At 39.9% G+C, this 288,358-nt stretch overlaps 1 protein-coding gene and 1 long non-coding RNA gene across 4 annotated transcripts; one reads left to right on the top strand and one right to left on the bottom strand.

The window, feature by feature from the left end:
* Positions 1-19,811: 19,811 nt before the first annotated feature.
* LOC127047883 (uncharacterized) lies at positions 19,812-26,291 on the bottom strand. Its single transcript, XR_007773511.1, has 3 exons — positions 26,185-26,291; positions 20,726-20,788; positions 19,812-19,900 (listed from the first exon to the last, which is right to left on the bottom strand). It is a non-coding gene; the product is annotated as an uncharacterized LOC127047883 (long non-coding RNA).
* Positions 26,292-79,756: 53,465 nt separating this feature from the next.
* On the top strand, positions 79,757-271,069 carry TTC29 (tetratricopeptide repeat domain 29). Of its 3 annotated transcripts, none has more exons than XM_050946520.1 (13): positions 79,757-79,798; positions 81,947-81,979; positions 85,891-85,988; positions 91,970-92,053; positions 103,007-103,230; positions 127,575-127,760; positions 152,182-152,394; positions 156,100-156,185; positions 183,385-183,476; positions 195,423-195,546; positions 201,181-201,412; positions 265,063-265,138; positions 266,042-271,069. In XM_050946520.1, coding segments are annotated over exons 3-13 (1,410 nt in total). In that variant the 5' UTR covers positions 79,757-79,798; positions 81,947-81,979; positions 85,891-85,896; the 3' UTR covers positions 266,043-271,069. The 3 variants fall into 3 exon arrangements, with proteins under 3 accessions (XP_050802477.1, XP_050802478.1, XP_050802479.1); XM_050946521.1 differs by having other exon boundaries at positions 79,777-79,798; positions 85,927-85,988; XM_050946522.1 differs by lacking the exons at positions 79,757-79,798; positions 81,947-81,979; positions 85,891-85,988 and adding an exon at positions 94,460-94,513 and having other exon boundaries at positions 91,978-92,053.
* The last annotated feature ends 17,289 nt before the right edge of the window (positions 271,070-288,358 follow it).

The following is a 288,358-nucleotide window of genomic DNA, read 5'->3' as shown; positions in this document are numbered from 1 at the left end:
CAGTGCCAAAAATATAGCATAGACAAATGGCTACTATGGTAAGCCTTGTTTTCTGTGGGCCAGTAGAGTATGTTAATACACAAATGTGTATGCAAATAGATCTGAATTCCTTTTTCTTGGCTTGTGCACAGGCTACCTGTGAGCATTTTTAACTGCATTCTGAACATATAAGCTTTGCTGCTGTTGGGAAGCGTATTGCACTCCTTCCCTCTCTCCTACCCCTCTTTTCATGCAAACTGAGGCCTTTTATTGTAGGTTTCTAGTACCAGTTAGGACAAGACTGGAGTCTGTTTCATGCTAGTGTTATAAATAACCTCCAACAGAGAATGCATCTCACCTTTTTTCCCCACTCTTCTGTTTTTCACAGGGCCTTGGGAAACTCTCATAAATTAGAGAAAGTGTGATTCTAGTGGCCACTAGTAGTAAGAAGCTTCTACAGTTCAGTAAGAAACTACATTTTGGCCTTGGCTAAGACACAGCCAAGTTTTCAGAAGTGGCCACTGATTTGTGGTACCTTAATTTTTGGATTGCCAAATTTAGGTATCTTGAGCCTGGTTTTTGAGAGATGCTGAGCACTGACAAACTCATGGCAATATTAGTTGGAGATGTGGGAGCTCAGCATCCTGGGGGGGAAAACAGACTCAGCGTTTCTCAAATGGGCACTTTAAAACCAAGGCACCAAAAATTAGAGGCACTGAACTTCTCTCTTGGCTTCCCAATCTGTTAAAAAAAAAAAAAGGGCTGTTAATAGTTTCCTGCTTCAAAGATGTGTTCTGAAGATTCATTCCTCAATATGTGTAAAGCACTACATCAATAGTAGTTCTTTTTAAATAAAGTTCTATGTGTGAACCTTCCAAAAAAACCAAACAAGTTAAATGTTATTATGCGTCTGTATGCCTCTTGTTTCTTAAGAGAGCTATTACTCCTGCAATGAACAGCAAACATTACACTGCAGATATGGCCCTCAGAGCAACAGAAATGAAATATCACCGACTGGGCTATTGCAATTTTTCCTGGTGTATGTTTGCAATGAAAGTGATGTTTGCCCACATTAGAATGGCATAGCATTTTGGGGTTCATATTTAAAATGTATATTTGTTTTCAAATGCAAGTCTGATGCCTCTAGAGAAAATGTTGCCATTTCCTTTTACTATATGGACAGCAAAAGCCCAAATAACTGTTTTAGATGGGACTGAAGGTAGTGGTGATTGATTGATTGATAGTACTGGTGTCCTTGGAATAGGATTCTCCCATTATTCTAATGCCAGGTGACACCTCTAGCCTGGTACTTGTGCCTTTTCCTATTACTTTTTAACCATACAGCCCTAAGCACACTGTGACATACCCTCTCCGCATGGTTCCACTCATGCATCCCTGCCCAGTGGCCCCAACCCCCTACAATGACCATACTCCTCACATATATTTGAAGTGATGGTGGTGAGGGGAGGTCAGGGGGGTTACTCAGAGTGGCAGCAGCAAGCGTGGCTTCTTCCCTTCTAGAACAGCAGCAGAAGCCTCCCTCTTTTCAGGGTGGAGCAGGGGTCCCCTCTGTTGCTAGAGGCTCACTGCACTCTGCTGCTGAGGTGTTTTTTCCCTTCCCCTTAAAACACTAGTTCTGAGATGAATGGGGTGGTTTATACTTCCCATAAATATTGTTTCCAGCTCTGCAAATGCAGGGTGTTGTCACTGCATTGATTTCACTTGGGTCACAACCATATCAGCAAGAAACAATTTAATTAAATTAACTCTGAAATTCTGCTGAAGTCACATGGCTGCAGGATTTTTGAATCTAAGCACAGATCTAGAATGCCTAATTCTTATCCTGGACCTGAAGATACAATGGGTGGATGTCATGGACCAGCAGGGGCTCTCTTTGTTCTTTCTCCAGTTGAAATGTTAGCGTTCACATAGTTGGGCCATGGAAAGGGTCGAGAGAATCCTGTGGTGTTTGGGTTCCCATTCATTGTCCTGGATGTTTTGGGAGTACAGAGTCTCTAATGTTAGCCAAGCTCAGCTAGTGGTATAGTAGTTAGAATCTTGGCCTGAATTTCATCCCTATTTTTGGGGCTAGCTCAGTATCTAGGTAGTAGATGACACTGAATAGTTATGTCTCCCTGTTCTACCAGACTGCCTCTGACAGTGTTAAGTGAACTTAATACGAAACCCCCTTATCCTATATCAAGTAACTTGCTGAAATTTGTTTGTCAGTAGAAAGCATGTTTTGTTTTGTTTGTAACCATACCTGTTTATTATCTTCTTCTTATCACTTAAATATCTGTTCTTTGTTAATAAACCTAGTCTTTTACTGTCTACCAAACGGAAGAGTCAAATCCTCAGCCAAATTAACAGGCTGGTGTGTATTCTGCTTCTTTGGAGGTAGAGAACTTGATCACTTCAGTGAGGGTCCAGTGAGAGTGACTGGGCTCTGCAGGGGAGATGGTTTTGGGGAGACTTGGGACTGTTGGTGTCAACCTGCACAGAATGACCAGGCTGGTAGAAGCCAGGATGAGGCCATTGTGCTGTGAGCAGACTGCTGGTGTTAGGGCTCTGAGACAAAGCTGCATAGCACAGTAGTGTCAGGTAGTGACAGACCACCTTATTGGTCTGGGTGAATCCCACAGTGTCACAAGGGGAAATACAATATTCAGAAATATACAGCTGGAGTGTATGTGAAGGTGGCAGGTGTACCTTTGTGATGCCCCCTTTCTTACACTTACTGTAATTACAAATAACATAAATATCACCCAGTAGTCCTGGTCAGGATGAGGGTCCCATTTGCTGATCATTCTTCACACATCAAATAAAAGGCTGTCTGTCCTCCAGAGTGCTTACAATCAAATAGGGACATGACACAACAGGTGGGTATATAATGTAATGGAAGGAGCTGGTAGGCAGGGGGAGACAAGGTTGACAATAATGGGGACAAACAGCTGTCTATATTTGCTAAGAATGAGTCACCATGGGAGCTGCAATCACATGATGCTAAGAACATGATGCAGTAATCACAGTGGCTGAAACCAAACCAGGTATTGTGTGAAAGGAGGTCAGATCTAATGGTCCCTTCTGGCCTTAACATCTAGGAAAACATGCTTGGCTGTTAGTGGTAGAAGCTTTGCCTGTCTTTCTCTGTTTTAACTTTACCTCTAATTATTAGCAACCAGGGAGCTGAGCTGCCAGCCATATTTTAATCACTCTTTTTTTCTGCAGTGCTCTGAACAGGTGTGGTGGAGCTGTTTAGATTAGGTTTGTTCTTTTTCACCAGGATATTTGAGAACAATAAGTGTGAATGGTTGCACCTAGCTACTGCTACTATGACGAGTACAGAAGTTAAATTATGAAGCAAACATAAGCTTTGAAGAAATTTTTATTTCATCTGTATTCCCCTGTTTCATCTGCTCATTCGTCTAGCACAATCTGCATTATTATTAACCACGCCATATTTCTAAAAAGAGTATAAAAAGTAAGACATCTGTGGTATAACGTTAATATATTCAAAGGTTTTTACTTTCATCTTCCAGGCATTAACACTGTGTAAGTGCAATGTAGGCACAACTTACAGCATCGGTAACTTACCACAAGAAAAATGTACTTAGTGGCAAAAAGAGGAGGGGATGGGGGGAGGAAGATGCAGTTAGACAGGGTATTATGTAAAAAGCTGGCTTTTATTCATAAATAGAGCCCTTTTACCTACTGCTCCTATACACCTTTATTTCTAATTGCTAGCACAGTTTTTAAGGCACTGAGGCAAGCCTCCAGCAGTGTGCAGAAGGTGTGTTTGTGCTGTTATGCCCTCTGGCTTTGCTGCCAGCCTGTTCCCTTAGATCAGAGCCAGAAGGCAGACTGTTTTCGAATACCGATCACCTCACCCGGACCTAACCCTTTGAGTTCTCTTTGGCATCTATTCCTTCTGCCAGTTTCCTCTTCTGTTCCTCTCTTTTCTTCTGAAGTTGACAACAAAGACATCCTCAGGGCCCTCCTTGATGTTAGACCACTCTTGATGTTGTTACAGTGTATTTTTTTGTACCCTAAAGTTGTGCTACTTTTATATTCAGCTAGCACAATATTTGCACACCAGAAGATAAAGAAAATGTGAATACATTATACAGGATGATAGCTTCTTTTTAATTTGTATACTTTGGTTCTTTGGATGGAAATTTTTTTCTTTTTCTGTCATTCATCTACATACCTGATCAAGAACCTGAAGGTATCTTTTTACAGTCTACATTACTTATATACCTTTAAATTGGCCTGACCTGCCACTTCTAATTTTAAAAAGATGGTTGTATGGAATGTGGATGAATATGGAATTTCTAGGCAGCACAAAACTTTTGAATGGTTCCTGTCCTCTGTGATACTGAGTTTTAAAAGGGAAATCTCCATAGAGCTAATTAGTAGACAAGTAGAGCTCAGACTGAACAAAGCTGAAAAGAAAGCAGATAACTAAAAGGACCTGGCCATAGCTGACAAAAATCAAAGCACTGACAGAGAGCTGGCAGTAACCTTGGGCTGTTAACTGACAGGGACAATAAAAAAAAAAAAGCCTCTGTATGTGGCAGAGAGTGACAGCCACAACCACAGGTTCTCTAAAGAGCACAAAACCTCAACCAAAATTAAGAGAGAATTTTTTGACTAGCAGTACCATAGACTTTTCCATCCCACTCCAGTTCTGGAAGATCTAAGCTTGTTTAAATAATTCTCTCATGGAAGAATGTGAATTGAGAATGGAAACATGCAAAAATGACCTGAAAGGTTAGTGAAAAAGTGTTCTGGATGGGAGAGGACTTGTTCAAATGTGTGTGAAAGATAAGGTTGGTTATAAGGAAATCAAAGTTTGTTTTATGCCTAACTTGAGATTTCTGCTGTGTTTCCACCCAGCTGTATGGACACTAGTCCTGCCACAGTTAGATACTTCCTCTATGACCCATACATATGTGTGACAAGGTAAATAAATGACACAAACTTTGAAGTTATTTACATTTTATATATGCCCCCTTTGCATGTAATGTGAAGTGAAATGTAAGATTAGCTTCTCCCAGGGAAGATATTCTGTGTTACCCCTTATTTGTAGTTGTAACTTGGCCCAATTGGATTCTATAAGTCGCCTAACTATCATTTCATAGGTTGTGGTGATTCTCCATGTGAGCACTATTTGCACTCTTAATGCAATTTACTGTCTTTAAAACCACACTGTGTTCAGGTTAACAACCAATCATGCCTATAGTCTATCAAAATGTATTGCGAAAGTTCACCCAGATATCATGTCGCACAAGAAGCCAGCAAGCACAAAAGTATATCATCCATGAAAAAGTGTGAATCACAGGGACTTCTGGTGTCTCATTAGGTGGCATGGTTTTCCCCAGAAACCAGACTGAGATGAGTTTGAACAATTATATTGGATGGATGGGTGGGTTAGGGCAAAGATTTCAGAAGTTACATTCTCTTCTCCCAGTTTTCCACTCTCACCAATTTTTTTCTCCTTCCTTCACTATAAATGGCTAAAGGCCCATAGTCTATGCAATATATTAGTCTTACTCTTCAGCAGTGACCCTTGAATTACGTGGCAGGAGATCCAGAATTACATAGCGCTATCCTACAGGAAAAGATAGAGCTCCTCCTTTTGCTCACATTTTGAGGGTTATCCTAGCAACCATTAAGGCTAGACACTCTTTTAAATTACTGCATTAATTCTAGAATGCAGTTTTACTCCAAAGTGGAAAAAGAGGCCACCTTAGAGGCCATTTAGGTGATGACACAATTGCATTGTCCACCAAGTCCTATATGTAGCTAGTGAAGCTGTTTAGAGCTACTGTTGTAGCTCTGTGTGTAAAGAATATTAGCATTTTTAAAAATTGCATTCTTTTTCACTATGAATAAAAATACCCTTCCTGTATGCCGCATTTCTCTTTCTCCTAATTTGTCTCTTGCACTCCTACTTCCTTTGCAGCCTATCCCTTCTCAAAGACTTCTTTTCCTCCCTTTCATTCTCAGATTCTTGCAATCTCCCTTTTTCACTTCAAATTCCTTGCATTTCTCAACTCTATTCTCTGTTTCTCACTTACATTTCCTCTGCATCCAATAGTCTCCCTGGCCTTCACTCATATGTCAAGTTCACCAGAGTGGCACAGAGGCCAGAGCTAGCCTGAGAATCTGGCCATTTGTATGCATGTCTTTTCTTGTCTCTTTTTCTGAGCTAAAATTCGCTTTAACTCCCTCCCCCCTCAGTTTTCCTTTCCTCTTCAGACTGCAGTTTGCCAAACTAGATTGTCCTGCTGCAGTGAAGTGTCTGTAATTCATGGTGGTGCTTGAGTGTGTGCTGCTGCTTAAAGTAGATACACAATTGCATCCCCTTACACCTGCACTTCTTCATCCACATCAAATAGCAGCATTGATGTAACTGAGGCATCCCATGCTGATAGCAATTTTTTAAAAATATGCTTTTGATGTCTGGTTAATCTGAGTGATTTCCTTCTCTTATTAGCTATACAGTGGCTAGTAGTTTAGATTACATCATTCATAAAATGAAGCTCTTAAACTCATTATTGATTATAGCAATGTGCTACTCTTATTTCACAAATCCATTCAAAATAAATAGCAATTTGGACAGGCGACACTGGTTTCAAGCAGCAATTATTTTAAACAAAACTAGACCAGGTTAACACAGATTGACACTAATTTGTTAATGCACAGTTACTTATATCACACAATTTTACATATTATATGTTTAGGAATGATTTGTTACATTCATAATACGAATTCTCCGACATAGGTGAGATGGAGCTAAATCATTGTTATTTGATCTCTCAGGGTTGTATTGAGGGTTCATCCTGAGGAGCTCTTGTAGCAGTTTGCTGTAGAATAAAATAGGGAAGTGGGCACTGTTACCCGTAATTGGGCCAGCTAGTAATCTTAAGGAGGACTAATGACCCACTAGAGTTTGGCAGAAAGCATTATTATACTGATAGCTAAGCGCAAAAGAAGCCGGGGGAGGTCACACTCACACTTGCATACTCGCACTCCCAGGACTGGCACGGCACTGGAGATGTCAGGATTCTTTAAGGTAAGTGTCCCACAGCACAGCAATGGACGGTGTGATGAAGGTAAGTCTTCCTGAGGCACAATGCAATGCAGCAAACCACTGGCCAGGCAGTCCGGGCGAAGGGCCTTCACGGCAGGTACAGTCTTGTGAGTGCACTGCTGAGCACATGGCCCCTTCCCCTCTTAAGGACCTGCTCCTCATAGGCTGCGATTAGAGATGACTTGGCTGCGTCTAGTTGGTCACACTCCACCTCGGGCAGTGTCCATGCACTGGGTGTGTGAGCGCTGCCTAATTAGAGTCCCAAACACTTTGTCTACCTGGGAGCTCTTCTGATCTTTCAGCTGTTCAACCAGCCCATTCATCCCACAAGCATCCCAGGAGGGTGGGGAAGGGAGAAAGCCACTTCACAGGTATTCAGAGAGAGAGAGAGGAGACAAGAGGTGTGGAGGGGAAGGAAGTGTAACAGACCTTTTGAGCATATAGGTTATACATAGCATACTGATCACTGGTGCTCCTACAACAGGCACCAGAGTTTTCTATAGGGCTTCCTGTAGAAGTTTCCTATTTTTTTTTGACTGATTTCTCACTTACTTTGTTTCAGAATATTGTGTGATATAAGCCATTGCAGTAATGCACTTGTTATGTTAGTGCACTTTTTGAGAGGGCTCACTCTGATACTCCAACTTGATTCAATCTAAGAGGCATCCCAAAGAAAGGATAATGCTGTGGAGTAGTTAGTGGTTCTTGAGTGGAGGCGTGCTTAGAATCTGAAGTAATGAGGCATTATTTTGAATGCTAGACAGCTAAGACCTTTCTACTTTACTTTTCTCAGAACTACCTTGAGCAATGCTTTGGGATGTTAATATTCTATCAGTTCTGGGTATAAGCTATCACAGCAAATTACTTCCAATTTGTCAGTACCTCATTATTATTATTAATTTGTATTACATAGTACCTACCATCTCCAGTCATGGATCAGGATCCCATTGTGCAACGTGCTGTACAAACATCTGCTAGTAGAGTTGGTCAAAGAATGCGCAGAGCACTGTGTGTTTGTGTGTTTTTAGGTTGCTTTCTACAGTGAACATCAACATGCCTCATAGAGTTGGCTGAAAAATTTTGGACAGAACAGTTTCCCATTAAAAAAATGCAGTTTCATTGACATTTAAATGTTTTGCAGGAATATTCATGTTTCAATGATATTTTCAATGGAAAAGTATTAAAATGTTTTTTGACTTTTTCATTCAGACATTTATATTATAACTAGAAATGTAGTATATCTTTAAATATTTACTATTATAATGTTCTAACATTATGGAAGTAAATGCTTTCTTCTTGTTTGCAGACTGTATTTTTTCTAAACCCATCCACTAACATCAATACGTTTAACATCACAATTTTAACCTCCACTTCTTTCAGCCCTTCTTTGCTAGGGCCCTAGGAGGAAAGGAAGTCTCCATCTCTCTAGGGAGCTCCTTCAGTCCACACTCAGCTACCTGTGTCCTCCTCTCTATGGTTAGTCAGCTGAGGGCTAATTAGTCCCTTACCTCCCTCAGCCTCTCCTTATTAGCTAATTAGTCAATCAGCTGTTACTGGGGGAACTAAATGAGACTACAGTGATCAGAGTGCTGACCCATCTGTCAGATCTCAGCATTCTATCACACTTATCAAAACAAAATGTTTTTAATCAAAATATTTTTTAATTTTTGTTCCAATTCAGAATGAAAACAAATTTCAAAATGTCATAATCTCCCTCCAGGCAGAAATGTTTTTTTCTCACTGCCTTTAATGTTTAACCTGTATATAAAAACTTGTGATTTGTCTTCCATCAGAAGTCAGACTGTGTGTTCTTTATTTTGTGATTCTGAATATAGATGACACCATCCGTATGAGTTGTGATTTCTGATATTTATAGCCTGCACACAGGATTCCTAGTTCCACTGCATTATGGCACCTGTAGCACAATTTCAGTTCCTGTTGCAGATTACAGTGTGTCCTTTTTGAAAAAACAAGCATCTAGTTCTTCAAGAGATGCTTTGGAGAATATCGTACATGTTCAGAAATGGCCAAGTGGGGATGTGTATGTGCTACAGTGCAGCTGTTTTTCTAGTGCCTTTGGGATGCATTCAATTTGTCTTCCTGTTTTACTGCTCTCCTTTCTACATCTGGCATTTGTGCATAAGTAGAGTGGATCTTTCTTTCATCAAGGCCTTGATTTTCTTGAGAGATTGCATTTCAAACTACATTCCATGTGCTAATTTTTCCTGTGTCTGTTCCACTTTCTCAGGAGTTGATTTGTAGTTCTCCAGTATGTCATGGTAGGCATCATGTAGGATAGCATCTCTGCATTTTAATTTGGAGCGTTCTCCCACTTCTTTTCCCTAATGTGTGGCAGCCTGCATCAAACAATTTCCCCCCTTTCTTTCTCTTTGAGTTGCAATCCTTCTTTGTTGGGTGTGTGGCTAGAGTTTGCTTTGTTAGAGTCCTCACTGGCAATGTCAGTGTCGTTTTGCTGTTTAGCTATAATGTTTGTTTAGAAACATATACATTCGAATTCCAGGGCATTCTCATTTTTCTTCTATCTGGAGACAAGATTTAAACTTCTTGGGAACCCGTAGAGGTTTTGTGATAGTTGTTTACTGCAATTTGGTGTGATTTGTTAGATATATCAACATTTAGCTGTGGTCTGAGTATGACTTCAGTTTGACTATTTGTCACTACAGTGTGGAGCCACTGGGACATGATTAATCATACTGTTCCATTTTGCTGACTGAAAGTAAATCTGCCTATAGAGACCCCTTCTGCTCTCCCATATAGACCAAGGATTTTACGCATACTCAGTGGTTTCTTTTCATTTGTGTTGATGACAGTGTCAAAACTATGCTTGGGTTTCAGTGGTGTGTCTTAGAAAGCTGCATCGTCTCCAAATATATGCTTATTTCCCTCAGTGAGGACCAAGTTCAGTTTTCTATGCCTATCTGTGCATTTATATCCACTATACACTTATTTTGATGAATGTGAATGACCACACAAGGTGCAAAGCTCCCAGGGACTTAATCTGGAGATCTATTTTAAGTGAAGTTACTTCTAATTTATAATGCAGTAATGGGAAGCAGAATCAGACCCTATGTGTGAAGTGCCTCCTGTAATTTACTCATTACATTTAACATATCCTCGGATCCTCCTGTTGGTAGCAATAGAAGTAACCAACAGGAGAGTCTGAGATGTATTTGCAATGTGTTGGATTTAAAAAGGTGAAGCATCATCTGACAAGAAAACACAATGATTGCATGTGTACGGTGGTATCTGCTATTTACTGATGGAGCATCATCACAAAGAGAGAGAAATGTAAATAGTGCCAAGCTTCCTGTTTTCTTATATATGGAGTGATATATCCTCACTATCTCTTCTCCCTCCTACTCAAATTCTGAATGCTGCCTTATCTACATCTAACCCTCTGGGTTCTCCCTAAAACTCATCTGAACCCATGAGCCATTGAGCAATGTTTTGAGGGAAGCCAATCATTTGAGGTACCTCAACATATGATTTATGCAACTGAAGTTGGTAGTTGGTGAGAAACATAGACAGAAAAATAAATAGGATGAAATCCTGCATGTATTACACACACAATTATATTCTGCCATGGTAGTAAGGCCTAATCATACCTATCATTACCAAGTATACTACATTGCAATTATTAACTCCTCTTAACAGATTGCAAGTCCTTTTATCATATGTTTGTTTTCATTTACTAGAGCTATTGTACACTGCCTTTGAATATATTCTTAGGTTTGGTACATTAAGCATCTTTGGGAACATATGTGTTGCTCAAAAAGAAAAAGCAGGCTGAAAAATGGGAAATAACGTTGCTAAAAAAATTTTTTTTGGAGATTTAATTTTGTGTAGTTTGAACTGGATCTATTTTCTATTTTTCATAAATTTTTGCAATTTTTTTACCAAAAGCTTTATTTTTTTAGAAATTTTTTGTTTATTGAACATTTTTCAGTAAAAGAAATATTTTAAAAAGTACTTTGATAAAAAGTATATTGGAAAACGTTGCCAAAAACCAAGTCAATGTACCTATTGTGAGTAATTTTGCACTGAGGGTTTTTTTTTCCCAAAAAGGAAATTTTTCAATGGAAAATTTCTTGTGCAAAGATTTTTAACCAGTGCTATGTTTAAATCAGCGCTGTTAGAAGTGTAATGTGTAGTGAGATAATAAAAAAGCTTCTGAGGTCTAAATTTTTTTGGTATAAAGAAATAGTTTCTTGCTTCTATACAGATTTAATATAAAAAGTACTAACTGGAAAAATTGCTCAGTCCTGCTTTTGTTAGTAAGATGTGCAAACTTATGTCATTGGCTGCATGCAGTTCATTGGACAAATTGCAATACAAAAAGCCATGAGTGCTTTTTATATGCATTTGGCAAGGCAAATTATGAATTTTCCTTTCAAGTGTGCACCTTGCCACAATTATCCATGCCCCATATTGCACTCTACTTGGGGCTCAATCTGATGACTATTTGGAAACTTCAGATAATACCATGTGCTTACTTGCTTGGTGCGTAGGATTGCTTACAGGAAATGTCACTAACCATGCTTGCCTTCAAGCGACTTCTAACTTCCAAATTGCTTGCAAATGAAATTCAAGGCCTTCACGATTTGAGTCTTGGCTACATTAGGGATCACCTCTCTCCTCATGGTCTAGCTTGACACTTGAGATCAGATGACATGCTTAAGTGAAAAAAAGCACTTAAACCTCTGAGTTGGTGGCTCACTGCAGCATTGCAGTACTGACAAAGCCCTAGTTTGTTGATCTTCAGAGCTCCAGGTCTGATCTTTAGAAGAAGACTCTACCATGAGGTGTGGTTTGATATAGGGATTTACTGAGTTGTTGAACTGGGTTATTGTAGGAATCTGTTAATTGACAATGGCTCAGTTTGTCTAGTGTGTGTTAATCTTCTACATGCTCTTAGAGTCTTATAAGCATCTTTCAAAAATCAAACCAGACAATACTCTATTTTATGATACAGATAAAGAGAACTAATCATTAAAGCATATATTAAGACTATTTAAAAGAACAAAAGCATACAGCATACAGTAGTCGTATGAAATCAAAAAGGGATTACATTGTAACCTCATCACATTTAAAAAGCCACCAGGTTTATTCAGACAAATGAAAAAATGCTAGTTACAGTAAAAGATACAAGGTAAAATTAATGAGCCAAATTCATCCTTCATGACCTCAGGGGTGAATTTGCTCCAATGATACTTATGCCTAATTAACTCTTGTGTTAATTAGCTAACTTGAATTAACTCTGCAGTGAAGATATTATTAAGTAGAACACTTTTCTGCTGTTATAGGCATGTTTATCATTGTGCTCCTTTGGCCCACCTTTCTTGCAGGCTTCAGAGACATCATATATTCAGCTGCTCAAAGAAAACCTAACTTGGTCTAGTAAGACCTGTAGGCTCCAGCTCCTCTAAACAAATAAAAATTACCTGCTGTTGTTAATAGGTTTCTTCTACTACAACCAGCACTCCAAACTGACTTTCAGATCAGAGCTGCAGTCAGAGGTAAACAAGAAAGGGGTAAATTCTCCAAAATATTTTAATTGATGGGGAGCACCTTCTGCACCTTTCTAACAATCGGAGAGGAGGGTTGCTCCAAGGACACTTCTGTCCAGTAATACAAATAAGCTCACAATTAATTATTTTTTTAAAAGCTATAAAAATCCAGGGGGTCAGCAGATGAGTTTAGAGGCTTATCCTCACACCAATGGCGATACAGGAGACTCTGGCCAGGAGGCATGAGGAAATGCTGACTTCAGTGTCCCACTTTCATTTATATAATATATTGGCAAGTACATATATTCAGTATACTGGTCTCCATTTTCCATCACTGCTGTCAGTTGTGTCATCAACAATTTAGTAGTCCTGCTCCATCTACATGAAAGATATGGTCAAATATCTGTCAAGACCTGGCTGAAACTATGGTAGGTTATGGAAAAGGCTATGGTAAAAGCATGTAATAAAGTCACTGATGATTAAGATCCAAATCTACAGTGCTGTTATTTTATGAGAACTATTGTGTGGCTTGGACCTACAGACAATGTTTAAGGAGCTCAGAAAGTTGCCTCTGAGGACAAACGTACATTTGAACTAACAGGGTAAATTTACGAACATGAAAATATTGTTGTCTGCTGTACAGATACAAGGTAACAGTAATTCCCAAAAAATAATGACTTCCCAGTCATGTTACGTTTTATTTATATAGTTAGTTTATTCTGAAAAATTACTCCCCATTTATTATGTTATGTTAATCAGACAAAATCCCAAGAATCTAGTGGAGGGACCTTCCAGCAACAGTACCAGGAGAAAGCATCTTCCCACCCTGACAGAATCCATCAGATGAATCTAACAGCTTATCAAAGACTTTTTTTTTCCTCCCACCCCTGGCTTATGATGTAATGACAAACTGATGATTTAAAATAGTTTAGACTGCCAGCAATAGCAATAGCCAGACTGTCCACATAATGGAGATTCACAGACCCTCCCACCACCATCACCACTAATTAGGTGAAATACCATTTCTAGTAACCCCCTGAACATTCAGATAACCACCTTTCCCATCCCTACCAAAAAAATCAAACCCAACAAATACTGTCATCCCTTCCCAAAATATCTGTGATTTGAGAGGTTTTTCAAAGTGATAAATGGATAAGACAAGCTGTCCTTCACCTTAGCTAATACTGTAGAAAGGGGATTGTTGTTTTATTTGCCAACTCAGCTTCATTTCAATTAGAATATTCAGGTAGTATGTGGTTAAAGGCACTGGATCAGGCCTCGGGTTATCAAGATTCTTTCCTGGTTTTACCACAGCTGTTCTTCATGACTTTGGGGAAATCATTTTGTTTTTCTGTTGAGGATAAATTAGTGTATGTAAGTTGCTCAGACACAGGGTATGTGTACACTAGAAATGCAACTGCAGAGCTGTAGCATAGATGCTTACTACAGAGACAGAGGAGGTTCTTCTGTTGCTGTAGTAAATCCACCTTTCCCAGAGCAGTTGCTAGGTCAATGAAGAATTCTTCTGTCAACCTAGTTGTGTCTACATTGGGGCTTAGATTGGCTTAACTACATCTCTCAGGGAGTAGATTTGTCACTTCTCTGAGTTAGGTTAACCTAACTTTGTAGTGTAGTCCAGCCCACAGATGAACTCCTATAATAGGCTAGCAGTGTCTGCTTTAAATGTCTATGCTATTAGTTAGTGTTGATATTCCTAGGAAAGGTTTAAGTGGGTTCTGCTAACTCAGGCCTGGCCTACATTAGGAAATTAGGTTGGGATAACTACATCATGTGAAAAATCCACACCCCTGAGTGATAGTCAAACCAACCTAAACCCTGGTGTAGACAGCACTAGGTCGATGGGAGAAGTCTCCTGTTGACCTAGCTACCACCTCTCAGGGAGGTGGATTACCTATGCCAATGGGAAAACCCCTCTAGGTAGCATCTTCACTGAAGAGCTACAGCGACACAGCTTGTTGTAAGTACAGACAAGCCCTCGTTCGGCAAATGGCTTGTTACTTCAGTCTGGATATAATGAAAGTATGTGGAAAGGGTGTGAACTGAATAGTCCTGAGGGAGTTCTGCTAGTAATACCAAATTTGGGGAAGTTCAAGCTGAACTTTTATTCTTGTTTTCTTTAATGAAGTTGTCATAAACAGACGGTTAAGGGTTAATGCCTCTTTTACCTGTAAAGGGTTAAAAAATTCACCTAGCCTAGCTAACACCTGACCAGAGAAACCAATGGGGGAACAAGATGTTTCAAAAGGAAGGAGGGAAGTGTTTCAAAAGGAAGGAGGGAAGTGTTTCCTTTGTTTTAGAGTTTCAGTTTCAGCCGGAGTGAAAAAGATCAAGGAACCAGCCTCTTATCAGAGTAGTAAGTTTTTAGAAAGGAATAAATAGGTTTATGTTTATTTCTTTGTAACCTGTCTTATGCAATTAGAGGTAGAATCAAATTGGGTATTTTTTTTTTTTTTGTGTAACTCAATTGTGCCCAGGGGAACATCCTCTGTGTTTTGAATCTGTTGTCTGTGAGAGTAGCTGGTATGCTAATCTCTCCCAGAGGGTTTTCTTTTACCTTTCCTTTCTTTAATTAAAAGCCTTTTTCTTAATACCTGATTGATTTTTCCTTGTTTTTAGATCCAAGGGGATCGGATCTGGACTCACCAGGGAATTGGTGAAGGAGTCTCTCAAGGCTACCCAGGGAGAGGAAGGTTTTGGGGGGACAGGGAGTGATCCAGACACTGAAAATTCTGGATGGTGGCAGTGATACCAGATCTAAGCTAGTAATTAAGCTTAGAAGTGTCCATGCAGGTCCCCACATCTGTACCCTAAAGTTCAGAGTGGGGAAGGAACTTTGACAGAAGTCAAACCCCAGATAAGGGGGTAAGTTTGGACTCTACGTAGTGAGTAAACTGTGTTTATAAAGCAAACTGGGAAAGGAACCGGCTTACAACTCTATGAAAAAGCCTATAAACAACTAACAAAATATTTAAAGGGCTTGACATGTAAATGTAATTTAATCAGAGGGATATTGGGAGCAAACTGGTTCCCTGGGATTGATCCATGGTTCCTAATATCATTGTTCTTTGAGGAGTTTATTCTAATGCAACTGAATTCAGAAAGGGTTAAATAAAAGGAGAGGATTTTAATATCTATAAATCCAGTGAGAGAGATTGGGATAATTAAACCCAGAACAGAAGGATAGTCAATGGGAGAAAGCTGTGAAGACTTAACTGCCTTTTTAGTAACCACTTAATTACAGATAAAAAATTAAATTGCACAAGTAATTAAAGTACTTTGAACTCTTGATTTAATTAAATATATAATTTGGGACACAACTAAAGTGGCTCTCTGGTTGCTTTATTAGCAAGGAATGAGAAAGGAGGGAGATTGTTGAAAGAATTATCAGTTCAGGAAAATAGGCATGAAACTACTGGAGATGTCACAGTTCTAGAAAAAGGGAAGTTTATTAATCCTGTACCCACTACTGCAATAGGGGATATATGTCCATAAACAGATATTCTATGAAAAGGGAGGCTAACGTGACAGATTATTAGGATATGTGCTATGAATGCAGAAGAGATAAAGGTTAACTCTAGAACAAAACAAAACAAAATCAATAAAAGGTACGGGAGAGAATTGGTTTATTATCTCTTGAAGGTTGCAAACACAGTTGTAGGTTATAAACAATTGAATACCACCCAAGATACTTGTTACCCAGACAGTGGGAAAAATCTCTTAGCTTGCATCCCTCACCCCTAAAATAGCACTACCAGATGTGCAGTTTTAGAAGGAGGCAGTTCCTGAAAAAGAAAATGAGGAAGATATAAAAGCCATGAAATCAAGTACATTGCCTGTCCAGATGGACTCAGATATAAATTTCCATCAGACCACTGGTTCATCTAGTCTAATATCCTGATTCTGCCCTGATTCAGGAAGATATTTAAGCACATGCATAACCTTAAGCTTAGGGATAGTCCTATTGTCTTCAGTATGGCTTTCTGACTCACGTGATCCTGGATTCTATATTTATTCAAGTATTACTGATTGAGGGGGTGTCATAAACAGATAAGTAAGAGTTAATAGAACAGAAGTACTTCATATCTCTTTTGCCTGTAAAGGGTTAACAAAATCAGTGAGCCTGGCTGTCACCTGACCAGAGGACCAATCAGGGGACAGGATACTTTCAAATCTTGAGGGAGGGAAGTTTTTGTGTGTGCTGTTAGTGTTTGGTTGTTGTTCACTCTGGGGGCTCAGAGGGACCAGATGTGCAACCAGGTTTCTCTCTGATACAGGCTCTTATCAGTTCAGAATAGTGAGTACTAGGTAGATAAAGCAAGTTAGGCTTATGTTTGTTTTCTTTATTTGCAAATGTGTATTTGGTTGGAAGGAGTTCAAATGTGTATTTGGCTAAAAGGATTTTAATTTGTACTTGTATACTTAGGCTGGGAGGGTATTCCCAGTGTCTATAGCTGAAAGACCCTGTACCTATTCCATTTTAAATTTACAAAGATAATTTTTACTGTTTTTTCTTTCTTTAATTAAAAGCTTTTCTTGTTTAAGAACCTGATTGTTTGTTTGTTTTGTTTTTATTCTGGTGAGACCCCAGGGGACAGGGTCTGGAGTCACCAGGGAATTGGTGGAGAGAAAGGAGGGAAGGGGGAGAGAGAGAGAGGCTAATTTCTCTCGGTGTTAGTTTGTCTCTCAGGGAGAATCTGGGAGGGGAAGAGAGAAGGAGGGGGGAAGGTGGATTTTCCTCTCTGTTTCAAGATTCAAGGAGTTTGAATCACAGTGATCTTCCAGGGTAACCCAGGGAGGAGAAGCCTGGGAGAGGCAACGGTGAGGGAAAGGGCTTACTTTTCTTGTGTTAAGATCCAGAGGGTCTGGGTCTTGGGGGCCCCCGGGCAAGGTTTTGGGGGGACCAGAGTGTACCAGGCACTGGAATTCCTGGTTGGTGGCAGCGCTACAAGTACTAAGCTGGTAATTGAGCTTAGAGGAATTCATGCTTGTACCCCATCTTTTGGACGCTAAGGTTCAGAGTGGGGAATTATACTATGACAGGGGGTAAACTGATTCCTTAACTGCTGGTGCTGCCTGATGTACTACAGCGGCCCCACAGAAAGAGCTGGAACAGCCCAATGTTAATGGTGAATGAACAGAATATGGGGACATATTAATCATGAAACAAGTGTTGCACATCAACTAACAGTAAGAAAAAGACTGTCCTGAAACTTGGATGCCTTAAAGTCTAGTACAATGCCCAAAGCAGTCAATAGGAGTTTGCGTTTAATTGGTAGATTCAGAAGAGGAATACTCCAATACCTACAAGTCAAAAAGATTTATGGCTCAATCTTCCCATGCTATTAGAGGCTTTGAGCTGCTCCTTCAGTGTAAAGCACTGAGAGATCCTTGCTTGGCACAGAGCTTCCATAGTAGCTCTTGTGCTACTCATCGGCTCTGTAGCCAGTGAATTCAATGGTGCCAGGATATGCCACAGTCTCGAGTTAGTGGATCTTGATTGTACATATTTGCTGCATGACCATAGGCAAGGAGGCAGGGCAAATCTCCCAGTATTGACACCAAGGGGGCATCTCTAGTAGTGCATCCCCCCATGGAGCCAGGGTAGGTAGGAGTCAAAGATCAGAGGCAGTACTGAGATAAAGGGCTGTGGCCCAGATCCTCAAAGTCAGTGGGAGTTAGGTGCCTAAATATCTTTGAGAATCTGAACCTGTGAGTATGGGGGACCTCTATCTCCAATGACACATGAAGTGTCCATGAGAAAATCTTTGCAGAAATTTCCTTCTTCAGAGTCTCATCCCATGAGTTTAACTGCAGTGTAGGATGATCCCAGCCTTGTAAGAACCTCAGAATGTAGTTCTTAGTAACTGATTCCTTTCATAATCAATAATAATAATGGTAATTAATAATACCTAGCTCTTGTGTAGTGCTTGTCATCAGATCTCAATGTGCTTTACAAAAGAAGTCAGCATTATCATCCTCATTTTACAGATAGATAAGCTGAGTCACAGAAAGATGATGTGATTTCCTCCAGATCCACCAGCAACAGAGCTAGGAATAGAACCCAGAGCTTCTGAGTCCTAGTCCAGTACTATGGGATTATACTGCCACGCTGCCTCCTTCAGTAAGGAACATACACATTAAATAATTCAGTCACTCCAAACAGGTTTAAAAGAACCTATTTTATGTTTCAGATATGTATAAAAACAATGCAAACAGCAAAAGCAAAAAGGACCTTCATAAAGATGAAATACTGTATTGATTTTCTGAGAGGTTCAAGGCCAAATTCAGAGGTGAGTCAAAGTACTTGGGGGAGGGGGGGAAACAGTAAGTGTGTTTAACTTCTGCCTGTTTTTGCTCTTCCCTCTTCCTCAGACCAACATTTATCCTCAAACTATCTGTGAATAACTAGTTGGTTTGTATAAATTAGGATCAATTTTCAACAGAAAAAAGGGCTAAGTTGGTCAGATTATATTTGTAACCTATTTCAGTCAGTTTTAGGCAAGAGGCCCATTGATTTAAATGGGACAGGATCGGTCCCTTTTAATAGTAACCATTGTATGTGCACATCTAAAGGAAACCATTAGCATTTAGCAAAACCTAGACTCACAGAACTTTAACGTGGGAGAAGACCCACTGGGTCATTCTGTTGATCTCCGTACCCATGTACGATTGTTCCCTACAGTAAAAGGTATGCTCTGTTACCTCACTGTCATAAACACGAATGACACAAGAAAGCTGAACTTTAAGCATTTGCTATAAAACACATACATAAGTGTTAGTTTATTAAAATTCTCTAAAATTATTTTATTCGTGTCTCATGATGCATGTGTCTCAGATCTGATTAAATAAATCTTGGAGTTTAAAGCACAAAGGGGGATCCATTCATGCGTAGGATTAAAGGGCCCATTGAAGTCAGCAGCTGTTCCATGTACAGTGCTAATCACACATGTTGAACAGAATGACCAATCTGAAAATGGCACAGGCAGCCCATCCCAGCCTGAACACTTAGATGCTCATAGGAAACTCTTTTTATGAACTTTACTGAGCTTAACAATAAATTGTAGAGCCCAGTAAAACAACAGAAATTAACATTTCTTTTTACTTCACTGTTGCTATCACTACATATCCTTTTCTTCTGCGCTGTCGTGTCCTGCTAGTTTATCAGGTTTGAAAATAGATATAAGACAATATTGACACAAGAAAGGACGTAACCAAGTGTGGTGCTGGATCCAAAGTTTTGCTGGTGTTCAGATCTGCAATTTTGGTTTAGTCCATCCTAGAGGGAAAGGCCAACAACAAAATTGAGATTAAGATCAAAACTTGCTCTTAATTTGGATGTGTTTGTTTAAACAAATGTATAAGAGAAAAGGTAATGGTCCATAAATATTCATATGAGGGCACTTCACAAAGTAAATCAAAAATGCTGAAAACATTCTAGACCACAGCTGAAATGTTCTTTTCCCTTGAATCTTCTGTCAAAATACTTTTGTACTCATACCAGCCAACCAGGAGGGGAGAACAACTTGGAATTTACACCCCACTACCCATAAGGGCTGGTAGGATGTAGAGAGAGAAGAAAGAGACCCTTTTCCTTCTCCCGTTTTTGGGAGAAAGATAAGCTCCCTCATAAATGCAGGTTTTCCTGAGGGCTGCAGCAGCTCCTTCCCCCAACCACCTGTCTTTGGTCCCTTCTCTAAGCATAAGGCTTCCTTCTCCACAGCAGAAAATGAAGGAAGAAAGAACATGAGAAACAGGGGAGCATTACAGTGTCACCAAATATGCGGGACAAATAGAAAAACAAATGTATCCATCTGTGATTAGATACCTCGGATGGACCACACTGAGAGTGCCACACTCAGGGAAGACTGCAAGAAACAGAGCAGGCAATCCCCAAAAACAAGTGGTTTATTCTATAATTAGATTCACCAAGCCAGTAACAAAAGAGCTTCTGCAGTACCACACTGGTTAGCCAGAAGCCAAACACAGTCCCCTTTAAGAATTCTGGCCCTTGGCTCCTATCCAGACAAATAGATCTAATATAGTGAAAACCTAATTCACTCTATGCGGCATTCTTCCTAATGCCAAAGGATCAGATACTTACCCCAGTTCAATATGCATCTCAGATCTTGCCCAAATATCACTCTGTCAGCCAATCCTCAGTAAACTAAAGATGTATTAATAAAAGAAAAGACGAGAGTTATAAATGGTTAATAGATCATATACATACAAATGCCTGCAAAGTCCTTATATCAGGTTTGTAGGAGTGATTGAATACATGGCTGGCTTGCAAAGTCATTCTGGTAACTTCCAAAAAATTGGAAGGTCCTCAGTCAGAGTTCAAGATACTTCTTTTAGTTGTAAATCCACAGTCCAGAGAATTAGAGCAGGAAAGAGGCAAAATGAAGGCATCTCAGATGCATTTTATATCCTTTGCCATGTGAATGGAAATGTACTGTCCTAAACAAAGCTCACAGCACCTGTGTATGGAAAGTTGCTGGCCCAAGATGGAGTCCAGGGTCACATGAGCATATCACATGTCCTTACATGATTTGCTGAATCACAGGAGGTAGCCATTGGCTCCTTGCTGTCTGAGGTAGCTGTAGGAATACCTACTGGGTGGGATGTAATACTTCAATGGCTCATGCGAGAGTGGAATGTCTTAATGGGACATCAACATATCACTGTCTATCTGAGGGGTGTCACCCAAGAATACAACACATGTTTAAGCTACAAGTCCATAGCCAATATTCATCACTTCAGATACAAACAGAGAAGATAAGCATATAAACAAGATAATCATACTTAGCAATTCATCACTTTTCTATTGATACCTGACATGACATATTTTGTGGGGCATGGGTCAGCATTCATGTCGTGCTCCCTGTCAGTACCCAGCCCAGACTGGGGAAGCTAATGATCCAAAAAGCAGACCAAATTCAATTATGCATCCTGGTCATGTGCCATGGGAGGTATGTTGCATGTACACTAGGAAGATGACATACTTTGTACAAAATTTATGGTAATTGTGTAACAGTGGTAACAACACTGTGGTTACTCTTTTTATACACAGAATCTCCCCATCCATACGTGAGAAAAAATTGCAGAGAGCTTGAGCTCCTTATTGGTGGTAATTTAATTTTAGCAGTCAGGAGGCATGAGAGTGTTTTGGGGGCGTGTACATTTTACACTTATGGATATATATTGTCCTTAATCCATAATAGAACTCTTATTGCTGTTCAAAGGAATGGTGAATGTGAATTTGAGGGCAATAAATTGCCTAAAGGTTTCAAGAGTGCCTTCACACACCACTTATGGTTCTATTCACAAAAAATGTAAAGGGAACATTAATGCCAAGTGACACACACACACACACACACACACACACACACACACACACACACACACAAAATCATAGAGGGGTTGAGTTACCATCTGCCCCGCAACTCTGGGTGCCTTACAATGCTTTGCTGCTGTTGCTTCCAACCTGGCCCTTCAGAAACAGCATGCAGGTCATACCCTGAGTATCTGTAGGTGCAGCCTGCCAGCTATACTTCAGTGCACTCTTGCTTCCACCAGCTTTAGGTACCACTTGCATGGTGACTTCAACACACTCCCAGCCTCTAAATGTCCCAAAAATGTTTGTTCTGAACTGTCCAGCCCTCTCCTGGACAGTTCAGATATTAGAAGTCTGTTGCCTCTGAAAGGGGTCAAGGTAGAACAGTTTGCTACTTTAACTGGAATTACAAAACAATTCAGTTTAAAAACAACATTAGATTATTTTTTGCTCAAAGTCAAAGGGCTGACTCCTTTGTCCTCTTGAGTAAGAGAACACCTGGGATATGTTTGCCTCTCCCTTTCATAGTCCAGTCACCCTTTGAAATACATTTTCCTGAGGGTTACCCCTAGAGAAAGTTCCTTCCCAATGTAAGGATGGAGACATGGAGTCTCATGGTGAAAGAAGTTCCACATTATTTGCTCAAATGCAGATCAATCTGCTCCTGCCTCCCTTTCATTGCCAAAAATGGCTACTTGACAAGTGATTGCCAATCAGCTTTGACACTTGGCTAGATGCATTAGCTTGTCCATTGTCTTTTCCCCCTCTCCAGACTTATCTAGTAAGCATATTTCAGTTACATATAATCTTGACAAACACATTTCACCACGATATTGTTAACTGGTAAGTTATTAGTTTTCAAATGATACCTCCCAAGGCATATATTGTTCAAAGATTATTACAATAGTGCATAGGGTATGAATACAGAGGTGAATTTGGTCAGTCATATGCTGCTGTCCACTTTGTCTGTTGTTTGTCTTGACTGTTTAGATTATAATCTCTTGTGGTAGGAACCTTGTCTTTTATTATATTCAGAACCCTGGATACTGTTGGCTTTTAACAAATAATAGATAATAGGTCAGAACCTGATAGTCTTGCTACTTCTGGTGTAAAAGGTCAAACAGAGTGAAAAAAATTAGGGGACATCCTTATAAACTCTAAAGCAGCAATAAAAGGCATAAGCGATTTTAAAGAACATGTCGGCATGAACATGGATTGTTTTGTGAAGTACACTTAGAAATAGCTGATCTTTATACATTCAAGTAGCCCCGTTTTAAACAGTGGAGGTACTATAGCTACAATGTGGTCCTCAGCAGCAAATGATTTTCTAGGGAGCCAGATTGTAAACTCTTCCCCTGCTGACAGGGGCTCTGGCCAGGCAAGGTTCTACTGAAGGGTTCCCTTTTAGACAGGAATTGCTCTGTCCTCAAGAAGCTACATTTTCACTGAAGAATCAAAAAGTGACTCAGCGTAGAGAGATGGAAATAGCTTTTTTTCCCACCTAATGCATGGGCACGCGCACACAGCAGCTACTGTGTTCAGCGGGAAGGGCAAGTATATCTCTCTGGTCTCCACTGTAACAACTGTTGCCATCCCATGCAGTGAGAAAGCATCCATTTCCCTGGTAGTGGCTGATGGAAATCAGAGGAGGGAGAGCTTCTCCATGCTTCCCATCTTCCTTTCCAATTCCCCACCTTCTGTTGCCAGCCCCCAGACCTTGAATTTGTCTTGATGAGACATGAGTGTTGTCTTGCTCAGAGTTAATGAGTCATGAGCAGCCAATGAACTGAGGATATAAATAGCAGTTTTATCCCAGGTTCCCCACAGAAAGACTGCTTTGAAACATGTACTAATGGTACTACCTACTGATACGACTTTCCTTCATTCCAGGGAGCAGGTTTTTGTATTAACCTGCTGAGTAGAGGTGTGGGTTTATTGTTAAATATGTTTTACCGTGCCTCCTCATTGTTTGTGTGCACTATTGTTTACTGTTTGTGGTTACTGCTGTTGACATAGTCATCTGAGCAAATAGTTGGTAGCAAATATTTCACAAATTTAAATTAAATCAGCTTGTTTTTCTCGTTGTGTAATGTTCACGAGTAGTTTACAATTTTCTCATATGTATGCATTATTTTAAACTTTTTATCAAATTTATTTTAATAATTCTTGGCCTGCAAATTGTCTGCAAGCAGTTCATTGAAATTTGAGTTGTGCTGACCACTCTCCTATGAACAAGTAGATCACTTTGTAACTAGGGTGACCAGATGTCTCAATTTTATAGGGACAGTCCTGATTTGTGGGGCTTTTTCTTATATAGGCTCCTGTTACCCCCCTCCCCGCCCCCACACTCTGTGTCCCGATATTTCACACTTGCTGTCTGGTCACCCTACTTTGTACTCTTTCCATTCTTTCACTGGATGGGAATAACTTGTAGTGAGATTTCCACTACTGACATTTATGCATTTGTTAGTTCTGTGAATGTTCCTGCCAGCAAACCTGCTTGCTAGAATACTTGTGGAAAGTGAAAATTAAAGAGCACAGGCGTATTTGCTTGAATACAAAATTGGATTTGTATCAGGCTAATGTTCTCAAAAAATGTAAGGTATTATTCAATCTGCTCATGCAGACAGATGTTTATCCTGTGATTTTATTGAAAAATAAATTATTTTTTTCCTACATTCCTCAGTTGATGACGGAGGAAGCAACAATTTGGAATGTCAGGCTTTTTTATTTCAATTTCCTAGAGGAAATGTCTGGTGGCGGGGGCTTGAATAATTTTTTTTAATTGACTAGGTAATATCCTAAAGTGTAATGAAAGAAATATTAATATCACCTGAACATGAGCCCATTGAAAGACTGTATAAATGAATTACTAGGTGAGCGGAGCTGTGGAGAAGCATTTGAAAGAGGAGCCTAGACTTAAGGGAACTTGATAATTGCATTTTAGTACATACGTACTTCGCCATTGCCCAGCTCAGCTTAGTCCTAAATAGACTAATCCTGCTCTTTATAAGGTCATGGCCAGCCAAAATATGCTATATAATTATTAAACATTAGCAACCACTTCAAGGCTGCACTGCAAATATTTCTGTCTAACTTAGCTGCACAGTGAAGACTATACTGAAGTGAAAAACAGCTAAGACTTAAGGACCTTTTCAAAATGCAAAAATCTAGGGAGTGATGATACACACTTTGCAAGGTAAAAGTGGAAGTATTGAAATATTGCCGATATGGTTCCTCTAAACTTTTCATGATTTTAAAAAATGAATTGTACTATTCAAATACACTAAGACACTTGCACTGCAGCCTTCTTTAATTGTTGATGGTGCGTAATTTTCAAAAAAAAAATTGATTCAAAATATACTATATATTCTTGGGTTGAGATTTTCAAAAGCTCATAGTGGGATTAAATCAAAATCACTTTTCTCTGGAATACTCAAAGGCATTTTTCCTCAAGTGCTTTTATGCCAGACTTCTTCTTTCAATCCCAACTGTTTTGGCTGCAGAAATGCACAGAAGATAAAGGAATAATTTTTATACTGGACTATAGTTTTGTTCACATATATTCAAAATTGGTGAAACCATATTTGCTCAAACTTTCCAAAAACCATTTCCATCAGACAGATACCTAAAGTAAGAAAATTTTAGTCTGACATCTGGAAGCTTCAGAAAGTTAAGAGCTACTGAAAATAAGATTAGAATGGAAACCGTTATACAACCTTCACTAAAACAGTCATGGTTGCTCCAACTACAAGACATCATGGTATAATTTAATAATGTTCTAAGGTACAATTCAATGGAACTAATGAATTCTTAGTAATAGGAGAATTAACATAGACATTGTGCTATTAGTTGCTGAGAAGTAAATTGAGACCAAAGTAGGATTTTTGTTTCAAATAAGTGGTGTGCAGGTTATTTAAAAGAATTGGCAAGATTCCCTTGCATTTGAAAATAACAGAAAGTAGTTATCTAAAAGCCATTTCTCATTGAATTTTAGCCTGTAACCTTGGGAAAGACTTACCTAAATAGCTTCTTCCTCACTGAATAGTTTGTTCCTCATTCTCTCTGCTGCCTTTTTGGAATATTTATATAGATTCCCTAGATATAAAAATCTTCCTCAAACATCACACCATTTTAAATGAACTGTTTACATAACAGCAAAACTTAAGCAAAAAATGTAAAAGCATTTTAGTCATTATACTTGTGCTATAAATGCTTCCCTCTACCTTTTTGTTTGCACTCATCCTCAGGCTTTTCATATCACATTAAGCTTCTTCTCTTTTGTTGCATTTTGAGGAATTATTTCACTTAATTCTCCTTTCACAGGACTTAGTGGAGTATCACCCACATAAAACCTGTGTGAATAAGATTAGAATCAGGCCTCAGTTTTAACTCACACAGTAAAACCGACCTTTAACACATCAGTGTGTAGCGACAAAGTTGATTTTGCCATAGATCACTAAAGTTTCTAAATCGGACTGAATTAATCTGGTAGAATTTACTATAAAGCTTGTTTTTATACTTTGAAAAAAATCAGAAACTTCTGTTTATTTCAGGTAAGATTCCAGTCTGTTTCCAAGCAGGCCATGACTTCCAAAGCATTATTTAAATGCCTCAGCTGAATAAGGGGATTCTTTCATGTCATTCCATACACTGAAGTATCAAAAGGGTAAATAACTTGCAATATCATTTTTGACTGACTTGACTTTGAAAAATGCACAGCCTACATAAAGAACTGCTCAGTTGTTAGGTGCTTAACTGCATCTCTAAATGGGGTCTCATATGTTAGTATGCTGATGTTGGTAATGATTATAAACACATCCGTTCACCATATTAATGAGTTATAGCCAATAGGAAAGGACAAAAATCCATAACTTTTCCACAAACTTAGTTAAATGTCAAGGTTTTTAAAGGCCTAGTTAGCAAGTATATTAGATGAGATATGTCAGTTTCCCAATTTACAACTCTGACTTGTCTCTTGTGATTCCTTATAGCCTCTAGCCATTCTCCTCTTACCTGAGGCATTCTCTGGCAAAAACCTGATGCTTCCAGTCATTCTGCATTCTTGTGTTCCTTCAAAAATAATTGGACAGGGACCTCTCCATAAACAATCATCATTAGTCATATAAGGTACACAGATAAGAATACCATACAAACAAGATTCAGTAGAATGTCTTGAGCCAAATAATAATAATTTGGCCAGCATGCTAAAAATGTGATTGACAAGGAGTTAATGCACTTAACAGTTTTCCAGCAGGCTGATGGAATTAGTTCCTTGATGCTCAAATAGTCCTGCTCCCAGAAAAGTGACACCGACATTGACCAGTGAGTTTGTTGCCTTTCAGTAACCTGCTCCATTGCCAGACTGTATGATTAAAGTCATTATGGGAACTGTCAGTAGATGGGGGGAAATGAAAACTGTCAAAAGAAGCAACTGTTGGAAATTTTAAAGATTTTTTTAATGTTAAGCTAATTTAAATATTGACTATAATTTTAATATTATGATACAAAGCTCAAATAACAAAACTCCAAATAATAAATAGAATCCTCTCAAGTTATAATGGAAATAGTGTACTTATTTTTCCTTGCTACTGGAAATCAATTAAATGAATTGTAAATAGTATTTTTCTTTTAAAAAAATAAGGCAAGAAATTACCATATTAAAATCCATTATCTTTGTTTAAACTCTCTCTACATCAAATTATATAAAATAGTAGAAAGAAAATCCATGAATTCACAGTATAAAACTCCTTTTTAATAGACTGCTATCTCAGTAAAGCTCAACAACATAAATTATTTCCAAGTGTAAGATTAACACGTGCTAAAGAACTAATATTTTGCATGATATAGAGGTACCAAATTAAGAATGATTAATTTAAAATTTAAAATTGTCTACATTACTGTAATATCTGATGCAGTTTTACGTAAGTGTGCATATACAGTAATATATGAACATATGGCAGGCAATAGTTTCATAAAATAGTTCACACTTTTGGATACCTACTAAATGTCATTTTCACTGAGCTACTGAATGCAGAAGGAGTATAGAAATTCCTAGTTTATTGTAATAGAGTACATAGTACTATATTTAATTTAATGTTTTGTTTAAAATGTATAACAAATAACATTTTAGTATCTGACATGTGCTTGAATATTTTTTCAGTGGATTTTACAATGCCTCTTTACAAATGCACACATACTTAAATCCTAAGTTTTATTTAAAGATTTTTTGTTCTTGCATATCAACATGAAGACCTGACCCTTTCCTCAATTATAGTTTAAGATACCTTTTATATAGCTCAAGAGGGAGCCTGGAAGAGAGGACAGCATCTTTATTTGATACAATAATATCAACACTATAATTTTCTTAGATTTGTTTTTCTTTCCTCACCTGCTGTGCCCAGGTTTTGACACTAAGAACATTGTGTTTGATATTTTCAGCATTAAAAACCACTTTAGGCTTTGGTTCCATTTTACTCCCAGTCAGAAAGATCAGAAAAAGCGCAAGTCACACAGTGAGAAACTTTATCTACTGAATGAGACATTATCCATTCCACCAGACTACAAATCAAAGAGTATCTCTTAGGTTGCTTAAAAATTCATTTTAAAATCTGATCCTGATTGTACTTTTATGGTAATTTTATACCATCAATCATCCTTTTACCTTTAGTCTCTAGGTCCATTGCTTTCCCCATAGATCTCATTCACTCTACCTCATTATAATTCTTTAGGTGAGAAAACAGGGTAAGAAACCTTAACAGAAAGTGAGAGAAAGATGTAAATTTCTTGAGAAAAGTCAGGCTCACTAAGAAGCATGGCTAATGATATGTTCTGATCTATTTTTTTGAAAAAATTAAAAGAGGGGGTGAGGGGAATGATAGAATAGAAATGAAAAAACATGTTTCCCATACAAATAGCATATTTGTAATCGGTATTCTACCTTGGTCAGTTAATTAATACTACTAAGCTGTCAAAATAATATCTTAGATGGAGTTTGGCTGAAAAAGAACAAAAGAGATATGTTTGAAACTCCATAGAACTTTTCTTTAATTTCAGTGTTAAACTTTCTAGGATTCTATAATTTCTATTAAGACTAAGGGAGCCTCGTCTTTGTTAATTCTATAGATTATGAGTTTTGATCATTAGCAAGTGGCACCATCTAAAGATTGCTGTAAACATACTGATCAAAAACTCTTCCGGACGCACAAATTCATATTATGTTAGTTATATAAAATCAGAGCTGTAACTTTTTGCTTATTTTCCATCTGGCAATGCTCAAGCCTTCTCCAGCAAACAATTAATCATAGGAAAGGAAAAATAATTTGTGGCTCTGTCAACCAATGCTCAGTGGCAACTAAAATTATGGGGAACATTAGCTTAAATCTAGTATTTGTCTAGTATTTTCTATATGATTCATATTTTACTAACAGTGAATGTTACAATTTTACTCTTGATTTGAATTCTTACTGTAAATGAAAAGCATATTTTTAGAGCAACAAGAGATATAACAGATAATAAACCCAGCAATGCACACCCAATACATTTAGACTGGAAGGAAAAATGGCTGTTAAACACAAGGGAAAAGAATATTTTTTTCCAAGACAGTTAGTCCATTGACATTGCAGTTCCTAATACATTTAACAATTTAACAATGCAGTTCCTAATACATTAAACCACTGAATACTGGTAATAGCAATCCCTTCTAAATGGCCTGTTACCAGCAGTTAGTAACCAGTTTCTTAGTTAATGGCCTGAGGGGAAGGGCTTAAAAAAAAAAAAAAGGCTGTATTCACTGTTTCCTGTCAGGTTATTTAACTGGATGCATTAAAGTGCATTTTCATTGGGTTTCCAAATGTGTATGCTCTGATAAAATTCTAATCTGAGGGGGGAGGGTTGATTAAATCATGTTTATAGAACAAATTATAGCCTAAACATCTTGAAAGAGGTTATGAATTGTTTCATTAGTCTTCTGATTAACAACCTAAATTGTATTAGGATTTGGTGCAAAAAATAATATTCATGTTTTTTAAATGTCACATGAAATCCAGTGCACTCTGCAACTCCATCTGAAAAAGATTTGCAGAATATTCATATAGATTTAAGGTAGGACAGAAAAATCATGGAATGCTGCAAAGAGCAGTTATGCCCTTTTTTTACAATATCAAATAGCTATTTTAAATATTCCTCATTCCTTTCCATAAAAATTTTTTTTTAAAATTCTTATTTGGAGGTATGCTTCGCACTAACATGATATATGGCAATATTGAAAGAGTTAATCCAATATAAAAACAGGATTGCATATAAGACAGCTAATGCTGTTTTCATTAGACATTTTACTGAGTTAATACACTGTTTCATAAATGCTTCCAATTGTGTCATTGATACACATGGAAATAATGTATACACATGCTCTGCCTAGATGCACACAACAGTATTTTTTTTTAAATATGCACTATTATTGAAAGACACAGTGCCACCAAGATTGAAAGCAAAGAATATAGTTTCTCTTGTTGCTTAGTAGTAATCTATAAATCAGCCAAAACCATGAATAAGTTACATGTTGACTAATTTATCTGCCTGTGCAACTCTTTGGATTTAAATGGTATCTCTTAGTTACTCATTAGCTGAGGAGGTAAAAAGACTTATTAATGAGAAATATTAACCTGACTATGGCAGTACAGTCAAAGAAAATGATTGGCATTACACAGAACACGCCACTCCATACTATACACACAGGAATGCACTCATTCATTAGGCATACCACATTAAAAAAAATTGACACTTTTACTTACACTATACACAGTGTAGGACTAAGGCATGAGAGACAAAGAAAAACATGCATGCAGACCATTTTAGTGTGGAGAAAAATCAGACGGAGAGAATTCTGGTTTCTACAGTCTCATGTAGGAATAGAAAGTTTATTTTTGAGGAACTAAAACTTATGCGTTATGTATTTGAAACTTCTTGGATCAGAATTATTGGTGAAAGCCTGGTTGCCCACACACAACTCCAGTGAATTGATGTTGCATGGAAGACCCATGTGAGGATTTGAGGGGACTCCATCTACAGGCGGAGGGTGTGGGGCACTTGCACTGTTGGTACTTGTACCCAGCTGTATGAAGATTATATAAGAGTTCTGGCCAGTGAATCTATTCAGTTCATGAACCCATAGGCCATACCCCTAGAAATACCCCACACTCATGTTTGAAAGCTACTGCAGTACTCAACTCTGCTGTGTATATAAGACTATGGGTCCCCACTTCTATTCTCTCCACTACCTGCCCTACATGCAGCACAGTTCTGGGAATTTTGAAACTCCCATTCCTGGGACAATTTCACCTTATAGGATATTCAAGTTGTTTTTTTATCACATTCTCCCTTAAGCAGGGCGTGCAGGAACTAGGGGTGCTGGGGATGTGGCAGCACCCCTGGCTTGAATTGGTTTCCATCATATACAGGGTTTACAGTTTCATTCAATGGCTTTCAGCTCCCCCTTCCCCCCCCATAGAAACTGTTCCAACGCCACTTCCCTTAAGGTTGATGGTTAATTCTAAACTGATCCCATAGATAGGTGAATTGTAGTGGGTGGAGAGAACTGTAGCCAAGATGAAGGGGTTAGTAAGTAATACACAAGCAATGGTGGTTTGGGAAGCACAGTTAGCGGTGTTAAGTGGCATTGATACTTTTAAAGTAGAGACAAGATGGTGAGATAATATCTTTTATTGGACCAACTTTTGTTGGTGAAAGAGACCAGCTTTCAAGCTACGCAGAGCTCAGTAGTAGCATAAGCAGTATTAAAATTAGTGAAATTAAACTTCAGTAGGTGGAAAAGCTATATGTTGGACTTGAAAGGTAGTTAGGTAGGAATGAAGGAAACAAAGAAGATTGCCTGGAAGTTGAGTGACAGTAATTAGGCTCTGTAGACAAACAAAAGGAGACATGGACCACAGGAAGCAGAGTCAAAAGATCCTTCAAGAAAGAAAGGACATTGCCAAGAAAACCTACCCCAGGTGTTCCTTCTAGTCCAGGAAGGTAGAAAGTTTTAACATTTTTTTTTCCAACATAACAAGGTATAAATGATTCAGGCCCACTGATTGGGGGAGGAGGGACAAAGGAGGCAATTGTCCAGGGGCCTGGGTGATTGAAAAGGGCCCGGGAGCCTCGGGCCCTTTTAGATGGCCTGGGCTGACCTCAGGGCTCCTAGGTGCGTGCAGGGTGGCAACTGCTCTGGGCCCTGTGCTTTGGGGGGCCCCAAGGGCTGGCGTGATTGGCCAGTGCGATTGGTCCCAGAAGTAACGGATTCATCACTTCTGCCCTGGGGCCCTGCACCCACCTAAGGGTGGCCCTGTGGCTCAGAATTGCTGTCAGTGGGCCTGAAATGATTCCATTTTGTTAGCAAAACATTCATTGCAGTATACTGAGTAATTTCTAAGGTAAAAAGATGTTCAAAAATTATCTGAAATATTTCCTTGAATACCTCAAGCCTTTTGAAATTATTTGAGATATTTCACCAAACCTCAAACTTCTACAAGTATTTCACCCTATTTTCTCCTCATACAACTTTGCCTGTATGCAGAGGAAACAGCAGTCATATTAAATGGGGAGAAATTCTGCCATCATTTACACAAACCTAGTGAGGTGGTGGTGTTGCATGATTGTAACTAGGGATAGCATTTGGGCTGAAGGAAATGAAAGAGGGAAAAATACAGTGTTTTCTGTGTGTGTTAGAACTAGGAAAGTTCACTGGATGCATTGGGGATGGAGATACTGTAGAATTGTGTCGAGTTCAGAAATATAGATCCATCCAGAGCAGGTAATTGTAGAAACAGTTGTTCATGAGTACTCATTTGAATTCGGATTGCTTTTTGTTCAACCATGGTTTTCCCTCTCATTTTTCATGGAATGTTCTTGAACAGGCATTTTTGTACAAGATTCCCAAGCTCTTGCAAGGCAATTTGCACACAGGCACTTAAAAGTGTGGGACAAGGATCTGGCCATACCCTTTGCACATACTTTGCACTAAAAGGGCACATACTTGTGTTGCTTGATGTGAATGTGATGACAGAAAAATTAAAACTCTGTAGCCAGTCAATAAAACTTAGAGAGGCCTACATTTGGCAGGAATTATTCTGTTTATCTTCTTCCTCTCCCTTAATTGTTACCTCTGAGAGAGACTGACAGCCAGCAGCATTTCTTCTAGGCTCTCGATTTATAAAAGTTCAGTCAGTCAGTCATGTACCAAAAGCACATTGACCAAGTTCAACTGACAATTGGAATTTCAGATATCAAGTATTGAATACTCTCAGCAAATTACTTATAAAAAAAGTTTACAAAAATATTCATTGAGTAAATTCAGATATATTTGAGAAAAGTTACTTGTGGATATTTCAAAAGGAAAAGAGACTAAATTTGTCAAGTAAATTTTATTCAGTGCTGATTGTGCTCAGCACTACAGTTGTTACTGGATGGTTCTCCCATTAATACGTAGAGCATAGGGTGGGGTGTAGATTGAGGTCCACAACTGTTATCAGTATAGCAGAGTGTGTACTGCTAGGTATCTCAGGGTCAGAAGTTGATCAAGGATAGAGAAGAGCAGAGTTCAAGTTTTTATGGAACCTTAATTCTGAATTTCCTGACCTTTAGTCTCAGTTTTTGAACTGCAGCATTCCAATGAGGCTATTTTTGTGTAAGTCCCATAAATTTCCAACCGTATCTCCTTCAAAGTTTCTTTGTGGATATCTTTAGATTTCTTTTTAAGCAGCACCTTACAGAGATTTTTATAAAAACAATTCTTTTCTGATTTTTTTTTCTGCTGTATTTCATAGGTAAAGAGAGCCTGTAAGGTCTTTAGTTTTTTAATTTCTGCTTGTTTTTTATCTTCAAAACACCAGCTCTGTTTTTTCCTGGTTTTTTTGGAAGACTTCCTGGATATCTTTTGACTATGTATATTGTTAGCTCTCAGACCATAACTGAATTGGAAGGGGAAATGGGGGTGAACCTTTATTAGAGAAAATCTTTCTCCAAAATACTAGTGGCAAATATGAATTAGAAGTGCTCAGTATGAAACTCTCCAGAAAAAAGGTTAAACATAGAGGGCCTGATCATTCAGGGGGGTTTGTGGGGTTACACACACTGTTTTACATGGAAAGAGATTAGCAGAAGTGCTGAGTAGTGTCAAACCTGCTTGGTATTGGGAACACGAGCAACATCTGGCCACTGGCTAGTGACTTTGGGCTAAGAGGTTTCCCTAAGAGCACAGATGAAGGAGAGAACAAAGAACTAAAAGCAAAGAGACAGAGATTAAGAGTGAGAGAGAGAGTAGGAAACTACTTAGCATCAGGCCTTGACGCAGTGGTGTATAAGCAGGATATTCTGCAAGTACTATTGCCTGTGTGCAGTTTCTCTATTTAAAGTAAAAGAATAAACAGATACATTTTATAAAGAAATAAGTTGCATTAGAAATATATGCCTGCTTCAGACTTCTCTGTGTAAAATGAAGGCTTCAGGCCCAGGGCTGCCCCTTTTCAAACCCTGCATTCCAGGGGGATGAGTCAGCAACCATAGGGACGCTTTAGCAGCAGTTTTCACCCCCCCCCCCCGCCAAAAAACATAAATCAGTTTCCTTCATTCAACCAGCCAGACAAACACCCCCCCCCCCCCGCTTAAAGATGCAGGGTGGTCATTCTGCAAGTACTATTGCCTATGCGCAGTTTCTCTATTTACAGTAAAAGAATAAACATATATATTTTATAATGAAATAAGTTGCATTAGAAATATATGCCTCATCTGCATCACCAATTTCTCTTCCAGTAGGAACCTGGACCATTGGAAAGTCCTAAAATCTGCTGCTGTGCAGAAAGGGGCAATGTTTAATTCTCCTGCAGGCCTGGCAAGCTTTTACATATGTGTAGTGTAGGTTCTATGACTTAGGAAAAGGTCTAACCTCTAATATCTTTTATGAAGAATGAAATTAGTGATCTTGTCTTAATTCCTCTCAAGTTTTGTGCCACTGGTGATAGGGGAAGTGCAGATAATGGAATTTGAAAAGCTGGCCGGTGGTGGAATTTGTGCACATGGTTGCTCTGACAACATAGGGAGTTATGGATGAGTGGCCATGTATCAAGAGATTTTTCGGTTCAAGATATTTTTCAGCTGGTGCACTTTGCCATACTGATAAATGTACTTTCTACTAACTGTTAACCTGTGTTCAGAAGGAATGGCAGCTATCTGTTCTACTAGGTGCCAAAGCAACAATACTTTGTTTGTGGTTTCGTCCTTACTGTCTCCAAAGATCTTTCCACTTGCGTTTCAGTTCCCCAATGTTTTATTTAAACTGTATCTGTGAGATGATGGAGCATGAGAAGAGACTTTGTTTCATAGCTGGTCCTCAATCAGAGCTACAGGCTCTAACAGAATTGCACAGTATTAGATGACCTATTGTACAGACGTTTCAGTCAAAGCTCAGGTGCCAAAAGTGGTCTGTAATGAAGCTAGTCTCATTCTGTAGGACAATTTGAAGTGATAATAGTGGTAGAGAAAAATAAACAAAACATTTAATAGGATAGGGGAAACTATAGAATAATTTGGTTTTGTTAAAAAAAAAAAAATTTCCTTTCTTCCAAATGCTAATCTTGGTAGTCCATCAATCCGATGATGACAAATCTGTGCAGATCATCTATTGTTGGTCTCATGGTGTGCCCTCTGATGACTGTACAAGCCAATTCTAGAGGTGCACACTTTGCTGCAGATGGTGCATGGGAAGTTCACGGTCAGTGGATTGTGCGCTGCCGATGCTCTGTGACGTCGTTCGCGTGCCTCTTGTAGATGCCGGCAGCGGTCTTCCTTAAAGGCGATGCAGGTATTTCTAACTGTTGCACGTCACTGTGTTCTGTCTCTGCCGGCGTCCTCAAGGTCCCTAGGTTTGATACTGCTGTACTGCAGATTGGCTTTGATGATGTCCTTGTAACATTTCCATGGATGACCTATATGCCGGATGCCCTGGGAGAGCTCACCATACAGAAGTTGGCTGCGGATTCTGTTGGCATCCATGCGGCTGACATGACCGGTCCAATGTAGCTGTGACTTCATGATCATCGTTTCGATGCTTCTCATCTGGGCTCTCTTGAGGACCTCGAGATTGGGCACTTTGTCTTGCCAGCGGATCTTCCTGATGTTGTGGAGGCAGCGCATGTGGAATGCTTCAAGCTGCTTGATGTGACACCTATATAGTGTCCATGTTTCGCACCTGTACAAAAGAGATGAGAGAACAACAGCTCTGTACACAAGCAGTTTTGTTGCCATCCAGATGTTGCAGTGGTTTAAAACTTTGACACGCAGACAGCCAAGTGCCTGGCTTGCTTTGGATATTCATGCATTGATCTCATTATCCAGTGATCCATCACTGGATATGACACTACCAAGGTATTTAAAGTTTTCCACTACTTTAAGCTGAGTGCCGTCAATGGAGATACTCGGGGTAGAAGCATGTGATCCAGGTGCAGGTTGATGAAGAACTTCTGTCTTTCCAAGGCTAATAGTTAGTCCGAAGAGTTGCAAGGCCTCAGCAAACTTGTTGACAATGTGCTGAAGATCATTTTCAGTGTGAGCCATGAGGGCACAGTCATCGGCAAAGAGTGCCTCAAGAAGGAGTTTCTGCACTTAGTCTTTGCATTCAGGTGGCAGAGGTCAAAAAGTGAACCATCGTGCCGGTATTTCAAGTATATACCTCGGTCCAGATCTTTCTTTGCATGGTTAAGGATGCATGCAAAGAACAGGTTAAATAGGACAGGAGCGAGAACACATCCTTGTTTCACGCCATTGGTGATATTGAAGGGAGCTGATGTGGCTCCATCAGACAATACTTTTCCTGTCATGCTGTCATGAAAAAGCCATATAATCTGGACAAATTTTCTTGGGCAGCCAAGTCGTGTTAGAATGGTCCAAAGGGCTTCCCTGTTGATGGTATCAAACGCCTTTGTCAGATCTATGAAGACAGCATACAGGTGCATATTCCATTCAATGCACTTTTCTTGTATTTGTCTGACAGCAAACACTGTGTCGACTGTGCTCTGGCCAGGTCGGAAACCACATTGACTTTCAGGTAGATTTGCCTCGGAAATACTGGCTATTAGGCGGTTCAAGATGATGCGGGTGATGATCTTCCCACCAACAGAGAGGAGGGATATGCCTCTATAATTTCCACATTCTGCTTTGCTGCCTTTGTTCTTGAAAAGAGAGACAATAGTAGCATCGCGGAGGTCCTGTGGTATGTTTTCATCCTCCCAGATGCTGATGATCACAGTGTGGAACGCTGCTAGTGCTGCTGGACCTGCTGCTTTGTGTATCTCTGCTGGTATCCCATCTTTTCCAGGAGCTTTTCCTGAACTCATCTAGCTAACAGATTTTTTAATCTCATCTATAGTGGGCGGAAAGTCAAGATCTGTCAGAGCTGGTTGTTGTGGAATTTCATTGAGGACATTATTATTCACGGTTGATGGTCTATTGAGAAGGTTGCTAAAGTGTTCTCGCCATCTTTTGTTGATGCCTTCTTTATCTTTAATCAGCATTGTATTGTCTGATGAGAGCAATGGGGTGGTCCTTGGTTTAGAAGGTCCATAGACAGTCTTAATAGCACTGAAGAACATCTTCGAGTTGTGAGTCTCGGCATAATGCTCAATTTCTTTGGCTTTGCTCTTCCACCAGTTGTCTTGTATCTGACGAAGGTCTTTCTGTGTTTTACTCTGAAGGTACTTGAAATGGTCCCGTTTAGAGACTGAGGAGGGGTCCTTCTGCCATTTGATAAAGGTTTTTCTCTTTACTTCCAGAGCTGAGCATATTTCTTCTTGGTTCTCATCAAACCAATCCTGATGTGTACTTTTGTTTGGTCCAAGAGATGTTATTGCTGTGTCAGTCACTATCTGCTGAACTGGTCCCACCTTTCGGTTACAGTACCGATCAATTGTCTGTGGGATGTCAATTTGTCATCAAGACTCCTCTGGAAATTGTTGAAACACTGAGCATCCTTCAGTTTGGCTATGTTGAAAGCAGGTCGCACATGCTTAGGGCGTTTGTGCCAAGAGGGAGCGATGTGAAGTTGAAGAGACATCCTGACTAATGTGTGATCTGTCCAGCACACTGTGCCTCGCATTACTCTGGTGATCAGTACGTCTCGGATGTCTTGCCTTCTGACAATGGCATAATCTATCAGATGCCACTGTTTGGACTTAGGGTGCATCCACGTAGTTTTGTATTTGTTCGCTTGTCGGAACAGAGTGTTTATAATGGTCAGGTCATTTTCAGAACAAAGGCTCAAAAGGAGTAGTCCATTGCTGTTCATTTTGCCTACATCATGTGGCCAGGTTACTCCTTTCCAGTTCTCGCTGTCAGCCCCAACTTGGGCATTGAAATCTCCAAGTAGTAGTTTGTCTGTCTGTTACAGGTATGGCCTTGATCAGTCTGTTGAGATCTTCATAGTATTGTTCCTTTGAGTTGTCAGAGCATGTTAACGTGGGTGCATATGCACTGATGATGGTGGCATGACTTCTGGCATTTAGTGGGAAGTGTAGTTTCAGCAATCTTTCATTGATACCCACTGGAAGATCTGGAAGTTGATGCATCAATGAGGTTTTTATTGCCAGACCAACTCCATGTATTCTGTCCTCTGTCTCAGTCTTACCCTTCCAGAAGAAGGTGTAACCACTTCCTGGTTCGCTCAAGGAACCTTCCCCAGGCAATCTTGTTTCACTTAATGCCACTATATCAATGTTGTAGTGGGCTAGTTCTCGAGCAATGAGAGCTGTCCTTCTCTCAGGTCTTGCAACAGCTTCTCGATCCATGAGGGTACGAACATTCCATACACCAATGGTAAGTTTCCTCAAATTTTTCTTTTGGTTTCGGCCACAGGTTGGGTTAAACTGCCAGCCGCGGCTTGCTGGCCAGTTGTTGTAGGGCAGGCAATTTTTAGGCCACCTTTTCTAGGTCCCTCCCTTACTAGGGTGAGCAGTGCTGTCCTGAAGAGGGCTGCTCAGGTGCCTGGGATGCTGCTGGGCAACTCTGTTGCCCCAGGTACAGAGCTGGACGACCACCTATCCACAGGCCGCCTGCGTGCAGGATTGGGACTACGACTCCCAGTGGTAACCTCCACCTGTCGCTTTGCCCCTCCCCTATTGCTGCAGGACTTGGGTGGTATGATGATGTTTGATGATTTGCACAGGACCTGTGCGTGAAAGCTTTTTAAGTGGTAGAGCCGTTGCACGGGAGCAATCTCACTCTCTCGGCCTTAGAAGCCAGACCACCAACGGTACGAAAAATCGTCACGACTGGTAACTTCTTTGGTTGCCGTGGATGGCCTTGACGGCTTTCGTGCCTTGTCAAGCCCTTCGCTGTCCACAAAGCATTGCAGAACCGCCTTCTTGGCCATTGGATCTTAGTGATCTTTTTCACCAGTCTGCCAGAGCTGACATTGCATGCAGGGTAGGCATATCCCTAATTCACTGAGAGTTTGAGTCCCATTAGTTACACTCACTCACCCAAATGCTAATCATGACAAATATTATTTTCTTAAAAGACACATATACAGAAGTTCTATAGGAAATGTCAGCCAGAGACAAAAACTCCTGCATTAATGTGCATTCTGAAAGCTCTCTCATTTTTTATTTCTCATGCTGACTAGGAGCTTATTAAATTAACAAATATTGACCATCATTGTGATATCTTATTTGAATATTTTACATTAGATGCAACATGACTAGTATCTAAAAAGTGCATGAAAAATGCCCTCATATAATTCTCTTATAAATGACATTATGGACCATTCACATGTTTCAGTGGTAAGACTATGAAGAAAGAAAGAAAAATGGTCCTATGCTCTCGTGTAATGACATACAGCTATGGGTACGATGGACTCTGTTAGAGGCCATCGTGATTTAACTTCATGCTAGCAGTCTACTATTTAATGTCAGATTGCAATTAAAATTTTATGAACTCTTTCAAGTTTGGTTCAAAGAGCTTCCCAAATTTGTGTGTGGGAATTGCAGCATTTCCAGGCCCAACTGTTCAGAAATTATGAGTCAGGCCCTCCAAAATTCATGAGATTTTTAAAAATAACAAATTTTGGATTCTTCACTTGCCTTTTGGTTTTTGAGCCTGTAGGGTTCATATTTTCAAGTTTTTCTCTGCAACCATGAGGGCTAGGAACTTAATTTTTTTAAATGAATGCTGAAACATTATCACATCACTATAGGAGCTGAAACTTTAAGGAAAAGACTAAATATTGCAAGACTTGTGATTTTTTTTTTTAATAGCAACATTAGAATTAGTTTGCCTGGGTTAAACAGACTCTGAAATATAAAAATAATTATATTTACCATGTGCCGGAGAAGGTTCTTCCCAAACATACTACAGACTTAGCTGACTCTTCTTATAAAATTCCTGTTAGTCAGATATAGTAGATTCCCTGATCACAAAAACTTCATATAGACAGTCTGAGGAGAATCACAAGGGTTCCACGGAGGCTAATGGGCATATAGATAAGGCACTGGTGGTCAGTAGGCACCAGACCAAGAGCCCCTGTCCTGGCTGCAGGACAGATGCCGATCTCGGTACCAATGGTGATCTCTGGTGCCTATCCAAAAATAAGATAGCGGACAACGCCAACCGGGATCTTGAGGAGTCCCAGAGGCTCTTTAGTGACAATGGGGGAGCCAACCCCAATGTGCAATGTAGCGGGGTGGCTACCCAGCTCCTAAAATAGAAGGGCTTAAAACAGCCCTGGGAGAGGGCTGTGGGAGGGAAAGCAGCTAATAGGCTGATTGAGGAATCAGCCGCAGCTGGGTCTGTTATAAACAGATAGTTAAGGGTTAAAGTCTCTTTTACCTGTAAAGGGTTACAAGCAGTGAACCTGGACCACCTGACCAGAGGACCAATCAGAAGACAAGATACTTTCAAATCTCGGTGGAGGGAAGTCTTTGTTTGTGTGTTTTCTTTGTCTGTTGTTCTCTCTGGATTCTGAGAGTAACCAGATGTACCTACAGGCTCTCTAATTTTCTATTCAAATAGTGAGTATAAGTGGTTTAGTCTTTTTGATTGTTTTATTCGCAAATGTGTATTTTGCTGGAATGATTTTAATGTGTATTTGTGCTGGGGGGAAGGCTCCTCTCTAGTGTCTATAAGCTGAAAGACCCTGTAACATTTACCATCTAAATTACAGAGACAACTTTTACTTTTTTTTCTTTCTTTTTATTAAAAGTATTCTTTCTAAGACCTGATTGATTTTTTTCCCCTTGTTGAGGCTCAAGGGAATTGAGTCTGTACTCACTAGGGAATTGGTGAGAGACAGGGAGAGAGAGGGGAGGGGGAAAGAGGAGGGGGCAAGGTGCACTCCTCTCTGTTTTTAGATTCAAGGAGTTTGAATCACAGTGATCTTCCAGGGTAACCCAGGGAGGGAAAGCTTGGGAGAGGCAACAGTGGGGGAAAGGGTTTACATTCCTTGTGTAAGATCCAGGGGGTCTGGGTCTTGGGATCCTCTGAGAAGGTTTTGGGGGGACCAGAGTTTACCAGGCACTGCAAGTCCTACTTGGTGGCAGCACTACAAGATCTAAGCTGGTAATTAAGCTTAGGGGGATTCATGCTGGTACCCCATCTTTTGGACTCTAAGGTTCAGAGTGGGGATTTATACACACCCAGTCAGGCCTCAGCTGGCCCTGTATAAGAGGCTGAGAGCCAGGAGCTCAGCGGTCTCTCTCTAGCTGTAGAAGGAGATGGACCTGGCTGCAGGGACCTGAGCAGAGTACCTGAGAGGAGCAGGGCTGGGCAAAGGCAGAGGAGTGGGGAGGATCTAACCTGGAAAGCCCCAGGCTGCGGCCTAGCAGAAGGCCAACGGGCACTGGGATTTGCGGAGGACAGCCCACAGTTAGGCAGAGGCAGGAGGTCCAAACTCTCCTTGCCAGTGATGAGTCTGCATTCTGCCCCAGGGAACTGGGGCTAGTTGGTGACTGGCAGTAGCCCAGGACTGAGGCAAGGAGGGGATAGAGGGTTGGGGGTTCCCCTGGATGGGAAGACCCTGAGACTGCAGGGGTATTGCCGGGGGCAGTGCCCAAAGGCAAGGGGCACCAGGTCCTGGGAAGGACACGGAGGCCAGTGGCAGTGGGACACCGGCCTGCAGAGGGCGCTCTGGAGGCTGGACAAGCTAATTCCCAGAGACAACCAGCAGGAGGTGTCAGAGGTGAGTCCCGTGCCTTTACAGGCAAACAGTCAGATTTGTCTGAAGGCCAATACAAGGGAAACATTAGTGCCAAAGACGAATGGGGGATTGGCATCAATGGTACCAGATGAGAGAGACTTCCACCCTAGAACTAGGAGAGATGCTGGTACCCAGGCTAAAGGTGGTACCAAGCTCAATTAAGAGATCTTTCACTGAGAGGCACACCAATGCTGAGGGGGCCTTTGGTGCTAGGCCCAGTGTTGCCCTCAACGCCACAGTCTGAGGCCCTGGCGATGCAAGCTGTGGTGCCAATTAGCCTGATAGCTTTGTGCAGCAGCCAGAAGGTGCCAAGGGCTCAGCAGAGAATGAGGTGGTAGAAGCCATCTCACTAGCAAACTCTTGAACCAATGGAGAGTCCAGGACTGAGAGGCAAAGCAGGTCCGATGCCATCTGATATGCTGCAGGCATGGAGACAGTTAGCACAGATGCCAACGTCATCAGTACTGGATTCAATGGATGCCCCATGGCTGGAACTGGAGTCAATGGTATGGACTCTTGCTGCTCTCAGCATGGTACTGGGGAGTGATTAGACAGACTGCTTCATCCTGTGTGCTGGAGAGAGTAGGGTGCCAGTCAGCATTCCTCTGAGAAGACTAGAAGCAGTCTACTCAATTCCTAGAATGGTCCCAATTCACTTTATGAGACCTCTTCCTTGCTGTACAAGAGGAGAGGGAATGACTCCTCTTCCTCTTGGGGGAAATGGCAAAGCCCAAGCACTGAGCAGTATTTTTTGCCAGATTTAAAAAACAACCAACCAAACCAAAAAAAAACCCAAAACATTATCAGCTCTTTCTCTTTGCCTTCTGGTTTTTGAACCATTGGGTTACACTCATCCCATTTTCAAGCTTTTTTAAGCAGCCATGCAGGTTACAAACTTTCATCAATGACAGCTGAGATTCTAACATATCTACATGACTCCAGGAGCTGGGCTTTAATAAGCACAGATGATAAAATGATGAGTTGACACCACTACATATAGACAGCACCCATTCGCAAACAAAAACACAGTTAAAAACTAATTAAGCTATTTCTCCAACTTACTGTTAATGAAGAGAGAGATTGTTATTTCTATTTTTAAATATTTGGGAGGTGCTTAGAAACGACAGTGATGGGGACCATAAGTAGCAACAAAGATACCCGTATCATTCTGCTCGCCTGCCTCTGAACCCCCTGTATTTCTCAGGTATCCTTTTGAGATAAGAGTCATCATAACTTAATATTTTATTCCAAATGAGGGAATGCTTATGCTTCATGCAATGGCCTTCTGATAGTTTCAGCTCTATTTTCTGTCCCATTCTTTGCATATTCCATTGCTATTGAGACATTGCTGCTGCACTTGGATTTCATTCTATCAGGAAGCCTGTGATAGAGTAGGGAATTGAACCTGGGTCTCCTCAGTCCTCTAACTGCTGAGCTAACCTTCCTCTATCTTTTGTTGAGATGTTTAATGATGTGCAGGTGGTTTTCCTCAGTAGTTACAGTTAATTTAGAAATCAACAATGTGTATGAGTTGTTCAAATATTACTTCAAATGTGCATTATCTTCAATTTTCCAACAATGATTGTCATCTGCCATCATGCTTCCTGTTTGCCTAAGTGCCTCTGAAGTTTCTTACTATTTCTGCTAGACTTAACTAATTTAAATAACGTTGTCATCTACACATTTTCCTACTCCATTGTTCTTCCCTCCCCTGACCTTGCATTCCAGATCAGTAATAAATATATTAAACACTAGTGAGTTTTAGTCCAGAACCCCGGATGGCATTCTGTTAACCTTTTGCCAAGATGAATAGTGACCATTTATTCCTACTATTTATTTTCTCTCTCTTAACTCTGTCCATTCCCTGATAGAACTTTACCCATTCATCTCATGATACTTGGTTTCTTTAAAATAGCCTAATTGTGAGGGACTGAGGGATTTTTGAAAGTCCAAATAAGTAGTTACCTGGTTCTTTCTTATCTGCTAATTTGTTGCCACTAAAAGAATTCTACAGATTAGATTGGAGTGTTTTTAAAGTGAACTGTTTATATTTGAAAAGTACTAGACTGACTACACTGGGAGCTGAAAACCTTCATGATATAAGATGTACAGAGTGGCCAGCAATGCATAAACTTCTCCATGATGCTTAGCAATAAGAGCCCCAGAATTCCCATGTACAGCAAGGACCACTTCTGAGGATGAGGCAAATGTTGACCTCTCCACTGAGACAACAACAAAAGTATCTGTTGTAATTGGGATGGTAGCTTTGTTCCTAGGGCCATAAAGCACAAAACTAGTGAATCAAAAAGAGGGGACTCCTGGCAATTAACACTGAGTCATCATAGATCGCTCACATTGTAATCTGCAGTCTTATGTTGAAGGCTTTGATGCATAACCACATTCACTCCTTTACTTCAATACAGTATAGATTTGTGGATGATGGATAGCCTGTCCTGGATGACTAAGAATCCACAAAAAGGGAAATTTAGAGAAGAGTTGACTGCTAGCAGCACCACAGGAGTTACTTCATTTCCAAGAATCTAACTGCGTTCTTTGTGCTTGTCATGGTATAATTCCCCACTCTGACCCTTAGCGTGCAAAAGATGGGGTACCAGCACGAATTCCTCTAAGCTCAATTACCAGCTTAGTACTTGTAGTGCTACCACCAACCAGGAATTCCAGTGCCTGGTACACTCTGGTCCCCCCAAAACCTTGCCCGGGGACCCCCAAGACCCAGACTCTCTGGATCTTAACACAAGGAAAGTAAACCCTTTCCCTCACCGTTGCCTCTCCCAGGCTTCCCCTCCCTGGGTTACCCTGGAAGATCACTGTGATTCAAACTCCTTGAATCTTAAAACAGAGAGGGAAATTCACCTTCCCCCCCTCCTTCTCTCTCCCCCTGCCAGACTCTCCCTGAGAGAGAAAGTAATCCTAACACAGAGAGAAAATTAACCTTTCTCTCCCCTTTCCCTTCTTTTTGCCCACCAATTCCCTGGTGAATCCAGACCCAGTCCCCTGGGGTCTCACCAGAATAAAAAAACAATCGGGTTCTTAAACAAGAAAAGCTTTTAATTAAAGAAGAAAAAACGGTAAAAATTATCTTTGTAAATTTAAGATGGAATATGTTACAGGGTCTTTCAGCTATAGACACTGGGAATACCCTCCCAGCCTAAGTATACAAGTACAAATTAAAATCCTTTCAGCAAAATACACATTTGAACTCCTTCCAGCCAAATACACATTTGCAAATAAAGAAAACAAACATAAGCCTAACTTGCTTTATCTATCTAGTACTTACTAGTCTGGACATATAAGAGCCTGTATCAGAGAGATTGAAGAGAAACCTGGTTGCACATCTGGTCACTCTCAGAACCCAGAAAGAACAACAACCAAAAACTAACAGCACACACAAAAACTTCCCTCCCTCAAGATTTGAAAGTATCCTGTCCCCTGATTGGTCCTCTGGTCAGGTGACAGTCAGGCTCACTGAACTTAACCCTTTACAGGCAAAAGAGACATGAAGTACTTCTGTTCCATTAACCCTTGACTATCTGTTTATGACAGTGCTTCTGACAGCATCGCTAACAAAATGCATTCTTGGCTACAAATCTTGTTTTCTATTGTTCAGGATGATGTCTGATACCAAAAGAACATAGCTGAGCATCTGTTAAGATGTACAGTGGTGAAATGATCAAAAACTTGTTTTGATTGGTAAACTCAACAAATATAAGGTGGAAGTTATAAAGCAAACATATCTGTGCAACGCAAAGGTCAGATAGAGAAAGTAGCTGCTTCTCAAGCCTACAATGATCTTGCTTTTTTCTCTAAATTTCCTCAGGTTTCCACTGATCGATCTATCCAGTGCTTCCTCTTGACTGCTCCTTTTGCCAGTAACACATCAAGTTCCATCCTTACTTGTTTTCCTTGAAAAAAAACAAACAAAAAAAAAGCCAAGTAAATAAAAATCTTAAGTGACTTTTGGAGAGAGAGTCAATGGGAGTGAGTGGGGAGGAAAGGAGGTAGGAGGGATTTTAGGTTTTATTTACAGGTGTAAATTCCTATGGGTATACTTTTGCACTAAGACAAAACATGAGATGTTATATTTGAAGACAGGAGGCCTAAACTGGTCTGTTTCTGTGACACTGTTGTCTTATTCCTTTTTAGAAAGGCTGAGGAGTTTTTCCTTCCTCTCCATTGTCCCCTGCTGGGGTCTTCCAGACATTTTGATTCAGTCCCTGCAAAGAAGCATCTCTTCTCGTGACCCCATTTTGTTGCCTATTGTTTGACTTTTCCCTGGTGGGCTGCTGGCCTATCTCCTCAGGAAGGAGTGATCCCATGCCCAGAATCTGGTTCAGACCATTTTCTCTGGGCTTCAGCTTTATTTCTTCCGTGGAAAACTAGAACAGCACATCAATTGTCTGTTCCCCCTAACCTTGCCTGAGAGTCATACCTTGCTCCAGGGCCTCCCCACAAAAGCTGACCTGCTTCCTGTGGCATTCAACACTCCCTTCCCCTATTGACTCAGTGGCTTCCTGCCAGATCCTCCTTGCTTGTGGCAGCTCTCTACACCAACTGAGTCACTTGCTTTGCAGTCCTTTTATAACCCTCTGATCCATAGTTCATCACTTTCAGCTGGGAGATAGATGACTGGTTACAGGTGAGGCTGGGCTCAATTAGTTTTAAAGGGCCAGCCAACCTGTAACACCCTTGCTTTTATTCTTCCATTATCAGTAGCTGGTTTCCTTTTGGTGCCGTCTTCTCAAATGTGATCCTGCTCACCCCTCTTTCTAGTGGGAGGAATCCTCTTGACTGTAACAACTATCCTTTCTCGCAATAGTCTTAGAGAAAGTAACTGCTTCTCAAGCCTACAATGATCTTGCTTTTTTCTCTAAATTTCCTCAGGCTTCCACTGATCGATCTATCCAGTGCTTCCTCTTGACTGCTCCTTTTGCCAGTCACACATCAAGTTCCATCCTTACTTGTTTTCCTTGAAAAAAACAAAACAAAAAGCCAAGTAAATAAAAATCTTAAAAATCCCATGTATTCTTACATAGCATTCTTGCTTCAGTGGTTGCACACTACTCTTTGACTACTCATCACCTGTTTGTTATGCTTGCTTGTACTATACCCACTCATGCTTTTAATTTAGTAGTTTAAGGCAAAGACCCTGTTCTCTTTATGGACTCCACCAATTGTAAATTCCTGTTTACATTTTGCAGTGTGTAAATAAATGTATTTATAATGTATGTATTTGTTTCTATTTTTTTAATTCACCCAAATATCCAAGTCAATTTCAGTCTAGTTCTTTGTCTGACCATAGCAAAGAAAGAAGCCATCTCTATGTAGCTAACATCCCTGTTCTTTAGCTGATGATGATGATACACCTCTCCTTCCTCTGTGCAGTCTTTGTCACTTTAGATCCTCCCATCCTCTTGAAAACTAACTCCAGAGTTGTAAAGCATTTTGGGATAGTTTGCCATACTAAATAAAATTGAACTATTCTGTCATTTTAGTAATACATATTGACTGCATCTGGTTTCTTTTAAGATTATGACAAGGTTATAATGAACATAGCTGTAGTAACTGACATATGATATTTAGCCAGAGGTCATTCTAGTCAGGTAGCTTGTCTCTGACAGTGACCAGTAAAAGTTGCTTCAAAGGACAGGGGAAGGAATCTTATAATGGAGAATTATGGAATAATCTGTCCATTGTAGTGCTTCTTCCAGACTCCTATCACTTTCTGGTTGCCTTCTGTGTTGAAGCAGTTTTATAGCATTTATAACCCTTTTTAAATCTTAAAATCATTCCACAACAAAATCCTAATTACCTCATTTAGCAGTGGATGTTATCTATATATAAATATCTACTTCTTTTTTAACTTCTGTTAAGTTCTTGGATGTAGTAATGTAGTGTGGTAATGAGTGGCACAGATATGCATGTATACAAACACATGATGTACAGGGACTAATTAGTGCGGAACAAACATTATTTAAGAAACTAATTATTATTAAATAGCTGCATAACTACAAAACTACTAAAAGGAAGTGTATTGCAAACATTTTGGAAACCAAACATCATTAGTTATTCCTAGGAGGGTTCCTTAACAGGCATAAACTGTGCAACAATTCATTTTCTGACTCTTTACTAAGGAACCAAATCTACAAAATCTTCTAGTTTTCATCTGGTCACATGATGAAAATAGGAGCAAGCAAATGTAGGCAAGTCATAGGTCAGATTCTCAGCTGGCATAAGTCAGCCTATTAAATGGGACTACAGTTCTTGCCCACTGAGGATCTAGCTCCATGTATCTGAATGTTGTTCATTTGCTATCTTAAAATAGATTTTTTTAATTAAAAGCAAATGAGCAGTTTTGCTCTGCGTAGCAATCTGAAAGTTCACATGGTGAGCAGTACTTCACTGTCACTACCTGTAAACCTAAAATAAGTGTTTGTTTAACACAGTGGGAAGCTTCTTGCTTATATTCTTTGGAGGTCTAACCAGTACTAATAAGAGGCTAGAAACCCATAAAATATCTTAGAAACCCAGTCCTGGCTCTGTGAACAGACATTGATCTCAATAAGACTACTCGCATGAGTAGGACCGTCACCAACCTGAGTCGTTATTTTGGTTGGCATATTTATAGGAGGCTGCATAGCTTGCAATAGAAAAGTATTAGATCTTCAGAATTTGTACTATACATGAGAATTTAAAAGAGAAAACTGGACTTGTCTTCATAATCCTCGAATACTTGTAAAGACATGTCAACTCCTGTAAAACATTGAGCATGTCACTGAATAATAGGGGAGGGCAAATAGACAGTATTCATGTGATACTTGTCTCCAGCATTCTTCTATTCTCCTCTAAACATGGATTTCATTATCCCCCTCGCCCCCTTTTCTTTCTGATGCTTGCTGCAGCTGCTGCCTTTGGAGTCTTCATCTCTCAGCTCCAGCATCTTTCACAGCATCAGCTGCTTCTCTCTCAGTTCCAGCAATGCAGGGTGGGAAAGACCAGCACTAAACACTGCTATTTCAGGGGACCCTTCTCTTCACCTAGCACTGGCTGCTCAAATTTTCTAATCTCTACAGAGGAAGCAAAAGTAGTGCCCTGCTTAGGTACTGCTGAGCTGAAGGACTCTTCTTCGCCCACTGCTGGCTTCTCCTCTTCCCAAAAGGGTTTAAGAAAATCTCTTTTCTTCCTTTATCAGCTACTCCTTCCCTTCATCTTTTTAGAAAGAATGACATGGAAATGGCAGCAGATCCTTCTGAGAGAGGATGGTCATCCTAATACCCAAATATTTTTCATCTGTATTCAGCAGTCCAGATATGCCCACAGGAAAATCTGTCCTCTCTCCTAACATGCTGAGTGAAATTTTAGTGTTTTTGAGTGGTATTGGACTGAAGTCATCTTCATCCAGTGAGCAGGTAGAACAACAGCAATGCAAGCCTCCTCACACTGTCCGGGGTACCTCAGCCCTATCCTAGAAAGACTATGTCTACCTGGTGAAAAGTTAGGTTAGTTCCTATGCCCATTTAGTCCTTGACCTCTCTCCTGGTTTTTCCAAAATTCCAGTTATTGTAATTTGTGCTGACACCTGCCCCCTGGAAAGTGAAGTGTACTTCCCTTCATTCTCATTCTTTTTTTCTCAGCAAAACACTTGGCTTCATGCTCTTCCTTTTCATTTTCCTCTTCCTCCTTTTCCATTTGCCTTTTGCCCACCTCTCAGCTGTTTCTCTCCCTCCCTCTCTCTTAATTATGTCTCTTTTCTCACATTCAACCCATCATCTTCCAATTCTTTCATCCATAGTCCCTAACTTCTCATCCTTCTCTCAAGTCATTCCTATTTCTTTTCATTCCCTACACAACCTGTGCAGATGTTCACTATCTGTTCTCTCCTTCAACAATCATGCTTAAATGCTTTGTCCTTCTATCTCTGAACAGCCGCTCTTACATTACATATAATTGCTTTCCTAAATAACCACTAATTAGTTCTCTAATCTATACTCTGTATACTTCATTCCTCACTGTCTGGTTCTTCTCCAACTGCAACAGTCCATTCCTTGCACTCAAATCCATGGGAAATGTCTGTGACAACTGCCATCGTTCAGACCAAATCCTGTAAGACAATTCTCTAAACCTTCCATTTATTTTGGCTGGATCTGGTCTCTCTAGCACATTACAGTGGGTCCCAAAGTTTACACAGCCCAGTCCATTGTTTTGATTTGTTTTGGAGGCAGCCTTGGCACAATCCATCTGGTACAATTAAAGAGCAATTTAACAGCCACTAACAAAGATTTATTTATTTTCTTTATTCTAAGGTTATTTGACTTGCACTTTTGACAAATGCAGTTTGTGCCAATACAATAAACTGTTGCTAAAGTGGCCAGATAGCATGGATAAGCTTAGGATGTTATACAGAAGATACAGCCCTCCACATCTATAACTAATTTGTATTTTGAAACATATAAGAAAAAGGAATCTGAGAATAATATATAAATATGCTAATACTGTAAAAAGAGCTCATGAGCTCCAAGTGAGGACTGTCACTTGAGCTCACTAGTAGGGGAAACTCTTTTGTGTAAGCTACCCTGCTGATAAGCTAAAACTGTCTTTGGCTATGTTAATACAATCAAACATATGATTGTGATCATTTCAACCCTATGTGGAAAAACTGGTACAGAAAATAAGGAGCTACCAGTTGATCCTGCACACACTGAGGAAAATAATAATCAAAACATGTTGCTAATCCAACCTGATGACAAGATTGTGTGAAATTAAGAGATCTTTACTCCAAAAAAATCTTCAATGGCTGGAGGCAGTGAATGTAGGAAATGTACTGTGGGCTGTAATAATTGCTGTCTGCCCTGGGAAATGGCATCAAGGCCAGAGAAGTCATGGCTCCATGCAAGCACATCCTCTAATTATTGAAAAACCTGTGTAGAGTCTCAGTGTTAATCAGTCTCTCGGAGACTTCAGGCTTATGTGGTTGGTGCAGATTTATGGCATTTTTACTTTCTTGTTATTAAAACTGATAGTTTCTTCCTTGTGAAATATCTCCAGACTACTGTTAAAATGCAAAGTTTCAGTCATAAAAGAAAACTGCAGGATTATTCTGAGAATATCCCACAGAGAATCCAAACAAGGAAGATGATAAACAACACATCAAAGGCACAGGAAAAAAAACAAAAAGAAAAGATTTTAAAATTTTAACAAAAAATTCAACAGTTGGCCTATAGATTCAAGAGGTTATAGTGTAATTAATTTAAGTGCTGGTTACAATTATTGAAATAAACACTGCATACACAAATGCAATATGAATTATATATAATTATAGAAAGTACAAGATTTGCATGGATGTGTGCCTGGAGAGATTTGCATTGTTTCATCAATGATGTCATTAGAAAATGTACATATATATAAAGCGTTTTTGAATGAAATTACATAAGACCAAACTTTGCCATCTTTACTGTACTTACAGGTTCTGCCAGGACACCCACTTTCAGCTCCCCAGCCATTGCCTTTCTTTGTGAAGACCAGCATCTCTCTCCCTTCTGACTTGGATATTCCCAGGCTGCATAGTTCCTTGCTTTCACCATGTATTTCCCAGCAAAGACAGTCTGTCTAAACCAGGGATCAGCAACCTTTGGCACGCGACCCATCAGGGAAATCCGCTGGCGAGCCGGGATGGTTTGTTTACCTACAGCTTCCGCAGGTTCGGCCAATGGCAGCTCCCTTGGCCATGGTTCACCATTCCAGGCCAATGGGGGTTGCGGGAAGCGGCATGGGCCAAGTGATGTGGGATTCTGCAGGTGTGAGGGATGACTCTTATCTGACAGAGCTGTCTCTAGGGCACTCTAGTCAGTATAACTTAAAGCAGCCACTATTTGTCAGTTCTAGGATTGCTGAAGCAGAAATGTGCCCGCAGACACCTTTTCTCCTACTGTAACATGCTGCATCAACTCTCCCTCACAAAATTATAGATAATGCAGCAAACAGTGGAGCCCTAGAAATGTAACAGTGCAGTATACAGAAAACAAGATCTTAACAATTACATAATTGTACATCACAGATTGAAACGGATAAGGATTTGGGATGGGGAGTAGGTCACCCACAACCAGATATGATAGTCATGCATGTCAGCCTGAAAAATCAGAACCAGCACTACATATAATGTTGGCTACAGGGACTTAGGAGATCCTGGTTATAGTCTTGTTTGATTTGCCTATAGCATTCAATTTACTACTCATTATTGACTGCTCTTTATAATACCATGAAATAACCATCCTAGGAAAAGTAACTTTAGACATAATCTCTCTGGGGAAAAAATGTACACATGGGCTAGCACAATGCATCGTAACTGATGATAGGTCCTATTTCATATCATAGGACTGCCATGTTTATTCTGTACAGGATGAGCTGTAGGTATCATAGTGAAATCTTGTCAGCTACAGAGCACGAGAAGTTGGAAAGATGAAACCAGACTTTGCATAAAGCAATCTGAATAACTGAACTACAGCACAAAGCCTGGAAACAAAAACTGCTGATATTCTTTAGAACCTGCAGGTCAATAACTCATGCCACTTCTTCATAAATCCAATGGAACAGTTTATATGGAAAAGAAATTATAGGTTAAGACACCACACATCGCTAGGAAAGGAGCAGAGCAACTTAAAAGTCCAAGTGACTATCTTGAAGGGCAAGATGTGTCACACAAAAGAAGGAAGATCTTGGAACCTAGATGTAAAGTTAGTTTTGAGAGAGATGGTAGTTGTGATAGGAAAAAATGAAATAGTATCCTTTCAGACAGTGAAGGTGGTCAGAGTCTCATGCAGAACTCATCACTGGTGAAGACATTTCAGATTGTCATGGACTAACTCATAGTCTGTAAACCAGTAGATAAGAACATAAGAATGGCCCAGTATTCTGTCTTTCAACAGTGGCTGGTGCCAGATGCGTTAGAAGGAGTGAATAAAACAGGGCAATTTATCAGATGATCCATCCCCTGTTGTCCAGTCTCAGCTTCCAGCAGTCAAAGGTTTAGGGACACGCAGAGAATGGATTTGCATCCCTGACCATCTTGGCTAATAGCCATTGATGGACATATCTACCATAAACTTATCTAATTCTTATTTGATCCCAGTTATACTTTTGGCTTTCACAACATCCTCTGGCAATGAGTTCCACAGGTTGACTATGCATAGTGTGAAGAAATAATTCCTTATGTTTGATTTAAACACAAAATGATGGAAAGATCACAAGGTCAGGTGTCCTTAGATTATGGCTGTGTCCAACTCCCAACCAAAAAATAGGGCCTTTCAGGATTTGGATCTGACCTAGACCAAAACCATATAAGATTTTTGAAAAGCATCTAGGGTAAAAGCTCCCACTGACTGCAGTGGGATCAGGATTTTACCCATAGAATTGTTTATAAAAATATTCATCCCTACATAAAATACATTATTCTCTTTTACCATGACTAATATTACAATGTCTGCTATAAAATATAAGAAAAAAATAGCACAAGAATATAAAGCTGTGCAGCAAGGAAGCTAGTGGATTGTGTCAGCCAGACAAAAGCAAGTTTAGCTAAGGTTTGTTTATTTGACAACACAATGTGAAAGTTCATCAAGGAGCAAAAAGACTTCTATAATACACCTCTCGATGGTCTGCTCTAATAAGCATTAATATCCACATATTCTCGCTTTTGTTATATGTTGCTCTAGCTGTTCAGCCATTCCTAGAGATTAACTGTCACTGGTTATCTTGCTAATAGGCAGAGATGAAAGTAAGCCGGTCCAGTACAGTATCCCAGCAAGAACCAGTACGCCATATCGAACTGGACTGGCTTTCGTGGCAGTGATTTAAAGGGCCCGGGGCTCCCACCACTGCAGGGAGCCCTGGGCCCTTTACAGTGCCACCGGAGCTCTGGCAGCCGGGCTTGAGCGAGGATTTAAAGGGCCCAGTGCTCTGGCCCCTGCCGGGAGCCCCAGGCCCTTTAAATCCCCGCTGGAACTCCGGCAGCCAGGTTCGGGCAAGGATTTAAAGGGCCCGGTGCTCTGGCCACTGCAGGGAGCCCCGGCAGCTGGACTCGGACAGGGATTTAAAGGGCCCAGAGCTCCAGCTGCTGCGTGGAGCCCCGGTCCCTTTAATTCGCCCCTGAGCCTTGGGGCTCCCAGCCGCTTCTGCCAGAGCACCAGGGCCTTTAAACCTTGAAAGGCCCCACCTCTTCTGGTTGAGGCCACACCTCTTCTGGTTGAGGCTACACCCCTGCTCAGGACTCTGGCCTACCAGTAAGTCCTTTAAGTTACTTTAACCCTTGCTAATAGGATGTATGCCCAAAAGGAGAAAGCAGTTTTTTGCAGTATTCTAGTTACCATGCAGTGTTAAAACTGCATATCTAGTTGCAAAAAGTCTAGCGTATAGAAGGGTCAAACTTCTAGATATTTAGAGATACATTTTCAAATCAGCTTCTATATTTGCATGCCTATAATTGTGCACCAGCATTTTTATATGCTGTCATCTTAATTCAAATGTGCCAAAACTGTGTTTTAGTGAGTGAATTAGGTAGTTAAGTGCCATCCTTATAAAATACAATAGTATTCTACAAAAATAGCCCCAAATTGTAATGTTGATACTGTTAGATGTAGTGTTTTGGATCGTTTCTACAGAAACACTGTAGTACTTTTTGCAATTAGCTGATTTGTGCAGTTTGCATACCCATTATTGAGTTTATGAATACATGAAAATTAAGGCTCTTTTTAGAGAACTCCTATTACTATAAACCACATGTAGGTTCCATTTAAATTATATGGAAGTGGCAGAATCAGGCTCTCCCCTCCTATTTGTGATGTTAAGTTGGTGTCAATCAGTGAAAAAATATCATGTAATATTAATAATGTAAAGAGAGAGTGGACTTCTGGTTAGTCAGCCTTCTTTATTTAACTGTCGTCTTTTCTAACTTGACATTCTGTGGCTTTATAGCAACACAGTATTACTCTTCCCCTTTTATATAAAAAAAATACTGGGGTTTGAAATAAGTAGTTAGTATGGTCATGCTAGATTGGCAGGTGTGATTGGACCATATTCACTTATAAATAAAGCAAAAGGTCTGCAAAGCCCCTTTAAAGTTCAAATCAAAGATGTTCCAGAAAGCACTTCTTCCCTGGTTCATTTCCTGCTGTTAGCCTGAGACCATTGCATACATGGGCATTTACCAACCTGCACTGCACCAGATATTCAGCAGCTGGTGCCAGAAAGAAGGGTAGCTTTAAACCTGGGGCCACCAAGCTGGTTCTTGGGTGAAACTTAATGAAGCCTCAGTATTGCTATATATTCTTCCAGCTGCCAGTGGCCTTTCAGGAGCTGATCTGCCAGCTGACACTTGCTGAGGCACAGGCACTCCCCGGGCAAAGCCCCTCTGGCTGGCTCTAGGAATGGGGCCAGGGATTCCTCTCAACTCATTCCCCTCCAACAAATCTAAAACCAAATTCAAAGGGGGCCAGGTAAAATGGCATTACAGCTGCTCTGTGCTGCAGGAGAAGATATTTTATTTAATTTCAATAAAGTTCAAAAAAGCTTCAAATCTTTACCACTTCTGGGGCAACATACTCAAGCTATTAGCTTGAAATCCCTCTCTCAAATGAGCCATGCATGTTACTGAAATATAATTTCAGTTCAGTTCGAGACAAAGAATGAAGTTCAATAGTGAGCCAAATCTGTCTGAATAACATTGCTCCAACATATGATGATCCTATGTGAAAATGCATCTCTGGCAACCAGGCATCACAGAACTAATAAAGACAGAAATAGTTAGGACATAAATAACAAGGGCAAACCAGTTATAATGAGTTCTTATACTAACAGATCTGTGCCAGGAAAAACACACACATTGATATAATCCTCTGCCCTTTTTGTGGTGCAGGGATGTAGTGAGCTGAAAACTCAATATTATTTTGAAAATAACAGAGTTGAGCCAGGGAGACAACATCCCCCATCTTTTTGATTCTGAGGAACGCCCCATGTACAAACTGCACATTTGGGCATGCAATTTCAATAATAAGGAGTTTGGCTGCACAGGCAAGACACAAAGCCATGAACCTCTACTCTCTGCAGTATCTTCCCCCATAAAACCCAGGGGGGGTTCTCTCTCCATGTCAGTATTAAGTGACACGGCTCATGCTTCACTCTGGGAAAGGGGCTGACCTTTTAAAATTGTGGGTCTTTGGATATGGACCATTTGTGCAAAGCCCTGTTCCACCTACCAAGCTCCCAGACCCAACCTTTATTCCCACAACAGCATAGCTTCCTCGGGAGACATATTCCTTGTCTTCAACAACTCTCTGAAAGGGGTTACACTGAATAGATGAGCAACCAGCAAAAGATAATGCTGACTGAGTCAACATTATCTTATACCTCACAGGGTGAAAGGAAGATAATGCAACAAACAGCAGCTCTTCCCCTCACCAATGCTACCCTAACCTGGCTTTGAGTCACACCCATAGTGCATTTGTGAAGAAGTTCTACAGGATTGGGGTGGGGGAGAGCATGCTGCAGAGCTGGTGCAAAATGGGCCTTATCTGCTGCCTCTTTCTGTACAGTAATAAACAGAAAAATCAGGACAATGTTACTGATATATGACTTGCGTGCATAGCACAATTGCATTTGATGCTCTGTATTCTGGTAGTACTTCTGCTCAACTCTTCGGCTTCAGCAGTTCAGTTGTTTTTATTTTTATATTATCTGGTCATTTTAGATGTGGTTGTTTTACGTTTTTCAGCCTGTGTTAGATATTCTCTATAATCCCCAGAGTTTTGTATCCTGTTTTATACTACTTCTCTTGTTTTTATCAGTTGTCATCTACTGTGCCTGAGCATTTTATTCTCGGGTGCTTCAATTATATATGAATGTGGTGTGCTTCACAGTAGTAGCTAGTTTCCGTTTGCCATCTAAATATCTTTGTACATGAATGGAGTAACCTACATTTAACTTCAGAGGCACTTGTGTAAATCTGTTGTATTTCAGCTTTTGCTTTTGTCTGCTTACTTTTATTTGATAATTGATTTCTAGTTGGTCCTTAGTTTTATTGTTTTTGGAATATACATTTTCTTTCAAAAACTAGCTAGGGAATAAATCACAGGGCTTTTTCTGAAAGCTGAATGATCCCAGGGCCATGCATATAAAGGCTACATACTGGCTCAATGCCCCCAGCAGCCCTCTCCAGACCGCAGCACAAATAATTCTTTACAAACATGTCAGAATAAGGCCTTCAGAATCTAGCCCTAAGCAGTGCAGCAACATACATACAATTACAGATCAGATACATGTTAGAGAAAGGTGTCATTCCAAAAGAGCAAGGAGAAAGCAGATGCCTGAGCAGACCAGATGTAAATCAATAAGCCACACAAAGTAAAAACTAGAGCTGGGCAACATTTTTTGGACTAAATTTTTTTCACTGAAAAATGCAGATTAGGGTCAACTGAAACATTTTGCAAATTTGCATCGATTTTGGCAAATTGTATTAAACATAGGAATGGCCATAGTGGGTCAGACAAATGGTCCATCTAGCCCACTATCCTCTGTTCTGGAAGAAGCTGGTGTCACAGGCTTCAGAGGGAGTGAACAGAACAAGGCAATTAGTGAGTTATCCATCCCATGTCATCCAGTCCAAGCTTCTAGTAGTCAGAGGTTTAGGGACACCCAGAGCATGGGGTTGCATCCATGACCATCTCAACTAATAGCCATTGATAGACCTATGCTCCATGAACTCATCTAATAATTTTTAAACCCAGTTCTGCTTTTGGCCTTCAACATTTCCCTGGCAACAAGTTCCACGTGTTGACTGTTTGTTATGTGAAGAAGTACCTCTTTATGTTCATTTTAAACCTGCTGCCTATTCATCTCATTGGGTGACCCCTGGTTTGCGTGTTATGTGAAGAGATAAACTACACTTTCTTATTCACCTTCTCCATACTATTCATGCTGAAATGAAAAGAGAAAGAAAATGTTGAGATTATCAGATGAAGCATTTTAACTTTTCTGACTAGAGTCACAAGGGGTTTTAGGCATCATTCACAAACCTGGTGGTGGGTAACTTAGCCTTACTCTTATAACTATTATCTCAGCAGTTAGGGAACTCATGTGGGATATGGGAGACATAGGGTCAAATCCTCACTAAGGAACAGAGACTGGAATCTGGGTCTTCCTCTTCCTAGGTGAGTGCCCGAACTAGGCTATTCTGCGGGGAAGGGGGGGAGTTGTCTCCATCTCTCCTGCTGAAGATGTTCCACTTTGTATAGAATACTTGAATAGTCATTGGGCATGGCTCTGTAGTCTGGTGGTTAGGGCATTCACTTGGGTGAGGGGACAGCAGTGCCTGGGGTTCCAGTCCCTGCTCCAATGACTATTTAAATATATCATAATGGAACAGCTTCAACAGTTACAGGAGGCATTGAGAGAGGTCCACAGCAGAATACCCAACAGCCCAGTGATTAGAGCATTCACCTAAAATGGGGGGGGGAGAAGACCGGGTTCAAATCCCTGCTCTCGGGAAGGGATTCAAACCAGGATCTCTTACATCCTAGGTGAGCGCACTAGCCACCAGGCTAAAGATTATAAAGGTACCATCTCTTCCTCTGTTTTCAATTCCTTTTCTTTTATTTAAAATGTCTGACAGGAAATATTTTGTACAAGGTCAAATGAAATGTTTAGCTGAACCTGAAATACATTTTTCACGTTTCTTTCAATTAGCTGAAAATTCTGAAATATATCAGTTTCAATTTGACCGGCACTGAAATTTTTATTTTTTTTTATATTTCACAACATCCAGTGAACTGAAAAATCAGTTATTTACCCAGCTCTGGGAAAATTTAGAACATTTTTCAGAATTTCAGGTATCTGCAACATAGATTTGAGTGTCTAACAGTTATGAATATGGCTGATGGCTTTCTCACTGACTCCTGTAGCATTATGAGTCAGTTTTTACAAAAGGATAAACAGTATTTCAACTACAGTTGGTTGGAGAATACACAAATTTTGATGACAAAAACATTTTCTCAAAAAATATTGCAGAAAGTTCTGTCTGTTCTATTTTTAGTGACTTATTTGTAGAAATTATTATTTGCATAGCTCCAGCAGTGTGCAGGTGGCTTGATTTTCAGAGGTTCTGAGCTCCCACAACTCTTATTCAAGTCAATGAAACTGTTTGCTCAGCACTCTGAAAATTAGATGATAATCTGCAACTAGAAAGGCGATGTCCCTGCTCTGATATGATTATTACCTAGACAGAGAAGGTACAGATAAAGATGGGGATGGAATGCAACAAAAAGCAATGTGGTTCAACAGTAACATTTTGCACCTGCCTTAGTAGTTCCATGATTTTGCTTTTTTTTTTTTTCAGACAAAATCTGCAGCATGCAGTATACACAAATACTTTTTCATAGTAGCTGCACAGTTTCTGTTCAAATAAAGAGGAAATAAACATATGTGCAAATGCAAATAAATCTCATTCCCTGTTCATGTTTCTTTTCCTTTATCCCCACACAGTATCTTAGGGTAGTGATTTGATACAGAAGATTGTTCCAGTCGTATCATATTTGTAAAATTCTTCCTTAAGACTCCTGAGCCAAATAGCAGTGTTCATAGACTTCCTGCACCAGCAGAAAACTTCTTCTAACACTGAGGTTATATTTTTACCTATTCATGTGATAACTGTGTCTCATTTTATGTTACTCAAATGTGTGATGAGTGAACAATAACAATACATAATATATAAAGCCACACAGAGCTCATGCACTAGCATGAGTATTTTGATTCTCTTCCCACCTCTTCATTTACTTAACGAACCCGTTCATGTACCATGCAAGCATACATATGGTTTAAAAAAAAAAGTGAGTAAACTAAGTGAAACTAAATTCCTTATTCTACAAATGAGAAATGGGTAAACTCCATATTCCCTCAAGGTCCCCCATGTGCACTACTGGTGTACATAAACATTTCCTTCCAACTCACACGATCATGTAATGTGTATAGCTAATGTGAAGAGGAGAGCCTGGTGTTAATACTTGTATTCCTCCCTTAAGCAACTGAAAAAAAAATTGGGGGGGAGTGGTGGGAGAATAAACTTGGTACTCACATTTGAAGACTGTATTCATATATATGTTTACACCAGTCCACATGGATGCCAGTAGACAGGTAAACTTTTGCAACAATAAACACATCCTCCTGTAGCAAAGATATGTAGAACAGAAAGTAGTTATCTGAGGACAAAAAAAAAATCAAAACAGAGTCTTTACTATTTAGCTACATAATATTGTGTTTGTCTTTAAAAAAAAAAAAAGTCCATGAGCACCTAAAATGCCTTTCTAACTGTTGGTAAAAATTTTAAAATATAACAATTTGAAAAGATTTTTGAATCAGTTGTTAATTCGTGACTTGACTGACAGTCTCACTAATCAGGAAAGCAGCATGAACTAGTGGCTAAGTAAATATGAGTCAAAAAGCATCATGAAATAAACAACTGACAAAACAACAACAATCCGCTAGGGGATTTCCTGACTTCAAACCTGTTCAAACACAGATTGAGTTTAAGATGTGTGGTTATTTGTTAAACTATGTTTAATAAAATGTAAAGACCTATGTGCTTTTAAATGGATAATTTATGTGCAATTTTATTGTCTCTCAAGGTTTAATTAAATGTTTGCCTTGTGGCTAATCAGCTACAATTAATAACAGAAGCTTATATTCATGTCACTTATAGGGAATGCTGAAATTGTCTCCATGAGAATTTCAGTATCTTGTTTATGGATGGCTGAGAACACCAGTCTGATATACCAGATGCTTGGTCAAAATAACACTGAGGAAACTAAAACAAAATCTCACAAATATACCATGCAATCTTTGTATCACAATACATTATGTTTTAAAGGCCACTGTGAAGATAAATATAAGAAACTTTTTCTAATATATTTGTACCGCACTTTTCATATTAAAGGTTCTAAAGTACTAAAAAAACAGCTGCTTTGTACCTCTTAGCCTTATTGGGAGAAAGGGGCTTATATCTTATTGTTGAAGTATTCAGAAGAGAAGGAATTTTGTGCTGAAATTGGACTGAAGCAAAATTCTACATCTGGCCTTGACTGAGTCATTGTAATTGAAGGGTGTGAGCTATAGTATTTTAGCAAAATAGAAAAAAAGAAAAGGGTATGAGCTAGTGGTGCAAGGCATTAAATGTCTTTGAAGATATTGTGGGATGACGACTGGTTTTTATATTCCTACAAACTGTTCTGCCAAGTCCTGTTTCACACAAGCTGCTTGAGGTTTCATAATGCTGCAAGTGTTTTTGATGCTCAGCAGGTAAACATTTAAAATGTAAATAACTGATTACTGAAAGCTGTTCCCCAAGCTTAATTTACTACATAAAACCATAGGCATCTACAAAGTTCATGACAACAAAGGCAGTCCTTACCTGTCATTCTGGAAGTTGGATGGAAAGAGAATTCCAAATTGCTTGAGGAGCACACAAGACAGCTCTTCTATGTAGTTATAATTATTGTTATAGGTTGGGTTAAACCTCACTGAAACTGGAAGTGTAACAGCTGCCCTCCATGTAGGATAAATGTAAGAAGCAATAAGGGCCTCAAACCAGACCCAGGCACATGTCACTGGCCAAAACAAAGGCACATCTGAGTCTGTTCAGGAATGAGAACTATGTGGGAGGAGGGTTTTTGCTGGATATTCTTTAGTAGAGAGGAGTGCATGTGTCCATGAGAGAGAGGAGAAAAACACAAGAGAAGCAGAGAGGGGAGATAGCAAGGAAGCACCAGACACAACCTGCACAAGCTCTTGGAGCCTGTCCCAGAGATAAGCCTTAGAGACACCCTTTTGGGCTCAGCACTGGATGAATGAGGCTTGGAGCTGTGAGCAAAGAAATTACCTCCTGTTGTTCAGATTCCTCCTGTTTTCAGGAAAACAGGACTTAGTACATTCTTTGTAATTAGACAGGATTGCATCCAAGATACACCTGACTCCACCAATTTGTCCGTCTAATGGAAACAATTTGCATGGCTCAGAACTTTGGCTCACTACTCTGGCCAGAAAGGGGTAACATTATTTATTATTAGCATTGCAGTAGTGCCCAAAGGTCTCAGTCAAGATTGGGTTCTCACTGTACATGGTGATGCACAAATAAGAACCAATCACTGTTCCAAATTGCTTACAGTCTAATTTAAAACAAGGCAGTGAGAGTTACGAACAGTAGGAGGGAATAGCAGAAGGAAGAAGAGGTTAACAGTAATAAGAATATATAGTTACCTAGGTGAGCTGTATGTGCAGGTTCATAGTTCCAAATCACTGGAAAAATAGTTATCCTTCAATATATAAATATTAGCAACTCCACTGGTCCTCTTCCTACCTATTAATTTCTCTGATGTAAAATGATTTTTTTCCTGTGGCTTAGGACATTGTAACAAACAAAGAGAATTGTGTGAGAGAGCTTGTGTGTCATCATTCGTTTAATATAGTTTATAGTGACTGTTTTGACTTTAAGGTCTTGGTTTCTACACAAGACCATGTTTTGAAAAAATCAGTCTGAAATGCAGTGCTGTGCAACACATTTGGCAGAACACAAAGGATTGTACTACACTCATTTTTGCATTGGTATAAATAATTAAAGATCTGTTTGTTTTTAATTCTTTAGAACACATCCAGAATGTTGGTTAGTTATGTATTAAGTAATATAAATAATTTGTTTTTAGTTTTAATATAATTTGTAGTTAAATGTATAGTTTAAAGTGGAGTTAATCTGTGACAAACTAACATCATATAGTGAGATAAATGAGTCTTTGAAAATGAGAATATCTCACTTCTAAAGGGTGACTTATTTTTTTGTTAGGAATGTGAAAGACGCCTTTACCAAGAAGACTATAGCCTTCTCAGATATGTTTCCATTTAGTGTAACCTGAAGATCATCCAAAATGAAATATCTATATTGCATAAACTTGGAGGGCCAAATTCACTTATGCACCCATAAATGGCAATTGTGCCCCCTTAAACTGGAGCTGAATTTTGTCCTGGAATTCTGAATAAGCAAAATGCAGTAGGGCTTTCTGACGGCAACTACAGTGAGAGAAAATTTCTGTGCTGACTTTTATACTGTGCTACTCGAAGTCAAAGGAGCTACTACAGAGTTCCTGTGATGTAACTCAAAGAGCAGAATTTAGCTCAGTTTGCAATGGCTAGTATCAGATAAACAGTCTGTATCAGTTACTAATATGAATTCTGACTTAAAGTTTTAAACATTTCCTCAAAAACAAACAAAAACTTCTCCATAGAATAAACAGCAGCTCGACCTAGATTTTGATTATTACCTTTCATTCACTCAGGAAGGAGACCTTCAAACTGACTTGCCTGAGGCAATCAAGAGCTCCAGGTCTTTCGCATTCATGAAAGAAAGATAACACTCACTCTTCCAGGGAGAGACATTTGATTATACAAATTCACTGTTCTTTTGTATCCTTTACCAAACTGCACCTCTGTAGACTTCTAATTTCTTAACTGTTTATTTAGGCTTTTCTACATAATTCATTATGCTAACCTGTATGTCATGTGGATATTGAAATAGCAATGAAACGGATCAAGTATTGACCAGCTGCATCAGTGATGCTGAGTGATAAACTTTTATAAGTAAATCTTTCCTGATAAACTTTTTATGTTAAAAGTCACTGAAGCAAATAAGGTGATCACATTAGAAATGTTTTAGTAAGTCAACATCTATATGACACACACATAAATCTATATGTAATATATACAAATTCACCCATACATGGATGCACACATACATACCACATATATAAAGATGCTACCAACAGGATAAATTGTGGAGCCTTGTGATAAATTGCAGAGCTATATGATTCATATATTTATCATGCACCTTTGACTGCTTTACTAGCCCTCTGCCCACTAATCCATCTCTACCTGACTTATTCTGAAAATCTAATTCCCTGGGCAGCTTCAAGCACTCATCGTTTTCTTTAAATCAGCCTCCCAGAGAAAAGTTTCCTCCTATTCCTTTTCTCAAATATTACCCTGCCTAAGGCCCAGGACAGGCAACGTTCAGTTCTGCACTGAGGACTGGTCTTGTAAACAGAAAAATGTCACAGTTTTAAATACTAATATCTTTCACCCATACAGGGCTAAAAACAAAAGCTTTATACCAAATGGAGAGATTCCCAGCTTCCCAAAGAAGATCAGTACTCATTTTACCCTGAAAGGATTCTAGACATTCATTGAGTTTTAAAAATCCTGTTGTTAGGCTCCCAAGGCCATATTTAGGTACCTGATTTTTTCAATGAGAATAGAAAATTAGGTCATTGACTTGGGAGCCCTAAACTGAACTCCTATTTTTAAAGTCTCTTCCACTGGTTTCAAAATTGTGACCTTTTTTTAGGTATTTCAGGTTATTTTAGAGGTGTTTATGGCTCCTTCTGGACCTTACAGAGCTGGACTCTTGATAGTGACGGTGTCTGGCTTTACAAGTGGAGGGCTACAAAACTATCCAAATTAATGTTTTAAAAACTCTCTAAAATATTTTGAGTTGTTTGTCTGTAAACATAAGTAGTGGTATATACCAAATATAGAATGGTGTGGCAAGGTATGAAGATTTTATCAGCATGAGTTTTGGATGGCTATATTACTCATGAGTAATGGAGCCACAAGTGAATTAAGCAGGCCGTACCAAGCAAGTGCTAATAACATTTCCATACCACTCCACCACCTCATTTTTCCTATGTATGTGACATGGGTTATAGAAAAACTACTTTAGAAATGTCTGAGAGTTTTTGAAAAATGTATTGGGATGCCTTAGTTACCATGATTTCAACTACATAGGGCTCAAAGGGAGAGGAAAATTATAACATGCATTTAGAACACCTCAAAGAATTACTTCTAAAAGTCTCACTTTAAAGTGCGATATCTCAGATTGTTTGGGGGTTTTTCCCCAAAAAGACATATCCTTTAATGTCACTATAATTATCAGTTTTTAAATCATGCTAGATAGTCTTCAGTAATAGAGATAAGCATTTACTGAAATAACCAGAAAAAAATACAATTCTCTTCTTTCCTATAACAACCTGTGAGGATAGGTGTTGGAACTATGGGTGCTGGGGGAGGCTACTGCGCTCCCTGGCTTGAAGTGGTTTACATCATATACAGAGTTTACAGTTTTGTTCAAAGGTTCTCAGCACCCCCTCTATTCAAATTGTTCCAGCACCCCTCCCTGTGAGCTGTTTATTTAGGGCTAGTTTGTTTGCCAGCTTTCACTTACATGAGTAGTTCCATTGAAGTCAAAGGAACAACTTGTGTGAATAAGGGGTCACCAGCCTGTGTAAGACTAGCCTAACATGGCCCCAATTTTCTTTAGTTTTGCATTATAGTAGTTTAACTGGCATAAACAGAAGGAATAGGAAAGTTGATAAAACAGAATCTAAAGAGTTTAATCCTTTTGCTCTAATACTTTTTTGGAAGACTTCCATCTAAACAACTATTGATATGGTGAGATGAAATATGACAAGGAGTGAAAAGCTGAACTAAAGGTATAGGAAGCTTGACTTTTCTCACAAATATTTGGCTCTTCCTTCAGCCTATCATGCCAGCAGTGGGACTCGACACTGATCAGGTATGTTGAAGCATAATATGTATATGATGAACAGCAAGACTGGAGATCCCAACAGTGGTTTCTACACTGTAGATTTTTGATTTTCATCTTCTGTCTCTATCTCATCATTCAAACAGAAAGTTAAAAAAGGAGAGACATTATGTAGACACATTGGTTGGTTGAACAGAATGTAAGTGCCACATTAGAAGAGTAGAAATCTTTAATCAGTAAGAAGCTGCTTATACAGATCCAGATATGTATTCACAGAAAATTGCAATGAAAGAAAAGATCAGATGCAAACCAGCAAGGTGAGTGTAAGCACCCATTTGTCTTTCAAATTAAAAATAACTCTTATTGTAGAGGGAACTTTTAAATTCAAGTTACACTTTACTGCTGTCAAAAAAGCAGTCATTTGGGTACATCAGAAGTTCACAGCCATTTCTGATGGAGCCCTCTTTGAGGCAGACTGGAAGATTAGGGCCACCGAACTTGGTAAAATGGCTAATTATTACCTTTTTGAGAAGTCCTTCCATTTGTGAAATACTTATTTTTTTTTCATTCCACTTGCTGCTTGAGGTGCTACTTTCATGCTGTATCTGGCCTTAGAACTGATTCAGCAAGTTGCTCAGCACTCTCAGCTCCCACTGAAGTCACTGGTTGTTGAGGCTGCTTAGTATCTTGCAGGACTGAGTCCCTTACTGGCAGTTTTGCCCACAAACTCTTGCACATTTTTAATGGAACAAAGTGGCAACAGTATGTATCCGGTGACTTTGAGTAATGCCCTTGTTTCATGTACTGCATGCTGGGGAAGAATATGAGAATGCTCCACATTTCTAAAACTAAACTGTCTCTTTATTAATCAAACTATATTTACAGATGCAACTGCAGCTAGCATTCAAATCAGATGCACACAGACTGGCTTCCTAGTGCCTCCTGCAACCATAATTTTCCTGCAGCAAACTGTGTCCCTCCTTCCTGCCATGCAGGTTGCCAAAACACTAAAAGGGAGTTTTGAACACTGTGCACAGGGAGGGAGCTGTTTGTGTGACTGATACCTAATTCTGGCTGGAAAAACAAAATAATGTGAAATCTTGTGAACTTCCAACTGAATCAAGTGGTGACAGCAGAGGGGAGAGTTATTTATTGTCTTAAATATATTTTAACTTCCCATAGTAATAACTTAATCATAAAAGTTGGTGGGGAAGGAATGTAGGATAGGGTGTGTGTGTGTGTCAGTAAAAATTACTGTAAGAAAATCCATTCTGAGAAATGATAAGTCTGTGATGGTTGTAAAGGAAAGCTAGGAATTCAAGTAAAAAAGACTGAATGCAAAACACTTTAAATGTTTCTGGGCAATGACTCTGCTTTTCTGTGTTTCTGTATATTTTATTTAGTGTCAAGAAGTGTTATTGCTGCCACAGTCACTCTGGGCATGGTGTGCCTTTCATCACTGGAGTGACTATTCATCTGTAATTTACCATCATTCCAGACAGCATTCCAGTTGTAGTCAGTGGGAGGTTTCTGAATGAAGTGATGGCTGAGTGTTTTGCTAACTGCCTTGGAGGGGTGAATCCCTTGTTACAAGGTAAAGCATACAGTAATATGCTTACAGCTATGCAGTCACTCTGGTGATGACTGGCAGCTGTGACTCTGAGAGACTTTAATGGCTGACAGAACATCTATGATGGGGTTGCCATAATTTTTAATATCTACAAGGAAGTATCACTACAGATACTGGTTGTTATGCACTTTAAAGCCTAAAAGCTTTCCTCCTCTCTAAGTTTTAAAACAATCATAACTAATAATGATAAAGTGTGCTCCTGACTACTTTTCTAATAAATTACAAGCATCACTCAGAGAGTATCCATATATAAGGCTTTGATCAGTCCTCACCACTATTGCATTTGCAGACAAGACACATTAACAGCCCTATTTTCCACTTACCTTTCAATATATGCCCACATATTTTGTGTATGTAAATGACTGCACATATATACCAAAATACTGTAAATTTTTCATGTACAGTTTAGGTATTAAAGCATGCAAATAGCTGGACACACATTTTTGCTCATGAAAATGAATTTGAAAATTTGGCCTTGTGTGTTTTGCAGATACTCTTATGTCTAAAGTTTAGCAAGGTAAAAACTACCTCGATCAACAGTAGTAAAATCCAAGCAAACAGAAACCCTCCAATTCACATCAACATTTACAGGATTGGTCCCATAATTTCCACTGAAAGAAATGGGAGCAGGACTGAGCCCAAACCTATCCAAAAAAATGTTAATAACTTTGAAATAATTTTTGTTCACACTTTGCAAAAATGAACTCTTTTCTCTTCAGAGTGAATTCAACAATTTTCAGGCCAAATAAATTTCCAAGCCAGTTACAAGGATGTTAAAATACAGCTTTTTAATGGAAGCTGGTTTCATCCTTCACTACGGAAAGGCTACTGTCTCTCCATATTACTACACAGATACAGACTGGCTTTGATTCTTTGTGTTAAAGACATGCCTTCTGTACGTTACATATTGGTTGGATTGGGGGATCCTTTGAACTTCTAAAACATATCATAAGATTTTTTCTTACTATTCTTCCAAGTAAAATGACTTATAAATGTTTTATGCAGGAGACCCTAACATGGAGTAAAATCACTGCTTGTTCAATGTGTAGCTAGAATTTTTTTCCAGAATGTTTTTTCACTCAAGTTCTCCTCTGGCATGCTATACAGGTAAGAGTCTATCTCTTTTACAAACAACTTTAGTGTCTGCCTGAAAGAGCATTGTCAGCATTGACAGGCTAAAAGTCTTACATATCGACTTGGTTAGAAGAAAAAAATAGTTACCTAAAACAGAGACTGAGGGAAAACAACAAACTGAGGATGCCACTTTTATTTGGGATCAAGCGTGCACATTACATGCAACCCATCCCTCTGCTCAACTAGTGGCAGCCTAGCTTGTTTATTTTTGGTCACCCATTTTATCAGCTTGGATCTTTTAAATGTTGGTGGTGTATCCTTCATTGTGGAGAGCTGGTAGTATTTTCTGCTATAGGAGGATATCTGTCTATGAAAAGTGCAAAATACAATTCCTCATGGTGGGGATTAATCAAAAATATATGGACTTAGATTCTCCATTATGCAGCACAAAGCGGCCTGTATAGGAGGAATCTCTGTTAGCATAAAGTTGGCAGACAATACACATTTGCCCTCCTATATGTGTCTGCCCTGCCACCTAACATAAGGTGGCACCAACAGGAAGTGTGGCAGAGCTGAACTCCACTACACCCGATCCTTTGACGGCATCAGTGCTCTTATGCCAGCAGTTTAAACTACAGCAGGACCCTTCTATGTTTAAGTGAAATCAGAGCCAATGTCAAAAACTCTGAGTTTAAAAAAACAAAACAACAAAACACTCAAAAAAGATTGACAACACTGAGGTCCTTGCATCAGCTCAGTTTTGAAAGAAAAGGTTCATTTAAAAAATACAGACTTCATTTCACATAAATTTCAAGCACAGAACAGTATGTATAATGTCATATATATGACAAACAATAATTTATAAATATATATATTGACCCTTTTAGTTTTAAGGTTTGCTGGGACAAAGTTTTGTCATAGTTATGTCTGAACCACCACCCCTCTCTCCAACCCCAAAGAAATCAACCTTTTCTAAACACTATGTAACATATTTAAATCTCTACATTGACAAAGTCATAATACTCCTCCACTGCATTTACCTTACTGCATGTAAACAGATATTCTTACAGAGCATTTAAACCTATCCTGCAAAATTTCATAAAACCAGCAATTTAAATTTATACCAAAGACTTTTGGTAGAACATCTAATAACAGTAATTATTAAAACTATGTATTATGGTAGTACCTCAAGGCCCCCACTGAGACTACATCCCCATTGTGGTAGGCAGTGTACATACACCTAATAAACTTGGGGCCAGGATTTGTTTCTTATCATCTCAGTAGACATGACAACAAAGGCTGCAAGGGAAAGAGAAGACAGATTAGTGGCAGATCTGCATCTTTGAAGTTCCAGTCCAGTGTCCTGTCCACACAGTCACATTACTTGCAATAATTCTGTGACGCATTTGGTGCTGTACTTTTATAATAGAAGAATCATAAAAGATTAGGATTGGAAGAGACCTCAGGACATCATCTAGTCCAACCCCCTGCTCAAAGCAGGACCAACACCAACTAAATCATCCCAGCCAAGGTTTTGTCAAGCAGGGCCTTAAAAACCTCTAAGGATGGAGATTCCACCACCTCCCTAGGTAACCCATTCCAGTGCTTCACCACCCTGCTAATGAAACAGTTTTTCCTAATATCCATCCTAGATCTCCCCTACTGCAACTTGAGCCCATTGCTCCTTGTTCTGTCACCTGCCACACTGAGAACAGCCGAGCTCCATCCTCTTTAGAACCCCCCCCTTCAGATAGCTGAAGGCTGCCATCAAATCCCTCCTCACTCTTCTCTTCTGCAGACTAAACAAGCCTAGTTCTCTCAGTTTCTCCTTGTAAGTCAAGTGCCCTAGTCCCAGATCATGTTCGTTGCCCTCCACTGGACTCTCTCCAATATGTCCACATCCTTTCTGTAGTGGGGAACCCCCAAAACTGGATGCAATACTCCAGATGTGGCCTCACCAGTTCCAAATAGAGGGGGATAATCACTTCCCTCGATCTGCTGGCAATGCTCCTACTAAGGCAGCCCAATATGCCATTAGCCTTCTTGGCAACAAGAGCACACTGCTGACTCATATCCAGCTTCTCGTCCACTGTAATCCCCAGGTCCTATTCTGCAGAACTGCTGCTTATACAGTCGGTCCCCAGCCTGTAGAGGTGTATAGGATTCTTTCATTCTAAGTGCAGGACTCTGCACTTGTCCTTGTTGAACCTCATCAGATTTTTTTTTGGTCCAGTCCTCCAATTGGTCTAGGTTGCTCTCGACTCTATCCCTACCCTCCAACATATCGACCACTCCCCGCAGCTTAGTGTCATCCACAAACTTGCTGAGGGTGCAATCTACCCCATCGTCCAGGTCATTAATAAAGATGTTGAAGAAAACCAGCCCCAGGACCAACCCCTGGGGCACTCCACTTGATATCGGCTGACAATGAGACATCGAGCCATTGATTCCTACCCGTGGAGCCCAACAATCTAGCCAGCTTTCTATCCACTTTATAGTCTATGCATCCAATCCATACTTTTTTAACTTGCTGGCAAGAATACTGTGGGAGACAGTATCAAAAGCTTTGTTAAAGTCAAAATATATCACATCTATCACTTTCCCCAAATCCACAAAGCGAGTAATCTCATCATAGAAGGCAAATAGATTGGTCAGGCATGACTTGCCCTTGGTGAATCTATGTTGACTGATCCTGATCACCTTCCTCTCCTCCAAGTGCTTCAAAATGGTTTCCTTGAGGACCTGCTCCATGATTTTTCCAGGGACTGAGGTGTGGCTGACTGGGGTTGTGTAGTTCCCAGGTTTCTTCTTCTTCCCTTTTTTAAAGATGGCCAGGAGGCAAGTTAGAAGGGAGATAATAGCCAGGAGACAAGTTAGGAGGGAGCATTTTCTAAATCCAAGAATAAATAACTTTAAGGCACTGATCCTGATACAAGCTCTGCATGGCTGTGTCTCTTTATTTTCAGTGGGGTTCTGTGTGGGCACAGGTCTCCACCTGTTTGGGGCAGGGATTGTCTCTATACGTGTTTAGCACCTAGCACAATGGCATCCTGATCCTCACTTGGGCCTCTAGGCCCTTCTGTGTTATATACATTAATAATAAATACTAGCAATAGGGAAGTGTCCTAGCAGAGATCATCAGCATCCTCTTCATGTTTTCGTTTTTAGATTTTGTTTTCCCAGAGCTTTATGGGATGAAATATTGCTTTAAATTGTTTTATTTTTTGTGATGGCATTAGATTAAAATTTCAGAAGATAACAGGGAAAATTCTACCATGACAAAGACGCTTGACCAGCACTGTCTGCATAGCTTGGATCAGGGGCGGCTCCAGGTCCCAGCATGCAAAGCACGTGCTTGGGGCGGCAAGCCGCGGGGGGCGCTCTGCCGGCACCACAGGGGCAGCAGGCAGGGTGCCTTTGGCGGCTTGCCTGCAGGAGGTCCACTGGCCCACAGCTTCCCTATTCCAGTTTGCCTCTGGTTCTCTTAATATGGAATACAGTAGCATTGTTCCCTATAAATGTGGGATTCTCTTTTGCTTTTCATCCCAGCTAACCTGGGGTATTATGTGAGACCTTTCCCTTCCAGCTGGTGTTCCCGGGATTCATTTATTCCTAACCAGGAATTAGTTTCAATACTTGTCTTTAATTTCCAGCTTCACACTTTTATTTCACATCTCTTAATCCCTGCTATCTTGTGTTAGAATAAAACATGGATTTTTAATTTCAGCGAAAGGGACAAATCCATTATTCTATCTGATTCCAATTCTTCCTTCTCAAATACCCCATCAATTCAATTATATCTCTTTAACTTTAATTTCTGTATTTTATAACTCAACTATTACAAGCACGTGCTATGTTTTCCCCACAGTCTAAGCAGCTTTCATCAAGGTATAGTAGCTTCCATTTAATAGCAACTTGGATAGTAACAACTTCCAGTTACTAATAACATTTTGTTGGCAAACAATTCTGCCTCGTTGACTTTAATATTAATGGGATTCAGCTATTGGCAACAGTACACAGCTTATTAAGAACACTTGTAAGAAAGGCCCCAGCTTCAGGTAGGTTTGCGAGGCTGAAGCCAGAGGGAAGGAAGTGCTGGGATATGCTGAGACACTGGAGCTGTACAGTGCTCTCTCCAAGCTGTGCCTCGCTGGGACACTGGACCCAGAGAAGGGAGCACTGGGATGTGCTGAGTTGCGATCCCTGGATGGTGTGTAAACCCCTAGTGCCCCCACTCCTCCTAGAAAGCCACAACATCCAGGTTGCAGCTCTCCTCCCCACTGCTGCCCTACCCACATCAAGGTTGCACGGCTTCCTTCCCTGACTGCGCCCTTGCAAACCTGCCTTCCACTTATTGGCAACTGCCAGATGATGGCAACTTTTTGCTGGCAAATGTGGGGTTGCTAATAAGTAAAAATTACTATATAATTAAATTTGGAAGGATTAGATTTTTGTCAGTAAATGTCAGTAAACCTCAATTTCACTGTACGCACACAAACCAAGGAACAAATATTTTCATTGACAATAACTGAAGTTCACTGACAGGCAAAATAAGAAAAATGCTGTGTGAGAACTTCTTACAGTTCAGTTTAAGGCTATTTATTTTGTATATTTTGACATGTGATGTTGACAATTTGTGTTTTAACAGTTATTAAACTTTACCTTCTTGAGTCTACTGTCATTAAATAGTTATTTTACTCCCCCCCCCGTAATTTCCCACAACTGTGAAAATGTTAGATAAAAAAATGAAAATGTTTTAAAATAAACATTGACCTTTACCAGTGAAATTATATAAACAAAGATTGAATTCTGCTAAGCTGAATTATAATGCATCTGTTCCATCACCAGCGCTGCATTATCAAAGGAGAAAGAGCAGCTAAATGCAATGTAGGCCTCTGCTTGTGCTTTGAAGCAGGATTGCCCTAACCTTGGCATGCATTGGAGGCGATTTCAGCCACCTTTGCCTTTAATACAGAAGTATATCTAGTAAAGTTCAGTGACAAATAGATGACTGCGCTGATCAAGACACTGCATTCCACACTGAGGCTTGTTACCGTGCACTGTACTTTCGTATCAGGGCAACTCTATCGATGAACTCTATTTTGCATTGGGCCATCTTTTGGCAAATGAGGATATAAAGCCCAAAGTCTCTTGCAATGACTGATGAATGATTGTGCTTTTATATTTATACCTCATCTAGACAGGTAAGACTAAGGAGGCAATTTTTTTTATCAAGGATGCCTTGAAGGTGCTTTGGCCAACATTCTTTACACCAAAGCCATTTCATGGTGTCCAGTCAACGGTCCATCCCTTCATGGGGTTTAGTTTAGGAACAACAAAAATTAACACGATAAAAGTTCAGTTGCAGGCTTTGCCCCATACTTGGCTGTTCTGAGGCTTCCGATTCCAAGACTGCTCAGCTTACACCCTAGATCATCTCCCTCCAGAGAGCCACTCCCACCTTGCTTATATTAGACTGGAATTGGGACTGGAGAATGGTCTTATCCCTTTACTAGCAGGATCAATGCCCACTGAAGCAGGGAGTGGAGATCTCAGCCTATTACAAAGGGACAATGAGAGACAGCTATTCTTGTATGATGCTGATATTACAATAGGAATTTAGTCTTTACTGCAAATTTGCATCCCTTAAAGCTCTGTGCTCATCTCTTCTCTTTTCAGTTAAATCCTGCATAATCTCATCTGGGTGGTTTCTCCACCTTAACTCTTGTATCTTCAAGTGTTTATCCAACAACTCTTCCTCAGTGACTAACTGAATTTATCTTATCCCCTTCAAACTCCAGCTGCCTTCACCTCCTTATCTATTATTTCTGAAAAATCCACTATTCTACTCAGTTTGAAGTTTTGTCACCATGATGTTAGGTTCTTCTCTGGAAGCTTTGAATCTAACATTTTCCTTTCCAAAATTTTTAGCATTTGGCTCATCAACCTTGTTATTTGGTTTCTGTTCCCCCATGGAATAGCACCAGTGCCTGCCTTGGCTGCTGCTCCTTACTCCTCAAAACAGCAGCAATGAAACTGACATGACTGGCTTTTTCACTCCTGCCTAAGGAGTCCTATTAGCAGCCATGGAGCTTAATCTGAGTTAATTTCACTTTGGGCTGAAACAGCCAGACAAAACTAGGAGCAGCAGTTTTGGTGCTGCCTGCCTGCCTGCAGACTTGGAAAGGTAGTGATGAGTTTGTCTTGATGGCTCTGTTCTGCTTAGCAACCCAGTTCAGCTTAGCATCCGATCAAGGCCTACTGAAAAACTTACTGGCTGGGGTAGACAGGTGTCATGGTATAATTCCCTACTCTGAACCTTAACGTCCAAAAGACGGGGTACCAGCATGAATTCGTCTAAGCTCAATTACCAGCTTTGTACTTGTAGTGCTGCCACCAACCAGGAATTCCAGTGCCTGGTACACTCTGGTCCCCCCAAAACCTTGCCTGGGGACCCCCCAAGACCCAGACCATCTAGATCTTAACACAAGGAAAGTAAACCCTTTCCCTCACCGTTGCCTCTCCCAGGCTTCCCCTCCCTGGGTTACCCTGGAAGATCACTGTGATTCAAACTCCTTGAATCTTGAAACAGAGAGGAAAATCTACCTTCCCCCCTCCTTCTCTCTCCCCCTCCCAGACTCTCCCTGAGAGAGAAAGTAATCCTAACACAGAGAGAAAATAACCTTTCTCTCCCCTTTCCCTCCTTTCTCCCCAACAATTCCCTGGTGGATCCAGACCCAGTCCCCTGGGGTCTCACCAGAATAAAAAAACAATCGGGTTCTTAAACAAGAAAAGCTTTTAATTAAAGAGGGAAAAACAGTAAAAATTATCTTTGTATATTTAAGATGGAATATGTTACAGGGTCTTTCAGCTATAGACACTGGGAATACCCTCCCAGCCTAAGTATACAAGTACAAATTAAAATCCTTTCAGCAAAATACACATTTGAACTCCTTCCAGCCAAATACACATTTGCAAATAAAGAAAACAAACATAAGCCTAACTCGCCTTATCTACCTAGTACTTACTATTCTGGACATATAAGAAACTGTATCAAAGAGATCGGAGAGAAACCTGGTTGCACATCTGGTCACTCTCAGAACCCAGAGAGAACAACCACCAAAAACTAACAGCACACACAAAAACTTCCCTCCCTCAAGATTTGAAAGTATCCTCTCCCCGACTGGTCCTCTGGTCAGGTGACAGCCAGGCTCACTGATCATGTTAACCCTTTACAGGCAAAAGAGATATGAAGTACTTCTGTTCTATTAACTCTTACTTATCTGTTTATGACAACAGGCCAGCTGTGTGACCTTGTTAGATAAGAGAATGCTTGCAGAGGCTGGGAAAAATGCTTGTAGATACTTTTTGAAGTAATATGTATTTTTTTTTGTACTAACCATGAAGTTTTCAAGAGAAACAGTTGTTCTTTGTTCCTCTCTTGTATGCTGGGAACGTAATCTGGGAAGGTATAACTGGGAAGGTACAGTGATGACGCGACGTAAGTGATGACGCAATGGAGTAGCTAATAAAAACGGTTTGCATCTGCAGTGGGGGGGCTGGTTCTGTATGGAGTGAGATGGGCAGTTCTCTGTTGTATGGCATGCTACAATAAAGAACTTGATAGTTGCATCTTTGCTGGTCATTGCCTGTCTCTTTGCAGTCAGACAACGAAACCTGAGCTGTCCGGGATAACAGAGATCCCCAACAGTAGCATAACACCATCACCGGGTTGTCCTCCTTTCAGTTAGGGATGGTTCTGTGGTGAGGATAAGGGAAAGACATTTAATTTTTTTCCAGTGGAAGGCAAGATTCTGGAGAGGCTCCCACTGTGGAGACAGTCCATGAAGGAGGTCTAACACTGACATCAGCTCTCCACACTAAGATTGCAGTCCCTCTGTGTGCAACTGCCATACACCTAGGGTTGCCAAGCCTCCAGGATTGTCCTGGAGTCTCCAGGAATTAAAGATTAATCTTTAATTAAAGATTATGTCATGTGATGAAACCTCCAGGAATACAGCCAATCAAAACTGGCAACCCTAGGCACCTATCACAATTAGCATTGAGGGCCCCCACATGGCTCTTGCCCCAGCAGGGCGTCAGGGCTCCAAGGATGAGGTGAGGTGCCTCAGACTGCATTACCAGTGTAGTTACAAATTGCTTTCAGAACAATTTGCTACTGGTAGCCGCTACTGACATCTAGGTATGTTTTGCTTCCCTGCCACCAGGGGCGGCTCTAGGGATTTTGCTGCCCCAAGCACAGCAGGCAGGCTGCCTCCGGTGGTTTGCCTGTGGAGGGTCCGCTGGTCCTGCGGCTTCGGCGGACCTCCCGCAGCCTGCGGGAGGTCTGCCAAAGCCTTAGGACCAGTGGACTCTCCACAGGCACACCTGTGGGAGGTCCACCGAAGCCACAGGACCAGCGGACCCTCCGCAGGCAAACTGCCGGAGGCAGCCTGCCTGCCGCCCTCGCGGCATCGGCAGAGCGCCCTCGCGGCTTGCCGCCTCAAGCACGCGCTTGGTGTGCTGGGGCCTGGAGCCGCCCCTGCCTGCCACTATTTGCTATGCCATATCTTTCCCCATTGCCAGGTCCTATGGCAGCAAGTTTTATCCCTGTCATAATTTGCTTCCATGAACTTTGCCCATATCCTAGTCCAGGGGTAGCAAATTCTACCAGAGCAGGACTCCCTGTCAGAATTTGCTCCCCACCCTTGGTTGTGTTTTGTTCCACAGACCAGAACTCAAGTATTTAGCTGCGTGCACTCCAACTGCCATGGTCTGTGTTCAGTGTAGCTGTACTGAATGGTGGAGCAATTAGCTGGAGCAGGCTGGTAGAATTGTCAGGTATGGTTCTCAACCTGGGGTATGTGTACCCTTGGGGGTACACAGAGGTCTTCCAGGGGATATAACTCGTCTAGATATTTGCCTAGTTTTATAACAGGATACATAAAATGAACTATAGAAATTAGTACAAACTAAAATGTCATACAATAACTTGTTTATATTGCTCTATATACTATACACTGAAAAGTAAGTAACATATTTATATTCCAATTGATTTATTTTATAATAATATGGCAAAAATGAGAAAGTATGCAATATTTTGGTAATAGTTTGCTGTGACACTTTTGTATTTTTATATCTGATTTTGTAAGCAATTAATTTTTATGTGAGATAAAACTTGGGGGTGTGCAAGACAAATCAGGCTCCTGAAAGGGGTACGGTAGTCTGGAAAGGTTGAGAGCCACTGCCTAAGGGATCAGTTATCCCTCCTTCCAGTGCTGAGGCTATAGGCTGTGTTAGCAGAGGTGCACAAGGACATCATCATGCCATGAGAATTGCCAGCAGTCAGGTGGTAAACATGGTAGTGCTGGGACTGAGGGATAAGTGAAGACCAGGGCCGGTTCTAGCAATTTCGCTGCCCCAAGCATGGCGGCACGCCGCAGGGGGCGCTCTGCCGCTCGTTGGTCCCGCGGCTCCAGTGTACCTCCCGCAGGCTTCCCTGCAGGGGGTCCGGTGGTCCTGCGGCTCCGGTGGACCTCCCGCAGGCGTGCCTGCGGATGCTCCACCGGAGCCGCGGGACCAGTGGACTCTCTGCAGGCACACCTGCGGGAGGTCCACCGGAGCCGCCTGCTGCCCTCCCGGCAATCGGCAGAACGCCCCCCACGGCGTGCCGCCCCAAGCACGTGCTTGGCGCGCTGTGGCCTGGAGCTGGCCCTGGTGAAGACGATGTCTCAGAAGCAATCCTCTGAGCAAGAGTGAAGAGGAGATAACATTTTGCAAGTCTAGGGTGATTAGTGTAGATTAGGCTCAGTTTTGAGTGGAGACCAGGTGTAGGTAGCTCCTCTTTGCTAAATTGGACCTAAACCTAAGCTCTGCTTGAGCAAAAAGAAGTTATTTTGTTATACAGTGCTCATATGCTCTGTTCCCAAAGTGCTCTGTAGCATCTGTAAGGGTAGAATGCTACCATTTGTCTTACTGATTTGATGGTCAAAGCTCAAAGAGAGGAGACAAGCTAAGGTTGCATTGCAGAGGTTGTGTGTACATTATCCTCTTGTTTCTTGCATTTCAGAGACTTACTTTTTAGCCACTCTTCACATTCCAGAAGGGCACAAGACACCACTGGGCGTGTGTAACTCTGCCTTAATTAAGTTTTTGGGCAGTAAACTACCTTGGTGTGGGTTTTTTTTTGTTTTTTTTTTCAATAATCAATTTGTTCAAACATGGAGGATAATAAGATGATAAGTAAAAGCCAGCATTGGTTTGTCAAGAACAAATTGTGCTAACTCAACATCACTTCCTTCTTTGACAAGACAACCAGTCCAGTGGATGGGAGGAATTAGTTGGCAGGACATACCTGGACTTTAGAGAGGCTTTTGGCACATTCTCATAAGCAAATGAGGGGAGCAAGGCCTAGATGCCATTACTATAAGGTGAGTGCAAAACTTGTTGAAAGACTATTCTCAAAGAGTTTACTACTCAAGCCATACATGCAGGAGCACAATAATATCCACGTGCACAATAATAACCAAGGTAAAATATGTTCTGTGGACAGCGAGTCATAAAAATACTGCTTTTAAAAATAATAAACGGACTGAAATTCCATTTCTAGTGCATGACAGGAACTAGGAGTACCACTCCAGCCACCGGAGCAGCCCATCAGACAAAGATGTGAGCTGCTCTGAGGTTCCATGCAGTCATGTCACAGCTCTGTGCATTGACTAGGTATTTTAAACAAAGCATGTACATTTTGACTCGTTTAGCGTATGTGTGAACGCTCAGGGTTCATAGACTCCGGTCTCCATTAGCAGCTGGGTACATCATTTCAGGGACGGAAGAGCTGCACTGCCGAGGCACAGCCCCGGAGTGGCTGCTGAGACGTTCTGTCCTACCAGGGAACAAACCTCCTCGGCCACCGACACCCCATTTCTGCAACCGCTGCCTACGGCTCACCCCGGCGGGGGTCCCCTTTTAATCCCCACGCCCGGGTCTCCCCGCCGCGGCCGCTGGCTGGCAGCGCCTCTACCCGGCTCTCACCTCCTGCCGCTCACACCTGGCCAAATTCTAACCCCGCCCCGTTCACCGCAGGGAACCGAGAGTAATGCCAACTAAGAGCAGAACCGAACGCCCCGACCTCAGCCGAGGTTACTGCGCATGCTCACATCGCTTTTCGCTCCGGCCCCGCCCCTGCGGGTCCCGCCCCGGTTCCCATGGTGACGGCTCTGGGCGTCCTAGGACTCGCCTAGCTGCGGCCGGCGGGTGAGCGGGGCCCGTGTGGGTATCGCCCCTTACCCGGCTTGGTCACCCCGCGGGGGGTTGGTCGGGTGAGACCCCGCTTACCTCGCCGGGCCCCTGGGGTGGGGGGTATTAATTCCTATGTGGGTTTCTGGTTTGCCCTCTCCCGGGGTGGTGCCGAGGGGGCGGGGGACGGCGGGGATACACCCAGCCCTTCGTGTGGGCGAGGGGATCTTGTAGCTCACAGCCGGGCTGCACAGCACCGGCCCCGGCGCTCGCAGGGCTCCCTGCTGGGCGTAAGCTGGAGAGTGTGTCTGGCGCTGCACGTTAAGGGGCAGAAGCCGTGGTGCGATTCGTGCTGCACGCTTGGGCCGTGTCAGGGCGTTTGCACTGTGCTTGTGCTGGAGCTGGAGGGTCGCTCGCTCGCTCCTGTTGTGTGTGTCACAAATGCTTTTCTTTTCAAAATACTGTATGCCTTGTTGCTATTGTAAATGCTACAGAATGGCGTGGTTCCAGTCTCCTGGAGCTGAGTCCTGAGTGTGCTGGAAGACGTGATTGAAAAGAACCGTGAGGGGAGCAGTAGGAGCACCGCTGACTACTCCATACTTATGAGTTCAAAATACTTTCCCTAGGTTCACATCGGTTTCCAGTTTCTTGGAAACTGGAACTTTGATTAAAAATTAAATAAGTGAACAGTTTAGAGTCTGTAGTTAAGTTACACAAATAATAGTGTGTTCCCAGACAAATTTGCAATTGGTAATATATAAGATTTCCTTTACCTTCCTCAAAGTTCATCAGATAGTTAATTCACACAAATCCAAAAAAGTTGCAAATGTCAAGAGTAGTCAGTCCTTCACTGTGAGATATTGTCCCATGTTATACATTAAAATGATGCATCACAAATTTCTTTAGCTGTGTTTTTATCCATTATTCTTCAGCTCTTTTGTTTAATTCCCATCTCCCAAAGCCACTTCACCTTTATCCCTCCTATTTCTGTTTTCACCCTTTTCTTACCTACCTATTTCTCTTCATATTACTGCTGGTCTTTCTCTTTTCCTGTCTCCTGATGATGTGGTTAGTGAAGCAGCACGAGTTCTCAGGAAGGGCTTCTCTTCACTAGGGAATTTTCAGAAAACATTGCTACTGGTGCTATTACTATTGGGAGCTCTAATGTAGAAAAAGCTCTGGTGGGATCCAGTATTCTGAGCAGCTGAAAGTTGTTGCACAGATGGGAATTTCTCCTTGAAAGTCCATAGTATAGACATGACTGAAGATGCTTGATTTTACTCATGGCTTGTAGATGTTGTTTATTGAAGTCTTGATTTAGCACACACTAGGAAGCATCACACTTTGTTCTTGATCTTTTGTCACGCTGACATCTGGTTACTCTTGAATATTTTATAAATAAGTATCAATTTTATACAGTTAGTCATATAATAGATAAATGGTTATACAGATATCTCTGTGTGACACCCAGTCATGTAAATGGATCAGCTGTGCCCACACTGAGTTCTGTTAACTTTTGAGATACTCATCATGAACTTAAGAGTTTGCCTGCATGAATCAGGTTGCAGAGTCAGGGCTTTTGTACAGTGCCATAAGCATTTATGGTGCTTTGCAGATGAAAAGTGACATGGTCTCTGCTCTGAGAGTTTAAAGTCAATTCTCTGTTTGAGGGCAACTAAGGCCTGGTCTACACTGGGGAGGTGGGGATGGGAATCGATCTAAGATACACAACTTCAGCTACGAGAATAACGTAGCTGAAGTCGACGTATCTTAGATCAATTTAGAATCACTTACTTTGCATCCTCGTGGCGCGGGATCAACGGTCGCCACTCCCCCGTTGATTTTTCTTCTACCTGTCACCACGCTGGAGTTCAGTAGTCGACCGGAGAGCAGTCGGATTGCGAGAGCAATAAATTGATCCCCGATAGATCGATCGCTACCTGCCAATCCGGCAGGTAGTGTAGACCTAAATGTCTTGATCCCCCATTATTGCAAAATCTGATTGGTGTTAATGGTGTGCGGATTCGGAACATGCTTTAGAAGGGAGGTAGATGAAATAAAATGGTATTAAGAAACATTCTGTAAGTTAGCCATTATGTAAAGTAAATAAATTTAATAACTTCATTTGGACTCTGTAGAGTCTAAATTTTTTTTTCTTATTTTTAGCCATCTTAGGAGTGAACAAGTGCTTTCTATACAGTAAGTATTCAGTTATATTCTCTATTCTCTACCACTTTCCAGTCCAAAGCCCTGTAATACTGACTTTATTGATTTCTAGAATGCCTATTGTGGCAGCAAAGTTCTTAATCATAGGAACACAGGAATTGCCATACTGGATCAGTAGAGCCTTGCAAATCTGCAGACATCTGCTTTTATATCTGTGGATATCTGCATCTGCGGATGCAGTGACTATCCGCAGACCATGTTTGCAGATCTTGGATGGTCAAGGATACAAATTTTATATCTAGAGCTCTGCAAATCTGCAGATATCCACTGACCATGTGTGTGGATCATGAATTGGATGCAGATACAAATTTTACATTCTCACAGAGCTCTATGGATCAGACCCAAGGTCTGCCTAGTCTGCTATTCTGTCTCTTACAATGACCAGCACTAGATGCTTCAGAGGAGGGAATAAGAACCCCATACTAGGCAATGTGGGATAATCTGTCCCCGTCCCCAACACACATAGCTCTCATCATGGTATCTAATAGCGATTGGCTTAAGCCCTGAAGCACAAGGTTTAATACCCCTTCCAAAATGTTTGTTGTAGTTAGTTATCATTGTCATGCTACCTGGTATGGGACACAACTAAGAGCATCAGTCTCGGGTCATACCGCCGTAAAAGAGGGCATGTACCCCAGACTGGTGGTCTATTATATCATAAAATTTCACCAAGCCAGTAACAAATGTTTGCTTCCAAAATACTATACTAGTTATAATGAAGCCAAAGACAGCCTCCTTTCAGGCTCTCTAGCTTCTCATGTACCAAACCAGATTTCTATGTTAAATTATTATTAAAACCAAGAATAACATATATTAGGTTCTTTCAGTTCCAAAGAACCAGACACACACCCAGGTCAAATATATTTCAGCTCTTCCCCGAAACCCATGCCGGTAGCCAATCCTTTAGTAACTACAAAATTAAAGGTTTATTAATATATAAAAAAGAAGAGAGTTATTAAGAGGTTAAAATGAATCATATGCATTACAGTTGATTGCAGAGTTTGTAGATCAGGATAATAGCAGTGATTTTAAATCTGCTAGTTTGCAAAAATCTCTCTGGTTCTCCCCAGATATTGGGGTCCTCAGGTCATTGTTCAAAGCTCTTCATTGTTAGAAATCATAATCCAGAGACGTGGAGCAGGAAAGAGGCAAGGGAATGATGTCACACTCTCCAATTTATACCCCGCAGTCCATGTGCATGGAAAGTTACTATCTCAAACATGGAATCAAGCATTACATGTTCTACATGCCCTGCTGAGTCAGTGGGCCTCCATTGTCCATATGCTGTCTGAGGCATCCTCAAGAGAGGCCTGTTAGAAGAGTTGATTTTCCTTAACCGTGTCTGGCTGGTCCGGATATTAATATATCTTTTTGGTGTTACCCAAACACATAGCAAAGATTCATAACTTCCTACACATTGATAATACACACAGCATAAACAGAATAACATTGTTCAACTGGTTGCAAATTTTCCAATGATACCTTACAAGGCATACTTTATACAAGAGCTATTGCAATTGTGTAACAGTTGTAACAACAATGATATAAATGGTGACCTTCCTTTTTATACAACATCACAGTGATAACTGTGGGTATTTTCATATCTGTGTAACTATCCAATCCCTCTTTGAATCTTGTTAAATTATGGCTTCAGCAATTTCCTTAGTCAATGACCTTCACAGTTTAATGACATGTTGTGTGAAAAAGTAGTTCCTTATATTGGCTTTGAATGTCCCACCTTTTCATTTAATTGAATATCCCCTGAATTACTTGCTTAATTTTAATATGTACTTCATGCTTAAGTGATATGCTGAATCAGAGACTTCTGGTCTTCTTCAAAGCCCATGAAAATCAGTAGAAGCCTTTCTATTAACTTTGGTGAGTTTTGGATCAGGCCCTTAGCATCCAGTCCGTTCCTCATTGAAACCAGTGAAAAGACTCCCATTGACTTCAGTGGGAGATAGATCTGACCCTTATTTAAAGTCGAATTATGCTACCGTCACTTTCACAGAATATCACCTTTTCCTGTGGGTAGTCTGATTGCTATTAGTAAGTGCAGTACAATTTGACCCATGCAGAATAAGTAAAATATAGAGAGATTATCACTCGTTTAAATGAACATCAAAATGAGTTTAAGGGAATATTATCATAAATTGCTTCACTAAAATGTATTACCAATACCTTCCTGTTTTTGTATACTTATAATTTATATGTAAAGTTTGTCCTTATATTTTGGAAATAAAATAAATCACCAAAAATTCCATATACTTATGAAGACAAAAACCAAAATAAATTAAAAACAAAAATTAAACACTAAACTAAAACATATCTTGCATCTTGTCATGAAGGTAACTTGGGCTGTAAAATACAATTGCAGATAATCATTAGATGTACAATAAGAGATGAGATTTATAGAAGGATTTGTTCTAAAGTCTTTTTCCATCTCTGGTCATTGATATTTTTGTTCCAGTGACAGGAAGGCTAATCAGTGACTGGCCATCTCTCATTATAGACCACTGCCAATCAGAACTCCTTTTCACAGAAAAACTTCTTTAATCACAGACATAAATACAAATCTAGAATTTTTAAAAAGTACAATCCTTAACTGAGATCAATTACTATATGCTCTTACTTTTATTGATTTTTTTTTTTTAATGACGTGGTTTGAGATGTTTAGGTGAAAAGTGTCGCTGTAAATCTGGTTGTTTGTATAATGTCTAGCCTTCACTTGGGCTGTGAAATACAATTGTAAATGTTATCAACAATATTAAATCGCTATTAACCCCCCCAGCCTCCTTAATGTAGTGCCCTACTGTATCTCTTTCCTTATCCTCCATTACCTTATTGATACGCCATTCTGAGTGATGAGGAACAAATATGCTTTTTAGAAACTTTAGCACAATATTTTTGTGTGCTATTGCTCGCTATAGCAGCAATTAAATTGATTTTGCTTGTTCAGAAAGCACAATCTATTTAAATTAGCCTATTTTTTGATTGACTGATATCTATCAACTTCTTCTGACAAGTAACACAAAGTAAATTTCCATTCAATAAATGTAACAAATAGCTAACTTTCTTCCCCCCTTTAAAATCCTGTTTTCCATCCCAATTAAAAGTTTGTCTCTTGGGGCCTGCTAACAGATCTTGCAATACCTACATTAAACCAAATTTAAAAGTAAGAGTGCTCCTGCTCCAGATCACAGATGTGGAAAATGAAGGAACTGGCAGCTGAAGCTTTAATGGTGGGAAGTTTAGGTTGAGTACTTGAGAGGAAAGAACACAGTAGCTCTGTGACAAAAAAAAGTCCTGTTAACATTTATGTGCTTCAAAAAGACAAAGTAGACTGCTGTGTATAGCTATGGGTTTTTTTTGGATTTGTTCTCCATAAGTAAAAGCCTGTGTTCATATGGCATTACTTATAGTTATAAAGTTAAGTGGTTGTTTCTATTTATTATTTATTTTGTAGAATAATACGATACCTGCTGTTGCATCATTATTACACATTGCATGTTTATCATTTCTGTATTTTACTTATCTATTTAATAAGATACTATTGACAATTGAGAAAAAAAGCCTGATTCTGTTCTCAGTTAAACTCATGTAAATCAGCAGTACCACAATGCAGTTACAAATGAGATCAGAATCAGTCCCAGGCATGTTGTTCCAATCCAGTAACTTCAAGGACCCAATCCTGCAAAGACATATGCACGTTAATCACATGTGCAAGTTTTTGCAGCATAGGGACCTAATTTTACATATTATGTAACAAAAGGGGGAAAACAGTAAATGGGGAAAGACTGAAGAAGGGTAAGGGATCATTAGTCATGGGTCACAGGGAAGACACTATTATTTTAAATTTTATGTATATATATATATTTTTTTAGTTCAGAATGAGTACTTTGCCTCCTGTGCTGATACAGTGTCCAAAGAGATATCCCAGTCTCGTGGAGCAGATGGTTTGCCCTTCAATAAAACTTGCAAGGTATGTGTGTCTCTTACTGACTTTTGGAAGACTAACACTTTTGTTGTAAATATGTTCAATCAGATATCTTAAAGAGAAGACAAATTATGGTTTGAGTAGTAGGGATACTTTAAAAAGCAAAAGTTTAAGACAAGAAAATCATCTTTTAGCAAAGTTATATGCACATAATGAATAAAAGGCAATAGGAAGTGCAAACTCGTCTTTTTAAGACAGAACAATAAAATCCAAATGATCTTCTTGTCATCTAAAATATAATGTATTGAAAATGTCCATATTTGAATTGGCATCATCTAATACACAAGATTGCCTGCAGTTTCAGTAAAGTTGTTAAGTTCAATGAAGTTTCAAGATGCTACTTAAAGAATGAAGAAAAGCTTTCGAACAATCAGTGAAGTATGTAAAGGCAGGGGAGATTAGTACCACCATTTTTCTTTGGCATTATGATAGATTTCAAAAGAGGTCTATTCATGGTATACACTTTCTCCTAAATTTTCAGAAGAGTTCTTTCCTCTTAGTAAGTATTTCATTGCTAAATCTTTGAAAATGTAATCTTTTGGATTAAAAAAATAAGACTTTATCATTTTGACTTTGCATGGGAAGGAAGCGTCCCTATATCTTTCAAAATGTATACAAATTGTCATGAAAAAATTACCAACACTTGATAGGACTAAACCTATTCACCAGGCTGAAATACACCAGTGCCTCAAATCACACCCCATACCAAGTCATGTCTCCAGCTATCTGGTCTGCCATTAGTTAGTTGCTCCCCACTGCTTAGGTTTGAAGACCCTGGTCTACCACTGATTGAGTACTGAGATCCCAATTAATGCTGCTCCCCACTCGAAATAAATCAGTTAATGTTGGGTCACAGTAAATTAATGGTAAGTAGCCCCATTTAACCTCCCACAAATCAATTTATTTTAGTCCTAAAAAGAGAGCTCTCTGCATTGAGAGATGCATCAAGGCTGAGGTTTTTCTTCCTCCTGGACCAGACTGCAGCATTTAGAGACTGAGAACAGGATGTAGTGAGCTGAGGAGCAGAGAGGCTCCAGCTGGCCTGAAGACCAGCAGTGGCAGGACTCTTGTCTGGTTTAGCAGAGAGCTCTTGTATGGGACAGTCCTTGTCAACATCCTCTAAACAAACACAGAATTCTGTATGGAATAGGTGTGGGGGGGGAAGGATGGATGGAAGCAGCTTCCTGCACACCTATCACAGGGCTCTTTGCTATTGCCGCATCTTAGTAGAGTACTCTGTTGGGATGGTGGCAGTGAAGCTCCTCATACACAGAATCCTTTGTTGGGGTAATAGGTGCCTTTGCTGGCAGAGTAATTTTGATGTGGGCCCCATAGAAACATATAGATCCCTTTGCTGTGATGGTTTGTCCCCCTTAGAATTCCTTCTGTGGGAGGCAAACTCCCAGTTCCCTCTGTGCCAGAAGGTAGGAGTAACAGCACCCTCTGGTTATTTCAGACCTAACAGTAGCAGCCCCTCTCCAATCTAATGATAGCAGCAGCTTTGGAGCTGTCTCTGTGCAAGCTTCGAAAGATGTCACCACAGACTGAGTGACACAGGAGCACACCTACTATGGCCACTAACATTGAGACTCCTTAGCAGATCAGTTGGATGCCTCCATTGCCTTCTGTTCCTGAAGCCTCACCCACGATTATTTCTCCTTTGTCCCTCTGTCCCCATCGAACCTTTGCTTGCTGGTTCCAGCCATGCTCCCTTGCACCTCAGGCAGCCAGCTTCTTTACCTATCTCAAACCCTCCAAAAAGCTTATGTTATCCAGCTTCATCCAGATCTGAAACAGGCAGAGGGATGGGTGAAATGTTTAAGTACTTCAGTAGTTCACTTTAGAACTGCCTTCCGAGCCTCTGGCTGTGCACTGAGGCAGCCTGTCAGTGCAATCCAGTCCAATTCACGTCTTGCTGGAGCTGGAGCAGAGAAATGGGTCTGAATCATTTACTCTATGTAGCTCAGGATTCCTTGAATCTCTCAGGATTCCCTGAGCAAGTCCTGTCTTGCCATTTTCCTTTGAACACTCCACCTTTCACTATGCCCATGCTCCCTTGGCATATACCTGCTCCCTCTATCTCTCCGACTTTGATTAATGTAGCTTACCAATAGATAACCTTTGAATAAATGCTGTTACTATTAACTATCAAAACAGTCCATGATTGGTTTTACAAGCCTTTGTGTGATTTTTTTAAAAGATATGGGTATGTGGTGATTTTATTTTGGTAATTAAAAGGAATTTGTTATGGATGTAAGGAATCTGTTACCATGTTTGAGTATTATGATTGAGTGATAAATCATGGGAGTGTTAATGTTACTATAACTATTGATTTATTTGATATTTTGTGTCTGTACTGATACAAAATATTATTGAGAAACTGACTCTAAGTTACCAGTTTTTGAAGTGGGAATAAGATAAGATTTAAATTGTATTTATCATTCTTTATCTTCACATGGTTCTGTTTTGTGTAATGTTACAAGGCTGATTTTTTATCTTTGTATGTATAAAGAATGTTTTCAGAAAAAGAAATTAGATAATTTTGCTCTTTAAACTGAGGAGGCAAACAATTGTAAAACAGCTGCTTCAAAATGCTAGCAAGTATGGATTGGTCATCAGTAAGGTGATGACAAAACTGATTTTTTTAAAATAAGAAATCAATTTAAAATTTAAGTAGAAATCAACTTAAAGAGAAATAAAGATCTTTACATAATCTATTTATGAAATACGGTGAGTCATGGCAACACTGAAGCTGATTGGTGAAACAAGTGACAATTTCTGGAAGAAAAAGGATAGTGATTCTTACCCAGTTTCACCTCCACCCCATCTCTCAGTTATGACAAAATGAAAATTCTAAATAAGTGCACAAGGCACCTTGAAACAGACTTATAAAACATGGCCAGATAATTTTCACATTTATAATTTTTGTTGCTTTCAATTCTGATTGTTTAGAACACCCTGGTTGGAGCTTTATCTTTTTTCTATTTGGTAGTAATTGAATTGACTCTTGTGTTTTTATGGTGAATAAGCTAATATGGTTCTCCTGTCTTTTCTTTCTTGTTTGTGCGCAAACATCATTGATGGTGTCAGCACAGGTCTGAGAGAAATGTTTATTTTTTTCCAGTAGCTTGAATTCTTTATGATTGATATCTGTCTTGGCAGCCCCTTTAATACACCACAAAACATTATAGGTCTATTGTAAACAGTAGCTGATTTGTGAGTTCTGTGTGTGTTCAGTTCTTGGCTATGCTTAATTTTTTTTTAACTCTCGAGCACATTTCCCCATCAAATTAGAATAATTTTAAACCTGGACTACATGACAAGTGCCACTGTAAGCTTTGTGATTCATTTTTAATGTCTATAGAGTGTAGTGTTTAAAAAAAAAACCAAAAACGTTCCTGAGAAGCAGAGGTGAGACTACAGACTTTCCATCCATCTCACTGGAAATTATATTTAAGTGGTGATTTAAATTAATTTTTGGCTAGATAATTGTGGTGCTTGAATATTGTCTCCTCTAGATATTTTCTGCCTTTTCTTTTTATGTGGAATATCCCCAAGAGCAAGAGGGTTCCTTTTGCAGACCTCCTAAGGTGCATAGTTTCAGGGCATTTTGATGGTGTCTAGCCAAAGAGTTTTTGTTTTTAATTACATAGTCATATACTATTTCTGAAATACATATATATATTTTGTCTACAATCTTGGCTAAACATGTAGTATTGTGTAATACATCTTTTACATTATTGCACACTATTTGTATTGTTCTAATGGTCCATAATACCTTCATTGATTTAGACTCTTAGGTGTAGTCTGCAGACTTTGATTTTGGGTTGTAATTTAGATTATAGTTTGATAATTATGATAAATTATTTTCTTTCTAAGGTCTGTATTTTTATGTAACCAGTAGCACGTTCTATGTCCATGGCCTTTCTTAGGTGCAATTGAGGAATGAGATAGTTCACTATCAGGCTAATGTACTTTAAGTGCAGTTAAGGCAGCAATAGTTAAGTATTAGATGAATTTAAGTGGCCTGTATATGGCAGCAAATTTTCGGGTTTTTTTGTTTTTGTTTCCTACTTCATAGGGTTGCCAACTTTCTATTGCAGAAAACTGAACACCCTAGCCCTGCCCCTTTCCCAAGGCCACGCCCCTGCTCAGTACATCCCCCCTCTCTTGGTGGATCGCTCTCCCGCACCCTCACTCACCCTCACTCACTTTCACTGGGCTGGGGCAGAGGGCTGGGGTGCAGGCTCCGGCTGGGAGTGCAAGCTCTGGGGTGCAGCTGGGATGAGTGGGTTGGGGTCCAGGAGGGGGGTGCAGGCTGGGGGATGGGGCCAAGGGATTCAGGATGTAGGAGGGGGCTGCAGGTGGAGAAAGGGTGTTGGGATGTTGGAGGGGGTACAGGCTCTGGGCTGGGGGTTATGGGCTCTGGGTTGGGGTTGGGGATGAGGGGTTTGGATTGCAGGAGCAGGCTCCAGGTTTGCAGGGGTTCAGGGCTGGAGCAGGGGGTTGGGGCTTGGGGTTGGAGCTTGGGCTTACCTCGGGCGGCTCCCGGACAGTGGGTCTAAGGTAGGCTCCCTGCCTGTTCTAGCACCACGCTGCACCTTGGAAGCAACCAGCAGATCTGGCTCCTAGGCAGGGGAGCCAGAAGGCCCGCAGGCATACACTCCCCCCCCCAGCTTCTATTGGCCATGGTTCCTGGCCAATGGGAGTGTGGGGAGAGGACAGCACGTGGAGCCTCATCCTCTCCCTGCCTAGGAGCCAGACCTGCTGGCCGCTTCCAGGGTGCAGGTCGGTGCCAAGGCAGGTAGGAACTAACTTTCCTTAAACCCGCAGCACCGCTGACTGCACTTTTAACGGCCCAGTCAGAGCTGCCAGGATCCCTTTTCAACTGGGTGTTCTGGTCGAAAACCGGATACCTGGCAACCGTACTACTTCAGTGTGGTATATTTTGTAAACACAGTTTATTGTGACCTTTTTCTGGCATTCATAGAGTAGTAGGCAACACTGCAAAATGTTATCCAGATGTCCGTATAATTATGGAAAAAATATGTCAGAGGGAGAGAATGCAATGAAGTAATTATAGACTGCAGTGTAATAAATATCCACAAAGGGGCAGAGTTATGGATTTACGTACAACAGTGCTTAACCGTGCAATTTTAGTGTTCTCTTCTCTTAGTTTTTTATCGAATAAAAGTTAATTCACATTACTGCTATAAAAGTAATATCCTCTAACGTGATGCTCTCAGTATATATAAGAAGGCCTCATTGCTTTTATGGTCAGTACACAGTGCCTTTGCAACGCCAGGGCCTTTGTTTTGTATGGGATTGGAGGCACAACTGGCTGAAATGTTGGCTGAAATTGAATTGTCTGTCAATCCAACTTCCAGCCTTAGCACTAAATCGGAACACAGTGAAGTCAATGGGAGTCTTTTTGGTGACTTCAGTAGGTTTGGGCTAGGCCTTTAATGAAGGTCACCCATTTGGATATGCTCTTGAGATTTTTAGATAGGTAAAATTGTCTCTGAGCCTAGATTACACTCCGCAGTATATATGTGAGTAAATTTTGTTTTTAAACAGTCTAGAGTTTGACACTTTACATTTTTGTCTTGAAAGCCTGGACGAAGCAATGATTCCATTTTGGCAAAAAGTTTGAGTCTAGGGGGGTGCTAAACAGTGGTTTACCTAACAAAAAACTCTGTAGTGTATATAGAACCATTGGATAACAGGGTCCCTAAATACCAAAGACAACTCTGCTTCCCTGCAAAAATAAAGATTTGAATAGCTACAGACCAAAAAGTTAAATGTGATACTTGTAGGTGTTTATAAAATGTGTCTGATACATTACTTTGTCAATATTTCAGTATTTATCTGTCTCTGCGTGGCAATGATAATACATTATACATGCTGCAGACGTCTACTTTAGGACCTCACAGTGTTTCTTTGAAATTTTTTTCATTTAAATTTAGGATTCATTTGATCAAAGACAAAGATGCCATAGATCATTATTTGTCGATGAATATCAAAGGGTTGTCAAAACAAGAGGCTGCTGCGTAAGTATAGCCTTTTTGAGGCATTTTAACATACAGTAAGTTTATTGTTTCCTTTGTTTCTAGTCATCGTATTCAATAAAATCTAAAGTTCCCCAGGCCTTACACCTTTCTGAGTGGAACTTGGAACTTTAAAATAATGTTTCACTTCTACTGATCTTATGTCTATCAAAGCATTTAATCCTATGGTTTAATTTAATTTTCATTTTTACTGAGGTTATATCACATTTCAAACATTATAGTTAGGATTGTGTCAGTAATTATATTTGAAACCATCTTTAAAAAAAAAAAAGCCTGTGTGAAAACATCTCCTGTGGGTCTGAAGTTTTGTGAATGAAAAATAAATGTTCTTGTAATACTGAATTAACATCTAGCCAATCCCCACCTCCAAATGTTGATTTTAAGATGCAGCATTTCATATACCATTAATTCGTCAAAAAGCTAATGAATGAAAGCACACTAGATATATGCCCAAAATCGGCATTCCACTGTATCAACATGCCCCACTGCCACCATGATATCCCAGTTGCCACATCCCATGCTTTCAGGAATGTCTGTATCCATGTCTTCCTGACAATCTTCCTTGTGCTGACGGCTCCTAGCTAGGCTCTGCATATACTACAGAAAATGTGCGAGGTGTTTACAATGCTCACAGAAGCAGTGTGCGGCTGAGTGGGCTCCATGCTTGCTGTGCTATGGCATCCACACGGATAACCCAGGAAAAAAGGAAATGATTGTTTGCCGTTGCTTTCAAAGAGGGAGGGTAGGGAGACTGACAACATGTACCCAAAACCACCTGCGTCACTGTTTTTGCCCCATCAGGCATTGGGAGCTTAACCCAGAATTCCAGTGGGCAGTGGGGACTGTGGAATAGCTACCCACAGTGCACCACTCCATGAGTCGATGCTAGTCACGGTATTGAGGACGCACTCTGCTGACCTAATGCACTTAGTGGAGTCACGCACAGTTGACTGTATAAAATTGGTTGCTGAAGATCAACTTAAATAAAATTGACCTAATTTCGTAGTGTAGATATGCCCTAAGTTACTGCAAGATTTTTGTTGCTGTCAGCGATTTGATATGATCCACTGAGCCAACCCCCTTATGACCCACTTTTGGGTTTTGTCCCACTGTTTGAGAATTATTGGCCTGTGTAAATTCATTTCCATTTTAAATAGCTTTTTTCTTTATTTGTATATTTTGAAAATCTTTTTTACAGAAAATGGAAATTTGCAAGCAAAAGTTATATCCTTTCATAACAAAAGAAGTTCAGCTTTAAGGCTCTGTATCCTAAATCCCCTTCTGATGTGGTGCTTGTTTAAATATGTATTTTTTTCTGTCCGAATAATTCTTCATAATCTTACTTGTCATGATCAGGATTCAATGTTTATTAAGTAACTTTCGAAAAGAGAATTTGATACCTGGAGAGACACATTCTTTTTGGTCAGATGAATGCAATCTCTGAATTTCAGATCTGGTATACATGTGATTTAGCGTAATTAGGCAGTGATCTAAAACTGTGGGGGGAGTGAATGGTTTACCTTTCCTATAGAAAGTTGTATACAGTTGTTTCCTCTGTGCAGTTGTATAATGTGAAAGGTTTTTCTTGAAAAGGTTTAAAAAAGTTCTAATCAACTTTTGTACATTATGTAGAACTTCATTTTCTAAACTCTGCAAAAGAAAGTTTCATATTTAATGGGAAATCATGAATTATTCCATTTATTATCTACTTCCTCCTTTCAAAGACATGATCTGGATAAAAGGCGGGGTGAATAATTTCAAAAAATACAATACATTTTTAATGGGAAGGTGCAAACTACAGATTCTCATGACTATTAGCAAGTGTAGAGGAAACAGAATTTTACTTGCAAAAACTCATCAAACTCTTGCAAAGATAAAATACATGACACACTTTAATAAAAAAGAACACAGTGCGCTGAAGTTTTTCTTTTTTATGCGACTTGTTGTTTTTACTAAGTTTGGTCTTACGGTTTTCTAGAGCTTTTATTTCTCAGTAGTACAACAATATTTTCTGCTGAAGAAAACGTACAAGGTATACACAATTGAGTTCTATTTTTGAAACAGAGTACAAAGGTAAAGCATAGACCTATAATGCACAAAAAAGAGAGTGAAATATAAGAAGACAATTGAATTTGCTTTGAGACGGTCAAGACTTTCTAATAATTCTCATAGTGATTTTGATTTGCATAAGACTCCTGTTTGTTTTCCCCTTCAGTTAACTTCTGTCTTGTTTACAGGTCCTTAGACTGTGAGCATCTTGGGACAGGGACTGTCCCTTCTTGAATGGTGTGATCATAAACAAATATAATATACTGCGGGTTATAGGAATTGAATAGTAACTATGTGATAATAAATACTTAGCACTTATATAGTGCTTTCCATTTTCAGAGCATTTTAAAAAAGTTAACTAATCCACAGCAACCCCTTGAGGAGGTGTAGTAGGTAAGTAATAGTACCATTATCCCTGTTTTCATACATATTATATTATCTTTCTGAAAGAGCTTACAATCTAAGACAAAAGACAACAGATGGATATGGACAGATGAGGGAGTACAAGGAGACAGTGAGAAAATGAGTATGAAAAGCACTGTACAGTTTTACGTATAGTGAAAGAAAAATACAGGGAGGTTAAATGACTTGTCTCAAACCACACAAAATATCAAAGATGTAGCTGAGACAAGAACCTGGAAGTTCCTGGCTCCCAGCCTATTCAGTCCATTAGTTACAATATTAACACAGAAGAATTAAGAAATCCGTAATTTTGTTAAGCGACGATCTATGACAGAGGTGGCCAAACTGTGACTCGTGAGCTGCATGCAGCTCTGTTACAATTAAAGTGTGGCTCCCAGAGACCCCCCTCTGCGCCCCTTCTCTGCCTACCAGAATGAGATGGGGGAGCTCAGGGCTTTTGCCCTGTGGCAGTGTGGTGGGGCTAGGGGTTTCTGCCACAGATGACTGGTGCCTGCTGAGAGGGGAGTGTGGGAAACAATTTAAAGGTTTGACCCCTCCCCCCCCACAACAGCTTGAGCCATGCTCCCTGAGGCAAACACCCGCTCTTTCCCTCAGTGGCCCCTCCCTTCAGCTCCTAGGTGTTAGCTCTGCATGGACAGGCAGTGGCAAAGAAGCTGGGAGCTGCAGGGAGGGGTGTCTGCTTTAGCTCCTTGGGGAGAGGCAGCAGCAAAAGCAGTGGCTCTCCCTGCAGCTCCCACCTGTTTACCGCTGCCTCTATCCAAGGCGCAGCTCCCAGCTTGCTGGCTCCAGCAGCTGCTGTGCAGAGAGGGGCCCTGGCAACACCATGTTACCAACCAGGGCCAGCAAACTCTGGCAAAAACCTGGAAGAGCACATGATCCCATGTGTCCCCCTCCAATATTGTCTCTGGCATCAGCCCCCGTGGGGAAGGGGGACTTGTCAGGGCTGAAGCCCTGAGCCCCAGCAAGCACACCCCAGCTCTCAAAGGGTCAGTAAGTTTGGCCACCCCAATCTGTAACAAAATTCGGATGCAACACCACAAGTTAGAATTAATTTTGATTAATGAACATCCCTGAATTTCAGGAAAATGAGAAAAAAATCATTATATTCTGAAAAGAATGTAAGTTAGAGTGAATTCCTACTTGCCATTTAAAAATCAACAAAGATCATAGAAAATCAACAAAAATCAACAAAGAGAATAACATTTTCTCTGACAGTGCCTGAAATATTCGCTCAAGATCACTGGTACATGTTGCGGTGCACAGAGAATATTTTTCTATGCTTATCACTTTTACCTTTAATTGTTCTGCTTTTAAAGCATTTATATTTAGGAACAGAATATATCAAAAATACATATCTAAATGTATATTTCCATTTACTTGTATTACTGATTATTTTTAATTATTACAGGAATTGTATTCATTTGAAAACATTTCTTCAGTATCATCCTTTGATGTTTATAATTGATGAACTTTTCTATTCTTGTAATGTTAAAGTGGCAGTGTGCCTTTAAATAAAAGGAAGAGAGGCAGCTATATGTATTCATTAAAGAATTCTCACCGACACTCATATTTTTACGTTAGGATATTTCAAATTTTATATTTGAATTGCAACTAACCACAAAATAAATGACTTAATCCTCAACCTTGCTGACTAAAAATATCTGATTTGGAAGTTAATTATCTATTGTTACTTAGTGGGATCTACTATACTTTCTAGTCTGCTATTTAATGAGAATTAATATACTCTGCAATTTAAAGTATTACTATCCAGTAAGAATTTAATGAAAGGGAAATATTTTAAGCAGCCAGGATGAACGAGAATTACAGGGGAAAGAGTCTCTGGTATTAGTTAAATAACACTGGGTCAGTTCCACCCTCCAGTGATAATATATGGGACACACTGGCCCTTTAAGCCTCAGTCCAGCAAAACACTTAGGATATAATTAGCTTTAAGCATGTGGGCAGTCCCACTGAAGTCAGTGAGATTACACGCATGCTTGAAGTTAGGTACCTACCTGAGTGCTTTGCTGGATTGGGGCCTGTGACTTGCAAGGGTATGTGTACATGGTTTTATACCTGTCTGACATGGCTTTAAGAATTGCAGCCTGAGATATTTGTTGAATTGGTGAAATATTTCAGTTTTACATATGTATAGGCAGTCAAACTAAATCACTGCAATAATTCTACTTTTTGGTTAAGTATTTAGATAAGTTTTTGTATCTTCAAGAATGCACAACAAAGAAGTGTACCTTTATTTTAGCAGCAATTCAATACTGTGTGTTATGGAATTCTTCATTTTTAGGAAGAATTGTCTGTAATTGACTTATAGGTATTTTCCCTTTTGATTGTTATGAGTGGAATCCTGAAGGTTTTAACAATGCAGCATTTTTGGTTATATGAATTTTCCAAATAGCATTCTTTATTATTACTTAAGCTATATACTTCTAAAATGTTAATGGAGTGGTTCTGTGTTCACATCTTCATTTGTATATGTATATATGTTTGTGTATATACTCAAACATAAAGACAATGCCTCATGCCTCATAAATCTCAAAGTATGTCCAAGTATTGAAACATTTAGAGTCATTTTGGGATTTTTTTTAAACAATTTTTAACAAGCAAAAATATCTTGGTTTTTTTCAGGATTTTGGATGTTAATCTGGATGATAACTTTATTGCCAGATGTTGACTTGCTTGCTAAAGAGACCCAGTTTAGGTGTGAAGAATATAATTAGGCTTGGAAGAATTCAGATTAATTTTTTTATTATTTTGATAGATGATATCAATTTTCATTTTATCTATTTAAATTTCTATAGGTGCAGGAAATTATGAAGGGGGGAATAATTATTTAGTGATAGTAGATTTGAGATTCAAAAAGTTAGAGCTTTATAACTATTAAAACACAAATTGTCAACATCACATATCAAAATATAAGAAAGTAAATATCTTAAATTAAACTCTAACATGTTCAAAAGAGGCATTTTTTCTTTGCCTGTTTGTAAATTTCAATTATTATTGATTGATAGAAATTTTATTTTCTCAGTTTTGTGTGTATGGTGAAGTCAGCATAATTAATACACTCTGCAATAATGTTATATTATAATAATTATGCCTTTTTAGTAAACTATATATTATCATTGCTTTCTGCATGTAATCCTGTGTTTTACTAACTACAGTAGACTGTTTAGAAAAATTGCCAGCTGACATTTTCTTGTGTTTTTTTAATTAAATACCAAAGACCTAGAGATATGAGGCCTGACATGGAAATGCTATCAAATGAGAATGGTAGTATTTTTTCACCCACTTTGCTGAGGTGTAATTGACTACCCAAGGTGTGAGCTGTGGGGAATCAGGACCATTAAAAGTGTCTCTGCCACAATATATTTTTAATGTGATTATTTTAATACAAGTGTAATTCTTTTTGCCTCTTAAAATGCAAACGGTAAAATAAATCAAAAATAGGTTACCAAATCTGAAACGGTCTAATCTACATCATCTACTGCAAGGAAATTTGAAAGTAAAAGCAAAATATCTGGGACTATATTGAACTGAATTCAGATAATTATTTAATGTTTTTTAAAAGTACAATAGAATAATGAGAAATACCATGATTTGAGCAATTTACTACAAGTTTCCTTGAGTTTGTAACATTGGTGCAACTTAATAACGTCGTTTTATACTGGTTCAGGCAGATCAGAAAAGGCTTATGGGTTTAAGACAGATCTTCTGCATCACATGAGCATTACATAAGCATTTCTTTAGGGGCTTTAAAAAATTTTATTTTTTTTATACAGAGAAAAAGGTATAAATAGCTATACAATGTAAGAAAGTTAAAATGATTATAACATTAAATATAAATCTGAAATCTTACTGAAATACCTTGTGTTTTAAAAGTAGCGGTGCTTTTTAAGTTTACATATCTGTTTTTTTGTAGCTGCTACCATATGTGTGATAACATAAGGTGCATGAAAATTACCTTATATAATTTTTTTTGTTAATGCAAAATAAACAGCTATTACAGAGTAATCTCCTAATTTTCAGAAGTCACTGGTAGCTTCTGAAGATGCTCAACACTTTGACAATCAAACCATGAGATACTATATTTCAATAACTGCTAGAGAAGGCTAAGGGCAAAATTCCCAATCAGATCTACCCGCTGGATCTCAATCCCAGTATTCTCCTTATCCTACATAAATGGACAATCCATTGACATCATCAGGCTTCTATCAGTGGGAAATTGAAGCATGTATGGACAGATAAAGGGTGGACTCAGAATTGTATGGATTTGTGTTAAGAATTTTACCCTTAATTTGTTGAACTTTATATATTGAGAAACAAAAACAGCAACAAAATCAAAATAAACTACCTTGTCTAAAAATAAAAGCGTTGTTTGGAAAATTGCTTTTAAAATGCTTATCTATATTCTAAATTTAGCAAAAACAGTTTTTAAGTTCATGTTTTTAAAAATGCTTTCTGAAATCTTTAGGTTTTTTTTCCACACATTTTCTAGGTGATCACTCCCCAGTAAAGCAAAACCCCATGTTTGTTTATCTTAATATTACAGTCTTTGCAATTAAACATAATTTGTGATCTGATAAAGAATAATGCATGCTTATACTGTGCTATGTCCACATGGTATAGCTTGCCCAACAGTGCGTACAGTATTTGCAGGTTTTGACGGTCATTCTGTTTGTGTGATATTGAAAACAGTATTCAAATTCACAATCAGTGTATGAAGTGCAGCTCTACTGACTTCATTAGAGTTGTTCCGATTTATCCTCACAGTGTATTTGACCCAACATTTGCACTTTTCTTTTGTTCTGAAGTAGTATGTTGTTGCAGTGGAAGTTGCTTGATTAACATGATCTGACTGCAGTTTTGCTAGATTTCCAGTAGATGCCCCCAGAGACCATTCAACCTATTGAAAAATTGTTATTACAGTTAGAATAAAAGTTCATTTTTTTTTCTACGTGACTCAAAGTGAGCCTTGAAGTGGCCTAAATGTTGACAGGAAGCCTCAAACCATAATGGATAGAATGTAGACAAATAGGGTTTATAGTTAAATAATAACACCTTACTGTGGAGTAAGATTCACTAGGGTCAACATCAATTTATTAAAAAAAAAGCAGAATCATCAGGTAAAAGTTCACAAGTAACTTTAAAAAATCACTGAACTATGTGTTGGATATTTTATGTCAATTGATAACTAATTGTCAATTATTGAAAACATGATCAATTTGATTTAGTATCTCTGTTTCTCCCTGTGCACTACATAATGTTATAATGAACTGTATGCTGGAATATAAACAATAATGTTGGTGGGCATCGTTAATTCATCTTAAAATGTAATCAGAAGATTATCTCCCTTGTCTCCACTACATCCATGTTAAAAAGTAACATGCTTTACAGTGTTTGGGGAAAAGAACACTGGCATTTTCAACAGGAATCATGTTGATAATTGAAACAATTTCAGTATAATTGTCAAATGATCTCTTAGATTACATTAGTAAAATTTATCCCAACAATGTGAATTTAAGACCATTATAACTCATGCATGATCCGTTTATAAATACTTTACAGTAATTTCAAGGGGCAAAAATATTATGCTGCTCCATACAGTACTTTCTATCCTTTAAGTGTAACTTTTTGTCATATAAACTAGTGCTATTTTTTAGTATACTGTAGCTGAAATGTTATTACTATAGGTAGGCTTGCTACTGGTACAATATACAGTTGTACAATTATCTTTCCCTGAGAAGAACTATATATTAAGTACAGTGAGGTCACTCCAGCTGTAATTTAGTTTCTTTTTCTTTTAGTTAATTGACATAGCCTTTTGCTAGAAAATTGGTGACACAAATTGTAGTTACACCACTGACTTCATCCTCCATGTAAATGTATTAGTTTGCAAATGATACTGCTCATTTGAGAAAATGTGCTTTGACCTTAAGTAAAATGTATTTATCTAATGAGATTAGCACACTTGGCTGGGGCAGTTTTATGCTACTCTATAAATACTGGTATCATGTTCAAATAGTTATGATGGAACCTACAATTGAACTGAATAATGATTTGACTACTTAAAAATATATTTTATATATTTTCTAAAATAATGGCTAGTTATTTTATCTCTGCTTCCTAAATGACTTTTAACATTCACTTCTTTCCCTGTTCCCCCACTGTTTTCACTATGCTCAATTATACTAATTTAGTGTTCAGTGTTATTCCCACTGAAATCAGTGGGATTTCCTCCCACCCCCCAATTACTCTCCACAATCATAGGTGAATTACTTATGCAGGATCAGTATGCATTAGTAGAAAAACAGATCCTTTATTAATGGCTTTTATTTTTATTATGTTAATATAATATAAACAGCACCAGTCATTGACACTTAAAGCTTATTTTAAAACTTGGCTGCTCCATTTTCACTTAAAGAAGGTGTTTACATAATTTTCATTAATATAGAACTGGAAAATAACTACAGTAATGAATTGGACAAAGACTGGGCCATTCCCAAAAAAGAAATCAGTATGCTTTCCACTGTGGAAATTAAGATGTTGTGATGGTCAAATGATTGGACACTCCTTGATGGGAAAGGAAATGAGGTTGTATGGGGCATACTGTGGTTGCGCAAGTTGAAGACAAGTTGAGGAAGGCTAGCCTAGCTTGGTATGAGCTATATTGTTAGGATGGCTGTTGCAATAATTGTCAGTGGAATACGTCCAGCCGGAGACCAAAGACTCAGTACATGGCTGGATATCAGCAGGCCTCAGAGTAACTATCTGTATGACAGCCATATGTACGATAACATAAGTAAGGCTGCAAGTCATGAGTAAGGCTGCAAGTCATCACAGAAGTCACGGATTCTGTGACTTTCCGGGACCACCATGACTTCTGCAGTGCCGGGTGCGCCTAGCCCAAGGGCCGCCCGAGCTGCTCAGGCAGTCTCTGGGCCAGCTGCATCAGCTGCTGCTGAGGCAGTCTCGGGCCACCGCCCTCCCCCCTAGCAGCAGTAGGGGTCTCAGGTTGCCACACACACCCCCACACCAGCTGGGGTCCGGGGCGACGCACCACAGCCAGCTCCCTCGCCCCCACCCCCCAGCAGCAGTGAGGGTCATGGGCCACACACTGCCACCCAGCCCTCTTCTGTCCTCCACCGTACCAGCCAGGATCACGGACCGTGTGCCATCTACTCCCCCCCCAAGCACCCGCAGCACCCCCCAGGCCACCCCACCCCCCAAGGAACCCAAGATTTAGTCAGGGGTATATAGCACAAGTCATGCATAGGTCATGGGCCATGAATTTTTGTTTACTGCCTGTGACATGTCCATGACTTTTATTAAAAATATCCATGACTAAAACGTAGCCTTAATCATGAATTTTGGAAGAAGGCTATAAAAGTTGCCAATCCTGAATAGGGAAATGGCTAGAAAGAAGAGTCGTTCCTAGGCTAGAATTATTCTTATTCTGATTTGTTAAATGTACACTAAACATCAGTTTTCAGAATTCCTTATTTTCTTTTATACGCTCTGAAAATTTGGCAGTAAAAAAGATATTCTTTTAATGAGAAAAATTGTTTGGGAATATCATTGGTATAATACAAAATCTAGAGGTTTGTCATTTTAGTGGGATAGAGAGGGAATTTTTACCCAACACTAGAGGCCCAGTCCTGCAAACCATTATTTCTGGGTTTAATCCTTAGTGATGCAAGCAATCCCATTGGCTTCAAGGGTTTTTAGTATTGGGCTCTAGATTGTTTCATGCCCTTGAAAGAAGTATTTGGATTATGTCCATAAATAATGCCTCAAACCTCCTGAAAATATTTAATTATGCATCTCTTTTTTAATATGAATATCTTACCCAGTTTATCAGTGGAATAACTTTGATATCAATTCTTTATTGTATCTCTGTGGACATGTCATTTGCTTTTAAAATTAGTTAGAAATTATGAAATTTCTGTATCACTAAACTCGTCCCAGATGATTCTGTTTCTAACAAATACCAATCCACCATTACCTCCAGCAAAACTATTTAACATGTACATTGTTTTGACATGTAGTATGTGCTTATTTTTTTCCTGATCACTCTTTTTAAGCTAACTAAGAACTTACGGTGTTTCGGTGAACTAATGTGAGCACCTCCTTTTTTTTCGATGTAGATTAACTCATTTGACTGTCCTGACGGATTTCAGTTGAAGAACACGAGTATATTTATAATGCAGTTCCAATAAAAGTACCTTCAGATTACCACTATTGCTATATTCTGTTCTATAGTATAGGATCTAGTTAAAAACCATTTTGTAAAAAACCCTATAATTAAGTGGTTCAAATATCAACTCCTTTGTTGGCTTCTGAAGTCTATATCTGAAAACCTTTGTAGTATCTTTAATTATGTGTGTGGGGAGGATTGTAGAGAATATAATATAGATTTAAAGAACTAAAATCAGTATTTCTTATTCCCAGTTACAGGAATTCATACAAGAAGAACATCTGCATAGACATGCTGCGACAGGGTTATCACAAGTCCTTCTCTGAGCTCTTCACTCTGATACAGAAATGGAATGCCTTGAGGGAGGCTGCAGGGCCTGGGTCAGCCATATGGCAGCAGAAGTCCCTGGAGGAGCAGCCTGATAAGCTGGATCAGCTTCACCATTTCCTGACCAGGGCTGAGGCAGCCCAACGAGCCGGTAAATGGGGGAAACTGTGGGTAACAGAACAGCAGGAGCTGCAGCAGTAAGTGCCTGAGGGAAGATTCTAAATTGTTTCATGTATGAATTTGAAACATTACTGCATCTTAGCACATTTCAGCCTTAGTCATCTAAGCTGTATTTATAGACTAAATGATAGGTAACTCTGAATTTCGACACCACGGATACAGTGAGAGGTTCGGTGAAATAAACTGGGAAAGAGCATATAGAGTGTATTATGTCACTAGAAATCTTGAGATATATTTACAGCCTTGATAACATCTCAGTTATAGCCCAGTTCATAGTTCCTTTATCTTTTTTGTTTTATCTATTGATTTTAACAGCTATTTTTGTACTTTACTAGAGAAATATAACTTTTAAAACATTCTTATACACTATCAATATTTTATAAATCTGATATTTTAAAACATAGATGCTGCTCAATATGGTTGAATTTGTAACTGAAAAATTAAACATGGATTTCAAATATGTCAAGTACAACATGATACACTGATGTAACATGTAATTTGTGAGTTAAAATGTGTTTGTGAAGCCATAACTCTTTATTACTGTATATTTTGCTGATGCCTAAAAATAAATTTACTAAGCTATTCTATTTATAATATTCTTTTACTGTAAATACTAGATCATGCAACAAGTTTTTTCTTATCTTTCAGAATAAAAATAGGAGTTGATGTAGATTAATATCTATAGGAACCCTGTTATATAAGATTTCTATTACACTCCGCTAATTTCAGTTTATATTTTTGATCATTTAGGGTAGGAAAACTTAAAACAAGGTTTCTAAGGTTTTGACAAGGAACATTCTTCATCTCAACTTTTTAGACAGGGCAAACTTTTTTTTTTTTAAGGAGCAAAGCTAAGATTATTCTTCTCCTGTAGTTCAATATTTGTACTTTAAAAACTGAAAATTTTAGGCCATTGTATTTATCCTGAATTAATTGTAATTACAGCCAGCAAACTCCACATTGGGCTAAGCTTCTGGAACAGCCTCCCAATGGGGTAGTGGTACAAACATCCTAACGAGTAGTAAGATGGAGCTTGATAAGTTTATGAATGGAATTATATATTGTGGTTGCCTGTGATAGTATCAGACTGGACAGGATGAGCCAGCAAGTCTTCTAGTCTTATGTTCCTAAGATGGGTAAAAGTTAATGGACTGTCCTGGAGTGAGGATAAAGCTATCTTCACTTCATAAAGCTGCCACCCAGATTGATGGAATACAAGGTGAAGAAATAACCTTTCCACCTGAGCTGTCCTGATACAGAGATTTTGAGTATGATTCCTAAAAGTAAAGGCTTAGACTGGACTTTATGTTGACTTATGATTCATTTGTTTAGTAACAAAATCAAAGTCCATGAGGGGAAGTGAGTTGTGACCCTGCAGAGTGCGTGGGCTGTGTCTTAGAGCAGGTAGGAAAGCAGGGAATATAACAAAATATTAGCATTACTATAGTTAATACGATATTGCACTATTTAAGGACCATAGCTAAGCATAACGTTATCTTCTAAAATTAAAAATACTAGAGCCAACCAAGATCTCAAAGATTGGGGGGTGGGGGAGGTGAGTTTTAGATTTATATAAGTATGCATTTGAAAATATAATTTTAATAGCCATTTAGCCACATTGTTTAAACAGAGATGTAGAGCTGGAATGGATTCAAGAGGTCATGTAGTCCATCCCCCCATGCGGATACAGGATATAAGACTTGTTATATGTTCCAATTAGATAATATCTCTTAAGTGGTAAATCATCTATCTATAAATAGATGGTGCATGGTGTGACTTCTGCTCTGTTGCTGTAAGATGTTGTTGGTTAACAGGAACAGTTGCACAAGAAGTTATTGTTGTTGCTTTCTAGGTTATGGACATTGTGATGGGTTAGTTTTTGTTTAGTGTTTTGTAAGGATAGTTGTTTAGTTTTTTCATGTCCTTTTTTGCTATTGCCTGGTGATGTATTTCTGGCTGGTGCAATGTTTGCTGATGATAGACATATAGTTTAGATAAAACTGATGCAAACCAGAAAAGCTTCTTCCTTGCCAGCTGCCTGTTTCATTTCAAGTCTGAGGTGCTGCTAATCAGCAGTCGTAGCATAGCGCCTTTGAAGAAGCACAAGTCCAAAATGTATGTGAAAATGTTTCCTATTACTGTGGTACACAGGTTACCAACATTTCTTATTTTACTAAGCATTTTGAAATGAACAAGACTACATGGCTTGGATCCTCAGTGTTCTGAGAACAGTGATCCCAAACAGCTAATGAATATATTTGAAGAGAGCTCACAGATTCTGGTGACGTAACAGATGATTTTACTCATACATGGACTAATATATAAGCAGTGTTAAGGTACAAGCTGTGATATTGGCATCAGAAGAAACAAAACATTTTTTTCTTTTCAACTTTTGTCAAACTGATCTTTGGTCTCTTTTTAGCACCTGTTTTCAGCAGATGTTCTTATCACTGCCTTATGCTTAGTCAGTTTGTGTTGCTGTCATTAGTATGGCATATCTCTAAACTATTGGTTTTGTTACCATTGTCAATAAAAGGCACATGTTCCCTGACATTGTCAGATTCACCTTCCATCTTCTCCGTATTGCTCCTGTTCTTAGTATCAATATACATCCTAAGCTTGTTTGTTCTTCATATCATTACAAAAGAAGTTGAAGAATGCTCTACCATTCCTATTGCATGAATCAAAAAATGAAATGCATCAATGCATGTTTTACCAGTGTTACATTTTTTATAGACCATTTACCATTGCTCACAGTCAGTGAATTTTCACTGTTTTCATTTTTACTGGCAAATTACGATGGGCCTTCAGATCTTACAAGAGTGCAAGACACTCCCTCCAAATCAGCCACCAAAGCAGTATCATGCAAGGGACTGGTTATCGAATCTGGCCCCCTTCACCACAATACCTGAGTACCTCCCAAATATTTAAAAATAGAGTTAAAAGAGATATACTATTGTCCCTTGCAGCTTGTAGGAGAAACAGCTGACAGGGATTTGTCTTGCTCTGGATGAAAATAAGAACCACTAGCAGAAAATGGAAGAATTATAGATAATATATATAAAGAAAGTGCAGGCTTGGAGTTTGTTGATGCTGATATTTCAGATGCTGCTAATTTGAAAGTAGACATCCTTACAACTATTCTCCTGATCTCAGCCTGACTACTGTGGGTCTACCTCATCTTTTTGCTAGATTTATTTGCAAAAATAAAACAAAAGGTCTGGGCTGCTTCTCCATGTTATGTTTTTATAATGTAAGTTTGTCATAAAAAAACAGGATAGATGAATGCCAGAACAACCTTTCTATGTGACATAGCACTTGGTGTAAACCTTCACCTTTTGATGTGCTTGCAAAAATACTATTAATGTCTGTTCACTTAAAGCAATATTATGGTTGACAAGCAGTAGTGTGATGAGGATAGGTAGAAGGTGCACCACCTGAGCAGTTGTATCTGGAGGCATATGTCCTTGAAAGGCAGACTTAGTGCATTTAAGTGGTGCTGGTAAGCAGTTGTTGATGTGCCTTTGAAGAAGGACACCAGACTTCCCCCTCACCTCTCCACTCCCTCCCCCCAACCCCCGAGTTGTGCTGGTATGCAGTGTATATGAGGCCATAGTTCCACCCTTCTCAGACATATCTTCTCAGGTGCTGCTTGCACTGCCAGCAATGCTAGCTGTGGTTCTCAACATCTTCTAGTCAAATTATGGCTAACCCCCAAATAGGTGCAATGACTGGGAAGAGTTCCTTGCATTCTTTTCCTTGGTAGAGTGCCAGCCATAATTTGGCTATTAATATATGGGGGGAGGCAAAATTTACTTAAGAAATCTTTTACTTTGCTTGGATCTAGAACTTGTGAATAGCACCCAATTAAAGCATACTAAGGAGAGCACCCCACCTCTGTTATGAAGCGTCTGACCCTTCCCTACTCTAAATAATTTAAAAGAAAATAGAGCCCAAAACACTGGCTTTTAAGGGGTAGTTGCTGTGATCTTACATGATGCATGTTGCTGACCCTGTAAACAGCTTTTCAGATACTACTATCTTATTTTATCTTATTTGTTCATTTATGCTTTTGGCCTATGTAGGTCCCATTTAGGCTAACTAACTCATTTGAATCAACTCCCAAATGTCACACATCATTTTTTTAAAATTTTATTTATTTGTTTACTTACTTATTTACTAATAGGGTACCGTACAAATTATACTGTAAAGGATCACCGTGTTCCTGCCTTGATGAGTTTACAGTCTAGCAAGATAGGCAACACACACAATGGTTTAGAAGATGATACTAACTTAGACTTAAGTTTTCCTCCCATAGCAGTGTGAAGACAGGTTTTGCCAATAAGTTAGTATTTGTTGACTTCAAAAAATGCCTTTTCAGGAGGTATATGAATGAAGAGAGAGTGGGCACATGATGCATTGTTATTGGGAGGTTATACTTCTATCTTCCAGCACAGATATTAACAGTTATGAATGACTTACTGTTGAAAAAGACTTTGGCACCATACAATAAAAAACTTTCCCATAAAATTTCAACCTTGTGTCTTTGGCTGATTTAGATACACTGCAATAACATGTGGCTTGTGGTATTTAGGACAAAACCAGAAAGTGACTGTGCACCAAAAATAATAATAAAAAATTAAAACGTGAAGATATCTGAACTTCAGAAAAGGTTTGGTTGTATAAGCTGTGGATGGTGGACTTTTTTTCTAAACAGATTTGTCCGTCCCTAATTTTTACTGTTACATAGAAACAATATCAGAAAGAACAGTTAACAGAGACTGATCAACAGTAAGTAAAAGTTCTAGTTGCCTTGACCGCTTCTCAATTCTCTTTTACTACTCATGGCAGTGAGATGGAACTCGGTGGTGTCTGCCTGCCACGCCATAGTACCTTTCATTGACTCAATTTGTAACTACTAAATTAGTGAGTTTCGCTTAGTGACACATTTCTGCCCTTTATAGTTTAAAATCTCTTTCCTTTCTTGTGACTACCATCTAGCTGGAAGGAATCCAACACCATTCTGCTGTACAAGAAGGGTGATCATCCAGTATGCCTGCTCTCACATGTCTACATGCTGTTCACCAAAATAGTAACAAACCAATTCTCAGAATCTGAACAAGAAGCAGCCAAGAGAGAAGGCAGGCTTTTGAAGGAATTTCAGCACAATGGACCATATTTTCACTATAAATCGGCTATTGGAATGCTCAAGGGAATACAAATTCCCTTTATGTATTGCCTTCGTCAACTATGAAAAAGCATTCAACAGCGTAGAGATCAATGCAGTGTTGAAAGCTCTTGCAGAGCAGGACATCAACACAAACTATATCAAACTATTAAAGGAAACAAATTCTGACTTCACCACAGATATAACTTTATTTGATACTCCCCTTCGCATCCCAGTTAAGAAAGGTGTGGAACAAGGAGACAAGGTTTCACTGAAATTCTTCACAGCCTGCCTCAAAATGGTAATAAGGTGGATGAATTGGAAGGGTGGAATCAGCATTGATGGAGAGCAGTTAAACCATCTCAGATTCATGGATGATAGTGGGTTCATTGCTGAAAATATTATCAAACTACAGAAAATGGTGCAAGAGCTCAACACAAAAAGCAGACACGTTGTACTGACAATTTACTGCTCCAAAATTAAATTAATGGAGTCTGATACTTTACCGAAAGCCGAAATAACAATCAAGGGAGCAAATAGAAGAAATTGAGCAATATGTCTATTTGGGCCAAGAAATTAACATGTGTGACGATCAGGATGGTGAACTCTTGCAAAGAAAGAAAGCAGGTTGGTGCACATTCAATTCTATCAAGGATGTCCTCCAAGGAAAAATCAACAAGACAACATGTGCCAGCCTCTTCAACTCAGCAGTAGTGCCAGCAATGTTGTACGGCAGTGAAACATGGGCACTGACAAAGAGAGAGGAGCAGCAACTGTCTGTCACGGAGAAGGTGATGGAAAGAAGAATTCTGGGAATTTCCAACCGCAACCGAGTCCCCAATGAAGTGATCAGACAGCAGAGTGGTGTGAAGGATGTCGTCGTTGAGAACAGGCATAATAAAATGCAATGGGCCAGGCATATAGCGAGGCTCACTGACAATCAATGGACTGCAGCCGTCACTGAGTGGTACCCATGGCAACTGAAATGACCACTCAGCTGATCTCCAAAAAGATGGGAAGATTTTATCATGAAAAGACATGGTCACACATGGAGAAGGAAGGCCAGGGTACAAGAAGAGTGGAAGATATGTTGTAATCGGTACAATCTATACGAGGGCTGAAGCAGTGATCAATCAAGGTGGTGATCAAGGTGGTCTCAAGATCTCCTCTGTGCTTTTTCTCCCATCCTCCTGATACCCAAAGTCATAAGAAAAACCATGGAAGATGTGGCTACAGTGATACTTATAGCCCCTTTGTTGATCCAGACAGCATTAGTGCACAGCCCTACTGCAGCTGTCCAATAACAGTTACTGATCTTTCGCTCCAGTTTGTCAGAATTGAGGACAAATTCTTCACCTAGATCCCATCGCTGTTTTGACCTGACTACTTGGAAGTTGTCTAGCTGAGCACATTAGACAAGATAGCTCCACAGATGCTTAAGACAGCCTGATACAGAGAAGATGAGATTTTTCTTCTTGGCTTCATAACAAACTCTTAACTAGAGCTTGGTGGGAACTGGATTTTTCATTTTGTGGGAAAATTCAATATTTCAATTTTTTTCCATTCCAAAAGGTTTTTTTTTTCAAAATTTCCCACAAAACAATATTCCAGAAAAAAAATAGTTTCAGGTTAATCAAAATGTTTTGTTCCTAGTTTAACTTTTTAAAAATTTAGATTAAAACTATTGAAAGAAAAAGTTATTTTGCAATGAAAATTTTAAACATTCTATTCCAAAAGGTTGACTCTATTGAAATACTTCCTTCAAATTTTCTTTCAAGAAAATAACTAATTAAAATAGACATGTTTCTGTGAAATGTTTTGCTTTCAACAAATCAGCCTTTTCCAGTCAGAAAACTTCCAGCCAGTTGTAATCTCAGCCCATTGCAAAATTTGTTTCCCAAGATTCTTGTTTATATCCTCCAGTTTGAACTGTCAGGCTTCTAGCAGGTCTGTCAGAGTACATTTAGCTGCCATTTCAACTTGCCACCCTCCTTTTCAAACATATAGTGTTTACTGATTCCATTGTTTCACAGTTTTTAAAAGTTATGGTTCATGTTTATCACCCTGTGCAGAAGCCTCCCACATCCTAAGACCTAAATGTAATTCTTTTAGGCCTTATGGGACCCTCCATTTGAACCCTTATCCAAGTATTCTCTTCACTGTCTCTCATTCAAAACCATTATCTTTACTGAAAGAGTGGTTTCACAATTACATATCCAACTCCTTCAACCTTCTCCTTTCCATCCATGTGGTATCTCACTACTTGGCCAGTATCATCATGACCCATTTGATAAGTGTTTTTGGATGAGAAATGATAATATTGTATTATTGTTTATACTAGAGTAGAAAACTAAAACATTTAATATATATTTTATTTCCTGATGGCAGGAACACATTTTACAAAAATAGAGGAGTATAATGACTGATCCACCCTATGGGAGATTTTATATCAAAGTTACCAAATTTCTAATATTTTTTCCTCATGGGGTGTTAAAAGTTCACTCTGACTAAATCAGCTGTCATTTGTTATTGTCAAAATAACCTCAGAACATTCCTAGATTTGCAAAATCTAAGACTTTTAATCTAGAAGAAAATAAGTCTTTTGAAAGTCCATCTTTGTTGAATGTGCTTTCTTGTGACACGAACACATCTGATCAGCTTCTGTCCAAGACAGTTATACAGACTGGTTGTCTTTGTGCACTTCTCATTGTTATTCACTGGCAGGATAGTCACTGAAGGGTCATATTAAAGTTCATTCAATCAAAGCTGCAGCAGTAACAGTAGTCAGCCTCGGGTCAGTTCCATCTCTTGAGATTTGTAGGGCAGCTACCTGAAGTTATTTGCATAATTTTACGTAATATTACTGCCTTGAAATTTTGTAACAAAGAGAGTTTAAAGGCAACCTATCTATATCTGGGGCTCTTTGCCCAGTTGACAGTTCAGCTCGTCTTCATCTTTTCCCATTTTTGTCTTTCTGGTAGTACCCTTTTTGTCTATGAATATTATGTATCTTGTGGTATGTTTTAGGGTTTTTTACTTCGATATAATTAGTATATAATATGTAATGGTATATTCTTATACTTAAAAATGTATTAATAGCCAGTATTTTTGTGTGTGAGAATTTTACTACTTTTTCAAGGTGACCTCTGCTTGTTTCCTTTTCTAGAATGATTTCCAGAACCCATCTGGAAAGTAGTGCCCACTGGGACACACAAATGCCCTCATGTGGTAGCAAATAGTTAGTGCCTGATTATAACATTGCTGTGTGGCCCCAACCACTTGAGTTGCTTCCTTTCTAAGGCCAGTTGTAGGGATTTTCTATGCCTCGAGCCGTTCTGAGAGATTTTGAGCCAAAATGCCAATAATTTCTAGTGTGTTGAATAGTTGACCCCTCCTCCCTGAGGTCCCTCTCCCCCCTTAAATGGACCAGTCACTCTGTGACTATGGTATATATATATACCTGCTGCTTGTTCTCACTGTCCTTGAGTAGAGGTCCTACACATGTTGAGACTGCAATCACAGGCTCTGGAAATCTATGCCTTCTTCACTAAAGAGGCTTACAAGTCCAGTCCCTGGATCCAATATCAATTGAGCTGCCTGTTCCTATGAATAGAGATTGCAGGTTACCTTCAGCTTCAAAGCCAGGCAAGTTAAGGATGACCCCTGGCCAAGTTTGTGCAAGATAGAGGTCCAAGGCTCTAATACCAAAGTCTTCTACAAGCAGTAAGGTCTCATTGGCATCAAGAACATCAGCTCAAAGAAGTGAGCCATCCAGGGCCAATTTCACTGGTGCCAAGGCCAAATTCAGCTTCTAGGGATCCCTTCATGGGTGGCAGGAGTGTCTGAAGTATCTAAAACCCAGCTACAAAGTAGATACCTATTGATGTGTTGGAGCTGGGGATTCCTTTGGGAATGGAGAAATTCATTTTATTAAGCAAGCCAATGTGAGTACTCCCTTGGTGTCAAATAAGGTAGTGCCAAAACATGAGGCTGTCAATACAGAGTCCTCAGGCACAATGAGCTCAGCCTGAAGCAGGTCCTCTTTTCAAGGATGCTTTGGTTTCTCTCTCAGCTGCCTTCCATAAAGGCAAGAGAAAGAGAAGTGCTGACAGGCCTTCAGTACCAGAGTTCTCAACAGTGTCCCTGAAGAGGAAGAGACATAACCATAAGGTCCAGGAACCATGAAGCTTAAATTACCTGCCATGGAACCGTCAGTGCCAGTGGCTTCAGCTTTATCAGTGTTCCTGATACTTAAGATTCCTGGTTCCTTCCCTCCATCTGTGTTTTTCAAGGGCCTTTATCACCATGATCAAAGTAAATTGTCTTAATTTTGAGTGTGCACTTTTCTGGGGAAGATTGAGCCCCGTCCCATTGGATCTGGAAATTGTAGTGGAGTCTTAATCAGGGCCTCCATTCTGTGAATTTTTCAGGTTGGCTGTGAAGCTGACATCTCAAACAGGGCGTACGTCAATGCCTTTGTAGTCTTGTTCTCTGAGGTTCTAAAAGGAACTCTTTCTCAGTTTCTTCAGCCTCTTGGCTGAAGTCTGAAGTCTTGGCCTTCGGAAGTCGGGATGTTGTCTGTTACAGCTATCCCCCTGCTCCATTTTGTTTCTTACAGCTGTCCCCATACTCCATTTTGTTTTTGTTCTCCTCCTGTGGCCGCCCCTCCCTGGCTGTTAAGTTGTTTACCAGGGCCACTGCCCTTCTCAAAGGGAGGGCCCCTTAAGTTGTTTACCAAGAGCCATTGCCCTTCTCAAAGGGATGGCCACTTGTGCTGCGTGCTAAGTGGGACCACTGCCCTGTTCAAAGGGTTGGTCCTGTTATCACCTTGTTAAACCTGGGCTTTGTGTAGGGTAGGCAGTGTCCAGAGCTGCAAGACCTAATGTGTTTTTAAGATCCTGGGCATGAGTCATAGGCCTCATGTACTTTTGAGTCCTGAGGTGTGAACTCACACCTATTGTTCAGGACTCTGCCCAGGCACGTCTCTGTGCTCACCTGCAGTTTTTCCCTGTGTCTCCTCCCGTGTGACAGAGGGAGCCTATCAGGATTACTGGCGGGAAACTGCCTGAGTCTGCCTTTAAAAACAGGCATTTTTAAAACAAACATCAGAAAGGTTCCTGCATTGTTGCCTGGTCTGATCAGCCAGGGGTTCTGGGGGGTCCTTTCTCCACTCTCGTTTTATTTTTGAGTGTGCCCCCGTTTTTTAACCCCCCCCCCACGAAGAACGAATTGCTGCCTGAGAGATCTCCTGATTATCGAGACCGTACCGAGCCCTCCTTGCTTCTTCTGATGTTATTGCTGCTTCTGCCTTTGCTGCTACCTTGGGGACTGGTAAGAATCCCTCTGTGAAACTTTCTGTACCTTTATTTTATTATTTTAGCTGCTGGCTCTGTTTCCCCAGCACACAGACTCAAGCTAAACTTTGGTCTGTGTCTTAAAACCTCTCTTAAACTCCACGGCGCTTTGCTGCTAAAAATAAGTTTGTGCCGCCACTAAACTCTGCTCCTGTGGGCTTTGCTTCGGGGCTCACTGCTTTCAGCCATATCCACTGCTGCAGCCATCATCCCTTGGATTCCTTGGGGAGCTGCCTTGGGAGCTGTATCCTGGGCACATACTACTCTGCCCTCTATGACCTCCCCATAGCATAAGGTGCACCATAGGTTTTGCTTTTTAGTTTAATAAGGCATAGTTTGCTAAGATTGTAGTGCTTGTAAGTTTCACCTGCCTTGCTATAGTTGCTGTTTTGTTGCTCCGTATAGTTGCTTGTTATAGTTTGCTTAGAATTGTGATATTTGTTGTTTTGCCTAGTCGTTGGTTAAGATAGATTTTAAAAAGCCATTGCCTGGTTGTATTCTGTACCTGTTTTGTTACTTTGTATAAGCTGCTTGTCATTTTATATAAATTTGATTAAGTTAGACGATAGATAAGGTTTTTGCTGTTTGAATTCGTCTTCCCGCTGTCCCAATCTCTCCCTGAACTTTCCCGTGTCTGTTTTTCCCCCACTCCAATCTCCCCCTCTGTGTACTTCCCCGTGTCTCCCTGTTGTAACCCCTTGCTGCTTCTCCCCCGTATAACCTCCCAAACCCTTTGCCGCTTCTCTCCCTTTTTTTTTTGGGTGTCCCTCCAGCCCTTCCTTACACCTCTCTGCTGCCTCTCCCTGTATCCCCTGTGTTCGTGCTCCCGCTTCTCCGCTGCCCCTCCCCTACCGAAGATCGCCATCACACCGCTCCGTTTGTCTTCACCCCACTGCTCCGCAACTTCCCTGAAGTGCCCTCCGCTGCTGCAACCTGTTTCTTCCCTCAGCCGTCTCCCCCATTCTCCACGTGCCTTCCCATCGCTTGCACGTTCAGCGCCCTCCCCTTTTGCTGCTCCCAGACTCCCCTTAAGTGCGCTCCAGCTGCTCTTGTCTCCCGTACGTCCAGCCCGCAGACTCCTGAAGACTGCTCTGGGCTTCACCCCGCAGGGCTTCAGAGTCTCTCGCTGCTTGCAGCTGCACTCTCCTCTCATCAGTTGCCACTGATCATTCACTCCCCTCCCCACTCCTGTTTCTTGACTCAGCCTTTAGGTACACTCTTGCAGATTATCTGCTATTACAACCTCACAAATTAAGTCATTAATTTTCTTCTATGCTGTTACATTGCATGATTTCACTTATCACCCATATTGTATCATTGCACTGTGATTCACATCTTACTTGTGGTTATAACACCCCATTGGTCACCTCCACTTTTCTGATATACTTTGTATTTGTATTGATGCCACTGTGTTACATTATATATATAGCTATGAACCACTTAATGCATTCTATCTGAGATTGTTGACCATTTCATATAGAAGCTACCATTTTACTTTGCATTTTTTTTGGTACATTTTGCATTCCACACTGTATCTAGAGTTGTTCCTATATAAAGCTGAGTTTCTTATTGACTGTACTGTATCCCATTGTGCTGACCCCACTTACTGCACCCCACTGTTAGAACTCCCTACACTGTTCAATAAGAAGAACCCCCCTATCGTCTATTGTAAACACCCTATACACCCCATCCCATCATATTTCATTGTTAAATTCCCACCACTTCCCTTTTCCTTTAATAAAGAAATTAATTGGCACCCCACCTGTGTGGTAATTGCTCCCCAAGATTCCATATACTTGCGGGCAGGGACAGATGTCATAAAGGTCAGCAATAAAACCTACTACTCTTCCTCATCCATCTGATTCTCCCAGCACACCTAGGATGTTTGTTTTCCCCACCTCCAGACCAATGCTAGTATTTGCAGCATTATCCTTTCCATTTGTCAGTATTCTAGTCTGTCTGTTTGAGGAAAGAAAGGGGAGGAAGATTTGTAACAACCCCTCTTCTGATCAGCAAGAACGGTTTTGCTACTGTTGTATTTAGATGGAATATATGGGCTCAAAGTATCAAAGATATTAACTAGACCCTGTCATAGTCCAATATTAAACAGTATTAAATAAGTGTAGGGTATGGTATGCAAAGACTTCCGCCTGCTTAGTGCCATGGCAAAGACACCATTAAACATCATTTTAACTGTTTATTAAACATAAAAAAGAAGGCAAAACAGTTAAAGTATTTGAAATACAACATTTTAACACATCCATAGTTCCCTTTCTCTTTAGCGGGAAAGATTTTTTAGAAGGAAAAACACTCTTGTTTAACGGTTTGTTAGATTATATTAACAATGGTAGTAATTGTTCTTATGGGGAAAAGGGAAGAAATTAGTTGAGCTGGACTGAAGCTGGCATCGCTGCTGCTGTTAAAGTCTGATCCTCTTTCTTGGAAGACAAAATAAAATACACACAAAAGGGGAGCGAAAATAACAGCAAAGATAGAAAATACAGTTTCTGGTTTTGGCTCTCACTTGCAACCTCAGTGCTGGAGAAGCACAGGCACAGCACATAGTTTTATCAGCCACTCTGAGACTTGGAAAACTTGTACCAGCATTGGGCTGTTTAGGACATTGCTTCCAGTTGCTGCTTCCTGGTCATAGGCTTTCATCAGTCTTGCAAAATATACAGTCTTGGCCAGCTAAGTCAGACTCTTATTAGACAGAAGGAAAGAGGAGAGGGATAGGAAAGAGAAGAAATAAAGTGGGGAAGGAAAAGGACACATGGGAGAAGATATATGCAAAGTCACACATCCCAGGTGGTTGTTGGGATTCAACTGAAGCCAGTAGAAGTGGCAATATCATCTGGGTCCCTCTCTATGGGCCAATCTGTTGAAGATATTTCTCAGGATCAGGATGACAAAGGCCTGGGGTCCCAAGAAATGGTCTGAGTAGAGCTATGATAGTGAACATCTCTCTAGGAGGCCACTTTTTCCCTAAATTCTGTTTCTTTAAGGACCCCAAAAGAGAGTGCTGGGTGGAATAGCTCATCCTTTCATTATTTTTCCGCCAATTAACCCTCGTTTCTGACCCACCAATTTTGGTTCACTGATTTTTGGTCTCTCGCTGTCTTATTTACCAGGTATGATCTTAGCACAATTCTAGAATTATATCAGTAGGCCTTTTTGTGTGGACTAATTCAGTCTTTCTGTCTCCATTTTGTACCTTTTCCCATCAAAATTTGTGATTGTAGGTTATTGTGACCTTTTATAAACTTTACTCAATTTTTTACAACTGAGCTCACAATTAGGTAAATTTGAAGGCCCAGATATCACAGTGCTACTTCTTCAACTTTCTCTGAGGATTCGGGCCCTCCATCTCATTCATCACTAAACTATTTAAGACAGTTCCAGAAGTTGCTAGGACATAAGACAGAGGCTCTGGCATTGGAAATATCAGCAGTCCATGAAAAGACTCTCATGGTTATTCAACATTCTAGAGCCTAACAGAAAGAAACTCACTTGCTCCATTACTGAGAAACTGCTAGACCCTGTTAAGAGCATCCTCAATCTCAAGCACATCTGAGAAGCCAGAATCACCTTCCTCAGGTGTCATAGCAAGGTGTCCTGTACTTCCTAACCTACTATACTCCTGACTCATGGGTAGTCTGTTATCGATGACAGGGTGAGATGTTCCAACACAGGTCAGACCTTTCTAGTAGATAAACATGGCAAAAAAATTACATTTTGGGAAGGAAAGTGTACTTTCTGTACGACCAGTTATAAAGCCAGGCATCAGTTTCATCTTTGGGAGCAAATGCTCCCTGTAAATGGCCACCTTCCTTAGGAGCAGAAGAAGTCCAAAAAATTGCTGGTGATTGAGGAGCATAAAGTGACCAAGAACATTCTTTGAGGTGATTTATGAGGCTTAAGACATTCTGGCTCAGATGTTTCTTTCAGGTAATACTTCTTGCTTATATCATTGAACCTTTCTCCTAAAGCTCAGGCCTATATTCAAAATTTGTATTGAGGGTGAAGTGCTTTTTCAGCCTCAGGAGAGAATGAAAGACATCAAGTTCACCACAAGATTACTGTGAAACTCCTTCAGTAATGTCAGACGAGGAGCAACTCAACATTCCTGTTGTGTTATCAGAAATCTTCCTTGCCATCCTTGGCTTTCAGCCTCAATATCAGAAGAGGCAGAGCAATGGAAAATATCTAACAAAGACACCTGCTTCATATTCTGCTGTTTTTCTTTCTAAGAAAAAAGAATGCAAATTTGATACATTGGCTGAAAACCCAAAGCCAGTTTTAACTTCTGATTTCTTCTCTTTACCTCTCCCTCTGAAACGCACTGTTTGGGCACTTGTTTGATACATTTTGTTGTGGTTTGGGTGGATTTACTGTGGATTCTTGGGTACTCAACATCTTTCAGTTTAGATAGGTGGTTCAATTCCACTCCAGGGTGCCTCACAAAGTAGTATAGGCACCATGCTAAGTAATCATTTTTTTCTCCTTTATTTCTCCTGCTCCCATGTAACCACATTTTAAGAGTTGTATGCCTGGCCATGCAATTTTTTTTACTTTTAGGGTGTGTGCACACTTTCTTTGAGCCCAACGTTCTGCTAACTGATGATATGAACATCTCATCCCTTATAACTGCCTGTTGACTCTTCTCAACTTCCAGAAGCTTTAGAATTTGAACTCTGTGCAGCAAGAGAAAGGGTCAGTGTAACTTTTTGGAAACAATGCATTCAAATTTCAGAGAACTAAAGTTACTTTGATAACACCTTTTCATCTTAAAACTTCATAGTTTAGATGTTTACTGTGTGTTGTGGATTTTGAGATCATGGCTTGATGAAATATCTTCTTCCTGGGTATATATAAATATTTACTGTTAAATAAAATATCCCCCACTTACCAGACTTGTGCGTCCATCTTCAAATGAGTTTGTGGTATTGACACATGAAACCTTGGAGCCATATTGAAGATACTGAGATCTGGGAGTAATTTCGGGGTTTCTCTATTTTAGTGTTTTTAAGGAGATTGCCAAGGACACCTAGATTTTGGGATGGACAATACTTCATTTAGCATAGTAGAAATCTAAATATATATCATATATATTGTGACGGGACAAGGCCAGATGGCTATAGCAAAGTAGTAGGAAACAGATATATTAGCCACAAGCTAAACAAATCCCTGTTACCAGGATAAGCAAATGGCAGCTGCTCCAGGTCAGTTAAGACACCTGGAGCCAATTAAGATCTTTCCAGAAGGCAGGGAAGGCAGCTAGATTGATTGGGACACCTTAAGCCAATTGGGCTGGCTGAAACTAGTTAAAAGCCTCCCAGTTAGTCAGGTGGGGGTGCGTGTCAGGAACTGTGGGAGGAAGCCACGCTGTTGGAGAAACTGAGCAGTGCAAACTATATCAGACACAAGGAAGGAGGCCCTGAGGTAAGGGTGAAGTAGATATTGAGGTAGTGGGGGCTACTGTGGGGAAGTGGCCCAGGGAATTGTACACATCCTGTTTCCAAAAAGTCAGCTACCATAGCTGCTACTATTAGGGTCCCTGGGCTGGAATCCAGAGTAGAGGGTGGGCCCAGGCTCCCCCCCTCCTTCCCAATTAATCACTGAGACTGGGAGACAACAGAGATTGTGCGAGGGAAGGTAGCTTCTCCTCGCCTCCTTATGGCTTATGTTGGCTTATGATGAAAATGGCTTAGTAGGCTGTGACCTTTGCCTCTAGAGAGAGAAGGGCTACGTGGAGGGTCATAGTGAAATCTGAAATCTGTCAGGAAGCGCAGGACCCATGGAGACAAGATCAGAGCTTTGTCACAATATGTAGGATCTGGAAACCCCATTATAGACCATTTTTGTTGTTCATGAATCATGTTAGTTATAGAACACAGCCAACAATAACCTTAATCTAAAATGCATCATTTTGAGAATTCTGATGAAAGTTAAATAATATTTTAGAATCATAGAAATAAAGAGCTGGAAGGGACCTCGAGAGGTCATGAAGCCCTGAACTGAGACAGGACCAAGTAAAACTAGACCATCCCTGATGGGTGTTTGTCCAACTGGTTCTTAAAAACCTTCAGTAATGGGGATCTCACAACCTACTTTGGAAATGTATTCCAGAGTTTTACTACCCTTATAGTTGGAAAGATTTTCTTAATATCTAACCTAGAACTCCATTGCAGCAGATTGAACCGATTACTTCTTGTACTACTTTCAGTGGACATAGAGAACAATTCATCACAGTCCCCTTTATAACAGCCCTTAACAAACTTGAAGACCATTATTAGTGCTTTCTCAGTCTTCTTTTCTTAAGACTAACGTGCCCTGTTTTCATAGGTGGGATTTTCTTTCCCATTTGTCCACAGCTTTCCTAAAGTGTGACACCAAGAACTGGACATAGTGCTCGAGCTGAGGCCTCATCATTGCTAAGTAGAGCAGGACAATTATCTCCCATATGACACTCTTGTTAATTACCCCAGAATGATATTAGCTAGTTTTGCAACAGCATCACGCTGTTGGCTTGTATTCAATTTGTGATCCACTACAAACCTTGATCTTTTTCAGTAATATTATGACCTAGTCAGTTATTCCCAATTTTCAGTTGTGCATCTGATTTTTCCTTCCTAAGTGTAGTACTTTATTTATTGAATTTGACCTTGTTGTTTTCAGACAAATTTGTCAAGGTCATTTTGAATTCTAATCCTGGCCTCCAAAGTGCTTGCAACTTATCCTAGGTGGACTCATCCACAGATTTTATAATCATACTGTCCATTCTGTTGTCCCAGTCATTAATGAAAATATTGAATAGTACCTGACCCTACCAGACCCTACTAAATGCACCCTCCCAGTTTGACAGTGAACCATTGATAACTACTTTTTGAGTACGATCTTTCAATCAGCTGTGCACTTACCTTACAGCAATTCCATGTAGATCATATTTCCCTAGTTTGTCATGTTGAACAGTGTCAAAAGTCTCATTAAAATAAAGATATATTAAGTCTACTGCTTCACCCCATCCGCTAGGCCAGTAACCCTAACAAAGAAGTAAATTAGGTTGATTTAGCATGATTATCTTCTGTGTGCTTTCACATTGATTGTTTAATAATTTGTTTCAGTATCTTTTCAGGTATAGAAGTTAGGCTAACCAATTATATGGTCTATAATTTCCTGGGTCCTCTTTGTTCCCCGTTAAGACAGATACTATGTCTGCCCTTCTCCTGTTATCTGGGACCTCACCCATCCTTCATGAGTTCTCTAAGGTAATTGCTAAAGGTTCTGAGATTGTTTCAGCAAGTTCCTTTAGTACCCTAGGATGAATTTCATCAGACCCCGCTGACTTGAATATGTCTAACTTATTTAAATATTCTTAACCTGTTATTCCCCTATTTTTCTTTGCACTATGTTTGTATGGGCATATATATTTCACAAATCTATACTTCAGAATTCATCAATGTTAGGGATAAATTTCTAATACACTTGGAAAAAGGTATGCAGTGTGGCTCTTCTAGGTGAGCTGCTAGTGACCCCATTATAGTTAAGCAGCAGCTCTCCTGTAGTTAACCTTGTGAGTCATTTACTGTTTAAGAGATAACTTTTCTAAATTCATTTAAGGTGAGAAATTACTACTTGTAACCAGTTTCTTTAGTATCTTATGCTTAGGTTGCATTTTTGTTTTATTTGCTGGGTAATTTGCTTTGATCTGTTTGCTGTCCCTTAGAATCACTTAAAATCTATATTTTATCGTTAATGAACTTGTTTTTATTTTGTCTAAAACCCAGTGTGTGGAATTCTTAACTGGCAGAGAGGGCAAAAAGCTGATGCATATCTCTCTCCACATTGAGGGAAGGAGTGAATTTCATAAGATTATGCTATACAATTCTCTGTGCAGTGCAAGACATACAATTTTGGGTCTACCCTTCAAAGTACTGGGCAGTTCCTTAACTGAATCTTCCCATGCAAAGCTAATCTCAGCATCTGTGTGTAAAGCCGCAGCTGCGTCTGTCCCTACCTGTATGTGTGCTGGTAAAGTGAAGTCCGAAGCCTGAGGGAAGGCTTGACTAGCTTGCCTCTGCAGTACAGTGAATGAAACCCAGGCTGGTGGGTTAGGTGGGCTCAGTGGTACCCCAGTTCCAAGTGGCACGTAATGTGGGCCTGGGCATTGTAGTGGATCACAGATTGAATATTTGCCAACAGTGCAATGCAGTTGCAAAGAAAACTAATATAATTCTGGTGTGTATTAACAGGACTGTTGTATGTAAGATATAGGAGATAATTGTTCCACTCTACTTGGCATTAGTGAGGCCCCAGCTGGAGTACTGAGTCCAGTTTTGGGGCACCACACTTTAAAAAAGAATGTGGACAAATTGCAGAGAGTCCAGAGGAGAATAACAAAAATGATAAAAGGTTTAGAAAACCTCACATGAGGAAAGGTTAAAAAAACTGGGCATATTTAGGCTTGAGAAAAAAGACCGAGCGAGGGACCTGATAACAGTCTTCAAATATGTTAAGGGCTTTTATAAAGAGGATGATGATCCATGTCCACTGAAAATAGAACAAGAAGTAATGTGTTTAATCTGCAATAGGGAAGATTTAAATTAGATGTTAGGAAAAATGTTCTAACTATAAGGATAGTTAAGTATTGGAATAGATTACCAAGGGAGGTTGTAGAATCCCCACCATTGGAGGTTTTCAAGAACAGGTTAGAGAAAGACCACTCAGAGATAGTAGGTCCTGTCCCAGCACAGAGCGATGGACTAGATGACCTCTTGAGTTCCCTTGTAGCCCTAAAACCATATATATATACCTCTACCTCAATATAATGCTGTCCTTGAGAGCCAAAAAATCTTACCACGTTATAGGTGAAACAGTGTTATATTGAACTTGCTTTGATACACTGGAGTGCATAGCCCCACCCCCCCGGAGCACTAATTTACTGCGTTATATCCAAATTTGTGTTATATTGGGTGGTGTTATATCGAGGTAGCAGTGTAGATATATATAGATATAGATAGATATAGTTTTTATCTATTGACATTTGTGTGCATATCACCTAGGAAGTGTTACTAAATTTACTTGTAATATTTAGGCTAACCACTCATCACACATTGTTTGCTGCTCATCTAATCAAAGCATCAGCTTTTGCCGGTATCAAGAATTAAATTCAGCCTTGCATTGTGAAATTTGAATATCTGTGTCTTAGAGCAGTATTGCAACATTGCTTAATTTAGTATATAAATCAGTATCTCCTACATAAAAGATCGCAATAAGACTTTTATACCACACAATGTATGATCATTGGGCAGAAAAAATAGTGACCACTTTAGATTGCTTTTTATCACAGTTTTCTCTAATCTATGGTGCCAATTAAGTAAATTATTATAACTTGACCATTTCCAACTGAAATGACTAAAATCTTTATCAATTACATGAAGGTTAATAGTTGTTTGTTTGGGAATAGAAGAAAAGGCTGAACACTAACTGAATTTGCATCACATTATTGAGACAAAAATAAGAGTAAAATTTTCATTGAGGAAACAAAATGATTGGGAATGATAGCACAACAATGGGCACAGGAAGCTTATTTGTGGTAACCAAAAAGCAAATGAATCTGTCAGAAGAATAAAGCAGAGTAGCAGTGGGTTACAAGTACTGAAAAGTAATTCAGAGGCATAGAATTTTTTGGCCTGAAGAAAATAACACAGAAGAGTCTTCAAATGAAAATTCTGTGTATTTTAAGGGAAGCTGATCATGGAATCTTAAAAATGATAGAAAGTGTGGAATGTAAGAATGGATGTGAGAATTGTGAACAATTAAGATAACTCAGAGAAAACAAACAGGAATGGAGAAGGCAAAAGTTGAATTAACAAGAGGACAGAATTGTTTAACAACAAGGGAAGTAAGTTTACTTGTCAAAAGAAAAATAAAGGGGCAGGAACAGTGGAAGAAAAGAGTTCAGAGTGGCTTCAGAAAACATTAAACAGGGAAAAATCAGCTCACATGACTTAAATTGGCCAATATCAGATCGAAAATGAGACATTAAAGCATAGTTAAATGTGTCAAGCACGGCAAGAAAGATGAAGGGGTATGTGATATTTGGAAAAGTCAGAACAGGGTTGAACAGAATACAGAGATTTCTGTTATATGCCACTTGCTGCAGTGCTTCATCAAGGTTAACTTGAGGTGACAAAGAATTTAATCCTGTCAGAAGATAGTACAAGGTACTCAGAATACTGCATATTAGAAAATATGTAATTCAAGTTTTGAGTTTGAAATGGAAGATGTAAAAATGGGGAGGCTGTGGAAAAAAAATCTCTCTTCGTGGTTAGAACTGAAGCAAGGAGCTGTAAATTTTGTACAGAACACTCTTCAGAGTAATTACTGATAACTTTTTGTTCAGACAACTGAAGTGACTGACATGAAAGCAGGGCCGGCGCTACCATTTAGGCAGCCTAGGCAATCGCCTAGGGCTCCAGAATAACCGGTGGGCGACATTTTGCCGGAGGGGGCGGCAGGCAGCTCCGGTGGAGCTGCCGCAGTGGGCCTGCGGAGGGTCTGCTGGTCCGTGGCTCCGATGGAGCTGCCGCAGTCGTGCCTGTGGACGGTCGGCTCCTCGCGCGGCTCCGGTCAACCGCCCACAGACACGACTGTGGCAGATCCACCGGAGCCGCGGAGCACCGGACCCTCCGCAGGCACCACTGTGGCAGCTCCACCGGAGCCGCGGGACCAGCGCGTGGGGCGGCGAAATTGCCGTCCGCCTAGGGCGCTCATACCCCTAGCGTTGGTCCTGCATGAAAGTTATCATTTGCAATCCATATAGTAGTTCTTTATAGAGGTTTGACTTTTTTGTTCCTCCTCCCCCAAAAAAATATTTAGAAAAATATACATTAAGGTTTGAATTTCCCTGTTAGATCAGCTATTATGAAGGCTTCAACATAGAATTTAAAAATGTTTTAATGTGGTATCCTGATGTCTAAGCAGTAAGGAAAGATTTGTACTCCAGGAGTGAAATCCTGGCCCCTTTGAAATCAATGGGATTTTTTCCATTGACTTCAGTGAGGCCAAGACTTCATCCAGGCAGGACCGGCGCTAGGGGTTTGAGCTCCCTAAGCGGACGGCAATTTCGCTGCCCCGCGCGCTGGGCCCGTGGCTCCGGTGGAGCTACCGCAGTGGTGCCTGTGGGGGGTCTGGTGCTCCGCGGCTCCGGTGGAGCTGCCGCAGTCGTGCCTGTGGGCAGTTGGCTGGAGCTGCGCGAGGAGCCTACCGTCCGCAGGCACGACTGCGGCAGCTCCACCGGAGCCGCGGACCAGCAGACCCTCTGCAGGCACCACTGCGGCAGCTCCACCAGAGCTGCCTGCTGCCCCCTCCGGCAGAATGCCGCCCACCAATTATTCTGGCGCCCTAGACGATTGCCCAGGCTGTCTAAATGGTAGTGCCGCCCTGCACCCAGGAGTCGGTTTTTTCCTTGTTGAGATATAGATAAATGGATACTTCTGTGTGTAGATCCTGTCATTGCTTTGAGCACAAATGGTAATCAGCTGTGAAAACAACAGCAAAACTTACAACTCACAGAACTCCTGAACGCAAAGCGTCTGTGTTCACACCTTCAACTAGCCAACAGTTTCTCTCACCAAACACTGTCTGACTTGCTGTGAGATATGCATGCAATTGTATCTGTGTTGGTCCCAGGATATTAGAGAGACAAGGTGGGTGAGGTAATGTCTTTTATTGGACCAACTTCTGTTGGTGACTGAGACAAGCTTTCAAGCCACACAGACAAGAAGAGCTCTGTGTGGCTCAAAAGCTTGTCTCACTCACCAACAGAAGTTGGTCCAATAAAAGATATTACCTCACCCATCTTGTGTCTTTGCTGAGAGATATGTCTGTTTTAACCCCTCCATCTCCCCAAATACATTAAAATCCTTTAAGAATATGTTCTTGGGCTTCCACTCAGTGACCAGACACATACACAATATATCAATCAAAATTACAACGCCGTTTTAGTCAGTTGTCCAAATTTAACTCTGGCTTAAGTGGAGACAAATTCATTACCTTATGTCAGCATTAAATTTGACCTGATATTTTTGCATCTTTGAATTAGACAGAAGGGTCATGTGTTCTGCTAATTACTTCTGTGGACCCTCTGAGCCTATGAGAGAATAGGTGCTTCAAACCTACAGTAAGAAGAAACAATGTGGTAATTATTGTCAAAGTTCTTCAGTTTGATGCCTCTAAGCACCAGATCATTAACCTAATTCAGCAGAATATTGAGATAAACTCCTGTGATTTTTAAATGTACTCTTTTGATGGGAAATCTCTCCTATTTCATATAAGCTGTAACTTAGAGCAATAAATAATACATTTGATAATATATTAACACTCCTTGGATTTTGGACTTGCAGCTAGCAATAGTTTAATTAAGTTTCATAAGGTGTCCAAAGTGCTGTTACTTAGGTTGCTGAGAAGCTGAATAATGAATTACATTTCCAGGATCTTTATAAATTTTAGGGCAAGATTGTGATATGTATTGTTGGTTTGTACATGTGGAGAGAGCATACTTTGTGAGGCTGCTCCTTTATGCTTACTTTCGCAGGTGGGTGGAGAGTGGTTGGACCCGTGGCTGGTCCTCTCAACACGCCATTAGGAAATAATCTGCTATTGGTAAAGAGCAGGAGCAAACTGTTTTTTTCCTTTTAAGCAAGGGGATTTGGGGTTTGAGTCTCATTTACTTTCCAGAGCTGCTTTGTGGGCTGCACCTCTATGCACTGTGCCTTATTCATAGCAAAATATGAAGTTTCAGTCTTGCCATTAATTTGTCACAGTTTTTAAGGAAATAGAAACAGAAATGTACATGAAAACTATTAGCCTTTTTCATTATTCCTTTTTACTTGTAATGCTTAAAATGGATATGAAAATGGTCAAGATTAGTTAAATAAATGTGTTTGATATAGGATTTTTTTCAGGTATTATTGTTTTCCCTTTACCTCACTCACTGCAACTGCTACAGGTATGTCTACACTGCAATTAAAAATCCACAGTTGGCCCGTGCCAGCTGACTTGGGCTCATGGGGCTCTGTCTTCAGGGCTGTTTAATTGCAGTATAGATGTCCAGGCTCAGGCTGAAGCCTGAGCTTTAGGACCCTTCAAGGTGGGACAGTCCTCATAATGCCTACACTGCACTTAAACAGCCCCTTAGCCCAAGTCAGCTGGCATGGGCCAGCCACGAGTATCTAATTGCAATAAATACATACCCTTAGACACAGACAGTGATTCTCTTTCAGACTCAGGCTCATTCTGAATCCTGTCAATGCCTTTGCAGTCTCAATCAGTGGAGGTTGTTTAAGAGTCATATAATGCATTCCCTTCTCCTTTAGTGGGATTGTGCTGCTCCAGGCTCTGACATCTGTATAGCATTGTGTTGTGCTGACACTGGAGTCCTTTCTAGTAAGTCCATTTCTATAACAGGTACTTATTTTACATATTTTGAAGAAATATATTTTGGTCTGGTATACAGAAAATAATATTCATGTATTCATATTCCTGCCACAATTCATTTTTCAGTGGTCCTTTTACTTGGAAGTTTATCCCTTTTCCTTTGTTTATATTTGTTTAACAAGTATTTATTTAAGAGAGTGTAACTATATGTAGTTGAATGGGACACAGTAAACATCCCTTTAACTGGTATGTTTATTATGAAAAGAAATCTGATTTTACCAAACAGGCCTTCCTCTTGAAAGTTAATAATATTCCATTGTTTTGACTGAGTTGTAATTTTTTTTACATTTTAAGAGTACTATGAGGAGGTGTACAATAACCAACTTAAGTTGGCCTACTGCTTCAACAACACTGAGGACAAATGGTTAAGGAATTACTTTTATGAACAATGTCTTAGCACTGCTCAGCTGATCAAAATCGATGGAGGGAAAAAAGAGTCTGAAGCACATGCAAATATGGGCCTTGTCAATGAGGAACAAGGTAAGCAAAAGTTTATATCATTACATCAAAATGTATTTCCATTTTCATACATTTTCACACATTTTCTGTTAGTCTATATCTAATTACTCTGCACAATATTATACAATAATATATATTCTGTAATGCTAAAATATCTGTGGGTTTGTGAAGTAGTCATAATTTAAATTTTTAGATCAGCAAATCTACAAATGGAACAGTTCATCATCAGAGACATAATTTTGCACCCCAGTTGTAGTTTGAAGGTTCTCATTCAAACTGAAGACAAGACATATGAACAGAGGAAGCATTTCTTTATAAATAAAGATGTTCCCTTGCTTTAAGTTTATCTCCTTTTGTTTGTTCAACTTCTCACTAGCTAATGTTGTCACAGATTGTGAGCCTGTGATATCAATGAGAAAAGATGTTAATATAAGCAACAATTGACTTCACTGCCACATTTTAAAAATTGTGCTAGTTTTCATGGCAGGAAGGTTTGGGTGTGTATGACAGGGTCTGTGTATGAAGGAGGTTTCACTATATGAATCCTGCTTAATACTAGAAAAGAAAAACAATGAACAAATTTTTTACCACATTTGTTCAAATTTAGCCTCTGTTTCTGCTTGCTAAATGTACTTTAGCTGTTTATGATTTCTTCAAATGTATTTGTTTGAATATTCAGTTTATATCTTCTCATATATTTACTTTATAGATTGACCACAGACTTTTAGATATATTGCTTCAGTGTGATTGACCAATGTAAGAAACAGTGTATTGTTTCTATTCTCTGATTTTTTTGAACAAGCAAGCACTTCTGGCATGAATCCTTGTCTGTATAATTTTCATGAATACTTGTGTATGTAATTTTGAAATCTGCTTTCCACAAAAATGTTTGCTGGTAAAACTCAATCATTCGCATGTTGTCAGAAAAAAATGTACTAAGGGCCATAGGTGTGGCAAAAGTTAATTTAAAAAATTCACAGCTATATTCAAAGAAAATATTTGAGGTATCTGTGATGTTAAATTGTATTATATGAGAAATAGAAAAATAGAAATGTAGCGCTGAAAGAAACCTCACCTGGTTATCTAGTCTGACACCTGGGCCTTTTAAAAGAACTGTGTGAGGTCAGTCTGGAGTTGAAATCACAGTGTGCAGTCAGACTCCTGTGAAGGGTCCTGAGTCAGGGTTTGCAGGAGAAGGATACTTCATGGGAAGAAGCCTGGGGACAGCATTCTTGCCCAGAATGCAGAGTCTTTAAGGTAACCTAGAAAGGGGCTGGGAACAGGGCCCACAGGGTGGGCTGAAAAAGGAGGAGTTATATTTGTTGTAATTTGGCTTGAGGACTAAGGGTACGTCTGCACTATGGGATTATTCCGATTTTACATAAACCGGTTTTGTAAAACAGATTGTATGAAGTCGAGTGCACGCGGCCACACTAAGCACATTAATTCGGTGGCATGCGTCCATGGACCGAGGATAGCGTCGATTTCCGGAGCATTGCACTGTGGGTAGCTATTCCGTAGCTATCCCATAGTTCCCGCAGTCTCCCCCCCCTTGGAATTCTGGGTTGAGATCCCAGTGCCTGATGGGGCAAAAATCATTGTCGCGGGTGGTTCTGGGTAAATGTCGTCATTCCTTCCTTCCTCTGGGAAAGCAACGGCAGACAATCATTTCGCGCCCTTTTTCCCTGGATTGCCCTGGCAGACTCCATAGCCTGGCAACCATGGAGCCCGTTCAGCTTTTTTTTTTAGTCACCATATATGTACTGGATGCCGCTGATAGAGGCGATATTACAGCACTACACAGCAGCATTCACTTGCTTTTGCATGATAGCAGAGACGGTTATCAGTTGTTCTGTACCGTCTGCTGCCATTGTAAATTGGCGATGAGATGACGGTTATCTGTCTTTCTGTACTGTCTGCTGCTATCATGGGTGCCCCTGGCTGAGGTCAGCCAGGGGCGCAAAGGCAAAAATGGAAATGACTCCCCAAGTCAATCCCTCCTTTATATCTAAAAATAGTCAGTCCTGCCTAGAATATGGGGCAAGTGTACTAGAGAACCAGTGTATCAGAGAGCACAGCTGCTCCATGTCAGATCCCGCAGAAATGACGAGCTGCATTCCATTCACGGGGGTTGCCCCTGCAACAACCCCACCCGTTGCATACTTCCTCCCCAACCTTCTTGGGCTACCGTGGCAGTGTCCCCCCCATTTGTGTCATGAAGAAAGAATGCAGGAATAAGAAACAGTGACTTGTTAGTGAGATAAAATGAGGGGGAGGCAGCCTCCTGCTACTATGACAGTCCAGGTGCGGGGGAGAGGAGCCCAGCACCCTGCTGCTATGGTAGTCCAGGCAGTACGGAATCTTTTCTTTACACCGGAAAGGGAGGGGGCTGATAGAGCTCAGCCCCCAGTTGCTATGATTAGGACGGTTACCAGCTGTTCTGTACCATCTACTGGGAATGACCGGGAATCATTCCTATTTTTACCCAGGCGCCCCCAGCCAGCCTCACCTGAGGCCAGCCAGGAGCACTCACGGGCTGATGATAAGAACGGCTAGCAGTCCTACTGCACCATCTGCCACCAGGGAGGGGATAGGAGCGGATACTGCTCTTCACTGCTGCAGCATCGCGTCTACCAGCAGCATTCAGTAGACTTAGGGTGACACTGAAAGAAGTCAAGAAATGATTTATTTCCCTTTTCTTTCACGTCAGGGGGGGAGGGAGTAAATGTCGAGCTATACCCTGAACCACACCGGACAATGTGTTTGAACCTACAGGCATTGGGAGCTCAGCCAAGAATGCAAATATTTTTTGGAGACTGCTGTGGACTGTGGGATAGCTGGAGTCCTCAGTACCCCCTCCCTCCCTCCATGAGCGTCCGTTTGATTCTTTGGCTTTCCGTTACGCTTGTCACGCAGCACTGTGTAACCTGGAGATTTTTTTCAAATGCTTTGGCATTTCGTCTTCTGTAATGGAGCTCTGATAGAACAGATTTGTCTCCCCATACAGTGATCAGATCCACTATCTCCCATATGGTCCATGCTGGAGCTCTTTTTGGATTTGGGACTGCATCGCCATCCGTGCTGATCAGAGCTCCACGCTGGGCAAACAGGAAATGAAATTTAAAAGTTCGCGGGGCTTTTCCTGTTTACCTGGCCACTGCATCCGAGTTCAGATTGCTGTCCAGAGTGGTCACAGTGGTGCACTGTGGGATACCATCCGGAGGCCAATGCCATCGATTTGTGGCCACACTAACCCTAATCCGATATGGTAATACCGATTTTAGCGCTACTTCTCTTGTTGGGGAGGAGTACAGAAACCAGTTTAAAGAGCCCTTTATATCGATATAAAGGGCCTTGTAGTGTGGATGGGTGCAACGTTAAATCGGTTTAACACTGCTAAAATTGGTTTAAGCGCGTAGTGTAGACCAGGCCTAAGCCACATTTCCAGTAAAAGACTGGTGTGTGGAAAGCTGAGGAGACGCACCTTGGAGGAAGGAAACTGAGTCAGGGAGCACCTGTAGTGTCATACTTGGCCAATAGGGGGCATGCTGTTATAACTGACAGCTGACTATGGGCCAGTGTGTTTTACTGATATGATGACTAATGTCTGTTCTGTTCCATATAGATTCTTCCTATACAGTGTGTACCATGCTTATAACTGTAGTATCTCAATACTTTTTCAGTAGTGCATTAAGCAATGTGATTAACATCATTCACATGAGGAATATTACATCATGTTAAACTTATTAACTTATACACCAGATTTTCAGATAATTTGTTATGTCTGTAGGAAAAGTGGCCAAAAGGAAGAAAGGACTCTGTACGCGCAAAAGCCATGTACTTTGAATGGGTTGTACCAAATTAGATTGAATGTGTGTCAGTCTAACTTAAAAAACAGAAAAAATTAAAATAGGTATCTAATCTTTTTGTCTTTTTTAAAAGCAGTTGAACAAAACTACTTCAAGTAAATTTTATAGATATGAAAAAACAGCAATTCTACTTAAACAAATAATTAACTAAGCACTGGAACAATTTATCTAGAGAGATTGTAGAATCTCCATCATTGGAGGCTTTTCTAAACAGGTCAGACAAACACTTGTCAGGGATGGTCTAGATCAGTGATCTCCAACCTTTTGACACCCAAGATCACTTTTTGAATCTAAGAGAAACCCAGGAAATTCTACACCCCTTCCCCGAGGCCCCGCCCCACTCACTCCATCCCCCCGCCTCCATCGCTCGCTGTCCCCCACCATCACTCATTTTCACCAGGCTGGGGCAGGGAGTTGGGATTCAGGAGGGGGTGCAGGCTCTGGGCTGGAGCTGAGAGGTTCACAGTGTGGGAGGGGGCTCTGGGATGAGCCTGGGGCAGGGGTGCAGGATGGGGTGAAGGGTGCAAGCTCTAGAAGGGAGTTTGGGTGCAGGAGGGGGTTCTGGGCTAGGGCAGAGTGTTGAGGTGCAGGAGGGGGTTTCAGCTGCTGTATCTGGGAGGGGGCTCAGGGTGTGGTGTGGGGTACAGGAGGGGGTTCAGGATGCAGGAGCGGCATGGATTGCTGCCTCCAGGAGGGGGCTCAGCACTGGGGTGCAGCTTACCACTGGGCAGCATTTACTTCCGGTGGCTCCTGGTTGGTGGCGGGCCCAGCAAGGCTAAGGCAGGCTCCCTGCCCATCCTGGCCCCACACTGCTCCCGGAAGGGGCCAACACGCAGGGGATGGAATAGATGACTTGTTGAGGTCCCTTCCAGTCCTATCATTTTATGATATAATCCCCCCAGCTTGTGTTTTAGATGGAGTCCCAACCTCTTCTTCAGACAACTCTGAAATTAGCTGGGAAGTCTAAAGACACAGCTGGAACCAACAAACACCTGCAGTAATGTTATTTTTTTCATAAACGTACAAGACTTATGTGCCTTTAAGCTACAGCCCTGCATTAGTGGTGGTTTAGAGGTGTGCTGTCCCAGCAGGATGTCCAAGTTATAGTGAAGCAGGAACAGTGGCTCCCAGAACTCAGAGCAGTGTGGTGGAAATGTGGCCACTGGTACATCCTTTTACAGACATTTGCTTCCCTCTGCCTGGCTGGCTATGCAGAATGGTATAAGTTCTTCCATGTGTACTTTTCAGAGTTTAGCAAGAGTAGCACTAAATTCTTATACGCAAGGACTTCAGAGTGCCATTTAAAGTGTCCCCTCCCCTTCCTGCTGACCTTCCTCCTCTTCCCCTCTGAGGTGCTCCCACCATGACCGCCCCTTGGCCTGTGACCTCCTGAACCCACTCCTCCAAATTTGAGTGACAGAGGGGCAGGCAGGCCAAATTTGAGTAAGTGGCATTGTGACCTGGAGCATGGAGTCACAAAGCCACTAAGGTTTGGCAGAGCCAAAAAATGGTCAGTCATGGCCAGCTGACCCCCTTGGCTCTGCAGCCCGTGCTTGTAGGTCTTGCTCCCAAGGAAGTGTAGAGATTTGTAAGCTTAACTATAGTTATGTTACGTTAACCAATTACCCACCCCAAGGCGAGGGTTTGCACGTACTTTAATCTGTGAGAATTCAGCCCCCAAGATCGACTGCAGTAGAAAGGTTACCAATAGAAGGGTGAATGAGACTACATAGTGCTTTTTCTATAATTACTTTTACTAACCAACCAAACAATACGCATATTGCAACCTGGTAAAGGAGAGAGACCCAGTACAGACTGTATAATATTTACATTACTCACTCCAAGGCCTTATAGAAAAACCCAAAGTGCTTGTCTTCATCCTCTCCATTATCATCTTGGCATCTCCCCTCGACAAAGGCACACAGGGTGGGATACAGCTTTCATAATGTGTTACGTTGACACTCACTGGGATTCATACATATTTATGAAAGTTTTAGCCCCTTTTCCTTATTTGAATTGCCACATCCCACTACTTTTCAGGTTTCCCATTTTTCACAGGGCAGCTCATTAGTTCCCCTTTTACTCATTAACATTTGTGTCACCTTGTCACCATGCTAACGGGTGTCTACCTTAAGGAAGTCTCTAACATTTCACCCCAGCTACCACTGGTCATCTTGTGGTATCTACTGATCTCTCACAGACATTATTGTCCAAACTCAGCAGTTATTTTCAAAACATCATCATATCACATAGACACAAGCTCAGCAGGTTTATTATTAATGTACTTATGGAAACTTGTCCTATGGCCTAATCTGGTGATGCTAAATGTCTTACAGGCCTAATTACAACATTAATTACTACTTATATTCAGGGACGGCTCTAGGCATTTCGCCGCCCCAAGCATGGCAGGCAGGCTGCGTTCGGCTGCTTGCCTGTGGGAGGTCTGCTGGTCCAGCAGTTTTGGCGGACCTCCCGCAGCCTTGCCTGCGGGAGGTCCAGAAGTCGCGGGACCAGCGGACCCTCCGCAGCATGCCTGCAGGAGATCCACCAGAACTGTAGGACCAGCGGACCTCCTGCAGGCAAGCCGCCGAAGGCACCCTGCCTGCCGCCCCTGCGGTGCCGGCAAAGCACCCCCCGCGGCTTGCCGCCCCAGGCACGCACTTTGCGTGCTGGGGCCTAGAGCCGCCCCTGCTTATATTCTACCTCCTTAAATAAGGTATATATCCTATATCAGGGTTCGGCAACCTTTCAGAAGTGGTGTGCCGAGTCTTCATTTATTCATTCTCATTTAAGGTTTTGCATGCCGGTAATACATTTTAATGTTTTTAGAAGGTCCCTTTCTATAAGTCTATAATATATAACTAAACTATTGTTGTATGTAAAGTAAATAAGGTTTTTAAAATGTTTAAGAAACTTCATTTAAAATTAAATTAAAATGCAGAGCCCCCCAGACTGGTGGCCAGGACCCGGGCACTGTGAGTGCCACTGAAAATCAGCTCATGTGGCACCTTTGGCACATGTGCCATACGTTGCCTACTCCTGTCCTATGTATACCCAATATCTTTTATCCTTGGCTACAGATTACAGTTGTGTCCAGCGAAGAAAATCTTCCAAACGTATGCCAAGTGTAAGTCAGTACTGTGTGTGCCAGAATCCATTGACAATGTGAAACAGAAGCTCTGAGATGTGTGAATTATGCCATTCATCTCCCTGGAAGGTTAGCTTGAATAATTATTTTAATTTATATTCTGGTACAACAGAGAGGTTCTGTTCAGCACAAATGAAGAGAGTCCTTGCCCTGAAGAGTTTTACATTCTAAAAGACAGGAGACAGAAAAAGCTAGGGAGAATGGTACAGTATATAAACAAAGATCTAATTATGCCAATATCAGTGTCTGCTATCTGGGGATTATGGTGGACGAGAAGCTGGATATGAGTCAACAGCGTGCCCTTGTTGCCAAGAAGGCTGACGGCATATTGGGCTGCATTAGTAGGAGCATTGCCAGCAGATCAAGGGAAGTGGTTATTCCCCTCTACTGGGCACTGGTGAGGCCACATCTGGAGTATAGCATTCAGTTTTGGGCCCCCCCAATACAGAAAGGATGTGGACAAATTGGAGAGCGTGCAGCGGAGGGCAATGAAAATGATTAGCGGCTTGGGCACATGATTTACGAGGAGAGGCAGCGGGAACTGGGATTATTTAGTCTGCAGAAGAGAAGAGTGTGCGGGAGGGGGGTTGATAGCAGCCTTCAACTACCTGAAGGGGGGTTCCAAAGAGGATGGAGCTCGGCTGTTCTCAGTGGTGGCAGATGACCGAACAGGCAACAGTGGTCTCATTTTGCAATGCAGGAGGTCTAGGTTGGATATTAAGAAAAACTATTTCACTAGGAGAGTGGTGAAGCACTAGAATGGGTTACCTAGGGAGGTGGTGGAATCTCCATCCTTAGAAGTTTTTGAGGCCTGGCTTGACAAAGCCCTGGCTGGGATGATTTAGTTAGGATTGGTCTTGCTTTAAGCAGGGGGCTGGACTAGATGACCTCCTGAGGTCTCTCCCAATGCTAATCTTCTATGACCTAGCTGTTGTTAAGTATCTCACAGCTGATTATTATTACATACAACTAATATGCTTGTATCATAAACTCATGTTTCCAGATGCTCAAAGTCCCAACTATTCTCTACCCAGTTTCCCCTTGACAACTTCTAAAGTTCAGTTATGCACTTCCAAAAATCTGCATCAAATTAGGGTTGGACATTTAAAAGCATTCAGTATTGGCTTAATTCTGCCCCCATTGAAGACAATGCTAAAACTCCCATCTACATCAGTGGGAGCAGCATTAGACCAATTCTATGCATTTTTGAAAACTCCACCCTAAAAACGTAGGCAGACCATCAAATAAATTAAATTTTATATTAAATTTAATAACAGAGGAGCTTCTGTTGCTGTTATATTCATTGGCTTATTTTGTATATCAAAAACTTCAATGCCAAGGGAAGCCATGTAAAACTGTAAGAGAAACCAGATAATCTTTTTTTTAAAATAAAGATTAAAAGATTAAAATACATGCTACGTGGAAAATTTTCCATAAAAATACAACTACTAGTATATTATGCAATAAATAGAATACTGATGATGAAAAATCAACAAATAATATTTCTTCATAATCAAATTGTGAGCTACAAGAATATTTAAGAACAAAACATATTACATTTGACCCAGACTAGTGTACTTCTTAAAGGCTTACAAATTAGAATACTTTATATTATTTTCCAGTAACAACATCCAAGATTATAAAAACCTGCAAAATACTACACTCACCATCATTTCAAATATTACAAGTGCAACAATTGCCATTAAAAGGTTAGCATTTGAGTGGCATATGAGATTATCCGTTTTCCTCCTTTATTTAGCAAAGGAGGTATACCTGATAACTAGAACTGGTTAAAACATTTCTGGTGGAGCAGTTTTTCATGAGAAAATGCTGATTTGATGAAATAGAAGTGTTTCACACAAACCTATCAATTCTGTCAAAATTTATGACAGGAAACTGAAATAAAACAAAAAAGATCCAAACTTTCAACTTCTCATTCCAATTTGGAATGAAACCAAATTTCAAAATCTCATAATTTCCCGTGGAAGGAAAATTCCGATTTTCAATTGGCTCTATTGATATCAGTAGTTGAAATTTTGGATTTTTTTGGAAACAATTAATTTTGATTTTATCAATTTGACTTTTGTTATACTATGATTTCTAATATAATATACAAGTTGGCTTGTATATTATGTAATATTATAAAACTTGAAAATTGCGATGATAAAATCAAAATGAATAATTGATTTCAACCTTAATGAAATTAAATGTTATATTTCAGTTTCCTGTCATTGTAGTTGTATTTTATGGAGAATTTTCCATGTAGCATGTATTTTAGTCTTTTAATCTTTATTTAAAAAAAAGATTATCTGGTTTCCAGTGGATATTACTATTACCTTGGCTGGGAGGTTAGGTTAGGAAAGCAAAACAGGGAAAAGAATTTCCACATATTTCATAACTGGGTGATTGGCAAGGAGCATTTCCCTAGACTACAACTGGGAAGGAAATTTTTTGAGATTAGAAATTAAAGCCCATTTGTTTAAGCTACCTTTTGAGCAAAAAAAGAGGAGCACAATTAGTACGTGAGATCTGAAGACCATTTCATGCCTTGCCAAACATTATAGGCTTCATGTAGTGGCCCTGTCAGATCGCACCATTCTCTTAGGGAATTAGTCAAGAAATATCACTAACTCCTGTCTTTAGGTTCATATGGGGACTACTATTTAGATTGTCTGCATTAGAGGATCTGAAAGGCAGAAAATTGACTTTTCCTTCCTGTAAAATGGAGCTTTGCTCATCAGATCTCACCATTTGGAACCCTAGCAAACATTGATTTTATGTAATCATATAAAAAAAAACCCTTTTTCTAAATTATTCTACAACTACATTATTTTATACAATGGCTGTTTTATTGTTTAAGTTGCATGAAAAGTTAATGTGTCAGTTAGCTAAGGAGCACTTAACTGGAGAGTGTTGCATAAGAAGCTTAAGAAGTAGTACAGTAGGAGAAAAGGTCTTCAGATGCTACTGCTTTTCCCTGCCCGTCAATGGCCAGAGGGAAGCACCTATAAATCTAGATTGACAGATCTGAAGACTAGACAGATTGAAAAGGCTTATTAGATAATTGAGTCTATCCCCATCCAAATGCAGAATGTAGTTTCCAGAGAAAGGACAGCATATTATTACACAGAAATAATATATTGTTATTGATATTGAACTGACAGTTACTGGATTGAATTGATGTTACAGAGATTGTGTATTTTCAGTTCAAATTAATACAATCTAATAAAATCTGAGAGTAACTCCTGAACATACAGCATGAAGGAGAAAATTGCAAATTGAATTGATAGAAAAATATAGTACATCTTATTAATGTTTATTCTTGTAACAGGAAAAAAAAATACTGGCGGGCACTATGAATGTTTTGAATTAAGTGCTTCAGCAGATACTCCCAAAGGGGTATTGTAACAAAACATATTCAAAACTCTTATCATTCTGTTCTTTTCAATGAATCTAACTTCCCTGTATGTTTATACTTCTTTAATGCAATAAAGTAAGTGTATCCTTTACATTTCTAATGTTAAGAAAAGATAAATAGATCTGATTTTCACATTAGGAAGTCTCTTAGTTTTAGTAGAATTTTTAGGGGCAGGAGACAAATTAATTCTATTCATATTTTGTAGTGAAAACCTCTTCAGGTCAGTCACAGTAATACATTAGTGCAAACTCTAATAATCATAATTTACATGTTCCATAAAACTTTTATGGCCTAGGCATAAACAATCTTATTTTTGATTCTTGGGGCATTTGGGGTTATAACTTTTAATTGAAGACAGAGTTCCTGAGATTAGTTCAAAAACTTTAGTTATTTTATATTTTAAAAATTAAATTGAACGGTAGAAAGTAATTTATTAGAAACTTTTTTTACTTAGGCAAAATGAATTAAATATTTTAAAAGCTTGCTAATAATTCAAATGAATTAAAATATATAATCCTTTTTCTATAACTTAATTGTTAACATTTTTGTAGCACCAATATTGCTCTCTGCTTTATGTACATGTTTGTAAGACTATGGCATTTAATGAAGACATCTTTTTAAAATATTGATAGTCACACGTAAATTAAACTATGCTTGATCTATGTTAAAGATTCAAAGTCCAAGGTCTTTGAGTAGAACTTGGAATAAAAATGTAATTAGGTTACATCCCTAAAGTCTGATATATCTTTAAACAAGACCTCAAATGAAACTTTATTAAAACTTCATATGAATTATTTCATTGCTTTTTTAAATTCATTTTCCCTCTCTTCTCTTTCATGTCTATTACTGACATTGCTGCTTGTATTTTACCTGTCCTTTCCAGGTATTTTAATTATTTACTGCTTAATGAGTAGTACTGAGACAAAGCTTCATTCAAAGCTGCCCACTCAGAAACAGATTTTTTGCTTCTAAGCTTCACAAGGTCTCGGACTACTGCAGCTGGGCCTGCAGTTCTCGCCACATTATATAAACTTTTCTGGAGGCAGGGTTTACTCCTAGTAATTGACAGAGGAGACACTGCTTCTAGAGATGCCTTCTCAATGGGACTGATGGCCAGTGGGAGTGGTCTGGCTATCCGTTGAATAATTTTTTCCTCAGTCTTCCATTGTTGCTAAGATTGCCTTAAATCTAAAAATCATTCATTTTCAACTTCTAAGGCAGGATGGAAGGGCAGCCAGGCCAAATTTGAGTGGTGTGCAGGGTTGTGACCCTCTGTGCCAAGTCAAATTGCCAACCAGCAGCACTTCTTGGTTGAAATACAGGATAAAAGGCATCCTGTACTGATTTAATATGGGACAGGGTAGTTTTTATTTAAATAGAGGACATCACTCATAATACAGGACTGGTAGCAATCCTAAACTGTTGGTGGGTTCCCATAAACACACATTTTTTTTGGTAACAAATGATTCCTTTCCTAAGAGTGTCAGAAATAAAAAGATGCAAATACTAGTTCTGTTAAGCGATTTAAAAAATTAATCACAATTAATCATGTGATTAATTGCACTGTTAATAATAAAATACCATTTATTTAAATATTTCTGGATGTTTTCTATTTTTTCAAATATATTGATTTCAATTACAACATAGAATGTAAAGTGTACAGTGCTCATTTTATATTTATTTTTGATAACAAATATTTGCACTGTGAAAACAAAAGAAATAGTACACTGCTACCCCGATATAATGCTACCCGATATAACATGAATTCGGATATAATGTGGTAGAGCAGTGCTCCGGGGGGACAGGGCGGTGCACTTTTGTGGATCAAAGCAAGTTCAATATAACGCGGTTTCACCTATAACGAGGTAAGATTTTTTGGCTTCCAAGGACAGCGTTATATCAAGGTAGAGGTGTATATTTCAATTCACCTAATATAAGTACTGTGATGCAATCTCTTTCTCATGAAAGTTGAACTTACAAATGTAGAATTATGTACAAAAAAAGAACTGCATTCAAAAATAAAATAATCTAAATCTTTAGAGCCTACAAGCCCATTCGGTTTTACTTCAGCCAATCACTCAGACAAACAAGTTTGGTTACATTTGCAGATGATATTGCTGCCCACTTCTTGTTTACGTCACCTGAAAATGAGAACAGGCATTGGCATTGCACTGTTGTAACCGGCGTTGCAAGATATTTATGTGCCAGATGCGCTAAAGATTCATGCCCCTTCAAGCTTCAACCACCATTCCAGAGGACATGCATCCATGCTGATGATGGGTTCTGCTCAATAATGATCCAAAGCAGAGTGGACTGATGCATGTTCATTTTCATCATCTGAGTCAGATGCCATGAGCAGAAGATTGATACTTTTGTGGTGGTTCAAGTTCTGTTGTTTCCGCATTGAAATGTTGCTCTTTTAAGACTACTGAAAGTATGCTTCCCACCTCGTCCATCTCAGATTTTGGAAGGCACTTCACATTCTTAAACTTTGGGTCAAATGCTATAGCTGTTTTTTAGAAAACAGAACAGGAGACATACCATTCTCCCCCAAGGAGTTCAGTCACAAATTGAATTAACGTACAGTTTTTTTAACGAATATCATCAGCATGGAAGCATGTCCTCCAGAATGGTGGCTGAAGCATGAAGGGGCATACGAATATTTAGCATATCTGGCACATAAATACCTTGCAGTGCCAGTATCTCCCGTCAATGTAAACAAACTTGTTTGTCTTAGTGATTGGCTGAACAAGAAGTAGGACTGAGTGGACTTGTAGGCTCTAAAGGTTTACATTTTTTGTTTTGAGTGCAGTTAGGTAACAACAAAAAAGATCTACGTTTGTAATTTACACTTTCACAATAAAGAGATTGCACTACGGTACTTGTATGAGGTGAATTGAAAAATACTATTTATTTTGTTTATCATTTTACAGTGCAAATATTTGTAATAAAAACTATTATAAAGTGAGTACTGTACACTTTGTATTCTGTGTTGTAATAGAAATCAATATATTTGAAAATGTAGAAAAATATCCAAAATATTTAATTTCAGTTGGTATTCTACTGTTTAACAGTTCCATTAATTGCTATTCATTTTTTTTAATCACAATTTTTTTTAGTTAATTGCATGAGTTAACTGTGATTAATCAACAGGCCTAGCAAATACCATTGGAACAATTACTTTAAATTACAGCACAAAAGGTTAAACCAATAGTTCCTAAACCAGCACTGAAGGATAGTTCAGTACAGTGGTATAAATATAAGAGTCCTGTAATCCCTCCACATCATCCTCCTTGCAGGCTGCTGCCCTGCTTCCCCTTGCCGTGGTTATTGCTGCTCCCCTGCTAGTAAGTCTCAGCCCTCCAGTGCTAGCTTCCAGGTGGTTTGCTGCTCAGTCTTCCCTCTGTAGCCACTTTTCAGGCATCCAGGCTGCTGCTGCTGCTGCTCTCACAAAGCCTTTGGCTCTCTCTTGAGATTAATGTCCTTCGACCATAGGAAATCCTTTTTTCTTTTTGTACTCTGGGGATTATGGATCCTGTAAGGAGTCCCACTGACTTCAATACAATCCACTTTGCCTCAGGAATCCAGCCTATCTATTTGCTGAATTAGGTCCTTGTTTTACCATTTTGCATGCTGTTTATTTCATCTTCCAGCAAATCTCCACTGAAGATTTATAAAACCTCCCTAAATAGTGGCTTATATTGGAAACTGTGACAAATCCGTAACTATTTTCAGCATGAATAGTGCTACCATAATTATCATAATTGTATATATGAAACTAAAAATAATATCAATAGTTCAAGCAGTTAAATTGAAATGGAAGCCAATATCTTTTAAAAGTGGCAATAACATTTCTTTTTTTGCTATTACTAAATATTGCTTCTAGCAGATTTTATGTGTACATTGTACAGTATAATAATTTATTACAAAAGATGCCCACTGGTTTTAGATTAAAACGCAACATAATATACATGAAGCTTTATTGTTCCTTTAAACAGGTTGTTTTAAACTAAAGTGGAATATTTTGCTAACGTCCCAACAAATGTTTACAATTTAGAACTAAATGTGCTTTCGGCTTGTACTAGTATTGCTGAAGAAATGTGCATTATAGACCTGCCAATTTTTTTTCATACTGCATTAGTTTCATTGGTAAATCTACAAGCTGATAGAAAAGGAAATATTTAGGTACTCTCAATATTGCTGAGGCATGGAGCTAGAACAGGTCAGTCAGTGCCTCTTATTGTGACATACTAAATTACCTGAACAATACTAGAAGCAATCTTTGGACCTAATTAACATCCCACCTAATTAATGTCATCTCTGTATGTACAGACTTCTAGACAGAGTCACACTTTATTTATGTATTAAATATCACATTATTCAAATTTGCTACCTTTAATTTCTGTATTGAAAACTCAAGATTTCTGTGCTGTTTTTTTAAGTGGGAGTAACTCTTCCTTTTTTTTCCCTCCTTCCTTCAAGTAATCAATGCACTGCTGAATGAGTTCATTTTAATGCACTCAATCATGCCTCTAATGTTTGTAGCTTACGGCGCAAGCATCAGTAATGCAGGAATGTTATATGGCTTTAGTCTGGCCATTTCATAAAATATTCATGGAATCAAAAATGTGCATCAAAATAGCGGTTGGGAGAATTACATTTATGTGCCTGCTTTTATGGCAGCTTCACATTTAAACCCATTTGTGTTAATATCTAGTCAATCTTTCTACTTAAAAAAATGGAAAATGGTAGTGATCATATACATCCTTCTTTGGTTAATATTTGTCTAAGATATCTGCTGTGATATAACATATAAACTTTGGGAGTATTTTGTAGGAAGGGGATTTGTAAAGGAAGATTTGGATAATTTTCAGAAATATAAGATGTTTGTCTACCATGCTTTTAGGTTTATATCATGTTGAGTTTTGTTCTTTAAATGAATGGATGGATTCTCTTTTTTTGTGGGTTTTCGGTAAACTCATACTCTTCAGAGTTTTATTCAAAAGTGCACTTTCCTTCCATTGAAAAATTATAACACAAACCTTAGTGTGTATACATCTAGTTAGAATGAAAATAATAATTATTCATAATATTTAATGTATCTAGTGGATGAATGATGTTTTGTATGAATATAATTGTTTAGAATGGGTCTCCTACCGTAAATGATATGTAGTTATACCACTTCCTTCCAATTATTAAGATGAATTAGTTACTGATAGCTTTTTGATGCCTTGTCCTGGGGCCCCAGTAAATTATAACATTTTTGTAGTACTGCTATATATTTTATAGGAATTACATTTGTGATTCTGACTCATTTGATTAAATGAGAGAAAGTATCAGTATTTCTCAAAATTCAGGTTTAAGACACATGGGGATAAGTTCTGAGCACATTGCTTGGGGAAATTAGACATGCAGCTACTTTTGTTAACAATAACAATGGAAATAATTTCTTGTGTAACATTTTGAAAATATGTGCTATAGATTGGAAGCAATCATTTTTCTTCATGGAAGCTGAGATAGATATATGGGATATCCTTTCCCTTCTACGAAATATTTTTGAGGATCCCTCTCGCTGTCTGTCCCTTTCTTTTCTCAAAGACAGTAAAAATCATTTTAAAACTAGCCTTCCTAAAATTGAATTCATATAAAAAGAAATCCTAACTTTTAAAGCAGAGATGCTGTGTAACCAGCTTCCTTTCCTCCTAATGCTTTCCATAATTTTTATCTATTTATTTATTTTTGAGTTATTACAAAAACATCTATTCAAGTGCTCTAGCTACTTGTGCAACAAATAAAATAAATGACAATAATAATAAAAAACAAAAATAACACAACACTTAACATTAAAATACAGGAGACATTCCAACTAAATACGCAAACTCAGACTGAACCAACTAGGCAAACAGAATGAATAAATTGATTCCCCATCACCCTGAAGATTTTATTCTCTCCAAGCTTTTGACTATTTATACTGAAATGCTTCAGAGAATGGATAGGCCTTGCAGGTGAAGATGAGCAATTTCAGGTTATTTTGGAGTTAGGAGTCAATTCCAAAAAATGAAATGTACTACTAACAGTAACTTCCCAGTTAATCTAGGAGGACTTCACCTTGAACTCTTCCGCTGATTGCAATTGTGATTCTCAAGTAGACAAATCCCAGGCCTGTTACGTCAAAACCTTTCACTTTTTCTTTGCTTAGGAAATTCCCAGCCTATTTCTAAACTTATATTTCTTTTTATTTTCTGTTTAGCATCTTCACTCTTTTTCTTTTTTAACCAGATTGAGTTACTTGTATTTTCAATCTTGGCTTCTTTTTTTTGTGTCTGTAATGGAACCACACTTAGATGCATTTTCACCTAATTCTATCTGAATGATGCCGGAAAGCACAGTCTGCCTCTGTATTTTGGTGCTCACTGTGTTCTGGCAACAAAGATGTCAGGACAGGGCCCCCTTTATGGCTAGTTCAAAGGCCAGTGGGATATATGGAATATATTACTTCAATTTCTGCTCTGTTAGGAATGCTCTCAAGGGACTCCCTCAACTATGAAGTTGCATGGGAGAACAGAACCACCATATACTATAGCTCCACGCATCCTAAACCACCATATCCTATAACTCCAAGCATCCTAAACAAGCAATAGAAAGGTATGCTGATTCTGGAAGTTCACCTGAATCTGTCCATCTAAGAGATAACATCTCAGAGTCTGAGGAGGAACAAGTACATTAGATTCACCTTCAACATCCACCTCCCTGGATGACTTGCTTGTCACCTCTTCCTGTCCCTAGAAATAGTTTCTCCTTAAGGTGTTTTTTTTTCTTTTTAGTTTCACCTGAATAAAACCATGTCTGCCAGTCTTTTCTGTCCATAATACATCTGGTGAAATTAGGTTTCATAAATTGAATGGCAAAAGAGCTTTGCCTTGTTACCTGAAAAGAGTCAAGCCCTTTCAAAAGTCCAAGTCATTTGTTCATCGACTTTGGGGGGGGGGAACCAAAGAGGGAAATGAGTTGTGCCAGAGACTAGCCAAGTGCATAAAACTCTGTATCCAGCTCTTTGAGTCAGAGCCTCCAATTCATGTTCATAGTTATCTATACCAGAACCAAGGACAGCTTAATCTCCAATCTTTGAACCAAGCGGTTTGGAGTGTGATATCATGTTGACTTTTGACTTGGAATGTCTCTGAGCAGTTCACCAGATTGTGATAGAGGTTTCCTCAAGGAAGACTCATGCTTTGAAATGGAAGGTTGTCATAAACAGATAGTTAAGAGTTAATGTCTCTTTTACCTGTAAAGGGTTAACAAACAGGGAACCAAACACCTGACCAGGGGACCAATCAGGGACAAGATACTTTCAAATTATTCCCCTTTGTTTTGGGGGAGACCAGAGTTTATCAGGCACTCTACTCTAAGTCCTGATTGGTGGCAGCACTACAGGATTTAAGCTGGTAATTAAGCTTAGGGGAATTCATGCTAGTACCCATATTTTGGACGCTAAGGTTCAGAATTGGGAATTATACTATGACATGGTGTGCAGCGTTGGGATAAGAATCCAAAAGCCAATGAGTTAAAAGCAAAAGCCAGTAAGATTATTATTTTTCTTTTTTCTCTGCTAGCTGCTTATAAGCAGAGAAAAGGAGGCTTTTAAAAGCAAGTCTGCAGGTTTTTTTTCTTTCTCTCTTCCTTCTGAGTACACTGAAGGCAGAGAGATTAAAGTTTAACAAGGGTCTTTTGTTAAACAAAGCAGGCTTAAGTGGTCAGCAACAGACTCCAGCAAAACACATATGCAAATGAAAGGGTTTTCTTTTGTTTAATTTAAAAGTGGAAGATTAGGTAGAAGAAGTTAAAAAAGGCATTGTTGCTAGGCAACCCCAAGCAGGCAGCAGAGGAACAGCATTTCAGGCAGTAAACAGAAGAGGGTGCACCAGCACAAGAAAGCAGGAACAATAAGCACCAGTGCAGCAACAAGCAAACTAAAAATAGCTAAACTAAAAGCAATAAACAAACACAAGGAACATAAAAGACGAATGGAACTAATTCAGGCAGAAATGGCCAGGGAAGAGGCTGCCCACAGGAGAGACATGGAGAAGAAACAAAAAGAGATGGAGCTCCAAAGGGATGCCCACCAGCAGGCCATGGAATTAGCAAAAACTAAACAGAATGACACAGCCAATCCTAACAACACTTCACCAGTTGTTGTTCCACATCCCAAAACATTTCCCACCTACAAGGCAGGTGATGACACTGAGGCCTTCTTAGAAAATTTTGAAAGAGCCTGCCTTGGGTACAACACCTCTGAAGACCAGTACATGATAGAGCTGAGGCCACTGCTCAGTGGACCTTTAGCAGAGGTGGTGGCTGAAATGCCTAAGGAGAACATGAACGATTATAAACTTTTTCAAACCAAGGCCAGATACAGAATGGGGATAACACCTGAGCATGCCCGTCGGCGGTTCAGAGTGCTGAAATGGAAACCAGATGTGTCATTCCCCCGACACGCCTACCACATTGCAAAGAATTATGAGGCCTGGATATCAGGAACAAAGGTTAACAATATGGACGAGCTGCATCTCCTGATACAAATGGAGCAGTTCTTAGATGGTGTTCCTGAGGAAATAGAGAGGTACATCCTAGATGGGAAACCCAAAACGGTAACCGAGGCGGGGGAGATTGGAGCCAAATGGATGGAAGTGGCAGAAAAGAAAAAAGCTACTGTCAAGGGGAGCGAATACCCCAGGGGGCACACCGACAATAAACCCTATAACCAAGGGCAGCCCAAGACCCCACCTACAACCCAAGGAAAGCCACAGACGCCCTATTCTCCCACCTCACCAGTCTCCAGTAACCCACCTTGGCCCAGTGACCAGTCAGCTGGACAATGCTTTAAATGTAATGAACTGGGACATATAAAGGCCAACTGCCCCAAGAACCCCAACTGAGTGCAGTTCATTACACCACCATCACACCAACGATCCCCAGCCCCAGATGCCTCTCAAATACCCTTGGTGCGAAGGGAAATTTTGAGAGTGGGCAGAAAGAAGGTTACGGGGGCACAAGTGTCAGCTATCCACCAATCCTTCGTGGACCCCAAATTCATTAACCCAGAGGCCCAAGTGACAATTTACCCCTTCATGTCACAAGCTGTAGACTTGCCTACAGCTGAACTGCCTGTCCAGTACAAAGGCTGGTCAGGAATGTGGACTTTTGCAGTCTATGACAATTATCCCATCCCCATGCTGCTGGGGGAAGACTTGGCCAACTAGGTGAAGCGGGCCAAGAAGGTGGGAATGGTTACACACAGCCAAGCCAGGCAAGCTTCCAGACTCATTCCTGTTCCTGAGCCGTCCACAGGGGCCCCGTCTGTGTTACCAGAGACCCATACAGAGGTAGTGGATCCGTATCCCCTGCCAAAGACTGAAACAGCCACAGTGACTCCAGTCCCAGCCCCGAAACTGGAAAAGCAACCAGCACCAGCACCAGCAATTGCAAACCCATCTTCAACCCCAACGCCAGAGGGCGCAAATGAGCCTGAATTGGCAGAAGCAGCAGACAACCACACCCAAGAGGCTCAGCCAGAGCCTGAAATACCACCTGGTGCACCAGCGGAGAGCGGTTCACCAGCAACAAAAACAACCCCATCACCTACATCGCTTCCAGAGGGACCAAGCCCAAGTCCACAGTCTAAGGAAGAACTGGTGTCTCCAACTTCAAGGGAACAGTTCCAGACTGAGCAGGAAGCAGATGACAGCCTGCAGAAAGCTTGGGCGGCGGCATGGAGCACCCCACCGCTTCTCAGCTCTTCTAATCGATCCCGGTTTGTTGTAAAACAAGGACTTTTATACAAGGAGACTCTTTCTGGTGAACACCAGAAAGACTGGCATCAGCAAAAACAGTTGGTGGTTCCAACTAAGTACCGGGAAAAGCTCTTAAGCTTAGCCCATGATCATCCCAGTGGCCATGCTGGGGTGAACAGAACCAAAGACCGGTTGGGGAAGTCCTTCCACTGGGAGGGGACAGGCAAGGACGTTGCCAAGTATGTCCGGTCTTGTGAGGTGTGCCAAAGAGTGGGAAAACCCTAAGACCAGATCAAGGCCCCTCTCCAGCCACTCCCCATAATTGAGGTCCCATTTCAGCGAGTAGCTGTGGATATTCTGGGTCCTTTCCCAAAAAAGACCCCCAGAGGAAAGCAGTACATACTGACTTTCGTGGACTTTGCTACCCGATGGCCGGAAGCAGTAGCCCTCGGCAACACCAGGGCTAAAGCTGTGTGCCAGGCCCTAACAGACATTTTTGCCAGGGTAGGTTGGCCCTCCGACATCCTTACAGATTCAGGATCTAATTTCCTGGCATGAAAGAACTGTGGGAAACTCATGGGGTGAATCACTTGGTTGCCACCCCGTACCACCATCAAACCAATGGCCTGGTGGAAAGGTTTAATGGAACTTTGGGGACCATGATACGTAAATCGTCAATGAACACTCCAATGACTGGGACCTAGGGTTGCAGCAGTTGCTGTTTGCCTACAGGGCTGTACCGCATCCCAGTTTAGGGTTTTCACTGTTTGAACTTGTGTATGGCCACGAGGTTAAGGGGCCATTACAGTTGGTAAAGCAGCAATGGGAGGGGTTTACGCCTTCTCCAGGGACTAACATTCTGGACTTTGTAAGCAACCTACAAAACACCCTTCAACACTCTTTAGCCCTTGCTAAAGAAAACCTAAAGGATGCTCAAAAAGAACAAAAGGCCTGGTATGATAAACATACCAGAGAGTGTTCCTTCAAAGTAGGAGACCAGGTTATGGTCTTGAAGGTGCAACAGGCCCATAAGATGGAAGCATCATGGGAAGGGCCATTCACGGTCCAAGAGCGCCTGGGAGCTGTTAACTACCTCATAACATTTCCCAATTCCTCCCTAAAGCCCAGAGTTTACCATCTTAATTCTCTCAAGCCCTGTTATTCCAGAGACTTACAGGTTTGCCAGTTTACAGCCCAGGGAGGAGATGATGCTGAGTGGCCTGAAGGTGTCTACTATGAAGGAAAACCTGACAGTGGCATGGAAGAGGTGAACCTCTCCACCACCCTGGAACGTCTGCAGTGGCAACAAATCAAGGAGCTGTGCACTAGCTTCGCCCCATTGTTCTCAGCCACCCCAGGACGGACTGAACGGGCATACCACTCCATTAACACAGGTAATGCTCACCCAATTAGAACCCCATCCTAACGAGTGTCTTCTCACACCCAAGCTGCGATAGAATGGGAGATCCAAAACATGCTTCAGATGGGTATAATACACTCATCTACCAGTGCATGGGCATTTCCAGTGGTTCTGGTACCCAAACCAGATGGGGAAATACGCTTTTGTGTGGATTACCATAAGCTAAATGCGGTAACTCGTCCAGACAACTATCCAATGCCACGCACCGATGAGCTATTGGAAAAGTTGGGATGTGCCCAATTCATCTCTACAATAGACTTAACCAAGGGGTACTGGCAAGTACTGCTAGACAAACCTGCCAAGGAAAGGTCAGCATTCATCACCCATGTGGGGGTGTATGAATTTAATGTGCTTCCTTTCGGGCTGTGAAATGCACCCGCCACCTTCCAGAGGCTGGTAGATGGTCTACTAGCAGAACTGGGTGAATATGCAGTTGCCTACCTTAATAATGTGGCCATTTTTTCTGACTCCTGGCCCGAACACATAGAACACCTGGAAAAAGTCTTTGAGCGCATCACGCAGGCAGGACTAACTGTTAAGGCCAAAAAGTGTCAAATAGGCCAAAACAGAGTGACTTACCTGGGACACCAGGTGGGTCGAGGAACCATAAACCCCCTACAGGCCAAGGTGGAGGCTATCCAAAAGTGGCCTGTCCCAAAGTCAAAGAAACAGGTCCAATCCTTCTTAGGCTTGGCCAGGTATTACAGGCGATTTGTACCACACTACAGCCAAATCGCTGCCCCACTGACCAACCTGACCAAAAAGACCCAGCCAAATGCAGTTAAGTGGACTGATGAGTGTCAAAAGACCTTTACCCAACTTAAGGTGGCGCTCATGTCTGACCCTGTGCTAAGGGCCCCGGACTTTGACAAACCATTCCTAGTAACTACAGATGCATCTAAGCGTGGTATAGGAGCAGTTCTCATGCAGGAAGGACCGGATCACAACTTCCATCATGTCGCGTTTCTCAGCAAGAAACTGTCTGTGAGAGGGAAAGTCACTGGTCAGTCAGTGAAAAGGAATGCTACGCCATTGTGTACACCCTGGAAAAGCTACCCCCATACATTTGGGGACGGCGGTTCCAGCTACAAACCAACCATGCTGCACTAAAGTGGCTTCATACTGCCAAGGAAAACAACAAAAAACTGCTTCAATGGAGTTTAGCTCTCTAAAATTTTAGTTTTAAAATTCAGCACATTTCAGGAGCTTCTCACAAAGTAGCTGATGCACTCTCTCGTGAAAGTTTCCCAGAATCCACTGGTTGAAATTTGTCCTTGAAATGTAAAAAGTCTTGTAGTTTACATACTTAGTAGTATATGTAAAGGTGTATGTGTTGTATTAATCTGTTTATTCTAAAGTTCTACGAAGAAATCACTGCCAGTGAGGTTCCCCACTGTCTGCGATTTGGGGGGCGTGTCATAAACAGATGGTTAAGGGTTAATGTCTCTTTTACCTGTAAAGGGTTAACAAACAGGGAACCAAACACCTGACCAGGGGACCAATCAGGGACAAGATACTTTCAAATCTCGGTGGAGGGAAGCCTTTGTTTGTGTTTTTTGGGTTTTGCTTTGTTCTCTCTGGGTCCTGGAAGGGACTAGATGGGCAACCAGTTTTCTTGCCAATCTCCCTGCTACAGTCTTTTATAGTGAGTATTTTAGTAAGAAAGGTGGGTATAGTCTTTTGATTGTTTCTGTGTTTGCAAATGTGTAGTTTGCTGGAAGTATTTTAAATTGTATTTTGCTGGGGGGAGGCTTCTTTCTAGTGTCTATAAGCTGACAGACCCTGTAATATTCCATCTTGAATTTACAGTGATTTTCTTTATTCTTTTTTTCTTTTATTAAAAGTTTTGCTTTTAAGACCTGTCTGATTTTTCCCCTTGTTGAGGCTCAAGGGAATTGAGTCTGTACTTAAGAGGGAAGGGGAAGGGAGGGGGAGAGAAAGGGGGGGGGCCCACCTGATTTCTCTGTGTTGTGATTCAAGGAGTTTGAATCACGGTGATCTCCTAGTGTACCCAGGGCGGAAAAGATCTGGGAGGAAGAAAGGAGAAGAGGGAATCCCTTTGTTTAGATTCATGGAGCTTGAATCTGTATATATCTCCAGGAGCCCAGGGAGGGAATACCTGGAAGGGAGGAGGAAGGGAAAGCTAGTCTCCATAAATTAGAAGTTAAGAAGGCTTTGAATTACTATCTTGAGAGGACTAAATTCATTGTAAGTCTACTAGGCTGCATGGGTCTATAAATCCAGTAAGGGAGAAAATCCACTCAGTTTGTTGAAATGGATTAGACTTTATCTTCAAACTTGTGTTTACCTTATCAATGTTTCAGTAACTAAAGATCTTAGAGCACATTTGAAAAGTTCAGCCTTCTACTCTCTTCTTACTCCTTCAGAATCTTTCAGCCTAGGATCTGGACTGTGGTCCTTTACACACACACTTGATTTTAAAATATTATACCCACACGGAATGGTTTCTACTTTCTAGAAGATTCTGACTTCTGCTTTCTAACATTGTGGATCTATACAGGCAACCTACTCAAAACCAAATTTACTAGTAAGAAACTTGAAGTTTGGGCAACAAAGTGTGAATTGAAGGTAAAGATGACTTACTGATACCTGTAAGATCTGGAATATTTTTTCCATTATTCATATTTTTATTAAGTTACAGGTTGATGATTATTGGAACCTTTGTGAAGTTAAGTTAGAAACAACTTCTTTTGTAAGAAATGATAATATGCAAAAAAAATTGAAATATTTTGTTAAATATACTGCTTATATTTATGAATTAGCTATTTTTTTCAGGTCTGTTCATGAAAGCTGCTGAGCATTATGAAACATTCCATCAATTGACACTGGGACGGATGTGGAATGATGAGACAGGCCATACTTACAACTCACTGGCCTGTGAGCATCTCTGGAGAATTTACACATTACTAGCAGACAAAATGCTAGAAAATAAAGAACACCAACAGGCCATCAAAACTCTAATAAAAGCTTTTGAAATGGCAAAAAAAGGTGGGTGGAAAATAACACTTTCACATTCCTTTCTTTAATGTACAGGCTTTGATTTTCCCAGGAGTAAGGTAAAAATCGTCAAGGGTTTGAATGATTATTTCCTATGAAATTCAAAGACAAATGCCATCAATATACTTCCAAATCTCACTGTAAAACAGAAGTGCCTTCTTGCTGACAGCAAGGAATCCATTAGTTTCTTGAAAGCTTTATCTCCAAAAATGCAGTCTTCGGGGACTATAGTGTTGTAAAACAATGAACCCATAATCAGACGTAAGGTCATTTACAGAAGTTGAGATTTTTGTAGGTTAGCTGCTGTTGATTTTTCATTTCCTTAGTAATGTTATCAGGCAGATCACTACTGTTTCATTCTACATGAATGATAAATAATTATGGAAAGAAAACCATTTCCAGTATACCTGAAATATTGAAAATAGTTTTAAAACTTAAAGTCCAGGAAATGCTATATATGATGGCTAACATGACAGTCTTAGTGTTTTGACTATCTGTAGTAAGAATTCAAAAGCTGATGGAAAGATGAGGATGGCATTTGAATATATGATGTCAGATGCTGAACAGTTACAAAGCAGCTGTTTATTTATGGGGCATTATTATATATGAGAGGGAGTAGAAAAGGGAGAGTGAACCATCACAGTTGATTTTAGAAAATACAGATTATTTTTCTGTTTTTTGGGTTATCTTAATAATGCTTATTTGTTGGAAGATGTCATTAGATTCCAAAATCTACAGTTTTCTATGTTCAGAAGAAAAAAAATGATTTTATGTGTTTCCCAGAATTAGAATGGAAGACATTGTATAATCACTTTTATTCAATTAGCATTGTTATGCTAACTTTGTGGCAGCTTTAATAGTTTTTTATATAAGAATTATGTTTAATACACACTAGTAATTTTGAAATTTATCAGGAGAGAAATTTTAATCTAAATGTTAAGAAAATAAATACAAGTACTGATCAATTGGTCAGTCCCTAAGAAGTAAGTGGAACTGCTTAAATCAAGCTTCAGCCAGTGGCCAAAAAAAAAATAAAAAAAATTCTCCTTATGTGTTTAGTCTTGTAAAATAAAGTTTGTTCTGTGTAATATACAGAACAGTATAAAATGTATAGAATTAAGCATTAACTATGCTATTCATTATTTAAAACAATATTGAATTATTTCTGTTTTCTTTAGTCATATTGTTTTTAAAGATCTAATATTGTTAAAGTTTCTTTATACTGTTAAAAAGTTAAATACTTTAAAATACCGGCTTAAAAATCTGTATTGCACTCCCACACTGTAATTTTTTGAGGATAAAGCAAAATGTTTTTTTTTAATTCACTACATACTGGGTCTGAGGTTTCCATTCATTCCGTAACAGTCCTTTTGAACGTGTCTTTTTTGACACATTTGTCTGAATGTTGATTGGGTGGTTCCTTCTTTCTTTGGATTTGGCCCTTAGGCAATCTGTCCTATTTCTTTTTCAACACAGAAGCTAATAGTTCTCTTTTGAGAGTTGCTTCTTCAGAGCCCCACTCCTGGGAGCATATGACTCAGTAGTGTGAGTTCCAAGACAATTTAAAGCAATAACTGTTGCAAATAGGCATATATTCCACAAAATAAAACCTTACTTGTGTCATGCTGCTTCTTAACTGTTGATATAGTCAAGAGAATTGTTAAGAGATTGTCATAGTGGATCTGATACTGCATTGAGACCACCAGGCAGATGCCCCAATTTAGAGCTGGTGAAAAATTTTTGACCAAAACTTTTTTTTGGAAAAAAATAAATGCAGATTTGGCAATTCCTAACCATTTCACAAATTTATGTTGATTTCACCAAATTGTTCCAGGTAAAAAAACCAAACCAACTTTTTTGTTTTAAATGTTCTTTAATTTTGTTTAATATAGAAATTTAAAAAATGCTCTAACTCTAAACAAACTTTTTGCAACGTATCAATTTGCTAAAATTTTTGAAAAAATTTCTTTTATGGGTTGACCCAAAACACCTTTTTTTCCCAATTTTTCAAAATGCCAGAAAATTGAAAAATCCATTATTCACTACCAGATGACCTTAGAGCTCTTATTATATGAGCTAAGACACCTACTACAGCTTGCTGAGACATATGTCTTTGAAACTTGTGGGAGTTCTGCAATTCACACCTTTACTCACCATTATTCTGTAGATATTTAAACGAGATCAGATGCTCATTTCAGAAGGGCAGTCCTTCAGTCTGTGTTCAAAAGCCCCCTCTCTCCCTCAAAGAGGTCCTTATTCAGCAAAATATTTACATACATGATTAAGTTTAAGCTAGTGCTTAAATCCTTCTCTCTTCAGCATTCAATCCATTCCACTGGATTTAAGCCTGTGCTTTGCTGAATCTGGACCAGAAATGAATAAACAGTCTCTCAAGATTCAGGCTCTACAGAGACCATTCTTGAAGGAAAAAGAGAGGTTTTGAGTGTATTTCCTCTATAAAGCCATATTTTCTCATCCCCCTTCCCTACCCACTTGGAATCTTAGGAAAAAGAACAGAAGGATTTAGGATTGCCTGCTTTTATAATTTTATCAAGTGTGTTCAATTCTGTAGGTGTGTGGGTGGGTGTCCTTATGGGTTCAGCAATTATGACTTTCAAAGATTTCAGGACACTTGGAGGCTAAACACGAACTTCTGTGAATGTGGATCTGTAGAGACAATATATTAGGAGAACATCAGTTAGAGGTAAATAATCTTCCTTTTTCATCTGTATTTATATTGGTGCAGGAGTTGTGAATTTGTTGACCTTCAGGACTCATTTCAAAGCTCATTTTCTAGGCTTTTTATGTGTTGAATGGTCAGTATTGCGTGATGAAAAAAGGTTTTATATTTTGGACATTGATTCCAATTTGTTTGCTTTACTAATCAATTTTCGTATATATGCCCAAACTCTGGATGGGTTAATTTGGAAAAAAATGATATAAATAAATTATTTTATATAAATTATAATATTAAATATACAGGCCAGGTTTTCTTTTGCTGGAGCAGTGCAAGGAGCCAAGAAAGCAGCCCATTTTGGCCAGCTGAGAATTCCCTTAGCTGTTGGGAGCTCTCGGTGGGGCCAAATTAGCTCACCTAACTCATTTGCCACCTCCAGTCTCTTGAATAAGGAAGAGGCACATCCAAAATGTGCTGTACTTCAGTTGTTCACCATTTGTGTAGCATTTCCTGGAACCATTGCCGGCTATTATAGATTACAGCAGCTTTCAGTCTGTTCTAGCCTATGCCAATGTGGAAACCTAGCCTGAGAATCAGGGAGCTGTAACTGTCTCCCTGGCTTCTTTCTGCTGCACCAAGTTTCTGTTTGTATGTAGCTAAATAACTATATGGAGATATTTTACTAACCCTTTAAATGTAAGGTGTTTCATGACTGTCTTTGGAGAGGTCGTGGCAGTGCTGTGAAACAATTCATAATAGAGAATCTTATATCATGACAAACTGTGTGCTCTGTCTCATGAAAACATTTGTACTTCCTATGTTTGTGGCTTTTTTAATTGAGTATAAGTGCTCTAGATAAAAATGAAAACATCAATGTTTGGAAAATGATAAATGACAAGCTATAAGGAAAAATTTAATATATTATTAAAAATAACATGTACGTTATTTTCAAGAGCTGTCAGTAGTAGTGTAATTTGTTTAGAACTAAGAGTAATTATAACTCAACTCCTCCCCTTTAGGAGGTGATAAGAAGATGGAAGGAGAAGCTGCCTATTGTTTGGGGCTAGCCTATCATTCTGCTGGAGAAGAAAAGACAGCAATAATAGTGAGTTTACTTAACGTTTCTTAACATGCATTTTATAATTTGTCCCGAGGCAATTACCTTGGCTTTGCTTTTAAGTGACCTTAAATAAAGGTGTGCCATTTTTAGTGAGGAAAGTTTTTATTACTGTTTAATATTTATTTTATGATTTTACTACAATAACCTATATAAAATATCTGCTGGGAATAGGATGGGAAAGAGTTCTACATGTGAGAATTCTGGAAGGACAGGACTAATAGTCCATCTCTGCCTCTTGGATCAGTTTTAGAGGAAAGATCAGTGACAACCGAGTATGCTTCTGCCATCACTGCTATATCTCTAGGGAGATACGGCAGCATTCGATGATCAACTGTAACAATGTTGTGGGGAGATCCAATAGAATGAATATGGATGTATTTTGTCCTTGTCCATGGACAAACAAAAGTTCATTTATCAAAAGAACCAGTGCCATATCTGTGCGTGCCCAAGCCTTAAACTCAGTTTGGAGGGATCCAGTGTTCTAGCAGCAGACATGTTTCATAGAGAGGACTCTTCACTAGTTTATTTTATTAACTTGTTCAAAAATTGAACACTGGAAACTGGATAAGAGTTGAAGTTGGTTGAGTTGAGCAATAATTTCTTCAGTATCAGCTTGTTTACTGTATGCTTATAGTTGATGGTGGATTTCCCTCTTCAAAGGAGGCATTAATAATTTGATGTTCCAGAAACTTTCTATTATCTTTTTCATGATTCTTCAATGCTTCTTGGATTTTCTTACATGCAGATTGACTGAACTGTGGAAAAGAAGGTGTCATGTTATTTGTCCTGTTATAGATGTGTGGTTTCTGGTGTTCAGAGAAGCCTACCCTGATGCTGCAGATGATCAGTGTGAATAGGCTGATAAAATCCTCAGTTAGAGGTTCTGGGTTGTAAAGTTGAATGAAGGTATTTCAGATTGAGAGATCAGTTTCTGATACAGAATACTTGACAGAGTGAGATTTAGTGGTTGCAGTGACAAAGGAGAAAGAGGGATTTGGGGCCTTTCCAGGGTTCTGGAATAATAGATTAGACTAGAATTCCTTGTGCTGAAATCTTTCTGCATGTCCACACATTTTTGACCACAAACACTCCAAGTTTTCTTTCCTTCCTGTTGCTGCATTAACAGGTGTCTGAGAACTATGGGAACGATGACTAGAAAAACTGGTAATAGAGATAAAGAATTTGGCATGGACACTTGATTTGTTCATGACCAGGAGAAGCTCCTTGACCAACAAGACAAACAGAGTCTTCATTCCATTCAAAGGCCAAAACCATGCTTGAAAGCAGCCCAAGATTATCTGAGGAGTATGATATTGTCAAACAGAGTTTTCTCATCACCATCTCTTGTGTTATTTTTTCTTAAAACAGGACGGTTAGAAACCAGGTGATCATTTACCAACCTGCAGCTTTTTGACCCTGGGTCAAATAATTGCTCTTTTGGAGTATGCTGGAATCTTTGTTCTTTCAGTTAAGATGCTCAGCTTTATATATTAGTGTGTTTTATAATAGTTTTTAATCAACAGATAAAAACAACTGACAGATGGCAGAAAACAGAATTTGCCTTTTTTGTTAAATATGAAACACTCCCTACACAGTACAGAATGTAAATGGGATTCACTAGGGTGGATCATAAAATAGTTTAAGTATCCTCACTTATGCTGTAGGTTATTAATATTTTCAACACTTGTGTGCTAATTAAAATAAACTTATTAAATAGAGTTTAACTTATGAATGTTTTATAAAATTGTGAGATCAACTCTCTTTACATAAACTGAGAAGACTTGCATTTAGAAAAATAGATTACTTTTCACAAAAAAAATCACCCCACATTATGAGAATGGGAAAAGAAACAGGTAGTATTTTATTTCATGCATTCTTTTCATCCTCAATTGTGATCAGTATATACAACAGTAAAATATCAATGGTTTCAGTGCCATTGAGCACAAGTTTTCTTTACTCTCCAATTAGAAATCATTGCCTAAAATTTACCCTTCTGTTCTCAATTTAATGGTCTCTGTATCCAAGGGGAGCTCAGATGCTTACAGAGATGAAATCATTGCATTCTGTTCCCAAAGGACTACTGCTTATCATTGCACATAACATACAAACAATACTGCTAGGAGCCAGTTTGCTTCATGGTAATGTGTAGTTCATCACCAGCTTCTGTAGCATGCTAAAGAGGTCTTGCCACTCAGCTTGGGACTATTTGAGTGTAGACTCAGGGGTCTCAGCAGTTATTTTCCTGCTTTGCATCAGAGTTTTCATCTTCTTTATCCTTTTGTGCTATGGCCCACCTCTGGCAGTCTTCTTCTAGGGGAATCTAAAAGGAGCAGCTGTTACAGATACCATTTCCTTAAATTGTTGCCATTTGGTTCCTTTTGATATTTAGTGTGTCACTCCCTTCCCCCAACATGCACACACACCAGCATGCATATAAACTTGTTTTTCTCTTTCATTATCTCTTCTAACAAAGTGGAGAAGCATATGTTCAAAATATTCATTATCTGACACAGTAATTAAAAGGTTGAATTATGAAGCTACAGTCTGTTATATCAAAAATATAGCCTCTTTGTCTAGAGAATGGAATATTTTCAGTGAATAGAATTTTGTATTTCTAAGCATGTAGTATATAACCCGACTAATTGTTGATAAATTATTTATTTGATACGTGTAACCTCAGTTTTGCAAAGACCGATGGCAAGTCTACACTATAATATTAAGTTGACCTAAGTTACCTCAATATACAGTAACTGCAGTAATTAAATTGCTTTTGCATATCCGCACTACGCTCCTTGTGTCGGCGGTGTTTGTCCTCACCAGGTGTGCTTGGAGCGATTTAACTATCACTGTAAAAGCAGCAAAGAATCCTGTGGCACCTTATAGACTAACAGACGTTTTGGAGCATGAGCTTTCGTGGGTGAATACCCACTTCTTCAGATGCATGTGGTGGAAATATCCAGGGGCAGGTATATATATGCTAGCAAGCAAGCTAGAGATAACGAGGTCAGTTCAATCAGGGAGGATGAGGCCCTGTTCTAGTAGTTGAGGTGTGAAAACCAAGAGAGGAGAAACTGATTCTGTAGTTGGCAAGCCATTCACAGTCTTTGTTCAATCCTGAGCTGATGGTGTCAAATTTGCAGATGAACTGAAGCTCAGCAGTTTCTCTTTGAAGTCTGGTCCTGAAGTTTTTTTGCTGCAGGATGGCCACCTTAAGGTCTGCTATAGTGTGACCAGGGAGGTTGAAGTGCTCTCCTACAGGTTTTTGTATATTGCCATTCCTAATGTCTGATTTGTGTCCATTTATCCTTTTCCGTAGAGACTGTCCAGTTTGGCCGATGTACATAGCAGAGGGGCATTGCTGGCATATGATCGAAAACCTATATCGAAAACCTACCGACCGCTATGCCTACCTTCATGCCTCCAGCTTCCATCCCGGACACATCACACGATCCATTGTCTACAGCCAAGCACTGAGGTACAACCGCATCTGCTCTAACCCCTCAGACAGAGACCAACACCTACAAAATCTCCACCAAGCATTCTCAAAACTACAATACCCGCACGAGGAAATAAGGAAACAGATCAACAGAGCCAGACGTGTACCCAGAAGCCTCCTACTGCAAGACAAACCCAAGAAAGAAACCAACAGGACTCCACTGGCCATCACATACAGCCCCCAGCTAAAACCCCTCCAACGCATCATCAAGGATCTACAACCCATCCTGGACAATGATCCCACACTTTCACAGGCCTTGGGTGGCAGGCCAGTCCTTGCCCACAGACAACCTGCCAACCTGAAACATATTCTCACCAGTAACTGCACACCGCACCATAATAACTCTAGCTCAGGAACCAATCCATGCAACAAACCTCGATGCCAACTCTGCCCACATATCGACACCAGCGACACCATCACAGGACCTAACCAGATCAGCCACACCATCACTGGTTCATTCACCTGCACATCCACCAATGTAATATACGCCATCATATGCCAGCAATGCCCCTCTGCTATGTACATCGGCCAAACTGGACAGTCTCTATGGAAAAGGATAAATGGACACAAATCAGACATTAGGAATGGCAATATACAAAAACCTGTAGGAGAGCACTTCAACCTCCCTGGCCACACTATAGCAGACCTTAAGGTGGCCATCCTGCAGCAAAAAAACTTCAGGACCAGATTTCAAAGAGAAACTGCTGAGCTTCAGTTCATCTGCAAATTTGACACCATCAGCTCAGGATTGAACAAAGACTGTGAATGGCTTGCCAACTACAGAACCAGTTTCTCCTCTCTTGGTTTTCACACCTCAACTACTAGAACAGGGCCTCATCCTCCCTGATTGAACTGACCTCGTTATCTCTAGCTTGCTTGCTAGCATATATATACCTGCCCCTGGATATTTCCACCACATGCATCTGAAGAAGTGGGTATTCACCCACGAAAGCTCATGCTCCAAAACGTCTGTTAGTCTATAAGGTGCCACAGGATTCTTTGCTGCTTTTACAGATCCAGACTAACACGGCTACCCCTCTGATACTTAACTATCACTGTAGGACATTGTGAGATGGCTTCTGAAAGGCAGCAACAGTCAACGTAAGCAACACAGTGTCTATACTGACACTGTGTTGACCCAACTACATTGACCTAAGCGCTATGCCTCCAGCAGAGGTGGAGTTATTCGGTTGGTGTAGTGGGAGAAATATGTAGGTGGGAGAATATTTTAGAGTAGACACTAACAGAGTTAGGTCAGTGTAAGCTGCCTTACCTCAACCTAACTCTGCTGCGTAAACCAGACCTGAGTTTAGTGGGACTATTCAAGTGTGTAGAGTTAAATACGTAAGTCTGTGCAAGATTGAGACTTAACTCCATTTAACATCTTTGTGGTATTTTAGTGTGTCAAGCAAGGTCCGGTTTATAATTGTGTCTAATTACTTTTGTCATGTTTGGAAAAAGTATAAATGTCTGAAGTATGGATTTTGCCAGGAAAAGGTTAGGTGGTTGCTGTCTAGACTAACTTGTAGGTCTTGCTATAGATGCTTCTCTTCAAAATTGTATTGCTAACCAAATATTTGTTACAAATATTTTCATATAATTAAAAATCTTGTATTTGGCAAAGTATCTTATTGCATATTTGATATGGTTTTTTAAAGTTAATATAAATTTTATGGCTGGATTTTCAGAAGTGCCTTAAGAGTTAGGCACCCGATTTGACTTTCCATTATAGTTGCATGCCTAACTCTCTTATCTTAACTCCCTTTGAAAATCACAGTGTACATTTCTTCTCTATGCAATCATAATAGGGACCAGTCAGAAATAAAATCCTTATAAAATAGATATTAAATTCTATATTCCGTATAAGGTATGTTTTAATGTGCAATAATACAGGGACTGTGACATTCAACACTGCAGAAAGAAACATGATAATTTATGGCACAATATCACACCCATGAATTATTAAAACTTATAATACTTATGTTCTTAAAGCTGATGCTTCAGGGTTTCAGCTGGCCACCAGCAAGGGGCAGGAAGGAATTTTTCCCCCAGTGTATTCTGGGAGGGTTTCTTAAACTCCTTCCTCTGAAGCATCAGAGGTGGACATGGCTGGAAAAGGGACAGTGGGCTGGATGTACCAAGGCTCTGAGGTGTCACTGAGCATTCGTTCTCTCAGGGGCTTTCCTGGCTGCTTCTTGATCACATGCTCAGGATCTGACTGGTCACTATACGTGGCATCATGAAGGATTTTCCCTCAGGTCAGATTGGCAGTAAACTTAGGATGGGAGGGGTTGTTTTGTTTTTGTTTTGATTTCTTCTGCACCGTGTGGGTGCAGGTCACTTGCCAGGATTAGCTGAGTATATTTCATTTAATCATTTCCTTAGGGACTGGTGAACCTCAGTACTTCTTGTTCTATGTCTGTGGCACATAATAATCTAGTCTCCTGTGAGTTATAATATTTTGGATTTATTTCAGTGGGTAGTTTTAGTGTATGGGTGCTGAGTGGTGTTGGTGGCCTGTGTTATACAGGAGTTCAGATTAGATGATCTATGGTTCCCCTGTCCTTTGTTTCTTGATTATAGGAGGTTAATATTGTTGTTTTAGATAATATGGGTTATAAACTCACCAGTTGATATGATCAGAAGATAAGATTCTTGTCCCAGAATCAGGCTACACCGAGTTCTGAAAGGACTCTCGGAATGTAAGACAAGGATGCTCACACTTAGACAAATGTAACCTTAAAGACTTTTATTGAGATATATGATATAGTAATTAAATGGTAAAATGATCAGAGTCACAAAGGCAATAATGTTGTTTTAGAGGTACATGTGATATTATGCACTATAAACTTTTGATTAATATACTCAAACCCTTCCTTGATAATCTGGTGGTAAAAGATAAAGGACCAGCCTCACCTCTGGCATGCCAAAAGAGTTCAGTTCAGGTTCCTCAGTTCTTGAGTGACCTCCCACTCCAGAACTTAGGAGCTTAGGAGAAACTAAAGAACTGAAAGTTATAGAAGATGAAATAAAATAACTTAGAATTTTACTTAACTAACTGACTTAAAATTTACAATTGAGAACTAATAGACTAATAAACAAAAGGATAAGAAACGAAGAACTAAGAAGCCTACTTGGCATGATGGGTCACCCCTCGTATAGAGCTTGAACACTTGAGCCCTCCTTCTATGTCCAAACTTAGTTTCCTCACATATAGAAATGTTGGAATACACTTACTCCATAGGCTGGTACATTTGTACATATTGATGACATATGCCTACATGTTAATGATATTAGCTCATTCTCACATTTGTTATTTCTGGCTGAAGTGGTTATTTTGGTTATCTCCAACTTCTTTGTGGTATACCTGATAAGTTTAAAGAGGGTATGAACTTAGGTAGTCCCTCCCCCCCCTCCATACCAATCTACTCCAAGGCATCCTTTATCTATCTGTGTTAAGGGTTGCAACCATATATGGTCATCGCCACTTATCTAGGTGAAAGGTCCCAAGCATATGTACGCTAACCTTGCCTTAACTCAACATACAGGACATAGGTCCCTTGAGTTACAGCCAAAAATACTCCTATAAATCTGTTATACCCTATTATAATAAAACAAATAATCAAACTCATAAGAAACCAATAAGAAAAAATATATAGGCAAGCCCTATAGGCTACGCCTTAAACTCTATGACCCTAAGTTTTCTTAATGTCTGAAATGATTCCATTAAAGTAATCAGAGGATTCCTAAAGTAGTATGTTACACTAACCTATATATCAGAATCAAATGAAAATTTCACTTCAGCTTACATAGTCAATTAGAATCTAAATGAGTACATATAAAGCAGCTGGCCCTAAAATTAGTGTACACTGCTATATAATGAACTTTTCTAATCATGTTTGTCATGCCCATCACCATGGTATCCGCACAATTTTTTACCTGCTAGGTGGAAGTTTCACAAGATACACCTGATTTGGTATGCACCATTCTCAAAGTGATTTTACCTTTAAGGGAATAAGCTGCTTTCCCTTGACATTCAAGATAATAAATAGCCCCAGTATTGTCTGCTACTGTCTGTACTACTGATCCCTTGCAGCAAGGAAGAAAACATTTGCTGTTGGACATATTGCTTGATTCTCGAATATATTGATGAGAAGTCTGAACTTCAGGTCAAGTTTTGTCTAGATATTTTCCTAAATTTAGGTTTGAGGTATACATTCCTATCACTACACATAGAGATGCTTAGCAAACTGGAACTCCCAAAGGAAATTATACAATATTGTCCACTGCATGGAGGATTTTTGAATTTGCTGAAGTATTATCAGCAGTGGTCTGTCCCTTCCAGTTCTATTATTGATACTTAATCAAGATTGTAGGAAACTTGGCAACATGGAGTCACATGTGTGCAGAAGGCCATATTACCTAGAAAGTTAGATAAGATCTGATCATACCTAGACTCTGCATTCTGATTGTTTTTGAATATCGGTAATTCTTTAAGGGAAAGCAGTGGTGTTCCTCCTCTGGAGTGTGTCTGTCTTTTTTGGGGGGCGGGGGAGGTTGGGAGGACTTTGCATCTGAATGAAGGAGCACTTCTGATTGATGTGAACTGAGCAAGCGCAGTTCGTATAGGTAAATCAGGGGGTGATGAGACAGTTGTCCAAATATTGATAAGTTTTCAAAGTTTATACATTTATGAGGTGTGCCACCATTACCAGGCATTCACTGAAGATTTGAGGATTCGTAGCAAAAGGAAATGTGGGCACTTGTATTGGTAATGATCGTTGCCCACAAAAAAGCTTCTCTGTGTTACCCTGAGTGAAATGTGTAATTATGAATCTCTCAGGCTGAGAGTCTTGAACCAGTCTTACAACGTCAGGGAAGGGATGATTGTTGCCAGGGTCACCACATGAAACCTGAACATTCAATTAATTTGTTCAGCTTCCTCCAATCTTCATCTGGAAAGAAGATCTAACTTTTTAATTTGGATTTGGACGGTGCTAGGCATTTACCGGTACCATGAGGGATTTAGTTGATGGCTTTGTTTTAGAGAAGCATTTTCATCTCTGAAGTTCCTCATTACAGGGATCCCTGAAGAGGGATGGGAACAGAGGGTTGAGGTAGCATGAAGTGGAACTGAATAGAGTGCCCTTTCTCTAAAATGTCATGACATTTTTTCCCTTCAGTGCTCACCTATATGACACCCAAATTTGCATCGTAGTGATACTGCTTCCCACCTTGTTTGTCTTGGAGCAAAATAGTGGTTTTCCTTTGGAGTCTGTGGTTAAAATGCTTTCCTGTTTCCTCAGCTAATGGTGTCAGAATAGCTCCAACACTAAAGGACTGGATTTCTCTTGAGTAACATGCCCTCTGAGGGAAACCTTCTTAAAAGTGATGCAGTTAAAGAAAATTATAATTAAATCTTATGCTATGGGAAACAGGAAAAATAGAATATAGAATAGAATAGAATATACTGAAAGCATGTTACTAGATCAGAAAATTATCATGTTTTGGAAAGCCTTGATACAGCAGAAAATAATAGCATTTATAAACATCCCTTCTTACAGTTAATAGCCTGATTTTTTTGTCTCGGGATTGCTTCTCAAGAGTAGGAGACTCGTGTCTCTTTTAGTTCTCAGTTTTGATCACTTCCCCAGACTAAAAAGATGATGAGCCACCTATCCTGATAGATTAATCTAAGATAAATCAACCTTTCAGCATAAACATGTTTACATGAACATCAGTATCTGTTGTTGGGGAATTTGTGTCACAGGCAGTAGGGGAATCGGCACAATGAACAGGTGTCAGGAAGTCTAAAAGACTAACTTTGAGTATTTCTCTATATCAGATGATGTGTGAAACTTGCTGGCTTTGTTATTTGTGAGTGTCACATCTGTGCAATTTTGCTTTAAGTTTCCAAACCTAGAGTTCCAAAGGCGAAACTCAAATTGAAACCATCAAGTTTCATTAACCTTTATGCATTGCATATGATTGCCTAGACTTCACATAGTTATTGTACACAAGATTTTTGATCGTCAAGTTTTATTATAAAACTACAAAACACAAAGAATTAATAGCTATGCAAAGACAGTAAAGGACCATGGCTGGGTTCCTTCATGCTACCAAAATGGAAATAATTAATAAAAATTCATTCCTGATAATCAATGAAAGATTCTCTGCAATCTAAATTTTCACAAAATGTAGCTGGTTTAGCTTTCATGTTCGAACATGAAACTAGCAGAGTTTTACTTGGTTTTCAGTTTCCTTGCAGAAGTCTCACATAGCTGTAATATCAAACTGTCTGACGTGTTTGATCATTGAAAGCACAGTCAACACTGGCTATTCTGACGTTCAAGGAAGTGAGAAAGTATACGGAGCCCTCTTATTCCCATGCCGTGTCTTCACTGCTATTTCAGCCCAAGTTACCTAACACAGTTTAGCTAACCCATGTTAAGAATTTTCCTTTCATTTGTGGTGAAGACAAATCTTATGTGTCAGCCAGTGCAGCTGAGTTGGTGCAGCAGAAGATGCAATCATTGCTAAGTATAAGGTTGGTGCAGATTACATTTTCCCCATCCCCTATTATCAAGGTGGGAGTTAGGAGCCAAATTCTGTGTGCCCTTTATACCATGCCCCTTACACAGAGCTTGTAGCAGTTTAAAGCCACAATTAAGTCCTTTTGTCCCATTTGAGGCTTTTGAAATCTCAATTGTTTCCTTCTATGTGTCAAAATAGGTACATTATGGGACATTTTCTGCCAGTTATGGTGAAATTGTTCTCTGGTGCAGGTAGTTAAAAATGACCAGCCTTCCATTTCCAGACACTGTTTCAATCTATGTCATTCTCGTAGGATAAAAAAGTAAAATTAAATACAAAACCATATAACGGTGAGTTATTTAGTGCTCAATCTTTTTATTAAAAAGCAGAAATGTAAGAACTCTGGTGTGCAGGGCTGTGAAAGATCTGGAAATGTTTGTGAAAAAATGTACAGTTCATTTCTCAGATGATTAGATACCCACAAAAACTGAGCTTTTTGCATGTTTTGAGAAATGGAGGATTTGTACCAAAAATCATACAAACCCCTTGAATTTGTAAGTTTTTGTTGCAAATCCACCTTATTTTAACTGAAATTGACCTTTTTGTGTGAAAACTTCAAAACTGTACGTGGATTTTCATGAAAGTAAGGCAAATTTCAATTTCTTAATGAAATGCAAATATCAGTAAATTCTGAGGAGGCTTTTTAGTTTGATTTCAAACATTTTCCATAGCACATATAGCTAACATGAAAAGAGCAGGCATTTTAAGAGAATATTATAATTGAATATGAACAAACTGCTATAATGATTAGTTTCTTAAATTGTTATAAATCAGGCCCCAGTTCAGCAATTCATTTACTTAGGTATGGTCTTAAATTTCATCATGTGAGTAATTCCATTGACTTCAGTGGGATTACTCATGTATTTAAGCACATGCTTAAAGTTTTTGCTGGATTGGAATCATAACAGCTATATAAGAGTGAGGGGAAAGATCTACTGTCTAGACTTAAAAAATTTAAACATTTATTGTTTGACAGACAGATGAATAACTTGAAAAGCTAGAACATTGCAATACGCCAATTTATACTATAAAACCTTAAAGCTTGCTGTGGCATAGCCGCAGTTTGTTTTGCTGTTTTACTTTCAGCTTTTATATTATTTTAGAGCTGATCAAAAGAATTGGTAGCAAAGTGTAAACTAAATTGTACATCTGAATAAATTGATTTAACATTCCTTAGTGCTTTAAGTGATTTTAGTAATATTAATATTTAAAATATTTCTTTCTGAAATCTTTTTACGACTACATATAGCAATAATGGCCACCATTTCATTCTACTGTTTTTCATAGTAGAACATTACACAGTAAACATTGTAAAAATATTATCTTTTAGCATTGAAATGGATGCGCAGAATTGATTTAAACTGTTTATTTGCATGTAAATGACTCAAGTTTTATTCAGTCAATAAAAATATAGTCTATTAATCCATCTGGTATATTTCTTACATAGGTTAAGACTTACAAAAATGCAAGGTTTCCTATTGAATTAGAGCTTTGCCTTTAACTTTCATATCTGCACAGAGAAATTAGAGTCTTTAAATTGCATTTTAAATTTTATAAAATGCTTTCCTAGCTTATCTCCAATTTTTTTCTGTCTATACAATGCAATTTTGTATTTTTGTTTGGTTGGTTTTTTTTATTTAGGAAGATTATATAAACACATTTTATGGATAGAAATAAAGATAAGTAAACGTTAAGCAGAATATTGATAGAAACGCAGTGGTAAGAAGTTATGGGCACTGAAGCATGTGCATGCATACACTATGATATTAGGATCTTAGGAGGCTACAGCAATTTGACAACCAGGTATATTAGTGTTGACACAGCTATGTGATAAAAGCAATTCAGACATCTGGATCACAGTGTTGCTCTACAAAGGCATTTCTGAACAGTTCATGCATTTGTACTTACCCAAGTCCCCAGTCTTGTCCACCCCTCTCTCACTGTTCCTTTCTCTGCCTTTGTCTGACTTTGTCTTGTATGTACTTGAGGAATCTCATTTTTCCCTTTACAAGTCGCCTCCATCTGCTTATGTGTTATCATGGCCCTTATGCCACATATCATATTCAGGCATTCTTATTACTACCTCTGTCTCAGCACTGTTTCATGCTTGTCACTGCTCAGCACTCAGCGCCACAGTGGCTTGTTTTGTCAATAACCATTTATTTGTTGCTGGAATAGTAGCAACCATTACATCTGACCTCCCTGTTTCATCAATTATGGATAAATTATTGGATGTGAACATCTGCAAAAGCTTGCTGTTGAACTCACCTCCTGGCTGGGATTAGATAAAGTATTAAACTGTTGTTTATTGTCAGGCCAAAAGTCTACTGGGAAGCCAGGGAATTCCAAGACTAGCAGACCCCCATCAGCAAGCACCAAAAATTGTTTAGTATTGCCACTGTTTCCCATAAGATCGTAGCCATTTATTATTTACACTTATTACTAGCTGTTATAACATACTTGATAAAAGCTCTTGGCAGGCATAGTGTTTGTAGCCATTGTCACATCTGTCAGGATGGAAAGGATACATAAATTGTTTTTTCCTCTTATATCAGTGTTAAAAGATAACAGATGAAGTTTCTTCCCTCCAGACAGTTATACTATGTTTTATTTCAGCGAAATATATCCAAACTGGCTGGTTTTGAAAACATTACATTCCAGTTCTAAATTAGGGTTACAACAACCTTTGCTATAGTAATGGCTCATGCAGTGAAGATTTCAAATTGTACAAAATACTGTACTAGAATGCCTAGGATTTTTTGAGGCATGCATAGACTTCTGCACTAAGGGAACTGGTTGGAATATTTTTGTATTGAGTCAGACCTTATCTGAGGTTCAGTAAGGGAGATTATAAAATGACTGCATTGCTTCTGAACTGATACATCGATTGCAGAAATAGAATCAGAATTAAGAGTTACTGTTAGTGCTGATTACAGCACAGAAAATCATGACAAGTAATAGTAATACTGATGAAGAAAGAAGCATAAGGAGGAGTATCAATAATAAAATATTAGAGGGGGAAAGTGACCATAATTAACCTTTATTTAATCACCTAATAAATGTTATGTGTCATTAAGGCCCCACTGCAGCAAAATGCATATGAGGTGAAATCTTGGCCCCATTGTAGTCAGTGGGAGTTTTATGTTACCCCTTGAAATAAATTTTGATTCTAAATTACATGTAATTACATCCTATCAATTTGAATCCATTCTGCCAAAATATAGAAATTACATTATACAAAACATGCATTATGTAATATATATTATGTGGGTCAGCAAGAGATTTGTGGAATATTTGTGGAATATTCTTCTTGCATTAATCCTGCAAGCACATATGCACATTAATAGCTTGAAACACATGGTTTCAATGTACCTACTTACATGCTTTACATTACTCTCATGCATAAATGTTTTCAGGATTTGGGTGTTAGATTGCAAGTTCTTTGAGGGCAGGAACTGTATCTTCATACTTGTTTGTACGGTGTCTAGAGGAATGGGGCCTTGATCCTTATTGGGGCCTGTGGGCTCTACCATAAAAAGTACATTAAAAATAATCTCTGTTTGCCTTTTGACTTCTCCCACTTTGCAATTTAGTCCATGTAATTATTCAGCAGGAGCCATGTCATGAAACCCATACTCAGATTTTGCTTAGCCCTTACTCGGGTAGGTCTGTAGGCATGTAGACACTTAACCAATCGTTGTAAAAACTGATAGATGAAACTGATATACACCAAATTACATATGTAGGGACTGGGTGAAAACAGAATAAGGATCACAAGATTTGGCTCCAGAAAACAGAAAAATATTGAAAATTAAATATTAGAAGTATACTTAGTAAATAAAATAAAAGGAGCTTGACTGCTTGCCTGCTCAGTACAGTGAGACAATTTATGTCCTGTTGATCCACGTTTAGAGGGCATTTCATACCGTGGCAGAGCTCCAACCTTGTTCCCATGGGTCCCACACTTCCAGGCAGTTTATGCTAGCTTCAGAGGCTCACTGCAACCCTTCACATAGCCCTTATCTCTCTAGGGCCAGGGATACAGTCTACTGAGTTCTTTTCATCATAAGCCATCAAGGAGATTGGTGAGAGAACTCCCGCAGTCTCTGTTGCTCCTATGGCCTCATACCAAAACAGTTTAGCCTCCTGTCCTGACAGGGGCCTGTCTTCCCCTCCCAGGAGGTGTTCCTGTAGTGGTGGGTTGGGAGGAATTCGGGCCTGCCCTCTACTCCGTGTTCTGGCCCCCAGCCCAGGGACCCTAATGGTAGCAGCTGTTGGCAGTCAACCTTTCACTGCCAGAATTGCTACATTTCCCTGGGCCACTTCCCCACAGCTCTCCTGCTTCTCCCTTCTTCACCCTTACCAATGACTTGAGGGTGTCTTCATTGACCAGCCCTTCAGCTGCACTTCCTCTCCTCTGGCTCTCCTCAGCCTGACTGGAGTGAGTCCTTTTATAGTATCAAAAAGGGTCTTAATTAGAGTCAGGTGTTCACGTTACCTTAATGGCCTCACATGACTCTTTGCAGGTTAATTGGTTCCCTGACTGAGCAGAGCCCCTGCTCTGGTCAGTCAGGGAACAGAAAACTGCTAATCCAGTGGCCAGTATATCTGCCTTCTACTACTTTGTTGTACCCAGCCAGCCTGAGTCTATCACAATACATAAGAACGGAGCGAAGCAGGGTCAGAAGGACATATATCACTCCCAACCTTCTGGAAATCTGAAGAAAAATTGATGCAGCTTTGGGTTGCAGTAATTTTCCTGGAGAGACCTTCTGTTGTGTGGAACCTCTGCTTTAATGGGGTTATAGGAGCGGTTGCAGCAGAAAACCTCAAAGACAATGTGGAAGCATAGGTCCTCAGTTTTGGTGACGCTCCCTTTGGAAGATCCTGTCACCTCCAAAACATTTGGAGACCAGCTCACTTTTCTTCTGTGGGGGGGTTCAAACCCCACCGCAAAACAGAAGAAATTAAAGGAAACTCAAGGATGGAATATTTTGGTAAATTTTCCTTCCTGTGATGTGAGCCAATGTTTTTAAATACAGTAGTAATGTAAGCTGCCTTTAAAAAAAAATAAACAAAATATAAATTTCTTTGACATCTTTTGTAGTGTTCTTACTGAATTTCAGATTAAAATGCCCATGAAGCACCAGTGTCTTTATTTTAACTGCATAATATGTCTAGAAAAAGATTCTGTTTACTGCCATGTCAGAATTATGTGCTTTTTCTGGAAGTGCATGAGAGGCATTAAATGCACATTGCATTATCTCTCTACCAGCACCTATTGTTGGCTCCAGTAAAATATCCTCAGATGCTGCTGCCCAGTCTGGGTCTTAGCCTGTTACTGCAGCGCTTGTCAGAAATCATTAGCTAGCGATCTCTTTGACTAATGTTGCGGTTGATTGTCTAAATCATGTTCAAGAACTGTAAATGAGGCAGAAACATCTTTACAGCTCACCAACTGTGAAATGGCTAAGCAGGGTTATATTGTCAGAAATCAAAATAAATGTATTTCCAATAAAATTTGACAACAATTTAAAGTGCAGGTTTGGAAGCAGAATTGTATTTTATGTGTTTAAAGTTACAGTAGTAGAAATTAGTATCCTTCTGTCATGTTTTTTGCAAGAGAAAATTGATAAAATATTGATAGCAGCAGTAATCTTTTGTTAACATGGATAGTCATTTTTCCAACATAAGTTTTCACCGTAGAGTCTTACTTTTGTGTCCGTTATTACCATATGTTCATATCATAGAATCATAGGACTGGAAGGGATCTCAAGAGTTCTTCTAGTCCAGTCCCCTGCACTCAAGGCAATAGTATCTTCTAGTCCATCTGTGACAGGTGTTTATCCAACCTGCTCTTTAAAATCTCTAATGATGAAGATTCCATAATCTCCCTAGGCAATTTATTCCAGTGCTTAACTACCTGACCGTTAAGAAGATTTTCCTAATGTCCCACCAAAACTTCCCTTTCTGCTTCTTGTCCTGTCCTCAGAGGTTAATGAGAACGATTTTTTTTTCTTCTCCTTGTAGCAATCTTTTACTCATAGACTCGTAGACTCATAGGTCAGAAGGGACCAATATGATCATCTAGTCTGACCTCCTGCCACAGAACCCCACCCATCCAATTTTATAACAACCTCTAACCCAGGACTGAGTTATTGAAATCCTCAAAATTGGTTGAAGACCTCAAGCTGCAGAGAATCCACCAGCAAGCGACCCGTGCCCCACGCTGCATGTCTGCTCACAGTCTTCTCTTCTCCAGACTAAACAAACCCAGTTTTTTCACTCTTTCCTCATAGGTCATGTTTTCTAGACCTTTAATCATTTTTGTTGCTCTCCTCTGGTCTTTCTCCAGTTTGTCCACATTTCCTGAAATGTGGTGCCCAGAGCTGGACACAATATTCTAGTTGAGGCCACATCAGCAGAGAGTAGAGTAGAAGAATTACTTCTTGTCTTGCTTACAACACTCCTGCTAATACATCCCAGAATGATATTCATTTTTTTTGCAATAATGTTACATTATTGACTCCTAGATAGCTTGTGATCCATATGACCCCCCCAGGTCCCTTTCTGCAGTACTCCTTCCTAGGCAGTCATTTCCCATTTTATATGTGTGCAATTGATTGTTCCTTCCTAAGTGGAGTATTTTGCATTTGTTCTTACTAAATTTCATCCTATTTACTTCAGATCATTTCTCTAGATCATCCTCCAAAGCACTTGTAGCCCCTCCCAGCTTGGTATCGTCCACAAGCTATATATGTGTACCCTCTGTGCCATTATCTAAATCAATGGTCTCCAAAGTGGGGTGCGCAAGAGGATCCTTGGGGGTGCACGGCAGGAGGAGTGGTTGTTTTTGGTTGTTGTTTTTTTTGCTTCGGCAGTTCAGGCGGGAGTCCAAGCGGCTTTTTTTTAATTATTTTTTGCTTTGGCAAAAATGGTAGAGCCAGCGTGGCAGGGGGTGCGTGAGCAAAAAATTTTTACTGATAGGGGTGCGCGATCAAAAAAGCTTGGAAACCACTGATCTAAATCATTGATGAAGATATTGAACAGAACTGGACCCAGGACCAGTCCCTGCTGGACCCCACTTGATATGCTCTTGACTGTGAATCACTGATAACTAGTCTCTGGGAGTGGTTTACAAACCAGGTATGCATCCACCTTATAGTTGCTCCATCTAGGTTGTATTTCCCTAGTTTGTTTATGAGAAGGTCATGCAAAACCATATAAAAAACCTTAGTAAAGTCAAGATATACCAGATCTACTGCTTTCCCCCATCCACAAGGTTTGCTACCCTGTCAAAGAAAGCTATCAGGTTGGTTTGACATGATTTGTTCTTGACAAATCCATGCTGACTGGTACTTATCACCTTATTATCTTCTAGGTGTTTGCAAATTGATTGCTTAATTATTTTCTCCATTATCCTTCCGGGTACTGAAATTAAGCTGACTGGTCTATAATTCCCTGGGTTATCCTTAATCCCCTTTTTATAGATTGGCACTGTATTTGCCCTTTTCTAGTCCTTTGGAATCTCACCCGTCTTCGATGACTTTCCAGAGATAATCAATAATGGCTCAGATATCTCCTCAGTTAGCTCCTTGAGTATTCTAGGATGTATTTCATCAGGCTCAGGTGACTTGAAGATGTCTGACTTGTGTAATTAATTTTAACTTGTTTTTTCCAAATTTTAGCTTCAGATCCTACTTCATTTTCACTGGTGTTCACTGTGTTAGACATCCAATCACTACTAAACATTTTGGTGAAAACCGGAAAAAAAAAGTCATTTAGCACTTCTGCCATTTCCACTTTTTCTATTATTATTTCCCCGCCTCATTGAGTAATGGGCCTTCCCTGTCCTTGGTCTTCCTCTTGTGTCTAGAATTTTTTCTTGTTACCCTTTATATCTCCAGCTAGTTTAATCTTGTTTTGTACCTTGGTCTTTCTAATATCATATTCCTACACTGCCTACTTCCTTGTGAGAGGACCATCAAGGTATACCTATTGAGATATTATGACAGATTCTCCAGTGTTGCAATGTATTTGTTTTATATTGTTTGGACTCTACCGAAATCAGTAGTCACATTGCTGTAAAATTGGAGTAACTCAGCAATGGATCTAGTCCACAGTGCCTGCCTTTATGTACTGTTATTGGGATGAGGAGACCTTCCTCTAGTGTTCCTGAAACATAAGCTCCTAAATGTTCAAAGGATCATGTGGGGTTTTAGCCATACAGTTGTCATTGAGGTTAACAGAATTCAAGTGGCTAAAATCATTCAACTTACATGTACTTACAACTTGTAAGTTTAGGAGAGCATATTTTAGTAATATAATACTTTGTGAATAAAATTGGTATGGTTTATTCTCTGAAGCATAAGGGTATGTGTGTGTTGTTTGAACAGTTTTACAGTTTTACTATATTTGGTGCTTTAGTATCAAGCAAGAAACTTGTTTATAAATTACAAGCTTTCATGTTGATTCAGAATTAAAGATAGAAAAAAAAGTGATTTAAATGCATTATGATAATGTGCCTCCCTCTCTCTCAAATGTACAACTAACTTTTTATTTGGCAAAGGACATAAGGGTGACCACTTCAGCCCTATTTTGAGGATCTATGTGGTATATAGACTGAGCTTGCTCTCTGCACAAAAAAGTGACTTTCAGCCACAACAGACCTGTTAAGACCCAAGGAGAGAGATGGTGTCCTCAGAACCAACCTTTCTAAACAAAAATGCTGTTCACTCAAATATTCATCCTGTCCTGTGTCTATGTCAAGTGATTATCCTGATAAGAGTTTGATATTCACTTGCAGTGTGCTGTTTTAAAAAATCCTAGCCTTGAGGTTTGACACTTGAGGCAGTGCTGTGGAGGAAATAGTATGGAGAAGAAAAGATCAAGGTCAAAGATAATTTCAAGTTTATGGAAAACATAGGTATGAGTAGGAAACTTTCCCCCCCTGTTGTAAGATGCAGTCCACAGGCACTGTGAATGATCAGAACTCGTCCTCATTTTGCGATTTGACATTCAAACAAATACATTAATAAGAAGATAACCGAAAGCCAAGTCCAAGTTTTCTTTCCAGATTTGGCTGTTCCTAAGGTGCCTAGATAAGAGCTACTCATCCCACAGCCTTTCTGTCTCAGACCCAAGATCTCTGCCTTTTTAATTTCCTCCCACTAGTGTTCTCTCATTGTTGGCAGGGGTTGTGGGTCACATTGACTTTAGCCCTAGTGTGCAGAACAGATTACTAACCCTTTCTTGCCCTGATCCAGTATGGGATTTGTCCACCATATCACAGGAGGCAAAAGAGAGGTCTAAGTTGATAAAGGAAATGTATTTGTGTTTGAGGCTGCTTTTCTTGCTCAAAGAAAGCACTTAATGTTTTGAGTCATATAGTTGCAGGAGGCTGAGATAAAGCCATCAGTATATTTGGTCAGCACAGGCTAAGAAGAGATTTATGAGAAAATCAGTGCTAAAATTATTATTTTTCTTCCATTAATTTTACTTCATATTTTCTTTTTCAGTGGTTCAAAACAAAGTGAAAATAGCTATATCCTCTTATTTCGAGAACTGTACAATAATGTAATCAGTTCAACTGCACTAGAATATGAACTCATTCCACAAGATTCCAAAAGTATCAACCTTTATTTGAGAAGATGTTGTTATAATGGACCTAGCAACGTCAATTTCTTGCATTTCAATAGTCTGCCTTCCTCAGAACCTTTTGTACAAAGCAAATTTTTAAAAACCCACTTTAAACCCCTCCAATAACTCTAAACCTCATAAACTCTACCTTCTGCTCTTTTGTTTTGTCAGCAGGAAATTCATCAATCAAACTTATGCAGGTACCAAATAAACCTCTGTAATGTACATAAGCAGTATAGATTATCCTGTCTAGTCTACTTTGTTATATCATTTATATATATAAATATATATATAAAAAACAAAAAATGTGAGAAAATAGAATGTGCTTGCATTTTCCTTGTAAAGGAAATTACTAAAAGTCATGCTAAGTAGTATGCAATGCATAGTATTTTATCATAAAATGCATTTTTATTTCATGCTCTCAAGTAAAAATAAAGTAAAATCCATTTCTTTGCTGTACTTGTAGTAGTTGACTAAATTCTGTGGGTATTTCAGCATTGCAGCAGATGTACAGTTACTGTATGGCCTTCCAACCCTATTGACTGATCTCCTCCATGACTGTTCTGATTTCATAGCCACTGAACATCCTCTTCTAGACATCCATGTCCTCAGCACAGATCGGCAAAGAAGGAGTGTAGCTAACAGCAGAATTATTTCCTTGATCTGATTCCTACAAATAAGCTACTACTAAGTGACAGATAAATTGTATAAGGAAGGATAGCGTGAATTTCTCTAGGTCTGAGCAGATGTGTACACATTTTAAAATGATAAGAACATTGTTCCCTCCTCCAAATGCCTACCCCAGCTCTTTTTTTAATGTTTGACCCTTCCTTGCGCTTGCCCACTATTAGCAGCCAACTGGCTTTCCCAACCCTGGCTCAGCCCTTTCCCCTTCATCCTCTGCTTGACTCATCAGTGTCTTCTCCAAGCTATGGCACCCCAGTAATCACCACATTCAGCTGCAAGTCCCCTCACTGGTGCGATTCCACCAGGCTCTAATCAGCTACATTCTCCTGACAACACCACCACCCCACTTTATCAACATCCCTCACATCCTGCTTGTTTTATTAACTTACTATAACCTAACCAAACTACTGGCCCCCTTGTAGAGGTATACAAGGGCTGGATTAAGGCGGTCTGCGCTATAGGCACACCATGATATGGACTGCCCTGTGGCATGGGTCAGTCACATGGGAACTCGTTCACTTTCTAGGCGAGCCAACAGGAATTCCACAGTATTTACCCCAGCAGTCAGAAGGTATCTGGGTGAGTGGATGGGTCAGGACTGCTGCAGTGATATTTTCTTGCTACAAATACTCTCCTGGGTGGTGATGGCAGGACACCTTCCTCCAAAAAAGTAGTTCTTGGAGTTAACACCCTGTTGTGAGATGCAGGAGGCTCTTCTTCTCAGAGCTGGTTGTTTCAGGCTAACTGCAGACTCTGGCATTGGTAACACTTGAGTCATGTTTTCAAGCTTGTCTTTACAACCATGAAGACCACATGCTTTTTTCTAAAATAAAAGTTACAATTTTGATGTAATCGTATGACTCCAGGACCTGGGGTTCTGGCATGAGTCTATAGTGTCTATATCTTAATCTGTCTCTTTAGGTACACAGTACCTCCTGATGTTTTCCCTCCCCAGCAGCTGTTAGTGAAACCTTGACAATAGATGAGGCTCTCAGGCTCCATTCACATATTCTGCATGAGTGAACACTGGGCACACAGAGAGTACAGGGACAATTCCACATCTCCTTTCCTTTGAGGACTCACAGGGACAATTCCACATCTCCTTTCCTTTGAGGATTCACTTCATTATATGGTAGATCCGCAATGGCTGAAGTTGGGGAAACAGTCCAAGGTGGAGCCATACAGTATATCTTGGCTGTTGCCCTGTTCATGTTCATGATTTATTTGGTTTATTTTTCTGCAGATCTTTTATGTGCAATTTGGGATTGCATTCACAAATATCGATCTCTTAAGCATCCTATTTTGTGAAAGAGTTAGGCCATATTCATCCCACTATGGCAGGCATACTTCTCAACTTGCCAAGTCCCAAATATGGGACACAGTGGGCAAGATCCTGAGCTGGTACCAATCAGCTTCGGTGGACCTATGTCACCAGCTGAGGCTTTGGCTCAGTATGGGACCTTGACCCAAAATGAAGGACACAAAAAAACTTATTTAGACAGGAAAATTAACATTCTACGGGATTAGTTCCTTTAGTGTAAATAGCTCTTTCTATAACCTCAGTTACATGAATCTTTATTCTGGATAGCTTTAAATAGTTTTCAACAATATAAGTGACAGCGTACCAGATTTGTGTAGAATGTAGGTAACTTTGGGACCAAAATAAGTAATGCCCCTCAAATGGGGGACATTTGAGAATTATGAGTGCCCATTGCACCTCCTTGTACAAGCAATGGCTTCAGCAATCCGTGTGGGAAAACCATTCTCTGGGGAGTGCAAGTGAGGTTACCACCTCTGCCTTCTCTAAGGATTTCTTCCTAGGGGGAGCAGCTTTACTTTCTTTTGAGAGTTACCAGGGCTGGCCTTACCATGAGGCAAACTGAGGCAGCTGCCTCCGGTGCCAGACTGTGGGGGGTGCCACTAGGACCCAGAGTGTAGAAAATTGTGTCTGCTGCTGGTATATCTGCATTCTCTCTGCTGTAGAGGCACAGAGATGGTGGAGTGCTGTGCTGGAGGAAGGAGGGCACAAGAGATAATAGGCAGGCAGGAGAAAAGGTGAGAAGGAATAACAGAAAGCAGCAGGAGCTACAGGGAGAGAGAGGAGGAGGAGCCTCTTATGTAACTCTCTAGCACCCCCAGGAGCCTGGACTGCTTAACACCAGCTTTTCAGGGAGCTTCCTGTTTCCTGCTGCTTCCCTAAACCCACTTGAGGGGAACAGGCAATCAACTGAAGTAGTAGGAGCCAGTTAGGCCCTTAAGATGCTGATATCTTCCCTCACTCAGGCCCTGCTACCAGCCTGCTTATTTGTCCCCTTCAATTGAGTGACGAGAGCCACTATAGCTGGCACAGAACAGCTGTCATGAGTGAAAGAAGAAAACTCCCGTCTGAGGCAGCATTCAGAAGAAGAAAGAAAGCAAGCGAAGGAAGCTTTTCTATCTAAGCAGGAAGGAGCTCTTCTGAGATACATAGACACAAATGTTCATGGTGAGCCTTCTGGCCCCAGTGAGGATGTGAGTGGTGAGGAGATGCCAGATCTTCAAGTTAGTCAGAGTGCAGGTGACCTGGCAGCTACTGCAGCATCCATATCTCCGTCTCAAATGGATGTAGCCATGCACATTCCTGAAGAAAAGTGTAGATCAGAAAAGAGTGTGGTGGAGGCTCAAGAAACAGCTGCTGCTGAGTTTAGTTCCTTAAGTCTAGATGATCCAGGACTGTGGACCCACTTGAGCAGTAGCCTGAGGGACTTCCTTGTACTGGGTGGGCCACAGCAAGTGAAAAACTTCATGTTCCCCAAAAGACAATGAAAATAGATGTTTCCATCCAACACATTACTGGCGTGAAATCCACAATGGTGACGAAGTGGAGAAGGCCATGGCTTATGTACTCAAAAATCCAGAATGCTGCATACGGTTTTTGTTGCAAACTCTTCCAGTCTAATGTTCCAGCCACATTGGGTTCTACAGGAACAAAGGACTGGAAATATCTGGCTAGAAATCTGGCATGCCATGAGAAGGCAGCAAATCACCAGAGAGCATTCCACAGGTGAAAAGTGCTTGAGATAAGATTAAGGTTAAAAGCCACCATACATGATCAGCATCAAGAGAAGATTGCATCTCTTTACTGTAAAGTCTTTTTACTGGCAAAATGTTCTGAAAAGGCTCATTGCCATTGTGAGAATGCTTGCTACCCAAAACCTAGCATTGCGTGGCACTTCAGATCAGCTGTATGTGCCAAACAATGGAAACTTCCTTAAAATTGTGGAGCTGATGGCTGAGTTTGATGCTGTACTCAGAGCATCTAAGAAGAGTCACCACCCAAGAAATGTACACACACTATTACCTTGGAAAAACAATTCAAAATGAGATCATACAGTTACTGGCAACAAAAGTCAAACAGAAGACTGTGGCAGATCTGAAGTCAGCAAGATATTACTCTGTTATTCTGGACTGCACACCTGATATCAGCCATATGGAACAGATTTCTTTAATGGTGCGTTTTGTAACAACAGAACCTAATGAAAACGTCCCTACAATGGTGACTGTCAGAGAGTATTTTCTAGAATGTATTGACATTGATGATACTACAGGAGCTGGAATGATAAATGTGCTTCTTAAAAAGCTGGAAGGTACGGGAATTGCGATAGCTGACATGAAAGATCAGGTCTACTATAATGATGCCAACATGAGAGGAAAGAACAGAGAAGTACAGACACGGATCCGAGAGTTAAACCCTTGTGCTTTTTTTGTCCCATGCAGTTCTCGTTCATTGAACTTGGTGGTCAGTGATGCAGCATCAGCTTCTAGTGCGGTGCTGAAATTTTTAATGTAATTCAAAGCATCTATGTATTTTTCTCTGTATCAACTCATCAATGGCAAATTTTGAAGCAACATCTGGGAACATCCTCTCTGACACTGAAACTACTGAGTGCCATACAATGGGAAAGTCGAGTGGAGGCAATAAAGCCTATCAAACACCAAATTGGGAAGATAGATGATGCCATAGTTGCCATTATGGAGGATAATGCTATGAGAGGTACTGTTCGTGGGAGAACAGTGGCAGAGGGAAATGGAATCACCAGAAACATACATAACGTCAAATTTCTGTTTGGCTTAGGGTTGTGGCATGACACTGTTTGAAATAAATGTTGTAAGCAAGAGACTCCAAGGTGTTGACCTTGATATATCTGGAGCAATAGAACAACTGGACAAAGCAAAGTCATACCTACAGTCTTACCGGTCAGATAAGGGATTTCAAAACATTCTGAAGAGTGCACAGAAGTTGGCAGAGGAACTTCACACTGAAGCTATTTTCCCACCAATTCAAGAACACTAGAGTCACCAAAAAGGAAGACATTTTGATTACAAGGACAGGATAATCCCATAAGAGAACCCAAAAAACAATTCAAAGTTGAAATCTTTAACCAGGTGCTAGATTGTGAAATACAGTCAGTTGTAGAATGTTTCATGCAACTCAAGGAACACAGCAGTATATTTGAGATGTTGTATGATATTCCCAAACTCCTCACTATACCTGAAGAAGACCTGCACCAGCAATGCAAGACAATAGAGACAGTGTTGACACATGATGACATGTGAGTGATTTAGGTGATGAACTGAAAGCCCTTTCAGATACATTTCAGCAGGATCAACTCCAAAGGCTGTTCTGGAATATATGTGCACAAATAAAATGACCATCCTTTTTCCAAATGCTTTTGTTGCTCTGTGCATACTTCTAACACTTCCTGTAATAGTTGCCAGTGGAGAACACAGCTTCTCCAAGCTAAAGTTAATAAAAATACATCTACGCTCCACAATGACACAGGAGAGGCTGGTCGGCCTTGCAACCATCTCAGTAGAGTATGAGCTGGCCCAGACTGGAAGCTGTTCAAATCTTTGCAATCAAGAAGGCACGGAAAGTACCACTTTGATTATTCAAACAGATAAAAATGCCAGTGTTTACTATGCAGACAAGAAAAGTTACATATTTAATTGAAATTTTTGAACAAGGCATTTTAAATTGTTTGTTCTCCTTTACTGGGGTGGGTAGCAGAGCAGTACCATCAGAGGAGTAGAACAGGAAGAAGGCAGAATTGAGACCTTTCAAAGTTTTGGCTCAAGCAAAGGGGCATGGGGGCGTCATTTGAGCTCCCCGCCTCAAGTGCCAAAATGTTGTGGACCGGCCCTGACAGAACCCCAGAATTCTTTAATTCTGCACCATTTAAGACTTTAATTTGAGCAAGCACTAGTCAAGAGAGAATTCCAAGCTGGTGCTATGAGCCTTATGGCCAGTGTCATCTGTTCTCTTTTTGACATCTCATTTGCTTCAATGCTTCAATTCACAATGCCCTTCAAAACACAGGAAGTAATACTGCTGAATATGAAGAATGAAGCTCTGTTGATGAGGTTCTGAAGAGGAAATAGTGCAGAATACACACTGGCAAATGTTGCTTTCCAGTGCATACATAGTTTAGATGACTCAAAAATAGAATGAGAATCCACTGAGGGTTGAATCAACTACCCCTTCTCAGGCCTATACCAGACATTCACAGTAGACAACAAGAAATCTGAGTGGTAGAAGCAGCAATAGGAGTGCTGAAATCCATGATCACTGATGCTTGGCACACAGATGTTCTTCTTCTTTGAACCCTCTGCTTTACCAGATGATAGGGTGACCAGATATCTCAATTTTATAGGAACAGTCCCGATATTTGGGGCTTTTTCTTATATAGGCTCCTATTACCCCCCACCCTCTGTCCCAGTTTTTCACACTTGCTATCTGGTCACCCTACCAGATGAAGAGAGATGAACTCTTAATACAAAGTGCCCTTTCTTTTCCCACAACATAAACTGTCCTAGTCAGGCATTGTGGGGTAGGTAAGGTGCTGTCATATGTCCCTTTACACCTCCCATCCTCCTTCAGTCTGGTAAATGACATTCACTAATCCTTTCTTGGAAATGTGCAAAAAGGATTTCCATAGATAGTCTTTGGAGATTTCCTGTGTCCTCATGTGTGTAATAGGTTGGGTCAAGGAACAAAGAGGGAGGGAGGAAAGAATGGGATTTCATTTTATATGCCTTCCCTCCTCATCCCCATTGGAAAAAAATGGATGAAAAAGGGGAAATTATGCAATATAGATGATGTCAGTGTTAAATTAAATTAAGATCATATGTTTCTTGGTTCAGCTGTAATCCTTTGATTATAGAAGAGGTCATGTTAATGAAGTACATTCCAAACAAGTATTAACAAATTGCTTGTGTGCTGGAATAATTAGTAGTGCATGTAATGAAATGGTCTACAATATTTTTTTTTGATTAACCCTAGCTTAAATATACAGTCTACAATTTTATTCAATTTTCTTTATGCCTCAGAACTGTACCAAAAGCAGAGTTCTCATCATTAGTGTTTTAAAGAAAGAAAATGTGCATTTCAGTGTATCATATCAAAATATATCACATATGAATGCAGAATTCTGTTAAAATATTGACTCATAGATTTCTTTAAAAATATGCACAGTTCCTAAAATCTATTAAATTATATATAAGCAAATTATTTTTTAAATCACATATTTGTTTGGTTTTCTGTAGTGCCAAAAGAGTGATTTAAGGAAATTGGACATCCTTTTGTTTATTACTTGTAATTGTTGCATATACAAAAAATGAAATAATAAAAATGGCATGTTAGCTCCTTGTATGGACAGATTGATTCTAAATCAAAAGCAGTAATGTTTGATGTTACGTTTTTATTGTTTGTTTTTTCCTGCCTCACAGACTCTGAACACCTACAAAGAAATCTCCACAGAACTGTGTGATATTGTTGGCCTAGGCAGAGCATATCAAGCTATAGCCAAGGTCCTGGTAAGGTAGGTTAGCACATCCTTGTCTTGTTGTCAGTGCAAATTCATTCAACTGTGAAAGACTTAAATTGTTAGAGGTCTGTCGGTTCCCATTACTGACTGCTTAAATTTTAAGCAATGCCCTTCTTCCAGTAAGTGACCCTTTCATCGTAAGTTATTTTAAACCAACACAGTTTTTTAAAAGTGCATGATCAAAGCTTTTCCTGTCTTGTTTGTTTGTTTTGTTTTTATATTTTCAAAAAGTTAGGAAAAGACTTTGCTGAAAGATAGAAATTCAGTCATATTTTACAAGTTAAAAAGCAGAAAGCCTAGAAAAGTATAGTATGCTCCAGTGAGTGTGCCTCAGTGTAACCTTTCAAGAACTCTTCTTAATAGAAGTTTCCATTTATTGTTCTACCTCACTTTTTCCATCGAGACATTTGTGTTTTGAGCACTTATGGGTAAACAATTTGTTGCAAATATAATTCTTCTCTGTTGTTTCAGTCCAGCATTTTGAACCTTTAAAAGCCTCTGCAAGCTGGATTAATTTGAAATTAGAACTTTTACAAAAATCATTGATACAAAATAGTATAATGCAATTAAATATGATCAATAAAAGCAAGGAAATTCAAAGTCAAAGTTTATGGATTGTCCAACTCATTCTGTTGTGCTTAGGTATTGCAGGATACATGATGTATACATATTATTCCAAGACTCCAACAATATCTGCACAAATCAGCCTTTATGGGAAAGAGAGCATTTGTACAAGGCAGGGATGGAGAGAGAGGGCTGACCAGACAGACACAACTTGCATTTCCTTTCTCATCCTGGTTGCCATCAAAAGGTCCCAGCTTTGCCTACAATGAGCACTTTCATAAATTCCCCCATTATTTCTCTATCACCAGTGCTGCACCACCATTGCTAGCAATAATGGGAGAGCTGGAGCTGACAGTCTGCTGGTTATTTTACCACTGTGCCATCTAAATCTGCTTTGAGCAGGGGAAAACTTGCTGCCTGACTTACATCAGCCAGACTTATCTCTAGCAGTCCCTTTACTGCCAACAACCTATTTAGAGCTGGGCTCTGAGGCAGAGGAGAGGAGAGAGTATCATCCTGTGGCTCTGTGGAGGCAATACACTTGGAGAACAGAGTTACTATTGAGTAACTCCTTTATCTTTTTTGTGACATCTGATTTAAAAAAAATTAAAGCGCCTAAGAAATGTAAGCCCCTAGGTCTCATTTTCAAAAGTGACTTAAGCACTTAGCCTAAGGCCAGGTCTACACTATAAACTTACATCGGAATAACTGCGTTGCTCGGGATGTGAAAAATCCACACCCCTGAGCGACAGTTATACCAACCTAACCCTCGGTGTAGACAGTGCTATGTCAACAGGAGTGCTTCTTTCATTGAAATAGCTACCACCTCTTGCAGAGGTAGATTAATTATGCTGATGGGAGAAGCTCTCCCATTGGCATAGTAGCATCTTCACTGAAGCATAACAGGGGCCACAGCTGTACCAGTGCAGCTACCCTGCTGCAGCATTTTAAGTGTAGACCTACCCTTAGTCTCATTGAAAGTCAGTGAGACTTAGACTTCTCAGTCTTTTAGGTTCTTTTGAAAATTTTACCTGTTGTCTCCACAGAGCTCCATTGTAGGAGACCAGCTAGCACTGACTCCCTAACGTGAACTGAGAAGTCCTGCTAACTGAACAATGACTGAGGCATTGCCCTCCTGAAATCAGCATCAGTTTTTAGTGCAGTTTTGAGATACTAGTGACTCATGAAAGTGTGAACTGAATTGCAAGATTTTTAGATAATGGCACACTGCAGATTCTTGCCATTGATGCTGCTACTTCCCTACAATGTACATTGGCCAAACCGGACTGTCTCTATGCAAAAGAATAAATGGACACCAATCTGACATCAGGAATCATAACATTCAAAAACTGGTAGGAGAAAACTCTAGGCCACTCTCTTACCACTTCAGTAGTTATTTTTCCTCCCTTTTTATCCTGCTATTAATTGATTTATCTCATTAGACTGACCTCAAACTTGGTAAAGCAACCCCCATTCTTTCATATATTTATACCTGCTGCTGTATTTTTCACTTCATGCATTCGATGAAGTGGGTTCTAGCCCATGAAAGCTTATGCCCAAATAAATTTGTTAGTCTCTAAGGTGCCACAAGGACTCCTCCTTATTTTAAATTGGTTCCATTTGGCCATATAACACCTCCTAGTGGATGTCTTCTGGACTCTAACAGAATAGCTTTGAACTCTTTGGGCAAGCATAAATCTACCTGACCTTAGAAATCTAGCAGCCATACTGTCAGTAGAAGTGACTTAAGATTTGAGAGCATTACCCTATTCTGCTCAGACAAAGTATCATGACTGAGTAAAGATTAATGAGAGCCAGTAGTTCCAAGAACCAGTTTTGCCCAGCCTAGATGATCGTGACTAAGATCACTCTGGATCTGTTTTGTTGAATCTTCCTCAACATTACGAGGATGAGGGCAAATGAAAGACAGGTGTAAAGGAGTGCTTTTCCCAATGTAAAAAGGGGCATGTGATACACATTGTAGGTCCCCGTTCACTCTTACACAGAACTTTGGATGCTTATTGTTCTGACCTGTGTCTGGATGACCCCATTGGAAAATACTGGATGAGCCAGTGAAGGTTTGAATGACTTCCCATCACTATTCACAACCTTCAGAAAGGCAGATGTAGGCTAGGTCCTCTGGAAAGACCAATTAAGAAGAAAGGGAGTCAAAGTCAACATCAAGCTATTCCGATGCCGAGGATAGATTAAAAAAGCCACAGGAGGTCAGTGTGGCTGCACAAGGAGCTTCTTACTATCTAAAAACCAAAAGGGCTACGTACAGGAAATGGAGGAGAGAGCATGTCCTCAAGGAAGTATACATGGGAATAGTGGGAGTGTGTAGGGACAAAATCAGGAAATCCAAGGCTAGAATGCGTTACAGCTGGCAAGAAATGCTTGAGACAACAAGAAGGGGTTCTTCAAATATGTCAGACAAAAAAGAAAGCTCAAGGATGATGTGGGTCCACTGCTCAATGGAGAAAGTGAGCTGGTAATGAAAGATGATAGGAAGGCAGAACTGCTCAATGCCTGCTTTGCTTCAGTCTTCTCCCCCAAAAAAATAACAGTACAACTAATGAAGTCAAGGGAAGGAATGCAGTAAATATGAGATAAGTAAAGAACACATCAGAGATCTTCTGACCAATTTGAATGAATTCAAATCAACAGGGCTGGATGCTATTCACCCAAGGGTACTGAAGAAATTAGCAGAAGAAATCTCAGAGCCACTAGCAACAATATTTACAAAGTCATGGATGATAGGAAAGATTCCAGAAGACTGGAAAAGGGCTAACATAGTGCCCATCTTTAAAAAGGCGGGAAAGGAGGAGCCGGGGATATATAGACAAGTCAGTGTGACTTCAATACCTAGGAAGCTACTAGAGCAATGTATAAAACATTCAATTTGTGAATACCTGGCAGATGAAGAGCTAATCACTAGTGGGCAACATAGATTTACCAAGAACAAATTATGCCAAACCAGCTTGATTTCCTTCTTTGACAGGGTAACTGATTTGGAGGTGGATAGGGTGAATGCGAAGGAGATAATATACTTGGACTTCAGCAAGGCTTTTAACACAGTCCTACATGACATTCTGATAAGTGAGCAGGAGAAATGCGGGCTCAACACTCAAATACTTGAAAGGACACCATAAAAAAAGATGGAGAAAAGTCTTTTTTGCTACAGAGGGCAGGACTGGAGGCAGTGGGTTCAAACTACAGCATAACAGATTTAGATTAAATCGCAGGGAAAACTTCCTAACTGTAAGAACAGTAGGATAATGGAACACATGTCCTAGGGAGGTCATGGAAGCTTCTTCACTGGAGGTTTTCAAAAGGAGGCTGGATCTGGAGGCTTGGATGATTTAGACACAAGAAATCCTGCGTCTTGGCAGGGTGTTAGACTAGATGAGCCCTTGCGGTCCCTTCTAACCCTATGATTCTAACCTTCAGACCCTGGTGCGGAATAGACAGGGTCACCTCATTTTGAATGCATCACTCCTCTAATTGCCTCTTAACACAACAGAGTTGAACAAGCTTCTCTGGTCATTCAGGTAATACATCACAACTGCAGTGTATGTTAGAATCTGCACTGATTGCCCTCTGATCCATGGGGAAAAAAGCCTTTGAGAACCAGCCTGTTGTCCCATATATTTTGCAGTTTTATATGGAGTCTTGGAGATCCTAACCATGCCACTGAAGCCTGATAGGAGGTTTCTAGGCCTATCATTATTTGAGGTGCAGTCTGATATAAGGGCATCACCTTCAAGATAATCCCTGGTGATGTCCTCTGTAGTAAAGAGTGACATGTTGTGGACACTGGGTTTGTACATCAGATTCAGCCACCCTTGCAAGACTTGCTTGAGCAACGTCACAAAAGGTTCAGGCCTCCATAATGCCTAACACTTGCAGAGAAAATTTCATTGTCTCATTTAGCCTGAAATGAGAAAACAAGAGTTATTACAGGTATGTAGTACCTTTTACTGAAGCAATCATAACTGCCCTATGGAGTCATGAATGCCAATGTTGTAAAAAATATAGGAGAGTAATATCTTAAGAAGCAGAACATGTATAGTTATGCAAAGCATGTAGAATTTTTGAAAAATATGCATTTTTGAAAGAGCCATAAAATTATAGATGATGGAGATGGCTAAGACCTATTTATAACATTATTAGTGCATCTTACTGTCCAATGCAGGGTTGTTTCTGACAGACTATATTTTAGTGCTTTGTCTGGACTAGTTTTAAATGTCTCAAGCTGTAGGCTTCCATAATTTCTTTTGGAAGACTATTCTACTATCTAGTAGCAGACCTCTTTGGTAGTGTGAGAATTACCTTTTTGTTATTAATCAAATTAATTTTCTTTTGCCTGAGAGAAATTATATGCCCTAGTAATTTTTATATTTTCTATAAATGGAGCATCAGGTCTTTGATGTGAAATATCCAAAAATGACCAAAAATACATCAAAACATTTCTATTAATTCATGAGATTAAGAAAACCTTTTTACATTTTCTCCTGTCACTGATTCCATTTGCCTTATTACTTTCAGCCTCTAGCCCACAAACTTGGTGGCAGAATCAACAAACCCCTTAGTGGCTGTTTCATCTCTGCTCTATTTGATTTCTCCACTCTGAGTAAATGATTAAGTTTTCATGCATTGGTTCAACCAAAATCTATGTTCACTCAACCACATCCTTTATTGATTACTTCTACTGCAAACAGTAGGGCAAGTGTGATATACATAATTGGACAGTTGTCAGGGGATGTGGGTGTTAACAGTCCTGTTTTCCCAGTTGAAAACTGGAATCACCTTGATACACAAATATTCTGCACTGTTTCATTCTCATCCTTTGGACCGAGGAGTTCTTTTCCTCAGAATATATGTTTTTAACTCTCTAAGGTCTGGTTGAATGGATTTAATGATTATACCATATAATATGGTGTTCAAGTTGCACCTGTGCACTGCATGTAGAAAACTAGAAAAACTGGAATTAATATTTGTCTAACACTTTAACCTTGTCCTTTAACTTATATAAATCATGAGCCATGCTTCTGTGTGGAAATGTTTGATTTTCTCCCCTTTGGAAGAAAGATAGGTTTCCAAATATGTTTCTAATTCTAAAATTCAGAAACCTTTTGACATTGAGCAAATGTTTACAATTCAGTACATTTCATATTGTAGTGCTGTTTAAATATGTTTATTTAATAATTTTGATAAATAGAATTCTACTCATTTAAAAATATGTTCTTTACTGTAACATAACACTTGAACATTTTAAGCACCCTGTTAAATTCTGGATGTTTTGGCAGCCTATTGCAATAGTGCAGCTGATTCCACTTATGTAGAGGTGGTCACAGCAAAATTAAAGATTTGCATCAAAGCTTCACTGTTTTTTCCTGGTCAGGGGCAGGAACTTCACTGTTCTGATTACTCTGTTTGCATACGCCAATTAAGAAACCGTAGCAGATATGGCACCATCAAATTCTGGAAACACGTATCCCTAATATGGTTTATATTAAAAGGATTAGTTTAAATAAGCCTCAGTCGGTCATTTGTTGCAGGAATATAATTTCAAGGTGTTTTAAAATAGTATGAATTTTTCGTCACTTACAGGAACTTAAATTTGTGAGGTTCTAAATTAGGACTAGATGTTTTTTGGCTGGCTTGGTGACTTGACATATAGCAAGCTGCACTACTACTTTAGAGACTCAGGTTCGTGGCTTATATTGAGGTCAACTTCGGTGACAGTCAGCCTTAAAGAGAAAAAGAGTGCAGTGCTTCACTCGTAAGCAAACTCGAGCATCTGGCCTAGAGGGCAGAGATACTATATTGTTAACATGGCCAGCTTTATTAAAAATGATATGTGCAAATATTATTGTCAAAGTCGTTAGCCAATTTTCATCCTAGATTGGGAGTAACCTGAGTCTCAGTGAGAATTGGAGGTGACACCTGCAATCCACAGTTTATAGGGTAGCCTGTATGACTGCAGCAACCGTTGGTCTGTGCAGTCAAACAGCGGCATTACATCCCAAAGGAGGCTACCAGCTCTATGGTCTACAATGTTAGTGTCTCATAGACTCATAGACTCAAGGACTGGAAGGGACCTCGAGAGGTCATCGAGTCCAGTCCCCTGCCCTCATGGCAGGACCAAATATTGTCTAGACCATCCCTAATAGACATTTATCTAACCTACTCTTAAATATCTCCAGAGATGGAGATTCCACAACTTCCCTAGGCAATATATTCCAGTGTTTAACTACCCTGACAGTTAGGAACTTTTTCCTAATGTCCAACCTAAATCTCCCTTGCTGCAGTTTAAGCCCATTGCTTCTTGTTCTGTCATTGGAGGCTAGGGTGAACAAGTTTTCTCCCTCCTCCTCATGACACCCTTTTAGATACCTGAAAACTGCTATCATGTCCCCTCTCAGTCTTCTCTTCTCCAAACTAAACAAACCCAATTCCTTCAGCCTTCCTTCATAGGTCATGTTCTCAAGACCTTTAATCATTCTCGTTGCTCTTCTCTGCACCCTCTCCAATTTCTCCACATCTTTCTTGAAATGCGATGCCCAGAACTGGACACAATACTCCAGCTGAGGCCTGACCAGCGCAGAGTAAAGCAGAAGAATGACTTCTCGTGTCTTGTTTACAACACACCTGTTAATGCATCCCAGAATCACGTTTGCTTTTTTAGCAACAGTATCACACTCTTGACTCATATTAAGCTTGTGGTCTACTATGACCCCTAGATCTCTTTCTGCCATACTCCTTCCTAGACAGTCTCTTCCCATTCTGTATGTGTGAAACTGATTGTTCCTTCCTAAGTGGAGCACTTTGCATTTATCTTTATTGAACTTCATCCTGTTTACCTCAGACCATTTCTCCAATTTGTCCAGATCATTTTGAATTTTGACCCTGTCCTCCAAAGCAGTTGCAATCCCTCCCAGTTTGGTATCGTCCGCAAACTTAATAAGCGTACTCTCTATGCCAACATCTAAATCGTTGATGAAGATATTGAACAGAACCGGTCCCAAAACAGACCCCTGCGGAACCCCACTTGTTATACCTTTCCAGCAGGATTGGGAGCCATTAACTACTCTCTGAGTACGGTTATCCAGCCAGTTATGCACCCACCTTATAGTAGCCCCATCTAAATTGTACTTTCCTAGTTTATCTATAAGAATATCATGCGAGACCGTATCAAATGCCTTACTAAAGTCTAGGTATATCACATCCACCGCTTCTCCCTTATCCACAAGGCTCGTTATCCTATCAAAGAACGCTATCAGATTGGTTTGACCTGATTTGTTCTTTACAAATCCATGCTGGCTATTCCCTATCACCTTACCACCTTCCGAGTGTTTGCAGATGATTTCTTTAATTACCTGCTCCATTATCTTCCCTGGCACAGAAGTTAAACTAACTGGTCTGTAGTTTCCTGGGTTGTTTTTATTTCCCTTTTTATAGATGGGCACTATATTTGCCCCCTTCCAGTCTTCTGGAATCTCCCCCGTCTCCCATGATTTCCCAAAGATAATAGCTAGAGGCTCAGATACCTCTTCTATTAACTCCTTGAGTATTCTAGGATGCATTTCATCAGGCCCTGGTGACTTGCAGGCATCTAACTTTTCTAAGTGATTTTTTACTTGCTCTTTTTTTCTTTCATCTTCTAAACCTACCCTCCTCCCGTAAGCATTCACTATATTAGACATTCCTTCAGACTTCTCAGTGAAGACCGAAACAAAGAAGTCATTAAGCATCTCTGCCATTTCCAAGTCTCCCGTTACTGTTTCCCCCTCCTCACTGAGCAGTGGGCCTACCCTGTCCTTGGTCTTCCTCTTGCTTCTAATGTATTGATAAAAAGTCTTCTTGTTTCCCTTTATTCCCATAGCTAGTTTGAGTTCATTTTGTGCCTTTGCCTTTCTAATCTTGCCTCTGCATTCCTGTGTTATTTGCCTATATTCGTCCTTTGTAATCTGACCTAGTTTCCATTTTTTATATGACGCCTTTTTATTTTGTAGGTCACGCAAGATTTCATGGTTAAGCCAAGGTGGTCTTTTGCCACATATTCTATCTTTCCTAACCATCGGAATAGCTTGCTTTTGGGCCCTTAATAGCGTCCCTTTGAAAAACTGCCAACTCTCCTCAGTTGTTTTTCCCCTCAGTCTTGATTCCCATGGGACCTTACCTATCAGCTCTCTGAGCTTACCAAAATCCGCCTTCCTGAAATCCATTGTCTCTATTCTGCTGTACTCCCTTGTACCCTTCCTTAGAATTGCAAGCTCTATGATTTCATGATCACTTTCACCCAAGCTTCCTTCTACTTTCAAATTCTCAACAAGTTCCTCCCTATTTGTTAAAATCAAGTCTAGAACAGCTTCCCCCTTAGTAGCTTTTTCAACTTTCTGAAATAAAAAGTTGTCTGCATTGCAGTCCAGGAACTTATTGGATAGTCTGTGCCCCGCGGTGTTATTTTCCCAACATATATCTGGATAGTTGAAGTCCCCCATCACCACCAAATCTTGGGCTTTGGATGATTTTGTTAGTTGTTTGAAAAAAGCCTCATCCACCTCTTCCACCTGATTAGGTGGCCTGTAGTAGACTCCCAGCACGACATCACCCGTGTTTTTTACCCCTTTTAGCCTAACCCAGAGACTCTCAACACTTCCGTCTCCTATGTCCATCTCCACCTCAGTCCAAGTGTGTACATTTTTAATATATAAGGCAACACCTCCTCCCTTTTTCCCCTGTCTATCCTTCCTGAGCAAACTATACCCATCCACACCAACATTCCAGTCGTGTGTATTATCCCACCAAGTTTCAGTAATGCCAACAATGTCATAGTTGTATTTATTTATTAGCACTTCCAGTTCTTCCTGCTTATTACCCATACTTCTTGCATTTGTATATAGGCATCTAAGATACTGGTTTGATCTTGCCTCCCAGCTTTGCCCTGACCCTCCTTCCTCACTGCCATTATAGCCCGTGCTCCCTCCTGTTTCCAACCCATCTCCCAGGTCTTGTTCCCCACTTACCTGTGGGGTTTGTCCCCTGTCCCCGTCGAACCTAGTTTAAAGCCCTCCTTACTAGATTAGCCAGTCTGTGCGCAAATAAGGCCTTTCTCCTCTTCGAAAGGTGAACGCCATCTGTGCCTAGCAGTCCTTCCTCGAATAGCATCCCGTGGTCGAGGAAGCCAAAGCCCTCCTGGCGACACCATCTTCGCAGCCAGGCATTCACCTCCACGATGCATCTGTCTCTGCCCGGGCCCCTACCTTCAACAGGAAGAATTGAAGAGAATACCACCTGCGCTCCAAACTCCTTAACCCGTACTCCCAGAGCCCTGTAGTCACTCTTGATCTGCTCAGTGTCACACCTCGCAGTATCATTTGTGCCCACATGGATGAGTAGCATGAGGTAGTAGTCAGAAGGCCGGATAATCCTCGACAATGCCTCTGTAACATCTCTGATACGGGCCCCTGGCAGGCAGCATACCTCCTGGGATGAACGGTCAGGGTGACAGATGGGTGTCTCCGTCCCCCTCAGCAGAGAGTCTCCAACCACCACTACCCTACGTTTCTTATCAGTGGTGGCAGCAGACCTCCCAGCCTTAGGGGTACGAGGCTTCACCTCCTTAACTGTTGGGGGTGATTCCTTCTCTCCTGTATCAAGAAGAGCATAACGGTTATCTTTTACCACAGCAGGAGGGTTTGCAGCAGGGGTGAAGCACTGCCTGCTGCTAGAAGTAACCAGCTGGCTGTGTCCACCCTGAGCCTCCTCCTCCACTGGTGTGTCAGATACACCCTGAGGCATCTCCTCCTCCACTGGTGTGTCGGTAGTTCTGTGAACTGGGACAGCTACATCAACTGTCTCCACATGGATACTGTCCAAGAATTGCTCATGGATATGGATGTTCCTCAGCCTAGCCACCTCCTCCTGTAGCTCTCCCACCTGCTGCCTGAGAGATTCCACCAGTAGGCACCTTTCACATTGGATACCACCCCCAGCCTGGATATCAGTAAGTGGAAATTGCAAGTTACAGTCTTTGCAAGCCCACACCAGAATCTGGGTAAAAGCATCCATGCTTTGGTGCTCTGTCTGGCTACAGGCGCAGGTGGAGGAGACAGAAGCAGTGCTGGCACAGGTGTTGCGGGTCCTCCTCACCATTGTAAGCCTCCCTCTGTCAAACTCTCTCAAATTCCCGTCTGCAGCTCCCTGTCCGCTCTGCTCTGCCGTAAACAGAAAGGTTTTGGATGTGGCTCAGTTTATAGGTTCAGGAGACCAATGGATCACAGATGAGACGGACAAGGGACCCCCACTCCCTTCCTACTCCCCTTCCGAACTCCCTTGCAAAACTCCCTGTTAGCAGCTCCTGGTCGCTAAGCTCCCTGGTCACTTGTGCGCAGCTTTATAAAGCCCTGGCCTGGGTGAATGCCCCGCCCACTGGTTAAGGCTCAGCCAATTACCAGAGGCTTCTAGCTTTCAAACCTTCCTGGTAGCTCCACCTCCAACTGCCAGCTTCAGCACACGGTCCTTCAAACAAACAAACCAAGCAGACTGACAAACACAAGCTCAGCACACAGCAAGTAACCCCCAAACACAAACACAAACACTGCAGACAGTCAGTCATTATATTGCTGCTGCTGCTGTACAAGAAGAGAAAGGATTCTAAAACAAAAAGTGGCGTTCATGAGTGATGGGGGCAGAAAAACAAAAGATTCTCACTGACAAACTATTACGCTTAGTTCCCTCCCTCGGCATGTTCTCTCAATTTGGTCACTAGGCGAGGTCTGACCTATCTACAAAATTGTGTGACCAGATACTGATCAAATAAAACATCATTTTAGAGTACTGGAAACTCAGAAAAGCATTGTAAATAATAACCTACCTATTTTGTTCATTCTTAGTACTAAAAATAACACAACAATATACTGGAAATTTAGGAAATGTATTTTTTTCTTACGGTGTACAGAGGACCTAATTCTGCTCCTTGTCCACTACAATTGGTTAATAACATAGTAAAAACATCCTGATTGATTAATAACGTATATTGGTTAATAATTAAATCACACAGTGTTTTAATATCATGTGCTGCAAAGAGCTGCCAGAGACACAGTAAAGAGCAACTTGCAACTCACAAGTCTCAGTCTGGGTATCACTGTCCTACATGCTTCCATGGAGGCAGCAGATAGGCAAATGAGGACAGAATTGGATTCCAAATTTCACCCCAACGCAAGTTAGTAAATACAGTTTCTAGACTTCTGTACTTCAAAAGAAGTCTGCTAAGGGAGGCAATGACAGATTATCAGCTATAGTCTATTGCAGTGTATGAAGAAACAACCTCAATAAAAATTTAATTGCAACCTTTGTCATTTGTTTTAGTCAAGTAAAAGTGACTGAGGCTATTGAGTACTTGGAAAAGTTTGTGACAGTTGCCAAGAGTGCTCAGCTAAGCCGAAGTCTAGTGGATGCATGCATATCCCTTGGAGATATTTACAATGAAAGAGTAAGTATTAATTATAATGATGATGCCCTACAGTTGATTGTAATTTAGGGTCAAAATCTGTGTTATTGTATGAGAGACTGTCCCATCAGAATCTGATGAATGTAATGATTCATATAGGAATTTCTCCTATATTGCCAAATGACTAGTGTGATACAGCATGGCCAGAGGGCAGCAGGAGAGGGTTAGAAGGGAGCCTTATTCCCTGTAAGGGGAAAAAAGTTTGCTATAGATTAATCAGAGCACCTGAAGGCAATTAGAGCACCTGAAGCCAGTCACATGATAAAAACCCCTGCTTCAGACAGTGTGGGAGTTGGAGCAGAGAACAGTTTGAAGGAGTTAGAGCAGAGAGGAATTGGTGCTGGAGCAGAGAACAGTTTGAAGGGAAGCAGAGGACAGTTTGGAGAAGTGCTGCGGTGAGATAAGAAATCCAAGACCCTAGGTAAAGGGACACCTGGCTTGTATAGAAGGAGGGCAGGAAGCCCCCCACAAGCTGAAGGGCAGGAAAGGGAAGTAGCCCAGGGGAAGGAAGTGGGCTGGGACCTGGAGTAGAGGGCAGGCCCAGATTCCTCCCTCTCCACTCCCCTCCTCTAGGACACTAGTGGGGCAGTTAACATTCCACTGCAGGGGCAAGAAATGGTGCCCTGAACCCTCCCCAAAGAAGAGAAGGCGTGAGACCCATCAAAATAGTGCCGGCAATTTGCCACACTAGGTATGGATGTGAACTGGAACGCCAAATCTGAACACTTTTTTGGATAACATTAAAATGTGTTCCTAAACCCAAATCCAAATTTCACAATAAGGATGTAATTCTGTAATGAGTCAAAAACACCAAATCCAAACAACCCCTGTATTTCAACTCTGTCAACAGTCTGGGTCCAGATGTGCAGCTTGGGCACATCTATACAAATTAACAATTAAATCACAACTAAATATCTGATAGCATACTACTGTACAGTATAACTACTGCTCTTTGAAGATTAACAAATGGACAAATAAAAATTCTAACCTACTAGACTGGTGGATATTTAAATCTTTTAGCCTAATTTGCTATGTGTGCTCTGCCAGCATAATTCGGGAAGTAACTTCTAGTAGAAGAAAGTCCTCCAGGAGAGTGTATCAGTAGTGCAAAATCATCTTCCATACACATGTGCTTGCGTGCATGCACACACATTCTACTTAATGGCCTTGATTTGGTCTGTGCAACCCAGGAAATAGAGCTGGACAAGACAAGGTTGGGGTACCCATGAAATATGCTTATTTAACATATCTCCCAGACAGCTTCCTTTTGAACTAGACCTGATATTCAAAACTTTCCTCTGGTGAAACCTCAAATGAAGGCACTAGCTGCCTTTCTTTCCATGTAATAAAAGCCTCTGCCAGTGCAGCTGCCCATGCAGGGACAAATAAAACTCAAAAGAGTATTCAGAAAAAAAGTATTTGATGCCAAGTGTTTTAAAAACATTTCTGAAGCTGAAATGATACATGGAATCATGTTGAAATAATAAGTAATAAAAGAAAATTGTACCCATCTTGCTCAGCCCTGCTAGTTCCAGAAGGTGGGAAGACACTTGCACCATGAATAAATTCTATATAAAGATTGAAGATGAAGTTTTAAATTACTAAGAGCATTTCTGAGCTGAGGCTACCATATTGCTGAAAAAATGAGGGAGCTCTATGGGTATGCAGCAACCATAAATCTGGCATTTCCTGACTTTTTCAAATGCTTGATTTGGTGACCTAAATAACATTCTTTTAATTTATTCTACAGGCTACATGTCCACCTTAGAAATTGCAACCCCCAAGTGACTTTTATGTTTTATCTTATACAGAATTCTCTATACAAGGGTTACTGTCCTGTGGTGTTGCTTAAGCAATGAAACAAAGTCTGTGCTGTAATCTTTGAATTAACCTGGGGCTTCAATATTACGATATTCTCATTTAAAGATTTTCTCCTTAATGCAAATGCAAAAGACTCTGCTTTTATAAAAAATAATCTTGAAAGCGAAAGAATTTTCAAGGTACATAAGAAATATATTTTAAAATGTACCTTTATTGTAGTTTAGTGGATTTGGAAGTCTGAATAAAATAGGTTTAGATCAACTGTAGAGTTAAATATTTCCCCTCCACAGTTCAGGCAAGTGTTGCAAAATATTTAACTCAAACTCTGGTTAATTGCCATTTACATTCTTCTGCCATCATGGCTGATTACCAACTGCATTCAAAGTGATCGTCTGTAACAACTAGCCTTCTCCTACATGTTCTCCTTAAGTTCTGTTTGTGATATCAGAATTCAAAATTGATTGGTGTCTCAGCACTGAATCATGATATCACAAAAATAAAGAAATACAGAGAAAGAATATGACTTTTAAATATTCTTGGGGATTTTTGTAAAATATGTCACTTTAAAAATATGGCAATATTTCTTTAAAACGAAAAACATATAGTGAGAGCTCACTGCATTATGTTAAATGACATTCTTTTCAAACTGTCATTCTGAAACAATGTACAAGTCTCCTAAAATTAAAAATACTAAAGCAAAAGCATGTATCTGCTCTCCAGAGTTCTTTCCTTCATTTGGTTTATTTTTAAGGGATGTGTTACTTTTCTTGTTACCGTTATTGTTGTTACTATTTGGTTTTAGAAATCATACTACTTGAAACATCAATAGCAAATTATATTTCTACTTGATAGGAAATAGGGTTTTATTTTAATGGTATATATCAAATAACATGTAGTTTAACTAGCCTTAGTTTAGTATTAGCTCTTAGCATAAACATAGGAGTGATTTTGCAAGACTAAACAAATTCTGAGGATTCTAAATCCTAGTTAGTCTCAACAAAAATTGAGGAAGGGACTGTCCACAGGAAAATAGTGCTGGCTTATGTGAATGAAAAGAACTCTCTGCTCCAATATGCAAGCCAGGTTGCTACTTCTATCACTGAAGTATTTTTTCTAGTGATTGGTGGGTTTTAAATCATATCCCATTAAGCTGCATATTTAACATCTGAAATACACTTTTCCTTTTTACAATGCTGACCATGCTCGTGAGTTTTTGTATGCATAACAAAAAAATCACATCTACCCATAGCTCCTTCCCACCAGGAAGCCCTCTAAACCTCCACAGTCTAATCAGACACCACAGTTGCACAGGGGAGTGGAAATCTTCCAGGAGAGACTTAGTCAAGTTAAAAGTAAAGGGGTCAAGCAGCTGACATCTCTGAAAAAGACTCGTGTGCCAGGAAGGATGTACCCAACAAGGGATGTAGCTTAATCCACAGGGCTTTGAGGAATGGAAACTGATCCACTATGGCTGCTAATAATAGGAACATAGGAATTGCCATACTGGGTCAGACCAGTTGTCCATCTAATATGTGTTCTCAGTCAGTGGCCAGTTTCAGCTGCTTCAAACAAAGACACAAAATGCCTGTAAGAGGCAGTTATATAATAATTTGCCCCCAGGGAAGGTTTCAGTCTAACCACACTAGTGAAAGATTGGCTTATGCCCTAACACTTGATCCTTTATATCCCTTCCAAAACATTTATCTATTTTTAAAATATTTACAATTACAATTTGGATATTCTTGTTACTCATATCAATGTCCAATCTCTTTTTTAAATCTAAAACTCTTGGCCTCCATGATATCTTCTGGCAATGAGTTTCACAGGATAACTCTGCACTGAGTGAAAAAAATATTTCCTTAAATTAGTTTTGAATTTGCTGCCTTTCAGTTATATCAAATGCCCTCTTGTTTTTTGTTGTTTCTTTTTGTTTATGAGAAAGAATCTTCCCAATCTATCTTTTCTGTACTATTTGTTGTTTGGTGTGCTTTAATCATGTAGTGTCTTATCTCCTGTCCAGTGTATGTAGCTCAGTTTTTCTCACTCTCTCTTCATAGGGTAGTTTTTTCATGGCCCTAGTCATTCTCATGCTATATCTTTGAACCTCATTTATTGCTGCTATATCTTTTTTGAGGTGAAGTAAATAGAACTGAGCACAGTATTCCAAGCAAGGGCATACCATTTATTTATATAATCTCGCATTATAATATTTTCAGTATCCTTTTCCATCTCATTCCCTATACATCCTAACATTTTATTTGGTTTTATTAATATATTATATTTTATTTTTAAGGCTGCTGCACATTGAGCAGATGTCTTCACTGAGATGTTCATATGGATGCCTGGCTCTTTTTCCTGAGCTGATACAGTTAATTTATAACCCAATAAGTGTTATAAGTAATTCAGATTATACCCTCCAATGTGCATTTGGCATTTTTCAACATTGAATTGCATTTACCATTATGTTGCCCATTCACCGACTTTGGGTAGATCCTTCTGAAGTTCCTCCCAGTCTTCGGTGGTCTTGACTAACTGAAATAATTTTGTGTCCTTTGCAAGTTTGCCACTTTACTACTCACCTCCTTTTCCAGATAATTAAACAAACAAATTAAACAACATTGATGCAAGTACAGAATCTTGTGGCACCCTATTTTTTAAAACTATAGGCGTGCCACTTGCTACCCTCTATTATAGTATCTGATTTTTATGAGAGATTCCATATATTTGCTGGAAACTCAGCACTTCATCTGGGCCTGGTGATATATTGCCTTTTAAATTGTCAGCTTGTTCCAGCATTCCTTCCTTAGACACCTCCATCTCAGTTTGTAGTTCATCTTTATTAAAAGAAAGAAATAGGTCCAGTGTAGGCATCTCCCCAACATGCTTTGTGGTGATGACAGATGCAGAGAAATCATTTACCTCTCAGCAAGTCCTTATTTTATTTAATTACTCCCTTTACTCCCCTGTGGTGCAGACCCATGGATTGTCTCACAGTCTTTCTGCTTCTGATGTAGTTAAAGAATTACTTCTTATTTGTTTTTATTTCTTTTAGCTATTTGCTCTTCAAATTCCACTTCAGCCCTTCTAATGCCTTCTTACATATTGCCTGCTGTAGTTTGTGCTCCTTTATTTTGGCTCCACTAGTGTTGGTTTTCCATTTTCTGAAGGAAATCTGTGACTTGAATAACCTCTTTAACCTTGCCATTTACCCATAGGAGTTTACATCTTGCCCTCCTGTTTCCTTTTTTTCTTTTTTTTTTTTTTTTGTATGGAGGAATGCATGCATTCATATACACTGTTATTATTTCCTTATTTCTAAACATTTTAATTTCTATACTTTTGACACTAGGGGTTTTGACTAACTTCCTTGTTTCTTAAAAAAAAAATCCCTGTTTCTAAATGTTAATGTCACCATGCTAGTTTTTATCCTTTTCCTCTCCCAAGGATGTTGAACGTATTGAATTTCTGGTTATTGTGACTGAGTGGCTCAGCTATAATCAGAAATAGTATTTACCATTTATATAGAAGTTTACATGTTCAAAATGCTATACAAATAGGACTAATAAATACAGTTCCTCAAAGAAACAGGTAAGTAAGTCATATTATCTACATTTTACAGATTAAAAAACTGAGGCAGAGAGGTGTGAGTTTTCCAAGATTACACAGTGAATCATTCTTCTGGAATAACAGCTGTGGCTTCTTTAAGGTTGCGAAGGGGGAAGTACAAAGCACTAGGGTAAAGATGTGCTAGTTAAAAAATGTAAACCTCTTCTTCACTTTTCTCTTCCTTATTAGGGGAACTATTACAAAGCCTGTGAATATTTCAATAAGGCTTTTGAGGCAGCAAACACTCTAACTGACTTGCCCCTGGTGGATGAAACGAAGGTTTATTACGGCATCGCAAAAGCTCATAACATGATGGTGGCAGTTAACAGTCATACAGATGCTGCAGATCACGTCAGCATTGAGTACCTGCTGGCATGGAAGGAGAATAGAAGTGACATGTGCACTGACCCTTTTACAGTTGGTAAGACATTGGTTATGAAACGCATTAGTGCTGCATTGTCCTTAATGGTTAAGTAATTTTTCTTGTAGAGTTTTATTAAATTATTTGCTGAGCTTAATCCTATTGGATTACCTTTGTATTGTATGGAGGTTGGATGTGCACTTCGTTGTGCACTTATTTTAAAAAATTAATTAAAAGAGGTTTAAACAATACATAGAAAAGAAACAGTGGTAATCTATTTCAAATACGAACTCTAACATTCACAATGCTGTTTTTCAAATCATCACAATTACAGGCAAATGAGTGATGTCAGTTTAATCAAATGATGATCTGAAATGTAAAAAATCTTCTCCTGTACTCTGTTTTTACAAGAAAAGGGTTAATATAAACTCTCTTATTATGAATAAGAAATACTTTCTCAGTTCTCCCTAGCATGGTAGACTTCCTATAACCCTGAGCACTCAAGCACATTTTTGGCATCTTTGCCCACAGCACTGATATCACTTGACCAGAGGAATTTAAAAAAAGAACTTTTCCCCATTTCCCTAGTGTAATTTCTTGGATCAAATGGGGTAAATGTGGGTGAAGTGGAATGGATTTTTCTTTCACTGTTTAAATTTTCTTTAGTTTTGTTTTATTTCCTTCTGTCTTCTTTAATGAAAAGAAGAATGATCATACAGCTGTCTAGTTCCTTGTTATCTCTGGTAATCACATTTAGGCATTAAAGAGTTGATGCTATTTTACTGAGGCTAAGCCTACTGTGTATTCTCAGGAAATAATTTCCTCTGCAGATTCCTATGCTTTGGATAATATGCACCTAGAATGATCTAGGAAGGAATGACATTTGTGGCATACTACATAATACTCCCTTGCAGTAAATGTTTGGTTCTGCAAAAATGCCATTTATAAAGGACGGTGCCTCAATTTCTTTTTTACTCTCATAGGCAAAGGGTCATTCTGTATGTTTTCTTGTTTGTCCTCTTTTTCCCTTTAATAGAATTAGTACAGTTAAGTGTAATTGTAATATGTAAAAACAATTGGTTAGGAGTTTTCTAGCTGAAGTTTTTGGCAGCTGAATTGGAGACAGTTGTGTGTTGATACCTGGGCCAGCATGGGAGGTAACTGAGAATTGTGGGATGCTATGATATAATTGGCTATTTCTGCTCAAATGACCAGCAGTGAAAGAGTTAACAATTAAATTATCATTAGGTTTGAGTTCCACATCTCACTGAGATGATTATGGCAGTTCACACTTCTGAGCTATGTTAAGGATGTCTGCAGATCCAAGAAGGCAACAGCATATCTGTTTGCACTTGGGTCACATATTCAAAGTTATATATGTAACTATGTGGGCTAGATGCAGGGGGATTTTAGAGTGAAAGCTTAGATTCTTTAGCACAATTGTTTGGCAATGAGTGAGCAAACAGGAGATTCTACTGCAAACTCAATGGAATTGCAGATTGCTCAAGGCACTGATTACATTAGAACATTTCTGACTCCTAAGGGAAAGGGTCTTTGTTCTGTACTAAACAGGTTTGTTTCAAGATTCAGTTTTTGTATGATGACAGTGGTAGCCACCATGCCTTTTATCAGTTCACAGGACTGGTTTAGTGCTCTCAGCCTGAGAGGCATTCTTTCACATTTTGTTCTCTACACACAGTTTGCTTCCTGCTCAGGAATGAATAAAGTCCATCTTTACCCAGACATAGAAATTAACACTCATAGGGACCGGTCTAGATGCTTCAGTGGTTGCTGCCTTTTAGCTCCACAAGAAATATTAAACATTCAAAGAAATATTGCTTCTATAAATGTGCAGTTATGTGCGAGGGGAAGAGGGTAATTTTTCTGAGGTCTCATGGCTTCTTGCATTCATGGGAAGCCGTTACACATGCTGATAGTGAGAAACGTACAGTCTTGGCTGAGTGCAAATGGCAAACCAGAAGTTAGCAGTTCATCATCATCGAATGCAAGATTCCGTCATCTGATGGATAGTGTGTTCAAACATTCTTTAGGATTTTTTTCCCCTAAACCTCTCCAGAAGTGGTGATAGGCACTTAGGCTGTACTGGAGAGTTCTCTAGAATATCTTAATATTTTGTGTAAAGCCAGAGAAACCCAGAGTTTGCTTAAGTGTATTGTAACTTAGTGTGCCGGGTATTAAGAGCTATGTTCATGCCGTTGATTCACAACTCAGTATACTCAGATACAGTAGTATAAACTTAGATGTACAACTCAAGAGCAGTGTATTATCTCAACCATTTGGGACAGGACTCTCACTTAAATTGTATTATGAAGACTGAGCCCTGTGGGATTGGTGCATCCTTCATAACTTTCTTACAGCTGTTCATCTGATAGGGGGAAGCTAGTCTCCTGCAGACAATCTAAAAACTTTACAATCAGCTCAAGTGCTCTTTGAAGACAGCAGTCAGGTAACACTCCAGTGTAGATCTGCTTAGCTACAAGGTCAAGCACAAGAAAATGCACTGTAGGAAACAATTCTGCATCTTCATAATGATGGACTGAATGATCTAATAGATCTTTGCCACATTCTATAACATCAGGTGTCCTTGGGATTAGTGGGAGCTGGTAGGCATCCAGGTTCCCTGATTTTACCTTCCCTCTAGACTTAAGTCACAACCAGTTATTTTCCTTCCCTCTATTCCACACATACACCTCTGTCCCAATATAAGATGACTCGATACAACACAAATTCGGATATAACACGGTAAAGCAGTGCTCCAGGGGGGGCGGGGCTGTGCGCTCCAGCGGATCAAAGCACGTTTGATATAACGTGGTTTCACCTATAACGCGGTAAGATTTTTTGGCTCCTGAGGGCAGCATTATATTGGGGTAGAGGTGTATTTCCACAGTCAAAAGTTCAGAGACTTCCAAAAACAAGTTGAATAAATCCAAATTACTGGTTTCTATACTATAAAATGATTGGTTACGATCACTTTTAGTTGACTTAAAAGCAGCCAAAAAAAGACCCGACAATTTTTAGGTAAATAGTCTCAGTCTGAGGAGTTGGGGAAGACAAGATACCTATGTTGCTGTTGTGAACTCTCGTTATGGTGTTCTTCCTCTTCCATGAAATTACCTTTTTTGTAGCTGACTTCCTGCATCCACTGGAAACTGTCCCACTTTGTCATAGCATTCAAGAGCTACATTAAGAGGTGCCAAGAAGCATACTTTCAGATGGAATAAGTCTGGATCTCCCTGGGGAATCTGACTTTACCTGTCAGATGGAAGGCCTGGTGACAGAGGAAGAAAGCTGGTTCTGATGGCATGGTCAGGAGATTGGAAGATCAGAATTGAGCAAACTTTCACTGATGCTAAACAAATACCTTTCTCTTGACTGTGGAAATACACCTCTACCCCAATATAATGCTGTCCTCGGGAGCTAAAAAATCTTACTGCGTTATAGGTGAAACCACGTTATATCAAATGTGCTTTGATCCGCTGGAGCGCACAGCCCCACCCCCCCGGAGCACATGAATTTGTGCACATGAAGTTGTGCACATGAAGGTGTGTTGTATCAAGTCATTTGTGCACATGAATTTGTTGTTCAGTTAACCAATGCAGCATCTAGTCCATTGCTCCCCTGCCCTCACAGGGATGACCTCTCAAGCCTCCTTCTCTTCACCAAGAGGGTTAAGATCGTAGACAAGTCCCCACATGTCACAGAGTCCTTCTCATGCTACCCTGTGAGCAGCACTGCCTATTGGATTTTGTGGTCTGTTCACAAACATACAGAATTTCTTTTCCATCATTTGTGTCTTTAATCCTCAGTTTCCAAACATGGCAGGACATAGCACAGGTATACAGCAGCAGCAGGAGGAGCTTTCACACAGCTTGCTCTCCTTTCCTCCACCCAGCTCACCCTCTGAGTTCCTCTCAATCCAATATCTTCCCATTGTTCAGCCAATCAATTTATTAGCCCTACAGTTGCCACCAAGTGTCAGTAATCCCCACCAGTAACAGCTGATTGATTCCAATTAAGCCTACAGTCTTCTCTTTACTGCAGCAACTTCAGTGACCAGGGTGCTACAACTACATGGCAGAACTAGCCATGGCTGATGATAAAATATTTCTTAGATCTTCTAAAAAGTAATCTCCAGACCTGTTTCCTTCCTGAAACAACAGTAATTACAATTAAATGCTGTACTCTGAAATAATGAAAACTTTGTATGCAACCCTATAGATTTGCACAAAAAAGGTGCCTCAGCAAACTTGACTGTATCCTACTGAATTCTTAGCAGAAAATTAATAAATAATATATGGCTACATTTTCGTATTCATATTTCAATATCACAGTTCTCTCTGGGACAGAGTTAGAGAACTGGGACAATCACTGATTGAACCCATAGCCATTTGCCCTTTTGTGTTTATGAAAAAGGAAAGCCGCTGGTAGAATACTAACCAAAGATATCTACAGATAGCAATGTAGCCTTTCAAATAAAATCCTTATGCTGCAACCCTGTGAAGATTTGACTAGTGTGGAATTTCCAGATTTGCCTTTTCCATCTTATGTCTTATTGAAGGGATAAATGTGATTTTGAAACAGACTGATCAAATAAATGAAATAGACAAGCTGTAAAAGCTATGCAGTTATGCTCACTTCGGAGACCTCTAAGCATACCATTAGCTCGCAAAGCAGCAGTGGTCTTCTAAGTAGATGTCACATAGATCATGTTAGTCTCTAGGTAACATGAACCATTGACTCTCCAACTATCTTCACTCATTTTTATATCTTTTACAGTGAACTAAGCAAATGATAAGAGCTCTCCCCATTCTACTAATCTGTTTCAATGTGCTATTTTTCATTTCCTGCTTTACAGAAATAACTTCATTTATATTACCATTCTGAAAAAAAAGCTGTAGCAACTTCTGAGGAGATCTGTAATCATTAGACTCTGCTTAGTTTTAATAATCAGATTTGAACTTTTTAGAATTTTTAGAAGTTGAAAGATGCAATTTACTATGAAGCATATAGGCCAGATCCTCTGTTGGAGTAAGTCAGCATAGTTTCACTGAGGTCATGAAATGGTCATAACTCTCTGTGTTCTTATCTACTTCTTTAATTCTTACCCCTTTGGACATGTGAGATTAAGGTCTGAATTTGAACATTTCTGATCCTTGCTAACGTATGGGAAATGAATAGATTTCTAATGCTATTGTTTATGAATAATCTGTAAAGCTATACTTATGAATAATCTGTAAAGCTATACTGATTTACACCTACTGGAGATCTGGCCCATAGACTTCATAGTAAATTACAATCATCAGCTTCTACAAATTCTAAACATTTAACATTTGGTCATGGACAATAAGTAGATTCTGAGAACTTAGGGTCTTCCCATGCATTTTTACATGATAATGTAAATGAGATGGGTCCTCCTCAAATTGTAACGATAACACTGAAACTGTAAAGTGAATCACCAATTTAAAACAAAAAGTTATATCTGCAGGAGCAAAAACTAATATAAGCAAAAAAGTATCAAAAAGGAATATTAATCCATTGTAACAAACAATTTATATTAATGGCACCTACTCACCTCTGATTTATGACATTGGAAGCAAATATGTAAACCATTTTTTAAATGGTTTGGCCAAAAACAGATTTTCAATAGTGTGTTATGTTACAGCATACAGTAATAGCTCTGAAGTTCAAGGCATCAGTCATATCTTTGTTTATCCATCCTATTTATACAAGAACTAGGTCTGCCCGCTGCCAAGTATACTTCCAAATGGGCAATGACTGTATTGAGAAGGCCAAACTCCTAGATAAATAAGAAATTTTCATTCTTTCCTCCTGCCAGTCTCGTGAAGGTTTTGCTTCCTGGGCAGGCTAGGTCAAGAGATTAATTTCAAATTTTTGATACATTTAGTTTTTGACCTCAGCAACTCTGACAAGTGTAATTATAAAATGTACCCTATGGTTAAACTTGGCAGAAATTGATTTTTTTTTATAATTTTGACACTTATCAATGTTGATATTTAAGCATTTTTAATATTTTACTGAGTTTAATTTTCACAATTGTGCAAAACTATGGATCGTAAGCATTTATATTTTATCAATTGTAAATTTTCAGTTGCTAAAAATTAGGGGGATTGACAGCAGGGGGGTCAGACAATAATTATTTAATGACCATAGAGGTTGAGATTCAAAAAAGTAAACTTTATAGTCGTTAAAACACAAATTATCCACATCACATCTCAAAATATACAAAGTAAATATCATTAAATAAAAGCAGCATTTTTCTTCCCTTGCTTATTTGTAAATTTCTATTACGGATAGTAATATTTTTCCATTGGTTTCTGTGTGTGTACAGTGAGTTGATATATACCGACATTAACTGATAAAAATAAAGTTTACTTATGGTGTTTATATACAAGTACTGCATGTTATTAGCAGACCTACCTTTCTTATTCCCTTATTATGACTTCTTAGTCCAACCATTTCCCTTATTTTTGCCTATTTGATAGGCATACCTATCTGAGCTAAAGAAGCAAGTAGAAAATGGACTAGTTGGGTTATTTACTCTAAAGGAGACCTTGTTCCATAAGAGTTGCTCCTTCCTCTTTTTGCTGAATTACATGTACATGTATCATTTTCTTTCTTTTGTTGATTTTTTTGGCACACTCAAGTAAAGAAGTCAGATATTGCAACACACTTTTCTCTGGAGAAATGCTTTTTGGACCAAATTCTGCATTCCCTACTTGAGGAAACTTCCTACTGAAGTCAGCAGAAGTTTTGCTTGACAAAGGAATGCAGTGTTTGGATCATAGTGACTGGGCAAGGCTGCTGAAAATTCCTCTTGGACCCTGTAGATAGGGTAAAGTCCATATGGTAAGTGTATTGCAGCATGCAAAAGAAACTAAAACAAAAAATGTATGGATATAAAAGATTTACACAAAATTTCCAAGTGGTTCATACTCCAACAATAAAGTCTTTCCTTTTTTCTGTGTAAAGAAAACATTCGTTTAATCCTTTATCCTAATTATGGTTGTTGGTGGTGTTAATATCAAGAAGCAAAAGGGCATCTTATGTAGTTACTGTCTCTTTTTACTGTATCTTTTTACAAATTAACAATGTATAACTCAATTTAAGATTACTTTTTACAATGTTTTGAAAGTCATAATTTCAGTAAATTTGAACAGATTAAATTATAGGCAGAGCTGGTAACTATGCTGCAGGTAAAGTTCCCTAACCCTTTCCCTTATAAGACTCTGCTCTTCTTCAAGTGATTGCACACATCCAATTCCACCATAGGTATGCACACAATTCATGCACAGTTGATGCTTTTCCCTCAACAGTACCCGTGAGGGCGGCACGAGTGCTCTCTGCTGCCTTGTGCCACTGTGCACAGTTATAAAGGGTGGAGCCACCCCAACACATACCCCAGTTCCTTCCTACCATCTGTGATGGTTGTTGGAGATGATATTAGTTTTAGGCTAGTTTAGAGTTTTTGTATATAGTTTTGTATATAAGATTAAGTTCAGATTAGTAGTTAGTAGCTTGGATCTATTGGTTCCCATTTGGGTACTGATACCAAACTCAGGCCTCATTCTCCCAGCTTCAGGTCCTTCACGCTTGTAGCAAGTCTATTCCAATGAGTGATCTGCACCCCAGCTGCCTGAAGTATCAGGGGAAGGAGCATGTGAGTGACAAATATCACATTCATAGGGGGTTCAAACTCCACTCAAAGAAAGGCAGGGCATCCAGACTTAAGTGTCTGCTGATGGAATCTGCACTTCACCCACCATCAAAGAGGTGTTGAAGAGGGTGGCTGTAGCTCTGGATATCCATCCAGAAGAGGGGCAGGAAAAGTAACTAGGCTGGTGGACATTTTGGCCTCGGCTATCCAGGCTGTCAGGGTGCTATAGCAGACCCTGTTTTTCCTGTCTCCCACTACAAAAAGGGTAGAGAGCAGATATTGCAACCCTTCGCAGAGGTTCGAGTGTTTGCCTCATTCACTGAATGTCTTGTATATACGTTATTTTCATGGACTCTGTGTACTGGAAGTAATACTACAAGATGTTATACATGTATATAAAGTTTCAGAAAAGAATTGTATTTATATATTGCGTTATTTGATAATTAGTTTCTTATTTCAAAACTACATTGTAATTAATATGCACAGGAGGCATATTTAAGGTTGCACATGCAGACTTAACTTGGCGTTGTCTGACTTGAATGCTTAACCTTGCAACCTTAATATATTATTTTAACACAGACCTTTTTGATAGTGTATATATTACTGAACTGCATGAAGTAACATGCAGTGGCATGAATGTCATTAAAGATATATAACTGGATGAATTGGCAGTAGAAAAGAGGATGGCAGTACTACTGGGTTGACTTGAACAGACAAAAAACTGGGTATTAAATGGTTCCTTTTCTACTCACTATTAAGAAAGATACAATGATAAATCTAGATTCAAAACTAAGAAAAGTGCATAGTAATAAGATACAAAACAATATGGATTTTTTGAATACTATGGACAATTCTGAACTCTGTGTGTGTGTGTGTGTGTGTGTGAGAGAGAGATCTTCAGGGCCTTATCTTTTTACTGTGAAGTGTATTTTGTATAGTATATGTTTACAATGCAATATAAGGGCCTGATGCAATGTTTATAGAAGTGGTTCCATTGACTTAAATGGATGCTAGATCAAGCTATAAATTATTAATTATGATTTTATATTAGAAGAGGGTATTACAGAAATTGAGAAAGTACAGAATTTTTCTTAATGTATCTCAACTATGGTCAGAAATAAAGAGAATTAGAAAGGATGTTAGAGATGGGTACAATTTTGTGTTCAGCTTTCTGAGAAAATCGCATGGACAGTGAAATGATGCATTCATACAGTGACTTGCACTGTTGGGTTACAAGGTAGTGCCTGACCAAATACTGAACTCTAACGCTGTCCCTATGCCAGAGCCACCTAAGACTGGGTTATTATTTAACATGTTCCCAAAAGTAAATCAAATACTTCAGTTTCTCCATTGGAATTCAAAGGAAAGCTTCTACACATTTCTAAAGGATTTGCTGATTTGAAAAGTCCAGTAGGTTGCTTACTTCTGGACAAAAATAGTATAGTTAAGAATGTCAAAATATATCACTTCAGGAAAATCCATAGGAAGAATTAAAAGATTTGGAGGTGGACTGGTTTCAATTCATCACCTTCGGAATTGCATGTCTCTGGTAGGAAGGCAGCTGCTTTCCTCCTTCCTTTCATCTCAAGAAATATTGCTGTAGCATGAACCCCAGGCTCCAGAAAACCACTGCAAAAGGTGTACCAGTTGGAGTCATGGTTACAGTGAGTGTGAAGATTTATTGCAACCATTGCTGCCAAATTTTTTAGACCTTTTAAATTATTTAGACTTTTAAGAAATTCCTACACCTGTGTGTTGGGACCATTGTGGGACTCTCAATGATTCCTGATATGTTTAGATTTAATAAACATAGCAGTCACCACACTGGATCAGAGCAGTGGTTCGTCTAGTTTAGTTCCATATATCTGACCATGGCAACTACCAGATACTCAGAGGAAGATACAAGGAACCTTATAATGTGCAATAATGGGATAACCTATCCACTGAGTAAGTTTCCTCCTAAACCTTGTCAGTTAGTGTTGGTACATGCACTGAAGCATGACAGTTTTATATACATTTATAGAACGTTATTTTTATCTGATTTAATGTAACTGTGGATGTTCTTATCCATATGAAACCCTTCCTGTCCAAGGAGCAGGTATACATGTTTTCCTGCATACTTTAGAGGGGCTTCTCTCTTAGGTCTCACAATAAATTTACTTTAGAGAGGCAGTATGTTTAATATCAGTGATCTCCAACCATGTGTCCTCAGGCAAGATTTCTGGACCAGCAGAAAATGCTTTCCTGAACAAGTAATTTGTTCTTTCTTGTGACAAAGTTGTTGGACGAAGTATTCAAACTACAGTACATGAGAGCCTTTTTCATAGCTTAATATATTCAGCACTTTCATCAAAAACTAGTTCCCTTGTTTTTCGGAGACTCCTTCCAGGCCTCGTTATACCTTTTTATATGTCTGGCTTATCAATGTGCCAGACACCATCACTCTCAAAGCGATGTCTCCCAATGTCTCCATCTAAAGGATGTGGGCCTTTCTCTGTTGTTTTCCCCAAAGTTACTCTACAGTGTAATTACTACTTTAGATACGGAATTTATGTTCCTGTTTACCTCTGGTTTTGTAGTTATTCTGAGGGTCAAATTACCATTTCTGTTAAATGTCCAGAGGTTGGCACTAAAAAGTTCAAATGCTTTGTCCAACTACAGAGTGCATCTCTTTAATAGGGTGAACATATTTCCCAAAGGGAAAATGGGACATGGCTTGGGGCTGACCCGAGGCCTCTGCTCATGGGGGCTGGCCTGAGCCACTCACTCAAGCCGTGCCTGTCCCCCACGCGAGGCGCTCACTCAGGCCCTGCCTGCCCCCTGCACTCTGAAACCATTCCTGCCCCCCTGCTGGAGAGCTGCCTCCCCACCTGTGCAGAGTGGGTATCGCCACTTGCTCCCCCACACGATCCTCCCACCACATCCCACCTTTTTGACAAAAGGGGCGTTTGATCAAGTTGGCAAGAGCAAATAGAAAAAATGCCCACTTTTGCCAAAAAAGTTGGGACAGGGCTTAAAAAAGGGATTGTCCTCCTGGCCAAAATGGGAAGTATGGTCACTCTACTCTTTAAGAAAGTCAGGTACCACTTTTAAAGACAATTAAAGACTTCTTTAAAAAGGTGACTGTATTTATGAAACCTTATTCCGTTTGTCTGTTAATTTACCTTTCTTTTTATTCCCCTCCCAGAGCATCCTTGCTCCGGAGCATGTTGTGAATTTTCTCTGTTTTCTCCCTAACTCCTCCACCCTTAGAATATTTTTCTCAAACCCCACCATACCAGTTAGTGTTTCACTCTTCTACCGCTGGGGATTTTTCCTTATCCCAGCTCTCTTGCATTCTCCCTACCTGGCGATCCTTTATCTCCTTTCTCTTGTCCCCTTCCCTTTTTATGGTCCTCCCCTTTTAGGATCCTCTCCCACCTTTTGTCTATCTTCCTTCTTAGGGATTCTTTTTCCCCCCTCCTTTCCTGTCTTTTCCCCTCCCCACCCTTTTCTTTGTTTTTCCTTACCATTCTCACATTCTCCACTTCTTCCTTGCAGATTCTTCCCTCTTTCTGTTCTCCCACCCACCTCTTTAGGGATTCTTTTTTGGCCCTCTTTCTGTACTCTTCCCACCATTGGAGGAGTCTCTTCACCCTCTCCTACTTCTCTTCATCTCCACTCCCTTGCCCCCATTTGGAGATTCTCCTTCTGGGTCCTGTACTCTGGAGAAAGTAGAAATAGGGAAGGAGCTGCTTCTCTGAATCTGTCACTAGGAGGCCTTGTTTCGAACAGCTTTCCCATGAATTCCCCATGTAGACAAGCCCTTAGTTCAAGCACCTAAGTAGTTCCACTGAAGTCAGTAGGACTATTCAGGTGCTTATTTAGATATATTAAGTACCTTGCTGAATCAGGGCCTCAATGTACGTTTGCAATTATTGCAGTTGTGAACTTAAATCAAATAATTGTACACACAAATGGCTAAATACCCAAATTATACATGTGATTGCACATACATTTGTGCCTGAATTGGTGGTAGAATCGAGTGCAAAACTGTCATTTTTCTGTATGTATTTTGTTTTTGTTTTTTTGGCACTGTTCTCTATATCTTTTAAATTTTTGTAAAAATGTAAATTATAGAGTGCATAAGAAAAATTCAGATTGGTTTTAAAATCAAATCTCTCCATAATTTTATTATATAAAAATTGCATATACAGCATTAAAGTAGTATTTAAATAAATCTTAATTACTTGTGCAAATGGATTGACTAAGTTTAGGTATGCAATTAGATGACTAATTATGTGGGAAATCCAAGTGCATGCTTAAATAGATGTCTGTGCCTCCAGGCTCATCTAGTTGTTCCCTTCACTTATTTAAGCATGTAGTATTATCTTTGATACAAAACATCTCCCATTACATATTTTTAAAGCTTATGTGAGCATAACCAGTCAAATAACTCTTTTTCTTCTTTAACAGAAGTTCATCTTTTTGAATATTTAGGTTCCTATCATACAATAGATAGTAGAATGCAGACAGACTATATTATGTTTGCATGGGCCCTATTGGAAGTCAATGGGGCTCCACTTTGGTGTAGCGGTCTGCCCACAGGCTATCAACTACAGAATCAGTGCCTTTGTTTTCTGGCCTCTGACTGGAACTACAAACAGTAAAAGGTGTACTATGTATGAGTAAGAGCAGAATACAGCTCTAAAACTATTAATCTACAGTTAGTGGCATCTTTTATTATAATTAATGCATTGCTTTCTGTCTTCATTCCCTATTCTGTAGCAAGGAGTATTTTCTTGTTCTAAGTATGTGATTTTGGTGGTATAATTGAAGGAAGGAGAGGTCAGAGAACATAATCTACTGAGTACAGATTATGTACAGAGGACCCATTTCCTCAGAATTTTACTCCCACTGAATTAGAAACTTGTCAGGTAGGTAAAGGTTACTCACATTGTAGCAAAATTTGCAAAACAGAGTTCTTAGTCACCTCCTGCAGCACTGCTCCGGTGAGAAATCCCACTGTATTCTATGGACAGAGTAAGGGCTGCAAGACTAGTCCCCATCTGAGGAAAAAGTTGTAGGCCGAGCACATGAAAAGAAAGACAAAGAAGCTAAAAATAAAAGTTAGTGTGAAAAAAGACAAAGTATTTAATTGAAAAGTATAAAATATTAAATGTGGAAAATGTGAACTCTAGGTAACGTTTTAGTGTTCGTATAGAAAATAGGAGAAAGGATATAAATTGCAAGTAAGGGGAGAATTCAAAATGAATGGTTGCACCTTTTTACAAGGAAAGATTCGGAAATATGTCAAATCTGCTGGGCACACTTAAACTACAACACAGAGGTTATTAAATAAACACAGGGTAGAGTAACTGAAGGGAAGGGGATGATTTAAACTAGAAAGGTAGTTCTTAATTGGCTGAACAGTATGCATTTATTCTTCCCCAATTTTAACAATATTTAATGAAATTCATCTTCATATCAATTTTGTTATTTTGTGTAATTCCCAAAATACAATAATTACCGAAATTATTCAAAGAAGTTCTAGATAAGGTAGTACCTAATCTTGAGTGGTACTGAGCAGCTGCAACTCTCCTTGAAGTAAGTGGGAGATGCAAGGGCTCAGTATCACTCATGATTAGGCCAAAACACTGTATATAGGCAGATTGATTTTCAGACTGGACCTTCATTGCTGAGTATGCAATTCTGCAAATGCAATTTTTCACCTACAATTCATGTAGGACCAGTGTTTTCCTTTAGACATCTAAGGACTTGTCTACACTTGAAATGCTACAGCGTAACAACTCTACTGCTGTATTGCTTCAGTGTAGACACTGCCTACGCCAACAGAAGAGGTTCTTCCATCGGCATAGGTAGTCTACCTCCCCGAGAGGCTGTAACTAGGTCACCAGAAGAATTCTTTCATCAACCTACTGCTGTCTACTTACGTTGTCTTACTTACACCACACTCAGGGGTGTGAATTTTTCACATCCCTAGGCAACTCAGTCAAGCAGACTTAATTTTCTAGTGTAGACCAAGTCTAACAATCGACACCTACAAATTGGGTTTTAGGCATCTAAATGGTAGTATTTGTGCCCACAGTTATTTGCAGACATAAAATTCCACCTGAACAACGGAGGACAAGTTTAAAAAATATTCCCATAAATTATTGTTTCTCAATTTATGGGATACAGCTCATTGAAAAGCCTTGAGGATGGAGGTGCCAGATCACACCCCCCCAACATTTGAGAGAAATCAAAACAATTAGCAAAATTTGATAGATATCAGGACTCAGTGGGAGTAGGGGGAAGAGATGATTGCCCATTTTGCCCCTTCTACTGCTACTTCTGATCTCTCCCACTCTTACCCAATCCCGACTGCTTCATTCCCGCACCACCACCCATTTTTCTTCCACTACATTTGGGAAACTGCCACTTCAAGATGTTGTGAAATCAATTGCTTTCACCCTAGAGCTCCAGCTCTGCATTCAGCCTGCTCAGCAGCATTTTGAAGGGTGCTCTTCCCCTGGGGCAGATCATCTCTAACAAGCCCCTGTAGCAGTTCTTTTGTGGCTTGACTTTTGAGATTAATAATATCAAAACAAATGCCTATTTTCTAACTAGGTTTTGTTGGATATCACATATTGGATATCCTGTCCATTTGTTTTGTTTAAACATAATATATACCGGGTAGTTCATTTAATATGTTCTCATATAGAGAGTGAAATAAATAGTAAAAAGATGTACATTCTATACTACATTGATAACAGAATAAATATAGTAATATGAAACATCTCCTGAAGCCTAGGTTAATCAACAGATTGAAACATTCGATTTTAACTGTTTTCTTAACATTCCAAAGCATTGAAGAAGTGGCAGGAAAACACTGTGGTTATATGGGAGCAAGTGAAACTTCCCTGTACTAATAAAATTGTTAATTATTATGACTGCAACAGGTCAGTTATGATCACCAAAAAAGAGTTTTCAAGTTGATACTTTTGAAATTTGACTCCTATAGTTTCACTTTTTTGTGGTAAAATAAAATAAATACATAAAAGCATTTCTTTCTCCCTCATGAACATAATTATAGATATGTTTCTGGGAATGTAATGCATATATACCTGTAACTGTATGTATATTTATATGGTGAAAATATATGCTTACCTATATAAAAGAGAAAAAATGCAAATATATACAATATAGTGGGTGAAATTCTGTTCTTAGTTACATGTACAAAATCCAGTTGATTTCAGTTGGATTGTATCGGTATAAAAGAGCAGAATTTGACCCAGTGTGTGTATATTGTACGTACAGTCCAACCCCTTTTATCCTCAAAACCATTCAGATAAGTAGAGGGTTCGAATAATGCAGAAGTTACTGGGTATGAGATTCATGCTGAGGGACATAACCTAGATTCAGATATGAGGTAATTTCTGATTAGAGGGATTTGGATAAATATGTTTTTACTGTATTACATTTTTCACTTCAGAATAGCTTACTTTGAGCATTAATATTGAGAAATATTAGAAAATAAATTACTCACTAATCTTATTACTACTACATTAAAGGAATGATCTTCTGTCACTAAAGCTCCTGAAGCAGAAAGATGCATATAGAGTTCTTATATGTCTGTAGGAAAACATGGGGTTAAAGTGGACTATATTTTAGGCAGTATTCAGTTGACTTGCTGTGTGGGGAGAGACTGAGCAGTCCTGGCTAATGACTTGTAGGTACTGAATCCTCAGGTCTCTCAGGTGGTTTCACTCGACCAGTTTCAGCAGAATGATGAAAAGGTTGAGATAAAATAAACTGACAGTTGCTACTCATCGCAGGCAGCAAGCTGTACCCCAGCAGCTGAGACCCTGGGAGCCCTCTTTTTTAAACAAAGGCTTTCACTGCAGTGAGCAATGAACTCTACACAAAAAGAGAGAGAGAGAGAGAGATTGGCAGCTGGTGACCAACAGGAGGAGGGAAAGGAGGGAAACTGGGAAACACAGCAATTGTTGGCTAATTAGAAGCCATTCCCACCTACTTAATACCAACCCATTAAGCAGAAAACACTTTTCATCTTACTCTGACTGCTACACATGACATTATACTCCAATCAATACCCTCCCACTGGCTGCCTCAGTGCCCACAAATGAATACATTGCAGTTCAAGAATGCAGTAATTGAGCTGGGGCAGTGAAACTGCAGCTCTCACAGTCAAGATCTTTCTCTGAAGATACTAATGTAGTATTTGTGATGCTCGGATAAATAAATCAAATCCCTATATTGACAGCTGTCAAAAATTGACAAATGGAAAAAGAGTCAGTGATTAATCTATTTTAACCTTTAAATCAAGAAATGAAGCAAGTCTTATTTCCCTCTTGTTTTTTTTCCACTTCAATAAAACACCTACTTTATTGTACTCAAGTGTTGAGCCTTACATTGGGTCTTTTGAACTCTGATCCTAAGTTTTACCTGCAAAATATACACACATATACCGGTACTTAATTGTATACATGTGATATACATCTGAGCGTGCTTTTCTTGGAAGGAGCCCCAGTTTTAAAACTTTGACCCATTAACAGCATTAATGGTAGTTTATTTGTAGGAAGTGTTTAGTCAGGATATTAGTTTTCTCATCTTAAACAGAATTATTTCCGTCTCCTATTTTTCAGAAATATACTTTAAAGTTTACAGTTTGAGCTGAGTGCCACACATAGGATCTGCATGTAGGTTTCAAGCTTAGTCCTTTGCACCCTGAACCAGCTGAAGTTGGGAACATTGTGGAGTAGTGCATACCACACACTACACCTACTTCTTATGTCACTCTTAAGCAACTCTTGTCATCAGCTCTGTAGATAACCCTCCTTGGCTAGAGCGTATGTGTTTTGAAAGTGCTGGAAGGGAATCCTACAGCACAGAGGGGACCCTGAAAAAATACCTCTTTCCCTCCTTCCATCCTCCTCCACTCCCTAAAAATACTCTTTGATTCCATAGTGGCCTCAGTATCAGTTCAGGAATACCTGGGCTTCTAGGAATCACAGATTCAAATCACAGCAGGATTAACCTTGCCCATCAGCCTTTTGAGGTCTGTACTCTCTGGACCAATGCTATTTACTATGTGTGGCTCTCCAAAAGAAATTTTAGAAACTATGATCCTGCTTGCTCTTCCTGGACACAAATAATCTCACAGCATTTGTAAGAGTAGAGTTTTTTCTGGTTTTCTTGACCAAACTGTTTCCATCTTCTCTATGGATTTTTGTACATGGCAGGATACTTGTGTTGTCCAACTTCCTGTATGCTATCTGCTTAGCTGCTGCCCTGTATCCCTAAGTTAACCTGCACTATTTGATTATATATAAGGCCAAATCCTCAGATTCTTTCTCAGTCAAATTCATGTTGTTTCCTGTTGAGTAAAAACTGAATGAAGACCTGGAGATAAGTAATGTGGGATCTGTTCTGCTCAATGGTCTGCGGGGAGATGTTGCATGCGATGGGTACTGAGTTGCTGCGGAGAATTCCTTCTTGGGTGCTAGCTGGTGACTCTTGCCCACATGCTCAGGGTTTAGCTGATCGCCATATTTGGGGTCGGGAAGGAATTTTCCTCCAGGGCGGATTGGCAGGGCCCTGGAGGTTTTTCGCCTTCCCCTGCAGCGTGGGGCACGGGTCGCTTGCTGGTGGTGTCTCTGCAGCTTGAGGTCTTCAAACCATTTTTGAGGATTTCAATAACTCGGTCCTGGGATAGGGGTTGTTATAAAATTGGATGGGTGGGGTTCTGTGGCCTGCCTTGTGCAGGAGGTCAGACTAGATGATCAGATTGGTCCCTTCTGACCTATGAGTCTATGAGTCTATGTTAAGATAAAAAAGATTAAGTGACTATCGTGTGAGATCCAGCTGTCAGTGTGTGATTATGTTGTTAGATTTTTTTCCTTCTCCCAAACCGCAGTTGCCATATTTTTTAAAAATCATGCTGCTTCCAACATGTTTTCAAGCTCGCTATAATTAGTCAGGTTAAATATGTCTAAGTCTTTTAGGTTTCAAGTTGTGTTAATAGTAACTGTCAGTAACCTAGTCCCAGATTTGGACCTTAGCGTCCAAAATATGGGGGTTAGCATGAAAACCTCCAAGCTTAGTTACCAGCTTGGACCTGGTACTGCTGCCACCACCCAAATAATTAGAGTGTTTTGGGGCACTCTGGTCCCCCAAAAAACCTTCCCTGGGGACCCCAAGACCCAAATCCCTTGAGTCTCACAACAAAGGGAAATAAACCTTTTCCCTTTCCCCCCCCCTCCAGGTGTTCCTGGAGAGATACACAGAAGCAACCTCCGTGAATCTAAACAGAGGGATTCCACCCTCCCCGTTCCCAGCCTGGAGAACAGAATTACCGAGAGTCAATCTCTCTTCCCCCCTCACCCAGAGTGAATGCAAAGTCAGGCTAGTACATCTAACACACACAGGTTTTCCCCTGACTTCTTCCTCCCACCAATCCCTGGTGAGCTGCAGACCCAATTCCCTGGAGCTCCTCACTAAAGAAAAACTCCAACAGGTCTTAAAAGAAAGCTTTATATAAAAAAAAGAAAGAAAAATACATACAAATGGTCTCTCTGTATTAAGGTGACAAATACAGGGTCAATTGCTTAAAAGAAATATGACTAAACAGCCTTATTCAAAAGAATACAATTTAAAGCACTCCAGCAACTATAGACATGTAAATACAAAAAAAACCCATATAACTCACTATTTGATCTCTTTGTACTTACAACTGGGAAACAGAAGATTAGAAAAGCAGGAAATAGAAAAATCCTTCTCTAGCTGAGAGAGATTCAGGCAGAAGACAAAGAACTCAGACACAAACTTCCCTCCACCCAGAGTTGAAAAAAGTCTGGTTTCCTGATTGGTCCTCTGGTCAGGTGTTTCAGGATACTTCTTTTTTTCAGGTGAAAGAGACATTAACCCTTAGCTATCTGTTTATGACAGTAACATATTAGTGTGTGATAATTTAAATTAAATTCACCATTTGATCTTACTAAGAAAAAAAAAGTCTAAACATTTGTCACTGACATTTATTTTATTTCTCTGGCACTTATCCAGAGCTCAAGTCACCTCCCAAAGTTTAAAATATATTTAGAAAATCTAAATTTTTCACTACAGTACTTTGACGAATTTGTAATTGGAAACCTGCTTAATCAATAAATAGGCATTCTCACAATGACTAAAGACACTTTACTCAATCATATATTTCTCCTCTTCCTAAACCATTTTTCAGGCACTAGTGCCCATAGCTTATGGAGCCACCAAATCACTATAAATGTCTGTGAGAACAGATGGGTTTTGTAGTGAGGCAGAAAGTTAACAATTCTGCATACAGGTGACTGAAGGAGGGAAGCAAATTCTAGAGTTAAGAGACCCCACAGAGAGAACACCCTGCCAGCAGCCCTCTCATTTATATCAAAGGAGGTCCAGCTCATGTCGCTCCACTGATATCCAGCTGTGGCAATATGATGTGGAGAGAAAGATGATCTCTCAAGTAACTGGGTCCCAAACCATTCTTGTCTTTACTATCTTAAAACCAGCACTTTGAACTCCACCTGAAAGCTCAATGGAAGACAGGTCCAGCTCTTGGAATATTGGTGTTATATGTTGTCTATGTTGTACACTGCTCAGCAAGTAGGATGCCTCATCCCTCACTAGCTTCAGCCATTGGGTAGTCTGAATAGGCAGCCTCATGAAGAGCACATTACTGTAGTCTAGTCTTGAGGTGACAAAAATAAAAATGGTGTTAGCATGGTCTGCATTGGAAAGAAAAGGTCACACCTTTCTAGTCAAGTGTAGATGGCAAAATGTTTTAAGCAATTGCAACCATCTATCCAGCCACCTCCTACTGCCATGTTCTGAGGGTTGCTTTGATAAACATTAATAATGGTCTTGACAAAACATGTGGATGCTTGTCTCAACATAACTGTGAAAATGAAGAAATAGAATTTTCTGATAGAGAAAACTAAAATGAACTAAATCACAGCAGATGCAAAACTCCAAGCTATTTAAAGGTTCAATATAGTATTTAAAAGTTCAATTGGGGGGGAGTGGGGGCTGAGTTCTTAACATCATAAAATAATATTTGCATAGGATACTCAAAACCAAATTAAAGTTTCTACCTAGGAATGCTCTTCTTAAGAAGTGGTTTTGAAGCATTTGTTTCTGAAGAACCATAAGATTTTGAATGGTTCATTTTAACACAGGCTTATGAATTCAGTCTTACTTTGACTTGATGCCAGTGCAGTCTTCCAGTAAGAGAATCTGAGGCAGACTAGGGGAAATAGGAGGAACAACTGGCAGTTTTACCAATTCTGAGTGCCAAAGCCTGTGGGGTTAATTTGAAGATACCCTGAATCACATCCAGGCAACATCATTTCTACTCTTTTCCATCACCCTGGAATATGATGGCCTAGAGTGAAACATATAAACATGAAGAGAGGAATTTTGTGATATGATGTAAAAATATCTATATAAGCTGGCCTTCCTAAGAAAAATTAACTAGTCTGAAATATTTATGTTACTTACTATTTTATAGCACGCAAAAGTGTGGCAGGAACCACACAGAAGCCAAAGCAAAACATGTTCCAAAGATCTTATCACCTAAATGTAGAGTGGTGTGTGACAGTAGAGAGCAATCAAGGAGGAAGGTTGAGGATTATAGCCATACAGTGTAAAACTACTGAGTTTAGCATCAGAGCAGGTTAGGTTTTATTTCTAAATACAGTATGTATAAAAATAAAGGAGTTAAGTGCGTGAATACTCATTCTTGAATATTCAAGGAAGAAGTGAGGTTTCAGGAGGGATTTAAATAAAGAAGCTGGTGGTTTAACAGAACATGAATTTGGCAGAATCACTGTTGTTTCTTACCAGAAAGATCAATTGCAAGAATACCTCAGCTGTCCTGAATTAAATTACATATGATGTCAAACTGTCTGGAGTGGCTCAAGAGTATGAGTATCAGCCTCAGGGCAGACTATTAAGAAGCAGGGCACAAACCCCAAACTGATGGTGAATTCTATACTGAGATTTCACCAACCAAGTGTCACATGTAAACTCCTCAGGCACTTTAACAGCCCAACCATGGAGTCACAGACAGTCCACTTGGGTATTCCAGTCTATCTTGCCACCTAGGCAATCTTGCCTTTTTTATAGATGCTCCCTTACACCAAAAATCACAATATTCAGGTCACTGCCAGTCCCAGAGGACCAGTCACTTACCTCAAGTCAACTGATGGATGGATCCTTTCTTGAGAACAAGGATTCTTTTTCTCCTTAAGTGAATATTTTACTGTCTTATGATGATGCTATCCACCAATCCAGAAGCAACCACCTTTTGTTACTGTTTTTGCCTATTGTGCTTGAAATTATATATTTTTGTCAGTTATTAACCACCTTTTGCTTGAGATTTGGATTAGTTCTCCTGGAGTATCTGCAGCAGCACTTGAATCTTCAGTGCTTCTCCAGCCATCAAAATTCTCAACCAGTTGTCTCTGAGGATGTGGCGATGGTGGTCCTACCCAGCACTGAATCGTCTGTTTGGTGGGTGGTTACAGCATGAGCAATAAAATTTAGATAAAGAAAAAAAATCTTTTTTCCTGACCTTGTAAGTCCTGTGTAATGTATGATGAACTTCATAGTCTAGATATTAAGGAACCTGTTGCATTTTATTTAGGCTAGATTGAGATTTTTTGTCTTAAAATCTGTCAGCCTCTGTGGATAAAACAAAGGTTTAAGAGTTTCTAAGGTGATCATTACCTGGTAGATTGAAAGACTGTGTCCTCCAGTGCCCTACAAAGAGGTGAAAAAAGTTCCCCTCCACACCCTTCAATGGCTATTCAGTGATGTTCTAACACCAACCTGATATATGCACAGTTGATGCATGTAGGGCTGCTAGTCAAGCTGGTTTAAAAAATTCATTTACTATTTTAATGAAAATGTTCATTACAAATTGATTTTTGACAGGAAAAAAAACCACAAAATTTTGGTGGTGAAGGGGTTGACCAGCTACAGTTTTTTTTGACACAATAACTTTTGAACAGCTAGATTTAAAAAATTGTCAAAAAAATTATTTTTGATTTTTAAAAAATCAGCAAATATGTTCAGATTTTCGGATTGGCTCTAGCTGCTACATAGTCCTTGCTGCCTAATTTTTTTCTCTTGTTATCATATTACAAGGTTCATTTTGGACATAGATTTCCTTAAATGCGGCTTAGAGAACTCTGTCTTCTTATATTCACTGTCACTTGCCTCTCTGCTTCCCTTTCCTTTTGTGGTATGGAATCTTGTGCTTGGGATGGAAGAAAATGGGACGTACAACAAGGTAAAATCATGCATTGGCAGATGTGTATTTTGTAATCCTTCCTTTTCTCCTATCCTATCTGGCTCCATTCAGATTCTCTAATACTTGTTTTGCAATATGCATCTATGAATCTTTAGCTCTGTTGAGATTTTGGTGGGCTTTAGGGGAGGAGTCTGATTATAACTCTTATATAACTCCTGCTGCCTGATAGTGGAGCTATAATGCGCGCTGTAAGGAATCTTGCCTTGTAAGATGAAAGGAAAGGAAGAACTGTTCCTAAACACAATTACCAGAATGTAAAAAAAAAAAAAAAAAAAAAAAAAAGAGGGTTGGTCCCTTCATGGCCCACCCATTTTTTAGGGCACAATAACAATTGTATATGAAATCCTAGTAACTGAAAAATTGGGCCTAGACTGTTAATCTAAGGATATGTCTTCATGATCCAGCAGGGATCGATTTATCGTGTCTAGTCTAGTCTAGTCTAGAAGTGATAAATTGACCTCTGAGCACTCTCCTGTCACCTCCTGTACTCCACCGCCGTGAGAGACGCAGGCAGAGTTGACGGGGGAGCAGCAGCGGTCAACTCACCGCGGTGAAGACACCACGGTAAGTCAGTCTAAGTACATCGACTTCAGTGACGTTATTCACGTCACTGAAGTTGCATAACTTAGATTGATCCCCCCACCAGTGTAGACCAGGACTAAGTAAATCATAAAACAGTACTGGCCGTTACCTGTATATTCAGTATAGTTGCATACTTTTTTAAAGGGGAAGATAGTTGCATTTCAAAATCTGTACTACTAATAAAAATTGCCATGAAGAATAAAATCTAGTTCGACAGAAAAATATCTCATAATTAAATGAGTAATTTTTTTCCTTTAAAACTGAAATAATGAGACACTCAACAGGATTATTCTAATAGGTGTCATGTCTGTCTTTAGTCTACTTTTTGTGTAATTTAAATGGGAAAATAGCTTAGTACAGGTCTCCCACCTAATTTTAAAAACATCAGTATTCTACTATCTGGATGTTTTATTGCACAGCAGTGTAGGGTACCAGAATGTGAAACGGCATGGAAAAGTGTAGAAAATTAATCAAAATCTGAGGAATTATGCCAACAAGAAAGTTTAAACCTATTAACAAATGCAATACTAGGAACCTTTAAAGGCAGCCTTTTCTTGTTTAACTGACATTTACAGGGCTGCTAACTCACATTTGAAAATCATCTCTGCAGCGTTACATCAAGAATAGTTTTTAAGGATAAATTGTGTCTTAAAAAGTTCACCAGTGTACAGTATTATTAGATATATTCAAGCTTTTTTTCTCAACATTGGGGATGCCTGCCATTTAGATCCATTTTTTTTATATATTTAGGGCTCGACTTGGTTTCATTGAAGTCAATGTGAGCTTTCCCATTGACTCCAGTGGGAGGAGGATGCTGCCCTTATTTTGGGCAGTGCAAAGAAAATCCCATTCTTTATTTATGTTTGTGCTCCTACAGTGCTCCAAGACAATAATTACATACAGGGTGTTGTTTCATAACCACGTCCCTTTTGTAACATTTCCCAAATTACCCTGCTTTTGAACATTTATGGTCATTTCTTTTAGCAAGTGGAGTTCTAAGGCCAAATTTAACACGGGTGTAAGCAGGCTGAGGTGAGATTGAAGTGACTAGGAATTGTGCCCACTTCCTCCACAATTGAATTTAGCCTCTAGAGGGTGCAACTTGATCCCTCTTAATCATACAATAATTTTCTGTGACAAAAGCAACTGAGGCCGTGGATGCAGCAACTTGTGCGTGAACATAACATCATACAGCAGCAAGCCTCTTATCTTATGCAATAAAGCATTTCATCTTATTTGTACTATTCAGAGATGGAGGTTGCCTGTTTGTTTGCTGAATAGTGTGTTATATATTAAATCAGTATTCAGATTTATGCATTCCTTTAGATGCTCAGAAAAGGAGACTTCTTCATCCCTGTACCTGTGTCTGAAAAATCTGAAGTCAAATTGAAATGCTAGTGCACAGTTTTCATATTTTGCAAATTATTTTCATAGAATATTATTATCAATGCAAGTATCCTGCCATGTACAAAAATCCATAGAGAAGCTGGAAATTTGAAGAGTTAGAACTTTGCAATACAAGGTTTTATTTTACATCATGCCTTCTTTATAAATTCCATTTCTTTTCTTTAATGTGAAGGGAGTCTTCAAGAAAATTGCTTATCATTTTGCTTTAATATAAGTGTGTTTTTAAAATGTAGTCTAAATTCAGTGCAGTGGAAATCATGTTCAAGATCTAATAATATGGGCGCATTCAAAAATGACTAGGAAGCTTATGTTACTGAATCTGGTTAAAAACAATGGTTTAATTGGGTAGAAAAATATAGTTACCAGATGATAAAGATATGAAGTGAAGGGCAAGATGTGCCTTAAAACAAGCATTTTGCTGCCTAAAATTAGGCAAAGTTAATAGGTTAAATTTTGTTTATTGAATAAGAGAACCCAATGTTGATTGATATAGTAATTTCAGCATTTGCTATGGCAAATATTTAGCTCATTATCAGTTTTAATAGCATTTTGCCGAACCAGCCTTTTCTTGACATGCAGAAAATACTATTAAATTTCCCTGCATAGATACATTGTTATGACATGCAATAACTACTTGAATATAAAGGGGATTAATAATTTAAAAGGTGTTAACAAATTAGGGCCATCATTAAAAATAGACTTTGAACCATTTTGTAGAAAAATCAGATTGAGATAATGCTCTACTCTTATGATAAAGAATTACAGCATTAATTCTGCAAAGTGAACTTATTGCTCCTATTCGTCTCCAAAACCCTGGAGCATTAAAAGACAGGAAGAATGAAATGATCACTGCATTTTTTCAGGCACAACAGCTCTAATATTTCCATCACAGTTTCACAGCTCCGCTTGCATGGCTGTGCTAGAGGAAAAAGCCCACAAACATCATCCTTTCCTTTGTTTTGCTTTTGCTGGGCTTATGAAATCAGGTCAGATTTTCTCAGACAGTTTGTAATAATATATTGAGAATTTTGCTTGAGCAGCATCTGTGTTCAGTACAAAGCAAACATTTCTTTTGTCAGCAACTGTCTTTTTCTTGATTTAAAAATATAATCTGCTTTCTTTTGTTTTTTATTTTTTCTTTCTTGAACAATTACAGGTCAGATGCATTTCACTGCTGAACTCTGGTTTACAAAGTATTTTTGTGTTTGTTCTAACTTGATATAAACAGTGAGGAAAATAATAATACTTCTGAAACCTTTCATCATCATTTCATGTTACATCTAAATTGTGCACAAAAACATTTCTATCCTATTTGTGTTACCATAAATGTGTTATCCAATATATTAAATAGGGCCTTATTTGTAACTCTGGCTCATATGAGCAATTCTTCCTCATCTGAATAGTTTCTCTGAAATCAAGGTCAAAGGATGGGATCCTTATTCTGTAAGTAATTAACTCTTTCAAACTCACTGGTACCTTCACCAATCAAAGTGTTTAAATCAGTTTTATGACGTTCAAGCCTTTCTTTTTGCTTCATCCTTGCTTACTGTTTTTCTTCTTTCATACATATTTTGGACCAGAAAAAAAATAGTTTCTTGGATTTAAATACTATACTTCACCTTGGAGAGGAAGATGCAAACAGTTCATTTTTAAAATCTTATTAAATAAGGATTGTTAAGGCAGATGTATTTTATTTTGGGGTCATTGTGACTTTGTATACACTATTTTTTTAGCCCTAAAGTTTTTCACTGGATTGGTTCTTCCAGCAATAGCAATGGTGGAATCACTCATTTTAGATAACGTGGTGGCACCTGGAAGTGTTTTTACCATTATGTCACCTAAGTTTGATCTTAGCAGAATTAGATAATGCTTTGGTTAAAACCATGGGGCCATTAACATCTGCCTGCATTAGCACTTCCACCAATGCTTCTTCTGAAAGAGCTACAACAATGGGATATTTTAGGGGTGGGAATACTCATGTAGACACAGCCAAAAAGAGTAGATCTATTCTGACTTACCAATATACAATAAAACTTTATTTTTATAACTTTTTTCACAATAAGTGAAGTATGAACTGATTTCCAGGGATTAATAATAATCATCATGGATGGAGAATTGGAATATATAGACAGAGGGAACAGTTATGCTCTCAGATAAGATATGAAATGAGAGTTAGTGTGACGAAGAGATACAGGAAGTCATTTTCAGAAGGCACTCACACCAATAGTGTTGAGATTATGTGAAGGGAGGAAGACAGGTTCGTGGGAATAGTAAGAGAGAAAGAGAGGCAGACACCCAGCATAATGCAATAGTCTAGTAAGTACATGATAGCTTAAAATAGCACGGGCCAACTCATTCCATCATGTAAGTCAAAGGGAATTGAGCATACACAGTTGAAACAATAATTGAAGCCAAAAGGTGTCATTTTAAACTGCATCCTAACCTGTAAGAGAGGTTGGTGGCATTGTCTGGGAGTGAATATAGTTTTACTTCTCTGTATAAGTGAGAAGGCAGACAGCAGCATTTGGAAAGCTGGGATTTGAGGTGCCACTGAGAAAACAGTGTTGCCTAGTAGATAGAGAACAGGGGATGGACTGGGTTTATTTCTAGCTTGGCCATACTGACTTCCTGGGTGCCCTTCAGCAAGTCACATCACTGTTCTGTGCCTCAGTTTCCCCTTTGTAAAGCACTTTGAAATCTACTGATGAAAAGCTCAGTATAAGAGATAGGTGTTGTAATTATAAATAGTTGAGGCAAGTAGAAAGGAAAGTATTCAAATATATAGGGGAAATGGTTGCAAATTCCTGATGATTGACATTGACACACTGTAAATGCTGTGTTTACAGTATACTTTACACATCTTTTCAATATGCATAAAGCCCATGTAATCGGGTTTTATATGAGTAAAGGCTATGGAGATTGGATATGTAAAATTCACTGTTGGCACCTGAGAGCAGGGTTCAAGGCTGTTGTGCAGATGCCCCTCCCCCAAAATGGCTGCTACTCCAGTTTATGGCTGGAATAGCAAATAAGCCTTTCCATGCTACATGCACTGAATATGCATCATCATAGCTCCTTTCACCTCTCTCCAGGCCCACCCCCCAATCCTACCCTTTGCCAGCCAGTGTGTTGCCAGTACAGAGATCCCTTTCACAGTGTGCAGGGAATGCAGAGATCTCTTCCATTGGCATAGAGCAGCTATAGGAGAGATCTTACAGCACCTGTGCCGCTGTAAGGTAGACATAGTCTTCGCACTCTTTTTTGCAAATACAGACATTTTCAAATACAAATACACAAATAAACACAATGTAAATATACTGAGTTGATTCACTCCCTGTTAATGGAACCTGTGCTGCAGGCTTCAGTGGTGCAAAGTCTGTTCCGAGGGAGATCACAGCAGTACACTGTGCCCACAGCACCCCTCTCTGCCTGGGCCTGAAGGCAATCAATAGTGCCCCAAACTATGGCCAGAGAGAGTACACGGACGAGTGCCTGAGAAATGCAGTGATTCAGCACATTGCTCAGAAAACCTCAGATGAATGGTTTCTCCCAGCTCATATGGGCAGTGCGGGTGCATGTACATGTTTAAGGTACGTGTGTGTGCATGCATTGAGTAATGTGTTTCTGCATGTGCTGCTCTCTTCTAGCAGAACCATCACCCCGAGAGAGAGATCAGTATGCGATCACTATCTCCCTCTCATGAGATGAGTCCTGTCTGGGGCACACATGTGCCTTCTGCCATCAGGAATTATTCAAGTCCCCCGTCTATAGAGTATGCAGCATGTACTTGGTATTCTGATAATGGCATCAAATCTGATCATTGTGACAAATCCCAGGGAAGAGTTCCAGTACAAGTCATTTCAATGACTAAACAATGGATAAATGGCACACTGACCCTGTTTAAAGGGCAGGCCTGTTGTGATTGACAGTAGTTTAGAGATGAGAATTACTTTTTCTTATATCCCACTGTGTGGTCCTTTGTTCACTTCAGGAAGCTTCCCTACTCTGCTATTGCTGCAAGTCAGTCTTGTCTTCATATTTTTTCCCATATGTTTTAATGCTCTGCATAATGATTATTTCTAAACTAGTTCATAAGTAAAAGTAAAATCTACCAGTACAATATTGTATTGGATTCCCAGGACCTTCTGATAATAGGCACCCACAGGATGATCACATACTATAACTGAAATGTTTGTTTCCACTGGCTTGTGATTTACTATTTCATGAGATTCCTTCACAAGCCTCTATGTTAAATCATTTGATATCATATAATTTGCATACCGTTTCTTTTTTTAGCTAACACTGTTCAAAATTGAGAAGGGTTTTTCAGTTAAAAAATTAGATTTTTGTATATTGCTATACCATACATTTCCAGTTTGCCACAGGGTTGTGTACATTTTTATTCTAAAATTAGATATAGTATTTAAAAGGTCAAATACGTTTTGTACAAATTCTATCATTTTACGTTGTTTTCTGCCTCTACTCAATAGTGAAGGATTGTGTACAGAGAAATGAAGCATTTAACATAAATGCAAAAACATTTTTCTTATGATTTCAATTAATATTGAAGTTATTTAAGTATTTTTCCATATTTATTTGCCTCTATAGATAGCAAATATTTAAAAGCTCCGAAATTCACACTATTTGGAAAATGAAAGAACAACATACTAATTGTACTTTAAAGTTAAAAGTATATAGAATTCAATATTTTCCAAACACTTCCTGAAATCATTTCAATTTGATTGATTTGATTGTATGTTTTGTCCTGTAGAATGTTGGTAGTTGGTTTAGAATCTGACATAATAACTATGACAGAGTCAAATATGAGAATTTTTATAAAGAGAGATAAATGATGCTAGCCTGAAGGTTGAACTTAATGTCAAAGAGGGTATTCATGCAAAGTAAAACAGTGTATCTAGTAAACTAGAGAAAGGTCGTCTTTGGGGGAAAAAATCTCTACAGATTTTATGCCACTTTTAACCGACAACAAAACAAAAAAGCTCTAGTGGAACCTCAGGATATTATCAGCCTGTTTGAACTGAATTTGTTCAGTACATTTTTGTTCTTCAGTGCTGTCTCCAAGCATTCCTTTACTCACTCATAAGACTCAGGGTCTGGCTGTCTTATTTCTTTGTAATATTTTTATCATCTGAAGATAAAAAAGTCAAGTACAAGTGATGTAATGGAAACAAATGATACCTGTGTCTGAACATGAGGAAAAAAGGGTTCTTGTATACATTGAATCAATGCATTTATTCTGTCATAAAAATGATGCAGTTTTTAAAAATTATTGGTGTTTTTTTTATGATTAGCAAACTGCAGCTAGGTTCAGAACTTACATTCAGTAGCCATCTCAGAAATAACATTTCTCAGGATAGCTGAGGTTGAGCATGTTGTGGGTATGATACATTCAGACTCCATGGGAGAGGATGAAGGCTGTATCACTCTTGAGTAGCCCCTGGAGGTTAGCTTAGAGCAGCAGTACAGCTTTGGAGGAAGCTGTCAGCCCTCTGGGCTACAGGGATATGCTGTTTTTAATAAGTACATTGCATGAGACAGTATCTATGAATTGTAATGTGTTTTCTCATGAAAAGGTCTTTTGAAATATAGTGATTAATAAGTTCTAATGCCAGATAGCTAATTTCTAAGGTGCATCCTGTGTTCAGAATTACCAAACAGTCATACTGTATCTCTTTATTCAGATGACCAAAGCCTAAACAAATTAAATTCTACAGATGGGCAGTTTGGCTCAGTTCCTTTTTCCCTATTCTGAATCCCAATTCCCTTGTGTTGCCAGTCATGCAGAGGTTGGGGAGATGGAGTTAAATTCATCCAAGTCAACTATGTGTTAATAGTGTGTGTTCTCTCTAGCTAAATACTATTTAACCTCAATAGTTAGTGTAATGTTTCTAGAACAAAATTTAGCAAGGAGTGTACATATAAACATTCATCTTCCATACCTCAGAAAGAAAAAGATGCACATTGAAAATTTGCTTTTCTGAATAGATGATCTGTACGTGCAGCAGTCTTTGAGGTCATTGTAGATGACTTCCACTTTCAGTTCTCATTTTAGTATTGGTGATGGTGACAAAAAGAAAATGACATCTTGTATATCTCACAGTCTTTACATTTCTGCTGCTTCTCCTCTCAGTCAATTAGCCACTGAAAGGATTAGGCCTTTTTACTTATCACGTAAGTAAACACGTCAGGAAGTTATCCAATAAATACAACAGCACATTGTACTACTTACTATGAATGTAAGCAAAACTCAGTTACTTGCTGCCTTTGATCGAACAATCTAAATCATATAATACTTAAACTTAAGATGAGGTGAATAAGAGAACTTTTCGATTTCATAGCTTTTATGAGTTGTAAAATTTTATAAGTCTGAGATCCATAGCCATGACTCTGAAGTATGTGTTGGATTTGTATGGTTGTAATTAAATAAGCCTGTTGAACTTGCTGAATGTCACTCATGAACTGATCTACGAGACCATGAGGTTTCCTAAAATTGTGTTTTCACAAGTATACATGTTTTGCCAAAAATGGAGAATGAGGTTCTAGTTGTTTTAGAGTTGTTCTGAGTGGAGATTACACAGAGGTATATGGGATTGATAAACAGAGATCAGAGAGACCAGAACATGAATGAGGGCGAGAGGGCAGGAATTAAGAGATCAAAGACTCTAGAGGAGCTGAAGAGAAACAAAGGCTTTGTCTTTACTGCCAAAAAATGTAAGTTTTTTCACAGTGAGATAACTAATGCATGTGTTAACTTTCTCTCTGTAAGATCCAAACTATTTGGGCAATGAAGACGTATGCTGAGTGATTGAGAGGAATATGGAAAAGTATTTCCAGTATTGCCAAAAGCAAACATTCAAAAATCTTGAGTCAGGGCCCAAAAATCATGAGATTGTCTGTCTTAAAAACCATATTCTTTTAAAAAGGAAATTATTTGAGTTCTTTTTATTTGCCATCACATTTTAAAAAATCTTATCCTTTTGGGTGCACTTGGGTCACATTTCCAACTTTTTGCTGCAACCGTGAGGGATAGAAGTTGTTTCTTTCTAATGCAAGCTAAGATTCTCACATAATCTCATGACTCCAGGATCTAGGGCTTGAAGATAAATGCCAAATATTGTGAGATTTATGGAAAAAGTTTTGAGGGTTTGCAACAGTCAGAGAAGTCCATGCATAGCAATATGGTCCAGGTGAGAAGGCACTGAGGAATGTGCAGCAGAAGCCCTGAATTCTGTTCTTGCCTCTGCCACTGACTTGCTGTGTGATTTTGGGCAAGTCACTTCAACTCTCCGTGCCTCTGCTTTCCCACCTGTTAGATTAAGATAACAACACATTTCTTTGTAAACTGCCTTGATGTCTAAAGATGGAAATGTTACAAGAGCTTAGTATGTATTTATTTATATGCTTTTTTACCATGAATTACTTAAAAGCAGTCCAGAGCTCACTGAAAATTTAAGGGTAAATTTTCTGAATTAGTGTGTCTGCAGTTAAGCACTTAAATCCATATGTAGGCATCTAAATGAATGTGGCATGATTTTCAGAGATGCCTGTCACCCACCGTTGAAGTCACACAGATTGTATAGATGTCTAGATATGGATTTAAATGCCCAAATGTAAGCACCAAGTTAAAAAATGTTGGCATTAAGTTATAAATTTAGACTCCCAAATAATGTCTGTCCCAGTCGTAGATTTGAAGAACTTTGACCAGTTCTGTCTCTTGCCAGTGGACAACATTTTGTACCAGGATATTATGCAAAGAAGAATCTAGGAGGACAGTGATTTATGTTGGGTAGATATTTTAGCAGTTTCCTTTTCCAATGATACATAAGTTGCTATAGAAGGAAATTAGTGTTAAAAAAATGCTTTCTAGTAGACTCAGTAATGGTGAAAATTAGATACACAATAGAATTTGTTAAATATGTAACTTAAAGTTTATACAGTGCTTCAAAGATGTAAATTGCTGTAGTTCTGAGTATGATACTCCGCTATAAATGTGCACAGAAGCATACCTTTTAAAAGTATGTATTAATCCTCATATTAACACCTGAAAGTGAGCTAAGACAAAACCTTCTTGTCCACAAAGATCCAGAAAGGTAAAAAGCGATGATAATTAATCAAATTGAAATGATGTATTTTCTGAGCAACAAACTAAATCTACAGTATTTTCTTAAATGTGCAGCAAAAGAATAAACTTGTTAATAGAGTAAACGTTCCTCAAGGATTATGTATTTAACGGTATACCTTATCTAGGGAGTTGATTCTTTGTTTAGTGTAAGTAGCATTGGGATCACAGTAAAGAGAAGGCTAGCCTCCTTTGCTATCTGCAGAGTAGATTGCCTTAAGAGACATTGAGACCAATAGAAAAAAAAGAAATTACACTGATCCAATAGATATACTGCTGAGAGGTTTCTATTATATTCCTACCTCAGACATTGTACCACCATTAAATTCACACTTTCAAGCTCTGGGAATCAGGCCAGCATGACAGAGAAGTTTGGCTAAAATGAATCTACTATATTAGTTTTTGTGAAAATGATTAAGCTCTGTGGGTTCAAGATCAGTACTATTTTTCAAGCAGTCATTCTTTTGAAGCTAGGCAAATAAACCCTAATACAAGAGAGAAAATGAGAGAGAGAGAGATAAAATTGAGTAGCAGAGTAAACAGACTACCTGAATACATGATCCGAACTAGAAAACAACCAAGGTCACTTGTTTGGCATAGTAAAAAGAAAAAAATGCTGCCAGGCAAATATTTTTTTAAAGAAGTGTTTTAAGTAGACTGCCCATCAAATAAGCATAATTATAATCAAAATTCTTATAACGTTCACAAAAAATCCTAAAGGCAATCAGCTGCACTCAAATTAGTAACTCAGATAAATCACTATTAATTAGCTAATATAAGCCAGCAAGTGGTTTTGAGCCCAGAGACATTCCCTGGTTATTTAAATTATGTATATTACACTACACCAAAAATAGATTAAGTGAAAGGGGAACAACAGACACAAGTCTATAAAAAATAAAACCAACCCTGTTTAGGGCTAATGCTCAGCTAAAGTCTCCTGCAGCTCCCAGATCCTACCCAAAGGTATACAAGGCAGTTTTGACCTCCCCACCCCCCCACACACCCCTCAAATATTATAATCCATTAATGTTCTGTGCAGATCTTATTTCAACACTGATTATGCATGTGCTGAACAAAGTATGAATTGAAAGCTTACTTGAATATATTTGTTATAGAAAATTTTATGATGACTAGAGGATGGACTGAGCAATAATTGTGTTTTTTTAAAATATATATAATTGATGATGCAAGGATAGCATCAAAATACTATCACTTTAGTCATAAATACAGGCCAGCATTTTCATATTTGAGTGGTTGTGGTAGGCACCTAAATAAAACTGGCCTAATTTTCAGAGGCACCCCAGCTCCCACTGACATTCATAGATCCATAGACTCCAGGATTGGAAGGGACCTTGAGAGGTCATCGAGTCCAGTCCCCTGCCCTCATGGGGACCATCCATGATAGACATTTATCTAACCTACTCTTAAATATCTCCAGAGATGGAGATTCCACAGCCTCCCTAGGCAATTTATTCCAATGTTTAACCACTCTGACAGTTAGGAACTTTTTCCTAATGTCCAACCTAAAGCTCCCTTGCTGCAGTTTAAGCCCATTGCTTCTTGGTCTATACTTATAGGCTAAGATGAACAAGTTTTCTCCCACCTCCTTATGACACCCTCATTCATGAGAGCTACAGGTACTCGGAAGCTTTAAAAGTAAGGTCACTTCTATTTAGTGCCTAAATAGAAATTTATATGCCTAACTTCAGTTTAGAAGTTGGACATTTTAAAATAATTAGGTAAATCTTTGCACAAGAGGGTAGATTTATGAGAGTCACCATTAACATGGTATGCTATCTGCAGAAAATGGGGAAATTAACTCAATATTTTCGTCACAAGATACTACTGCCCGTAGTGCTCATGTTTGGTCATCACGTACAGTTGGGTATCAGTTATATTCTACTGTGTTTTTGCCAGCAAGGACAAGCCACTGCCACAGTGTATCAGAGACATCAAGACCAGCATGAGCGTTTGTATTTGTGTTTATGGCATCTTGGGGGTCTGGGACTGTGGGAAATTGAACAATACTTGAAAGGATAGGAAATCCTTCCAGGGGCTACTGAATGATGTGCAGGTCTGGTAGTAATACTTACTTCTACTGCAAATTCTTGGTGGTTTTTATAGCAGTAAGGTGGGGCAATTCAGTCTATACATTAGCAGCGCACAGCACAGCTCACTGCAGTAAGCTGTTTACAGAGAGCTAAGGCTGCATATCACATCATTCCCACTGCTGTTTCTGTCACAACTCGTATCTGAAGTGCTCTGTGGTACATTACTGTACATTTCTTTGCATACCTTTCTGTGTATTTCCAGTCCATCTTTCTTTTTTTCAATATAGGGAAATATGTGATCTGCAGAATTGCTTTTCATGTGCATTGAAACATAGCTCTCTGTAAGTATAATATGCTAGACGTTGGCACAGTATAGAAAAGAGTGAATGTTTAATTTTTCTAAATTCACTGTTGTAACTCATAAATCCTGAAGCCCTTGGGAGTGGTATCTGAATAAAGTGAGAGTAAAAACTGAGTGCCAGGCTATCTCCACTCCTCCTATGTGCATATTGAGGCACAAAAGTTGCCAACTTTCACTTGGTAAATAAGCACCCCGACTTCCACAATAAGCCAAAAATCAAGCTAATCCCATTTCAAAACAAGGCGAAAACAAGCCAATCCCTAAGAACCCCATCACTCTATATGACTGGATCCCCCCAGCGTGCAGTCTGGGACTGTGGTGGGCCCGCTGTGCACCCCTGACTCCCCTACCTCCATTGCCTCTGCTTGCCCCCACCCCAAACCCTTGCTGGGAGCTGATTGAAAAAAAGAAACAGCAACGAGCTGCAACAAGCTACAAGCCAAAAACTAGCCAACAAACAACTCACAAGCCAATTAAGCCAAAAACAAGCCCAATTTCTGCAGGGTTTTTTGCAGGTTTGGCATGACTGATGGAGAGAACTCTTCCATACAGATCTTGCCTTTCCCAAGGCAAGGGGAGTCAGCTGCTTCCAAGCACCTCCCCACAACACTGTGCCCCATGGAGCTTACCCCATGGATCCAGTGTCTGCACAGGGGAAGGGGACAGAGACTGGGTGGACCAGGGAGGAATGGGGGGGATGAAAGCCATTCACAGACTTTACAGAAAAAATTATACTGGCTTTTTATTCTTTCCCACTGATTCCCTCCCCCTCCCCAACCCACCATTCTAAGGGCTGCCTGGACAGCCAGGGTATTTGCCAAGTTTTAGGACAGCCCTGCACCTTGTTCTTTGCGGAAAGGAGATGCAACCCTACTCTTTTCAATGGAACAGATGGACGAGCAGATTTCCTTCCCAAAAATGCTCTCACTCAGGTTCTACCACAGGAGGGGACAGTCTTGGCCTGAGTAGGAGCTCAGAATATGACCTCCTAGCAATATAAAATATTTATAAAGAAAGGAATGATTTATGTGAAGCTGATTACAACATGTGCACTAAGCTTACGTCACTTCTGTTTTAGTTCTAAAATATTTTCTGCATCAAATGTAACTTCCTTTATTACCTTAAAATATATTTTTCCAGTCACGCTATTGAAGTACTCCACAGTTCAGGAACAAAGATACAGACTTGTTGCTCAACACATGTAACAGTGCCCTTTGATATCTTTTTTTGACATTTGTAATAATGCTATGTCTACCGCTGTTCACAAATATTTTATTTATAAAAACTATCCTCCCCCAGGGCTGGTGCACATGATCTACAAGCTGAAGGCTAGCCTGTGAACACCATTCTCTCTAGGAGACTGTGCTTCTGTTTTTTAACATCAATGGTTGGGCTGGGAGTTTCAGCACAGTAACTAGCAGTTTGCTCCCAATCTCAGTATATAAAGCAGAAGATCTCTCTTCAAATAGCTGTCCCATACCCTATCTCTGGGGGGGAGTGACAGCATTGATCAACTAGATCAATGTCCAGCCCTTCTATGACTGTTCTGTCATGCTCAACTGTGGACAATAGTTGCATGAAACAACCCTGATGCTGTACATTAGCACAACAGAGAAAAATAATAAAGTTTTAGGGATGAAATTAAATATGGGCACTCAGGTAAAAAAATAATACAGTTTGAAAACTGTCATTTTTCAATAATTCTTGAAGGAAGGCTAACCAACCATTATTACCTTGAAAATATAAAGATTAATTTGATGGTTTTAGATTACCAAATTCAGAGAATTGAGGCAATAATCAAAACGTTTTCATAGTGTTTAAGACAGGTGAGGTTACACCAGGCTTCATACAACCCCAAGTTTAAAGGGTTCTTATGCAGCTTTTTAACTTGAGCCCATCTCCACCGTTTTGTGCTTCTTTGTTACAATAGGACAAAATGTCACAGTTTTCTGTAAATTAATTTTTCAAGGCATAACCAATTAGGGTTACTAGTTAAACACACGAACTACAGAGGAACAGATGTCCTACATACTATGATGAACCCTGTTCCAGCTGCACAGTCCCAATAAAATAAAGCTAGTGTTAATGAGAGCTGAATGTGGCCCAAACATATTTGCTTGTCCATTCTTTGAATTCTTTCAACCTTTACATTGTGGGAAAATACTGCTGAGATTTTGACATTGCAGATGTTGCCACTAGAATTCAGAATAAAAACTCATCGTCAGCGGCAGCTTACGAGTGAAGTTACTATAATGCAGGGGTGGGCAAACTACGACCTGGGGGCCGCATCCAGCCCTCCAGACGTTTTAATCTGGACCTTGAGCTCCTGCTGGGGAGTGGGGACTGGGGCTTGCCCTGTTCTGGTGCTCCAGCTAGGGAGTGGGATCAGGGGCTTGCCCCACTCCGCGCAGCTCCTGGAAGCAGTGGCATGACCCCCCTCCAGCTCCTACACATAGGGGTAGCCAGGGAGCTCCACACACTGCCCCCGCCCTAAGTGCTGCCCCCACAGTTCCCATTGGCTGGGAACCACAGCCAATGGGAGCTGCAGGAGCGTCGCCTGCAAACAGGGCAGTGCGCAGAGCCACCTGGTTGCACCTCTGCTTAGGAGCTGGAGAGTGGACATGCTGCTGTTTGTGGGAACTGCTTGAGGTAAGCGCCACCAGGAGCCTGTCCCCCTCCCACCACCCAACCCTCTGCCCCAGCTCTAATCCCCCTCCCACCCTCCGAACCCCTTGGTCCCAGAGTGGAGCACCCTTCTGACCCCCATCCCCTCATCCCCAGCCCCACCCCAGAGCCCGCACCCCTAGCTGGAGCCCTCACACAGACACACCCCACACTCCAACCACCTGCCCCATCCCAGAGCCCTCCTGCACACTGAACTCCTCATTTCTGGACCCACCACAGAGCCTGCACCCCCCAGCCAGAGCCCTCACCCCCTTCTGCACCCCAGCCCCCAATTTCGTGAGCATTCATGGTCTGCCATGCAATTTCCATATTCAGATGTGGCCAATCAGGCCAAAATGTTTGCCCACCCCTGCTATAATGTAAGATAGATGGTCTTAGATTATAATAGCATGCAACAAGTTGCTGTAGGCGAGCAGGATACGGAGCATCTGAAGAACTCTGTTTTGCTAACAAACAAAATCTCCTTTAAATAACTTTAGAACACTCAAAAAACAGGGAAGTTCAGGGATTTCCACTTTATGCTACCTGCAGACAAGGGCAACGATCTTCATTCTGACTAAAAGCAAATGAAAACAATCTCAGACTTTTCAAGATCACAGCCTAGCACACCACATACAGGTGCATAAGCAGACTGCAGCACTTGCAGGAAGATGTGGAGAACAGTGAGATACTATTAGAAATATGCTGAAAGAAATCTTACCTGAACAAGCTAAACTACAAGTGGCTGTTACAGGGGTGTCAAATTCAGAGTATAAGTCCAAATTTCATGTTTCATTATGGTCTGTGAGCTGGGGTGTAAATTCAGGAATATATCCTCTCCATAATGCACAGTGGAATGCCATTGACATCAGTGGGATGTTTGCACAGAGATGAATGGTAGAATATGGCCTTTATGTAGTAACTAAATTATTGTCATTCATCGCTCAGTCAGAAAATCTTCTGTCCTTTAGGGTCCATCACAGTTTCTGCCCTTTGTTTCTCTTCCTATTGTGCTTTTTCTGTATCCCACTCCATTACCTTTCTTTGGGAATCTCCTCTATTCTTTTCTCTGCATTTCCTTCCCTGTAAGGACTCTCAAATCCCAATGCTGTGAGCTTTGTTCCTTTTCCACCTGCTAAATTTATCAGCAATTAAATGGTTGCATTTATAAAGATATAACATTTGGGATTTAGAGTCAACATGCCAATCAGATTAGTGGGGAACGAAGGAGTTCACACCCCTGAGTCACTGTTCCACACCGCCTGCTGACTCATGGTAACATCATTGCATCCATTACTGATTGGTCTCTGGAGAAAGCTTTTGGTTCTCTTTGAGGAAACAAGTGAGAAGAAACAATTCAGTGGAACCATGTTGGGATTCTTCAGATATGTATACACAGCAAAGAAAAACCTGCAGCTGGCACATGTCTGCTGAGTCGGGCTTATGGGACTTGGGCTCTGGGCTGTTTTACTGCTGTGTAGGCTTCAGGGCATGGAAGTCTACACAGCAATGAGACAGCCCCACAGCCCTAGCCTTGCAAGCCCAACTCAGCTGGCTCAGGTCAGCTGTGGGTTTTTCTTTACTGTGTAGGCATACTCTTTGAGCACTTGAGACTGAGCCCTGGTCTACACTATGTAGTTAGGTCGAATTTAGCTGTGTTAGGTCAATTTGATAAGCAATGCGTCTACACAACCAACTCCATTCCATTGACCTAAAGGGCTCTTAAAATCAACTGCTGTAGTCCTCCCAGCAAGGGGAGTAGCACTAAAATCAACCTTGTTGAGTCGAATTTGGGGTAGGGCAGACACAATTCAACAGTATTGGCCTCCAGGAGGTATCCCAGAGTGCTCCAATGTGACCACTCTGGACAGCACTTTCAACTCTGATGCACTAGCCGGTACACAGAAAAAGCCCTGGGAAATTTTGAATTTCATTTCCTGTTTGGTTACTGTGGCAAGCTCAGCAGCACAGGTGACCATGCAGTCCCCACAGAATCACAAACGAGCTCCAGCATGGACTGAACAGGAGACAGTGGATCTGATTGCTGTATGGGGAGAAGAATCTATGCAGGCCGAACTCCAATCAAAAAGAAGAAATGCTAACATATATGCCAAAATCGCACAGGGCATGGTGGAGAAAGGCTACAGCAGTGCCGCATGAAAGTTAAGGAGCTCAGGCAAGCCTACCAAAAGACAAAGGAGGCAAACTGTCACTCCAGGTCAGAGCCCCATACATGCTGCTTCTATGATCAGCTGCATGGCATGTAGCAGGGGACCCTACCGCTACCCTGCCACTGTCTGTGGATACCTTCAAGGGGGAGGATCTCATGAAACAGGGAGAAGGATTTTGTGGATGAAGACGAGGAGGAGGAGAATGCACAGCAGACAAGCGGAGAATCCATTCTCCTTGGGAGCCAGGACCTTTTCATCACCCTGGAGCCAATACCCTCCCAAGGCGGGTTCCCAGCCCCTGAAGGTGGAGAAGGCACCTCTGGTGAGTACACATTTGTAACTACACTACAGGGTTTAAAAACAATTGTGTTTAATGTTTGATTTGCTCTGAAGACTTGGGATGCATTGGTGGCCAGGACAGCTACTGGAAAATCTCTTAACGTGTCTGGGGATGGAATGGGAATCCTCCAGGGACATCTCCATGAAGCTCTCCTGGAGGTACTCTGAAAGCCTTTGCAGAAGATTTCTGGGGAGGGCTGCCTTATTTTGTCCTCCATGGTAGGACACTTTACCATGCCAAGCCAGTAGCAAGTAGTCTGGAATCATTGCAGCACAAAGCATGGCAGCGAATGGTCCTGGGTTTTGGTCATATTCAAGCAACATTCAGTCTATATCTTTCTGTGTTAGAGGGATATCATTCATGGTCACCTGGTTGAAATAGGGAAATGTTTGTAAAGGAACATTGAAAGGACCCCGTTCATGCTGGGCTGTTTGCACTTGGCTAAAAGGGATCATCCCTGAGAATAGCCACGCAGTGGGGTAGGGTATGAGTGTGCTACACATCCATGCAAAAATCGCAGCCCCTCCTTTTAAATGGCAAACCCAACCAGCATTGTTTGCTATGGGAAAGGAGGGCGCTGCAGTTTGAAACCGTTCCCGCATGTTATGAAGGTGGGAGAAACCAATCCCACTTATCCTTTGTCTTATCATGTCCACCTGGAAACCAAATTCTGTTGCTCAGCTGAGTGTGATGTGTCACCATACCAGCAAGCGCCCAATATAAAAGGTGAAATGCGACCTTGTACCTAAAGCACATGTGCTATCTGCTATGAATTGCTTGATTCACTGTGAAAGAGTCTCCCTTTTGTTCTCAGAAATGTATCTTCTTAAATTCTACTCTCCCTGTCCCCCTACAAGTGCAAATGTTTCTACTCTCCCCCCATCATCTCCGTCCCAGAGGTTATTGGAGATTAGAAGACAAAAAAAACGCCCTCGCGATGACATGTTTTCCGTGCTCATGCAGTCCTCCCGCACTGATAGGGCACAGCTGAATGCATGGACGCAAACAGTGACATAGGCCAGGAAAGCATACAGTGAGTGCAATGAGCAGAGGCAGGAGGCGATGCTGAGGCTAATGGGGGAGCAAACGGACATGCTCAGGCATCTGGTGGAGGCTGCAGGAAAGCCAACAAGAGCACAGACTGCCACTGCACCCACTGTATAACCACCTTCCTTCCTCCTCAAGTTCCATATCCTCCTCACTCAGACACCCAAGAACGTGGCAGGGGACACTCCGGGCACCCAGCCACTCCACTCCAGAGGATGGCCCAAGTAACAGAAGGCTGCCATTCAAACAGTTTTGATTTGTAGTGTGGCTACAATAAGCAATGTGGCCTTGTCCTTCCCTCCTCTCCTCCTCCACTCTACCTGGGCTACCTTGTCAGTTATCTCACTTTTTTTTTAATTAATAAAGAAAGAATGCATGGTTTCAAAACAATAGTGACTTTATTTCCTTTGCCAGCTGTGATCATAGTGGGGGAAGGTGGTTAGCTTACAGGAAACTAAAATCAACAAAAGGGGCAAGTTTCCATCAAGGAAAAATACACACAATTGTCACACCATAGCCTGGTCAGTCATGAAACTGGTTTCAAAGCCTCTCTGATGCATGGCATGCCTAACTATGCTCTTCTAATTGCCCTAGTATCGGCTGCTCAAAATCGACCACCAGCTGATTTGTCTCAACCTCCCACCCTGCCATAAATGTCTCCCCTTTACTGTCACAGATATTATGGAGCACACAGCAAACAGCAATAGCAATGGGAATATTGGTTGCACTGAGATCTAACCTAGTCAGCAAACAGCGCCAGCGAGCTTTTAAATGTCCAAAGGCACATGCTACCACCATTCTGCACTTGCTCAGCCTATAGTTGAACTGCTCCTTACTACTGTCCAGGCTGCCTGTGTATGGCTTCATGAGCCATGGGAGCAAGGGGTCGGCTGAGTCTCCAAGAATAACTATTGGCATTTCAACATCCCCAACAATAATTTTGTGGTCTGGGAAGTAAGTCCCTTCTTGCAGCTGTTCAAACAGCCTGGAGTTCCTAAAGAGGCGAGCATCATGCACCTTTCCCGGCTATCCCACGTTGATGTCAGTGAAACATCCCCTGTGATCCACCAGTGCTTGCAACATCATTGAGAAGTACACCTTGCGGTTTACGTACTGGTTGGCAAGGTGGTCTGGTGCCAAGATAGGGATATGCGTTCCGTCTATTGCCCCACCATAGTTAGGGAAACCCATTGCAGCAAAGCCATCCACTATGACCTGCACATTTCCCAGAGTCACTACCCTTGCTAGCAGAAGGTTAATGATTGCCCTGGCCACTTGGATCACAGCAGTCCCCACAGTAGATTTGCCCACTCCAAATTGATTCCCGACTGACTGGTAGCAGTCAGGCGTTGCAAGCTTCCACAGGGCCATCACCACTCGCTTCTCAACTGTCAGGGCAGTTGTCATCTTGGTATTCCTGTGCTTCCAGGCAGGGGAAAGCAACTCACAAAGTTCCTGGAAAGTGGCTTTACACATGTGAAAGTTTTGCAGCCACTGGGAATCATCCCATACCTGCAACACTATGCAGTCCCACCTGTCTGTGCTTTTTTGCCAGGACCAGAATTGGCGTTCCACTGTATCAACCTGCCCTACTGCCGCCATGATGTCCCAATTGCCGCATCCCATGCTTTCAGGAATGTCTGTGTCCATGTCCTCCTCACAATTGTCCTTGTGCTGGCAGCTCCTAGCCAGATTCTGCACATACTGCAGGATAATGTGCGAGGTTTTTATTATGCTCACAACAGCAGCTGGGAGCTGAGCGGGCTCCATGCTTGCCATGCTATGGCGTCTGCATGGGTAACCCAGGCAAAAAGGCGCAAAATGATTGTCTGCTGTTGCTTTCATGGAGGGAGGGAGGGGAGACTGACATGTACCCGCAACAATGTTTTTGCCCCATCAGGCATTGGGAGCTTAACCCAGAACTCCAGTGGGCAGCAGGGATTGTGCGATAGCTACCCAAAGTGCACGGCTCTGTGAGTCGATGCTAGCCATGGTATTGAGGACACAGTCCACCGCCTTAATGTGCTTAGTGGGGACACACACAATCGACTGTATAAAATCGATTTCTAAAGATTGATCTTATAAAATTGACCTAATTTCGTAGTGTAGACATACCCTGAGAATGAGTTTTGAATGCAGCAAAAAATAAATATCTTGTGAAGAAGGAAGGATTTGTATCTTCTCAGAGTTTACCCCACTATCCAGGCAAAAATAAAAGATTTGAAAAAAATCAAATAATTTTTTTAAATGGGCTTTTTTTATTGTATTTATCCTTTCTCCCAAGTTTGAACAAAAATGCCTTTCTTCTCTCAGTTTTCAGCTTTCACTCTTGTTTTATCTGGTACTCTGATTTCACTAGTTCACTAGCCCCTATTATTTCTGGCTATGTAGACAAGACCTAAATTTTAAAAAGACAAAAAAATTCAAGTAGACGTTTAAAGGTCAAAAAGATGTGACTTTATACTGATATTGAGTAAGCTTTTTACATTGACAAGGGCTTTGTCTAGTGATCTGTGCCATATTTACATTGAAATGTTGTTAAGTAGTATTGCAATGGAATAGCAATCACATGTTTTCAAATACCTAGACTTTGATTTTTCTATTGGATTTGTTAGCATAAAATATGCATACAATAAATGATAACTACTTAGGGCCTGTCTCAAAGCTCATTGAAATCAATGGCAACTGATTATTGTAATAGCCTTGTCCTCAAGGCGTTTGGTGCCTGGTGCAGCTTTGGGAGAGGGGGCTGCAAAGGTGGCTTGCAACTGCCTTTTTGGATTAGTGAGGCTTGGGATGCTGAGCACTAGCCCAGTTGCAAGGAGAGAATTTAGGGCTTCTCTAAGGGTATATGTACACTGCAGTCAGAGGTATGACTGCAGCACATGTAGACCTACCTGAGCTAGCTTTCTTCTAGCTAGCACAGATATCACTGGCAGTGATTCTCTGCCTCTGCAGCGATGGTCAGTTGGCAATTACACTGCTCCTGCTCCTTTTATTTCTACTTTTTCCATTTTGGGGGGAAATGATAAGCAGTTTTGATATTTCAGGTTTCTTTTCTCCTCCCTGGGTCAATCTTAACCAGTTTGGTGGTTTAATCCAGCCTGAGCCTCTGCTGCAGTGTCTCCCTGCCAGTTCCTCTGCTCCTATACACAGGAGCAGCGCCAGGGTTTCTGGCGCCCTAGGCAGAATTTGGGGGGCAGCATTTTGTGCGCTCCCCAGAGGGCGCGCGGGAGCTTCTGGTTCCTCTCCCATCGCGCCGCTGAAGAAGGGCCCTCCGCCTAAATGCCACAGGCGACAGCGGCAGTCATTGAGCTGCCCAATTGCCAGGCGCTGTTTTCCGCGGCACATTGACAGAAGATCCATCTTCAGCGGCAAGACAGGAGTGGAACTGGAAGCTCCCGTGCGCCCTGTGGGGTGCACACAAAATGCCGCCCCCTGAATCTTGGTGCCCTAGGCGACCGCCTATGGTCACCTAATGGAAGCACCAGCCCTGCCTATACAGGCATGGCAGAGCAGCCAAGAAAGCACCAGATCAAATCCAAGTGGTTCTCCATTTGTGACGCAGCCTTCCTGGGCGCGGCAGATGGTGAGTTGTGCCCCAGCCTGTACTCAGCCAGCCATCCCTAATGCTGTCTTGGGGCTCTGAGTCAGACAGGCACGTAGGATCCCCTATCCAGCAAAGCAGCCATGTTTCCAATGTGGAAAAAATGGACCAGGAATCTCAGAGCAGGTCAGGGAAACACTGTAAGTATGTGGAGGGTTCCAGCCAACTGACTCGGGGTGAATCCCAAGGGACCTCTGGAGAACAAAGAGGGAAGGCTTGTGGGTCCACGGATACTCCCCCGACACCCACCACAAGTCTTCAAGTGCTTCTGAGTGCCCTGGGAAAAGGAGGAGGTGCTCTTAAACCGCCACCCTTCTTCCCAATTCAACCAGCAGGGTTTTGATCACAAGTCCCACCTCTAGAAGGAATGAGACCTAGAGGGGAAGGAGTCGGGTAGAACTTTCTAGAGGGCTGCAGGCCTTATGGAAAGGAACTTGCAAAAGACCTCACCAAAGCCACAATAGAGCTCTTACATCCACAAAGCATGCAAAAACAGTAGAAAAATCAAAAAAGGGGGAAGAAAAAGCACAGAAAATACAGAGCTACAAGTCCTCTGACTCTTCTTCCTCTTCCTCCTCCATCACTGAGGAAGGCGAACTATCAGCCTCTGAATCCAAACTAGACTGGAAGAAAACACAACAGAGGCTTTTTCCCCCTGAGATGTTTGAGGCCACGTGCAAAAAGATTGTATCCACAATTCAAGTCCAACCCAAATGGGCTCTTGAGAGCAAGCCTCAGAGTACATTTCTCCCCTTAAAATCCTCCCCTAAAGCTGCAATCCCCCTGCACTCCTTCAGTGACATGATCAGTGACAAATAGAACAAGTGTCATAAGAGCAAGTACATTAACAAAAATGACCTCAGGTTCTACAAGATACAGGAACCAAAGGCCTCTATCACGGAGGAACCACGGGTAGACACCACTGTAGCACTGTACTCCCTCCCATGAGCACTAAATACCCTCAGGAGGGAATACAGACCTGCCTTTCAACAGAGATGCTCCCTTTAAGCCCTCACCCTCACAGAGGCAACAGCGAAGGGGCAACAGATTTTCCAAAGGAAAGTCATGGAGCTGAGGTCCAGGGGAAAGCCCAGAGGAAGATCTGCCTCCACACCTGCCGGCCAAAGACAGTTTATGACAAAGATCACATAGGCCTCCACCCAGACTTGAAGTTAGGAGGTGGACTTCCCCATTTCCCAGAGGACGGGTTCACATCAGCCATGGACAAATGGGTGAGGAAGCTAATGAGCCAGAAATGATCCCTTGATATACTCCATCCATTCTTTAGCCAGTCTCCCATCTCCAATGATCCCATAAAGTGCAATCTGATCCAGAACAAAATATCTCATCATCTGAATATTGGAGTGATAGAGAGCTCTCCCTCAGAAGAAAGATTCTTAAGCTCTGAAGAGCAGCACCTCCCATTGCTTGAGCCAGAGTATTCTGTTTGATATTTACCTCATGCTTTTCTTGCAACTCGGAGTGTTTTTTCTCAGTTTTTGTATATAGTTATACTTAGTGGTAGTACCCTTAGTGTTAGATTCATTAGTTTGATAATTTGTTTTTGCCTGGTATAATGCCTTCACTAGGTTTCAAGAACTGTCCCTCATGTAGGATAGTCATTTCCAATAGTGATCCCCATACTTGCTACTTATTCTGATTGGGGGAGAGGGGCATATTAAGAGGAAGTGTCCCATTTTCAGATCCTTCAAAAAGATGATGCAGGTGGCTAGAGACTTATGCCTGAGGCAGCATCTGATGCTGCAACTCATGAGACGTGCTTTGGTACTGAGATCAGATCACCTGGCCAATCAGACACCTTCAGTGCCACAGTGAGACTAACTCTTCTCCAAGAAGAAGAAACTGCTCCCTATCCTCTGAGAAAGAGGACTCATAAAACTGACCATAGTCACTCTAATGCTTGGGGAGATTCATCATCCTCTTTTAAGGCTATGTCTACACTACAAAGACAAGTTGGCCTATGTTTGGTCAACATACAGCCACTGCATTAATTACTGCAATGGCTGATGTCCACACTACCCTCCTTCTGTCAGTAGTGCACGTCCTCACCAAGAGCTCTTCTATTGACTGAAGAGGGGCAGTGGAGGGGGCTGAGAGCCAGGGCCTTCAGCTCCACTCAGCTCCCCACCAGGAACCCAACCGTCCCCTGGGGCTTCTCGCCTCTGGCAGGGAGATCCATACTGGGAGTCTGGTTGGCTGGTATACTCCTGGTACAGACCAAGGAACCAGAACCCTAGGGGGCAGGAGGTCTCCCAGTGAGGAGCCAAGATAGCAGCCCAAGCCAGAAGCCTGCGTGGCAGTCCAGCTTGGAGCAGAGACCAGACAACAACCTGTGAGCCAGCTTTCTTGTCAATTTCATGGCTTCATTGACAAGAATGACAGCCAACAGCTGATGTAAGGAACACAGTGTCTATACAGGCACTGTGTTACCCTAACTATACTGACACAGTACTGTGTCACCTCATTGAGGTGGTTTTATTATGGCAGCATAGCAGAGGAGTTACATCAACGGAAGGAGCATTTCAGTGTGTATACCTCCACTGTTTTGTTGACAAAAGCTAACTTTTGTTGACAAAACTGTGTAGTGTAGACAAGGTCTAGGAGGAGTGCTGGCTGGTACCGGGATTCCTCAAATACTCAGGATAAAGTAGGGCTGTCTACCTGTTCTCTGGTACCAAGACAAGATCATTGAGGCACCATACCATCAACTCCAGTATGGTCAGTGGGGCAGCCATTGAATCCAGTACTGACAACATTGGTCTCACCATTGACCATCTCAACACTGCAGGCTTTTCAAGCAGCTACAGATGTACTCTGCTTCACTGTTCTGGATTCACCTGTGATACTGGAGTCCTCATCTGTGGTAAGGTCTTCTGTGATCCCTGGAACATCTGGGTTGATTGCCTCACAATATGGGCTGCTGCAGGCATTATCTCTGGCACCACTTAAAAATCAGGCTGCAGAGAAAAAAAAACTCTCTCTGTGTCCATTGTTGGTGCCAAATGCATCTTCAGCCCCGGAGACCATATTGGCTTCTACAGATCTGGGACAAGACAGAGCTATGAATGTGGTACCATGCTCTATTTTGTATTAACATCTATTCCACAACTGTTAGTGGTACCTCTATGACACTGCCTGTCCTCCAAGACACCTACTGGTTTGCCTTCTTTAGTATCAATGTGGCCCACATACTAGGCTTCTAATGAATCAGGACATATGGTAGGTCCTCTAGGGATGGCTCCTCCATTCTCTTCAGATTGTTTGGAGGGTTCCTCCTGTTCAAGTTCAGAATCATCTTCCACTTCTCCTTCTTCATCCAGACATCAAGCTCAAAAGTCCTTGTGACCTTCAGGGAATCACCATTGGTACTGGGATTGGTACCAGTCTCACAGTACAGATAGGAGGTTTGTGGCCCACTTCCTACTGGCCATAGATGCTATATCTGTTTCCTCAGTGGCATTCATGGTGCCCTGGGGATGTCCCTCAATCTCCAAGGATGCGATTCCCAGCTCATTCCAGGACGCAGTCACCAAACCCTCCCGCTATCTGACCTCACCCAACTAGGCTAGAGATGCATAGTGAAGTTGCTTCCTCTTAGCTGATTCAATCTGAGCCTTTATTGCAGGAGCAAGCAGGATCCCAGCAGATCACAGTGGCCTCACTTCCCTCTTTATTTTCTTCACTGCATCATTGCAAAGACTTCGTGGCATTCCCCAGCTTCCTTACCACAAATAGCGAAGCACATTAACAAGTGGTATTATGAGCGATTCACATAAAAGGAGACTTGAACTAAAAGGCATACTGGCTCAGTAGGCACAGGGTCAACAACTCCAAGTGGCGCTTTAATCAGGAGGTCTTCACCTAGTCATGCAGACATTCAGTCTTCCTCCAGCTGAGCTATTCACAAATCGTATGAATGCAAAGAGACCAAATACTTCACCAGGGAGACAGTCTCCAGATCCATGGGAACAGATGTCCTATTACACAGATGGCTTACCCTTCCCACTCCTAGGGAAGGTTGTCCAGAAAGTGAATGAGAGCAGGCCACAGTAACACCGATAACTCCCCATTGGTCAAGGAGACCTTGGTTTTCAGATAGAGCTGAAATTGGAGCCTCCACTTCAGCTTCTGTGGAGACTGGATATTCTCTCGCAAGGTCCTTTTCTCCATCCAAATCCAGTACTTCAACTAACAGCCTGGCTATTGAGTGGGAAGCACTAGTATTGCTGGGCCTATACTCCAAAATCATCAAGACTTTGCTTTTGTCTCTAGGATAATGCTGATACTAAAAGTATATTCCTCTATCTGATCCAGATTCAGCAGTTGGTGCCAAGGTCATGGTGCCAATTCCAGAAATCCAAGAATTCCAGCCATTTTGGATTTTATCCAAGAAGGCATTGAGAAAGGTCTTCAGCCCAGCTCAGTAGCATGTCAGGTGTCTGCTCTTAGTAGAGTTCTGTTTGCAGGATCCACAGGCTTCCTAGCCAAAAACCTCCAAGTAACAAAGGTTTCTTAGAGCAGTCCAGCCAGCTAAGTCGGTGATCAGACCACTTTTCCCAAAATGGGACCTGCCGCTCACATTGAGAGCCTTGACATCCCTTCAAACCTCTGACTTCAGTGTTGGCATTCTGCCTGTTCATCAAATCTTTCTCTTTCTGTGCTAACTTCTTCCATAATCCTCCTTACATCTATTCACTGCTCACTACTTCCCAGAAGTCCAGAATTCTAGGATACACTGGGCTGCAGAACAGAAAATTTCCTTCTGATAATTTATTTTCTGCTAGCAGCATCTCCCACAATTCACCCACCCTAGATGTCTCATGAGCCAAAAGTCCTAAGTGAACATGAACATTTTGTTCATTACCTCTGGAGTATTTGTTAATATTGTTATACAAGTATTTTCACACCTTTGAAATAACTCACCTGTCAGCAAGTGGGAGGAAAGAGGGTGTGGTGTCAAATCTTTGATCTGCCTCCATGAGCTGCAGAGTGCAGGGAGCAGCCCAGATGTCTAGGATTATCAGAGATACTGAGCAGAAAGGAAATTACTGGTAAGAAATTTTCCATAGTTAACCATGAGATCCAAATAACTTTGGTTCAATGTGAACATCTTGGCAAAGCTGTCTGGAAGCAGAATTGTGTCAATGAGTCTGCTAATAACTTTCTCTTGATCTCTTCAGTCTCCTTGAGTAAGTTTTCCTTATATGTTTGTGGGACTTTTCCTGGCTTTAGTTCATAGCTTGTAACATAACTGACTAATTCAGATAGGGAGTAAATATGCTCAGGGCTTGGGGACATATTTCTCTTCTGAAGTCAAGCTAAGAAGTAGGCTAGTGCTATTGCTGGGAAAAAAACTACTAGGGGAATTTATTCTGCTAGCATATATTTTCTGCATACCTGGTTTGTTTAAGCTGTTTTTTCAATTTCTTTTTCTGAAAAATTACATCTTTAGCAGAAAAGTACAAACCTACTTTTAATATGGTTGGAGTATTATATTGCATTTTATTGGTAGCTTGAATCCAGGGGGGAAAAAATGATCTAAAGTTTTAAAGAAAAACTCTTACAGTACAGAAAATCTTCAAATACATCTTTCATTACATCATTCACGTTGCAATACTTTGTCATTTTGTTAATTATCAAAAATATTTATTGTTTAAACAAGAGTAGTCTCTCAAGTGTCCATCTGCAATCCCCACTTGACATTTCATTGATAGCAGCATTATGTTAAATATGTCACTGAGTAATAAAAGTTAGCACTAGCACTTGTATAACACTTTTCATCTTCAAAACTTAACTGCAAAACAATTTCTATGGAATTATTCTGTGGTAAGAGAATATTTTGTCATAATCAAAGGAGTGTGACTTCACTGCAGGATCAAGTAGGATGAAAGAGGTTGGGTGGTGAGAGAAAGAGCTCTCATTGAAAAACTATGATAATAATAGCAAGGACAAAACAGCTATTGACACAAGAAATTGCTTTCTGTTTTACAGTTTTGCCCAGAGTATAACAGTATTATCTGGTTTGAGTTTACTGTAACCTAATGGTTTATATCCTATCCATATTCTAATTAAGAAAGACTGAAGCACCAATTCCTCTTCTTTCTGGCACAGAAAATGAATTTAGAAATTTCTTGACCCATGCTGTGGAACCATGAGCAATGAAGCTCGCCATGTTGATAAAAGTTATTTAAATTGATTGAAAGATTGCTCCTTCAGACTTACTACAAATGGAATAGTATGAATTTTTGTTGTCTCAGTACCTGTTTTACTAGTATCTTCAGTCAGTACTGTTATGTGATTAGACCTCTTAATAATAAAGTCTCTCGTAATAATTGTAGAACAAAATCTGTTGTTACACCTTGTCAATTTGAACAACTCCATTAAAGTCAATGAAATTAACTCAGATTGCCACAGATGTAACCAGGAGCAGAATCTGGCCCTAAAATTCACTATTTACCAGTTTTGTGACTAAATGGACTACAGTTTCAATCACCTAATTCATTCCCTGTCTCTCTAAGATGATGATCTGATATTTTAAAATAGATAGACTGAGTCACTGTGCTGTAGCTCCACCAGTGCCATCAGAACTCCTCTCTTGCTGCTCTGAGCTAATCATCTCATTGCAATTAAAACACCAACAAATTAAAATTGCCCCTTGCTTCCCACTCCTCCAAAAAACACAGAAACTTAAAAATACATTCAAACTATCTAATTTCATTATTGTGAAAACAGAGGTCAATGGCAAAAAAACCTCATCTAGGCAAAAGTGAGGGTTCCCCTTAGGCAAGAAAGATTGTGTTGCTAAAGGGTATCCACAGAGTATGTGAAGTAATGGCCAAGAGCTATTATGAGTGGCATTTTAGGAATGTCTGTGTGTAGATGTGTATGTTTTATTTCACATCATCCTCACCTTGCTCTGTAAGGATGACTGATAGCCTCACTTTGTGATTTCCTGGCTTTTAAGAGTGTAGTTTTATTTATTTTTTATGACCAGCCTCACACTTGTTAAATGTAATTTTTGTTTCATATAACATAAAAAAACCCATCAGCAGTATCTTGTCCCATGAATTAACAAGAATGACTGGACATAAGACAAGAAATCTTTTAAAAACATATGTTCACATTAAATATCTTGACTATCTCAGTAAAGGGGGTCTTACAGGGTCATTTCTGATGCAGCACAAGTATACCATTTCTGCTCTTCTGAAATAGTTTTTTCAGGTTTATACTGAGTGTGTATAAAGGCGTATTACATAAGAAAGGCTTAGTTTGTACATTAGCATTTTATATCTTGGTTTCTTACTAAATCCTTCCTTTTACCAACCTGAGCTGAATAGATCTACATTGATTTCTGCTACATGTGTTTATGGTGTTTATTTTGATATGTCTGGGATTAAAAACAAAATTAACAAGCATAATCAATTGTCTTAATGGTAAAAAAAACTGGTGCTTTAGTACCCTTGGTTACATTCTTCTAGGGGGAAAAAGAGAGTGAAGATGTTATAATAAAAGAATCGATTTATTCAATCACTGGGTTTAAAAACATTAGCCCTGGGAAAGAGCCTTCCTCTAAGAGCTTTAGCTGCCCAGTTGCACTTGTGTGGCACAAAATGATTTGCATTTTTAGAGAAATTTCATGTCTTCAGTGAGCTCTAGTGAAACATGAATAAATTGCTTTCTTTTCCTCGTTTTCTGACTTTATGAAGCTGAATCCATTAGGGGCTGAGCTGAAGTGTAATGAAATAAAGGCAACAGCTGACATGATGGAAACCCTGGATTAGGTTTCTTACTAGTCCAAGCTCAGCTGTCATGGCCTACATGTCAAGTTAGTGGTCTTCAGGGAGGCTCATGAGTACATGTGGATATTTTTTTTTTAGCTGCTACATTACAACTGGTCTCCAAAGCAGCCAGAAATTAAATAGAGAAGCAAAGATTAAGAATTAGATAGAGACACAGCAAGCAGTTCACCAGAGAGAGTTGGAGTCAGGCAATAAACCTTTCCAAGCTTGCAAACTCACTTCTGTCTGCTAGGCAGGCCTGCTTGTGACTCACCTTGCTACCCTTGTGCATACTGAGTTTATGTGATTGCTTAAGATGCATGTAAGAGATACTGCTGTTGATATTACTGAGTACATTGGCCTGGCCTTGCACTAAAGCAGTCCACAGAGTTCAGCACAAGGGAACATCACTCAGCTTGGGAAGAGGACTGCCAGAGGTTAGAATTTTAATTCTTCAGTGTTTATAGCTTCTGAAATATTTGTGTTAATTGGTGCCTAATCTGGCATTGGGTAAAATCCAAACTGGACTTAGAAAGAAATGGAAGTAAGATTGCTAGTTTTATTTTTAATAAATGTGTTTGAAAATCAGAGATCAGAATGGGACTTTGCAATTGGGAGACCGGCAAGTTTCAAGATTTGTCTCTGTGAAACATCCATACTTCTACTGTAACAAGTCTGGCTAGGACATGTTAAAACCTCAAAGCAGGAGCAGACATATTTGAAAGAAGCTTTAATTACACTTTGTTTTGCCTTGTGAGTTTCAGGATGGGGTTAGATCATGGTTTGGTCAGGACATGATGAAGAATGAAAGAGACACAAGATAGATTTTAAAGCAGAAAGCTGCAACTAAGGCTGATCAGAAATTTTCCAACAGTCCATTTTTCCATCAAAAAATGCCAATTCATGAAAATCTAAACTTTCCATAGGAACATGTTGATTATGACAATATTTTGACAGAAGCCAGACAAAGTTCCAACAGCATCCTGCCTACTTTCTTGCCAGCTCACACCTACCTCTGCCATTCCTCCACAGCCCAAGCTATCCAGCCCCATGACAGCTCACGTACCCAGGAACCCTGGGAGCCTAGGCTCCTCAGCAACTTACCTGGGAGACAGAGGAGGTAGAAGTAGGATTTTTGAAAGTTTACATTCCACAGGAAATTTTGCATTTCCAGCTTTTTGTTCTGAATCTAACACATTTTTTCAGAAATGAGAAAATTTTCAAGGGGCCAGAAGTTCCGTTCTTGCCCAGATCAAAATGCAACTATATTAACTTTAAGGGGGAGTTACCCCCAAAAAACAACATGCATTATTTGAGTCCAATATTCTCTCAATAGCGCATAACAAATATTCAGAGTTGGTCTTCTTCAACTAATCCCTAGAGTTCAACCCACTTCTGAATCCACTAGCCCTCTCCCTGTAAGGAGGAGGAAGGATACACAAGAGGGATACTTTGGTCTTCAAGACTTAAAGTCTTCCTTCCTTCTTCAAGCAAACTCTGGCAAATAAAGTTCAGGAATTATCTCCTGGGTCTCATGTTTACCTCTGGAATTGGCCCCCATGAGGCTCTTGCCCTCACTGATACAAGTTGCAAGGAAATTACAAACCCACTCACAACTCCCATCCTTACTCTTTATTAACCTAAAACCAGACCTCTAGGATACTGCAAGAAAGGTGAAAAAACTCACCAGAATCCTGTTAATCTTGTCCTGATACACTGTGCCAGTACTACCCCAAGGGGGAAATTCCTTCCTGATCCCTAAAACTGGTGATCTGGTCAGACCTACAGTTTTTTGGAAATAAAGTTCAAACTAATATTGGACAGGGAGGCTGGGGCAGCAACTGCAGCAGAATGGCTGCTGTGTTCCCTGAAAGTTTCACGTACACCAAAGAGAGGCTCCTGCCTCCACTAGTCAGTGGTAGTAAGTAGAGTTGGAGAAGTCTCTCCTCCTTCCACTTATTTCCAGTCCACCCAGGAACAATTTTTGTGTGACTTCTGGCTGGGAGGAAGGCCCCAGCACAGCCAGTCCCTTCCTCTTGGAACTGCAGGGGTTTTCTTTCCTCAGTCAGGCTGATCAGACATCTGTCACAGTAAGACTGTTCTGTATGAGTTCCTATACTGCTGTCCTCACCATAGTACGGGACCGGTGGTAAGGGTGGGTGGGCATTGATTTTAAATTAAATAAATATGTTTAGTAACCTGCTGGAGGTTTCTAGAGCAAACAATATGATTTGTATGGCATAATCCAAAGAAACTGTTAATTATTAGAGTAATACATTTTAAATAGCTAGTAATTCTTTTGATACAATTTAACATATGGAAGGCCAGCTCCTCAACTGATGTAGTTCCATTGATTTCAGTACAGCTGCACTATTTTACACCAGATGAGGACATTTTTAGCAAAGCGTTTATTTTTAAATTCTATCGCTTGCTTACACGTTCTTAAAAATCTCTAAAGTACTGTAACTTTCTACAGTAGCTCACAAACCACATGCTGACTTCTAATAAACAGAACATCCATTTCCATTATTCAGTGTAATCTTTTTCATGTAAATCTGTTTCTCATAAAAAGATCCAGATTGACTGGTTAAAAGGCTGGAGTCCTCTCTTTATCCACAGAAAGAGGAAAAAATGGGCTGTGACAATGTAAGGTTTCTCACACTGTCCCACCAATGTATCTCCATCCTGATGTGGAAGAACAGACCCATTAAATCCCAAAGCCTAAATAGATAAACCAAAAAATTCTATGCTGTACCAGTAGACTAAACTAAGGACTTACCTTTCTTTTTAAAAGTAGATGCTGCAATCTCAGATCTAATTAAGAGCATTGGGTCTAATTTCACTGTCTGGTTGTAAAATCAGCCATGGGAGTCTTTCAGGTGGAAATCTCCTCGAAGTTTCCCATGCAGAGGTTTCTTACCTATTGGTCTGTCTGGATGGTGGAGGATGCAGGGACTGCCCACAAACATGGTTCTTGGTGTCCAGCATTTATCATTATTATTTGTGTGTGTGTGTGTATTATTTGTATTACCATTGAACCTAGGACCCCAGGTCATAGACCAAGCCTCCATTGTGCTAGGCACTGTACAGAGACAGAACAAAACGACAGACTCTGCCACATGAAATTTACAATCTAAGTGTAAGACAAGAGATAACAGGTAAATAGAGACAGAGGAAGCACAAGGAAACAATGAGATAGTACTGGTGTACCTGATAAGCAGTGATCTCAGTACACTAGCTGCCTAACTGTTGTTAAGTGTTTTGTAGGCTTTAAGGCGAAGGAGAGTTTTAAGGAGGGATTTGAAGGAGGATAATGAGATGGCTTGCAGATGTTGACAGAAAGCTCCTCCCATACATAAGGGACAGCATGGAAGAAACAGCTCAATCTGTTTAGCTTAACAAAGAGAAGATTAAGGGATGACTTGATTACAGTGTGTAAGCATCTACATGGGGAACAAATATTTAATAAGAAGCTCATCAATCTAGCAGAGAAAGGTATAATATGATCCAGTGGCTGGAAGTTGAAGCTAGACAAGTCCAGACTGGAAATAAGGGGTATATTTTTAACAATGAGAGTAATTAACCATTGAAACAATTTACCAAGGTTGTGGTGGGTTCTCCTGTACTACCACTGGCAATTTTTAAATCAAGATTGCATGTTTTTCTAAAAGATCTGCTTTAGGAATAATTTGGGGGAAAGTTCTAGGGCCTGTGTTATACAAGAGATCAGACTAGATTATCAGAATGGTTCCTTTAGGTCTTGAAATCTGTGAATCTAGGTGCTTGTTTGAAAATGTAACAAATAGGCAATGAAGGCTGTCATCAGTGGAAGAGTTGAGGCAGGTTCTCCTGTACTCCCCTTCAGGTTCCTGGCAGCACAGTTCTACTTGTTCCCTGCTGTCAAGACTTCTACAACTAGTAGCTGCCCAGAGTCCCAGTGCTGTGAAGGTGGTAAGTCCATCTTCTATGGAGGAGGGGGGAAATCTATGCATGAATCTTAGAGGAAAGGTGGGTAACTGCAGAGGATAATTTTCTTGCTCCCAAAGAACTCAGATACAGGAAAATGGATTCTTCTATAAAGTCCAATTGTAGGGATTCTGCTTCTGCTTTGAAGGAATCATTGTCTTCTATCTGCTTCTTCCATACCTTCTTAGCCTGAATGGACGCACTCATGGTAATACTCCTTCAAAGATATAAAGATTACAAAAAAAAATCTCCCTGGCATCCTGTTTTGTAGCAGATACATTGCTAAATTTTTCTTTGCTTCACTGGCTTCAATTTCTGTACCCAGAAGATACTTTTGGCTAAGATCTTGAAAGACAAATTCCCAGGCAGAACACTAATTTATAGTGTTCTCCAAATACCCAGATGGCAAACAGTTTGGCAGCCACTGGGCAAAGTAGTCACTGTCAATGCTGAAAGGCAGAAGTACATATAATTGTATAGGAGAGTAGGCAGGCCGTTAGAAGCTAGCAAACTGCAGGGCCACATTTTAGAAAACAACAATAGAATATTTTTTCCAGAATAGGAAATGCTCAATGAGACTTCACAGAGCACTAGATTAAAAAGCAAAAGAAAGCTAAAATCAAGGACATTTATGTTGAATCAGGACAATATATCACTACATTTGAAAATCAGGATGGTAATAAAGTACAATTCAACAACAGCAAATGTTAAAAGATTTAGTGATGACTAATGAGATCTTCGTCATCTTGAGACACCTCAGAGGAGCCCTGATTTTCAGAACATGGGTACTCAGCACTTGCTGATAATCAGAGATTTTGAAGACATCACACATTGGGCACCCAAAAATTGACCCCAGAAATAGTTAGTAATTTTTGAAAATCTTGGAGTGAAAATAAGCCAGCTCTGTGCCTCCTGAGATTCCCCTTCACAATGGGGACTCCCCAATCAGATGGTTTAGCCAACTTTCAAACTGCTTTGTGCTGCTGGAAAATGTTGAAATAATGAAAGAATAGGAAATTCTCAAAGCATCACATCTGAAAAATTTCTTTCTTGACTCCTCCCAAACTTGGGGAGTGGAGTGGAGTAGACTCTAGCCACAGATAAGATGCTATATTCAAATTTTAGGAGAATAATTTGGGTGAAGTGTGAGGAGGTTGAAGATTAGGATAATAACAGTAAACTGTCTGCATCTTTTTTTTTATGAAAGGACCAGTTCCCCCATGAAGAGGACCTTGTAGAAAGCTATCAGTGTTTTTGAGGACCAACGCTTGTTTATGTCACTAACATTCATTTATGCTTGCACAGATCACTAGTGACAGTCCTACCATCCTTTCTCTTTTGTTCTTACCTGATAAGTTCCTCTCTTTGTCTATCTGTAGCGAACAATCCAACCTATATTAAGGAAGAGCCCATTCAGAGTTAAGTATTCAATAGGTGGCTTTTGTGAAGGTGTTATCTCACTATATGCTACACTAATGTGTAGTTTTCAGGATCATTACAGGACTGGAAAGATTTCCAGGTTGCCCAAAAGTCTGATGTCTTCCCCAACCATGAAAGAGAGGAACTTGTCTGATGGCTGTTGGATATGTGCATAAGCAAGGAAAGGAAGTTATCAAGTAGGGACAAATGTGTATACCATTAGGCCTTCCCATCCTAATAAAAAAATTTGTGCTTTCCTTACAGTTTTCATGGTCCCAGCAGTGGCTCCATTTAACAGAACATAAAGTAAGTTCTGCTTCCAATTCATAAACCTGCCCCAAACTATTAAGCCTTTATTCAAATAAACCTACCTGTTCAGTATACGTGCTGTAATTTGTTTAGGGCTCCCATTGGTGCTCATAAAGACTCATTCATTGCCCCGTATAATACATAATCTCAAAAGAGAACCAAATAAAGCATTTTTACAATCTAAGTTAAACAACTTTGTCTATTGAAAGTAGAGGTGTCGCCTTCCTAACTAGGCCGGAATCCTTAAGGGTCTTGTATTTATTTCTTTATTTATTTTTACTTTTAACAAATTGGCCTAGGAGGATCTGAAAGCTAACTTACCTGAGCTGACTCCATTGTTTCTCTTTTTCTGCCTGCTCACCAAGCCTGAAATATGCACAGGAAGGTCTACAATTGACTGTATTAGAGTAAATATTCAGCCACAAACGTATTCTAAAACGTAGCTGGGTAAATTTCCATCCCGTTGCTTACCCCACCACGTAATATCTCTGATGTTCAGAATTCAGCTCTATCATATGTGGCTCTTAAAAATATCTACGCTTAATAAATACTGTGATTCACTAACCTGGCTCATTTGTATTCTTTCCCCCATGGAAGCTTTTGCCTATGTTAGAATCTAGAGACGCTCCATGCTTACGCTGCATGGCAGAACAATAAGATGCTTTCAGTCTCATGTGATGTTCAGGTTTTAGTGTAAAATAAAATTAAAGCATCCACAAAATGGAAACTACAGATAAAAATCTCGTTTGTTTTAAATAGTGAAAGTGTGTGTATGAGATAGAGAGAAAGAGACTCTAATCAGCAAACATTTTTCACTAAAAATGCAATTTTGGGCAAATATTTAGATCAAAACCAGTGGTTTATGGTACAACTCCTCCAGTCAACTATGTTTTTTGAAGATTAAAAACAGTACACTTCAACCAGTTTCATAACTGTATATTGTTTCACTGGTATGATTAACCTAGTAAAAATTACAAAGCACCAATTTAAAATGGTAAACAAAATTATGTGTTTATTTCAAGTATGACAAGTTATCCTCCATTTTGCAAGCATTTATTTTAAATAGCCTTTACCTTCAGTATAAGGGTACACTACTCTTATCAGACTGTTGTATGGTTCTCAGTCATTTCACATAGCTGAAGAGAATGTATAGCATTTTTACATTGTATGATCAACTTTTTGACAATACGGGGCCAGCATAGCTAATGGAATAATAGCCTGAAGGGTCCAGCTAAATGATATAAGAATATAATCAACCCTTTCTGATGACTATTCAAAAGTAATCCCTTTAGCTTTCAACTGCAACATATATTTCAGCAATGCAAAGCCATATGAGGAAAATCTCTGCAGACTCCACTGATACAATATGGCCTTCATATCCCTACAGTGTGTTTGCTGCTCATAGTGAGTTTTAAATTTAAGGTAATGGCTACTGTATATTCATGTGAGCATAGAACAATACCTTTGATTTATTGGAGAAACACTACACTAGCTACCAAGGGCCCTATTCAGTAAACTTTGACACCGCCCTTATATACGGTTTACTGCATACCCTGAATAGAATGTGCCTAATAAAAATGCTTTGCATGCCCAAATTATACAAACTCATTTATCTTGATATTCATAAAACCACCAAGTACAACTACCTCTATTTTAAGTATACCACTCAGAATACAGAGCTAAAAGAGGAGGCCAAATCTGCTTTTAAAAAGAAAGCATTTGGTTACATTTCATTTATTGGGATGGAAAAAATTGGAAATTCTTTTGCAAGTATAGAACACACATTCTTTGCTGATTGTGGCATTATTTGATATAGTATTTTTATTTCTGCCTCACCACAACATTCTACAGCATATAACTAAGAACAGCTTCATGAACTTTCAAAAGGCAAGTAATTTTTAGATTAGAAGAATGGATCATATCTCATCATTTGGTTTAAGCCAACTTGACAACATACATAGTATAGCCTGTTATGGGTAAGTTTTATAAAAAGTTTAATGAAGAGACTATAATACATATATAGCTGACAGAAAATGCCATATCTGCTAATACTGAGTCAAATTATACGGAATATGTTGTATCAATTAGAATGCAGTATGTTGCCTTATATTAGTGCTTTGGTAAGTATAACGTGGCAATGAGGTAAGAACTCAGATAGAAACAACAGGAACATCTGCTGTTTTATATATATACACACATAAACAGCAACACGTATACCTTGTTTTGCATGTGTGTGTATATGTAGGTAATACAATAGCACCATTGTTAATTTTTATTTGATATACTAACTTGAATATTTTAAGCACTTTGTGTAAATTAATAGCAGAAGTTGCCACAATGAAAGTAATCTCTATTTATTTTCTTTCCAATATGGTCCAGATTGTGTGTTGCTTTTAGCTTGTTTTTTAGTTTGGTTTGGTTTGCTTCTTTACCTATAACCAGAGCTACAAACAAGTCCACTGAAATAAAAAATTTGCATAAAGTTTGTTGTAAATAGCACTCCTCCTCCCTCTCCTGGCCCCCAAAATGTCTTTTCTTCTTTTTTGTGGGGAGGATTCATGCATCAGACAGTAGGGCTGTTGAGAATTCTCATTTTATTATTAGTTCGTTAATTATCATTAAGTGCCAACTTTCCTGCCCTACAGAATATGCAGTCTAAAAAACAGACGTTATACATTTCATTTTCATTAAAAACTTCTGAGTTCAGGAGTTTGGGTGAACTCTTGTCCTCACTGAAATCAATTGGAGTTTTACCATTGACTTCAATGGGGCTGGAATTTCACGCTGTGTCTGTAAAATTCCATGCACACTAATGGTGCCAGACAAATAACGGGCCATATTTTCAAAAGAGCTCAGTTCCCATTTAGACACACAATGAAGTAGCTAAATTCTCAAAAGTGTTCAGCACTTAACAGCTCCCATTGAGGACAAAGGGAACTGTTGAGAGCTTAGATGCTCTGAAAATTTGTCCCAGTAATTATAATTGCCAATATAGAAGCAATTATAATACATTAGAAACATCTTATTGTACATGCAAGGTCCCTCTTTTCCAGTTTTTTATTTTGTTTACAATTTTCTGGGAATTTATTGGGGTTATTACAAACATTTAAAAATGGATGAAAATCAGTGCAAACAATTAACTTCACAGTTTTCTGGGTAAATAGTGGCATTAATATTGGGGGATGGAAGGACCAAAAAAAGCAACAGGTTACCAAGATGCCATTGCTCCTTCCAGAATGGGAAATCTGATCCAGGGAGTTCCGGCATTTCCTTTTTTAAGACTCAGACACTGACATACACATACCGACATCCATGCACACGTGTATCTTTCAATGCATTGACTTACTTTAAAAGACAGCCTTGCATATACACTTAGACTAATTTACTGTTAACATAAAAACATCTACCTAATGTCATGGATTGGATTTGCTTTACATAATCAGTATTTTCAGGTACTTAAGTGGTCCAAAATTAGGTGAAAATAGGTAAAAAAACAACAACAACAACAACAACAAATAATAGCTTTTGTAAAACCCAGGAAATTTTTGGTGAAAATCAGTAAAATCTGAAAACAAAGGGCCTTATGTATATATGTAAGGCAGTGAAGTTATATAAAATATACATAAGGCCCTTTGTTTTCAGATTTTACTGATTTTCACCAAAAATTTCCTGGGTTTTACAAAAGCTATTATATATATATATATATATATTACATATGCATATACACACAAATACATGTCTGTCCATCTGTATATCTATCTGTCCATATTTATAAACACACACAAAATGACTGAGAGAGAATGCATGATAGTGTGGATTTATTGGCAAGAGTCTCATTGTTCACAAATGGGAAAGCCATGGCTGAGTTGTGTAGATTATCCCATAGATGTGCCAGTAAAACATTCAGCCCAACCCTCACCATCAGTATCTCCATGTATGTTACATATTTTACAGGGGAAAAAACTCTTTTGAAAATTATTTTTAGAGGGTATTTTAAAAATTTATTGGTGCCAGATTTTTATCCCTCCACTTGTACAGGGGACTCACTGTATAGGCTGTATGGGCTTTCAAGAAAAAAGAAAGTTATTGTTGTAATTCTGCTGAATTTTAGAAACATCTAAAAATTATCTAAAATAACTTTTTTCATACTTATAGTGTCACAGTTTAAATATGTAGTATTTCAAGACCAACTAGGTCTAGAAACAATGGCTATATGTCAGTGGAATTCCTAGCTTTCCAATAATATAGAGCTCCTATTTCTAGCCCTAATGAGTCACAAAATACAGTATAAGATCTTGAATATGTTACTAGTCCAGAGTTGACTATTTCCCAGTTTAAAGGGATAAGCTGTTGGGAAATATAAATATTTGTGACAGGCTGTTCTGGAGTTATTTTGGTGGTATTTTGAAGCTTCTCAGACTTTTAGAATGTTAGAGTGGAAGAAATAGCTTCGTCCCATGCATCCAACGAAGTGGGTATTGACCCACGAAAGCTCATGCTCCAAAACATCTGTTAGTCTATAAGGTGACACAGGACTCTTTGCAGCTTTTACAGATCCGGACTAACACGGCTACCCTTCTGATACAGAAATAGCTCAGTGAACAAATGCAGGCAAAAGTTACAAAGGTGTACAAAAATGCAATTTATCACAAAATTCCATCATTTTTCATGTGGGTATCTCCACCACTTTTGTAGGCATCCATGTATGTCAGATAAATAGATACATGTAAATACACCTCTACCTCTATATAACGCTGTCCTCGGGAGCCAAAAAATCTTACTGCATTATAGGTGAAACCGCATTATATCGAACTTGCTCTGATCCACTGGAGTGCGCAGCCCCGCTCCCCCAGAGGACTGCTTTACTGCATTATATCCAAATTCGTGTTATCTTGGGTTGCATTATATCGGGGTAGACGTGTATGTGTGTCTGTATATCTATATTTCCACATATATACACATGCAACCACTCTGTTACTAGTTTTACAACATTGTGATTCCATTGAAATCGGTGGTGCTGCTGTGCCAACATAAAAATGTCATTGCATGGTGATGTATCAAGCCCTTTGTTGGCATCATCCTACAATGCAGTGTTGTCAGCTGCTTATGGGAATCAGGACTTCTAAGGCCAAATTCAAAGGTAATATGTAAGGCAGTGAAGTTAGGCTCCCTTATACTCAGTTAAAATTCCCTTCGGCTTACTTATTCCCAGCCTGCTGCTGAAAGAAGCTGAGCTGATACCTTAGGCCTGGTCTATCTGAGAATGTTTTAACTGAAATAACTAAATTGTCTCAATAATACTGGACAAACCTCCTAAAATAGACATGCAGCCTTGGCACAAAATGGAGTTTAATCTGGTTTAGTTTAATAGTATAAAATGTTTCATAAATTTAGTTATTTCCATGTTAGTTGCATACAGATATGGATACAGTACTAATATGAAGAGATAGTGAGCAAAAGCGTATATGTTGAAAGTTTCATTTTATTGAGTCAGAGGTGCTGTTCTGTCTGCTTTTAGTCAATTTGAAACCTGGCACTGCTGTGGAGATGGGACTCAATGATTTTTTCTAACCTTCATGATTATAATGCTAAGGAGCTGGTGCATTAATGGCTTTGGTTCGGAAAAAAAAATTAGTTCTGCATCTCCTGTATTCCATGTAGCCATCTTGTTGCAATCTAAGAATTTCTATCCCCTATTACTATATACTGTGCTGAAGGATGTTCACAGAAGCCTCAGCTTTGCTTAAATGCTACTGTGCGAGTCATATGTTTAAAGCATTAATTCACATTTTTCTTAACAGAGCTTGCTAAAGACACAAGTGATGTTTTGGAGACCAATGAACTATTTCTGCAGACCCCAGTTCAAGAACCTCTATGGTATAGTATTTGCCCCCATTCTAAACTCTATAGGCCTGTTGTCTAATAATAGTCAATTGATAAGAATTGATAATAATAAATATATTTTATGGGTTTGAATTTAGTTAATAATTAAGATAAGTCAGCTTGATTGAGTTTATTAAGCAATTGTTATTCAGCACGTAACAAAAAGGCATATGTTACCCCAATCTGGAGAATGCCTTGCAGCTAGTAATAGTCTGATTTTGATACTGTCTGGTTCTGTTGTTTGCTTATAGCTTTACACTTTTATATGCAACTTGTTTACAGTTTCATTTGTATTGTTTCCTTTTTTTCACAGACAGACATATCTTATTTATAGTATTTTTCTAACTTCCCAGCTACATTATCAAATATATTTTATTTACTTTACTTTATATTTTGCTAACTCAAGTATCTGTTACTTGTTGTTGCTAGTGCGTTGCTAAAAATAGTATTGCTTACTTTAATTCTTGCAAAGATTATCATATATTTTCTGGTAATTCGTGGCAAGCTGGTATTTTTCCTTTTCTTAACATAACTGCAAAGCATCAGTCAACAGGCCCATATTTGCTATTCTTGCTCTCACAAAACTCACAGTGATGTCAAAGGGAACAGTTTACTCTGACTTTCCAGAAGCTGTTTGAATGTCTTTTTTGTTCTGCTCTGTCCAAATACAATATTTTTTCTTCTCACAAAACTGACAAAGACATAATTTCACACTTTTTTGCTGTTAGCATCGAACTGATTTTTGATTGCTGATCAGTTAATCTCCTTTCCCTTTAGTGGTAGAAACCTCTGAGGCAGAAACAAATCCATTAACAAGCTGTGGAGTCTGGGAAGAAAAATCCCAAACTTACACTACATGAAATTTACAGTGATATAATTTGCTATTTTTCATTACAGAGAATTCCAGCTCACTCAGAAAGAAAGCTCTGAACCCTTTTGATGAAGTCAAGAAGATCCTTGTTAGAAAATATACAGAAAAACATTTGCGTTTCAGCTTGTAATTTTAAAAGGAGCACAGGGTTGCTTTGCAAGCGCCCAGCAACATTAGGCCCTTGTATGACTGGTGTCAGGTTCAATATGTGTTGCAAAGTTTTTTATCTTAACTATCCTGCATTGTTGAAATAAAATACAAAAGGAATGGTAGCGTTAGAAAGGAAAACCAATATAGTTACCTATTACGTATCTATCCTACAGTGTACCTCCTGTGAGGTGCTGAGCACCCTTAGCTCCCACAGAAGGCAATAGGAATGGGAGTTGAGGATGTTCAGCAAGATCATGCTCTAAACATATATGCTAATTTTAACACTAATATCCAGCATTTTGTCCATTTCTGTAACAGTACACTCAGATTTTGACCCCTTTTACACAGGGCCTTCAGTTGAGTTTAACAAAAGTGCTTAACAGCTGTGACTCAACTGGGTTTTAACATGGTTAGAAAAGATCCAGCCTGGTTGGTGCACTATAGCATGGTTTAGATCTAGGTTATAATACAGTTTGGCCCTAACCAGCTTCAGCCACAACTAGGTTTGTTTAAGCTGTGATTAAGCATAACTATTAAACTCTCTTGAAAGCCCTGTATAAACAAAGCATTTGAAATGCTGTTTACCGTTCCTAGTAAAACAATAACCCAACGTAACAGTGAAACAAGTATATTGAACATGGATATTTTTTGTCATATTGAAAATCTGTATTTAACACGTTCAAAGCTACACAAGACACCTTTTAAAAGTGCACCCTGTGCTTGTTCTTGTAATCAAACAAACTAAAATCCATGGAGACTGATTTTAGCTAATAACCCGCTAATAATCTAAAACTCTGATTCCTTTTGTATGGTGAAGTCTGCTTGGAGAAATTTATTCTAGTTTGAGTTGATAAATTCTTCTTGTCAGGAGATTCCCCTCATGATTCTTAGCAGGCAAACTTCAGTAGGCTTTCACAGTTCTCTGTGGCCATTTTCAGGGCTGCTGTAACCATTGACCTGGATAGAAGCTAGGAGGATAGAAGATTGAGATTATCCTTCTGAGAAATGTAATAAAAGTAGAATGTTGGGACCCTTTGAGTTTTATTTGGAAAAATTGATTCAGTTTATCATATATTTCAGAAAACCAGATCTTAGATCTTTCAGATCTAAATAAACAAAGGTTTATGAGTCCAAATAATTGAGATTTTTTTCTTTAACAACAAAGCCTCCCAGGTTCAGACTCTGAAGGAGGCTCCATTAGGTCTTTGGTCAGTTTTTAGGACAGTCCTGTGAAAGTGAGAGCCTTAGCCATAACAATAACTCTATCCACTGGTTCTCTTCAGGGCTGCAATCTGTGGAACTGGTTAAGAACATCTGATAATAGGATTTGTTTCTATTAACGCTATGCAAAACATACAACATTTCTAAATCCATCTGCACATTTTTGACCAGGATGCATAAATGCAACACACATACAATACATCTGACACAGTGTGATGGGTTCAGTCACAGAGACCCTCTTGGGACTGTCACGTGACATGCTGAGATTACCTCTGAGCCCGTTTTCCCTACTAGCTTGGGACTCCAGAACCCTGCCTTGTTAAACTAGACATGCTAGCCTGCTGCAACACAGACCCAGGTCTGGTCCACGCCCCAAAAGCAGCAGACTTTAACCAAAAACTGCTCAGCAGGTTACGTATCTCCAGCACCCAGACACCCAGCTCCCAATGGGATCCAAACCCCAAATAAATCCGTTTTGCTCTGTATAAAGCTTATACAGGGTAAACTCATAAATTGTCTGCCTTCTATAACATTGATAGAGAGATATGCAAAGCTGTTTGCTCCCCAGGTATTAATTGCTTACTCTGGGTTCAATAATAAACAAAAGTAATTTTATTAAAAATAAAAAGTAGGATTTAAGTGGTTTCAAGTAATAACAAACAGAACAAAATAAGTCACCAAGCAAAATAAAACAAAACATGCACGTCTAAGCCTATTACATTAAGAAACTGATTACAGGTAAAATCTGACCCTCAGAGATGTTCCAATAAGCTTCTTTCACAGACTAGACTCCTTTCTAGTCTGGGCCCAATCCTTTCCCCTGGCACAGACCTTGTTAGTTTCAGCAGACATCTGAGGTGGAAACTCAGGGTTTTCTCCTGACTGGCCCCCCTTTGTTCTATTCCACCCCCTTTATAGCTTTGACATAAGGTGGGTATCTTTTGTCATTCTGGGTCCCCACCCCTCCTTCTAAATGGAAAAGCACCAGGTTTAAGATGGATTGCAGTATCAGGTGATATGTTCACGTGTCCTGTGTAACCCCAGCCTCCATTCTTCCTGGGCTGGCTCACACGAACACAGAAAGTCTTGCAAGTAAACAGAACCATTTACAACCAATTGTCCTAATCAATGGGAGCCACCAAGATTCTAAACCACCATTAATGGCTCACACTTTGCATAATTACAATAGAACCTCAGAGTTATACTTCATATTTCTAGCTTCAGATACAAGAATAATACATGCATACAAATAGGAGGAATGTATTCAGTAGGTTATAACCTTTGTAATGATACCTTACAAGAGACCTTTTGAATAAAGCATATTCCAGTTACATCATATTCACATTCATAAGCCTATTTCCATAAAACATATGGAGTGCAACGTCACACACAGATTATATTTTTTTTACCCAGAAATATTTACTGTAAGCATAAGGATTGTTACAGCAGTGTTCATTTTAAAAGTTGAATACATTTTTAAGGTCTGAGAAGAATACACTTCAGAGGTCTGAGACATTTTATAGGACTGTTCCTACATAAATATATGCATACAGTCTCATAAATCTCTCTAATAAATGGTAACAAAAACCACAGAACTATAAATTAAATGCTAAATAATAATACTGTTGTCCTTTGAGGCTAAAGTGAACTGGTTTCCACAGAGTTCACCCCTTACATTTCAATATAGATATTATTAAGGTGACACTGAAAATATCAGAAAAGCAAAAGACATGTTTTATAGATAATAGATGAAAATCACTTTAGTTTAATTTGAAAACCTTTATATAGGTTTCTCAGCCTCTGCACTTTGTAAGTAAGGGAGCACTGGAAAGTCCTATTTCCAAATATCTAATTATGCTGTTAAGAAAAACATTATCCTATGAAGTGGAGCATTTTAATTTGTACTTTTTTACTGAAAAAACCTACTCATGATTTAGAAAAACAGACTATCAAAAGTATACCAGACAGACACTGATTTTTTTCTTTTTACGTGATAGCTCCCAGAAATGTTAAGGTTTATAAAACATGAAATACTTTGCTCTTGTAATTGAATGTGATTTGTTTCTGTCTCCCAAACTTTTAACATGCAAGTATGCTAATTAGCATCCATAAACATCACTACTTTTTGCCAATCTACACTAGTTACTACATGTCACTTTTTATAGGTGTTTGTAACAAAATGATTGTGCATTCAAAATATAAGAAAATAGCTTTAACACATTTTTGCCAGTGCTTTTTACCTACACAGCTTTGAATGAAAATAATGAATTTTATTATCATATAATGATATGTAGATATAGATATAGATATGTAATGATTTTCAAAAGAATCAAGGCATTGTAGGATGTCATATTTACAGAGAAAAATTAACCTGCCAGTCTAAGTCAACCACCTGTATGGTAGAATACAACCACCATCCCACTCCAGCAACAATTCACAGATTTTTTTAATAGGGGAAATGAAAGCTCAGTTTTCCAGGTCAAATAAATAGAGGAAGTTAGGTAAGCAGAATGTAGTTCCCTACACTGGAATTTGGACAGGATTCTGTGATGAACACCCCTACTCTTGCAAACAGTACTATGAGGTATATGATGTCTACAGATAATGGTCAGAACTCAGTTTAAAACACAGTTCCCACTGTCATTCTGCTGGACAGTACAGTTTTGGTTCAGTACAGTTTGGAAGGATGGTCCCACCTACTGAATTTCCAACTTCTCGAGCGTCAGGGTTTTCTTTGGTGATCTCCCATCCAAGCATTGACCAGATGTGGGCCTAATTATCATATGAGATCTGATAAAATCTTAGCTTAATGGAACCTCTGTCTCTTATTTCCTTACCTAAAAGGGATGGCAACAAGTTGTAGTATCATTGAAGACTTCCCTGTATAGAAATCAGTCATTCTCAGCTCTGTCTGGTTCAGTTATTGCTGTAATCCTCCACCCAACTTCTTCCAGAATGCCCCTAATCCACAGTCCCCTAAACATCAAGATCAGGAAATAAAACTCAGATCAATAAAAGTACACATTGTAAAGACACCTGCAGCTTCAGTATGTCAAGAATATATAGTATTCTTCAGTGGAATTTACTTTGCTTATATCAGAGCTAAGTTTGGCCCATAGCTTCTAGCTGTGCAAAGTAGTTTCAAAATCAAGACTAGCCAAAAATATTGCAGCAAATCAATTTTTTTGAGATGGTAACATTTTTGTCTTTAAAAGCAAGTTTTGCTACATAATGTAAGACCTGGCAATGACTCCATTTCACTGAATAAGTTTTTTAATAAAATTCTTTGTGGATCAAACAAATGGCATCTTACATTAAATAACAGTAGTTTCTGGCTGGGAAGAAAATGTGTGTGTTTGAAATCATTCTATTTATCATTTAAAAAATAAAATGTTCTGTAAGTTAATAGGTTGTATCCTCTAAATTAAGATATATACAATATTTCACCACTTACTTGTCAAGCCATTTTGAAAAATACTATCTGAGTCTTTGAAAGGACATTCTGTTCTGGAAGGAATCCATTCATCTCAATGTAGTCCACTATAAATGTAGTGGTAGAAATACTATACATAATTACCTAGGGATAGATAGATTAGATGGTTATTAATATCACTTTTTATGTTAGTGCTAGGAAGCAAATGGAAGAAACAATATTATCTTATTTGTAAATAAAATGCAAAGCATATGTTATATACAAAGTCAATGCTATTTGTCAGGTAAGACTCATACTATTAACTCCAAGGTCAAAACTCATCAGCCTACCGCTACTGATACTCATTAAAGACTTCACCTGGTCATGAAATCCATTTAAGCATTTCTAAAGATTCCTAACACACACAAGAGAATGAGGGTCTAAAATATATTTACAAATCTGCATCTCTTTTGCTAAAGTATCTTTATACGTACATGTTTTGGCCTATCGATAGATCGATTGGAAGGTTTGTGTTGTGTTGGAAGATGAAATAATAACATTTTTGAGGAAGGTCTTCATGTTTAAGTCTTTGATTGACATCACCGTACTGCTGAAGAGTGATATACAGAACACTGGGTGTCAAGGAGACTACACTAGGGATTGTAAAAGAGATTTCATAGGAATTTAGTAATTAAAATATAAATTTCTTTTTTATATTTGTAATATTCAGTTTCACTATTACAATATATAAGGCAAGAAAGACTTTTCACCTTTCAACTTTCAAAAGGGATAAGATTCAATGGAGATACAGCTATCATTGGGTTGGGAGAAGGGAGGAAATGGCACTGGTGTTCTTTTAAGTGAAAATCTACCATTTAATCCCATAATTGTCTTCCATTTGCTTCCTACTTCATAGGTAGTGAAAGTACAAGATTCTACTCCCATGTGCCTCAATCCTGGCCTTGAGGAGTTAATCTCCACAGGTCAGAGGGTAGTTAAGTGTCCAGATAAAGTCTCTGACCTTCTGCCTAGACTGCTAACTATTTATTAAGTAGTAAGTTTTGGGTGTTGTGGGAATCTGGTCAGTAGGGTCAAGAGTGGAGTTATCAGTTCATTTCACAGAAATGGCAACCAACTGTCAAATCATAACAGTTTTCAGGCACTGCTGCCCTACATCAGATCTGAACTACTGACCTAAAACCTGGCCCTTAAGTAAATGAGAGTTAAGGGTGTGTAATACAGTAACTCCTCACTTAACATTGTAGTTATGTTCCTGAAAAATGCAACTTTAAGTGAAATGATGTTAAACTAATCCAATTTTCCCATAAGATTTAATGTAAATGCGGGGGGTTACATCATGGAAATTTTGGGGGGGCAGACAAAAGCCATTATATACTGTACAGTACTGTACTGTGGTGGGGAGGTGTCCCTGGCTTCCCCCTGGGGCTCAGGGCTGGGGGTGCAGGGTCTGGGAGGGAGCTAGGGTGCAGGAGGGAGCTCAGGGTGGGGTGTGGGGTCTGGGAGGGAGTTAGGGTGTGGGACGGTGCTCATGGTGGGGGTGCAGGAGGAGGCCCAGGGCTGGGGCAGGCAGGAGGTGCAGAGCACTTACCTGGGGCAGCTCCAGTTTGGTGTAGGGGGTGTGTAGGTGGCTCTGCTCAGCACGGGACCACCCCTGTGGTCGTAATTCTGGGAGCTGTCCCCTCTCCCCCGCAGGCAGGGCCACCCGGAACAAGGGGCTTTAGAGGCTGCAGGGCCCTGGGCTAAGGGGGCCCTAGGGCCCTGGCCTGCAGCTCTAAAGCCCCTTTCGGAATGCGGCCCTGCGAGCATGGGCCGGAGGACTCAGGAGGAGCAGAGGCAGCCACACAGCCAGCGGCCAGAGAGAAGCAGCGCTTTCCCCTTCAAAGCGCCGCTTCTCTCTGGCCGGCTTTGAAGGGGAAATCGCTGCTTCTTTCTGGCCATTGGCTGCACGGCTGCCTCTGCTCGTCCTGAGTCCTCCGGCCTGTGCTCGTAGGGCCACATTCCGAAAGGGGCTTTAGAGCTGCAGGCCAGGGCCCTGGGGCCCCCTTAGTCCAGGGCCCTGCAGCCCCTAAAATCTCTGCATTCCAGGTGGCCCAGCCTGCCAGGGATGGGGGTAGCTTCCCCACTCACTCGCTCCCTCCCAAATAGTTCTAAGCTCTGCCAAACAGCTGTTTGGTGGAGAGGAAGCACTGGGACAGAGGGAGGAAGGGAGGGGGAGGAGGCAGAGAAGAGGAACTTGTGCAATGCTCCCTTGAAAAGTCAGCCAAACAACATTATAAGGGAGCATTGCACAACTTTAAACAAGCATGTTCCCTAATGGAGCAGTGACGTAACTTCGAAACAACGTTAACCAGAAGGACATTAAGTGAGGAGTTACTGTACCTCACAAGTGTCATTTAGTACCTTGCTGAATCAGTCCCCTAGAAGTGTAAAATGTAAAGTTCTGTCTCATGTGGCATCAGTCCACACAGTAATCCTCTAAACCATCCAACTTCTCCATGTTATTTGTAATGAGTCTCTCCAGCCTCTGTGTAGCAGCCTGTCTGATTCACTAAAGCTGAATATTGACCTTATTTCATTATAGATGCAATTTTTTAAAAATATGAAATTTCTTAGAATTGGATTAGCTCACAGAAGGGCCTCTAGAGATGTCTCCCAGCATTGTGTGATTTCCATCTTCTCTGAAGGGTGGGGGGCATGCTGGCCATTCTCTACAGTTTTATTTTGTAAGCGTATTCCTTCAGCTTCCCAGAGCTTGATTGGCTGCAGGGAATAAGCCTCCAAAAGGCCTCCCTTCCCATGTGTCTATCAGGAAATGATGTCATGCACTTTTTAGGTCAGAGTTGTGGTGTTTGTTTCAAACTATAAAGTGCTTTATGGTTCAGGACCTGAGTATCTTGAAGACTCCCCTCCTTCTTTGTGCTTTACCTCAACAGCTGAGACAAGCTGGGACAATTGAGATCATAGACCCTTTGGTTAAACAACATGGAGCTGGTATCAGGGTTTCTTCAGGGGAGGAGACACAACTACCCCACCACACTCCCCAATTCTGACAAAGCCTGAGTTTACGGGCCCTCTGGTGGAGACCTAACTAGTGGTGCAAGGTCTAACTATCCATGCTGGTGAGGACTAACTTGTGTAGCTCTGCTGAAGTCATTTGGACTATAGTATATACACTCACTAGCATGAATGAGGGCTGCATAGCCAGGCTCCCAGGTTTTTACTGGGTAATGGGCTAGGCAGTTATTTTAATCTCATTTCTTTCACATTATGTACATCTGCGAGGGGGAGGATTTTACCCCAGCACCCAACCCAGCTACATAGACAGGAACTGGCCTCTCAATTTGCCCCTGGAGACTTACAAAAGACGCACAGTAACAATTACAACGGACTAATATTCCATGTTTGTAATATGGACAGATCAGTGTTACATGGCCAATGTTTCCAACCGCAGCTTCTAAGCTCTGCAACAGCAATGTCTTTAGTTTTTATGTTCTGAATTGAAATAAGCCTTTATGTCTGGTGAGACATGGAACTCCTCACAGGAACTTTGTGACTGTAGAATATTTTAAAGAATTGAGAGCCTTTGCTTTTACTTTGCATCTCCCATACTCCATTGTGGGAGAGCAATATCACCAGTACCTTCAAACTTTGTCATACATGTGGTGGAGGTAGCTGGAGAACTGCTTGAGATCATAACAGGTAAGCATTTCTAATTCTTCCTGTTACATTAAAGTTCTTGGAGCACTCTATACTGACGTATATTAAGCACTCTGAGAGAGCTGTCCATGTTCAAACATAATTCCCACTTATGATAAAAGTTACATGCACTTATTAAGGGGCGAATAGACACCTTTGTGGTAACTTATAAAGTTTAAATGTTTATATGTGGGTTGTATGGCATTCCATAACAGCAATCAGCAGACAAATGCTTTCTTAAAATCATAATTGTAGGCCAGCCTATTGGTAGTTCTTTAAACTGCTGTGCACGAGACCCAACCCCAAGGCTTGTGGAATGCTGTAGAAGCAACACAGTCAGTCGAGACACAAATTGTCTCACATGACTCAGTAGCTACCACCCCAGCCAAAGAATAAGTATTGCTGATAAGCCTTGGAGGGAGTCTCTCCTTAGCCATAATATGAAACCAGAATTGGAATAAGACTTCAAGTCTGCTGAGACATACATGTGTGGTGTATTGAGGAGGATTGGGGGAAGGGTGAATAAAAGAGCATGGAGTGACGCCATACAGAAAAAAATCATGATGGCATCTACCTGAAGCTAAACAAACAATTCACAGTGAGCAGTTTATTCAGTGACTTGTCTCTTTTTCTGCTCATAGACTATCTGCAAACAGATTGTCATTTCCATGTATTTGTTGTCTTAATGTATTTGCTGAATATATTTTTAACTGTTTTATTATATGGATTGATTGAGAATATTCTAAATTTGGGCCAATGGTCTTAGATTGTAAACTCTTTGGGCAAGGATCACCTTTTTGGTTAAATGTGCATACTGTGCCTGATAGTGTGGGATCCTGATCTAGCTTCTAGGTGCTATTGCAGTACAAAAATAAAAAAGCCTGACAATAATCCTGAGCTGTGTTGCTGGTTGTGGTTGATCAGATAGTCACACATTGTTTATGTTTCCCTATTGGGTAAGTGCAAATGCTGAAATCTGCTTTGAAATTCACATTCTGTGAACATATATGCCAGTAAATTGGATGGCTCAAATGTTTATGGAAAACCAACACAAAACAGGTGTGAGTGTAGCTAACACTGGTTAGTTTAAAAATATGAATTCCTATTCACAGGAATGTTTTTGCCTTATTCACCCAGACCTGCTTGAACCACATCACTGGCTGTTCTTGTGTAGATTCCATCAGCACGACAATACAACTTTCTTTGAAATCTGTTGGGCTTAATCTCACCATCGTTCAGTTCAGCTCCAGTTCAGTATTGCCATCCCCTGTTGTACATTTCCCAATATCAGAGATATTGAAATATCTTCAAGACTCTGAGTGAGAGTGAAGTTAACTATTTTTTAATAAAAAAAGATGGTGGGAATACATAGTGGTCTTCATCAACTGAGAGTATATAAAACCTAGGCCTGCATCCTCTGGTGCACATAGTGAACTCTGGGTGCTACTGATAGGGAGAGTTGTAAAGAAGATATTTCCAGTTGCCCACTCACAGGGTTATTTCCATACCAGCCCTGTCCTGATGATAGTTCAGAGCAGCCTCAGGGCCAAAATACACCAGCTGGAGATTTCCAGAGCCAGCTCACTGCATCTTGCAGAGGTGGCATAAAGCCACCTATTGGAACTCTGTGATGTCTGAGAATTCCATCATCCTGGGTAAATCATCAGCCTTCCCAACACGTCCCCAAGTAGGGCAGCTTTAAGTCCCTTTTCTACTGCCAGAATGGCTTGACAGGAACTTATGGTGGATATAGCCCTGTAAGTGCTTTTAACTTATTCACCATATACAGTAATGCCACCCCAATGTTCAAAAATCATGAGTTTTTTCTAAAAAACCATGAGGTTATTTTAACTAATAAATATTGGGTCTTTGTTTTTCCTCTTCTAGTTTCTAAGCCTCTGTGGAGCACTTGGGTCACATTTTAAAGCTTTTTTCCTGCAACCATAAGAACTAAAAACTTACTTATTAAATGTCAACTGAGATTTTCATGTAACCTCTTGACTTCAGAAGCTAGGACTTTAAGAACAGCCACAAATATTGTGAGACTTGCAATGAAATTGTGAAACTTGCCAACACTGCATCTGATGTCTTTACATAACTAGTTTCTATTATTTGTATTCAGTACAAATTTGTATTTGTATATATGCATTGTTTTCAGTTTCTAGAAATAATAAACATACAACATAAATTATTGTGTCTGGTGATGAAGTCTCTTCCATAGTTCAGTTTTTATATCATAACTTTATCATTTCTACCTGCTTTTTCATATCTCTGAGTGACAGCCACACATTTCTTCAAAAGTAATCTCCATGATCTTGACTGTTTTTTTCACTGATCTTTTTCTGGGAAAAGTTTTCAGAAGTGTATCATTCTACTTGTTTCACACTCTCTGAAATCACACCGTATTTAGTTCAAATAATGTCCCACTCTTTAGTCTGCAGCATCACTGTCTCTTTAACTTTTCGATTTAACATACTCAGGAAGGTGTTGTTATTTGTGCAGTGCAAATGGTCAGTCATTTTAGTCATCTAGAATCTCTAGAGACTCCCAGCCATGCTATGGAGGGTACGGAAATATCTTTGAGAGACAGAGCGAGTCTAAAATCAGAGTAGAGATGAGACTCTGAGACTGACTCTTCTCCTCTGCTCTCTTTCTCCTTCTCCATTCATTCACTTTCTCTTCTGTCATTATCCCCAATCACACTCTCTCCTCCTCCTCCTTCTATCTTTCCCTCTCCTCATCCATTCCCTTTCACTCATTCATTCGCTCAGACTGTCCTCTCTCATTTTCATTTCTTTTAATTAAGCATAGATTCTACTGAAGCTGATCAACATCATCCATCATGTGACCTGCCTAAAGGGGGTCATGTGCAATCACATGTTCTGCATAGTCCATCTCTGAAGCACGATGCCAATTCTGTGACTTCCTGAAACTCTTGGTTAGCCAAAGGTAGGTAACATCTCCAGGAAACATTCACCTGCTTACCAAAGAACTAAATTTTTCCACAGGTTTCCAATATGATCATTCCCCTCTATTCAGCATTGGTGAGGCCTCATCTGGAGTACTGTGTCCAGTTTTGGGCTCCACACTAGAAGAAGGATGTGGAAAAATTGGAAAGAGTCCAGTGGAGGGCAACAAAAATGATGAGGGGGCTGGAGCACATGACTTAGGACGAGAGGCTGAGGGAACTGGAATTATTTAGTCTGCAGAAGAGAAGAATGAGGGGGAATTTGATAGCTGCTTTCAGCTACCTGAAATGGGGTTCCAAAGAGGATGGATCTAGACTGCTCTCATTGGTACCTGATGACAGAACAAGAAGTAATGGTCTCAAGTTGCAGTGGGGGAGGTCTAGGTTGGATATTAGGAAAAACTTTTTCAGTAGGAGGGTGGTGAAGCATTGGAATGGGTTACCTAGGGAGGTAGTGGAATCTCCTTCCTTAGAGGTTTTTAAGGTCAGGCTTGACAAAGCCCTGGCTGGGATGATTTAGTTGGGGATTGGGCATGCTTTGAGCAGGGGGTTGAGCAGGGGGATGACCTCCTGAGGTCCCTTCCAACCCTGATATTCTGTTATTCTAAGGCATCTGGGTGTTAGATATTGTAATGTGATACTGCTAGGGTTGCAGGAATCTGTGACTTAAAGGAGATCAGAGGTATGTTGCACACAGGCTTTTTTCTTATAGAGAATTTCCTAGGCCATATGGCAATATTGTTCTTCATGTCATGGAATACATGTTCTGCCACACCAAAAGCAAACAAACATGAATATTAAATATCTCCCAACTTAACTGATGTACATGTCAAAATAAAGTACTTCTCAATTTCTGATCCATTCTACTTGCTTACATTTATGCCTCGATCCAGCAAAGCACTTAAGCGTGTGATCAAGGGCTTAGTCTCTTTAATTGGTTCAAAGAAAGCAGTACCCAATGTATTCATCACAGCGAGTACTGGTTTTGAGAATACGCTAGGTTAATTGTCATGGTGCTTATTTTATTCATGCTTTGAGATGTTTATTTCCTTTAGATATTTCAGAGTGCCAGTCTGAAGTAAATGGGTTCTGCTTTTCTTTACATAACATGTTCAACATTGAGAAAAGATTAAATTTGTCACAGGTGAAAAATATACCCACTTTGCAAAGTGGGTCAACTGTCCCCAGGGTTCATTGGATGATCTGTCTTTAGGGCTAGAAGAGAAGCCCTGTTATCCTAACTGAGTGGTGTTTAGCATGTGTGGCAGAGAAAATGTGCTTGTAGCAGCAAATAGGAGTATATGGGTAGGCCAGGGTCAATAAATTCTTGTCCATTTAGATGGAATTAGGTGTTCATAGCTATTGGATGATTGTAGAGATGATTATAAACAGGCCTGGTGAAGTCTGTTGATTATTTGAGAAAGTTTCTCAGTGTTTGTTGTTTATTCAGTAGATTTGAGTGACTTTTCACTTTAATAAAACTCTTATTGCCATTATGATTTAAATGAGCAAACTCAAAATGTTAATGTGATGAAGACAAAACATTTTTTTTTATTTGTTGTTTTGACAAAGTGGCTTTTCATGAATATAAGGCACTCCTGAGAGAAGCAGCAAAATGTTTATTACAAAAATGAAATATCAGTTGCACTATGTAAAACAGGGGTAGGCAACCTATGGCACGCGTGACGATTTTCAGTGGCACTCACATTGCCCAGGTCCTGGCCACCAGTCAGGGGAGCTCTGCATTTTAATTTAATTTTTAAAAGAAGCCTCTTAAACATTTAAAAAACCTCATTTACTTTACATACAACAATAGTTTAGTTATATATTATAGACTTATAGAAAGAGACCTTCTAAAAATGTTAAAATGTATTACTGGCACACGAAACCTTAAATTAGAGTGAATAAATGAAAACTCAGCACACCACTTCTGAAAGGTTGCTGAACCCTGATGTAAAATCTGACTGTCTGCGTTTAGTGTCTGTCTTCATACTACAGCTTCCACTTCATCAAAAATAGCATCAAATAGTGTAAATGTGACAGAGTGCTGGGCAACAGCAGCCGAGCCAGCACTCTGATCACTGCAACTCTAATTAATTACTCTAGAGTAGATCTCATTAAGAAGAGCTGTCTAAATGATGGATGAGGATGAGCTCAGGAGAACTAAGAGGCTAATTAGCCCGCTAAGCAGATGATACAAAAGACATAGGAAGTAAGTGAGAAAGGGGAAGTAGCAGAGAGAGACTTTTGACTTTAAAGCACTGTTAATAAAATCAGTACAAAAATGCAGGAAAAATAAGAAAATTCAAAAATAATTGCCCATTCCAAACAATGTGCATTTCCAATAGCCTACTGCTGTATAAATTGATCCAAGTTGCTTATAAGAGTGTAATATCTAAACAGAATGTTGTTTACCTGTGGCACATTGTTTTCCTTTCCTCTCTTGCACTTTCTTTCATAATTTGCTGACCTTCTGTGACTACAGCCTGCAAGACAAGTAAAATGAGGCTTTCATGTGCACAGCTGTTGAAATTTGGACATGTTTTCCTTAAATAAAACACATCTATGCTGGCATTAAAAACATTGTAAGTGATGTGTTTTGCAAAAAATGGAAATGTCATTTACATAAATATGCCACAGTATGATAGTGTCTAGATCAAAATGTTCAAAATGAGGCAATTTTGAGACAGTAATGTAAGAATCAAAATAACACATCCATGAGTATCGTGTAGGATACCAGTTGCTTAACTGTGGCTTACAAATCACTGCTTTTTACACATACACATTTTACCAACTGTTTAAGTAAAATCCTATCACTACATTCTAGTAGCCATACTGGTCTGTGTATCTAGGTTCTTGTACAGGGCCCATCACTGTGGTATCTGAGCACCTTCAATTGTCAAGATTCATTAAAAGGTTAAGAAAAAGGTAATTTTGAAACTAAGATTTAATAGATAATGGGGGGTTAATTGTTTCAATTTTCTACTTTTGACAAAAAGTTCTGGTGATAATTACTGAATTTCTATATCATCATAGCACTTATTCACCAAGTATTTCTTGGTCAAGCTATCTAGGTTGAAGATAGCTAGTTCAAGGGAGGACTGGCTGGCTCAACAGATTGTGTATCTTTCACATCTAGGTCATTTCTTCAAATGTAGCCCAACACCCAAGTGACAAGTCTTAATGATGAATAGATGATGATCCATCTGAAATGTAATGGTGGTATCAGTTCATAGAGGGCAAGTGTCAATACCACAAAAGTGGCACTTGCCCTTGTTGGCAGTCTCAACTGAAAAGCCTTAAATCACATGGGCAAAAGAGCTTGAACTGTTCACCTGTCTTCATAATGTGTTCCTTCCAGGTCAGTGTTGGTGATCTGGTTCTCCCTATGCCATACTTGTTGATAAGTAGAGGACTTTAATTGCTAGGATTATTAATTCACCAAATTAACTTCTAAAATCTTGGAGGGAAAAAAGAATATAAGGATCTCAAGTAGTGTGGCCACCATCCTGGTAATGATTTCAACTTCTCTCTATTTTTCTGGATTCAGCAATGGATTGAGAGCATACATATTTCTTTTTGTTAAATATAGAAATTCAGTTACAGTGTTCCTGCAACTATTCAAGGAGAGTCAAACAGTGAAGGATATTTATTTGTTAAATATTGAGAAACAAACACTAAGCACCATTGCATAATTCCTTTTGTGTTAGTCTGTCCTGCTGTCCATGAAGACTTCAGTTCTTGTTGAGGAAGAGCCATAAAGGAAGGTTTATGCTATAATTTTTCTTAATAGAAAGCATCTAAATGTAAGAAACTTGCAAGATTCAAATAGGCAAGGCACCATGTCTACTAGAAACTTTTTAAAGACCTATTTAAAAATAATAAACAGGGAGGGATGATCTGTTTTCTTAAAGATGAAAAGCTGAAGAACAATCAGAAAATAAAGTACGTTTTACAATTAAGACAGATATATCTAATTTAAATACCATAAAAAAGATGATCCCTATAATATCTTCTCCAGTCTCAAAAGATGTTTCCTTTTATTAATTTGGGATGAAACTTGCTTCCATTAAAAAGGCAGCCCAAGCCCTATACACCTTTGAACTCCTTCTTTAGTTTAATTTCATGCCCAGTTGATCAAATCTCTTGTTCGTAGCACTATAAGTAAGGGCTTGTCTACACTGGATATGCTACAGTGGCACAGCTGCAGCCCTGCAACTGAACTACTATAGCATTTCAGTGTGGACATTACTTACGCTGATGAGAGGTGTTCTCCAATTGCCATAGGTTATCTATCTCCCAAAGAGGCAGTAGCTAGGTTGATGGAAGAATTCTCCTGTCAATCTAGTGCTGTCTACACAGGGACTCAGGTCGGCTTAACTATACCACTCTGGGATGTGGATTTTTCACACCCCTGAGCGACAGTTATGCTGACCTAATTTTCTAGTGTAGACCAGGCCTAAGAAATTCACTAGGGTTAAATTTACCACAGTATAGGCTCCAGCACAAGTCTTATGTGCCACTTTAAGTTCCATTTCACTCTCCAAAATGGAGCAGAAAAGTGAATTGCTCTTTAGTGACATGAAAAGAATTGGTATCAATTGTGACAGCGTTGAAAGTGCTGCTGCTATAAAATGTTGTAATCATTGTTAAACCAGACCTTTCACTAGACCTTCAACCACCATCTGGCTTGTTTTTCATTTGCTCAGCTGGTTTTTGAATTTTGAGACTTGAAGCCTTTTGATGTCTTTGTTAGATAAGAATAAAGACATTTTTATATAAAAAAATAAAAATGCAAGGCTCTTTGTCCATGCTGTTACATTTCCCCCTATTCGTTTCCTTATCCTTCCCCTCAAAAAAATCCCATGCCAAAGGCAAAACTAATGTAATGGGACTTCCCACAGAAAACATCAATAAAAAGGGCCATCCACAAGTTAATGGCAAATTTTCAAAAATAGGTTCCGGCAATGCTCATGCAGAAATAATTGCAAACCCAATTATCACATTTGCACATGCACATCAGATACATAGACATACTAGTCAAGTACACGTAGCTGCAAATTTCTAGTTAAGCATCCAGCTTGTCTCTTTACCTCACTTGTGCTCCCTGGCCCTGAGTATATGCACAACCGTGGTTACATATTTGTGCATCAACTCGAGGCTATATCCTTTGAAAAGGTGGCTCTTAGTATCTGGCTAATTTCAGCTCAGCCACTGTGAGAATGATACTTTCCTAGCATGTGCTGTTCTCAGGCATTCTCTTCTCCCGCATCTACAAAGTGATTGGCTTGTTCCTCAGGAGGAAATCGAACCCCAGAGAATTTAACAAATCTGTCTGACGGTGCACAGCAAGTGAGTGGCAGGACCAAAAATGGAAACTGATGCTCCTGATGCCACTCCCTTCTTCTAACTGCTAGACCCCTCCCTCCTACTATGTCCAGCGTGACCAGATCACCTTCGCACAGATAGCTTCGTTTAATGATTCAAGTGGTGACCTTGATGTGATTTGCAATTGGTGGAAGACATGTAAAGCAGGCCTCTCTGTGCTGAGTTAATGGCAGGGGGAACCTCAGAGACGTTAGCACACGGGGATATCAGGGTGGTGGGACAGGTAGATAAGGCTTTCTTGTGTAAGTTACCTACAACAAGGGCCTGGATCCAGTTATTGTATTAACCCCAGCGAGGAGGTGCTTTAGATTTATTCTGTATTTGCCCCTTTCTGTGGCAACCCTCCCTCCTCCCAAAATAGTGACTGGTTACTAACAAAACAAACTCTAGTTAGTGGCAGGAGAAATATTAACAACAGTGCCACATGTCCCATGGATTGTTCAAAATGATGAATATCCCCTTGCTTCCTGCTGTAACACACATTTGATCTTGGGTGGATGGCATTGTGTGTAGATTTTTCTGTTTGTGGAATTTTGCTGAGATGCACTCAGAGAATAAGGACCCCACACACACACACACATTCCCTATTATTTTCCAGACTGACTTTCTTTCTGGGGAGGAAAAATTCCTCCGCCACCCCCACCCCTGGTCCCAAAACCATGTCTTTCCGCCAGGGGTTGCTCTTTGCAGCTGAAAGCTAAAGAAAGCCAGGCTAGGCTAGATCACAGTCCAACGTGCGACTCTGGCTTTTTCCCCTTTTGAACTCGGGTACGTTTAAGAACCGATGTCTTTGCAAACATATCAGGGGGAAACAGAACCAACGTGACAAGCAGCGTTTGCAGAATCCTTTCCATACATCAAAGTGCCACATTTAGGAATCGGGATATGGCTCAGGCAGCCGTTAAGCAGCGGATTCCCCCTCTTGAAAGGGCCTCAGAGACGAAGCATGTCGTGTGCAACTGTGCAGCTCCAGCCTCGTGTGATGGCAGAGACTAGAGAACTGTTCAGCAAAGCAGGACACGTTTCTCTGAAGTCTTTGGAAAGATCACAAAAGGGAAAGCGCTGCTCTAATTCCTGCGCTGATGGGGTTGGTGGGAGAGAAAAGCTTTCGCGCTGAAACAATGGAGCAGGGTGAATATGCGCACGTCTGGTCCCCTCTCCCTGCTGCTCTTGAATGTAATTTTGCCCAGACTGTCCCCAGTTTTGTCGCCTTAGGCCACTGGCACAGAAAGAACGGTGTCATTTCTACCAACTGGGCTCCTGACCCAGCCACTCATCTGTCACCGCTGTCTCATTCCTGTTATTTACATCTGTCTTTAGCATTCTAATTACTCGCTTTATTACTTTAGCCTGGAGGAATCCCGTAAAAAACAGTGGAGATGAGGATCCTACCAACAATAAAACTGCCCAAAATCCCCACCGCCTATTATACAGAGCACTTGAGAATATTTGTGCTGTTATATGACCTCAATATGTCCTTAAATTGGTCTTATTATATCTTCCTCTTTCGCCCCTCCCCTGCAGAAATGACCTCTATGGGGCAGGTGGTTAAAAAACAGAATATTCAGCCAAATGTGCAAGATGAGATTATTCTTTTGTCTTGGCCCCAGGAATGGAGGGTGGGGGAGAGGGGACTTCACAGACTGAATCACATCACCACAAAATGTTGGAGAAAAAGCTGCAGTTTTGTTGTGGTGGATTCCAGATTTCCTGGGTCCCCCCTGATCTCCACGCCTCTCTTGTTTTCATCCGGTTCAGGAAAACGATCTCCTGCTTCTCACTCAATGGGAGGAAATGTAGAAAACTTAAATTTAAAAAACAACAACAACCCTTTTTCGTTATTTTCCATTCAGCCAAGCAATTCTGAAAGGGCTTCATCGAGATTCTATAATTTAGGGGACAGAGTATGTGCAGATTGAAGATAGCGATTTATTTACCTTCCTTTATAAAGTATAATAGAGAGAGAGAGACGAAAAGTTTGCAAACCCTAGTTTCTTGCAGTTCAATACATTCCTGAAATAAATGATCTAAACGCCGGACTAAGGCCCTGTAATTAATACAAACCCATCCAGGGGAGCCGGCTGCAAATGCAGTTTTGTTATTTATCCCTGCTAGGGAAATGCTTGTTGCACTTTTCTGCCTGTGCTAATGGTTTTTATTTAACCCTACCAGAATCTTCTCCAGAAAGAGAAAGACAGCGTATATGGATTTTTTAGCTAAATAATAGGTGATTTATTGGTCTTTATGCTCGTCTGATGGAGTGGTTGATAGATAACGTAATAATATGTACATAATTAAGCGGGTTTACTGTACCTCAGTCAAATTAGGTTCAGCTCTGTAGGATGTCCCTCCCCCTCTCGAAGCTGAGGGCTTCACTTTACTTCATCCCTCCTCATTACCGGGGGTGGGGGAGGGATGTTGCAAAAACCAAAACCCAAACTCAATAACTAGACAAGGGGCAAGCTTAAGGAGCTGCCCTGCTGGAATGAGCAGTATCTGGCTCAGGAAGCCCTGCTCTACAATACAATAACACAGACATCACCCCTACACACACGAGACCCAATCTTTCAGTAAGGAGAGAAAGAGTGTGTCAGACAATGAAAATGTATACAGGATATGCGTTGTGGCCACAGTCTGTATGACGAACAGTGTCTTCAATGTAAGCCAAGCACACCGAGTGCTACTCATGACTCACTTTCTGATTTAGGGATGTTGATACGTCTGTGAGATGAGTGCGTTAGGAAATCCTTTCCGTCCAGCCTTTTGTAACTAAAGCTAAACCCTCTCCTTGTTCTTGTAAGTTGTCCATTCAAGGCATGGCGTACTTGCTCTTCCAAACTCATCTAAATTACATCAATAACAGATCGCACTCTTTAATGAGCTCTCAACTTTAAAGACTTGAAGGATATTAACAAGCCGCTTGACAAATGGTGCTTAGAAGCACATTAAAGACACTGCTAATGGAGCGCATAATGACGGCTAATTTTCGATCAGATATAAATTAGAGCCCCAACAGTTATTTGCCTTAAGGACTTTATGTAAATGATTCTGTTCTGTATAAACTGAAAGGCGAAGCGAGCCCTGCCATATTGGCAATCCTTGTGGATATGATTAATAGATCTGCAGCAGACCTGGGCGGACAACTCATGGCATTTCCAGCTAAAAGTCATACACTGTTTGAGTAGTAAATATTATATCTACACTGATATAATGTGAGACAATGTGATTTGCGAGTAAATAGGTAGATTATAGACAGATGCTGATACACAGCTGGGGCTAAGAGCTTCTCCAGCCACTCTAGTGTTTTAGGTGTCTAACCCTAAATGGAGATAAATTTTGTATTTATCTTATGTGTGTGTAATCCCCGGCTCTCTCTGTCACACACACACACAAAGATGAATTCTATCCCATAAAACCGGGAAGCAATTTCGAGGAAACTTATCCCCGTGTGGTTACATCTGTGGTTCTGCTGCCTAGAGTGGACTGTGTTCATTCGCTTTTCTGTTGCCCTCTTCCGTTACAAATAATAGTAATAACAACAGACCCCTCCTCTGAGCTGCCGTCTGTTTAACCGCACGCAGCACACAGTTCTGGACAATGTCAGGAAGCCCAAGTACTTGCAAACGAAGCCAAGCTACTAGGGTGGCATGTCCCAGCCCATGCTCTTGGGCCTGACTCGGAGAAGTTGTCACACGTTTCTCATTGGTTTTCAGGTAGATCTGTTCAACTTGCAATGGCGCCGGTAACATGTGGAGCTCTTGTCCCGCCTCCCATGAACGGAACTCGCTTTCCACCCTGCCTAGGCGCTTGGGCATGGTGCCTTGCGTGTAAATCCGCCCCGTGCTCTTTGTGGTTCCAGTACAGTGCGGGAAAGGTCTGCGGCCAGTGGCCAGCCTGCACCCAAAGCACTAGAGTCCCTGGTGCAGCAATACCGAACCGCGTTACCTGCACAGGCTCTGCCCCCCTCACCCCGGCCCTGGGGGCAGAGCTACGGGGAGTGGGACACGTGGGCTTGCTCGAGGCGCGTCAGGCTAGCGTTACCTTGCCAACCAATGGCGGGAAAGATGCTCGCGCTCATCAGCGCTGTCGTGCGCCCTTGCGGGCTTTCAAACTCTCCCGCGGTAAGGACTGGCCGTAGTTCCCGCTTTGAGTGCAGGCCTGAGCGCGTGTCCGAGAGCCTTGCACGCGGGGGCGGGGCGGTATAGTGCACTGGGGAGGGCCTGACAGTTCACTGCCACAGCCAGAAATGGGTGTGACGTGCGCGCCCTCGCAAGGGGCCTGGCCACTCCAGCGCTATGGCTGCAACGAGCAACGCAGAGCGTTTCTGCAGGGCGCTGCTTTATGCATTCCTGCCATTTTCCGCGAGGGGCTGGCGTGCTGAAAAACTTTTGCATGAAATCGTTCAAAATCCCCAATCTAGATCTGATGAGTGAAATAAACTCTTTTCACTCGCATGGAGCGATGCAGCCCTGGGTCATCTTCTCCCCACCGTTAATAAATGATGTCGTCACTCCAAAGGTGTGGACATAAATTCAATCCTACCAGTGTTCACCATTAAAACGCTAGCTCCCTCGCACACACCTACAACAGCGAGTGATCCTTATGAGGGTGTTGGCTATTTATTCCTGTTGGGAGCCTTACACAAAAGGCAAATGAGTTATGACGGTCTCGCTTTTATATAAAAAATAAAACGCATCACGCCAAACCCCTACAAATATGTCCATTCTCTGTGTTTTTCATTTAAGAAAGCGCTGTCTCTTGCAATGCTTTCAACTGATTCCACTTATGGAAATAAATAGCGATGTGACCGTAAAAACAAAACTAAAACCAATCACCAAGTAAGTAAATTCTAGTCCTGTCAAGTCTCCATAGCACTGTCTGCATTTGGGGAAGAAAAAAAAATCTCCAGGTTATTTATGTTGACTTTCCAGTATACAATACCTTTCTTCGAGAGCTTTGATTCTTAAGCCTGTTTCACTAAAGGGTATAAATGGGGCACGCAATACCACATTTTTCCTACGCTCTTCAACATCAGCGGAAAGCGACATTTAACTCCACAATGAATGTCTTTGTGTTGAGATCCAATTTTTCCACATTATAAAGAATAATCACTGACATCGTTTTAGCAGCAGACATCGCTTTCATAATAATTGTTTTGACAAAACAGAGCAGAAAACATGGTGGGAACTCTCCAAGCGGAGCTATCTGGGGTTTTAGTAAAATCTAAAGTTGTTCTTATTAACTTCCAGATCTGAATGAATGTGATAATGAGTCGAGAGAGAATGTTGACTACTTACCCCTGTTCCGGAGGGTATACAGCTTTACAACGCGCAAGCTTATTCTCAGTGGATGAACTTAAGGGGGTACATTACCTCAGAACCTTCCTCCACAAGGTATTTCTACCAAATATTATACATGCAGTGCCTGCAGTTACAAGTAGCGTGGGGGAAGTCAATAACATTATGCAAGGGAGGAAAACCAAGAAAT

The sequence above is a fragment of the Gopherus flavomarginatus genome, chromosome 3 (assembly GCF_025201925.1).
Source record: "Gopherus flavomarginatus isolate rGopFla2 chromosome 3, rGopFla2.mat.asm, whole genome shotgun sequence".
In the NCBI taxonomy this organism is placed as follows: Eukaryota; Metazoa; Chordata; order Testudines; family Testudinidae; genus Gopherus; species Gopherus flavomarginatus.
The sequence above is the reverse complement of the archived record's forward strand: the minus strand, read 5'-3'. Positions and strand labels throughout refer to the sequence as shown.

Bases quoted from the DNA above. Each gene is read 5' to 3' on its own strand.
- TTC29 (XM_050946520.1), top strand. From the start codon at position 85,897: ATGAGTACTTTGCCTCCTGTGCTGATACAGTGTCCAAAGAGATATCCC. The intron at 103,231-127,574 runs GTAAATGGGGGA...TTACATTTTAAG, and splicing joins TGAGGCAGCCCAACGAGCCG to AGTACTATGAGGAGGTGTAC. The intron at 201,413-265,062 runs GTAAGACATTGG...TTTTCTTAACAG, and splicing joins CACTGACCCTTTTACAGTTG to AGCTTGCTAAAGACACAAGT.